The sequence below is a fragment of the Anastrepha ludens genome, chromosome 5 (assembly GCF_028408465.1).
Source record: "Anastrepha ludens isolate Willacy chromosome 5, idAnaLude1.1, whole genome shotgun sequence".
Lineage (NCBI taxonomy): Eukaryota > Metazoa > Arthropoda > Insecta > Diptera > Tephritidae > Anastrepha > Anastrepha ludens.
In genome coordinates this window covers 52,132,576-52,420,933 of record NC_071501.1, presented here as the reverse complement: position 1 = coordinate 52,420,933, position 288,358 = coordinate 52,132,576, and the positions used below count along the sequence as shown (strand labels likewise).

The window sequence follows — 288,358 nt, the reverse complement described above, 5'->3', positions numbered from 1 at the left end:
TCGACATCACTTGGTTTTAACTCATAAGGAACCCAAGTCCCCTGTTTCTGAATCATTCCCAAAGCATGCAATCGCTTGGAAATGGATTGGCGAGTAACTGCTAATACTGAAGCAAGCTCTTCTTGCGTTTGACATGGATCCTCATTGAGCAATGCCTCCAATTCAGCGTCTTCGAAAGTTTTTGGCCTTCCTTCACGCGGACGGTCGTCAATATTAAAATCACCGTTTTTGAAGCGACTGAAGAAACTTGGCACGTTGTTTCACTTAAAGCAGCATCTCCACAAACTCTTTGTAGTTCTCGATGCGCTTCAGCCGCCGGTTTTTTCTAAAGAAGGAGGAAAATCAACACTTCCCGCAAATGACGATTATTCGGCACAAAATGAGACATTTTCACAAAACCAAAAGTATATGTCACCAAAACCAAATCACTAATGTGTCGAAAAAGTTTGTTTACCATATGTCTAAGCTTGGTTTATGACGTTTAGGTTATGTTGCGCACCTTATAATATCTGACATGATTAGCCGTTAGCTTGAATAACATTTTGCAGGTGCTTTTTCATGAAATGGACCTATTTGTTTATGTCGCATACGTTCGGTATATTCTGCCATTCCCCAATTATTGTAGTTTGTTGTTGTTTTTGCAAAGAAATTGAAGTTTTTTGATAATTCCCTTTAAATGCTGTGAATAAATATGAATCAGTAAAAAAATAATTCAAAGATATTACGGCTTTTAAGATATCCTCCTGGAACACTTTTGTCCCGGTCTTAACGTCTTTTTCTCAGAAGATAAGGTAACGCCTTACAAGACACTTCCCACCAAACCATTACAGAGGCTGGATGGTAGCCACGGTGAACTTTTGGAAGAACATTTTTTGCGTCTTGAGAAGTTTTAGTATAGATTTTGACGTTTTGCTTATTAAAAAATTTTCTTCAACAGTGAACATTTTCTGACCTGTGAAAAGAATAATTTCATGGCCGTTGACCGCGTGTCACAAAGAAGCTGCTTGCATCTGCGAGTCTAATTTTCTTCAAGCGCATTGTGAAAAGATGACGAGTTCAGCGCCGTAAGGCTTTCATGTGGAACTCATCTCTAATTAGTCTTGACATGGATCTGGTCGATACGTTCATTTCCGTGGACATGTTGTTCTCCTTTCTAAGGGTATTTCTACGAATTCTTTCTCGAACGGCATTTGTGACTGCACTGGTTCGAACCACGCGAGGACGACCACATCTTTTCTGTCTGTCATTTCAAGACGTTTGGGATAAACGATTGATCGAGCGGTAAACAAAGACTGCCGAAATATTAAGTTTTTTCAGCAATTCGTAAATCTCACTTGCACTTTTACCATATTCCTGTAATGCAATGCGATTTTCCTCCGCTCCCCTCTTCATTGTTAGCAAGAAGAATTTCCCACGAAACTAAGTATAAAATATAAGTAGACACTGCATACGAGCAAAAGCAAAAATAACGAAACTTTTTTCTGTGTATTTGCTCTCGTCGTATGTATTGCAAAATTTCTCACAGAATTTATGCAAGAGGGTAATTTGTTCTGAAATTTATATCTAAGACTTGGTGTAGGAAAAAGTGTTCCCCAAAGGTAGATGCCCGTCTAATATAGGTGCACTTTTACGGGAGGTTTCACTGTATATTAATTTTTTGTTTTTTTAACAAATGAATACAATTATATCCTTACTAGCTAATCACTTATAAATAGAATCTATTGGTTTGAACTAAATCCTATTGGATACTGGTAAACAGACAGCTCCAGTATGCAAGCAGTGTTGCGCATGAAACTTAAGATTATTATTTCTATTATTCAAAATACCTTTTTTGTACGAGTATTTAGTAAAAAATTTATTCAAAAACCACATTTTACTTCATAGTAAACTGTTGTTATAAAAATCCATTTCGGTATATATCAGGTCAGTTCATAAGTTCGTGCGTATTTTACCTATAACTTCACTTTTGTACGATTTTTGCATACAAAAAATTATTCGCGGAATATAACGGAACTATCATATAAAATAAGTTCATTTTGCATATTTTTATAAAATAGATATGAAAGAATTTATCATATGATTCAATGATATTTTTTCCATTTTTTTCCACTCGCACGTTACCATTCTAAGCCGCCGTTTTAAAAATTATTTATAGATAAGCACTTACTTATCCTTTTACGTGCTTATGAGGAATAATTTTTGCACAGGTACATTTTACTGCACACATTTCGAAGAATATCTGAATATGTATGTATGTGTGTAACTGTGTACTAACTATCATAAAGCCAATTTTATTACCGACATCCTGCCGCTTCCACTTTGTGGCTTCCTGCCGCTCAACTCAATATTATGATTGCACACAAAAGTGTCTGTATTGGTAGCCTCTAGGTAGCAACATCTACGGTTCTTTGTTTGTGGCATATTTCAGAGTTAAAAAAGAAAATAAAAAATAAAAATCAACTTTAAAGGCGAGCGCCAAGCTGGCAGCGTAAGGAAGGCCAACAATACGAGGCTGAATGGGATGCGAAAAGGAATCATTTGTGTGAATGCAACAATGCAGACAGAAATCGGCTTGTTCTTATTAAATATTTTTGTTTTTTTACTATTTTACTTTTTTACTTTTTTATTTGCTGCTTTTCATTACCTGAATTTCAAGTTTTATTCTAAAAACGATAGCAGTTAAAAGCACTCAGCCATATTATTTGGCACTGCGCACATTCATACATACACCCATCCATGCATATATGTATGTACACTATGTAAGTACATATTATTGTTATTAGTTACTGCCTTCAAAGCATGCAAAGGCCATTTAGCTGTGTTACTTTATTGTGTTTTTTTTTTCAATTGGCATTTTGACGCATTCCCTACAATTCACAAACACATTTCTGTACAATGTCTAAGTTGTATTTTCTAAAAAATAATTTTTACATTATTAGTTTTTTTCGTTTATGCATTTCAAAGTTAGTCTACTAAGCTTTCAAGGTAAGCTAACAAATGGAAAAATGCTTTGTGTGAGTGTGGGAAAAATAATAATTTAAATATAAGTAGACAAATTTAATTTGGCAGATGGAAATTTTAAAATTTCTATAATTTTGTACTGTTTCTGAGAAAATACATAAAGGGCGATCGAGGTTCAAGTTATTGTGGTATACGTAGCTAATGGTTTGTGTCATCACAAAAAAAACTGGAAGACTTACAGAGCGAAATACCCAGAGCTCAACTTCCCTCACTAGGGGGCGCTCCTCTGATGTTTTCTGACAAGCTGAAGTACCTAGGTATTATCCTTGACAGCAAGCTTACATTGAAGCCCAAGAGGAAAGAGTGAGGAAGGCAACAATCGCCTTGTACAAGGGCGCAATTGGCAAAAGATGGATCGCCTAGAGTTGTTTTCCGGCTATATAATATTATTGTAAAGCCTATCTTGCTATATGGAGCCATAGTCTGGTGGAACTCACTAGAGAAGACGACATTGGTGAAGAAGCTGGAGAGAGTTCAGAGGTCGGCACTCATTGGAATCAGTGGGGCGTTTCAAACGACTCCTACTCTGGCGCTCAACGCAATGTTAAATGTGGTACCAGTGGACATCGCTGGCAGAATTGCCGCTACACGTACCGCAATTAGACTGAGGGGCTGGATCTATAAGCTCAACCTCACTTATGGGCACTCAAGCATCCTTAGAAACTTCGAGTTCATCCCTCTGTCAACGAATCAGTGTATACCCTCGTTTAGTCCAACCGGAACCATCTCCACTCATATTCCGTCAAGGGAAGAGTGGACGGAGGGCTACACTTGGGGCAGGGCCCGGTGAACTTGTTCCCGGATGGATCGAAATTGGAAGGAAAGGTTGGCGGAGGAGTCTTTTGCGAGGAGCTCCCCATCAGACTAAAATTCAGGTTACCGGACCACTGCAGTGCTTTCCAGGCAGGGGTAGCCGCAATCAAGGGGGCAGCTGATTGGCTGCTCAAATGCGAACTAACAGTCAAGAAAGTAAGTATTTACTTCGACAGCCAAGCGGCAATAAGGGCTCTCGGGTCTATGATGGTGCATTCGGAATTGGTCAAGGAATGCTTGACGTCACTTTTGTCTGCGTCCGAATTCTTTGACATTAGCCTCATCAGGGTTCCTGGTCACATCGACATGGCGGGAAACTGTGAGGCAGATGAGCTGGCCAGACAAGGGACATGTGAAGTGATTTCGCCGCGAATGGATTGAACTTTGTTATCCACGACATCGACCTGGGCACATCTCAAACCTTTTGCCACGGTCGTGGAAGCTACAGAGCTATATAACCCTATTAAGGCCAATAGCAACTTATCAATGTGAAATATCTAATGCAAGCAAGTAACTTATGAGTGGAAACGTGGGTTCTCACTACTAATATAAGGTAGTAGTTCGGTTTAACGACCGAAATTTCGACGTTTTTTCATGAATCTTTTTTAAAAAGAAAATAAAATGCGATCGTTTTAAAATATTTTACATAATTTTATTGGTGTTTTGAAGTATATACAATAAAAAAAAATTTTTTAAGTTAATTTTATATTAATTTGTTTAAAATGTTTGACGTCAAAGTGGAGTCCTTAAAAAAAGATCAGTTGGTTTGGGGAAACACACAGCCATCCAAAGTCATCTGAAATAAAAAATTGAAAGAGATTATTATTCTGTAGACTTTATTTTAGGTCCCGAACCTAAAATATACATAAAAAAACAAAATCAAAATGGCGGACTTGTGAAAAAAGTTTAAATAAGGTAGCATTTAAAGTTTAAATTAAATAGTTTATTATTAAAAAAATTAAATGCTTTAAAAGTCCGGGATTTAGATATGTGTGTCTAGAATAACGGGTTAAATTTTTAGTCAAATCGGTTGAATAGTTTTGAGTCAGTGATTCCCCGAAGTTTCGACAACAGATTTTTTATAGCGTGTCACACGCTTTCATACACACTACGGCGCGCTCTCTTATCTTAGCTATATCTTTAAAAATAATTAAAATTTCTGTCTCAAATTTTTACAGTATATTTTTAAGATGTTTTTCTTCGAAAAATGTAAAAAAAAAATTCGATTTTTTGAGCCCGCCAGACCGGGCTACTAACATAAAGAACTAAGAGCTTTAAGCGTAACATTTTGAAAGGAATTTCTGATTTTCTGAGGGTCCAGACAAATGCGTCCTATACATAGAATAAAACATAACAATGAGATCGAAAAACTTATAAATGGACAAAGCATAGCGTGTTTTGTGAAGGTGTAGCATCTTCGATGGCTAGGGCTTGTAATTCGAATTGATGACAACATAATTGCAAATAATACTCTAAACTCTCGCATTTTGGGTAGCAGAAAGCGCAAGCGGTCACCAAGAAGATCGACAAATAGTATGGAAGGCGATCTGCGTAGCATTAAGAGGTCATGTAATGAACCGATGCATATGCAGCGCGATAGTAAAGGAAGCATTGGTTAACCCCGAGCTTTAAATGCATTGATGAAGATGATGGTATTGATGAGTACATGATAGAATTCACCTTTGACAATTTAAATCAAATACAACATTTTGAGAAACCCCTAAATTCGGTTCTTCTTCTATGCCTACAAGTTATCTTAACACTCAGGGTACATTTTAGGTTGTTAGAAGTCTTAAAGGACACGGATAATTAGTGTTGCCCGTCTTGCAGCAGGTTTTTACTAAATGTCCTATGCTCGGTATGAACTATTATATAAAATAATTTGTTGGTTGTTTGGACGAGCTCCTCCTTGTTGTTGTTTCATAAATGCAGGGACTTGCAGTTTCACGCCGTCTCCGAACATCGTGTCTTTCTCATTCTAATCGGCGCTAATTGGACACACCAAGTGGAGCCAAGTCCTTCTTCACCTGATCTTTCCAGCGCAGAGGAGGTCTTCTTCTTTCTCTGCTACCACCAGCTGGTACCGACCGCATCGAATACTTTCAGAGCCGGAGCGTTTGAATCCATTCGCACTATACGACCCAGCCAAATTAGCCGCTGGATCTTTATTCGCTACGCTATGTCTATATCGTCCTAAAGCTCATATATGGTAGCTCATCGCCCCGTCGCCTTCGCTACTAGCCGTCAGCAACGCGCACAGCTCCAAAAATCTTCCGCAGAATTTCTGCAGAAACATTTTCTATTATTTTGGTGTTTCGTGCTCGCTGTGGGTTTCGAGTCATGCACTAACTCATGCAGCTACGGTGGCCGGATTTGGGTAGCTAAAATATTCAAACTCTACTTGTTAATTAATAACACTAATTTCTTTACTGCTTTTTGCGATAAAGAAGCATCTATTCGTTTTTTGAATTAAATATGTTAAGTTTGTATACCCTAGTAAATATATGTAACATTTTGATAACAGTTTCCATTTGAGGTTTTTATTCACCATTTTGTCGAAGTAATTGCTGACAACTGGATACAAACCTCAACCGATTTGGCCGTAAATGAGTAACGCAGGATCACTTTCGGAAAAACACTCCAAAATTTGGGTCAATATTTTTTTTTGATGCCTTTATTTGTACTGCTAAATTCATTCGTCGCTAGCCACATAGTCGACCATTCGTTGGTTCCCTCTCTGCGGTCGTACTTAATTGCTTTAACTTTTTGACTTTCCTAACCATTGCAAAGTTCTCACGCACAACCGGACATGTTTAAATGACTGGAAGTAATTTGTGGTGAATAATTATATGCATACCTGCAGCGTCGAAGGTAGCAAAATAAACAAAACAAAAATTGGAAAACTTTCTTGTACATCGGTATTTTTTACACAGCATACTTTTATGGCCTTTATGAAGTGCCATATTTAGACTTTCATAGTCCTCTTCTGGACGCCATTTCTAATTCAGGTGCACAAATTTGTATAATAACGTTTTAAAAATGTCAGTCGAATAAAGTTTTTAACACGACACACAGGTGGTAATGAATGCAAGCACAGTTATGTTTGTATGTATGTAAGCACGTATTTGCTCTTAACAACTTTATTTCAGTTCGTTCGAATGCTATTTTTTTGGCTTTTGGGTTTTCTGTTTTTAGCCGAGTTATTTGCTGTACCTTTTCTACATATCCATGAAATCCCTGGCCACTTTGCCTAATCGACAATGTAAACAAGCTGTGACAATTCATCATGCTACAACAAAAATGGAATCGTGGCCACGGCGAAAGGACAAACAAATGGCAACGAATTGAAATCTTATGGAAAGGGACTTACATTAGAGAGAAATACTTCATGAAATCAACAAAGTAATCGAAATGAACAAAATTAGTCAACACTGAATGAATGACTGAATAAATGTGTCAGTGAACAACTGTAAATCGAAAAGGACATTAATGAAGAAAGAATTGTATAAACAAACAAATGAGAGTACTTCAAAATGACATAAGTAAAGTAATTAGCCTGGCAAGAGAATAAGAACTTGGCCGGAAAGGAAATGAAGTTAATATCCACCAAAAAATTGACAATACTAAAGTAAGCCCTAAGAATTAAGGAAAGCATTCTTATATTATAGAATTTCTGAAGAAGGTTTCACAGTTAAAATGCCATGCATATATATGTGTATGTATATACAGGAAATAGGAAGAAGAGCTCGGCCAAACACCCGAAAAGGGTGTCAGCGGCTATTTGTGGCGTGCGTCTTGATGTTTTTCCCCAAATGGAGTGACCTACATTCTTAAGGCGACTCCGAAGGGCGGATGGTTTATTAGGAGTAGATTTTTCATGGCGAAAATACACTGGGAGTTCTCCATTGCCTGCCGAGGTGCGACTGCTTTTAGAAAAAGCTTGTTCTATTATTTGGCTTTCCATGCACATGGCTTTTCATGAGATTCGAACCTGCGCACTTTCGCATGATAGGCACGCACCAACCCATTTGGCTACGGTGGCCACTACCCTAAATGTCGTAATTGTGAAACGTGACGCAAAGTTTCAGTGTTTCAATATGAATCAGGAGGTTGGAGTTGGTTTGGTGCCAGGCTTTGTGCAATACAAGCGGAAAGACATCATAACTCAAAGGCTGGTACATTGTGATCGAGGACTTTGTTATTCAATTAACCACTATCTTCGTTTACTGATCCCGGCTCAGAGGTAGATAAATGCTTCTACTCCGTCGAAGTTTTAAAAACCCCAATATATCTTTCTTTGCTTCAGACTATTATTATCCATTTCAGATAAGGCAAAACGAAAGCGCGGCTGCTAAAGCCCAAAATGTCGATTTCGTGAGTGGATATCAATAAATGCATGTCTTCGTTAACTCTGCTGTGAGCATTAAGTTCATATCGATGTTTTGTGATCCCTCCTGTGATCTTTTGTAATATAAGGTAGGCGATATGGATTTGTAAGTGGATCACACACTTGATACTTTAGCGTCTTTTTTTTTTTTTTTTTTTTTTTGTTTGTTTATTTATTTTCAACTAATATTATATTATTAAGTACTACAATAAACAATAGTATTAGTATAGTAATGATGTGTCGTACAATGTCTCTGTATACTTTAGCGTCTTTGGCACGGTGTATCTTCTAGGCACCAATAAAGGTCTTATCACAAACCCGCTAAAAGCCATCCTCTGGCTGTGTGTAAACAAGGTCTAGGTAGATATTTTTTGGCAGAAAGTGGCTGATAAAGTGGTTTTACACTACGATCATGCATTCTATTGTAACTTACCATATATTTTCTCAGGCTAAAAAGCCCATTGTATATAAAGCTCTGGAAAGGGGATAGATTGTCAAGGAGGGAAGGAGAAAAGTATCAGAGAAAGAGATAGGAATATAGACAGAGATAGAGATAGTTAGTCCTGTGAGAATTTTCCAGATTCTTTGGCAATCTATAAATATCCTTCAGTTTTAGAGAACGAATATTACCCATTCTCATGACATCGGAACCCAAAACTCGTAGCCGTGCTCTAGCAAAGGCAGGACACTCACAGAGAAAGTGCGCAGTGCTATCCACCTCCTCTAAGCATGACGGGCACACTGGGTCCTCATCGATTCCAACGGTGGTCATATGCTGGCCCCATGGGTCGTGTCCTGTAATGTTACCGACCATCAAGCGAACGTCTTTCCTTCCAAGTTTTAGTAGAACGTTTGACAGTTTTCTGTTCGGGCTTGTCACAAAACACTTTGCAGTTCTGTAGCGTTCTAGACCAGACCATCGCTCTTTATGTAGATTGCCTACATAATCGCTGATCCAATTCATGATTCCTGCGGAACTGATTCCGATTATTGGCTTTGGCTCCGCTGATCCACGGTTGGTCAATTCGCCGACAATTTCGTTTCCTTGAACACCGCAGTGTCCAGGAACCCATATAAGTACAAGCCTGTTTTGTCTTGCGACAGAATTGCGCTTCTTCTTACATTCTTGAATAATCTTTGAGGTTTGCTTCGCGTTCTCCAGGGCCTTCAGTGCAGCTTGACTGTCACTGAAAACTCCAATCTGTTTCCCGCTCCATCTCCTCTCGATTATCCATTCGTCTACTTTCTGGATGGCAGAAACTTCCGTTTGGAAACAGTTGCCATTTCCCCCATAGCATAGTGATGCTTATTACTATCATTTAAGTACCATCCGGCTCCAGACCTTATTTCATGGGTCCAAGACCATCGGTAAAGAAAATATCCGTCAAACATCCCTGCATGCATTGTGGATTGCTCCATTCCTCACGCAATAGAAATCTGACATCAAATTTCCTTCACAATGAAACTGTGGGTATCAGGTCGTCTTTAGGTGCCAAAAACAGTGGATACTGCTCAGATAGCAACTTATAGATGTCTCTGTGTCTCTAAGTATACTCCAGATGTTAGCTTTCCTCTCGATCAAAAGATCGCTGAAAATTTATTCTATACTACTACTATACGGCTACTAAAGGAGTGGATATCCCCAGAGTAGGCAAATATTGGGCGGTGTTGGTGTTCTTATGCAAATAAATGTTTTTAGGAGCCCTTAAGTACAAATTAAGTATAAAAGACTACAAGGTTTGACCTTCCGATGCAAAATCTGTCGGTTTCAATTAGATTATGTGGTTTATAAGTCTTTCTTTGTGGGCTACTGCAATCTTTCAGTATATACGGACTTCATTCTAAGGTCGCAATAGTTTATTTTCTATACTTAGTACTGATCTGCTACCCATGAGCCATTGCATGTTTTTGAGTTTGATGTCCAATTCTTCCCTCTTTTTCTTAACATGTTCTTTCTATCGAAGTTTACATTCAAGTGTCATAGCTAGGTTCCTTACAGAGTTTAGGGATTAATACGAAGACTTAGACACTAAGCCTAGCGACCTACTACCTCCATAAACATTCTTTACATTATGTGGAGTGAAAATTGTATGATGTTGTCATGTTTAAGTTGCTTCTCACTTGTAAATGTTTATGAATAAGTGAGAATAGAAAAAAAGCCTATGCAAAATTGTGAGAGTAGCTTTGGCTGCCACGTCAAAGGGATTCCACCGCGAATATGTGCTCGCTCATTTCACTTGTATTCCTAAGCTCTTCCAATTAGTCGTTGTTCAGGTAAGAAAAACTACGTGCATTGAAATAGAAACGAGGTATTGGGATATTAACTAAGCTATAAGACGTCCGAGAATCCTATGATGTTCACTAGACACCCAAAATTTTGGGTGTAATCTTCGACAGTTTGCTCTCCTTCTCAGCGCACACCACCGCAATTGCCACTAAAGTCCAATACCGCAACAAGGCCCTCAAATCGCTTGCTGGCAGCACTTGGAGCAAAGACAAAGAACTGTTGCTATCGACATTTAAGGCAATTGGTCGGTCGGTTCTGTACTATGCTCCACCTGTCTGGTCACCTGGAAAGTAGTAACATGCAGTGCATAAAGCTACAGACATGCCAAAATACCGCCATTCGGGCAGCGACCGGTTGCCTCCTGATGTCCGGTGTTCAATACCTTCACAACGACGCACAAATGCTCCCACTAATGGAGCATAACAAACTGCTCAGCCAGCAGCAACCCCTGCTTTAGCCTGAGCCGCCTCCCAGGCACGTCAGGAGACACCTCTTAAACTACGCCGATGAAATCCAGGACAAAACTGACCGAAATTTACTGGACCAGACAGTGTTTAGACAGTCAATAAATGACATTCACCGGGAGACCGTCATCAGCTTCTTATGCTCTCGTCCTGTGAATGCCGTAATCGGAGTCCAACCACCACCAATAGCAGATGAAGAGCTCCAGCTTCCCCGTGAGACACGTGTAACACTGGCACAATTACGTTCTGGATACTGTATCAGGTTAAACTTCTACTCATCCAGAATCGACCCCGACATACCAAACATATGTTCGGCATGTGAAGGCACCCCGCACGATACTAACCACCTTTTCACATGCCCTCTAAAACCGACTCATCCAACACCCCTCTCCCTCTGGCCCCAACCTGTCGAAACAGCATGTTTCCTGGGCCTACCTTTAGATGAGCTGGACGAAGACGACCGGGGATATGCCCTACACTGGCGGGACTTTTATTACTTTTAACAAACAAACAAACGTCCGAGAATCTCTTGGAAAGATGTTTCCGAGTGTTAACAGAGCTTGTGGCCATTGAATACATAGTTTCGTTGTTCTTGTCTTAACTGCATTATTACGCCTTGACCATCGATAGCTCTTGCCTCGTTAGTGTTTCTATTCATGAACTACCCAGTTCTCCAAACTTTGAGCAACCGCAAATTCACTGATGGACACTTTTTTCATTAAGATTCAAACGCCAACGTTGCTTGTCATTACATACTGATCTTTAAGGCAGCTAACTTTATTTTAGTAACAATGAATTTTTTCCATATACCAACAGTTTTTTCGAACTTCGGACTCACTGAAAACACAACTCTTTGCATTCTTCTACGTAAACTTTAAATTATATATTATTTAGTTTGTATGATAAGGTTAACTTTCATAGGGCGTCATAAAATCGTCAAATTTATTGGCTAGTAATTTATTTTTATTATTACAAATTATTGGTACTCGTAAAAATATCAGTTAGATCCTCTTGAGCGGTCAAGTCAAAAACAATAAACACTCTAATGTTGGTAACGCCTTCATTATAACAATGTAACCTGTCTTTATAAGCTTATTTATGCATACATATCCTCGGTGAATACACACACATAGGCATGCACGCTTGTGCGCGACCTACCTTCTCACCCCTATTATCGAACACCTTTCCGCGTACGCTTTTTTCATCGACCACCAACGTCAATTGGCGGCTTCCTTCTCTCTCTTCCTGCAATGCCGACTCTATCGATGCATGCTTGTACGTGTGCTATAATTATATATATCTATGTATGTTAGCGTCGACAATTGCATGTTGTAGCCCAACACTTTTGTGAATACATGTAATTTTTTATTGTGGGCGCGTTGGTGTCAAAGTGTTAATGACTGGGTTTGCAAATGTGGATTAAAATAGCCAATAATTTTCGTTCCCGGACAGCGCCCAAGTACGTACGAATATTGGTGTGGATATACATATTACATTTTAACGGTGCAATGTATAAGTACTACTCAGACCGTAGAAAAAAAATTGTTTTACAGAAATGGATATTAGTTACGCCGTCCGGTGGTTTCCATGTTATCATAAAATATTTACTCAATTATGATTACAATGAAATTTAATTAAGGCCCTCACCTCATTTGAAAGTGTGTTTTTTGGGTGTTTCTTTAAAAGCGCTTAAAACGAATATGAAAAAAGGTTTTTTATTTTTGTTTCCAGTATTTTATTTTTTGATTTATTTTTAAAAAATAAATTATTTATTTACACAAGGTTCGTTTGAAAAGTTGTCAGTCTTCGAAAAATGGTCTTCCAAAAAAAGCTATGTCGCTGGCGATACGGGTTCCGGGACTCTCTGGTGTCTGAAATCAAAAAGGCAGAAAGGTTCTTATTCAGTATGAACGTCGTTATCGTGTGAACTACGATCTTACAAAAACAAAAATTTACAAAATGATGGATGTTCAAAGTAGAAAACCGTTTTTTGACCCTTTTTTTTATTTTAAAGGCCCGAAAAAAATACTACAATTTTATTTTCCGAATGATTAACGATCACACAACAACAACACCAATTCTACATCGTTTAAATTTTATTTCATCAAAATCGATTCAGTAGAACCGCCTATATTTGTGTCGCCAGCGCGAACAACTAAATTGCGCGTTCCTTCTTGAATTCGAACAACTGGTTTTGTAAAGATGTCAATCCCTAAATTTAAGCACATGTATGACATCGATATCATCGGTCTTAACAACCGCGCTGTTAGTTCTGCTTTCTCCAAACTCGATAAAGGGGCAAAGTGAATGGGTCTGGTGGTGAACGAGGACTAAACGAAGTGCCTCCTGTCATGATACAAACAGTCGGCGCATTCGTATATTGGCACCCACGTCACTGTTGACAGTTATGATTTCGAAGTTGTAAAAGGCTTCGTATATTTAGAAGCCAGCATTAACACCGATAACAATGTCAGCCGTGAAATCTCTCTTGTTAACAAGTGCTACTTTGGACTAAGTAGGCAAATGAGTAATAAAGTCCTCTCTCGACGAACAAAACTAACACTCTACAAGGCTCTCATCATGCCCGTCCTAACGTGTGGCGCAGAAGCTTGGACGATGACAACATCCGATGAAGCGACGCTTGGAGTGTTCGAGAGAAAGATTCTGCTGAAGATTTTTGGACCTTTGCACGTTGGCAACGGCGAATATCGCAGACGATGGAACGATGAGCTGTATGAGCTTTACGACGACATATACATGGCGCAGCGAATGAAGATCCAGCATTTATAAAATAGGTGTGCTTGGTTTCCTCAGTTTCCACGCGGAGCGCGTCGGTCTACTTGTAAATATGGATGAAACTAAATCCATGCAAATTAACACCTTGGAGACAAACAATTTTACAGTATTGGGGAATAAGTCAAAAGCGTCGATACATTTATCCACCTAGGAAGTCAGATTACACCAGATGGCGGAACGATGATTGATATTAGTGCAAGAATTAAAAATGTAAAGCGGCATTCGCCAGCCAAAAAAAGATATGGTACTCGAAGCAACTGACAAGACGCACAGAAGTAAAGATTTTTAATTTCAATATAAAATCAGTTCTACTCTACAGTTGTGAAACGTGGCTTGTATCAGCATCTACCACAAGAAGCTTAGAATTATTTGTTAACCATTATCTCAGAACAATCCGGCATATATGGAGGCCTGACCACTGTATTTCGAACAAACAACTCCTCGCAAGAAGCGGACAAAACCCATTGCTATTGAAATACGGGAACGTAAATGGAGATGGATTGGGCACACCATCCGAAAATCCGCTAACAAACTAAGCCGAATGGCGTGATGAATATGTTTTACACGCGCGCAGTTTCCCTTCGAGTTATTAGCTGATTTCTGCATGAAATTTACAATATTTTCTCCGTTCATGATTTTAAAGGTTTCGGGAGCGTAGTGTGGCCATTCGAGCTAGACGTGATTAACATCTCCCTTTCCGTGCAGATTGGACAATTTGGGAAATTGTCGTGACCAAATCTAAATACGTATTTTTAAAATCTCCGTACCCTGAATGGAATTACGTTAGGTGGTAGTTGGTTTGCCCATAGTTTCTCTCTAACCAAGTCGTACGAATGGGTATGAACTCATACGTCTATCTTCCCTTAGGTGATCTGCTCTACCAGCCTTGTCAGTTGGGTGTTCGAACGATGCCTTTCTTCTGCTGCAATACCTTTACGCCTTGATCTATTGCCATGTCCGGGTAGCCTTATATAAAATCTCTACATTCCTTTTGCCAAAATATCTACTAGGATAAGTCCTGCAGTGACGAAGAAAGTGTCATCGGAAATTGCATTGTCTGCTGAAGAGCGACCGCTATTAGGAACAACTTTATTTGTCATTTCACCAGTTAAATGAATATCCAAAGAATTTACTCACGCCTTTACTAGTATCTGAGACATAGTTCAGTTAAGACCGCAAAATTGTTCATGCTTCAGCCTGAAACGCGTACGATCATATACCTATAGCGATAGAGAGTTGAGAATTAGATGCGTCTATTCAAGGATCAAGGACTTGGCTTCCACTTTCAATAAAATCTTCTCGGTAATCGGACATCGGTTTAAAAAATCTCTGTTAATCAGATTTCTTTAGACTTTAACTTTTCTTGTCTCATGACATGTCGTAATTTTGATGCGGTTGTTGTTGTTGTAGCAGTTCACTAGGCCGTGCCAGTGCGGTGTAGTCACCGATCGCCATCGACTAACTCATCTAGCGGTAGGCTCAGGAAGCGTAATATTTCGACGGGTTGGGGCCTGTTGGAGACGGGTGTTAAGTGAGTGGGTGTGAGAGGCCGTGCGGATTGGTGGTTAGTATCGTGCGGGTTACCTTCACATGTTAGACGTATGTTGAGTATGTTGGGTTCGATCCTGGATAAGTAGGAGTTTAACATGCTGCAGTATCCAGATCGTATTTGAGTCCAAGTTACGTGGACGAGACCGCTAAAGTCCTTCGTTGGAATCGGTGGTGGTTGGACACCGATAACGGCATTCATGGGTCGGGAGTTTAAGGAGGTGGTGAAGATATCTCGTTTAATTTCATTTAATGTCTGCCTGTGTTGTGTTTAGTCCAGGATCTCCCCACTGTAATCGAAGAAATGCCTGTTGACTCACTGGGAAGGTGGCTGATTCCTGTAGTAGATATGATCGATGTGGTAAAGGGTTTGGCATAACCAGGCGACTAGTATTGACAAGCGTGGAATATAATATTTCTCTCTGGTTTCATTCGGCCTTCGTAGGACTAAGGAGAATCATATTTGCATCAGATGTATTGAGAATTTATCGCCTGTATTTTCTATCCCTCAAAAAACTTTTCATATTCATATTCTTTTTACTTCAGCTCGTACTTTGTAAATCACTAAATTTTATGAGTAAGCCGCTTACAAAGTAATTCTAAAGCCGACCTTTTAGCTAAAACCGTCAATGCGTTAAGAAAGAATTGAACTTTCCCACAAAGAGTTAATCACAACAATTTGTTTGTAAACATAATGAATTGTTGCTGACGCGATAATACACTTCTTTTCACGCTCAAAAGTAACAACAAAAAAATGGCATTACATAAGAAACAATAAAGCTTACTTAAACCATTATTAGCTAGTTCTCGGTTCACACTATACGCGCGATGGCCAGGCGGACGAGTTTGAAGACGCATGAGACCTTTTTCAGGCCAACGCCACAATGTTGGTATTTTATGGCAATTATATGTAATTTTAAATGTCCTTTGCACCATAACATCAATTAAATTCCTTTATCTAATGACCAGTACACACAAACGTGCATGCGCCCAAAATCGCTTTACAGACAAAGAATGAAAATTCGCAGACAGTGTGACCGAAAATCATTCAGCTATTTTTTGAAATATTTTCAAGGTTTACTTTTTTTATTATAAAAACTTTGCAGATAACTACATGGTGAAACACAAATTATGAGCCGATTTGATTATTATTTTTAACGGCATAGTTTTATTTGGGGCATTAAATATTTTTTTTAATATATATCTATCTGATATCTGATATATTGATGGCCGCTACCAAAATGTATACAAATATCTTTATTTTCTTTTTATAGTAATTTGCATCGCAGTGCTTCCAGCACCAGATAATCGATTTGTCGACAATTTTTGTTTGTCACAAAAAAAAAAATTTATTCTAGGCTGTCAGATCGGACGATTTCGCTGATTGCCCAAAATCGTCAAATGAAGATATGAATTGTTTAAATTTTTTTTATTTCCAACACTATGTTGTTGGGAAAGCTTGAATCACATATCCACCAACAAATTCGATTTCGGTATTCAGAACTCGCTCAACACGAGGACTTTCGATTGTCCAACAACGAGTTTTTTGTTTGTTTTCATGCCTAGAGTGGTGCTAGTGCGCCTATCCTTTTATCAGCACTTTTTCTAAAAAATAAAGTATTTCATTATTTGTCAGCAAAAATTTCTGGTTATACGACAGTCGGGTTGCTGGTTCGATTACAACAGCTGTCTGCCATCTGAATTTAGACAGAACACATGACAGAAACACCTCTGATTCCTTGACCAAATTCTTTGCGTCTAGAAATGTCTAATTAGGTTGAGCGTTGTTGACGGGTCTTTCTCGACACTATTCTTCGAAACTTGTGCGTTCTGAAGTAATTGACTTATTCGAGGGCGTAAAGTTAACTTGAGATCGCGGACCGGACCAGTCTCTTAGAGCTGAGCAACTAAGTGTAGAATTGTTTGAGCAGCTGACGCCAGACGGCTCATTTCTTCGTTCTGTAATTTATGGCGCGCCAAAATCAAAGACCGACTATTTCGTAAAAACAATTTAGTATTTCCCTCATTCTGAACCATACAAATTTTCGTAAATTTCATCTGTGAAATGTAAATTTGCAATTCGTTATAACAGCTAAATGATAAAGTTAAAAGTTTTCGTGCCTCAAATAGAGTGACGAGCTTTGCGTCAGCCTATTTTCTGTTAGCACGAATAGACATTAAGCAATGAGATCCCATAATTGTCTAGAAAATTAAAAAAAAAAATCATCAAAGGTTACAACAAGTAAAAGAACTAATATCTAATTACTTTATTTTGTTAGCTTGAGATATTTCAAAAGGGGTTTTTAAGATCTCTTCATTAAATTAGCAGCCCAACACTTGGTATTATTATGGATCAATTTCTGGTGTATGTGCGATCTAAAGGATCAGTCAAGTGCTCGCTTGTCTGTTTTCGCTGTGGTCCGCGGAAAAGGTCTGTTGTACAGAAAATTTAGTGACTCTCATTTTTAGTAGATTTTGTACATGTAAATATTTTTATACCACATTAAAATTTATTATTATTTTGTTTATTACATTTAAAATAAATAAAAAAACTTAATAGAATAAATATAAGCAGGGTTTCAAGACCATCAGCTCGATTAAATTTTAGTATGAAAGGCTACTACCCCGTACTTAAATCTCATAATGTTTTTAGCTGACAGCCTTGCACTTCTAAAATCATAAAAAAAGTATATTAAAAAGATTTGAGATGTCCAATAAATTTTGCCGATTTCTAAGAAGTTAACGTCTCAAAATGTATTGTATTAATTTTATCTAAATTTTTTTAGAATATAAGCTATACAAAAATGAGCACTGCTATTAAAATGCATGTACGATTATCACACACACACTGTACTTATGCACACACACACACATCGTCACATCAGAGAATTATTGCACAAACAAATTGACATTAAGAAAGCAAACCACAAAGCAGTCTATCCCCACACGCTCCAATTAAGCATTGTTCCTTTTCTAAGTCCCCCAAAATTATCAGTTCACCCTAAATGCTTCATTCACTGTATCTGTAACAAACTTCGTGTCATGCAGCAATGTAATTGCCACTGCCGTTGGCATTTCCGCTGAATAGCAAATAACAAAAAAAAGAACGAATAAAAGCCAGAATGATATCTAAAATTTTATAAGTATTTCTCTTTTTGTGTGTATGTATGTATTTTGACAGCGGCGTACAAGGCATTGGATTTGACTAAGCCGAGCAGGAACAAGAGTACAACCTTAAAGTAGCCACAACCGAACAACGCCGCGACAGAGTTGTGGCTAAGCAATTGGTTTGTGGCCGGTCGTACGGTCCCACTGTTGACAACCATTCAATGCGACATTTGCACTTCACTTTGCAACAGCCAAACAAGAAATGATGTGTCAGCAAATGAAGTTGTAAAGGCTAAGTAGCGTGGAGCTAATCGACATCGGCGTTGTGCTGTTAGACTGTATAGAGCTACATATATGCATACATACATATTAAGGGGTTAGTTTTATTGCCAGCAACGGGGAAATCTATGACGAAGATGGTTCCTGGTATTTAGTTGCACCAAAGCTGGCCTAAAGCAGGATAATGATTATTAGAGCCACATATTTATTTTTGTGTAGGTAAAAATGAAGATTAATCTATGTTATGCCTATCCTACAATCCGAATACATACCCTTGGGCTCACAAAATTAAGTCACGGTTACCTTTCTCAACATTTGCAATGTTTCTTGTGATAGATTTTTTCGCTAGTTTTATATAAAAGCATAGATCATTGTATCAGCATTAACGGGATTGCTATCCCCACAATAATTCAGAAATGTAAAATCCCAAACAAACTAACCAGAATAGTGATGATGACTTTGAATGAAACTGTATCAAAAATGATGATACAAGACAATAAAATTGAACCCTTAAGAATTAAAAAGGCGATACGCTCTCATCAAGAATCTTCAACCTTTTGCTATGCTGTGCCATCGATGAAGTAAGTAACGCCAAAAGGACTGGACATATATTAAACAGAACTACCAAATTATTCGCATATGCAGATGACATAGCAATTGTCAGAAAACTTCCAAAACCTTCGCGGATTTTGAAATTGCAGCTGGTAGAATTTACCTTCAAATCAACGAAGATAAGACGAAATATATGATGATGTCCAGACAATATAAGCTAACATTAGACAAACTGAAAATTTGCGATTTTTCTATTGAAATCGTCGAATTTTTTACCAACTTAGGCTTTAAACTGAGTACAGTCAATTAAATAAGCCTCACCATCAATGAGATAATCCAAGCACCTAACAGATCATACGCGTCACTAACGAAGTTCTTCAAATGGAAACTACTAAACAGACGATACAAATTGATTCTGTACAAAACCACCATTAGACTAGTCTTATGCTATGGAGCTGAATCGTGAATGCTAACTGAAGCATATAAAGCAAAACTGCAAACCTTCGAACGAAAATTACTCAGAAACATTTTTCGAGCTCTGAAAGACCACGGTGAGTGGCGCATAAGGTGGAACGACGAGGTGGATCAGCTTACAAATAGTGAAAATGTTATATGTCTCATCAAAGTGTACCGATTAAGATGGCTGAGTCATATAACAAGAATGGACGGTTCGAGGGCGCAGACGAAAATTGTAGAAGCCAGAGTGTTCAACACTAAAACAAGAGGATGGTCAAGAACAATCTGGGCTGACGAACTAGAGGAGGCCATCAATAAACTTGGGATAAGGAATTAGAAAAAAGTTGCAGGCGATCGAGATGCATGTATGCAGGCCGCACGTGCAGCTGGCCAAAGCTCTCAAAGAGCTGTAATGCTAAAAGCTGATGATGGTTTATTGCATATATATATTACATTTATCAAAGCTTCAAATTTTGTACAAAACTTACAAACACTTCAAAAGATTTTCACCAAAGTTTTCAACTTTTTAATCAGAATCTTTCAAATGCTTCTGGGTATGCAGATTTACTGTTCATTCAATTCTAAATTTATATAATTAAAATAAAAATTTCAGGTCGCTCAAAAATATTGTCGATTTGCGGCGATTTTTTTTTTTTTGCATCGAACCTTGAACATTTTCTTTCATATAAGTAAAGACTTCCGAATTTTGAATAAGATTTTTGACCAAACACTCAACAAAGGGTGTTCACGCCAATTATATCGTGTGTTTTTTGAGAGCTTGAGACCTTAAAATGATAATACTAAACAAAAATCGTGTAATGAATTTTTATTTTTTATTATAATCTAGTAGATAATTTAAACGGCGGAATCCCTAGCCAGATGGGTTGGTGCGTGACTACCACTCGGAAGTTCGTAGGTTCGAGTCTCCACACATCAAACACCAAAATAAAAAGGTTTTTTCTAATAGCGGCCGCCCCTCGGCAGGTAATGGCAAACCCCCTAGTGAATTTCTCATTTGGATTCGGTTTAATACTGTAGGTCCCTCCATTTGTGGAACAAAATCGAGACGCACAACATAAATAGGAGGAGGAGCAAGGCCAAACATCAAATATTGGGTGTCAGTATGTATGTAATTTCAAGGCACTTATTTCTTGAATATGATATCCGATATATGTTCGTCGCGGCTATTAGTTACATGTTCTATTTGATTAGCCCATTTTTTGACTACTTTTTCCAATAAATTTATTGTAAAGCGCGCTTTAGCAAAGTTGCACCGTCTTATTGGAACCAAATGTCGATGTAAAGCTGATTCATTTTTGGAAAACGAAAAAATTCAGTCAGTATGACTCGAAAGCGCTCGCCATTCTCCGTAACGGCAGCTCCTTCCTCATTTCAAAAGAAATACATATGTACCGATGATGCCGCCAGTGCTCCATGAACTTCTCGAAGAGATTTTTTGTTTCAAAGTAAATTTTAACAATTAGGAAGCGTGATTCTGACGTTAGACGATTAATTATTACCTTCCAAACCAATGAGGTTGCCAGGAAGGGGTCGACAGAACCGGTTTCTGTTGTCGCCATCTCAGACATCGGTGTCTCCTTAACCGTTGTTAAAGGGAAACTGTCCAATTTCTTTCTTAAAAAAGCGCAAGACAGATCGAGTTATATTGTATTTTATCGTGCGCTACCTCAAAAACACATTGGCCTCAGTACGACCGAAGAAGGCCGCTTAAAGTGCTAGAATACCCTGGCATTCAATTTCCAAGCTCATAGCTGTGGGCAGTGGTCACTGAATGATCGGAAACGCATGCGAAAAAACGTCGACTTTCGTACAACTTCCATTGCAGAAAGTGTGAAGATCCTGCACAAAAAGATACTTTTGTACACTTTCTTTGCAAATGTCCGGAGATAGCCTGGGGCAGTTCTCCAGCCTAGCTCCCTTTTCTCTCCTCTACTACATCAACAGCACTGGATGGCTGTAGATGGTTTTTTTCCTTTGAGTTGTGTGATTTTTCGCTGGTAGTTGCCTACATTATGGTATTAAAATGGCACTCTAGTGCTACTTGTAGTGTACCCGTGGTCCTCTTGCCATCTAACCTGCCTATCTGCCAAACCTTATGGAACAGAAATGTCAAGACAGTTTGCCATTCTCATTTTCTCGACAATACCAATATCGATAGTTCGCATGTAGCTCAAATAATACCCGATACATATATACATACATACAATTTAAAATTCAATGAAAACTATAATTAAGCTTTATGCTTCAAGGAATAACTTTTAATTGTAATTTAACATTTAAATACTTAGTTCTTTTTTAATTCTTAACATCTTTTCGCTTTCATAAAATATGGCTTCAGTGCGCTCCTTTACGTAATGCTTGAATTTTTACTTTTATTGCCCACATTGTATATTTTTGCAATTATTCAAATACTTAAACGAGGTATTTCCTCAATGAAAAATTACATTTCCCCACTTATGCCGCAATTACGTAAAACCTTTGGTTATTGCCACTAAACCGGTGCACGCTACCTACAATCATAAATAATTGTCAGCCATTAATGTACGTCACCTTTGTCCCGGCATTGTGCAGTCAAAGTACCCATTAACACTTCTTCCTTTGCCTCCATAAACTGCGTTTGACCTCATGTAAGGATATTCATTGTTATGACCGCACAACTTCAAAACTCATAAAATTTCAACGCACATACACTCGGACATGTGTAAACATAGAGGCAAATAGCCAGTTACATTGTCATTAATGTCGACAAGCGACGAGTGAAAAAATGTGCAAGAAAATGCGTGTAAGCCCGAGTGAAAAGGGTGGACGATGAGTTTTTATTGTCATAAAATGCCTTTATGATCCTCAAATTTATTCACTATCTAACTTTTCGACAAACTTTGTTGAAGTGGTATCAAATCGATTGACACCTGGTGATTGCTCAGTTGTTGACCGCTTCAATGTTCAATAGAAAAATAACCAGATAGAGAAGGATGGGATTTGGGTGAGTTTTCCTTTTCCAATTGAATTGTGCTTAGCATCAACTTCATGAGCGGTAGACTGCATTGTTGTAATGCTCTTTGGTATATCCATAAGACAACATGGCTCGAATAGCCAATCGGAACCAATTTTAGTTATAGTAAAAAATTCTTGGTGTTATGCTAAATGGACTTTAGTGGGAAATGAGTGATAAAGACAGAGATTTGCAAGTTGCATTCCGCCGGTTGTCAGGAAAACACTGCAAGCTCGGTAAGTTCTACAAGGCAAGTAAGTGTAAGTTAAAAATTATTGATGAATGGAATCGGAAAATGTAAAACAGAAATCTTTCGAACAATTGGTATTTTCAAACATGCGTATTTAAAAAAATTAACTGGATTATGATATCTTGCAAGATTGGCATCTGTAGGATAGTGCAAAAGTAATTATTTGGCGGAGTTTAACAAAGCGCGCCAGTCGCTTCTTTCCCATGCTAACGGGCGCCAATTGGACACACCAAGTGAAGCCAAGTCCTTCTCCATCTGATCTTTCCAAAGCAGATGAGACCTTCCTCTTCTTCTACTACCACCAGCTGGTACCGCAACGAATACTTTCAAAGCCGGAGCGTTTGTATCCATTCGGACGACATGACCCAGCCAACGTAGCCGCTGGATCTTCATTCGCTGCGCTATGTCTATGTCGTCGTAAAGCGCATACAGCTCATTATTACATCGCCTATAATACTCACGGACGCTTTGTCCAACAATTTTACGCAGAATCTTTCTCTCAAATACTCCAAGCGCCGCCTCATCGAATGTTGTCATCGTCCACGCTTCTGCGTCATACGTTAGGACGGGCATGATGAGAGCCTTGTAGAGTGTTAGTTTTGTTCGTCGAGAGAGGACTTTACTGCTCAGTTGCCTACTTAATCCAAAGTAGCAATTGTTGGCAAGAGAGATTGTACATTGAATTTCAAGGCTGACATTGTTATCGGTGTTAATGCTGGTTCCCCAATAAACGAAGTCTTTTACAACCTCGGAATCATAGCGGTCAACAGTGACGAGGGTGCCGATACACGAGTGCACCGACTGTTTGTTTGATGACAGGAGGCACATCGTTTTGTCCTCGTTCACCACCAGAACCATTCGCTTTACCTTTTTATCCAGTTTGGAGAAGGCAGAACTAACAGCGCGGTTGTTGTTATTACGTTTAAATATGGCCGAACACTGCTCAGAATCATCAACACGTTCCTGTTTTTGGTCACCAGCGAGCAAACGTAGTACTCACTTTGAACAGAGCTTTCTCATAGCCAAGTGATCATGCAATATAAAACCAACATGTTTTTTTTATATCTTTACGATGTCAGCTAACTCTCGCAATTTCACTTTTCGATCATTCTAAACGATTTTGTGGATCTTTTTAATGTTGTCTGGTGGTACCGCCTCATTTGGACGTCCACTGCGTTATGCATCATCGGTGTCTCTACGACCACGTTTGAAGTTTGCAAACCATCGTTTTAGTTTTTTTTCTAAAGGAGAGGAGTTCTCATAACACTTTTTAAGCCATTGCTTATCTTGAACGATATTTTTTCCAATCAAGAAGCAGTGTAAAATTAAAACACGAACTCTTTTTGATCCATTGTTCTGAAAATAACAAAAGTAATAATTATTTTTTATGATAAATAATTTAAATTAAATATAATTATTTTGTACTTATTAGTTCTATAAATTTATTTATATTATTTAAGTTTTATTAATTTATTAGATTCAATGAAAATATTTGAAATGAAATAGGTTGTTTTCATTGAATTTTTTTTAATGAAAAATAGTTAATTTGATTAGGGGTCTTTTTACTATTAAGGAGGAAATACTAATTAATTATTATTTTATAATAGATTTAACTAAATTTTTTTTTTAACTTATTTTTATTAATAATTAAGAATTTACTAAACATTTGTTTAGTTTAAATTTATTTAATATTTATATATTAATTAATAACTAATAAATGTTACTAAATAAATAGATTTAACAAAATTTTTAATTAATTTTTTGATTTATTTAGTTATTAAAGTTTTATTTTGGCTTATATTTTTATTATTGATTTATTTTATATGTAAATTTTTGTGTGAAATTTTATTTATTTTAATAATAACTTAGCACAATAACTCACGACTAATGAATAGAATATAATGTAATTTTAGCAATTATCGCTCTAAGGTTATTCCTAACTAAAAAAGAGGTGTATGCAATAAAAGTAGTGCCATCTATGTGTTAGTCTCAGGACTTTTCAGCCCAAGTGCTATATTTATAAGTTAAAAATTTGTTAAAAAATTTGTTAATTATTTTGTGCAAAGCAAAAACAAATGTCTCAGGAAACTAGTAACTTGCTCTAAGATAACTATCGCAGCAGTAAAATTTTGCTTCATCTTTTATTATTAGCGTCTCGTTAGGTGTACCGCTATGGTGCGGCGTCAGTTACGTGTTTATTTTATGCTTTCATGTACCTTTTTCGTTCTGGCACTCCAGTTATTTTGTGCACTACTGTGTGTAAATATATACATATATCGCTTCAGCCAGAGCACATTTTGTATGTAAATTGTGCACCGCACTTCAAAGTTTCTAAATTAGCTACTTCATTTGAAACTATACTTTATACAAATCTCATAATTAATTGTGTACTTCCTCATTATCGACGCTGCTTAATTTCCCCCACGCATACCTTCTCACAGCTGAGAACATTTCACAAATCCCTTTTAATTACCTCCACTAATGCGAACAATTTGATAACTTTTCTTAACTTTATAATGTCACTTCTCAGAAATTAACTTAAAGCTGCTAAATCGCTGCTGCTTCCCCTTCTACGCCACGCCACGCCACTTTAATCACAACAGCCAACTAAATGAATACATAAATATAATACATATCTTCACCGGAAAGCTACTAAGTGAATGAGTGAACTCAAATATCCTTTCGCCATTTGTGGAAACTTTATCAATTTGCTTGCAATTCAAACAACTTAAGTGCAGCGCAAAAGCGAGAGTAAATTAATTCGTTGGTTAGTTGGAAAATTTTCATTTGCCAAATAACATTTCCGCCTCGGATGCCAGCTCTCACCCCCATCTTTATATATATGTATGTGTATGTGTATGCATGTCTTCATATTTGTATGTATGTATACATTCCACCTGCCGATTATCAGCTACTTGCTTTGACTGGGTAACTTTTCGCTTGCTGTAAACCCAAAAAGTTAATTCGACAAAACTTTTTGGGCCAACTCAAAAGCTACTCAAAATGGTTTTGGGCAGCATTTGATTAGCGCGCGATTGTAAATCCTTTCCGGCGGCAATATAAAGTGCTATGCACGCTCCGGGGTGGGATTGTCTAAAAGTGGTCTATAATCATGGATAATTGATTTTCCTTTCACTTTCTATCCCTCGCTGGTGAAGGTAATTGAAAAATCGTAGACATTCAGCTCGCAAATATTTTGGTTAATTTCTCTTTCTTTAATTTACTTATTTTTACCACACATTTACTAGGTCGGGTTGTATGTATGTATGTATGTATGTATGCATGTAACGGAATCTTTGAGCTTAATTTTCACTGGCTTCTAAAAATCTGATCGACTTGAAATTTTGCACACCTATCAAGGACCGATGACAATGCAATAATTTGATAAAAGTTTTCCATTATCCTTATTAGGATTGCCAGGCTTAATATTTTCTTTTTTTTACCTGTGGGCAAAAAGTAAGGTGAATTTGGTTGTAAAATGAAACATCTTTTTTTATTCTTGTAAATCAGTTTCTCAGGCTCCCTCCACGAAATAAGTTCTTCATCCCGATTACTTCTTTATCACGGCCGATAACTGCATAGCTTTAGACTCTCAGTCGATAAGAAAGAAATTAAATATAACACGAATATATCGAATCATTTATTCACTGACTGCAATGATAACAATAATTTTCATTCATAATAAACAAAAAATAGTTTAAAGAAACTAAAAAACACGCATTTTTGCTAATCTAACTAAAAAGTAGAAAATAAAAAATAGTTTAAAAAAACTAAAAAACACGCTTTTATTGCGAATCGAACTAAAAAGTAGAAAATAAATTTTAATGACAAAGAGACCTATAATGAAGTAATAGCAAATCGAACGATCAGTCATAGTCAACTACCTCAGAACAGAATTATAACAAAAATTAAGATACAAATAGAGTAATTCAAATTCGAGTTAAAAGCGTGGGATGCTTGATATAGTAAATATTACAATCATTCTATTGGCAACTACCTATGTACAGAGGGTTATGAAAGTGAAGCAAAATGCATCCCACGCTTTTAACTCTAATTTGAATTACTCTATTTGTATCTTAATTTTTGTCATAATTCATAATTAGGAATATTGTAGAAATTAATAAGCCAACGAATTAATAATCGATTTTTTGAACCCACGAAACCCATGTAACCCCTTAAGCCACTTAGATCTTTTTAAGAAGGTAACTAGTCCAACCAGTTAGAAATTTTGCAAATTTCCCAGGTTCTGAAAGAAATAATCACGAAGATATTTGGCGCGGTTTCTTTAAAGTGCAGGGCATTCACAGAGGAAGTGTTGTACCTACTCAATTTCTTCTTGATCTCCACAATTCCTGCAGAAGTCATTGTGGGGTACACCCATTCTACTGGCTAAGGTGCCAATATTGCAGTGATCCGTTAAAACCACCTGTGATGACGCTGGTAGTTGATCTGTTGAACCCAAGCAGACATTTTATCTTTTAAGAATCAGTACTGGCCAGAGCGCTTTGGAGACCCAGAAATGAGTTTCCATCACTCAGAATATGGGTAGTTTTGAAATGAATGTAATTGTGAAACTGATCCAGAAAAAAAACTAAGTATGCATAAGAGCGATTTTAAGTACTCGATTCAAGGATTAAAAAGGTCTTGCTCATGAGTGAAATGCACTTACTTTGCCACAGACTCTCAATAAATAAACTACTTGCCACTTTCCAGGAATCGTTAAAACAGTTTGTAAAATTAGATTTTATTTTGAGGTGAACAATTTTTGTGTTAATTTTGCTATGGAATTGCTCTCACTAAACTCGATAATCAATATACAATTTTGTTTTTTGAGAGTTTCAAACTTATATATATTTACTTTTTCCTTGTTCACTCCTCTCGGGAACATAGGGCCTCGGCCTTGGTTTTGTTAATCTATTTGATTTCCTTCAGGGTAGGTGATTAGCCTGCTGCTACCAGTCCTAAATGGTGGAAATGCCCACCTGTTATTGCTTGAGAGCAACGCCTTTTTCTGCTTGGAGCGCCATCTGTGTTTCACATATTTCTCCCAGAAGCATCGCGCAGATGGTTGAGGACTTCACTAAATTTGGGGTGTCTGTGCTATTAGCGCGGTTGCGCGCTTCCTCTTGCTGGAACCACTGATACAATGTGTAACTATGTGTTTTTCTTTATTTTAGCTTGTTTTAGCAATCACAATGCAAATAATGCGCTGACTATTGTGCGGGTGTAGGGATGGAAAGGATAAGTTTTTGAGTTTGAGGAATGAGATTGTTTTTTTTTTTAGAAACATGAAAAGTAGGTAAATTTGGAGAAGTGCGAGGACCGTATTCGAATCCACAAACTCTGGGATTGCAAATTGTGAGAAATTATGCACTTACGCTAGATTACCGAGGCCTTAAATATTTATATACCGCTCTTAAAATTTTTTTTCTTCACATTGCAAAAACCCAATACATTTAAATGTGAATAAATGAATATACAAATTAGTAGTTCAGGTTTCTGTTCGATTCAGCAAGCACATACATTCTGCCTGCAATAAACTTCTTAAACTTAAATTAAGCCTACCAAACCTACGTAAAGCAAAAAGAGGACACTTTCCAGGAATTTAGTTACCAAAAACCCCAATATTGAGGTTGATTAGTGCGCCGTGTGCAAGCCGCTTGCCATTATCACACCTTCTCAATGAAGGTCAATCGCGTTGTTAAGTGGCCGTCCACTGTTGTATTTGAAATTTTAATCAGCATGAAACAGGAGACTTGCATTCATTTACCATACATCTGTTATATGCGCACAATTGGAACGACTTACACCAGCGTACCTGCAGTGTTCAATTCTCAAAAAGGCTTCTAACTCAACTACTGTAATATTATACCGCGGTATGCGGCTGTCGGCGGTCCATCAGGCGGTGAATAATATAATTATACATACATACAACAGTTCAAAATGACTCAAATTGGTTTCGATAAAAAACGTTTGATAACGTATGGGAATTGAGTCAATTAAATTTTTTACTGCCATGCGATATCAAGCTATCGAGTTATGTTGACAAATATCAACCGAATATCAAACGAATACCAACAAATCATGTCACACATTTTTGAGTTTAAAAGAGAAGTGTGAATAAATTTTTAGAGACATGTTGAAATGCAATAAATTTCCACTAAATTTGTGGCCATAAGTGGGTTTGGTTAGGATATATGACTTCTCTTGCGAGGAGCCCACTTGGACAAATATTCAAAATTTGTTCGTTGTGATACCACATAGGGGGAGACGTGCGGAACGGAGAAGGGTAGGAACCAGACTAGTAAAAAAAAGGAGAGGGCTATTTGAATTAAAGGATGTGGACCAACAGTAGTGATTCACGTTCGTACTAACCGTTTTAAGCTACTGATGGATTTCACCAGGTGTGAGTGATATTTAAGCACGCAATGTCCAAAAGGTGTAGCGAATAATTGAGAGCCCAGATGTCTACCTAAGGATACCTACTTTTTTCGTCTTAGAAGCTCTCTGGAGCGCCCCCGATCTACCCCTGGCCAGCGAGATCTCGCGACTTTGCACGCTTGCGCACTAGCCCAGCGTTCGCTGAGTTGGAGCTAGGCCCATCTTTCCAAGAGCAGAGCACAGGTTCTCAGGGGAGTCCCGATCCTCATATTTTGCGATGAAACCTTCTCAAGGGTCCCCCGTCTAGTCAGCTCAACAGCTCTTCAGTTTTTCTCTATGTCGGTAGGACCGGGAATCTAAGTGTGCCTAATATTGAAGTATTCGGATGCAATCGAAGAAAGGATACATAGCCATTGGGCCTAAGTTCCTAATTGCCGCTTGGCTATCGAAGTACAGTAATTAAAGTAGTAAGCAATCGGCTTTCTTAATTGCGGCTACTTTCGCTTGGAAAACATTACAGTGGTCCGGAAGCCTAAATTAGAGCTTAATAGGGAGCTCTTCGCAGAATATTCCTCCTTCCAACTCTACCGTCCCACTTCGAGTCATCGGTAAACATATTTGTCATGCCCTGCCTCCAAATTTTGAGGGAATATGAATGGAAAAAGTTCCGCTCGGACCTATCGAGGGTGCACAATGATCCAGCACCATGGGGATGAACTCAAAGTTTTTGGGAATGCTAGAGTGTCCGTAGCTTAAGTCTAGCTTAGGGTATAAGATATTAGTAATAATCGGCCAAGTGAAAAATCACAACTTAAAAAAAAGGACCAAAAGAGCGTGCACCATGAAAAAATTACTTTACTATTTTCATTTTTTCATAAATTCTTAAAATTACTACTATAATTTACTAAGCTTTGGTTTATATAATAGAATATGATAATAACTCAGGTTCTATTCAAACTCTAGTACCACGTAGAAATTTCAGTCAAAAATTTTCCTGCCATAGCGCGAATAGGTTAAGATACTCAGTACTCAATTTCTTTCAAGTTATGGGTATTGCCTAGTTCTTAAATACTTGCATTTAATTTTCCCTAAAATTTACTATCGAGAATAAATACCCTTGGCTCGCTGGTGGTATACTTAAAATTAGTCGCGAAATCTCTGATTTACATTTTGCTTGCTTCTAAGTATTTCACGTCTCAGGGAAACCACACGAAACTCTAAAGCTGATGAGTCCGCAAATAAAAAAATCTTTGCGGATCTTTCTTTATACCAGGAAGTGTAGGGTTCTTTTGGCTCTTTGCGGTCAGCTCGGCAGATCTTGTTCGAAAGATGGGCGTAGAAACTGTCAAACAGCTAGACGAAAACCTTGGCGTGGGAAATTTTTTTTATATTATATTAACTGAATGAAGGTTAATGGGGTAAAATTAGCTCAGCAATATGGGTTCTGTAATTTCCTTATTTTGCCTGGTCAGGATTTAACAAAATTTGCTTTGATGTCTGAGAAGGTATGCGGTTTAAATATTAGATCCAAAGCAGTTATTGCCAGTGATCAATCATAAATTAAGGTATAATAAATTATAGGATCCCTTTAAATGTGAAAAACGTAAAATTCGATGGCCTCGTAACTTCTTGAATCACTTTTATTGGCTTCGAAACAATTAATTCTAATTAATTGTAGAACTACATTTTTTATTTATTTATTTATTTATTTATTTATTTATACAAATAGTACATAGTAAGACTAAGGTCTTTTGATAGTACTTCAACAATATTATAAAAAAAACTGGAATGTTTTTAACATACAAGTTTCTTAATCTAAGTTTTACACCAGTTCATTTACAAATCAATCCAATATATTTAACTTAACTATAATAATAAGAAGAAAAAAAAATAAAAATAAAAATAGCAGTATGAAAAGAAAAGAAGGATTTAGAAAAGAAAAAGAAAACAACAAAAATAGTACAAGTAATTAGAGAATGTAAAGAGAAATGTAATGCGCTACTTTAATGCAATCAAACACTTTTAAAATAATTATAGACTTGTGCCCTGAAGTTAGATCTGTTAAGTCCAGCCTTCACAGTGTCGGGTAATGAGTTCCACACTTTAATAGCGTTAATGAAAAATAATCTAGATGATGGTAGGTAATTAAATTTTGGAACGATGAATTTGTTGTGTCTGCGAGACCTTACTGGTATCAACTTCTCTGTCAGATAGGGAGGAGACCTGCATAATATAAGTTTGCACAAAAATATGCAATTCCTAGCAGATAAATAGCTATTAAGGCAACAGCCTAGTAGCCTTGATCTGAAGGCAGAGATATGGTCATATCTGCCAATCCCATATACATACCGCGTGGCGTTATTAAACGCCACATTAAGTTTATGGCAAGATGTGGAGTCGAGTTTGCTGTATACCACCTCAGAGTAGGTGATGAGAGGCATAATTAGCTGGAGAACTAATTTGCGCCTCGTTTTCTCTGGGGTGAATGTTGCGGAGACACTCAGCTTTCGTAATGTAGCGTAAATATTCCCCACAACCCTATTTATATGGTCAGCACAGGTAAGTTTTGTGTTAAGAATAAACCCCAAATTTTTTACCTTATCCATAGAGGTAAGGGAACTTGTACCTATCCACAATTTAGGGATATTGTCAACATGCACAACACTATTACATATAGGTAAGACATATGACTTTGACACGTTCAAACATAATGAGTTATCGTTAGCCCATACAGAAATAGCAGACAAATCACTGTTTATTTTGAAACATAAATCTTCAACGAGACCAATACGACTGGACAAGTACAATTGTATATCATCAGCATACGCATGGACATTCACGTACTGACAAACGGTAAAAACATCATTGACAAAAAGACTGAATAAAAGTGGACCAAGAATAGACCCTTGGGGAACACCAGTTTGTACGTATCTTGACTGAGATGTTAATTTACTGGTCTTGACCTTCTGCGTTCTGTCACTAAGGTAGCTGGCCATGAGCTTCACCGCACTGTCTTTGAAGCCGAAATAGTGTTTAAGCTTCAAACATAATAATTTGTGATTCACTGAGTCAAATGCTTTAGAAAAGTCAAGTAAACAAAGTAGAGTCAAGTCTCCGTTTAAAATCATTCAAAAAATAAAAAGTGAAAAAATTTAATTAACTAAATTTATCAACCAAATTGCATATAACAATTTTAGGTTGTTAGTTGTTGTGCCTGAATTTTGCTGGACTAGTAGATGTCCGTTGGCAATGGCGAATATCGCAGGCGATGGAACGATGAGATGTATGAGCTTTACGACGACATAGACATAGCGCAGCCAATAAAGATCCAGCGGATACCATGGTTGGGTCATGTCGTCGCCGGCCCTGAAAGTATTCGATGCGGTACCAGCTGGTGCTGGCAGAGGAAGATGGAGGCCTCCTCTGCGTTGGAAAGATCAGGTGGAGCAGGACTTGGCTTCACTTGGTGTGTCCAATTGGCGCCGGTTAGCACGAGAAAGAAACAACTGGGGCGCTTGGTTAAACTCGGCCGAAATCGTGTAAGATGTCCAAATATTTCCTTGATAAACTGTACATATATACATACAGAATCTATAACCTTTCACGGCTTCAAAATCTATGGTGTTTAAAGCAAGGGTAAAGTAGGTCTACGGGTGTAGTTATGGAGCTTGTTAACTTATAAGGCTTGGGCAAATGAAATAAAAGTAGTAAATGAAGTAAAGCGCAACTTGCTGCATACTTACAAGCAGGAATGAATATAAGCGAAGGAGTAAGAACAAAAACAATTCAATAGTAATTTTTTAATTATTAAATTATTATTAAATTTATTAATTAGTCCAATATAACAGTAAAAGCATGCAATTTTTTAATAAATTAAACTCGAGTGAGAATTTCACAATCATTTTTAAATGAAACTCAAGTTTTACTTGAATTATTTATTTGCCATGTGCGATTTGGTGCACTCAATCTGTAGTGGAAATTAAAAAAAAATATATATACTCTTCAGCATTTAATCGAATACAAATAAAAGTATGCAAATAAAATTACAAAATAAATTTCAAGTGGTGCATGAAAATTGGAAAAGCAAAACAAATAACAACTATGAAAAGTTATGAAATGAGATTGAAAGTGGAGTTGTTTGCAAAGGAAAGTTATTAAAATTGAAGTCGAAAGTGTGGCTGGACGGAGAGGGTGTGACGACAAGTGAATGTTACAAATCCATAATTATTTTTTCAATAAACGCAATTAAATTTATGAAAACGGCAGAGCTTGTCGCCTCCTGTCGGTGTGTTCGGTAGAAGTTAACAGCACACAAGAGAAATATGAGTGGAATGGGAGTTCATAAGTACTTAAGCAGTAGGCTTGCGTTTACTTAACAGTTGCACACTACCACACATGTATGTATGGACATAGGATTACACTATGCAAACCCACATACTCACAAATGGGTAAAACGCTACAATAAAGAAGAAAAAATAGTAGTATAAATGCAAAAGCTGGGTATTGTTTGTATTCAGTGGTGTGGGAGCAGCATCAACCCAATGCGTTCAACTACGGCAACCACGCAAGATACGCACACTCACATGCACCAATATATGTATATGTATGTGCATGTATTTGTGTGAGCTGTATTACCAGTTCAAAGGGGTGTTGCCCCAACCGCAATAACCGCTTTACCCACCTCTCAAAGCCTTGCTATCAGGTTTAATGTACACCCCGTCGTATGAGCAATCTGCTCACTTCATTTGCACAATTTTTCTTTATCCTTTGCATTTCCCACTTTTTGCTTACTTCTATTTACCGACTTGCTTGCCGACTGATTTTGTTTGCACACTCTTTATACACTAGCTGCACATACTTACTTACATATATTGCTCCTGGTCCGCCTGCAGCTTTGCGTTTTGAATAAATTGCTCATTTCACTTCTCGCAAAAGCTGCATGCTGGTCTGCTGGCAATAAGCCAACAAAAAAAAAAATTTAAAAAAACCAAAAAAAAAGGAAAACACGAGTTAAGCCTTACTGCTAAAAGCTGTATAGCAACTGAAGGATGTTCGGCAAATAATGGTTCGATTGATGCAGGCGTTTAAAAATTCTGTCTGCCTGGGCGGACTCTCAATTTTTTGTGATTTGTTCAATAGCACAGCGTTCAGTCAACAAAGCTACCGCACTCAGCTCATCGCTCATCTCGATGAGCGCGCTTAGTTCAAGAGTAGCAGCGACACTGATGCTGTCAAGCATTTTTCACTTCATTGAACAACGCCGCCTTTCAGCTGCTGGGAGTGCTTGCCTATATCTACATGCACATACCTACATATACATACATACGTCATATGAAGTGGTGTACTGTTTCATAAGTAGAGTAAATGAATGTTTTGGAACTTATATGTAGTTCATCAGAATTTTCGAGAGAGTTGGTATGCGGGTGAGATTAACAATGTAATTTTTTAATTCCGAAGAAAATTGTTTTCCCCCATTTTAGCCAATAGGCAAAGAGTAAGACCAGCAATATTATATTTTCCTTAAAAGAAAAGTCGCATTTAAATTTTAATCTATATTTATTTTTGATGTGGCTCAGGTTTTATATTCATTACGAAAATACAAATAAATGTTATTAGCCTCGGTAACTCTAAGTTATTTTTTTATTTATTGGAAATAATGATTAGAAATAGCTAAATTTCAAGGGCCGATGTTGAATGTGAACCCCACCTCAACGTCAAGCTTTTTTCTGTAACTCATTTGATATTTTTCAATTTTAGATTAATTTAATTTGAACCACGGAAAGATACATAATCGAGTAATGCGTTAAAGTTATTTAGGCTTATTATGAAATCAAAATGCATATCGAAGAAATGAGGCAAATTTTCACCTCAGTGGACCCGTCAATAAGCCGTATTGGGCGAATGATAATCCAAGAGTGATTGCCGAAAAATCAATGCACCCACAAAGAGCGACTGTTTGGTGCGGTTTATGGGCCGGCGGCATCATTGGGCCGTAGTTTTTCCAAAATGAGGGCGGTTAGGCAGTTACTGTGAATAGTTTTCGCTATCGTGAGATGATAACGAACTTTTTGTGACCCAAATTGGAAGATATGGATGTGGACGATATGTGGTTTCAACAGGACGGTACCACTTGTCACACAGCTAACGAAACAAAGGCTCCTTTGCGCGAAAAATTTGATGGCCGAATAATCTCACGTCGCGGCGATGTCATTAGGCCGCGAAGATCATGTGATTTGACACCGTTGGACTTCTTTCTTAGGGGTTATTTGAAAGGAAAGATGTACGTCGATAAGCCAGCAACAATTCAAGAGCTAAAGGATGAGATAATTCGGCACATTAACGGCATAGAACCTCAATTATGCCTCAGCGTCATCGAAAATGTGGACCATCGGATGGAGGTGTGCCGCCGAGGCCGCGGCGGCCATTTGGCCGATATTTTATTCTGTGCGTAATTGAGCCATACCAATATTATCATAATAAAGAGAAATTAAAATAATTTTCTAAAAAAAATGGTATTTTATTCAAAACCAATACCGGCCCTTAAAACTTAACCACCCTTTATAAAAGATGTTGTCACATCAGCGCAATACCAATTCGCGTTCGGTAATACAATTAATTTGTTCATAACCAATAGAAGTTTAAATGAATTATAAGGTAATATTCTTCAAGAAAATAAGTTAAGGAAAAAATATAAAAAAAAACAACAAAACTTTTCATATTTCGTACCAATTAGTCCAAATTATTATTTAGCGCGCGAACAGTTTAACCGAAATAGCAATACTCCCTTTCCCCTTTGACTGTTTTGCTGAAGACTTCGCCTAAGTTTCATCTTTCATTGACGTACTAATTTGTTTTGTTTAATTCATATTGTCTTTGTTTCACTTTATAAATAGACGGACCTAAGTGTATCATATTTGGTTGTGGCAAATTTAAATTTAATTATATCAACTACAAAGCGATCGCCTGACGGGTTGGCCAACCAATTAACGCGATTCTTTGGGCATTCTGCTGCTACATGAAGGAAATGTGTGTACACTGCTTTCACGAACTTAAAATTGTCTGCTATAACTGTGCAAAATAATAATTAGCAACCGTTTTGTGTGATGGACTCAAGTACACACTTACGAGTGTAGATGTATGAGTATCTATATACCTATGTACACTTTTTGTGCGTCCTTTTTGGGTGCTTAGAGAAATATTTTTCACGGGCTGTCTGAGGAATTTCAAATGAAGTGTGAATAACTTTTCAACAGCTGTGCGTAAATTCCTACAATTCCTGTAGATGCCCACAAAATAACTTTGTAAACCTATAAAACTTCAGCGAAGTCGTCATCAGGTTTTATGCAATTAACCCCACTCTCGAATCTTCACTCTGCAACCCAATCTTCTTTGTGCTGTTTTCCATAAGTATTTACCTACAGCCTCGGAATTTATTAAAAAACTTGTTCTTGAATTGCGCATTGGCTCCGCTTTGTCTTCTGTCCCTTGATGACTATTTTTCTTTAGGCCAACGCCATAAGCCAGCCTTCATTGTCACATTTTTTCACATTTTCCTTCTCTTTGCTAAGTTTTTTTTATTTTTATTTGGCCTTATACAGGCAGGCCGGGTCATATTTATTTAATGGCCAAATATAAGTACAATTTGCTGCATAATTTGTACTTCTTTCTCAATGAGTTTTGTTGTGTCCTTTTGTCTCAAAGAGTTTTTTATTTGAATTCGTTTTATTTGTTCTCTTATCCCTTTACTGCTGTGCCAAAAGCTCTGTTTTAATATTTCTTTGGCGCAACTTGCCATTACAATTTTGCTTGCTTGCTTCTAACGCTTCTTCTATTATGCGCCTTATGGCTTGTTTTAATGCCTATACCTTTTTTGGAAATATCTTTTTTATCTGTGTAAATAAAAGTGACAAAATTGTTTTTACATTTTCGTGCTTCCGCCAAGCCAACATAATGCAGAAGAAGACGGAAAGTTATTGGGATAAAAGCTGATATTTGCTGCTCCTGCTTTGAGTGTTGTGCGCCCATCCAACCGTGAACTTAAATTAAAATATGTATAGGTAGGTATATAAGAAATGTTGAATTATGAAGTAGCATTCCACACCCGCCCGTAAACTTTTCAATACCTACCATCGCTTCTTCTTCTTCATGCCATATTTTGCACTACAAAGTGAAAAGGCTAAGAATTATACACCGGACTATTTACGGTATAAATCAGTCTCCTCCTACGCCAACTGCTTATATTTTCTATTCAGCGCTCGTACAAGTCGCTTTCGGCCGAAGTCCCTTTCAACCACCAGCTCACTCTCACCTTTCTTTCGGCATTCATCTGTGTTGACTTCTTTGTAATTAAAAACCAACATGAAATTGTCAATTTTTTATCTTTCCGCATTCATAGCTTTCTATCTTCTTTCCATGCCGTTGCTCCATTTTTTCCGCCTTTTTTATTTTGTTATTCATTTCTTTTTGTGTACTTTCTGATTGCTCTCAATTCTGTCTTGAGTTGCTAGATCCTCTCTTTAGTCTTCATTTTACTGCTTGTATTTATTAATTTACCATTTTTTTATTTAGTAAATTCAGAAAGAAAAGAAAGTCTGCTCTTGTTCTTTATATTACCAACTCTGGCATAAAAGCCATCCAGCTGGCCTTTGATGAGATTTTCCTTAGGTTGCTCTGCAAAATAATTAAAACAAAAAAAATACAAATCAATTCAATCAATTTTTTTAAAGAGTTATAACTTTTTTCTTTCGTTTACAAGGACTTTGCCGCATTAGTACCCATTCACTATTGAAAGCCATTTAATTATAAATCACCTTGAAATGTATTTTCATCTCAAAAATTGCGGTGTTTGCCGTAGCCGAGTAAGTTTTTGCGAGGCTAACATAGAATATCAATTTAAAAAACATTTGTTCCTTTTTCTTTTTCTGTCACGAAAAAGCTTCTCATAAGAATCATCTGCGGAGGCGGCAACTGTTGGCCCCTCTATTTTGTAGAGCAAAATTTAGACGCGCTTGACAAATGAGAGGTGAGAGCGGTGGGTCGCTCATCGCCAGACCCATTCACTTCACTTCGGTACACAGTTAAGAGAAGGCAGAACTGATGGCCGGAATAGCGGTATGATGATATGAAGGTCGTCAGCATCGGCAGGTGTGCTTTTACAAAAGGCGCGTAGCTCAATACTCCCTCGAATCTCGTTAATTTCTCAAAGTACTTAGAGTAGAATGGGGTAAGATAGGTATGGGGGCACAATAGGTAGGTGGGGTTTTCGTCGCACTGTTTTTGCAGAGGTCACTCGTCTTATGTGAATTGAATACGTGGTGGGGAACAACGTTCGCGACTGTCATTTCGGCCGTCACCATTGATTAGTTATCCTAGTTCTGGCGTCGTTTAGTTTTTTGTGAGCTTTTCTCCGGCATCGCATTTTTTTTATTCTACGGTGCAGTGCATTTAATGTATGTAAATATTTGTCAGGTGAGTTTTATTTTACGTAGAATATAATGCTGAACACGAATAACGTGTTAGTTTTTTGATATTTTTGTTTTAAAAAAAAATATCGACACTAACATAAAACATGTGCTTGGGGGCACTATAGGTCAGCCGTCTGGGGGCATTATAGGTCACTACTTTTAATTGAATAAAATAAATTTTAATTGTTTTTGCAGCAAAATGGTGCGTAATTATGTGCGAAAAACGCCGAAACAAAGTGAAGAGGACGTAAAAAACGCAATCGCGACAGTGCGAGATGGCGCTAGTGTTCGATCAGCCTCTAAACAATTTAAAATTCCGTTCGAAACATTACGTGCTCGCGTGATGAATTAAAGAAAAATTCCTAACTTTTATATCATGTGAAGTGTTCATACTCTATAAATAAAAGTTTAAATGTTAATTTCCATGCCATGTACATTGTTCTTTTCCCCTCACATATGGTCACGTGCCCCCCGATTTTGAAAATATCGAAAAAAAGTACCTTTGTCTTATTGAATGCAGCTTCCAAAATATTTAGCCAAACATAAGTCAGTATAACCAAAATGTTAGCAGATAAATAACCTTTCAAAATCAATGCAAAAACACCGTAGCAAGAGCTCTCCAAAAAAAAATGACCTATCTTACCCCATTCTACTCTACTTACTTATATGGCGCTACAACCGAGTGTCGGGTTTGCCCGAATCCAAAATTCTGCGCTCGTTGGTGCCAGTTGGAAATTTCAAGAGAAGACGGGTCGTGTAGCACTTGGTCTTTCCAAAGGAGATGTGGTCTTCCTCGCCTTCCTTTTTGGGATACCGTGTCGTAAATTCGCCTTACTGGAGCGTCATCCTTCATACGAGTGATGTGGCCAAGCCAGCGTAGCCGCTGTATTTTTACACGCTTAACTATGTCCATGTCCCTAGATAGCTCATACAGCTCGCTGTTCCACCATACGCGGTACTTCTCACTAACGCGGAGGGAGCCAAAGATCTTATGTAGAATTTTTCTCACGAAGGGTTCCAAAACTTTTTCATCTGCTGTTGACATCTTCCGTGCTTCTGCGCCATATACATATTGGGACGGGAATGATGAGCGTTTTGTAGAATGCCAGTTTATTCTTCGAGAGAGAGCTCTACTTCTCAGTTGCCTACTGAGCCCAAAGTAACACCTGCTGGCAAAAGTTATTCTCCGTTCCATTCCAGTTCACAAATTGTCAATTTCATTTGTCAAGATTTGTCTAGTTTTCTATTGATATTCGTACTGTGTAAAAATTTGTTTAAAATTTCACAAAAAGTAATAACAAAAAAGTCAAAATGAGTTTCGAAGAGGTCTGCGGGTATTTGTTATTCATTGCCTGGGCTGTTCGAAAATGTGTGGACAATATCACAAGTTGCAGTTTCTACATATCAATGGTTTTCGAGAAAAGCGACACAACTCAAAATTAACTCAAATTCGGAGTTTTCCCGTTAAAAGCAAAAATCAATTATAGAGTTTATATATTTTTATCTGGAAAAGCGTCATAAGCGAATCTTGAAGCAAATCTGAGAGATGGCGTTAGTGTCGTTTTGTCAGGTAATCGAATTGGTGCGTCAATTATCTAGAAAACTGATCCACCTCAGTATTTTGTATTTTTGAATTGTGTCACTTTTCTCGAAAACCATCGATTTGTAATTGCACTCGAAATAAATAACATGGTCTTAACCAGATCGTCATTTAGTATCAAATTGCTTAGAAGAAAGCGGGACTATTAATTATTTTGTATGTTGTGACACGCACGCATAATATTTTCGTCTTAGCAGGAACAGTTTTAAAATTGCCTAAGATAGATTGTTGGGGCGATATTTTTTTGGAGTCTGCTTTAAACTGAACTTAAAGTTTATATTTCGCAAAACCTGTCGGCTAAAAAGCAACTTTAGTATTTCCTGTCATTTACGAAAACCCAAGTAACTTGTAGGTCGCCTTTTGTTCGGACTACCCTCGTCGCAAAATTTAGGCAGAATAAGGAATTAAAATCTAAATTAAAAAAGAACTATTTAAGATAAAGTTTTATTTAAATAATTGTAACAAATAAGCCAAGCGCGGAATTTTTTTAATATGTCCTCTAAATATTGACCGTAACATGGGATACAGTCTTGAAATCAGGCCTCCGTAATCTACAGAACACGCTGGAGAAGTGGCGTCGGGATACCATTAACCTCGTGAACGATATATTCTTTTTGTGCTGAGATGGACTTCCTGGACTTGTTTTAGAAACTTTGCTTTAGAAGTATTCCGACAGAGAAAAGTCTATAGCGTTAAGATTGGGCGATCTAGGTGGTCAGGATATGTTACTGAAACTGAGTACCAGTTTGTAAAGGTCGAAATCACGTTATATTGCCAAGATATAATATTTCTGGTCAGAGAAGGTTTTCCACTTCCTCTGCTACTACTATCTGGTACCGCATCAAATACTTTCAGATCCGAAGCGTTCGTATCCATTCGGACCTTTATTCTGATATTTGTTCGTAAAGATACTTGCCGTCCCCAACGTGCAAAGGTCCAAAAATCCTCCGCAAAATCTTAAACTCTTCAAGGGACGTCTCATCGCATGTTGTCATCGTCCAAACTTTTACGCCATGCGATACAACAGGCATGATGAGGGCCTTATTAAGTGTTAATTTTGTTCGTCAGCATGTGCCGATTAGAGAAATCGTCCACAGAAATTGCTTTCCCTCGACGATTTATAAAAAAAAATATGGTGATATTATTCCAGCGCTTGACAATGCACACCAAACCGTCACTTTGGGACTGTAAAGTGGCTGTTGATATTTTAAAAGTGGGTTCTGTCCCACTGGTTTTAGTTTTCTTATTAGCACTTCAATTTAGATGAGAATGGGCTTCATTATTTCAAAACACAGTGTTTCCTGTACGAAATGGCTTTAATATTCTCTCCCAGAAAATTGGGTACACAAATTGTAGTCGTTAGACTTAAAGTCTTGCACAATTTGAACGCCGAAAGGGTGAAGTCTTAAATCCTTCATCGATATTTCATGCACTATAGGTTTTGAAAATACTAGGGCTGCTGATACAGAATATGTCACCAGATCGAAAATATCGGGTCTTTGCGTATAATATCGGGTGTTCTTTTAAGAGCTTGAGATCGTAAAATGAAAATACAAGGCAGAAATATTGTTGGAATGATTTGTTTGATGATAATTCGGTGGAGAATTTCATGGCATTTATTTTGAGAGATATGCGGCTTGTGGCCGCCACTGCTATGAGTTATATGCGGCCTTATCATAGAATCCATCGTAGAAAACCTACGAATACGAATGTCTACTACCAATACGAAAAAATTGTAATCGTGAATTCCATGTGAACACGAAAAAAGGGCTGCCAAACTCAAATGTTAAATTTTAATATTTCGATAATAGCTCACTTCAATGTAAAGAAGATAATTTCGCAAATAATCATGTTAGCTGAATTTTCATATTAAAATGGCATGTGAGGTTGTGTTAATGGAGGAAGAGAGAAGTAAACGGAGTCTCAAAATTGAGCGAAAAATATTAAGAGATGCCAGCAACCCTCTCGATATGGACGAACCATTGTAAGTGCTTGCCTTTTTGGTAAAGAAAAAGTTTACTTAAATTCGGTTTAAAATAGGTTTATCAAATATTACCGGCTAAATAAAGTTACATTTACATACGTTTTGAGTTTCATTAAAGACAGCGCAAGCTCAGCAAGGTCATCGTCCATAACTCCGACTATCCTCTGTGGTACGGTTTCTTGCGGAGGAAGGCTATCAACACGGAGTTGGCAAAGATTTCAACGTGCCAATGGGGCACTCGACATTTAGCTATGTACTAAAAGCCGTATTGGTGCCACTACAAACCCGATTGTGTCCTCAGTGGGTAAATCTCGGCATGAGAGCCAATGAAAAACGGCAAAGCAAGATGGTATTCTATCAAAAATAAGGATTTTCTGGCATCATATTGTGTGTAGATGGGACGTAAATAAAAATTATTTCCTCCACCAAAGAAAAATTTTCTCTACTACAACCGGAAGGGCTACTACAGGATTAATTCCATGATGGATTTCTCCTTTATTAGCTCGAACAAAGTGGCATACTGCTACCGTGTTGTTCAACTGTACACCTGTGGAAGTCAGATAAAAGTACATAAGTATATGATACTTCAAAAGTTTCTTTTTATTTATAGTTTAGTTAATATGGGACTCACATTTTACAGCTTTTTTATTTGTTTCCTTTTAAATACTCTTTTTATTACTTGCTTTAATTTTTGTCCGTTAGTCTAACGTCGTCGTAGAAAATTTGTACGAAACTCTAAGATTTGACGTTACGAGTGCATTCGGTGAATGCTACTCTACTAATTTTGAATGTACGTTCGGAGCTATTCGAATTGTATGATTACAATTTCTTAGTTTCAACGAAAAACAGTCTACGACGGATTCTATGATAGGCCTGATGATCTATTTGGTCAATCCAATTTCTGACTATTTTTTCCAATAAATCTGGCCTTATGGTATCAATCATGGCTTGAACATCGCAAGAAATCGATTGTTAAATTATCAATTGCGCTATATGGCAGGTTGTGTTGTGTCTCGTTGGAACCAAATATCGTCAATATTTAGCTGATTAATGTTTGGAAAAAAAAATATCAGTCAGCCTGGCTCGTTAACGTTCGCCATTCACCGTGACGGTAGCTCCTTAATAAGGACCGGCATGATCGGTCTGCTCGGTGAACTTCACTCACAGATTCATTTTCTTCCAAATAAATGTCCACAATTTGGAAGCGTTGCTCTGGCGTTAGACGATTCATGATGACTTGCCAACCTTGCTGAACAAAATGTCAAACCAGTTTGTCTTTCTCTGCTGTCAAACATACTCGTAGTTAGCGATATCGATATTTCTCATTCTGGTAAAAAAAAAAATATTCGATATAATAGCTCTTTTTATTAAACTTATTCGGCTTCTAAAATTTCTTTGAAATTCTACCAAATGAATTAACAAGAAAGCTACAGAGCAATTGCTACTGTTGCCACATGAATTCACTGCACATGCCATTGTACGAAATTTATACCAACAATAACTGTATGAGTAAAATTTTCTAAGTAGGCATGCTTAAACATATACATATATAATTGTATGTAGTACTTGTGTAGGAGAATGAATGTATCAATCTTAATTAAGATTTTACATTGTGGTCAGACATCGACTTCAAGGATAATGCCATTCAAAAGCAATGGAAGTACTCCAGACACATGCCAACAAATGTTTGCTTCTATGCTTGACATACATACACACATACTTAGATATGCATATACAAGCTACAAATTGCTATGATTGTGGATGTGTCCTCATGTGATTAGCTGCATTAGCAATGTTAAGGCAACAATAGTTGCTTAGCCGCTTACAAACTACCTCTATGGGTGGGTAGGGGAAATTCAAGGATATGACCATTACTGCATATTTGTATATGTATGTATGTGCATATGTATGTGTTTATATGTATATTTTAGACATATTTATATAAACATATTTATTCTGCATTCACAAGTTTCAGCCCACACATGCCATTAGCACAAAACAAGGGCGGGAAAGTTTCCATGTCGTGGCAGTATTTTAACCGAAAGTCCAACAAAACCAGGCCACCGACTTGGCATTCGCTCACCAATCAAGCAGTTAACCAAGAGTGACCACCAACATTACCGAGCACTACCACCCGTTTGCTATCGTCAGGTTGATTATTGTGTCGCCCCTACAATTGTATTCGGCTGTGTGTGTATGTGTGCACTTGTATGTGCATATGCTGGGATATATACATATACACAGCTTTATTTCGAAAGCCACATATCGATTGACCACTAATTTCAAGTGATGTGTAATATCTAAAATATCCGGCCAACAACATGGAAACTTGCTAGCAATGAACTTCAGCGGTTGCGATTCTTGGTTTTTGTTGTCTGCAGCAACTGATGTCTGCTCTCTCGCTTCATTTCATTTGTTTCTTCATGACTGCATGTTTTGTCATTCTCCCATATTTTATTGTTTGTTTTTGCTCGGTAATGTTGCAAATGATTTTACTCTTGTAATGTAGATTTAATGTATCCAGCCATGATTTCATCTACTTATTTGGAAATCGAGTAACTAAGCGATGCTAACATAACAAAATCAGCAAACTACTATCATAGTTACAATAGCAGTAAGAGAAGAATATATGTATACAATTAAGGGCACATATAGGGTGATCTGTATGTAATTATATTTTAGAATATGGCATGGAAGAAGATCTAAGAGCACTCGAAGTAACCCATGGAAGCACTCCTTAATCTCCCACCACTTCATATAGCAATCCAAGAGGAAGCAGCTACGCAAGCACTCATGCTACACATGAAACAAAATTTCAAATTGGGCAACCTCACCGGTCACCTAAATATCCTAAATAAAACCAAAAACACCATAAGCATGGCTCAAGTTTCAGGCCACATTGACCCAACCCTCTGTTTCACAAAAGGATACACAGTTACCTTTCCTGAGAGGATCGAGTGGAAAACAAACCCGAAATGGATGAATGATGATTCACAAAAATGGTACACTGATGGATCAAAAACACCTTATGGTGTAGGAGCAGGAGGAGTGGGGCCCATAATCCACAAATCATATACTCTCACCAGGGACACCACTATCTTCCAAGCGGAACTATACGCAATAATGGAAGCAGTAAACATCATGCAACGTAGAAACCACAAGAGAGTAAAGATCAAAATACTCTCGGACAGCCAATCAGTTCTAAACGCTTTAGACAGCTATACCTACAACTCAAAAACCCTCTTAGAATGCCACAAGGCACTCAATAACCTGGCATCCAAAAACAATGTTTCGTTAATTTGGGTACCGGGACATGCGGGATATGACGGCAACGAAAAGGCAGACTTTCAAGCCAAAAAAGGGGCAGATGAAAACTTCATCGGACCTAGTCCTATGTTCGGATTCAACAAAAACAACCTGAAACAAAAAGTAAAATACTGGGCCAAAACTCTATTAAATCAGCATTGGAACAATGTAGAGGGTCTTAGACACTCCAAAAAGTTCCTAAGTTTCAACGCTAAAAGAGCTAACATAGCCCTCACGTTAAACAAAAAGAGCATTCGCACTCTCACAGGCGCCCTCACGGGTCACTTCACCTGCAACAAACACTTACATAAATTAGGCATAACTAACACCAGCACCTGCAGACTCTGCTGCGAAGATGAGGAGTCTATAGAACATCTCATTATCGAATGTCCGGGGTTGGCGCATAGAAGGAAAAGGTTTTTAAACAAGTTCATGCTTACAGATGAAGACCTTCAATCACTCCCTCAGAAGGAGCTGGTACAATTCATAAGCATACTTAACAGTCAATAGACAGCATAGGGTGCACAATAGATCAATATGGTCGCAGTGCTAAAGGGCCACACCTTAACCCTTTACAACCATTAACCATTAACCAACTGGAAATATCTAGTCATAGACAGATAGGCCTGGAGGAATATCGTAGGGAAAGCTAAAACCCAACCCGGGTTGTAATGCTAAATTATGATAATGATTTATTTGGTGAAAGTATACAGCCTCCCTGTTCTGCTGCAAAATCTTTTATTCAAAAGGTAGCTGTGTGATTCGCTGTAGTTATCTGTGACTATTTATAGAGAAATCTAAACTGTTACTTGTCACTAATTCCATCATTGCTCGCAAATGCCGGGCATCTCTTAACAAATATTGTGGGGGAATATTTCAGAATCCAATTGATGGGAGTGCCAGGGCATAGTGACATACTAGGAAATTCTATATAAGGCAGGCAAATTAGTGAGAGAAGGCACTACTCTCTCTTGGTAAGAAGATTGTTGATATACCCCTCTCCATCAACCAACTGCGTGGAACAAGTATTATTGCCACTTCAGGCATATCAACCCATCTCTTATATGTAACGCTACAAAAAGAATTTCATCCAAAATGGGATATCAGGTGCTCAAAAGCGACCTCAGATAATCGGTCAAGGTAAAACTTTTCTATGTTAGTTGCTTTAATCACCGGCCACTGTTTCCTAGGCCGGCATGTTCAAAAATTGAAAGATCAATGGGTTTGTATCTAAAACAAAATGGCTTAAAGAGGTGTAGCAGGTAAACTGCCGCTGTGGTATCACAATGGATCGGAAACGGCCCAAGTGAGTTAGTTTAAATATTGACTGCCACTTCTATCCACTAATTACCTACATTTATTGTATTCACATTCTTTTGTATTCTTCTCTTTCAATCCATATCTGATTTATGTATGCAATTACTGTATATATTCCTTAGTCAAGCTATTCCGCATTTTCCTCAATTCAATTGGCGACCTTTTCCTTTCGTTGAAGTCTACACGGTTGCCAATATTCGACGTACTCATCTGGCAACCCTGTATCTTTTGACAGAGATGTCAGATCGCTTAATGGCATACCGCGTTGGAAGCGTCAGTCCAAGCAGATTTTTACCATGGAACAGTATACGCCACGCGAGCGCTCCCAAATTGTTGAAATTTACATTCAACAAAAGAAGTCAATTGTGAAAACTCAACGTGCGAATAAAAAATTAATTAATGTTAAAAGTGCGCCTTCTAAGAACACCACTAAACGTTTGTACGAAAGGTTTTCGACTGGTGATGCTCTTTCTAATCCAAAGAGGCCAAATTGGTCTTGTACGGGCCAGTGTTGAGACGTCGCCAAGGACATCCCGCCGTTCTCAGCAGTTGGGCATTGCTCGGACCACTTTACGACGAATTAGCCGCATTGATTTGCATTTATTCCCGTATAAGATTCAATTGACTCAAAGATTGTTGCCTGCGGACAAGCCTCGTCGATTGGAATGGGCCCAAACAACACATGGGTCCATCAAATATGGGCAACCCTGTACTTGCGTAATAAGATATAAAGGAAGCACCAAGTCTGGCCAAAATTAATCACACTACCTGAGGATGTTATAATTTTCGCTAATGGCATCGAACGCCAGAGATATTCGAAACTTGTGAACTGAACAGCTGCAGTATATCAACCCTCAAGCTATACTCCGCAAAAGTGTAGAATACGTGTGCTGATATTTTTTACCTAAATATAATCGGTCGTTGGTGTTGGTGCGGCGTGAATACCAACGTCGATTTTCTAACCATGCCCCGCCAACTGGGCACACGTAGCTGCCGAATCGAACAGACTGAAACCACACAAGATCTGGCAAGACGGGACCGTGAATATCGCGGCTATGGCCTAAGATGTTGTTGGGTAAGAAGACACTTTAACTAGACGACAGGTCACGCAATTGGGCTTCATCAAACGGACCCTACAGCGAGTTTTAGGTGAAGACTTATAGGTATTTGTTTATAACAAAGTGCGAAAAATGTATCAATTAATGCCTGCTGACCGTCAGAGGTGTGTGAGATTTTGTCAAGCCATTCTTAATCTCAACAACGAAGAGGACGTAGCGCATTTGCAATATTCTCGTTTCGCACACAGAAAATTCGCGTGTAACACATTAAGGGCCATTACATTCATTCAAAGCTACTTGTGCTACGGCGTTCGCACGGGAGGAGTGACCGGACTTTATTTTTTTTTGAGGAAGTCATCAGCAATATCATCACGTTACTGGCGGACACTACAGTGCCATGATAAACGACTTCATAATGCTAAAATTGTATGAGCAGGCTTGCCTGAGCATGTGGCTTCAACAAGATGAGGCACACACAGTACGAGTCACAATGGATATTATGAAGAGAGGGTTTCTGGGTCGCGTAAACTCCCATTTTAGTGACTTGCCATGATCGGCAATATTGCCAGATTTAACTATCCCAGACTACTTTCTTTATGTCTACTTCAAGTCGCATTTTTATGCCAACAAGCCGCAGCCGTTAAAGAAAGTATTTCGCGTGAAGGCCAACAGTTATCACCGTAATTGATGCGGTAAAATTGTGGAAAATGAAATCAAATAGGCACACGTGTGTATCAATACGGGCGGCAACGACTTGACGGCTATCATATTTTCTACTTTACAGAAAAAATTTTAAAGGTCCAAATAAAAGTTTTTATTATTAAACAATTTTTTTTTTGTGAAAAATTTATTCGAAAAAAATTGCATGATTAATTTTACGCCAGCTTGTATGCACATACATTCTAAATATGAATATATATACGAGGGCTGCCTTTTATATGTCGGGATTAGAGAACAAAAACAAATGTTAATCATCGAAAATCACTTTATTGTTTTTCAAAATATTATCCATGAAGATCTATACACTTTTGCATTCGTTTGAATGAATTGTCGAAGCACTTTTGCCACTCTGAATGAGGTACCTCCAAAACATGCTTTCTGAATGCCGCAACCGCTTCTTCAGGTGTCGAAAAACGTTGACCTCTCAGTTTGTTTTTTACGTACGGGAATAAAAAGAAGTCATTCGGTGCCAAGTCAGGACTATACGGCGGATGACCCAGTAGTTCGATGTTTTGGGTGCTCAAAAATGCAGTTGTTTGAGCCGTTGTGTGAGAGCTCGCATTGTCCTGGTGAAGAGTGATCCATCTTTGGCGATTGGTTTTCCTAATTTCTTGGAAGACAACTGGCAAACAAATGGTTGTGTACCACTCAGAATTTACTGTTCTGCGTTGTTCTAGTGGTACGGTTGCGACATGTCCTGTTTTTCCGAAAAAACAGGTGACCATTTGCTTGGAAGTGCTTCGTGCGCGAACAACTTTTGTTGGATTTGGCTCATCTTGAAACACCCATACAGTCGACTGCTGTTTACTTTCGGGCTCATACGCGTAAATCCATGATTCATCACCTGTCACGATGTCATAGACGTGTTTCAACCAATCGACACGAGCCTTTTTTTGAGCGATTGACAAATTGTGTGTGATCCAACGCGAACAAATTTTTTTGACAGTCAAATGTTTATGCAATGTTGAATGTATGCTGGTCCCACTAATGCCTAAGATTGTCTCAATCTCACGATACATCTCATGACGATCTTGCAATATCAGTTCGCGCACAACATCAATGGTTTTCGGAACAACAATGATTTTGGACGACCTTCACGAAATTCGTCTTGGAGTGATTGAATTCACGATTGAATTCACCATAACATCGATGACCACTGGTCCTTGATGGAGCTTCATCGCCAAAAAATGACTTAAGTTCATCCATGCAACGTTGCTGAGTTAATCCACGTCGAAAGTTGTAAAAAATAATCGCACGAAAATGTTCACGATTTAATTCCATTTTTGGACCGAGATGAATCTTTTAAGTTACTGTAAACAACAAAAGGAGCGCTGGTATTTCAAAACGTTCTGAGTACGTAAAAGCCAAAAAATGTCAAACTTTGCGTCACAGCTGTCAGTTGCCAGATTGCATTACCAGGGTTGCCAAATCCCGAAATATAAAAGGCACCCCTCGTATTTTTTTCTTATTTTTGGTGTGCGTCTTTATGTTTTTCCATATATGGAACTACCGTTTTGTACGACCTTCAAACGACAAAAGGTTTTTCATAAGGAGCTTTTTGATGATAGAAATACACAGGGAGGCTTAACATTTTTTGCCGAGAAGCGAGCACTATTAGAAAAATTATTTCTATTGTTTATTCTGCTTACAAACTGAGTGCAAAGGACCGTATGTTCAATATTTTTTTGCAATCGTTTTAGAAGTTGGACAGAATTCTCTCTTCTTCTAAATTGGCGCGATAACCGCTTACACGATTTTGGGCGAGTTTAACAAAGCTGGTCGTTTCTTTCTCGTGCTAACCGGCGCCAATTGGGCACACCAAGTGGAGCCAAGTCCTTCTTCTCCACCTGATCTTTGTTGATTTTAAATGATGAAATTATTATCATTTCTCTTTATTATGATTATATTGGTATGGTTCAATTACGTCTAGAAGAAAATATAGGCCAAATAGCCGCGGCACACCTCCAAAGACCACCAAACGCAAATAGTTCCTTATCTAAAAGGTGGTTAAGTTTCAAGGGCCGGTATTGATTTTGAATAAATACATTTTCTTTAGGAAATTATTAGCATTTCTCTTTATTATTATAAGAATAGTATGGCTCAATTACGCGTAGAACAAAATATCGGTCACGGCGGCCATCGTGGCCTTGGCGGCACACCTCCATCCGATGGTCAAAATTTTCGATGACGCTAAGGCATAATTGAGGTTCTATGCTGTTAATGTGCCAAATTATCTCATCCTTTAGCTCTTGAATTGTTGCTGACTTATCGACGTATACCTGTTCTTTCAAATAACCCCAAAGAAAGAAGTCCAACGGTGTCGTTGCCGTTTAGGAGTGGTTCATATTCAACATAGGCCCTTGAAATTTAACCACCCTTTATAATTCATCATCCAATTTTGTTTTTCAACAACTTTTTTACGCGTTCAACTGCTTGTCTGTTGTTTAGTTCAAAACTGTGAAATATGATTGACGTACGACACTATTTGCAAAAATTATGTGTCTTCCCAAAGGGTGATTAATTTTGTGCCACCTTCTTCTTCCAAATTTTACTTAAGTATAATTGAAAGTGTATTCATGCACAAATATATAAGTACTACATAGCCGGTGTAGGAATTATTTATAGAGCGTTAAATTTTTTGAAAAATATTTTCTCACATTTCCTCTTGCATTAAGGTTGACCTATATCGCTTTGAAGAAAATCAAAAATACCTTCGCACAAATTTCGATTTACTAAGTTCCAAGAAATTAATGATTCCATTAGAAAATTCATCAATTTCCAACTAACTGCTATTGGCTGAACAATTGATTGACACTTTGATGTGGCGAACATCCACTCAACAAGTTGAAAAGGTGTGTAATTGATTGTGGGTGTGTGTGTGAATGCTTTCAAATGCAACTGGCTTGATTACTTGCACATTGCACTAAATGTATTTGTATGTGAGTGTGTAGATGTATACGTAAACGCATGCGTGCATATGAACTGTCCTGAGTACTTAAGCAGCTAAAGTGAAAACTTTATCTTAGCCCGTCAGTCAGTCAATCCGACATGCTAACAACTACGCCAACTACTTGCACATACTCGCACACTCACCCGAGTCACTTAACGGGTCGAGAGGAAGTGCCGCAAAGTCGGCTAAGTGACAGTAACATACAAAAATAAAAGGATACACGAGAACACTTTGATGGAAATTGTGGGTGTTTAAATTAGTGTATATGTATGCATGAACTTGTAAGTGTTAGTGTGTGCGTGTGAAAATCACAGAAAATTTTAATTTGAACGGAAAATGGCTGTGGCCGGAAAGGCCAACTAAAAACTGAGAAAACAGAAAACAACACCAGCACCAAGGCATAGTCGACAAATTGAATTTAATTGTAGGAAACAGAAAACCAACATAGCTGCATCAGACCCATATACAACAACTAAAATATAAAAGCAGTGGCAAAAACTTGGAACGAAAAAAAAACTTAAACAAGAAAAAAACAAAAAGCAACTACAACATTTTTGATTTAAAACTACAAATGCAATTGCTGAGCAAGACAACTGTCGAAGTTAAGTTGAGGTAGGAAGAAATGTTTTCACAACGCAATAGTTGTGGTCATATGATTTTGGAAGGAATTTCCCGTTACAGTTTCGAAGACAGCACACAAATGGCCAACAGGGAAAACAGTAAAGTAAGAAGAAAAGTGGTAAGAAACATAAAAATAGAGTGCAAAGGAGAAAAGTAGGTTTCACGAACTTTGAATATATTCAACTGGGTATAGGCGCCATGACATCTGTTTGTTTGTTAAAGACTGATTTAGTTAGATACCATAAAACTCAAGTCCAATTCAATATTAAAGGTTTAGAAAAAAAATTATTTTTGTTTGGAAATTGGATTGCACGTCAAGCGGATTCCAGGGAGTATAATTTTTGAAATACTTGCACAAATATTTAATATAATATATTAACTAAAGGACGTCACATTAATCTGTTCCAAGATTCAATATTTCTTTCTTGTTCCCATCTTTTTGTTTTGTTTTAATTTTGGCTGTATTCGATAGCAAAATTTATGTCATTTGATGTGAATATATAATTTTGACCATTTAATTACCACGACTGAGTTTTACGAAGATCATCCTGTAAGTCCCATTTCATACCGCTTTTTCCAGTATAGCCGACCTCAACTCGTTAATAGCGTCGAATTTTTCCCCAATCCTAAGTGGTCAAATATATCTGGCCATCGTAGACCAGTGGCATTACGTGCCACCCAATTGACAGGTTGTTTCTGGCGATCTAATGCATGCGATGGTCATCCAAAGTTTGCTCCGCCGTCTGGTATTGACGGGGGGGAAAAAATCTGTACTTTGCCTGCCAAGCTCGTCAACGTTACGGCTTTAGTTAGATATATTTGCAGTTTTGAATTAATGACCTAGTAGGATTTGATAAGGAGTTCTTACAAACGGCGACGTAAGGGCAAATTTAGCTCTTCGGCCACACACTCTTAACAATGGGAAACCTCGGCGTGTACTTCTGCGATGAAAAAGCTTCTCATAGAAAACCATCTGCCGTTCGGAGGAGACATCATATACTTATTACTAGTGATGCTATCCGACCAAAATACGTACCAAACATGCACTCATTCTGATTACACTGGCTTCTCCATGATAATACCAGAAGTTTTTGACTCCAAAATTTTACTATTCTGTTAACATAGGCGCCGAAGTGAATATGAGCTGCAGACGTTAATAGTCCGGGAGCCAGGGGTCGATTTTGGACTGCGTTTTCATACCGTTAAATTCTTGACTATACTTGTGATTTAGTTTTCTACTTAGTTGCTTATCTACCAACTGATTTTATACCGGCTGACATTTTTTGATGTATTGTTGACATTTACTAGAATAAATAAAATAGTCAGTTGCGTTTATAGCGGTGGGAAGATCGTCAGCCGAAGCAAAAATTTATCATTGCGTTCATACATCTCGGCGGCGCGCGGAATTTTCAATGCTTCGGCACGTTTCGCAGCATTCCACGCACGTACCCACCGCTACTGGACCAGCTGACGGTTGGTTTCGTCATCCATTGGATAGCGTCTGCCTTCAGTATTAAAATCAGTCGGCATGAAATGATGAGGTCAAAATGACCCCTGGCTCCCGGACTATAACAGGTTTTAAGTATTTCTTAAGTTTTTTCAATCTAAAAGTGTTCTATTTTGTGAATGTACATTCTGTCAAAAAAAAAAAATCGGGAATTGTTCACTTAAAAAGCGCGCGTTACACATATGTCTAAATCTTTTTTTGCTGGAATGTTGGTATAACTGTCCCGTGTAGTGACGCAGAGTTTGAGCGTGATCTGTCAATTAGCTTGTTTTTGGCATATAATTATATCAGTCAACCGCAGGTGTGCTCTGCGATTTTCACTATGCATACAAATTTCGAGCAAAGAATTTATCTTAAGATTTGTATTTTGAACGGGATTTCGTGTGCCGAATCATGGGAAATGTTGCAGAAATTCTAGGGCGAATGTGCTTTATCAAAAACACGGATCTACGTGTGGTATAAGGAGTTTACAGATGGCCGAGAAGTCGTGAACAATTTTTCCCGATCTGGTCAAGGAAATGGAGCTGGAAAACCATCTCCTAAGTTTGAGGGAGGTAGCTCGTGACCTTAGCGTGTCTCAAGAATCAATTCGCAACAGTTTACTCCATCAATTGGGCGTGAGACGCCAATACGCGTGGCTGCTCGACCCGTTCCAAGAAAGTTGAATTTCTTTCAAACAATTCATGGGAAGAAGGTGGCTGAAGACATGTTTGAGTTTTATCCAGCGCATCATAACAGGTGATAAGACGTGGCTACATGAGTTCGACATGCAAACCAGCCAACAGTCAACATGCGGCTAAACAGTGTTATCCACATGAGCCGAAACCCAAAAAAAAACACTTCAAAGTCGGTCAAAAGTGAAAGACATACTAACGTTTTCTTTCATTATCATGGTGTTGTGCACTCGGAGTTCGTTGCAAATGGTTCTACGGTAAATAAGGAATATTATTGGGAAAATATTTGTGTAGGGCAATTAAAAGAGCAGATGAAATAACATCGATCTGTACATATTTTATGCTAAATGTATGGAAAGGAGCATTTTCCCGTGGTGTTCTCAAAGTGTTGGTGGCACGGATAAATATAAAATAAAAAATAAATAAAAGAGGAATGTCTCTTTGTTCGGTAATAGAGCAAAATTAGGTGGTAGCAGCGAGAAATTTTTGTTTTTTTTTGCCATCCTTTTCTAGTTAGGTAAGTAAAATGGCAAGAGTACCCCCAGGTACACTTCAAGTAGCACTTACGTGCCGTTTTGATACCATAATGTGGGCCCCTACCTGTGAAAGGATTTAGGGAAGAGAAAAAAACCGTCTACAGCCATCCAGTGCCGTTGATATAGTGGAGGAGAGAAAAGGGATCTAGGCTGGAGAATTTCTTCAAGTCATCCCCAAAGGGCACGCTAAGGAATCTCAAGCGCCTAGCCGTCAGAGCCGGACATTTGCAGAGAAAGTGTTCAACAGTCTCTTTCCCTGCAAGATCCCCACAGCTTCTCCGCATGAGTACCAATCACCCAGTGACCAGTGAACACCGCAATGAGTTTAGAAATTGAATGGCGGGGATTCCCATCACCTTAACCATTTTGTTTCTATCGTATTGAGGCCATAGTGTTTTTGAAATAGCACACGATGAGACAGTCCTCAATCTGTCTTGCTCTTTTCTTAGAAAGAAATTGTATAGTTTCCCTTTGACAACGGACAGAGGGACACCGATGTCTGCGAGGGGGACTACTGAAACCGGTTCTGTTGACCCCTTCCTGGCAAGCTCATCGGCAATTTCATTTCCCTCTATATTCCTGTGCCCAGAAACTCAGATAAGGGAAATGTTTTCTGCCCGTTCGAGACGTTTGAGTTCCTCCTTAAAGGAGTTCACCAGAAGAGAGTTGCAATACGGCCACGACAGCGCCTTAATCGCAGCTTGACTATCGGAAAATATATTAATGTCTCCCTCCCTTTTGTATACTCGCGTATAAAATATAATACAACTTAAGTATAAAATATCTCAGTTGAATTTTTTGTACAAAAATAAATTTAATATTTCCCAAAATAGACCATTAACCTGTTTTAGTTGCTAACGAAACAATGCGAAGCTGAAGCTAAAATATATAAGAAAAGGCATAAAAGTCCAGGGTTAAGCTACAGAGTATAACAGAATCGGTGGATAAAATTACCGAAAACAAATAAAAAAGAAAAGCCTACATGAGCTTATGCCGTCCTGGGCTTCCTTACAGAACACTTTTGCATATAGATTTTCACTTTCTTTTGTTTTTAAAAATAAAAGTGTGCACACGATTATCCCATCCCGATAATTTGGTCTCCACCTGGTAAAGTCTCGCCTCCTTAGACTTAGTTGAATTGTCAAGAGAATAATCATTATTATTGTGTGAAAAATTTTACTAGTTGGCACAATACTCGTACACACAACAGCACATATGTACTTACATGGCTACACATACATGACCAATTTTATTCAAATTCACTGACAGAAGAGACACGGCTTACACAATTTGGCTGTGGCATTTTTCCGCTCTCGCTTCTGAGAATCCACAACTGTCACATCAATTGCTGCGGTCGCCACTTGCAGTTGCAAATATGGCATTCCAACTGAGTTGATAAAGTGAAGGAAGCCAAAGTCTTAGCTGTGGAAAGCTTATAACACTGTGCAACACAAACACGTGCATAGTTTCCCCCTTAGTTAAATCCCATAAAATGATAAAAATATGTGTTTATTTTAGTGTTCCGTTTTGAATTTCTGACGGTAAAATAAGCTCGAGTACACCTGCATTTGAAATAAAACTCCAGGAGTGTACCGTGCACTGGTGCGAAGGCTCTAAAAGACACAGGCGCCGCAATATATGGCCCCAGACAGAGCGTTTTGTGCGGATTGGTAGCTTTCCAAGCATTCGAGGTACGTGCCATCTGTCTACGTGTAGAGGTTAACATGGACAGGAACTTCCTGAATGAGCGAATTGTGAATCGGAATTAGTTGAGAAGAGCTAAGGCAAAGGCCAGATTAGCTGGCACAACTAAAAGAGGTTGAAAAAACTCAAAACTCTCCCCACGAATAAACTGAGACTGCTCACGGGCAATCTCTTAGGCCATTGTAAACTGCACAGTCGCCTGCATATGATCGGGATATGGTCCACCGTCTCTTGTCGTTTCTGCAACCAATCTCAGGAGACTCCAATGCCCCTTCTCCTTGATTGCAGCGCTAAAGCTATGAAAAAGTCGAGACATTTCGGACATTTACAGCTATAAGGAAGGCACATAAACTGAGACCAACACAGCTGTAACGGAAAGGAAAATGAGTCTGAATGAAATTCTGTGATCAGTAGAGGACAGAAAAGACCACGAGTTCGAAGTGCAGACCTCCAATAAACTTAAATCTAAATTTATTACTTTAACGAGGACATAAGAGACCAAGATAAAAGCTGCATTCCTCATTTCTGCCGAAATTCGTGTGCTACTGGTTTCAGAAATGTCTGAATGCAAAAACAAAAAAAAAACATCACTTCGTCTCCCGGTGTCAATGCAGTCGCGGGAATCAACAAATCATGTAATTGAATGTTATTTCTGTCTGACAACTCATATATTCGGGAAAAGTAAGAGTACTTCCAAGAAAAGAAAGAATGACATAATGCATCTAAGTATACCGCCGGCCGTGCGTTGTCTGTCACACAGCAATTTTTACACGATTCCGAAACATCCCAATATTAACGACAAAGAAGATAAAATCACATTTATAACTCGCCATCAATTTCTTCAATATCAGAATACGAAGTACATCATTACATCCACGTAGAATAAGGCAAGCTGAGTTAAATGATCTCCTTAGGGGCTTAGGCTTGCCAAAGAACAAAGCAGAACTTCTAAGCTCGAGACTGCAACAATGAAACCTTTTTGGAAAATGAATGAAAATAACGTTTTTTCCGCACTAGACAAAAAGAGTTGACATAATTTTTTCAAATGGTTAAAAGTTTAGTTTGCTGGAAAGATATGAGCGGTTTGATGGGAGCCCTTAACGTTATATATAAACGGAATGGTTGGAGACCTTTTATAGATAGCTCTGCGTTAAGCTTAAAAGACATTTTGTTAAATAATGGAAACGCAGTTCATATGACAGGGTCGCGTGAAAATATAAAAGCTCTGGTGCTGTAGATTAATTATGATGGACATCAGTGGCAAATCTGCGTAGATTCGAAAGTCAAATCCCTTCTGCTTGGCTCGTTATTATATACGAAATCTTATTGCTTTATTTGCGAATGGCAAATATTTTTGTATGTAGTAGATGAGCATAAATAAAAAGAAGTTACTTTGCTTAAAAATACTTTCTAAACATCAAAATTTGTAGGCTAGTGTTATCTCGTTTTTGCAGAGCTGTTCAAATATATTTAGCTGATTATATCGCCTGTGCTACTTATTTGCTATCATCCACACAACCTTCATACTTGGTCTCAAAAATAAAAAAAAACGATGTGTCAACGTCTGCGCTCGCCTCTACTGCTTAGCCAAAGAATAACGCAGTCAAAGAGAGAAAATTAAATTAAATAATTAGTGCTTCCGCAATACTTGAAAGGAATTAATATGCATAATAAATACCTGAATTGTATGGTCACACACAAGTACGATTTTGTATAGTACTTGAGCGACACAATTCCATTATACACTCAGCACCAACAACATGAACTTGTTTCTATTCTTTTATACTGAAACTCACTTCATTAAATTCAGTCTAATTCACAAGCAATTCCCGTGAAACAGTAGAAACATTGTAGTGGTGGAGGTTTGTCTGAGTAACACAGCACAGACCGAATAAGCACAAAAGATGCCATTTTGACGCACCACTTGTAGAACCACTGCTTTTTAAAAGTCGAACCATCTTGATTTGAGTATGAATTTGCCTATGTCGTCTATTTTCTTTTCTGCAATTTATTTCAAGCTCTCCATCGAGAATCCCCCCAGCATTCTATGTCGTAGAGCACCCAGAGTGGGGCACTCACACAAATAGTGAAAGACTGTTTCCTTACATCCTTCTGATTGCAGCCTCTATAGCTATCGTTGTACGGCCACCCCACCTTCTTGGTATGGTCTACAAAAGCCACTGGACGGTTATTGTTTACGTCATTCTGAATATGTCTGCTCGTGGCTTTCTTAACAACATGTCAATTCTGGATTTGTTGAAATTGTGCCACGTTTGTTTGGTTATTTTGCAGGTATTCGTGTTAGTTCATCTGCCAAAGGCCTGCTTCTGAAATAGCGAAAAGATCTCCCTTTTGCACACGCCTTGGGGACAACTTATTTCTATAGCTTCGCACTCATTATAGGATGCCCCAGTTCTTGCCAGTTCATCAGCTTCTCATTTGCTTCTATTAGTCCAGGAGCCAGGGGTCGATTTTGGACTGCGTTTTTATGCCGTTAACTTCTTAACTAGACTTGTGATTTAGCTATGGCGACTTTGAAGCCAAGATGACTTTGCATTGTCTGGTGGTTTTCGAATTGGTTAAAGGTGACTTTAAAGCCAAGATGGCTGCTTGACTATCTGAAAAAATACATCTTATACAAGGTGGGCCATATAGCGTTTGCACCTATTTTTTTAAGAATGGTAACACAAATGGCAAGTTAAATGTGTTCATAATTTACTTAAAGGTTTGACGTTTACGAAATATGACGCTATACGCTTGAACAAAATTGGGAAATATTGAAAACCAATTTCCAAAGTGGTGAGTCTTCTACTCAAACTATGAGAAATTTGAAAAAAAAAAATTGCCAACAAGAAAAAAAAGATTTGCAAACAAGACAGTTTGTGGAACAATTTGTTAATCGTGTTCGTGAAAGTGGATCGTTAATGAATAAAAACAACACGTGAACGTGCTCCTACAGTGCGTACACCCGAAAACATTGCTGCTGTAGCCGAAAATGTGCGTGAACATCCAACAACCTCAACTCGTCATCGTTCTCAACATTTCACGCACTTTTTTGAGGAGAACTTTGCATTAAGACCTCGGTATGAAGGCTTACAAAGTTCAACTGGTGCAAGAACTGAAGCCTTATGACCATCCAATGCGTTTTCGGTTCGCTCAATGGGTAGAAAATCGTTTGACCGAAGATGAGCATTTTTACCGAAAAATCATCTTTTCTGATGAAGCTCATTTTCACATCGGTGGCTACGTCAATAAGCAAAATTGTCGGATTTGGGGCTCAGAAAATTCACACGTTACTGTAGAAAAGCAAATGCATCCACAACGAGTCACTGTTTGGTGCGGTTTTTGGTCTGGCGGCATCATCGGGCCATTTTTTTCGAAAATGAGCGAGGAGCCGGGGTTACAGTAAACGGCGAGCGTCACCGTGACATGCTCAACGAGTTTTTGGAGAGGATGACATGGACGACATTTGGTTTGAACAGGACGGTGCAACTTGTCACACTGCCAAAGTTACACTCGAACTTTTGAAAACCGAATAATCAGCCGAAATTCCGATATCAATTGGCCGCATCAGAGCTGTGATTTAAGCCCGTTGGACTATATTTTGTGGGAAGCCCTAAGGACAAATACTATGCGAACCATCCAGAGACGAAACACGAAATCGGAGTTGCCATTCATGAAATTGGAGCCCAAACAATCGAAAATGTGCTTAAAAATTGGGTTGATCGAATGGCCTACTGTAAAGCCAGTCGTGGCAGTCATTTGAACGATATTATTTTTCATTCATAATGACAATCTTGCTATTGATGGTTTTTAATTATTCTGCAAGCTTCCCTTAGGCCGAGAACTTCTGCTGGAAAAGTACTATTCCAATCCCCAGGCGAAAATACTTCAAAGTTTCGACGTCAACGCCTCAATCTATCTTGGATCCGTGAGTGTAAAGCGCAGTTGTAATTTCTTTGACCACTGAATTCAAATCTCATTTCTTTCACGTGGGGAACTTTACCTTAAGCTCTTTTCTAAAATCTACGGTAGTAGTAGTAAAATCTGATGAGTTGCTAATAAGCCTTTGGCTGTCAAAAATAACATTCTGACCCAACATCTTAGAATTCCAAAAACCACCTTCTTTTATTCTGAAGACGATATTCGTTGCTGTTTGTCGTAGTTGTAAGTCTATTGGTAGCAGGTAGAGCATGCCATTAAGTGCCTCTGCAGGACACGATTTCATAGCTCCAGTTATTTTGCGCAGGCTCTTCGTTCTACGCTTGTTAGTGGCCTAACGTTGCATTGCTTGTTTAATGCAGGTCGTCATATTAATGCTCCACATGACATAATCGGTCTTACTATGGTGATGGAATGCAATGGAAACGCAGATGTATAGACAAGGTGGCACAAAATTAAATACCCTATCGGAAGATTAATAATTTTTGTAAATGTCTCTCATATTTGATATTTGTGAAGTTAACAGCCGCAATATACAAACAGACAAGACATGGAGCGCGTAAAAGTCAATATAGGATGTCCATCACTCAAAATCACTTATTATATTTATTAAAAAATTTATTGAAAAACAAAACTGGATGATTAATATGGCGCCACCTTGTAGTAGAAGCTTCGACCGCAACAGGAAAGCATTGTTAAAATTCAAGAAGGTTCTACTAAAAAACTGGCTGCTAGGAAATGACAGAACAGCGCATAGGTGTCTGTAGATAAACCTGTGGTATCATAAAAATGCAAGTCGGGAGATAAAGACGTGTGTACACACAAGTGTGAATGTATGCATGCGGATGTGTGTGGGATTTTCACTTTAAGTGCATTCAGTAGTTGCTTCCATGTTAGTTAAATAGCGGCAGTGAGTGAGTGAGTCAATTTGCATAATGCCAACAGCTTCATGTACTCTCAACCACCCAGCAAAGCAACGTGACGGTAATTCGTATCTATTTAAAAATGGAAACTGTCGAGTTTTCTCTCAAAATAGCGAAGAATTGCTTGCAAGTTAAGTTAAAAGGCTCAGCTATTGCAGGAGTTTAGTGAAGCTCGCGAAAAGCAAGTTTTGTACCCATTGGAAATCTCTGTCTCTTCTACTTAATCTGGAAGAGTTACCTGTATGCCTCTAGTTGTTTGTAAGTGATACTAAATTGTTGAGAATAATATCTAGACTGTCTAGGCATTCAAAGAAATTGCCTCTGAGAGTTCTAAAACGCGTTATTCAAAGTGCAGATCCTTCGCATGGGAGTTCTATACGCTCGTTTATTTGCAGATGAAAGCAAGTTTACGATATTTAGGTCAGATGATCAATCATATGTGTGGAGAAGACCTAATGAAGAGTTGCTGGGAAAAAAACGTACGTCCGGGAGTTAAACATGGCGGTGGGTCGGTAATGCTGTGCGGTTGTTTGTCCGCTGCTGGTACTGGAAATTTGTGCTTTATTAACGAGAATATGGATCACAAACAATATTTAACAGTTATGAAAGAAAATTTGGTTCAAAGTGCTAACAAGTTGAGAATTAAGGACAATTTCCAGTTCTATCATGACAACGATCCCAAGCATAAGGCACCTATGGTTTATGTACAACTAGCTTAAAGTGCTTAAAACACCTCCACAATCTCCAGACATCAATGTAATTGAGCATCTGTGGGCTCAGTTGGAAAACCAACTGAAAAACCATGTTATTAGGAATAAGAAAGACCAATAAGATGCTATTAAAGAAGAGTGGGGGAAAATAGATCCCTTCACGAGCAAGAAGCTGATTGAATCCATGCCAAGAAGACTGAATGCTGTGAGGAAAAATAAAGGCTTGCCGAGGAAATATTAATTACATTGTTTTTTCTTAAATAGTACCTGCCTAACTCTACTTTATATAAATGTCCGAGTTCGTTTTTGTCATGTGTTTTGCTAAGTTTTTGTTGTTTGTTGTTTTAATGTACGAATGAGTTGAAGTTTGTTTCTGTTTTTGTAGTTGTGTAAAATACGCTTGAGGAACGAAAATAAATGTGACACATAAACGCATTCGATTTGCATTTTAATATACAAATTTTTTAATTTAAAACCATATCACTTGGGTGTCCGAGTTCTTTATTGAGCCACTGTATGCAAGTATTTTGTATTTTCTGTCGAAATCGCTGTTATTCTGGCACCTCTAAGTTGACTGTCTAGCTGAGGAATTAGGTCACCAGCCAAGTCGGAATAGTTTTTGGAACTCCCTTGTAATCAAATGAAAAGGATTGTCAACATCCGAGAGCAAACGTCGACCCACTGTTTGAGGGATCACTGCCTTCGCTCCACAAGGTAAATCGTAAGCCAATAATAACCAATAACTTTTTAATAAGGTAATTTTACCATTTTAATCAAAGCCACAAATTCTTGCTTTCTAGTTTGGTTAACCGCATATAATATGTGCCGCCTAGTTTGCGATAATCGACTTGTTAACCAAAACAGCTGATTTTTCTTATCGATTTTAGTTAGGAAGCGAGCCACTGAATAGCAAAATCGTTAAATTGCGCGCAAAATTGTGGTTAAGGGGGCACGCCACTGTGAAAATTCAATAAAATCGATTTTTTGTTTTTTTGCATAAGTTGTTAGTATAACTACTCAAGAAAATGTGATAAAGATTTTAAAGCGAAATTCGCTTTATTCCCGATTCTATGTGCACTTAAGAGAGCGCCCGTCGGTTCGGCCCCGTAGCGCTTACGATACGATGCTTTATTCCAAACTCGTTTTTCTCGAAACGACTTTTTTTGATACGGTGGCAACGATTTCTCGAAGACTAATAAACCGATTTTAATTTTCTTTTTTTCAAAATTTTTTTTATCGCATCGGCTATCGTTGTACGTAGCCGATTTTCAAAATTTTGAAAATAACTATATTATTTTTTTGGGCCTGTTGAAAATCAAAAAAAAGGTGAAAAACACACATCGAAATTCAAATGACCGCGATCAAAATTTAAAAAAAAAAAAAAACCAAACGGCTACGTACAACGATAGCCACTATTGTGTAGATTAATAAAATTTTTGGTTTTTAGATTTCAGATGATTATTCATGACCAGATGGCGTCATTTTTTTAACTCGTTACGTTTATTTACATAAATTTGTCAATGTTCAATATTTTTTAATAAAAATTTACATCAACATAGATTAATACATATATAAGAAATTGTCTTTTGTCCGATCCTCGAATAATCATTTCCACTTACAAAAAAAAAATCCCAAAAATCGACTATTTTTTAACCCCCCCCTGTGGCGTTCCCCCTTAAGGAAAATATGCGAATAGCGTTAAAAAAGGTTAGTTGATTCCACTACTGGATAGCTAAACTCACGCAATCATTTTCCATCATTAATACTGTAGCAAAACAAGAAACGGCCCGAACCGACTGGCAACAAAAAACGAGCGAATGAGATACTAAAACAAAAAAATGAATTCGCTTTGACGCCAGATGACGAAACGGAACAGGGCAAAACAGAAGTCATTAGAAGATACAAGTTGCCAAATCTAGAAATTACGATAGTTATTGAGGGTATGTATATAAGTGCATATGGTATTCAGTCTTAAGTTAAGCGTGTGAATGTGTAAACGTAACGTAAAGCAACTAAATATAGAAATTAAAAAAAGAATGTTGTGTTGCCATTAGTTTTTGACTTTTATTTAGCAATCCAGTGTTCAGGCTCGGAGGAATTATTGTGAGACGTTTTAGTTGGATAAAAACGAAACAATTTCGTAACAGTACCATAAAACTGTCTGCCGATAAAAAGTTTTTTTTTAATGCACTCACCTAAAACTTCAGCTTATGAATTTTCTGCCTTAAAGCTCTTAAATATAGCTTTTATAATTTCTTCAGTGAAATTTACCTCAAAAAATTTGCTTCAACCGGTTTTTGCTGGCAATTAAAAACAAATCCACTCGCCTTTGATAAATTCCTTACCTGATTCTCAAAAAATTCATAGGAAATAATTCAGAGAAAATATCACATTCGGAAAACGAGAAAAGAGCAAAAAAAATACACACACAACTACAAGCAATATGACTTTTTCCTACTCTAACCACTTCAATACTTTTTTCCTTCAAGGGTTCTTTGCTTAATTTACTTCACTCTAACGAAACAAGCAGAAAGTGTTACAATTAAAAAATATCACACACCCACGCATTAAAAATATCCTTTAAAAAACAAAGGAAGAAAATTTTTGTATTAATTGTAATTTTATTAAAAAAGAAGAAGAAATGAAAAATAGCAAAAGTGTATTTAATTACACCAATACCTTTAATGAGGGCTACAATTAGTGCAAAATAGAAGTGATGCGCCAAACAACTTATGGAATTTGTAAAACTGCCCGCGTTGCTCGCTCAAGTAAGTAAGCTGGTGGTGTTAAAAAGTACATATAAGACTATGTAAACCCCTTAAATGCCAAGTGTGCCCGTAAGTAAACAGATTAGCGACCATGTGTGCATGTATGTGTGCTTGCTTGAATGCAAATCCGCATGGTTATTAATAAACATAAATAGTGACGAACAAATTTTATCATAGTTTCGTGTCTTTTGAGCAGTACGTAAAATAGCGGCGGCAACTGCCGGCCTTCGCTGACTAACTAAGAGGTGCGGCGCTTCTGCAGCGCTCCCATTTACAAAGATTAGGTGCATATATGCGCTGTCATATATATTTGTACGTATAGGTAATGGGCTTATGACCATCTTTTCTCAGCAAATAGGTGCCCTCTTAAATTTATTACAAAAGAGCGCACAACGATCAATCAGCGGAGTAAAATAGCAGACGTCAGATAGAATATAAGTACAGGTGGTCCATACGGTATTAGAACAACCGAGTTTTTTGTATACTTCGACAGCTAAAATAACGTCAGGACAGAAATTGAATTTATTTTATAGTTAAACATTTAACAAATGGATTGATTTCTCTTGAAGTTGAGGATTTTTCGGTTAAATGAGGCTCACCTCGGCTGACAGTGACAGATTTAAGAGATCTAACTTATAAAATTTTTAAATTATGCTATTTTGATATAAATATTTGTATTTCAATCGTTTGGACAACGGCTAATGACGACGTAAAATTTGAATAAAATTGATTGAAAATATAAAGGGTGGCTAAATTTTAAGGGGCGATGTTGAATGTAAACCACACCTAAACGTCAAGCTTCTTTTTGCATTTCATTTGCCATTTTTCAATTTCAGACTAATTCAATTTGAACCATGGAAAGACACACAATCGAGCAACGCGTAAAAGTTATTCAGGCTTATTATGAAAACGGGCGTTCAAATCAAAATACACATCGCGCACTTCGTGAAGAAAATCATCTTCAGTGATGAGTCACATTTTCCCCTCAGTGGATTCGTCAATAAGCAGAATTGCCGCATTTGGGCGAATGATAATCCAAGAGTGATTTCCGAAAAACCAATGTACCCACAAAGAGTGACTGTTTGGTGCGGTTTATGGGCCGGCGGCATTATTGGGCCGTATTTGTTCCACAATGAGGCCGGTCAGGCAGTTACTGTGAATAGTGTTCGCTGTCGTGATATCATAACTAACTTTTAATGATCCGAATTGGAAGATATGGATGTGGAGGATATGTGGTTCAACAGGACGGTGCCACTTATCACACAGCTAACGAAACAATGGCTCTATTGCGCGAAAAATTTGATGGCCGAATAATCTCACGTCGCGGCGATGTCAATTGGCCGGCAAAATCATGTGATTTAACACCGTTGGACTTCTTTTTTTGGGGGTAGTTGAAAGAAAAGGTGTACGTCGATAAGTCAGCAACAATTCAAGAGCTAAAGGATGAGATAATTCGGCACACTAACGGCATAGAACCTGAATTATGCCTCAGCCTCAACGAAAATTTGGACCATCGGATGGAGGTGTGCCGCCTATGCCGCGGCGGCCATTTGGGCGATATTTTGTTCCACACGTAATTCAGCTATACCAATTTTATCATAATAAAGACAAATGACAATTCTTTCTTAAAAAAATTGTATGTGATTCAAAATCAACACCGGCTCTTGAAACTTAACCACCCTTTATATAATTATTTTCTTATTTGGTCTTGGTGTAATATATATTTTCCAAATTTAAAGCATGCTACGAGAGTTGCCTTCCGACTCCGAACGATAAATATTTTTTATGAGAAGCTTTTCCATGACAGAAATACACTCAGAGGTTTGCCATTGCTTGCCGAGGCAAGCCACACATAGCCACTGTGGAACAATGGGTTCAAACGTGGTCGTCGATCCTTGCAAGCTGATTTTCGCCAGCTGATTTTCGCCATCCAAAAACGGTGGTTGTGCCATAAACAATCGATGGTATGCGTCAACTGATAACGCAAGACCACCATGTAACATATCGCATGATAGAGGCGTCCTTGGGCATTAGTAGGACCAGCGTACATTCAATATAGAACGAGCAATTGGTCGTCAGAAAGAATTGTTCTCGCTGGATATCACATAATTTGACAACTACCCCAAAAAGAACTCGTTTCGATCGGTGTAAATAAATGTTGAATAATTCAGCCACGGTGGTTTATGACATCGGAACAGGTGACAAACCGTAGATCTATGCATTTGAGCCAGAAAATGCAAATAACAAGCAGCAATCGACAGTATTAGTGTTCCAAGCTTAATTCAGCAAAAGTTGTAAGCGGTAAAAACATCTCAAAGTAAATGGCGGGTGGGCGTCTTTTTTTCGGAAAATCTAGTCATGTTGCAACTTTACCACAAGAGAAACTTAAAACAATCATTTGAGGGGTGCACAACCATTTGTTGGTAGAAGTTTTCGGAGAACTAAGGAAACCCAACTGCCGAAGACGAATCATCCTTCACCAATACAATGCGAGCTCTCACGTAACGACTCACTCTAGAGAGTTTTTGAGCAAATTAATGAGTCATCCGCCTTACAGCCCTGATGCGACAGCTAATGATTTATTTTTGTTTCCGAACAACAAAAATAAAATGCGGGGTTAATGTTTTTCAAGACTTTAAGAAGCTGTTGAAGCCTTTAAACGGCTCGTTTGGAGATGTCTATCCACTTCCGAGCAGCAGAAGTGCTTTGAAAATTGATTCAAGTAAATTTCGGCATTGACTTCTAAGGAGAATCTTTTGAAAAGCAATAAAGCTATTTTCATTATTAATTTATTATGCTGTCATTATTGTTCGCAAAATATAAAAGGCAACCTTGGTAGTTAAAAAAAACTGATCATTTCATGTATTAAGTAAGAAAACTTCAATCTAATCTAATTTTCGTTTTGCACACTTTTACACATTTTTCTATAAAAAGTCGTTTTTCTATGCATTTCAAATCTTTACCTTTGCAGTCAACAAAACAATAAAAGAAAGAAATTGATTGAGAATTTTCTGCAGTACTTTCCTGTGTGTCGAATACAAAAGTTTCGTTAATATGATCCCCGACACAAGAAAATAAAACTTTTCTTTTGACTTATGTGAACAAAAAGTTCATTTGAATTGCTTTGTTGTTGTTGCGTTTGTGGTCATTACTTTCTGTACCGCCCAAGTGTTTAAGCGTAATGGTGAGCAAATGCGTAATAAAGCTAAGGCCATTGTGAAATTACCCCCAGAGGGCAATAGTTTAAAACAACAACAGTTACAACAACAACTAAAACAATATTAATGGAACTTTTTCCATTCCCTCCTGCTAAGAGGAATGCATTTTTCCCAAAACCTCGGATTGCCTTACAAGGCTGATTGACCCAAGCTGATTTTCGCTTCTTTTCCTTAGGGAAATAATTTTCAAGAGTTGTATTTTCCGCAGAACTGTTTTCTTAGCTGAATCAAAAGCAAACTCGCACACACAAATCCCCAAGTTGCGTGAGAAAAAATACTCTTGTGTTTACAATTTGCCACTCGAAGATTTCTAGCAGATGTCCACTGTTGGATTGTTAGCCATTTTACGGTGGCGATGGCGGCTGCAAATGACGGAGGAGAACGCAGCAGTAGTTGGGAGTTAACAGTCAACTGCTACATCTGCCCTTTGTATGGATGTAGGTTTTTAATTTAGACCATTTTAAGTTAAGCGCATTTTCGCTCCCCAGGCAGTAACAGTAAACCAAATCTCTGCTCACAACTGCTGTTGTTTGTTTGTATTTGCATGGGTAGGTGCGTGTATTTGCTTGCTATCGTTAGGTATAAAATATATTTTTTTAACATCCCGCAACAAGTTGTACACTGGGAGCATTTCATTTTGAGTGCCTACAAAATTACCAGCCCTGTTTTTAGTTGAATTGTCGCTGCGGTGAATTGGCTTAACCTGCACAGCGGCCGACAAATTTGTGTGGCTCAATAAAGGAATATGCTTGGGAAGTCTTGCTCAAAATTTTATGTCAAAAATATTAAATTTTTTTCTCTCTGGTTAATTTTTTTCATTTTTTAAGAATATCACTGTAATTTAATAGTTTAATGCAGGGTGGCTCATCTGGCACCGAACTGGAACTGCCGATCTTTTTGACTTTGTCAGCTTAAATATGTATGCTTATGGTTAGGTATTATATTTATAAAATGTGCCACATTGTGTGACTTTCGAACAAACTTGGAAAAGTTTAAGAGAAGAACGGTTACTTCAAGATGAATATTTTCGGATGAAGTTCAATTTCGACTCGGCGATTATGATAACAGTCGCACTTTTGGGTGTCAGAAATCCCACAAACCCCTCGCATCTACAATGACTGACTTTTTGGGGCAGAACCTTTTTTTTTCTCGATAATGAGTAAGAACCCACTGCTACATTCAACATCGAGCATGTCCTTCTCAGACAGTCAAGCAGCTACAAAGGCCTTAGACTCCAACTCCATTTCATCCAAACTAGTCTTACAGTGTAGAGAGGAGCTGGAAAACCTTAGTCATTGAAATCACTCTGATATGGGTTCCCGGTCACAGGAACATACGGGGTAATCAAATAGCGGATGAGCTAGCAAGAAAACAACACAATAAAAGCATCCACTGTTTCACACTATCATGCTTTAGCCGAAAGAAAATGAAAGCAACTAACCACATGTATTACAACAAAAAACACATGGCCGTCGTACAAAATCCAAAAGACGAATGATCTGCTAGGATGCTCTCGACCAAACATCTCACGTATCACTGCAACTTTTACAGGTCATTGGAAAGTAGGGGATCATGCAGTCGGACTCAACCTCCCCTTTAATCCCATCTGCAGAAGCTGACGAGCGGAAGGAGCGAAGGAAAGTCTTTTCCACTACTTAGGTGAATATCCAGGGCTAGCTGGGGCATAACTTCACTCCTTCGAGATAAAGAATTTGCTGCTATTCATGGACCTGGTGAAACAAAACTTTGCGTCTATTCACTAAAGGCGAACGATTTTTGTTAAGTGCCTCATTTAGGTTTGATAGCTGATGGGAATAATAATCAGCAGCTATCGTCTGGTTTGGTTCCCGGAGTTCATAATAAACAATACCGGCCATATCCCACCAAATAGACAGGAGAGTTTTCTTGGGGTGAAGGCCATCTCTAGGGCTCGGTTCTGGTGTTTCATCTTTATCTAACCATTGGCGTTTGCGAACAGGATTATTGCAAAGGACGAAGTTTTCATCACCAGTGACGATACGGTTCAAAAACCTTTCATTTTCAAGCCGTTGCAGCAGCTGAGAACACACATTTACTCTCTGCTGAAGTGTCTATGCGGACGGAAAGTCTATGCGAGACCCATTTTCCCAGCTTTGAAACCTTTCCCAACTGAACCAGGTGCCCAACAGAACCAAGCGATGAATTTAACCTCTGAGCTATCATAACGACTGTCAAATTTGGCTCAGCTGCCATGAGTTCGAGCAAGGCGTCGGAGTTAAAGACTTCAGGACGACCAGCGTGCGGGGCATCCTCCACGTCGCAGTTACCACTTCGGAATTTTGAAAACCACTTTTGCGCAGTTCTTACACTCACGGTATCCTCTCCGTGAACAGTGTTTATTTCTGCAGCAGCAGTTTTTGCATTTTTACCACTTTTATAAAAAAAATACAAAATATGCCTCTTATACGCGTTCGAAGATTCCATTTTATTTTTTAACAACACGTGCTTCTATCCGCGATTAAAATCACTTGTTGAATGCACAATATATCAAAGAAAATATAAATAGTTCCGTTATATTCCGCGAATAATTTTTTGTGTGCAAAAATCGTACAAAAGTGAAATTATGGGTAAAATACACACGAACTTATAGACTGACTAAGTTAAGTTGTATTTTATTTCGGTATGGTTTTGGTTATCACAACATCACAAAATTAAAACTTTTACAAATAAAAATAGGCGTGTGGAAAAAATCCGCAGGAATAGTTAAGTTAATCGAATTTTTTGCTTTCTTATTTTCTACATTCTTCTTCAAATTTTTAATTTTCTCATTTATAACAAAATATCTCCGTAAAATTTCGTATTATCAGATTATTTTACCTTAATTTGAATTAGGAAAATAATAGGTTCGAAATGGCAACTTTAGCTACGAAATTGCGATTCAGCTTCAATGCACCAATTCGATCTCAATTTAATTTTATGCAGATTTATTTACTTAGCACTTGCCTTTTCCTGTACCCAGCTACTTCTTCACTTCAAAAGTTCTCCGCAATTTTGCGATCGATTTCAAATTTACATTTACGTTTCGCTACTCCGAGTGCACTTGCTGCCTTAGGCCAATCATCGGCTTTGCCATTTAAATCCTGTTTTGTTGTTTTCATTCTTAAACACTTCTTATACTTATACGCTTCAATACCTCCATTGGCGGAAGATTACGCAGAGCAGCAGCCTTTGCTGTCGTTTAATGAAATTTCATTGCCAGCAATTATGCAACAGTTAGCACTTGACAACAATATTTAACCATTGCTGTCAATGTCATGCCTACACGGCGCTTAACAAACGTAAACACACACACACACACACATGCACTCATTGATGCATTCGTGCATTCGCGCATAATTGCGACACTCAGATGCCTCGCATCGCAAAAGTTTCAAGTTATATTGTATTACACAGAGCTTTTATTGCACTTTTGTGTTGTTGTTGCAGTTTTAACATACATTTGCATTTGCTGTTGTTGTTGTTGCCACTGCTACGGCAATTGCTTGATAACTCAATGCGCAATCAGAAATTGTCATTTAACTTGAATTATACGCGCCGTGACACGCATACTCTGCCATCTGGTGTGTGAGTGTGTGTAATATGGCAAGAGTTGTCAGCACGCATGCAAGCATCACGAATACATGCGTACATATACATATGTATGTACGTATATACGTTTGTAGATGGGGTATGTGACGCACACCACAGTTAAATATAAAATGCGAGTAGCGACGCATTTTAAAATTCCCTCAACGCTTTCACGCGGCGAAAACTCCATCATACATACATTTACGCGCACAATATGGTATGCGGCATGTGGCACGCGACACATAACGATCGAGAATGGTGGTGATGGTGGCGGCTCATAAATAATTACGTAGTAAGCACTTCAGGCACAGAACCGTTTAAATTACAATTTATACATGCAGACGTGCGACGAGGCGATAGTCAGCGGGCAACGAGTGGTTGGGCAGACAAGCAACCGGCCAGCCCGCCAGATTGTTTTCCGACTGATATTTGCAGGTATACGATGAGGGTGAGACAATGAGTTGACTGTCTGACGTTTCACTCGCTGAGAGCTGCATGCCACAGCTTTTACAACCACTTCACAGCGTGGAAAAGCCAAGCAAAGCAATTGATAATGGCTCAGCAAAGCCGTAAAATGGGATTAGTAGGCGCAATAGTTTATTGAATATTCCCAGAGTTCGAACAAAGCCATAAACAGGTTGATTTAGATTCAATAGGAGGTTGCAAAGGAGCGAGGTTTTGCGTTTGTACCTGCTATACGAAAACAAAATGATTATAAGCAAAAATATTCATTGATCTGCATACCGTTCTAAAGTTCGACCATTTGAGAAAGACGTTCTCATGACGGCCTGAAAACTTAGAGCCCTCTTATATAAACACACTAGAACACTTGTCAATACTCGATTCTCATAGAAGGAGGAGAGGTCGGAGTGCTTTCGGTTACATAGAAATTCAACGCAGAAGAGGATGAAGTTACAATTCCTACAGATGTGTTTGTTTCTCTAGTTACGAGAATGGCTTAAAGGCAAAGTGAAAGCTAGTGTATTTATGCGAATTCCATGCTTGAGTCGTTTTGCGCTATTTTTACGAGCAGCTCGGAGCCGAACCACCTTTTTCTCTAACAATAGAAGCCTATTAATTGCACATGCGCTGCTTTCAACTTAATTCTAATGACTGAAGAGAACAGATCCTACTTTATTTGGTAAGTCATAGGAACTTAAATAGAAGCTTCAAAGCAGATGAACTTTTAAGATACAATCAGATTTTCCTGGAAGAGATCGCATTGATACGCCTTATAACACTTTCAAGCTACTGTGTATGAATGGGTTTGTGTGTGACTACTGTGGCCATAAAACACCAAATTATAGAATAGGTTTTTCCTAATAGCGGTCGCCCCTCGGCAGACAATGGCAAACTTCCGAAAGCTATCTCTACCAAGAAAAATCTCCTCATAAAAAAAAAACCATCTAGAGCCAACATAAAACTGTAGGTCCTCCATTTGTGAAACAACATCGCTGCGAAGAAGTCCATTTTTTGATTTGTTTTAAACAATGCCGAATAACTAACAAAAGTCAAATTGTGTCGTTATGAAATGGTTTATTCGAAACCAGAAATACGCTATCTCGGCTAGCTTCGCATTAGCGCAACCTCTTAATCCAGATTTCGAAGATCTTGCTGACGATTTATGACTCTATCTTACGAGTAACTTCCTCGATGTTCACCTTAAGGGAGTATAGATTGTTCACATACAGTATCCTGCATCGCCATCTCTACAACAAAAAAAAAAAAAACAGTCAGACGGCATCAAGCAGTAAATGAAGCTGACCTCTCCGAGGAAGAAAATAAGATACAAGAATTTATTTTGCTTCGTAACTATGCCACTCTGTCAAATGGCACTCTTCCGTCTACGTCTGGCGCATAATTCGCCAGAGTGGCAGCCAAGGCAATGACGGTAGAGATACATACCGACAAACAAGACGATATATTATTCAAAGCGCAACAAGACTGCCTTGACGGCTATCTTTTGAAAGCCATCGGTGATTCGAAAGACGCATAGTGAATGGAATTGTAAAAGTGCACTGTTTCAATGCTTTTTACCGGGAATGGCTAGAAAAAGTAATAGCCGAAATTCCAGCCTGCGAAAGCAGTAAGAGCATACTTGTTGAGAGTAGCAAAGGAAGGCTGGTACGAGCGAGTGTCTAGATTCCGGGACTTTGATGTAATCCAGCAGAACTCTTCACACGCATTCGTGCTCAGAACAAATATCTTGATACGAATCTCGTATACTAAGCAGAAATCCGCTACCAGTTTGGAAGTAGGCCCCTACCTAGTACTGGGTATCGATATTGGGTCACTCAAGATCATGAAGTCAAAGTACGACTGTCGACCTCACTTACACTTGGGGCTAATTAATTTTCGAGTCCAGGATAAGGCAGAGGATAAAGCATAAATATACTCAGACTGGTGACTGAAGTTATATTCAAGTAAATAAACCCGCAGCATAGTAAAGCGTCTCTATGTGAGACCACGAGCATGTATTATATTGCCAAGGCTGATCGAACACACGATGTTTAAATAGCTATGGTCGAGCGATATCGTTTTTGCAAAAATCAAGGGATCGCAATCGAGGAAGCTAAGAGAAGTAATCCAGTATACACAATGCAATGAAAGGGGGCTGTGATGCAAGCTCCCAGAACATATTATGGAGAAGAAACAAATGTAGCCCCAAAAGTCTCAAGTTACTGCATTTTATTCAGACGACTGATTTGGTTATTCAAAACATTGTTAATAAACTAACTTTTGAAACTAAAAAAAAGACAAGAGGTGCCTGTTAAATCAGCTAGCTGAAAATGAAATCATCAAGCAATGGCGAGTTTTGTAAAAAAAACTCTCTTTCAGATCATTGCCTTATCGAGGAATTTGATACTACATCAATGCCTTCTGGTAAGAATCCTCGAAATGTGAACTGGGACAGGAATGGTGAGCTTGTAACAGATTGGATACGAAAACTGAAAATACTCAAATCAATAGAAATGATGGATGATGCTACTGAAAAATTAGAAGGCACTTTAATAAGTTGTTTTGAGGGACTGTGCCCACTCAGGCGAAGCAGACAAAGGAAAACGGTTCCTTGGAGGAACCCTGAACTATCGAAGCTTTGTGTAGCGTCCAGAAAACTTCTTAAAAGACCTTAAAAAAACAGAAGTTGACTGAACCATTCATCGACTTATTCAAAGAGAATACCAGAAAAAAGTTCCATAGCACAGTCTAAGAAACGAAGGAAATAGCTAAACTTTGTAAGGTCCTTCCTCTAGACCTTACTAAGCGGTCTGGAATCTATTCGAAAACGTGACAGTTCATATACCATTTCTAAATCAGAAACGTTTAATGCTCTACTTGAAACGTATTTTCAGGGTAGTATAACGCTTTCTGAAATATCATAGAAAGCAGCATTGACATTAACGGTAACAATGGTGAAACCTCTATAGCTGGTTTATTGCTAGTCAGATAGTGACAGAGGAATCGACACGCTTTTCCATTTACTCCTTTGAAAACTTTAAGTCCCCTGGACTTGATGCAATGTATCCAGCAATGTCAAACAAAGGAAACAGGCTGATTGACGGCCTGAAGAGAGAAAACTGTTGGACTTTCTTCTAAAACTTGGAAGAAAAGGCGTTCGGTTGATGGTCGGTCAACATACAATATGACCACCATTGGAACCACTGAGCACCCGATTTGCCTGTTTTGCTTAGAGGAGGTGGAAGACACTGCGCATTGTCTCTGTGAGTCTCCAGCAGTTCCTAGAGTAAGGTTACGAATTTTAGGTTCCGATGCCATGAGAACAAGTAAAATTAGTTCGCTCAAACTGAAGAATACTTTCAGATTTATCAAAGAATCTGGAAAATTCTCACAGGTCTAACTACCTCTATTTCTCTATCCTATTCTATATTTTTCCTTCTGTTACTTTTCTCCTTTCCTCCTTGACTATCTACACTTTCAATTTCCCGAAGTGGGCTTATTTGCCTGAGTGTTTTAGGAGTAACCAAATCTCTCGGTGCTTCTTGGAACGAATTTCAAATTTCCATTTAAGTTAAAAAACATTTTTAACCAAGAGGCATTTAATGTTTTCACTTCCTTCACTCTTCTTACCATAAATGCAACCTTTTGTAAGGTTCGAAGCTCTAATGTTACAAGTGAGCGAACTTTTAATAATTAATTATGCTCAACACCAATTTTGCCTTTCATTTGTTTCTCTTTTTTACTCTCATGAATTTCACTCAATTTATAAACAGAAACGTAAGTATTAATTACACGATTTATTAATTGAGTTGTTGTTGTTGTAGTGACCAGCACCGTTTTACTACCACTGTCTGTATAATGATATTTTTTTTTTTTTTTTTTTTTTTTTGTTGTTCTAAGTCAAATCCATTTACTGAGGTCCAAGTATAGCAGCAAATTCTTTATCTCGATGTCTGAGATCTCATTAATTTGCTGTAGGAAAGGCTTACCAAAGGAGCGGAGTCGTGCCCTAGCTAGCCCTGGACATTCACATAAATAGTGGAAAAGACTTTTCTGCTTGACAGCTTCTGCAGATAGATTGAGTCCAGCTGCATGATCCCTTACTTTTCAGTGATCTGTAAGGGTTGCAGTGATGCGTGAAATGTTTGGTCGAGAACATCCTAACAGATCATTTGTCCTTTGGGTTTTGTATGACGGCCATGTGTTTTTTGTTGTAATACATGTGGTTAGTTGCTTTCATCTTCTTTCGGCTAAAGCATGATAATGTGAAGCAATGGATGATTTTATTGTGTTGAGTGTGGTGGAGACTGCCACCGTCTCTGTTATTTCTAGTGTCGAGCTTTTTCTTGCTAGCTCATCCGCTGTCTCATTACCCAGCAAGTTCCTGTGACCGGGAACCCATATCAGAGTGATTTCAAGCCAATGGCTTAGCAATTCCAGCTCTTCTCTACACTGTAAGATTAGTTTGTATGAAATGGAGTTGGAGTCCAAGGCCTTTATAGCTGCTTGACTGTCTGAGAAGATAGCTACTCTACTAGCAGCGAGGGTCCCTGTAGGAGGATCTTACTGTGACCGTAGGACCTTGTTGTCCAGCTTCCTATGTCTCTGAGTTTCACCGCGTTGCAAGTAGCTATTGTTTTAATGTGTAGATCTATTAGTAGCAGATGAGTTGGTACATTGAGCGCTTTAGTAGGACTGGTGCTAAGCGCTCCTGTAGTTAAGATACACGCTGTTCTTTGTATCTTGTTCAGCTTAGTTTTAATTGAGTACTTGTATGGCGAATTCAGCTTAATTTTCTAACTGGGCAATTGCGGTACAGGTGTGAACATAGTATAATAGTCTAAAAACTATTATAATTTTTATTTTATAAATAACCTAAATACTTTTCTCTACCAAATTTCTATATTATTTTCTTTACTTTTATGCCATTATAAAGGGTTTCTAGTAATAGGAGTTTTAAAAAGCACTACACAAGTTGATTGTCACCTCTATCACCTTACAGATCTTAATTTCTGACATACCTACAAGTCGATATATCGGTAATATTGAGCAAAGTGCTCAAGGAAGAGTTTAAACTTGACGAGAGTCTTCAAATGTAAGCCAAACTATTTATTCAATAGATCCCCTTAGCGGTATATTACCCTTTAATAGCAATGGTATCAATACACGTATTCTCAAAGCTAAGCAGGCTTATACGAGTATACTCATATATTTATAGTCGGCAAAAAAAAACAAAAATACAAAATTTATCCACCACCGTTTTGCTTTTCAAACGCCAATTTCAGGCCAATATAATCGCAAGTGCTTTTTAGTTGCGGTTTTTACTCATTTATGCCGCTTCAAACTGCCTGTTGATTTCTCTAGTACTACTTGTTTTAAAATCACCATTTGCTTTGTAATTCGTGCTGTGCATACGATACCACCAACAATCGGTGTGCGCCATGGCGTATGAGTGCCGGTTCCATTCGGTATAGAATGCCTTAAGTGCTGCGGCAATTTATCGAGTTGGTTTACGGGCATATGCACAGGAGTATAAAACAGTTTGCGTGAGTATATACATGCAAATATGTATCTGTGGTGTCTCGTGGGAGTGCGCTAAAGTAGGGGAAAGCGCACGAAATGCGCCTTGATGGAATTTCATAATTTGCCGGCGCGAATTACTGGGCTATCATGACGGCCGCCGGCAGGTGCTAAATCAATGCAATCGGTCGAAGGTCTACACTTGACTACAGGCTAACGTGGCAATGATACTGAATGTAATCGTAAGCAGTGGGCATTGAATATCAAGCCGCCTATACAGCAATTCAAAACCATTTTCATTGCCTCTGTTTCATTGCTGATGTATGGCTTTTCAGGCAGCCTACCTTTTTGACGCTTGACTTGTGTTTTTGCGTGGCTTGGTTTTTTGCTTAAACATAAATTCATTACCAGCAGGCTCATTGCGGGTGTCTCACATCGGCGCTCGTTCCTTGCCTTTGCGCCTCGCTTGGGAGTTCACCTGGATTGCGCTGTCATGCAATACAAATTAAGCTGTCAACAATTTAACCATATCGTGGCACATAATCTTCACACCTAAATTATTTAAAATACCAAATAAAATGAAAGGAGCAAAAACAAAATGACTGTAATGTGGTAAACAGCTTATTTCTGATGTTGACAGCACACGAACTTATTTTAAAATGCATACCTCGTACATGTTTACATTGTATAAGCTGATTAAAAATATTACTTTTTAACAATTAACTTTTTTGAATCTGTACATTTATGTAGCCACAAATCGAAACCCGTTTTTGTTTTTAATCTGTATATTTCCATATTAGATTATTAATTTTAAATATTCTGCCTTAGATTTTGCTCAAATAAACTTTTTTAATTTAATTACATTTTTTTGTATTTTCAGCACTTAATTAAATTTCACATTTTATCTGTTCAATTTCAATGCATTTTACTAATATAAACATTTTAGCGAAGATATGTACATATTTACTAATCAACGCCCGCTTGCTTGCCCTTTGTCCTACGTCACTTCATAGCCTAGAGTTCCTCCCACGCTGTGCTTAGTGTGAATGAGGCGCGAAAATAGAATTAAAAATTTATGTGCAGCAGTTTTTAAATGCTCTACCTTTCCATTACACGACACTCACGCATACATATCTATTCACTTATACATCAGCATTCACTTCAATAAATGGTCACTAGTGTACACTAGAAATAATATAAACACTGCTTTCTCAAGGCAGAAATACATTCGGAGGTTTGTTAATGCCTGCCGAGGGGCGACAGCTATTAGAAAAAACTTTGCTCTGTCATTTTCCTGTTTCATGCACGCATATTCGAACGTATGCACTCACGAATGCTAGTCACGCACCAACCTATTCGGCTGCGGCGGTTGCACTATCCGGTGCACACTATGCGTCAGTGTCATAGAACTATATTACTTCTCGTACAAAAGGCTTTTCGGTACACATTTTCATCAAAACTGTATTGAAATTGGCGGTAAACACAAATAAATGGACAAATCTGTTTTCGGAGAAGCAGCCCCAAGACTAACCTTATCTGAACGCTTAACAGTTTCCTGAAGTTCTCGATTATCAGCAGCAAACCAGGACCGACATATGGAACTACTGGTCCAAAAAGAGGACTCATCCCTAAATATTACATTTGCTAATTCCGTTCTGAATTTTCCTTAGCCCATCTTTGCCTTAGCAAGTCTTTTTTCAGTTTACTCTGGAATTTGAGATCTCATTCACCTAAAGGTCTTCGAATCGTATCTTTTGATACATTAACACCAATTTTTGTTTTTAATCAATGATCTTCTTATGGTTTAAGTGGTTATTGCGGCAGTTAGGAAGAAGGCACACGATTTTGTTTGAAATTTTTGTAATCTGTATTTCTCAGTTTCCCTTCACCACTGGAGATGAATGGTTCATTCTTTCCCTGCTTTATCAATTTCTTCTCGTATGGATCTTGATTTTCCGTTACTACTGCAATTAATTTCTTTTATACCAAAAACTTGTTTCAAAAACTTTCTCTAATTTCCAATTTCCTGCCAAACGGCGTAAAACTTTTCTAATTTGCTTTGCCATAAAAAACTGCCGTGAATTAACTTTTTCGTACAATAGGTACAGACAGATATTGACACGCTTTAGAGGTCGTGTTATTATTCACAATTGATGCAAAATAACCATGGGAAGTACGCGACTGAGCAGTACATGAAAATTATACACTTTTATTAAGTCGATGACCACCTCTCTTGGAAGTGACGTGAATTAACCACCGAGGTTTTTCTCTGGAGTGGTAGTTCTTTGTTTTCATACAAGTATCCCCTGAAGGTCTTTTATACTACGCTTGTAAGGTCTGGGCCAAACAATGCTTACAATATTTGGACACCATGAATGACTGAATGAATGCAAATTAGGTTGGTCTTTCGACTTCACAATCTTTTGTGCCCTCTACTCATCACAGTACCTCATCCAAACCTAGTAAACCTAAAGTAGAGCTGGTTTGGGCTCAGGGTATGTGTCTTTCTTTAGGCCAGAACCGGCCTAGATATCTCATCTTTTTTGCGCTATAGCATCACCTTCAAGAAGAAGATGATCTGGAGTCTACTGAAACTGGTCGCTGAGATGACAGGAGTAAGTGAACTATATCCTAATTCTGTACAGATGGCTGCGCAATCGTAAGCATTCTATGTTCGTGCTTACAGAGGGTTATGAGTTCCTCCTTTGGTTATGCCACCTTAGTAAGGGTGTTGCTTGATGCATCCCAATAATTTGATGCCAGCTTATGTCTCTTAGCCTTCACTCTTCACTTCTAAGCTTCTTGTTGATGGTGTGTTGTACCATTGCAAAAAAGGGTTCGATTCCTATCAATAACGAGGCCGTAGTCTCTCTAGCCAATACATATACTACTTCGTTCCAACTTATACCCCTGTATCTTGGGGCCCATATCACCCGGCTGCAATTGTGCATTCCTAATAAAATCTGTTCCTCGATGCACTCAAGCACTAATGAAGATCTAGCCTGAAAGCATGACAGGGCCTTGAGTGTCACTTGACCGGCATTCGCTCATTCCTGAGGTTTCTGTTTAAGTTGATCTCAGATCGCACACACTTCCACTTGGAAGATGCGGGGAACACTAAGCAATGGCGCAGACCGCTTTGTTTTGGGCGCACATATTCCAGCGCCTATGACTTCTGCTGTTTTCGAGCTAGCTGTATACCGTTGTAGGGAGAGTGTACCCTGTGTGTTGTTTCCTTTTGGATACCATATGTTACTTCACCTAAAGTCGCATTGAATCAATTCAAAAATTTGTTATTGCATTCGCTCTTATTTGCAAGTTATACCATCTTAAGAATCTCGTTGTCAGTTTTTGGCTTTCAAGCTCTTATATGACGGACATGCCTTTCTTGCTTGCTCTTTTGTCTTACATTATAATTTTTTGATTAGCTACGTCGACACTACACTTTGCAATAGTCCGTATGCTATTATTTAATTACTTTAATATAAATAAACTCTAAGCATACTGGCTCAGTACACAGTAATAACCTATTATTCACTTTACTAAATATATAAATATGAGTGCGAAGTATGAAACAATTCTCTATATTTGGTGAATCCAAAAGGTCCTCTGCCATGGTTTGCCATAAAGCGAAAACCTCTTTAGCGCACAATTTTAAATTATTAAAAGGTATTCAAATGCTTAAAACTCGAAATTTAACAGTACATGCAGAGAAGTATATTAAACGAACTTTAATTAACGACTTTAAAGTGGAATTCAAAAATCCAAGCAGAGCCTTTTTAATAGCCAAAGCTGAAGAGATTTTACGTGCAATACCTGATTTTACATTAGCAGATACTGAAATTTTCCGGCAAGCAGACTCTTTTCAATGAAAAAAAAAAACCACATAATTTAAAATCACAGCAATTTCGAAAATAATTTTCAAGCACTTGGCGCACTTGAAGCCACGAAGCTAAAAGGAAGATGAAGCCGTAATGCAAAGTAAAACGAAAAATACATCAACATTCATGGCAGACGCGACGTAGTAAATGGACTGCCAATAGTTGAGTAATTCAAGCGGCGCTGAAGCATCGATAGACAGACAGTGCGGATGCTGAGGTAGAAGGTGTTAGGGCAACTAGAAGAGTAGAAGAGCGAGCTGCAATGCCAAACAAATTTTAAGTGCAAAATACACCATCGAAAGCTATAAAAAAGTCTAAGAAAACCCTTTTCTACAAAAATATATTCAGAACTTTAAAATGCACGAATAGGAAGATAGAACTAAAAATTTGCGCTTCAGAAGTTCTCTCAATCAAAAGCTATTGTAAAGCATTTTAAATTAGATATAAATACTTATAATATTAAAGAGGATTTTGTGCTGGCATTCCTTTTTTAAATCAGTCCAATTTCCATGTTATGCAAGTCAGATATTTTTGTTTTCAACATTTTTTTCTATTTTTGTATGGACGAGATTCTCAAATGACTTATTTGATAGCAAACGCAACGAAGTAAAATTTAATTGGCATATAGAGTAAGATCGTGTATTGTGGGCTATTCGGGTAATGTGGTCAACGTCTGTATTTTTCATAATAACGAACATGCACTAGAAAGATTTCTTATAAGCTTCAAAACTCATATAACCGATTTTTTATGCTGCTCGCCTTTTGAATTGGACTCTTTACTGATGAGCAGTTGATCAAAATATTTTGTGAAGTGCAGTCAATTAGTTTTTCAGTGGCGTGTAATAAAATTAGCAAGTGATTATTTTTAGAGTGTGAAAGTTCACATAGAATTATTAAACAATTCTGCATTTTTAATGCGGTAAGAAACTCTTTTTCAATTATATAAACAAAATTTTGTAACACTTTTTTCTTGTATGTGGTACAGTGGCTAATGTGGGCTAGTCAGCATCGGGTATTGTTAACTACTTACTGCCATTGCAGCTGTTATGAGTGAGGAGATGGGCACACTTTTTGCATCAAAGACTTCTGATGTGCCGCGTTTTACATTGCAAAGAATGGCAAGGAGTAATGCATTCCCTAGCCTGCTTTTAAAAACCCCACTTGGACGTAAGCCGATATTGGACGAAGCCACAGAAAAATACCTTGTAAAATATACATTAGAAATGGAATCGAGAATTTGCGGCCTCACAAGATACGCTATTTGTTTCCTGGCGTTTCACCTGACGGAATTGCCAAAGTACCAAACAAATTTTCGGTCCTTAAGCAACGTGCAGGGAAGGGTTGGCTGCATGGATTCCTGCGTACGCACAAAAAATGAGCTTAGTTTTCGCTCTCCAACGGGAACGTCTTTTAATAGAGCAATGAGTTTCACAAAAGAAAATGTAAAGATGTTTTTAGATTTACTTAAACAAGAGTATGAGAAACACAAATTTCCACCATCTGCCATACAGAATGTGGATGTATAATTACCTAAGTTTAAAACTTTTTTTTCAAATAGTCAACCAAAAAGGTCATTAATTAAAATACATATAAAAAAATATGTATATGAATAAATTCATTGGCTTATTATTAACCCTTATAATTATTTTTGGTGATTTCATCTAGTGACCCACTTTACCCGAATACCCTGGGCGACATTACCCACCATTTTTCTTTTCATCAACTTATAAGGTGGTTTCAGTTTTTCTATACTATCAGACGAAGACGATTATATTAGGGTATATTTTGCAATAAAATGTAAAGGTAATTCAATATCTGTTAGAAAGAAAAAAATATCGCTTTTCCATTACGATTATTTTGGCAGAAATTAATATCACCGTAAAATGGTTCTCCCAATACCCGACTTTACCCTATCGTGATTTTTTTGTTTTTAACTGCATGAAAGAGAGACATCAGCAACTACGGCTTGACAGCTGAGAATGGCGAATTGTGTAGACTTTTCTGTTCAGTAAGGTGCGGCAAGTCTACCTGAATCGTCTAACGCCAGAACCCCGCTTCCTAATTGAGGAAATTTACTTGGAAAAAAGAAAATCTGTTGGCGAATTTCATAGAGCGCCGGCATCAACGGTACTTAATGCTTTCGAAACGAGGAAGTAGCTGCCGTTACGGTGAATGGCGAGCGCTATCAAGTCGTGCTAACTGATTTTTTCTTTTAAAATTTAAACAGCTGAACATCGGTGGCATTTGGTTCCAACAAAATGGCACCATTGACGCCAGATTTATTGGAAAAAGTAGTCAAAAATTGAACTGATTAAATGGACCATCTAACTCGTATCCGTGGCGAACATACTACTGTGGGCAAAAAGTAAGGTGAATTTATTTGTGTCTTCAGCGAAGCACTTTTTCATAGTTTATGCTCGCGCTTGGAATCTATCGTAAACCTTTTAGGTTCAACCAGAGCCAGAGCAATAGGCAAAAGAAATAAAGATTTGATGACAACCTCGATTTAAACCAATTTGACCAAAAACTTTAGAGTAGAAGGACTTCATCTAACTAGAGCAGAGCACAGATACAACGGTGCAAAACTCTCTTGACAACTCAAAATCTCTTTTGCCTGTATTTTTGGCAGGCTTTTTCAGCTTATTATGGGTACGTTTTCTCAAAGTTCTGGTGAGTTAATCATAACACTTACTTAGTGAAATTTCCAGGTATACGTTGGTTACAAGTCTTCAAGTAGATTAGTGAAATTTCCAGGTATACGTTGGTTACAAGTCTTCAAACGTAGATTTAAAAATTGGATGTCGTATCACACTTATCGATGCAGTCAGTTTTAATCAATTCTCATAGTTGGAATTTATTTAGTTAGTCTAACACAGGTTATATTTTAGGGTTAGATCCTAGTGCGTAAGTTTTTAGTAGACGTTCCTGGTTTATTCAATCAATCAGACTTTCATTGAGTACAAATTACAAAATTAAACATAAAAGATTATTTCGTACTTATCACTTTTTAAGGTATTCGAATTTTTTTCCAGGTTTTCGGTCAAGTCAATATGATTACGCATTACAATGTAACCATTTCGAGCTATGAAGATTTGATTTTTAATTGATTTGATTTTGATTTCGTGAACTTGAAAGGTATAATACGGCGCTCGCCTTCTAATCTTCTTCTTATTAGAGGTTGAATTAGTTTTAAAGGTGACACACAGATGGCGCTATTTATCACTTTATCGCGTTGGCAATACTGAATATATATTCATGACAAAGCCTCATCCCTAGGCTTTGTTTATCAGTATCTGTCATTTCGCTGAAGTATAAACAACGCAGTGTTTTCGTGCTCCGAGTATGTCAACTTTCGTGCCGTCGAAACGCAATTTGCGGGAAGCTTTGCTTTTCTGCTTCAATTTGAAAAAAAATACAGCCCAAGCCCGTGAATTGCTGCAGGAGGCCTACCCAGACCATACTCCGTCGATTTCAACATGTGAGTACTGGTTTCGACGATTCAAAAGTGGTGATTTTCACACCGAAGACAAGGAGCGTCTTGGCCAGCCCAAAAAGTTCGAGGACGCGGAATTGGGGGAATTGGTAAACGAGGACTCGTGCCAAACCCAAGAAGAGCTTGCTGAATCATTGGGCGTTGATAAATCAACCGTTTGCAAGCGTCTAAAAGCGATGGGAATGATCCAAAAGCAAGGACATTGGGTCCCGTACGAGTTGAAGCTGCGCGACGTCGAACGGCGACTTTTTACGTGCGAATTGCTGATCGAGCGACAAAATCGGAAGGGTTTTTTGCATCGGGTGGTGACTGGCGACGAAAAATGGATCCACTACGATAACCCAAAACGCAAAAAATCATGGAGTTTGCCCGGCCACGCATCGACGTCGACGGCCAAGCAGAATATTCACGGCAAGAAAATCATGCTCTGCATTTGGTGGGATCAGGTCGGCGTCGTATATTTTGAGCTGCTCCAACCGGGCGAAACAATCACGGGGGATCGTTACCGACTGCAATTGATGCGTTTAAGCCGGGCATTGAAAGAAAAACGGCCGGAAACGGTAAAAAGGCACGACAAGGTTATTTTGTAACATGACAACGCTCGGCCGCATGTTGCTCAACCTGTCAAAAAATACCTTGGAACGCTTGGCTGGGAAGTGTTACCCCACCCGCCGTATAGTCCAGACATAGCTCCCTCCGATTATCATTTGTTCCGGCATATGAGTCTCGATTTGGCGGACCAGCGGTTCTCCTCGTACGAGGCTACCAAAATATAGGTTGAGTCATGGATAGCCAAGCAGCAGCCAGAATTTTGGAGAAACGGCATCCGGAAATTGCCCGAAAGATGGGCGAAAGTTGTAGCTAGCGATGGCCAATACTTCGAATAAAATATTTTGTACCGTTTTTTCACAATAAAGCCCCAAATCTTCGAAAAAAACGTTTAAAACTAATTCAACCTCCCATGAAATCAGAAACTAAAAGTACAAAGCAAAATCTTGTATATTTTGTGGCATCTTTTGAATCGAGTTTTTAACTCCGATTCTCGATGGAAAGAAAGGAGAGTTAATAAATAAACGCTTTTGATTCGCCTTTTAAAATTATCGTCAATAGCGAAAAATCCAGAAGTTCCTTCTCCAGAGTTCGATACACGCAGACACTCCATCATGAGAATGCGCATACCTCATACACCTTCAAGACTTTAATTTCAATATTTTTACTCAATTTGACTATTTAATTTTGAACCCAGAAAGAGAATACCTTATATATTAGGCTGGCGAAAACATCTGCATCTGCTATATTTTCTGGATTAGGTCGAAGACAAACAAAGAGAAAACTACTATGGATGTGTAAATATTAAGCCCTTAAAAAATGAACATACGTCTGCGATTTATTGGATTTGAAAAAGATCTTTTACAATCTTTTGTTATGAGTATAATTAACCAGTCTTATTTAGTTGATGCCTTTTTTAAAGGTCAGTATTTGTAGAACAGCACCAAGAGGCACACCGCAAATAGGAGGAGGAGCTGGCCAAATACCCGATGATGTCTTCAACTACGCAGTTGGTGCTGCCGTTTCTAAACTGGATAGAGAAAGAAAGTGAATAAGTCTGGTGATCTCATCAACAAACTCGTTTACCGGTATCCACGTCCCTTTTGACAGTTATGATTTTAAGATTGTAAGAGACTTTGTTCCTTGGAGTGTTTGAGAGAAAGATTTTGTGGAAGATTGTTAGACCTTTGCACGTTGGCGACGGCGAGTATCGTAGGCGATGGATGGAACAATGAGCTGTATAAGCTTTATGGCTGCATAGACATATTGCAGGGAGTAAAGATCCACTAGCTCAGCTGGCTGTGTAATGTCGTCCGAATGGATACAAACGCTCCTTCTGTGAAAGTTAGCCATGCGGTATCAATTGGTGGTGACAGAGGAAGAGAAAGGCTTTCTTTGCGTTGGCAAGATCAGGCGGAAAAGTATTTAGCTTCACTTGTTGTCTCCAATAGGTGTCGGTTAGCATGAGAAAGAAAAAAATTGGTGCGGTTTTTTACACCCGGCCAAAATCAGCCCAGGTAATATTATTTATGTACGGCCTGACCTGACTTTTTTAATATTTCTTCAATTCTTTCAAACTTTTTTCGTGATCAATTCCAGGTAATTTTTTAACTGAATGTACCAACGTACGCATGAATGTAACAGAGGAAACTAAATAAAATAAAATGGTTATGAGAAAAATAGTTTCCTTCCTGCAGGAGAAAGATTATTCTCCCTCACTTTTGCAAACTTTCCTATAAAACTCAGGTTTGAAGTTTCACTGTTAGGTGTTTCTCAAATACAATAATATTTTTCATTGCCATCTTTTCTCCATCTTTCTTCTAGCATACAAACTTCGCTGCGAAATAAATATCTCTTTCTTCGTAAATAGCTACGAATCCCACCAATTTTTGCTCCCTTCGTCAGAACGAAAATGTTGTATAGCCGAACGATGCAATACTAATCAGAAGATTTGGAAGTCGAAAGGAGCAATACCTAAGCTGGTAAAGTGGTAAAACTTTTCAACTGAAATTATCATGCAGGCTTCAAGGAAATCAGAATATGGTCGATCATTATCGTGTTTTTATTTATTATTTGTGTGGCAGTGCTGAGCTCAAATAGATTTGATGTATTCAGCAATACACTTCTGTGATAGTTTCACTAGGTTTCCATAATTCGTAAAACGTATGCTACACCAAACTGATCCCACTAAACACTCAACTTGCCCGCCGACGTTCACGCATCCCCGCCGAGCTTCGACAGTTCATTCATTTTGGACTATTGTGATGACTCATCGTCGCTCACAACGCCATGGAAACAAACCCTTTCCGTTTAGCCTTTTGAGCAGCTGTTGGCACGAGAAAAACCGCCATTCTGATAAAAGATGGAGTGAACTATTTTTGAGTTTGAGGTGTATGCACAATTTTCCTCCCCATCAACTTAAGAAATCATTAGACTAATTATTGCATGCTTTTCAAAGTAATTAAATTAATGCTTGCTGTTGACTTGCTTGTACATCCTTTGCAAATATTTGCAAAAACGGACGAGCGCTAAACACAAAAGACAATGGAATTACTTTACCTCCTTTTTTCTTAAAGTCGTTAAATGAAAAAAAAAATATGCAAAAAAAGTGTAGCTAAAGCGAAAAACGTTGTAATTCAATATAGAAGAAATGGACGTTCTAAATTTTATTTTCACTCAGCTGAATGGACCTCAAATAAGCAGCGTCCTGTCGAAGGATGTGCGCTTGTGTGTGTGTCAGGGAGAGCGAATAGGTGCTACTGCCTTTTACGAATGCTGTTGCACTGCTGTTGTTGCATTTGTTGTTGTTTTTTAAGTTTTATTGCAACTTAACGTGATGCTATATTGATTTCACAGTCTGCTCGTATTTTACCTTTTTCGCCTCTCTTGTCACTGTGCATTGGATTGCGTTTTTCCTTATGCTTTTCCAAGAATTCTTTTATAGCCACTTTAAATTTTTCCTGTTTTCCATTTTCGTTCATTTCGCTATTCGATTCTATCACAATTTTCTAGTATTTTTAAGCATTGGAAATAAATGCTGGAGCGAGAACTTGAAGTGGCGGGAAGTGGAGGGAAAGCGCAGTTGACTTGAAGAGAGCGGGAAGTTGCGATGCCGATAAAATTGCTTCAATAGATAGCTTTCAAGGGTTAAACATACAAATATATCAGTATACATATATATATATTTATATACAGCTGCATATGCGCGTACCATTCTACAAAGACTAGAGAATATGGCGGATCTAACACAAACAGCAGGTTTTTCAACTTTTCCCAAACCCCTACGATGGAGTTCAACATCGAACCACTTTCCACTTTTCAGGTATTTTGATGCACAAAAAACAGAAATGAAATCGAGTGAGCTTCGTGCAGTGATTGAAGTTTTTGAAGTTTATCTACTTCGCGACATGTCTCCTTGTTTTTCTTGCAATGGAAAACGATGCTAAATTTCAGAGCAAAGTTCCAAGTATAAAGGATATAATATAAAAGAACAAAAGAAAAAAAAACGCCCAGGAGAATATAAAAAACTACTTGTAAATATGTATATTTATATAGTGAAAAGAATGAAGAAGTGTTCGCACGAGAAAGTTCAACTAATGCGATTCTATAGATGCACACTCTACAAATACGGGGATTTCAGATATACATATGTGTGTATGTATCACAAGTGCCGTTGTAAAGGGTGGTTAAGTTTTAAGGGCCGGTGTTGATTTTGAATAAAATACAACTTTTTTAGGAAATTATTATTATTTCTCTTTATTATGATAATACTGGTACGGCTCAATTACGCATAGAACAAAATATTGGCCAACTAGCCGCCGCAGCCTCGGCGGCACACCTCCATCCGATGGCCCCAATTTTCGATGACGCTGAGGCATAATTGAGGTTCTATGCCGTTAATGTGCCGAATTATCTCATCCTTTAGCTCTTGAATTGTTGCTGGCTTATCGACGTACACCTTGTTTTTCAAATAACCCCAAAGAAAGAAGTCCAACGGTGTGAAATCACATGATCTTGGCGGCCAATTGACATCGCCGCGATGTGAGATTATTCGGCCATCAAATTTTTCGCGCAAAAGAGCCATTGTTTCGTTAGCTATGTGACAAGTGGCACCGTCCTGTTGAAACCACATATCGTCCACATCCATATCTTCCAATTCGGGCCATAAAAAGTTCGTCATCATCTCACGATATTCACGGTAACTGCCTAACCGGCCTCATATTCGAAAAAATACCGCCGGCCCATAAACCGCACCAAACAGTCACTCTTTGTGAGTGCATTGGTTTTTCAGCAATCACTCTTGGATTATCATTCGCCCAAATGCGGCAATTGTGCTTATTGACGAATCCACTGAGGTGAAAATGTGCCTCATCATAGAAGATGATTTTCTTCGAAAATTGGTCATTCACTGTTGCCATTTCCTGCCACCATTCTGACCATTGACGACGCTTGAAATGGTCAAGAGGCTTTATTTCTTGAGTCAATTGCACCTTGTAAACGTGAAAATGCAAGTCTTTATCCATAATGTGCTTCAACGACGAGCGTGAGGGGTGCAATTGTTGGGCACGACAACGAGTGTAGGTGGACGGCTCTCCAACCACACTATCGCGAACAGCAGCAATATTTTCTCCAGTACGAGCTGTACGAGCATGCACTGGTGTTTTCACATCTCCTACAGACCCGGTTTGCTCAAACTTTTGCAACATTTTTCCGATTGTACGCACATTTGGACGATTAAATTGACCGAAAAATCACGAAGTGCGCGATATGCATTTTGATTTGAACGCCCGTTTTCATATTAAGCCTAAATAACTTTAGCGCTTTGTTTGATTGTGTATCTTTCCATGATTCAAATTGAATTAGTCTAGAATTGAAGAATGTCAAATCAAATGCGGAAAAAATTTGACGTGTAGGTGTGGTTCCGATTCAATATCGGCCCTTAAAATTCAACCACCCTTTATAAGTGTGTAAATCGAGATTACCCTGCGGTGAAACCTACGAGTTCTGAGCTGCCTTAATATTAAAAAAAATTCTTTTTTGCTTTTAGCTTTATGTTCGTAAAAAAGCTGTTTCAAATTCCAATTAATAGTTTGAGGTTTTCGTTTCGTGAGACTTCTTTTCGGATGGATAGATCAGTAGTTATCGAGATCTCAATAGTTACCACGGTGAATTTTGTGACCTCGTAAGAGTCTCAGAGAGGGGGATTTTTAACCTTTATAAAAGCGCATCCAATTTCATGTTATTTGCATAGGAAAATACTTTCCGTATAACTTCTAACAAGTCCAGTGAAACCTTCAAATCCCATAAAAGGGCGGGTTATTGACTAATTTCAGTTCGCGTCACTTGTTGTACTTTTCTTGTACATTCGATGTTGTTTATTTACAAACAATAAAATTTTACACATGAAATTGCGAATAATAATTGGTTCGGCTCAATTTGTAAGAAATAAGTAAAGCTTGCTTCCAAAGCCTCCAAACCACGTCTGTTACATATTATATTTTATTCTGCTGGGATGCCTGACAGCATTTGTAAATGCATACATACATACATACATACGTGTGCATGTTCAAGCAGTTTTTACGTGCTGCCATTAAGCGATCAATGGCAAAGTACTTGAAAATAAATCTTTGAAATACTGCACTCGTATTGCGATTTGTATTCGCATTTAATTGCAATTTAAATCGATTTTGCATTTGCTTGAATTTTAAAAAGGTAAGCACAAACTCACGTGGCAGACTGTTTGCGAGCTTAGCATTAAATTTATACTCGATAAAATTTATTTCAAAATCGAATGTCATTATGCGTGATGTACTAATAGGATGTCTTAAGTTAGTTAAGCATAAAAATTGAAGGCTAATGGAAGTTTCTAGTTTAAAAAGTAATAAAAATTGGCAGAAATGGAGACATGACCTCGCTCACCGTCTGTAATTTTCAATAATTAAAATATTGATATTTAATTGAATAGTGACGAAACATTAAAAAACTCTTCCCAAATGTTATATGGTTAATAAAGATTTTGGAAAAATGGTATGACTTCGTTCAATTTTATCTATAAATTAGTTTGTTAGTAATTTGTACTCGCTCGAATTCGCTGAAACTTTAGTATGATATTGTGGGTATGCCTGGAGAAGTTCGGTTGTTTAGATACGGCAGGTAACTCTGTGGTCCAGGTATTTCGAAAACTTGAAAGAAGAAATATATGACTTAGACCACTTGCATAGTTATGGGCACAAATATGGTGCCGACTTGTGGATTTCATCAAAGCCAATTTTTCTAGTTCGACACGAAAGCTGTATTCTAAAGGATAGATAACACAAGTTGTGGATAGCCACGGTTAATATTTCCGACTGAGAATGCGCGAACCCATTTTTGCTAAAAACATTTTTAAACATTAAAGCTACCTAAACAAAAGTCTACCATCGACCACATATTCACAATACGCCAAATCTTTGAAAAGACCCATAAAACGATAATCGACACACACCATATTTTCGTCGACTTCAAAACTGCATTCGTCAGTACAAAAAGGATGCCGCGTGTATGCCGCGATGTCAGAACATCAGCAACGCCATCAGAATTGGGAAGAACCTCTCCGAGCCGTTTGATACCAAACGAGGTTTCAGACAGGGTGACTCGCTGTTGTGTGACTTCCTTAACCTGATGTTGGAGAGCATCGTATGAGCCGCAGAATTTAATCGCTCAGGCACAATATTTTATAAGAGCGTTCAATTGTTGGTGCATGCCGATGATATCGACATCATCGGCCTTAACAACTGCGCTGTTAGTTCTGCCTTCTCCAAACTGGATAAAGAGGCAAAGCGAATGGGTCTAATGGTGAACGAGGACAAAACGAAGTACCTCCTGCCATCAAACAAACAGCCGGCACACTCGCGTATCGGCACCCAAGTCACTTTTGACAGTTATAATTTCGAGATTGTAAGAGACTTCGTTTATTTAGGAACCAGCATTAACACCGATAACAATGTCAGCCTTGAAATCCAACAAGGATCTCTCTTGCTAACAAGTGCTACTTTGGACTAAGTAGGCAACTGAGTAGTAAAGTCCTCTCTCGACGAACAAAACTAACACTCTACAAGACTCTCAACATGACCGCCCTAACGTATGGCGCAGAAGCGTGGACGATGACAACATTCGATGAGGCGACGTTTGGAGTGTTCGAGAGAAAGATTCTGTGTAAGATTTTTGGACCTTTGCACGTTGGCAGCGGCGAATACCGTAGGCGATAGAACGATGAACCGTATGAGCTTTACGACAACATAGACATAACGCAGCAAATGAAGACCCAGCGGCTATGTTGGCTAGGTCATGTCGTCCGAATGGATACAAACGCTCCGGCTTTGAAAGTATTCGATGCGGTACCAGCTGGTGGTAGCAGAGGAAGAGGAAGGCCTCCTCTGCGTTGGAAAGATCAGGTGGAGAAGGACTTGGCTTCACTTGGTGTGTCCAACTGGCGCCGGTTAGCACGAGAAAGAAACGACTGGCGCGCTTTTTTAAATTCGGCCAAAATCGCGTAAGCGGCTATCGCGCCAATTAAGAAGAAGATTCTGTATAATTAAAAGGATTTCATTCTAAAAGGAATAAAACAAGTAAATTTTTAAGCATTCAAAATATCGCATTAGTGAGGCATCCATTATGCAAACCTAATTTCAACCCAATGATTTCTTCTTGTTCTCGCAAATGCGAAGTCGATGTGTCTCGATGCCTGATGAAGCGATGCCTCCTCAAAAAATGCTTCAAAAATTGCTTTGAACGCACCAAATGCAACATGTATTGATGTCTTAACTTGCTTTTGTTCTAAATTTGTGCATAAATTAGTTAACACCGACAATGCAAGTGTTTAGCTTGAATCAAATTGAAATTTTGGGTCTAGGTGGGTTAATACCTCCTGATTCCCCTTAAAAATTCGACATGAGAAAATTAATACTAAACGTCTACTTTTGCAGGAAATTTACGCGACCTACCAAACATGAATTGAGTCGCCGATAGGTACAAAAATATAGAGCCGGTCTGTTGGCCCATTGAAATGTTGTTGAAATGCCGCGTCACGCTTCGCACACAAATCCTAGCTGAAGTTGTGTGTCACATACATATGTTTATATACATAGGTATGTGTATGTGCCTGAGTGCATGCGCGCCTTTTTCAATGTGCATATACAAACACATACAAACACATGTAAGTAAATTTAAAATGTGACTGCGCCTGTGTCTAGTGTGTAAATAAAGCGACGTCCAAGCGTAAAAAAGGCAAAGTGCAGCCGAGTGTAACAACAACAGCAAACACAAAATATTACATTCGGACGTGAGGCATTTGCTTTTTCATGCCAAATTCATATTTACACAACGTAAAAAGGCGCAAGATTTACTTTTAGCCCCCTCGCTTATTTTTAGCTGTTAAAACATTCATCTTTTTTAGCTTTTATATGTATTTACATTACACACATACATTTTTTTGTTTTTTTTCTCAATTTTTCTCTTGTTTTGCATTCCTTTTTCAACGCGACTGTAATAAATTCAGTAGACCAGTGACGCGAACAAGCGAATGAATGAACCACCAGTGCCACATGACAATTGCGCTCAGCGTGCATACCAAAAACAAAAAAGCTAAAAAAACAACAACAAAGTGAAACACTCATACATGCGCATGAATATAGTTCAACTCAACACATATGCAAACCTATAAAATTGCACGTATGTGTGTGATTTTTTTAGATGCCTCAGCATGGGGCAACAGCGGATGCCCAAAAACCAACCTGCCCCGGTGCATGCCAATGCATTGAGACGTACATATGTAGGTACGCTGCATACACAGACAGATAGTAGTTGGTCATAGCAGCGATTATATGCACCTACATGCATACGTATGTGTGTGTGAATACGTTGAATGCTCTGTCTACCAAAATGAATGTGACCGATATTTCTTTGAATGGGGTTGCTAAACTAGGGGGACGCTGTACTGACCACGCATGGTCGCGGTGGTAGCGGTGGTGGAGTGCGCTAAGGTGGTCGGTTTCCACGAGCATGCCAACCATACGCCTTACAAACACACATACTTGTGCGAATGTATGATATTCTAAAAAATTTTGTTTGTTTACACAATTTGCATATATTTCTCAATTATGTACGTAGGTAGGCAAGTATGTACTTAATATTGTCCGCTACACAGTGGAGTGTTGTTTGATTTGGCAGGCACAAGCATTGCTGGACATGAGGCTCCTTATATACATATTTATAAGCAAAATTTTTGGCGTGTTGGCTTAATTAGCAAAATTCTACAAATTTGCTTTTCAATTTGGTATTTCACAGTTTTTACTTTAAAATAAATTTTAGGACAGCGAATTGTCTTTTTGTACTCTTTAATTTTATCTTTCGTTTCTCCTTCTTAATTGGCGTGATTACCGCTTACGCGGTTTCGCCAGTCGTTTCTTTCTCCTGCTAAGCGGCGCCAGTTGAACACACCAAGTGAAATCAACTCCTTCTCCACCTGATCTTTCCAACGCAGAGGAGGCCTTCCTTTTCTTCTGCTATCACCAGCTGGTACCGCATCGAATACTTTCAGAGCCGGACCGTTTGTATCCATTCGGACGACATGACCCAGCCAACGTAGCCGCTGGATCTTTATTCGCTGCTCTCTGTCTATATCGTCGTAAAGCTCATACAGCCCATCGTTCCATCGCCTGCGATATTCGCCGTTGCCAACGTGCAAAGGTCCAAAAATCTTACGCAAAATCTTTCTCTCAAACACTCCAAGCGTCGCTTCATCGGATGTTGTCATCGTCCACGCTTCTGCGCCATACGTTAGGGCGGTCATGTTGAGAGCCTTGTAAAGTGTTAGTTTTGTTCGTCGAGAGAGGACTTTACTACTCAATTGCCTACTTAGTCCAAAGTCGCAATTGTTGGCAAGAGAGATCCTTGTTGGATTTCAAGGCTGACATTGTTATCGGTGTTAGTGCTGGTTCCTAAATAAACGAAGTCTCTTACAACCTCGAAATTATAACTGTCCACAGTGGCGTGGGCGCCGATACGCGAGTGCGCCAACTGTTTGTTTGAAGACAGGAGATACTTCGTTTTGTCCTCGTTCATCACCATCCTCTTTCGCTTTGCCGCTTTATCCAGTTTGGAGAAGGCAGAACTAACAGCGCGGTTGTTAAGGCCGATGATATACAGAATACCATTCCCAAAATTTGGAATACGAACGGAACGGGAGATCCAGCATCTCAGGTTTTGACGTTATCTGATATGACTTCGATAACATACGTTAATTTTGAACTCTTTAAAATTACTAACTCTTTGGCGTTAGAGTCCACTATCCTTCTGAGCTCCTCCTTCCTGTTGTGCGTCTTGATGTTGAGAAATACACGTGGAGGTTTGCCTTTGCCCTTCGAGAGGTGATCGCTATTAGAACACATTTTTTCTATATTAATTATCATCATCTGCTTTGTATATATTCTCAGCACTTGCCGGTGTAATATAGGACGCACAATGATAATTTTTTGTATTTCCACGCACCAACATGCAAAATTAGTCCATAAGAGAATCACCATTCACTAGATGCGCAATCGAAGAGCAGCAACGAGGCTGAACAGATATTAATATATAAGGAACTAAAATGCTTTCATGATAACTTTTGCCCACCTCGAAGTGAAAGCGGAAAATGGCAATAGAAATAGAAGTGTCAAGCGGAAGTGAAAGCGGAAGCGAAGTCACCATTACCGTCGCGCCTGGCACATTGCACAAACTCGTAAAGATAATCAGCATACAAACAAACGCAAAAGCGCATAGAAATATATTTTGTATGTGTAGGTGGACTAGCTGAAAAAGGCAAACAAATGCACGCACAGCCAAACTACCCTATAGGAAAATGATTGTCGACCCAGACAAAAAGGGTTTAGCTTTAAAAACCATCTGTTCAGTGTACGTCAAACGTAAATAAAATAATAGACGCAATCTTAAACAACCTTTAGTTATTGGATCAAGCAAGACTAATGAATTAAGCGGCGTCAGCTCGCCCCTGCCTCGGGTAAGCGATAATAAAGACTTGGGTGCAATATTTGATTCTAAGCTTACTTTTGCTAATCTTACGCCATTATTGCTTTTGTTAGGCATCATAGCTCAGATTACTCCAATCCTTATACGCTGAAGGTTTCGTTTCTTTTCGATGCCTCATTTGGTATCCGTATTATACGTGCCCCTCTGCTAGAATTGAACAAATCCAGAAGTATTCTTACTTTTCGTGTTGCGTAATTTATGCTTTTCGGATCCTACCACTACTTTTGAAGCAAGATGTTTGCCGATTAGCTTACAATCATTACAGAATAGTAAAATAATCGTATCTCTGCCTCTCATTTTCAGTTTGATCCGTGGAGCTGTTCTGTCACGTGCTTCTTGAGGAGATTTTCTTTAATATTCCGACCAGAGCTATTCACAGTTCTTAGTTTTTCTACGTTGGCCTCTCAAGATATCTCTATGCTCGAAATGTTACTAGAGCTCTTAATGAGATTAATAAAATCTCAAAATTTATTGACAACACGGTTTTTTTGGCATGAATATTTATTTTGACCTCTATATGACAAGCAATGGACTGTCCTCCATTTTTCATTCGACTCAAGCATTTGTGGAACTAGGTTAATGGGCGTCAGAAACACACCAGTTGTTCTGGCGTCCCTTAACGAACCTGCTACAATAGAAGGCCACATGTTCGACCGTTTCCTCTTCCTTCAAGCATTCTGGACAATAAGGGCTACCATCTAAGTAGAGGCGATGCAGATATTTTTGGGAACATCCTTGTCCACTTTATAGCTGCGTTAGGAAGAAATCAACGTCTCCGTGTTTCCGACAGATCCACTCGTTAATCCGCGGGATTAACCTATGCCGCCTTTTGATGACTAGTCCCACTTTGATTGCCAGTCAGCTATCGAGGTAGAACGTTCTGCTTGTTTGAATTCGTCTGTCGGATTCATACCTTGCGAGCAGTACAACCTCTTCTGTTAGTTTGCCCGGATGTTTATAGGCATTTTGCTAGCTATGACGCACATTGCATCGCCCGACACCGTACAACATTATGGAGTCTGTCACAGTGGAAAGACTTTTTCTCCTGGCATCCTGTGGTCCTCCTAAGTTCGGTAGCATGCCCATAAGTGCGTTGTTAACCTTCATCACCTTCACACTAACAGCTTTCACAAGTTTCAAATGTTATTGACGCATGACTTCATTTGTGAAAACTGAAATTGTTCCGATAAGGTCATTCTTTTTGCGCCATCTTGTGATATATTTATATTTTTTCGCGGTCGTAATATCATCTTTTCCATATACTTGATGAAAATTGTTTTGAACTGATCAAGTCCCGCTGTCTCAATTGATTTTTTGTCGGTTGCACAATATTATGTTTCGAAAGTTTTATTACTCACCAATGACCAGAGAGAGAGATGGAGATAGAGAGACACACACAGAGATAAATGGAGAGGAAGAAATGGAGAAAGAGAGAGAAGAGAAAAAGAGATAGTGAAAAAGAAAGAGAGATCCCGTTGCTATTATAATATTATCTCAGGCAAAACTAAGGAGTGTTTTGATTTTGTCTACTTGTAATGCGTTTGTAATGAATGATTGTCTGTTAAATTCCTTATGGGTCGCGTAATGTTCTGATCCTTTAAGATAAGTATATGTATATACTACGGCCTAAAGAGATAAGAAATTATCTTACACCACGGTGGAGGGAAAATAATGTTCTTGTAAATCTCGGATTTGCTTTTAGTAGCGTAGATATCTGTCACCTTTCACAAGTGCCCATTTGAAGCATAATTTGTTCGCGATGTTTGGTATTGAAAGCTTTCCTTCACGAACTGCGCTTTTCATCGAATTTCATTTAGATGTGTATGTTGGTCGACCCATTATCTGCTTACTGTTCTCAGAAGTACTTCTGTAATGTATGCCTCTATCTGAATACTAAATAGCTATCCTGACCCGCGCTAGTGAAGAGAATCCTTTTGTAAGAATGCAATACACCCCCTGAATGGATGTCATGATAAATCTTGAAGTGTATCGTTTAGGACTGCCATACTAGAAGCTTAGGTAACTCTTTGTTATAATCGAATCTATTTGGTAAAAATACTTTTCAATTAAATGTTAAGTAAAACCTTGGAAATCACCGATGTTCGGTGATAATAGGAAGTACTTTCTCCTATTACTTACCTTTTTCCGCATTCCCTGCAATGAGTCAAAATCAGAGCTCTTGACTACAATACGCGCAGGAGGGTATTTAACGTTGCAACGAGGGGCATGTTGCGTGTTGCTCATATCGCTTCAAGCATGTTGATAAAGTCTAGGCTTTGGAATTTGTTGAGAGTGGCATTCGTGGCTTTCGACCCGGCTTCTTCCACAAGACGAGCTCAACAAACTTGTATGCTTATAACAAATTGGCAATGGTTTGTTATATCCATATATCCAAATTGAGTTTGACACCCGCAAAATGATAAGAGAGGATATATCGGCTTGGATATTGTTATCCTGGTAGGGTTTCGTAGGGTATTCCTACTCAAGCCAGGGGTCATTTTGACCTCATCATTTCATGCCGACTGATTTTAATACTGAAGGCGCTATCCAACGGATGACGACACCAACCGTCAGCTGGCTCAGTAGCGGTGGGTACGTGCATGGGATGCTGCGAAATGTGTCGAAAACAAATTTTTAATAAATCATTTAATACCAGCTGAAATTTTTTTTGTGTATTGTTGACATTTAGTAGAAAAAAAATAGTCAGCTGCACCGTAGAGGGGGGGAAATACGTCAGCTGAACAGGCGAACTTGTAAAATAAATTAAAAAGTAAAACTACCTTATGCCGATTGAAATTTTTTTACATAATTTTTGACACATATGAAAATATAATAATGATGGTCAGCTGCGTTTATAGCGGTGGGAAGACCGTCAGCCGAAGCATTGAAAATTCCGCGCGCCGCCGAGATGTATGAACGCAATGATACATTCTTGAAAGCTAAATCATCATTCTTGACTATAGAATTTAACAGTATAAAAACGCTGTCGAAAATCGACCCCTGGCTTCCGGACTTAAATATTCTAGAGAAATAGTTAAAAAATAGATAAATATGTTCGTCTCTTTCGGATTTATATTTCGTCAATCTCCTTGTTAAACGCTTTCTATAAGAGTTTCATATTGTGCTTTCCAACCTATCTCTTCATTTCCATATATCTGCACATCAATCTTCTGCAATGATTAAAAATGAAACCATTTCGAAACGCGTTAGACAGTTCTGCAGATAGTAACAATCGCAACTTAGAAGTTTTGCCCGTAAAAATAGATAGTAAAAAGCATTGTGTAAAGATGAAATCAGAACCATTAACGTGCCCTAAAGGACCACTTCTGCACTAGTTGTAAACTTTTTTAAATCTACTGTGTTCTCATACAGTACTTGTATGCATGAATGCACTTTATCACGACACATATTTTTATGCGTCACTTCGGCTTGACCCAAACCTAAATCATACACGCTAGAATATATCTAAGGAGGGTGTCCTTAGTATGCACCGGAGTATGTTTAGTGATGGGTTCTTCAGATTCTACCTTTTATGTTAGCTTTGGCCTTTTCACATCAACACCAAAACGTACAAGAGGGAGGAGCTCATTGCCGTTCAGCTCATTGCGTTGTTGTACACAGTACATAGCCTACTTTAAGGCGCAAAACCACATAATCTCAGCTGTAGACAATGCAATAAACAACAAAAAATAGTTTTCTTCCGCACACAGATACACACACACACACACATGAGACGCATGGCGCAAAAGTAGAAAAACCAACACATATTTTTTCTCCTATCTAAGGTTGAAGTGGAAAAAGGCTAGAAATTCTTTACTGTTATGCTCTTTATCAGCTATTAAATTCGTTTGTGTATGACCGTATTTGCAATCTTTATTTGTTTATGTTTCTTGGCTGAAGTGTTTGTGTCAGCACGTCTCGGTGTGTGTGTGCGTATTTTCGGAATGTCCTTTCGCCAGCCGAATAAGGCCGTATTCATTTTTTTTTTATTTTACTTTTTTAGATACACTTTTGGTATTTTTATGTCTAAGGTTGCGGCAGCTGTTTTCGGTTGAGCAATCTTTGTGTAGTCTTCCTGTTATTTGTTATTGCTATTTTTGTTTATTCATCTACTTTTCTCATTGCCCTTATTTTTATTTACGCATATAATCGCTCCACTTAGCCGCATCCTCTGCCGGATATAAATATTATGTTATCGCTTTTATGGTCCATTTTTATTAAGGCAATCAGTCAACTTTGATTGTTTGGCGTTATTTAAATGTGTTTCAGTGAGCGAATAGCCGACCGATTTACTGGCTCATAAGCCAATGAGTGTCCGTTGACATTGTCGCACAAAGAAATTTCTTGGGATGAAAAAACAAAACATTTCTGGCAGTATGTAAAAAAGGTCCTCATATATTTTGATGCGCTTTTTTCTAGTTAATCATTAAACAAATCATTTAGATCAACATATCATCAAAGATCTAAAGGCTTGCGACCTTAACCCTCAACTGATAAGTCTCTGGAATTACTCAGAAATTTATAAGTATTCTTTTGTAAGTACGTTTCGTATTGGAAAGCGTTACTTCTTCTTTCTTAGCATGACAGTCCTGGATGGACCACTGCTTCTGCAGGAAAGCGTTACTAATGTTTTTTATTTGTTATAAAACTAACTACGACAGGAAGGCTAAAGAGTCTACAGTTCGTTTGAAAAGTTCATACAGAATTAAAAGCTACTTAATTATTTGGGGTAAACCTTTTTTATTTTCCGACATAGTCTACTTTTACGCTTATACACTTCGTCCAACGCTGCTGATCGAGTTTGCTGATAATGGCTGTTAATATGATTTGTCCAAGCCTGAAAATGAGCAATTCGTTTCTGCAATGACCTCCTCGTTTGTAAGAAATCTTTTTCTCGCCAGCCATTTCTGCAAATTGGGGAACAATTAGTAGTCCGAGGGATCTCAGGGAGCTATGTGTGGAAGGGGGAAAATGAAATGAGGAGGTGTGAAATGAGTTGGAACCCTATTTCCATTAATATTGCGAGCACATACTGCTAAGACGTGAGCTGGTGTGTTGTCGTGAAGGAAAAGGAGAGCCACTCGACTTCCTCGATTCAAATGAATGCGAAACATAAAGGAATGCATAGATCTACTAATTGAAAATACCCTCGATATACGCCAGTAGTGCCGAGTCTCTGACTTAATACGGGTGTTTCAAACGTCTCTAAAAAAACTTTGAAAAAATAAAATAATTATGAGAATGGTATGGAATTGGTATGAAGTTTTTGTATTCGAATGTCTTTGTTCTTTTGAACATTTAGCAAATTTTTTCGTGTTTTGTTTTAGGATAAAATATAGTTGAAACAAACATTTTGCTCAAGATTTTTGGGAAAATAAACTTTTTGTCGTTTGTGGGCGGCTTCCTTTGCTAGCTAAGCACATCATTCGTCCCACACTCACGGTTACGGGAGAGCTCTTTGTAGATGACTCCTGCAACAGCCTTTCAGTCCTGGGTATGCGAAATAAAAAAATTGATTCCAATGAGTATTGCTGGTTACACGATCTTGTTAGCTAGATTGAAGCCGGGCTGGAAGCTGACGAATACACAATGGGCGTGTTCGTGGACATTGAGGGGGCTTTTGATAATGCCACTTTCAGCTCGATATGTTCTTCTGCCGAACGACATGGAGTTAATCAAACCATTATAAAATGGATATACTCCATGCTCTCTGAGAGGCTGTTAACCGCTGGTGGGAGCGATGACGAGCAAATCACAGTCAGGGTCTGGCAAGTATTCTCCGCTGCTGTGGTGCTTCGTCGTAGACTCCCTACTAGCGGAAATGCAGGAACTAGGTTTTCATGTCCAAGCATATGCGGACGATGTCTGTGCGCCAACATCGGATAAATCCTTGAGGAAGCTATGCACGAAAGTGCAGAGGATCCTTGACAAAATCGATGACTGGTGCATGAGACAAGGTCTTTCCGTTAATCCGAACAAAACAACCATAGTCTTGTTTACGAGAAGACGGAAATTGGATGGACTCAGTCTTCCAACACTGAAAGGTGTGACCCTTGGTCTTTCCGATGAAGTTAAATATCTAGGAGTGATTCTGGATAAAAAGCTGACTTGGGAGACACACGTTTCACTGAAGGTGAATCGCGCATTGATGATTTTTCAGCAATGCCGTAGAGCCTTTGGTAAAACTTGGGGTCTGAAACCTGCTGTAGTCCTATGGATATACACGGCACTTATCAGACCAATCATCACTTACGCTTCTGTGGTCTGGTGGTGACAGAGCATGGTTAAATCCACAATCCGGGAACTATACAGGCTGCAAAGATGTGTACACAGGACTAACTATCTCTATCTCTGTCACTATTATTTCCTATCCCTTTCTCTGATACTTTTCTCCTTCCCTCCTTGACTATCTACCCCCTTTCCAGAGTTTTAAATACAATGGGCTTTTTAGCCTGAGTGTTTTAGGAGCCACCAAATCTCCTGGTGCTCCTTGGCTCGACCTTTTCAATTTTCAAATTTCATAGCTGGTTGCACTATTTATAGCTGCTTAACATTTGTAGTCTTCTCCAGCGAAGTTGAAAACCAAAACTCAAAAGAGTATTTTTTTAAATAATATTTTCATACAACAAATAAATTAGTTAAGTTAAATGCCGCCTTTGCTGCTATACCAAGCAACTATTGCCTTTTTGATCTACACCCTAATATTAAATATCCCTAATAGCTTTTATCCAAGATCAATTTCGGGTATGTCATATTGGATATCCCTCACTTATTATCGCGGCATTCTCAGTTAGTCGAGGTAATATCTGACCCCGGTTTCAGTCACAGCAATACATTTTACGCTCATACTAATACGAGTATATACTACAGTGAGCATACAGGAAGGAGTATAGCGAATGAGCTGGCTGGTGGCTAAGATGATTTCCCCTGCAAAGAGAGGGCGAGTCCCATAGAGTCCAATGGGGTCCTATGGGTATCGCTGAGGTAAGCCTCAGCATAAATCACAGTCTCTTTGATAGTAACTATATGGAGGATAATGAAATGGCATCAGCTTAGTATCAAATTTTAACTTTTGGTTCGGAGAAGAGCGGAATATCTACCAATAAGTCGTGATTCCATGTTTATTTGTGAATCAAATTTCAGCAAATCGCTTATGATTTTCGTGGGAGCTTCTACTTCAGTGGTGTCCCGTTGCCTTCTAAAGAGTTGCAAGTTTTCCTTCTTGGTAGTCAGCCGCTCACTCTGGGTGGAATTGTAAGGCAGATAAAATTAGCGAAAAAGGGAACCACCACTCGCCTCCCTCTTGAGGAGATTGTACGTATACCCCTCTTAATAGACAATCTGCGTGGTACAAGTAGCATTGTTACTGCAGCTAATACGAGATGGCTTGATAGTTTTGTAATATAAGTAAAATATAGCATGTAAGGCTACAAAAAGAATTTGGCCAAAGTGGGATGTCAGGTGCTCAAAGGCGTTATTTAATCGGTCAAGGAAAAACGTCTCTCCGATAGTTGCTTTCATCACAAGTACCTATTGAAGAAGCTGGAAAAATGAGGAGGAGAAAGATTCTGTCACATATCTTCTCTATTACTCTCCTGCGTGGCATGTCACTAGGTTCAGATACTTCAGCTCATCTGTCTTGAATGGTACCCATGACCTTAGGGATATAAGTCTGAGCCTGAGCAATGAGTTTGCACTTAAAATAAAATAGTTTAACTAGGAGTGGCAGATAACCTGCTACTATGGCATCACAATGGAACGGCAACGGTCTAAGTGACTTGGTTTACAGACTGACTGCCACTTCTACTTACCTACTTACTTATTCGCAGCTACACTTCATATCTAAAAACAGTTCAGTATCTGCAACCTGTGAACCTTCCGGTAGCCTGCTGCTTGACTTTCGCAGAATTTCCATAACACTTCATGAACCGAACCATAACTCACCATCACTGCTATTGCGAATATCTCCTATATTTGGTACCTTAATGGATGATTCAATGACTGGTAGCCATTCGACTTGACCTAACTTAAAGTTGTGTAGAATTTCCTTAACATATCCCTATGCCTTAAAATACTTTAAGAATTTCCGTAAGATATCTTTGATCATCGTCTCTCCATTAACTTCTAAATGAGCAAGTAGATATGCGGTATATTAACTTTTTTCTTTAACTAAATTTTTGCCCATTTCGTTTGCAATTGCTTAGTATTATGATATTTAAAAGTTTAGTACAATTCGTTTAAGTTTTACCTTTTTCTCTCTTTCCATCTCACTTTCCCCATTTCCTACCCACACCTTTCGTGACAAATGCTTGCCAACTATTTAATTGCCAACATTTGTGTACGGCAGCCACAATGACGTGACAGGAATACAAACATTTTCGAGTTGGTTTTCTGACTAGGAATTGGCCGCAAAATTCATAAATAAAATGCACACATTTTCACACTCAACTGGCATGCGGGTAGTTGGAAATTGCTCACATGCCAGTGCATAAGTGTGTGTGTGTGCGTGAATGTTAGTGTACACAGGTGTTAGAATATGAAGTGTGAAACTTAGCATAGTTTGATAGTCAATTCAGCTAAACAGCCATACGCTTATAGTTACAAAAATATTTACTTATTTGAAAACTCTGCAGAGATCATACACACACACGCACACGCACATACCTATACTCGTACACTTGTTAACATGCATACCATTAACTCACGTTAGCAGTTACGCATTCCAATTTCACAATGGCTCTTCTTCCCACTCAAATTCTCTAAACTATTTCAACAATTTCTCACTTTACCTAACACTTGGCAGCACTCTCGCTGCTCCACTTTCCACCATCTTATATTTATCAACTGCCGTCTAAGTTTGCTATAAAATTTTCAACTTGAAAAGTTACTTAAACACAAGTGTGGAATGATAAGTTCCGTACTTACGTACAGATGGATGTGCAAGTATGTTATTGTTTGATAGGCCGATTACTTAGGTTGTGTATCTGTTTCTGTGTCAGTTGTTTATTTCTTGAAGATACAGCTTTTCCGCTGGAATTACAACATGAACTCGAAAATTCCGTTGGTCTCTGAATTATAGTATTTAAACCACTTGAGTTGGAATGTGGCAGCATCGCTTGAATTACTATGGTAATAGGTATATTCATCATTCCCGTGAATATATGAAGCCTTGTCGCTCAGATACTCGTATATATACACAGGGAGGCGCAAAATTAATCACCCTATAGGAAGATTAACAATTTTTGCAAATGGCACGATGCGTCACTCATATTTGAGTATACGAAGAGACAAGCAATGGAACGCGTCTAAGTAAAAATAAAGATTTCCAACGTTAAAATTATTTTTTTTTTTATTTAGTAAATAAATATAATATTTTAAAAAATATCAAAAATGTTTAATTTTGCGCCACCTTAAATCAAAACAAACGTGAAATTGGCAGTTCATAAAATACCAATGTTTTGCTTTTATGTCACCTCTAAATGAGATTAGTGCTCAGACCTTTTGTTGGGTGTCTGGCTGAGTTTTTCTTCCAATTTGTGGTGTGTGTCTTAACACGTTCCCTGTCCCAATACAAAAATGCAAAATTGACCGACAAGTCCATCAGGGTTTTTGAAATAATTTGTTTTTACTTTATTATCCTACCAGCACGTCCAGTGCAGAAACTCTACAGTTCCGTTACGTCCAGTCAAATAATTTGCTTTAGGAGTTTCAGATACTCCTGACGCACATATGGCTCAGGAACGTATCAGTGCTTATCAGGTGCACGTTTCCTGAACCATATGTGGCTCAGCGGACAGGGAACGTGTTAAAGTTGTTCCACAAATGGACGGACCTACAGCTCTACGCCGCCTCACGAGGAAAAGCACAAAGTGGCAAAAAGACAAACGGGGATACAGAAAATGGCTGGATGAGTGCAAAGCGCAAACCAGCCAAGAAGAAAGTGGCAAATAAAACACCCCCGAGGCCGGATGCGGGCTGGAACAATGACGTACAGTGGCATTCTCAGGATGGTTAAGAAAGATGATGCCCTACAAGAACTCGGCGAAAATGTGACACGCATAATAAAAAGGGCCAAAGGCGAAATCCTGCTTCAGTTGGAAAAAGAGCATATGACCAATACAGGAGTATACCAGAAGAAAATTGGCAAGGTGCTAGGTTACCAGGCGCAAATCAAGGTCCTAACTAACCCACGAAATATTGGTGGAGATCCGTGATTTAGATGAGATCACAACCAAAGAGAACATAGGTGAGGCAATACGAACGCAAGTTAACGAGCTTAACATATTTAGTGAAAGCGCAATAAAAAGCGTTAGAGCGGCGTATGCAGGCACGCAAACAGCAGTGATAAGCTTACCAGCGGTGATAAGCTTACCAGCGCTGGACGCAAGAAGACTGCTTGATAAGCAAAAACTCAAAATCGGCTATACCACCCAGCCGAATAAGAGAAAGCTTGAATTGAGGAGATACTACAGATGCCTAGAGTATGGACACCTGGCGAGGGCGTGTAAAAACGAAGACGACAGAAGTCAGAACTGTCTCAAATGTGGAGAGAATGGTCACCAAGCGAAAGTATGCGAGAAAAAGCCCATCTACGGAGCTTGTAAAAGAAATGGAAGATAAGATACAAGCCACCGGATTGGAACCAGAAAATGTCCGCTGTATCAAGCTGGGTATATTAAAACGTAAAAATGAGGATTGAGCAGATCAATCGAAACTATTGCGAGGCTGCACCAGAGCTGCTAAAACAACATGTCTTCTTCTCCTGCCCGAGATACGCATATGAAAGATTGTCCCATGAAAAAATCATAAAAGAAAGAATAACCCCGGGCAACATTGAAGATCACATGCTGAAATCGAAGTTGGTGTGGACCAAAATGAGAGAATGGTCCGCATATGCGTTACAGGAACTGCGGAAAAAGGATTGGGAACGCAGCAAACAAAGAAGTAACAAAGGGTAGACGGAGACAGAAATATAAATGAAGAGCCATAGCTGGCTAGCTTGGCCCTGCGATGCAATGCTTAAACGGCGGTACCGCAGGGCAAACTAAAGCTACAGAGGTCGGAGTTAGGATTTAGTACGTAGGTGTACTGTTTCGCAAGTCCAGCTTTGTAGATATACTGACTGTGTGTGGTCCCGAATGAGGTGCAGCTTTAGCGATCAGTATGAATCGTGCATGCCGCCTATAAGATTCCCCCTGTAATGATACCGACCATCAACCGAACGTCTTTCCTTCTAAGGTTTAGTAGAAAGTTTGACAGTTTTCTGTTCGGACTTGTCACAAAACACTTTGCAGTTCTGCAGCGTTCTAGTCCGGACCATCGCTTTTTATGTAGATTGCCTACATAATCGCTGATCCCATTCCTGATTCCTGCGGAACTGATTCCGATTATTGGCTCTAGCCCCTGTGGGGGCACCGCTGATCCACAGTTGGCCAATTCGTCGGCAATTTCGTTTCCCAGTCCTTAGCATAATTTTGAACGTTTTGTACGAGATAAAGTGCTCCCATATTGACTGCAATTCCAGAGCTAAGCAATAAGGAACTCAGTTTCGTTTTCAATAAAAAATGTGACGTATATCCTCGTAAGCCCGACGCGCTCAAACTCAACAAGTGAGTACTTGCCTTAGCGAGCTCGTCGGCTCTCTTATTTTCTTCTATTCTTTTGTGTTCTGGTATCCAGTAAATAGTGACCTGCCCATTTAAGCAGAGTTCATTCATTTTGTATCTGCATTGTCGAACATATTCCAAGTTAGATTAAGGGGCGATAATTGCGCCACACAGATACAAGGTGGGGGAGAATTAATCATCCATAATTTTAAATAACTTTTTTTACTAAAAAACATACTTTTTGTGATTATTATTTGTTTGTTTGTATATTCACTTGCATTAAATATGATTGACCTACGCCGTCATTCACAAAAATTATAAACCTTCAGTAGGATAACTCATTTTGCGCCACCTTGTATGATAGAATAAGACCGGTCTGCTTATGAGCTCAGCTACTTAGCTACTTGAGTTGCCGATCTAGTTATGAAGTATTTACCAAACTGGCCACTTCATTTAAAATTAACTTTGTACTTTAAATCGAAATTCTCCTCGGAGCTCCCATAAATATCTCAAGGTAGCAGGTGTTCAAATGCACAAAAGTAGTAGCATAAAAAATAATTATGTTTTGAGTATTTGCTACGCTGAGTATTCACTAACCACACAGAGTCTGTGAAATGCTTTGGTAACTCACTGCCCACAACTTTTTATTAAATTTTCAAAAAAAACAAAAAATTATATTTACATTCCTCGCTTACTTTTTTACTATTTCTAAATAAAAATAACAATAAATGAAAAAGTTTTGCTTTCGTACTATCTAATGGCCCTCCATTATTATGTATGAAATATGAAAAAAATGTTTGCGATTCACATTGTTTCTACTTTTGCCTTCGTAATATATTTATGTATATGTATGTGCACTCATATATTCATAGTTTTTCCCTTCAAACTCTCTCCTAATAAAAACAGAGAATTAAAGTTGCGCTAAGTAAACAACAGAACTTTCAGTCTTCATCCCAGAGGCGCAAAATTCCAAACAAAAGGAAAATATTAGAGTTCAGGGCAACTGGGGTCAAGTGAGTGGAAGAATAGTTATGCTGCTGGTTGGTTAACTTTATGAAGTTATATACACTACCATATACTCATTTCAGTGTGTGAGGGTCTACATATAAAGTTAAGTTTGTATATGTATATTGTCTACATATAATGGGCGATTTGTTAAAACTTTGGCAGTAATGGCAACTAGCACTAAGCAGCTCGACTCGAAGTATACTTTAGTATAGGGTCTTCCAAATTCAAGCTTCTGTTTTATTTTCAAATTAAAAAGATACAGGATGCGTGAGGTATTTAGGGTCAACTTGAGAATAAAACTGATTCGCGTTTGTTTTTAACAAAATTTAATGAAACTTCAGGACAGCACAGCATTAACTTTATTTTAATTTTTTTTTTATTGGCGCGTACACCCTTTCTGGGTGTTTGGCCGAGCTCCACCTCCTATTTGTGGTGTGCGTCTTGATGTTGTTCCAAAAATAGAGGGACCTACAGTTTCAAGCCGACTCCGAACGGCAGATATTTTTTATGAGGAGCTTTTTCATGGCAGAAATACACTCAGTGGTTTGCCATTGCCTGCCGAGGGGCGACCGCTATTAGAAAAAACTTTTTCTTTATTTTGGTGTTTCACCGAGATTCGAACCAACGTTCTCTCTGGATTGCGAATGGTAGTCACGCACCCACCCATTCTGCCACGTCGGCCGCCAAATTAACTTATTATAATAAAATTTCCATTGGCTGCAATAAACTCCTCGATCCAAGACCGGAAACGATTGCATGCTCTTGAATGCATCAAATGGTTCTTATTCATATTGACTATACACTATATAGTATACAGTCATTAATTACAGCCTTCAGAGAAGAAATGGTGTCAGGAGGATGATTATTGGTTTCACGCTCAACTACGCCCCATACGTAGTAATTCAGAAGGCTAATGTCTGGGGAGTTAAACGACCAAAAGTTCGGTATTATGTGGGCATAGACATTTTCAGCCATCCGATCGTGTGTCGCCCTCGCTTTATGTGAAGGAGTAGAGTCTTGCTAAAGATGTATGGGCTGCCATTGCGTACACCAGCAATCCTGGGATTCTCTACTGTCTCCAGAACCTCGATATATGCAGCAGAATTCCCTCGACATCCTGAGGCATAGAAGTGTAGTGGAATGACATGTCCTTTGTTGCTTAAAACACCTACAACCATAACAGTGGCTGGAAATTTCATTTGTATCACAACACGAATATGACCGTACACAATTTCTGCGGTTGGTCTTTTCGTCCTGGTGAAAATTATTTCGTCAGAAAAAATCATAATATCTCAGGCGCTTTAGTATGTTTAATTTATTAGAAGGCGTTTTGCTCGTACATCTCACTGTTCTCGTGCTTGCTCCGACAGAAATTGTCTTCTGCGCGTAGCGTATATATTATATACCGGATATCTTCATGGACGACGTGACGGATAAGGTCCTCAGGAACATCAAAGGGCCCCGGTGGTCTAGAATTTTCGGAAAATCGAATTTTTTGGGAGAATTTTTTAAGAATATATTGTCAAATATTTGGGAGAATATTCCCGGTACTTTCGATTCAACAGGCGTTTTAGCAGGTAGAGTCAGATTCGTCAGGAGACAGCATCAATGGTCGCATTAACCACCCACAAAACTTTAAATTCAATTATCTCAAAACTACTTTTTTCGGCCTGGTATTGTCAAAAAACAAAAAACGATTCAACCCAATCGTTTGGAAGTTTAATATGTTGTTCAGAACATCAATGGCTATCGCCCGTACTAGAATAATATTATTTTTGTTATTTGTGTATGCAAAAGAAGTTAAACAAAAGGCCTAAAAAAATTTAAATATCATTTTTAATTTGAATTTTTAAAATTTTTTTATTGTAAAAAAATTCCTGAAAATACCATAAATTATCGAGCTCTAGACCACTAGGACCCCTTGAGCTCCCTCGGTTTTGAATTTGGGCTCTCATTGATTTTGAAAGGTCCTCGCCAATACTCACTTGCACTTGTTGAATAAATTCTGCATATCGCACAGGGTCAGAACGTTCCTTATGTTTTTTACGTTTTGCCACAGATTCGGCATCACTACCTGAGGTTTCCAATTTACGGCGAACCTGACGAACGAATGAACGGGCGCACTTAAGAGAAGTAGGATTTCTAAATCGGTGTGATTTTCACATATAACGACGATAACTTCATGTCTCTTGATTTCTTGAGCTAAATGGTAGTCCTCCACCTCTTTTAAAAAGAGCAAAAAAATAATGGTTTTGGGAATTTATAGCCACAGGCATATACCTATGAAATGAGACTTTCAGCTATTAGTCCATAGATGTCGGTAGGAGTATTTTTAAACCTTCCCAAATGTCTTGTTTTTTTTGTCTGTCATCTGTCAACAATATTCAGTTCATTGTTTGTTATGTTTCATACAAGAATGCACTTTTGTCGGTCTTAAAAATGTCGAATTTCGTGCCTTCAAACTACAATTTGCGGACAGCGTTGATTTACTGTTATCAATTGAAGAAACACGCTTCTCAAGCTCATCAAATGCTTATAGAAACTTATGGTGGACATACTCTAAGTAGAGCACAGTGCCTCAGGTGGTTTGAAAAATTCCTAAGTGGTGATTTTAGTGTGGAGAACGAGGACCGTGGCCGGCCACCGAAAAAGTTTGAGAATGCCGAATTGCAAGCATTGTTGGATGAAGATGATGGTCAAACGCAAGAAATGATGACAGAGCAGTTGGGAGTGACCCAAAAAACCATTTTCAAACGTTTGGAAGACATGGGCGTGATTTTAAAGGTCGGAAGATGGGTGCCGCATGAACTGACTGAAAGGCTTTCTTGATGATAATGCACAGCCACATTGAATAAGAGCGATACGGGAATTGGTGGAAACGTACGATTGGGAACCGCTGGGCATACGATTGGTAACCGCTGGTGCATGCAGCTTCCTCACCAGACTTGGCGCCTTTTTTCATTTGTTTGCATCGATGAGCCACGCACTTTCCGAGCAGCGCTTCAATTCTCGCAAAAAATGGCTCGATGATTGGTTTGCGGCCAAAAACGGCCATTTTTTTGGCGCGGCATCCACAAATTGCCTGAGCGATGGGAAAAATGTGTCCCTAGCGATGGCCATTATTTCGAAGATTAAATTTGTAACCATTTTCTGTTAATAAACGTTTGAAATAGAAAAAAGGTCTCATTTCATAGTATCTTCCTCCACTACCCTATGTGGCCTGTATTTTGATCCCAAATTGCGTTGCGTGAGGCACCTTCCATATGTTTGCTAGGTTCTTCCTTGATGGCAAGTCCTACTATCCAGTAGTTGATTCCAGGCGCATAACGGCCTCTTTTAGATTTGGCGCGAGAGAGCCATTCATTTGTTTTTTGACTCCACTTTTGTTTTGGATCTCCACCAGAGCATATCTGTGATTGTCGACACACAACAATTTCTTCATTATATTGGTAAAGAAAGGGAATGTTGTTTTTGTTTACTTTCTATTGCTATGGGATATTTGACAACAGGAACTGTGTGTGGCAATCGCACTGACTAACTAGCACATGCCAAAAAGCACAAAGAACCTTCGCTAGTGAGTACGCACCGCCAATGAAAATAAAGTATTAATCGCACGATGGATTGACAATTCAGCAGTCATTGTTGTTTCAAATCACTTGAGCCACCATGCAACAAATAAGGTCAAGCGGTATAGTGAACAAAAACGCGAAGAACAAAACAATTTCGACAATCACATATCTCATATATGAATGTGTGCATGTATGCAGGTGTGTGGTGTACATAGAGCTCTTCTACAATGCAATGGGAAACTACAGAGTTGGCATTCGCGAAAAAGCTTGTATTGGCCACCTTTAACGAATGTATTTGATGCGGTAATAGAGAATTCATGAAAACAGCCATTTCTTTTGCAAAAAATTGGCAATACTACACGTGATTGGATAACTGGAATTCCCATTGTTCTATACAAATAATAAATAAAAGCAAATAATTGAAACATTTCACTCCCATTTAAAAAAAATATTTTTAGATTTGACATCCTATTTTGACTGAAAAGCACATGCGCTACCGGTCATGCCAACGTCAACCATAGTTTATGTACAATACAATATGTGTATGTATGTGGAATTAAGCTTCAAAGGAAATGCTTTCATGAATCAAATATAAAAGGTTAGGTAAGTAAGCAGCTTTCTCGCTCCATCTTGAAAAATCGGATCGCTAATTTAAATAGATGTTTTTTCTTTTTAATACAAAATTTATAAAGAAACTTTTTAATTATTGCAAAAATTAAAATTTTGTGTCTTAATTCCACTAAGAATCGATCATTTACTGCCCAATCAACAAAAATACAATTGTAATTTCCTGCTTTTAGTTCAAATATTTTTGCTTGTTAGCAAAGGCAAATGGAAACGGCCACTCTACTCATTCACTAACATTAAGGGTAGGCCGTTAATAACACCCACCTTAATTAATTATTTATTTAAATTATTACCTTTTCAAGCACTTGTATGTCGCACTATACATTTCGTACAGCACGAAGTTGCTTGTGCTTGCTGTTTCTCGAAAGGGCTTGAACGATACTGCAGCATGTCAATTTTGCTTGTTTGCGTACCATTTCAAATAGACAGGGCCTACAGGCCAATATGATTTGAAAGCGAATTAAATTCTCCCAGATTTCTAGAAATCGGAGCATTCGAAGCATAATTAGTTGTTACCATCCATAACCAGATAAAATCATGATTCCATAAACTTCGCTGAGGAATATTGAAATTGATTTTCTTGAGTAGCACCGATGGGATGGAATTGGGTCAGTGAAATTTAAAGAACGCAAAGCATAATGCACAAACACTTTCTGGACACGTTCAAGCCTTTCAATATGACACGCATAATATGGCGCATTCCAACTTCGAATGCACCAGAGACGTATATAACAACTTTAGGGTATATGTATCAACAAACTAGTCCAAACTAAAACGTCGAATAAATGCAAGTTGGTTAGGTTTGGTTAGGTTGAAGCGGTTGTCCTGTGGGACACACTCAGGCTCATAACCCATTGTGATGCCGCGTGGGGAGCTTACCCCATTTCTCGTAAAACCAGTGTGTGCTTTTCAAAAATTTCAAAATACCTCCTATTTCTGCGGAACTGAGATCTTCCAATTCGTTAAAAAATTGTCTGCCTAGAATAGCAAATCTCCGTCTGGATAGAGCAGGTCAATGGTACAAAAGGTGTAAGATTGTCTCTTCCGCTTCTTCATCAAGACAACTTCTACAGAACTCATATGCCTGCACACCCACCCTTTGGGCGTGCCTACCTATTAGACAATGCCCGTTATGACTGAAATCAGTGTGCTAGGACTGTGTTTATTTTGGCTTAGCAAAGATTCTGTGCGTTTAGCACTAAGAGTCGGCCACAATTGATGGGCGATTTTGCAGGTGGCTTCATTACGCCATCTTTCGTTTGCTTTCCTTACGATTTCTTCAAGGGTAAGTAGCTACTTGTTTGTAAGGGTATGCCCATGCCATTGTCTATGTATTCATCGGTTAACTTGGTGCCGAGTCTCGCTGGTTCATCGGCTCTACAGTTACCCTCAATGTCGCGATGGCCAGGAACCCATATTATCCTTAGGCGAAATGACTCAGCCATCTCGTTAAGAGATGTGCGGCATTTCATGGCTACCTTGGAGGTTGTCGACTGTTTTGTGAGGGATTTTATCGCCGCATGGCTGTCAGTGAAAATGTAGATGTCATTTCCGGATATCGCATCACACTGTACCAGTGTCGCGACTTTCGTTATTCCCATCAGTTCGGCCTGAAAGACATTACAGTAGCCGGGGAGCGCTCGAGCTTTGAGCCATCTGTGTATACATAGATGGACTCGCCCTGTCTCACATCGTCCCGTTCCCACTCTTCCCTTGAGGGTAGGAGGGTCGTGAACGTTGTAATGGCAAGTGTGGACGGGAGTGCATAGTCCACCAATCCGGGAATCTCCGAAGTGCCAGCCAGGATTTATTTTACCACTTACTTAGAGTGTTCACCCTTATTGGCGTGCTACGCGCGATATATTTTGCCTGCAGGTCTACCGGCAGGAAGTTTAATGTCGCATATAATGCTTTCGATGGTGTGGTTGACATCGCGCCGGTTATGAGAACAGTTGCTAGTCTCTGAACCTTGTCAGGTTTTTTGATGTTCACCCCCTTCTCAAGGGCATTCCATCATATTACAATAACATAGTAGTGAATAGGCCTAACCATTGCTGTGTACAGCCAGTGTATCATTCTGGGTTCCAATCCCCATTTCTTTCCAATTAGCCTTCCGCAGGAGTACGTAGATTTGCGTACTCTATCTGCGACTGTGAGCCCCCAATTTAGCTTCCTATCCAGTAGAAGTCCAGAAGTTCTGTTGATCTAAGTGGTTTCCCTCCTAGGAATATGTGTTTAAGAGCAGGTGTTTTATGTTTCCTGCTAAATAGTATCAGATTCGTTTTTTCCGGATTTACTTCAACTCCTCGACTTTTACACCAAAGTGATAGTATGTTGAGGGATCTTTGTTGAAGATCGCATAATGTTGGAAGGTGTTTCCCCGAGATTGCTATAACAATATCATCGGCATATGAGATTATTTTACCTCATGTAATAAGAAAAAGACTTTGAAATGGCGTAGTTTAAATGTCTTTGAAGAGAGAATTTAGAGTCAAATACCACACCAAGATCAGTAATTTCACTTCGATTGGATAAACTAGAGCCACAAATGAGGTAGAAAGTGGTTATAAGAGAACAAGATTTAGAATAAGAAACATAAAAACACTTGCTTATATTTATATCTAACTTATTTCTTTTACGCCAAGCAACAACGTTATCTAAATCAGATTGAAGGTTTAAGAGTCAACTTGACTTACAATCCCCGAGTATATGTTTAATTTATCGGCATACAAGAGAAAATTCGCGTTATTAAAACAACTAGAAATGTCATTAATAAAAATTATAAAAAGTAGGGAACCCAGTGTACTTCGCTGAGGTACACTAGAGGACGCAATAAAAGGAATGGATGAATTAGTATATTTAGGAATTGGCAGAGCAGAGATGAGAAATGCGATCGAAACAAAACACTGCTAAAAAAGAAATTCTCAAATGCTTGAAAAACCCTATATGAAAAACATACGGTAAGACAATTTGAATATACTTATACAGGGTTGGCCATATTAAACTGACCCATGTGATTATTAAAAAAATATGGAAAATGAATCATTTTTTTGTGTTTCATTGTGAAAATTATTTAATTTAGTTCAAGGAGATTCGTTTACATCACTTTTTGAATATGATATCGCGCAAGTGGTCACCCTTAGCTCGTATAGCGTAATGTGCCCGTTTTTCAGCGTTTTCCATAGTTTTGGCCAGCGTCTCGGCCGATATGGCGGCTATTTCCCGTCGGATATTGGCCTTAAGTGCGCCTAGTGTCTTTGGCTTGTTGACGTAAACCTTAGATTTCAAATAGCCCCAAACAAAAAAGTCCGGTGGCGTCAAATCCGGTGATCGTGGCGGCCAGTCAAAATCGCCGCTTTTTGATATCAAACGGCCAGGGAACAAAGTCTTCAATAAGTTGACGGTGGCTCGCGCTGTGTGTGGTGGTGCGCCATCTTGCTGAAACCAGAAGTGCTCCATACCATTTTCACGAACAATCGGCATCACAAAATCGGTTATCATGGCCCGATAACGCTCTTGATTGACGGTCAATGGTTGGTGTTGACCATTTTCAAAGAAGAACGTCCCAATGACCATATCAGCGCAAATGCCACACCAGACTGTAACTTTTTGGTCGTGGAGAGGTACCTCTTCAATAATTTGAGGGTTTTCAGTGGCGTAGAAATGGCAATTTTGCTTATTTACGGTTCCGTTCAAGGAGAAATGGGCCTCATCACTCATAATGATTTGATGCCAAAAATCCTCATCAGTTTGGGCCATTCGGACGACAAAATTGGCATATTCCAAGCGACGAGGCTTATCGGCCGGCAACAGTTGTTGATTTAGTTGTATTTTGTACGGGAATATCCCCAAATCCAAACGAATGATACGTCGTAGAGTGGTCCGAGGGATGTCCAACTGAGCAGAACGACGATTACCTGACGTTCGCGGCGATGACTCGATACTGGCTCGTACGGCCGCGATATTTTCATTAGATCGTCTTGGCCGCTTTTTATTTGGACGTCGGGTATTAGCCAGAGTGCCGGAAGACAAAAATCTTTTGTGCATTTGCTTGATTGCGTTCTTTGACGGCGCACTTTTCACTTTATTTTTTTTTCTCCACGCACGTTGCGTTTTTACAATCGAGAAGGAATTTTGAATGTACAGCTGAACAATGTCAGCGCGTTCTATTGGGGTGTACTGTTTCATGGTATAAATCTCCTTCGACTGACGCTTCCAACGCGGTATGTCATTAGCTGATCTGAAATTACAGTATAAAGTTATAGGGTTACGCAATGGGTCAGTTTAATATGGCCAACCCTGTACATATAATATTACTCATACGCCACGTCGCCTCCGAAATCAGGAGTAAAGTTGCCACTGAACTGTATACAGTTACTCTATAAGATGAAACCATTACCTCAATTCCAATAAACTTCTTTTCACATTTGCTTGTCTTATTAACTTCCACCCTCGCAAGAGAGGAATGCCAAATAAAACCGAAACAGATTTGAGTTTTTTTATTGTTTGAGAGTGAAAGCTTGTGTGCCATTGAGAGCTGTTTTATCTTATTATATAATGTCTTTACCATAGGTAAACTCATCAACTTTTCTAGAAGTTTTAAGTTCACAAATTCCTTTCACTCCAAAAAGCTGTATTTTCTGTTAGCTTCAATATGCAACACATTCACCGCCACCAGAAGCGTCAAGCGAAAAAACGAAAGAAAGAAACAATTCAATTTGCAAAAATGGTTAAATGAGAAAATATGAGCAAAGCAAACAATAATCGAAATATTCAGCTCAACGACACAAGTCGTAGGAAAATAAAAAATAAAAAATAAAAATTTTGTGAGGCAATTACATGAGCAAAGCTCAAACAAATGCTTGCAATTTTAGTCGCGTTAACTTCTGTTATTCAGATAATAAAAATAGAGCATAACGCGAGTAAACTAGCGACCACACAGGGATATTAAAACAGTAAAAAGGATAAACGCTACTTTATGGTAGCACAACACTCTCCAGCCCCAGACGTACACACATATAAATCCACTCCCAGCAAGAAATATAACGTATGGCCTGTATGCAACAATGATGCCAAAGTAAATGACGTTCCGATTTGTCTACTATCCGTGTTTTATCAGATATGTGATTATCAAAAGATGTAAGAAAAATCTTTTTAATAAAATATCTGCGTAATATTATTTATTAAGGCGGCCGCCGTAGCCGAATGGGTTGGTGCGTGACTACCATTCGGAATTCACAGAGAGAACGTCGGTTCGAATCTCGGTGAAACACCAAAATTAAGAAAAAACATTTTTCTAATAGCGTTCGCTCCTCGGCAGGCAATGGTAAAACTCCGAGTGTATTTCTGCCATGAAAAAGCTCCTCATAAGAATATCTGCCGTTCGGAGTCGGCTCCAAACTGTAGGTCCCTCCATTTGTTGAAGAACATCAAGACGCACACCAGAAATAGGAGAAGGAGCTCGGCAAACACCCAAAAAGGGTGTACGCGCCAATTATATATATATATAATATTTTTTAAATATTGGCCAACTTAAGCAACCTTTGCGTGTCTTGTATACAACTTCTCAATTTATTAGAGTATTAAATTAATTGGAAAGGCATTAAAATTATACTTTTTTTTCATCACCTTGAGAGACGTAACGTTAGTCGGGCTTAGGCAGAAAATTATAACATCTTGGTTCATTCCTGGATAGAAAATTAAATTGCGAAGTACCTTCAAAATAACTGGAAAAATACAGCAGCGGTTTGTTCCTACAGCAAGACAATCGGCAAGACCAGAGACCAGTTCTTTTTGGTGTCATAGTAGTGTAATGAGACAAACAAAAATGTCAATATTAGAAAAATAGACCAAATCCTAGTTGGCTTTCGTTAATATATACCTGAACTTATTCCCGAACTACAACCCAAAAAATTTGTTTTTCTTTTTGTAAATTATAGGCACCAACAAGTTTATTTTTTCTTCAAGTGTGCGGATTCTCAGTGAGTTTTGAGTTGGGGAATAAGTTCGTAGCGCTTTTTCTGAAGACTTTTATTTAAATAAAAAACAATAATTTTATTAATAAGTTAATCAATTATATATTTGCCGTTGCTGTTTACAACCTCTTCCCACATCTCGACCAATTTGTTGATGCCATTCCGTCAAAAATCGCCTGGTCTTTTGCCAAAGAAGTTGTTGAGCTTTCAAGTATGGGCACTGCCACACATAGTGGCCGCCCAAATTTGGTTAAGAAATCGATTAAATGTTTCCTACTGGGCAAATGCTATACAAATGTATTATGTTTTTCACACTTATATAGATATATTTGTACATGTGACCATGGAATAATAGAAATGTCCGAAAAAAATTTTTTTTTAATTTCAAAAAAGTTGAAATAAAGTCAACATAACCAACTTTAATAGCTGAAACAAATAGCAAAACTGTATTAAAAATGAAAAGTAAAAATCTCTCAGCAACCAGCAATTGTTGCATTTACATTGTATTGTTTGTGTTATGTAGCAGGTGTTCCTTTTTGTGGCATACAGTAGTGGTGTATCAGTCGGTAGTGTATTTTTTAAGTGAGTTGTTTTTTGTTGGTGCCTGCAATGCCGCAGGCGCAATTCAAAGTTAATATGCGTGTTCTGCCTGAGAGGGGCACTCTGCGTACGAATATGTAGGTATGTATTTATGAATTACTTACATATAGGTGCATATGCGCGCATTTCTATGTAAATTGTTCCAACTTACTAATATCGGGTATTAAGGAATTTCGGAACTGAATATAATTGGAATCAGGCACCTTAACAAATTTGCATATTTGAATTAATTGAAATTGGTTTTTTCAAAGTATATACCTATGAAGTGAGACTTTCGGCTATTAGTCCATAGATGTCGCTAAGAGTATTTTTAAACCTTCCCAAATGTCTTGTTTTTTTCGTCTGTCATCTGTCATCAATATTCAGTTCATTGTTTGTTACGTTTCACACAACAATGCATTTTTGTCGCTCTTAAAAATGTCGAATTTCGTGCCTTCAAACTACGATTTGCGGACATCGTGAAACCAATTGCGAAATGCTGCTCTCCCGGTTCAAAAGGAAGTCTTTTTTGCATCGAATCGTTACTTGTGATGAAAAAAGGGTGTATTTCTCCAATCCCAAGCGTAAACGATCGTATGGTCCGCCCGGCCATAAGCCAAAAATAACGGCCAAACCAAATCGCTTCGGCCGCAAGGCAATGCTGTGTGTTTTCTGGGATCAGCGTGGTATGATTTGGTACAAGCTATTAAAACCAGCTGAAACAGTTGACGGTGCACGCTACCAACGACAATTGACCGATTTGAACAGCGCTATAGACCGAAAACGTCTAGAATATGCCGATCGGCGTCACAAAGTAATTTTTCTTGATGACAATGCACCGCCACATCGAACAAGAGCGACCCGGGAATTGATGAAGACGTACGATTGGGAACGGCTGGTGCATGCGGCTTACTCACCAGACTTGGCGTCTTCCGATTATCATTTGTTTGCATCGATGGGCCACGCACTTTCCGAGCAGCGCTTCAATTCTCACGAAGAACCCAAAAAATGACTCGATTATTGGTTTGCGGCCAAAGACGGCCAATTGGCGCGGCACCCACAAATTGCCTGAGAGATGGGAAAAATGTGTCGCTAGCGATGGCTATTATTTCGAAGATTAAATTTGTAATCATTTTTTGCTAATAAATGCTTGAAATTGAAAAAAAGTCTCACTTCATAGGTATACACCTGCAAATATACATGCAGGCGTGCAACCAGATTTTTTTCGGATGGGTTTTGCAAAAAATGATCGTAATGTTCTAAGAAGATAACATTAATAATAAGGTAAACTATTTATTTTTCCCTCCACATCTCCGAGTGTATTTCTGTCATGAAAAAGCTGCTCCATCTACCGATCGGAGGCGGCATAAAAAACTATAGATTCCTACTATGGGAAAAGTCTCCAAATACGAAGAGCTTTGAAGTCTGCAAATGATTGAATTAGATAAATTAGGCTTAATTTATTTAAAAATTAAAAAATTATACTTTTTAAATTGAAGTTTAAATTATGTAAGTTTTAAATTTTATCTTAGTGGAAGTGAATAAGTTCTTGCAGTTTTTTTTTTAATTAAGGTGGAACGCCACTGTGAATATTCACAAAAATTGTTTTTTTTTTTTGCATAAATTGTTAGTATAACTACTCAAGAAAATGTGGTAAACATATTAAAGCAAAATTCGCTTTATTCCCGATTCAATGTGCACTTAAGTTCGGCTCCGTAGCGCTTACGATACGATCTTTATTTCAAACGCGTTTTTCTCGAAGAGCCTTTTTTTGATACGGTGGCAGAGATTTCTCGAAGACTAATGAACCGATTTTAATTTTCTTTTTTTTTTTTGAAAATTTTTGTTATCGCATTGGCTATCGTTGTACATAGCCGATTTTCAAAATTTTGAAAATAACTAATTTTTCAAATCACCATTATCGAAATTCAAATCACCACGATTTTGTTAAAAAAAAAAACAAGGCTATGTACAACGATAATCACTATGGTGTAGATTAATAAAATTTTTGGTTATTTGATTTCAGATGATTATTCATTGCTGTATCGCTGCCACCAGCTGCTGTCATTTTTTTAACTCGTTACGTTCATTTACATAAATTTGTCAATTTTCAATATTTTTTAATAAAAATTTACATCAACATAGCTTAATACATATATAATAAAATTTCTTTTGTCCGATCCTCGAATAATCATTTCTACTTAGAAAAAAAAAATCCCAAAAATCGAATATTTTTTGACCCCCCCCCAGTGGAGTTTCCTCTTAAATTTTTGAACAAGAAAAACATCATACTGCGTGTTATATCGCTCCTAGTCGGAACGAAGGGCGGAAACAAATGTTCTCCAACGAGTTCTGTCAGCCACTATGTGTCTGATTTGGTTCCAAGTGCTGGTGGAAGGACTCTCGTGGGAGATTGCGAGCATCCAAGTTTGACGTGGAGGAGCTCTGCATCGATTTCCTTGCGAATTCCATTGAAAATCCCTTTCGGCAACATTATCGTATTCTCTGCGGAGAGTATGTTAAATCCAATTCCATTTTCGTCTCTTTATTTCGGAATTAGTTGGGCAGCTTTTAGTAAGCAGAAGAAGGTCCATATTTCAGATTGTTCTCGGCTAAAAGATACGGCAAATAATTCTGAAGCGATTGTTGACAAACGTTGCATGATTAGGGAGAATACATAAATTTGTTGTTTTCAGTCCCCAGTGGTCGATTTTATGCCCATTAATGACAAGGCAGCCATCATAGCCGAATCAATTGATGCGTGCCCCTCCTCTCCCCGTATATCACATTGCACACTTACACAGCAATAACTGAAACTCCTCTAAATTTAAATCTACTAATCGTGCTTTTAAGCAAATACCTAAGTGAAGCATTTACAGAGTTAAATACTTTCATACTATTTTTTTCCGGGGTTTTTTTTGGCTACTAAAAATTCCGAAAAATCGCTTCAACATTTTTCAAGTAATCAAATTCTTTCTCAAACATTCCAAAATTCCAGCATCGAATTTCCTATATATGTATACAAAGGAACTATTACATTCAAGTGACAGCGCCAACGCTTTGACAGAAAATACCTAGTGCGGTAAGCCTGAGTGTTCATATATGCAAGTAGCTGCTCACTGCTGCGCCGGAAATGCCGACACAGGCGACAGGCGCTGAGTAGTGAACAGGTTAAACTGGGAAGTGGCATGCAACGTGCAACAGCACGTGGCGGCAATGTGGCAATTTCGCGCTCGAAAGCTGTTAATATGAAATATGTGCTGCCAAAAAATAAAGTGTAGCCAGCAGTGGTTCTATGCGTGGCAGTGGAGGATAGCGGCATGCTCCTACAGCTTTTTGAGACCAAAAGAAAACAAAGAAAACTACACTGCCACTACTACTGTTGACGTTGCTGGTGCTACTGCTACCGCCATAACTGCTGGTGGATGCTGTTGATGACAAGAAATCAGTTTTGACAGCAGTGACGCAGCTTTTGCTACTTTGCGTGCTGAAAACTCTCCCAAATATTATATATATTGTTGCAACAGCTGTTGCAAGCCAGTCGGTTTATGTGTGTATGAGCTGCTCCTTCAACGCTGGGGTTACCCTTTTATGCGTGAGTCAGCATTTTTTAGAACTTGAGTTATTTGAAATCTTTACCCCTTAAGTAAAAAGTGACAGCCGCAGTTGACATATTTTATGTGGCGATATTTTTTTTTCTTGGTGGGTTAAAACCATCAAAGCAAAGCAATGAAAATTAAATATGATAGGAAAGCGATAATATGAAGGAAATTTTCATATGCTATAATGGAAACTAGTTTCAAACGCAAGTTTTTGTTTGTTGTTTTTTTTTTTTGCAAAAAGATAATGTGATAAATATTTGATAGACTTACATAAATGTTTGATATGTTTCAAATCTAAGTAGCCGTAAGTTACGATTCCAGCTTAAAAATTTGTTTAATCCGATCAATAAATTAAATTTGTTAGACAAACTAAAGAATATATTGGGTTGGAGAATAAGTTCGTAGCGTTTTTATATTTTCAACGATTTGTTTATTGCTGGGCAAAGGGTAAGTATTTATTCGATTGAACTCTTTCTGCTCTACAAAACTATGCCAATTGTTCTTTTAACTAATTTATTTTTTATTAGTTTTGAGGCTTACAAATGGAATACTCAGGAGGCAAAAATCAACATTTTCGACACCTGCTCTTCTTTGCTTTTCATCGAGGTCAAAAAGCTGCCGAAGCCCCCCGAGACAGTTGCCACGTGTGTGAAGAAGGTGTCATAGGTAAGTCTACAGCACGGAAATGGTTTACAAAGTTCAAAAATGCCGACTTTGACGTCGATGAAGAACATCTCAAATCACTTTTAAAGGACAAAAGTCGCGCAACCGGTCGCGCATTGGCGAACAAAATGGACTGCGATTACAAGGCGAATCTCAATTCATTCAATGAGATTTAGCGAACAATTGGAAGCCTGAGTGCCTCACAAGCTCAACGAAAAGAACAAAGAAAGTCGCCTTCAAATTGCTTCTCACCATCTCGCCGCCATCGAGCAACATGCGGAGGGATGAGAAATGGTGTCTATACATCAATATGAAGCAAATAAAGGAGTGGGTGGCTCCAGGCGATACGCCAAAGTCGAGGGACAAGCCGGTTCTTCATCCTAAGAAGATGTGTTTGGTGGGACTGGGAGGGCATGGTACACTGGGAAATGCCCGAAAAGAATGCCACGGTGAATAAAGCGCCCTACATTGCCCAGAGACACCGCATGAATGAGGCTATTCGACTCAAAAAATCTGATCGGCATAGTCCAACATATACTCATTCACGACAAGACCAGGCCCTATGTTACACAAGTCGGCAAAGCCGCACTCTAAGAGCTCAAATATGAGGTAGTTCAGCATCTGCCGTATTCTCCGGAGCTTACACCGGCCGGTTACCATTTTTCCGCTTCCTGTCAAACCATATGAAGGACGTTATCTTCGACAACAAAGAGGTCTTTAAAAACTGGCTCAACAACTTCTTCGACAGCAGATTTTTCGCGGGCCGGCATCAACAAAACGGTCGACGGTTGGAAAGAGATTCTAAACAGCAACGGCGAATATATGTATAATTGGTTAACTTATTGATAAAATTATTTCTTTTCTGTTTTTTTTTTTCTTTGGTGAAAACGCTACGAACTTATGCCCCAACCATATACCATGCATACATATACACTTTTTTTTAATAAATTAAAAAAAAATTACGGGGTTGAGATTTTTTGAGTTTTGCTTATGAATGTTTCTTAAATATTGTGTAGTATACGTACAAGTATGATACATAAAAATAGGATACTAAAGAGGGATATCGAAAAGCATTTGGTGACGTGTGAGATGCGTGTTGAACGGCAGAAAAGAAAAGGTTTTTGCGCATCGTATCGTCACTCGCGATGAAAACTTGATCTATTATGATAACCGTAAGTGTCGCAAATGTAGGAGTCTGTCAGGTGAATCAGGTTCATCGACAGCGAAAAAAGTATTCATGCTTCAAAATTTATGTTGAGCAACTGGAGGGATCATGTATTATGAACTCCTTAAACCATCTGAAACCATCACTGGCGATCGTTACTGACTGCAACTAATGCGCTTGAATCGAACTCCCAGAGAAAAGCGTGCATAAGAACTCCAGGTCACACGATGCTAAATCACACCATAAATATTTAGAGGAACTGAATAGGGAAATTTTGCCCCACGCGCCGTATTCCCCAGACATTACATCTTCGGATTACCATTTGTGCCGATCAATGCAGTCAGTCCTTATTGGAGAGCAGTTCACTTATTACGAGAGCATCGCAAACTAGCTCACTAAATGGATCAAGTCAAAAGAACACGAATTTTTCGTCAGAGGAATCCGTATGCTGTGGCAGCGTTCAATGGCACATACTTTCCATAATATTATGTACTAGCTTTAACCCGCGGCATCCGTTTATGCCTCGTTGAATAAAATCAAAACAACCAATCAGAAAAATATCAAGCAAAACTATTTTTATTAATTTTCTATCTCAAATCGTTTTTGAACTTTGCATTTGGGTCATAGTTGAACAGCTTATGCGGATTATGAAGTCTAGAGTGTGCTATAAATAGTGGGAAATAGGAAAAACTAAGATTTTTTAGATTAAATTTAAGCAAATTTTCGATTATTAGTGACGAATGAGAGTGGCTGCGCGGCCTGGGGGCTGTGGGAAGGGAGTTCCATCACAAAAACATGCCTATAACCTTCATTGGGTGAAAATATGAATGTGTGAAAATTTTTACGTCATTTGGTGTTGTCGTTTCGTAGTGATGCGCGGACAACGTACAGACATTCACCTTTATAGTATAGAAGATTATTTTATTATTTAAATAATTCGTAACTTTGGCTAAGAATGGACGGAAACGTATTCCCATACCCAATATATTTTAATTTTTTTTTTTAAGTATAGCCGTAATTACAAGCATTTTCCAACTAAAGTTGAAAATACAAACAAAAATAAAAATAATGATTATAATTTGCAAAATAGTTAGAGAAAGCTTTTCTAACATTATGAAAATTGTTCCATGTAAAACTCAATAAAATTCGATTCGAGTTGGAAAGTCTCACTGTGTACCAACCTAAAACGATGTAGTATGAGTGTAAAACCATCGTCGAGGATGACGACGACCGCTCTGTATCGGCCAATGATGGCATGCCCGATATCGTACCATTATCACCGATGTTTTTCAACCATGCATCGATAAGCAGTACGTAGAAGATCATTGGTTCTAGTAGGATAGCATTGATTCCAGCAGGATATATGATATTCTATAGCGCGACAGACAATGAGTATACTGAAGAAAATATTTCAGCTACAGCTCATCTCCTATGAGAGCAGTTTCGACTGGTCTCCAGGCTCACTCGATTGAACCACACCGCAACTTTTTCTACTTAAAGGGAAAGTGTCCGCAAAAGCAAATATTCAAGAAGAGATAATACAAATTGTTATGAACAATGCAGAAGAAATAGCTCAAATGTGCGTTTCTAAAAATAATGATAATCTTCTAAGTAAATATTCTTTACACCCATTGTACCAACAAATTATATTTAATCAAATAAAATTTTGCCCCGAAAGAATCGAAAAGGAACAATTTTGTACTTGATAGATTTCACGTGGTTAGTGTTTGATTACTAAATATCGGAAGGTTTGTCCTGAGTACTGTATTAGTTTTTCACTATCACTTCTTTAAAGTCATATATTTGTGTAGATATTTTCCTGATCCAATTTATTGTAGTTTTATTTCCCTAATTCTAAGAAAGAATTACCAGACATCAGATTGTCTAAAAATGAAAACCACCTAAATTTCCTACCTAAATATAGATTTATCAACAAAAAAGAAGTTCAGTAATTATTTCATTTTTATTTGGTTTTTTTCCTAATTTTTAATGACACAAAAGCAAACTTGAGTGTCGCAATAGCGAGGCCTTTGCTTGCCCTATTTGCCGTAATACTCATGCTTCTTAGCCACACAAGGCATTGGCAGTCCTTTGGTGCTGGGTAAACATTCGCTATTTACTTCAAACATTTTTGCGATCGTTGAAATTAACTGATTTCTAGCTATGCCGATACACATATTGCTGGCACATATATATGTACATACACATACAACTACATCTCATTTTGTACTGCTATTCCAGCGAAGTTTTACGAGCAATTGCAATACCTACTACTACTATTACAACTACTAATATTTGTTTGTTTTTTTTTTCACTCACAAACTGTAGTAAAAATTTATTTATTTGTTTCATTCTCTATCTTTTTCTTTTCAGGCAAACACACGCGGGTGCAGGAAGCGCAGAAAATCGGCGAAAATGGTAATTAAAAGTAGTATGTATAAGAAGAGGAATCAGATTTTGTCTCATTAGATAATAGCCCTGCAGGAAATTGTTCAAGTGCCGAAATTGAAACCACAACTAGTTCGGGTATATCAAATTTTCTTTTTCATGCAAGCAATGGACGAATTTCACTCGGCGATGCATTAGGAAGTGTGACTTGCCTTCCGTTGTATCGTCTCTTCGATAGTTCAGAGCATGCAGCGAATAAAGATCCAGCTGCTACGCTGGCTGGGTCGTGTCGTCTGAATGGATAGAAACGCTCCGGCTCTGAAAGTGTTCGATGCGGTACCAGCTGGTGGTAGTAGAGGAAGAGGAAGGCCTCCTCTGCGTTGGAAAGATCAGGTGGAGAAGGAGTTGATATCTCTTGGTGTGTCAAACTGCCGCCAGTTAGCATGAGAAGAATTAGGAAAAAGAATTGGCGTGTACAAGCTTTTTGGGTATTTGGCCGAGCTTCTCCTCCTATTTGTGGCGTGCGACTTGGTGTTTTACCGAGATTTTAACCTACGTTCTTCCTGAATTCCGAATGGTAGTCACATACCAACCATTCGGCGACGGCGGCAGCATCCCAAATAGCACTAAAAAAAATATTGGACTATTTAAATCAAATTTCATCTCAGTACTGTTCTATGAATGCGAAACATGGCTTGTAACCGATCATATAACCCGAAAAATTCAAAGTTTTGTAAACAGATGTGTCTGACGTATTCTCAAGGTGTGGTGTCCAAACGTCATCAGAAACGTTGAATTATAGACAAAGTGCAATTCGCAGTCAATAACCAACCATGTACAATTACGAAAGTGAGGGTGGATAAGCCATACACTGCAAAAAGATGCAAAGGAAGTCCGTCGACAAGCTCTTGATTGGAACCCCCAAGAAAACCACAAGAGGAGCCGATCTAAGACTACCTCGAGAATATCGCTACAAGAAGAGGTCGATGAATGCTAGAAATCATGGAATGTACTAAAATTGCTAGCTAAAAGCAGGACCAGATGAAAATTCTTTATTGAGGCCTTTTGCTCCAACAGGGGATAAAGAAATTGATGATGACTAAACTCTAAATTGGGATTCCACACGCAACCTATTCGGGAAGTACTTTACAAATCCTGTGTGGGGTCGCGAGTTCCGTTGGACATTGTAGCGTTGTCAGTGAAAATATTTTAAACTCTAAGTCGGCTTTTTGAAGTTATCGCGCAACTACTAAAATTGACTGAATGTGCGGGATGAAGGGAACGCGATAGCAAAAATTTAGTACCGTTTTTGGCAGAAGTGTCCCATACAGCTGCGCTCGTCACCCTAAAGTGAGAACAGATACAGATTTTACTACACTGACTTAGCTTCTAATAATAGATACCTCGTACGCACGTTCGTTTGTTCGTCTTTTCGTTTATTTCTGCACTCATTCCTATTTCCACCTACCTAGCGTAGACACCTGCCCCGACATTCCATTACCACGTTTATAATGGAAAATTCCTTTATTGAATATTTCTAATGGAATCAATGATCGCCTAGGAATGCCCCTTGCCCTTACAATATTATTTCACGCAAACCAACCGGTTTTGAAAGAACTCACGAAATTCGTCTTATAGCGAAGTGTGATCACGAAAGAATTCGGAAAATTAGTGAAATAAGTAGCGCTCGAGAGAGTCAAAATCAAAACCAGTTCATCAGTTTTTTATTCTGCTTTAGTTCACGTCGAAAAGGATACCACAAAAATATTAGCAATTCAATTCCAGTTTTTGACCGAGATGATGTTTCAAGCACCTGTTAGCTTTATAAATAGCCAGCTCATGAAAAAACGGTCTGAAAACGATTATCATTAAAAATACCAAACTTTGGAATGGTATTGTCAGAGTTGACATATTCGCACTGATATTGTCATATCCCAAACCTTAAATAGCACCTATTTAGAACATCGTTTCATGGGCCATAGATTATATTTTTTCTACTAGTGAATTTCAGCCCAAAGAGACATCATAGAGGACGGCAAACTTGGACACCCCCTATTTAACGAGGTCATAAAGCCCGAACAAGAGCAGAAGTCGGCATCAAAGGCAGCAAACACGCTTGCGCAAAACAGCCTGTGAAGCATTGAAGGCACGGAAATGCTGTCGCCAGAAGCAAATATATTGTTTTAGAGAGAGCAAGATCTGCCAAAGTCTAAGGAGGATTGCAAGACGGCAAATTAGGCTGACAGATTTCAAGAATCTGCGGAAGCAGTTAAAAAGTCTCAACTTAATCAACTTTGTGACGAGGCAGACCAAACCCCGTGGGGTAACGCATACAGAGTAGTAAGTCGAAGATCGCTAAGGCTACTCAAGAAAATAGCCCTAACTTGCTAAATAGCATTGTCTGGACCCTGTTTCCTTATCTCAAAACAGACAACATGACTTACATTTCTTTAAAAATGACATCGTTGAGGTAACAGCTGAAGAAGTTGTGCAAGCAACAAAAATAATTGGAGACTGCAAAGCTTCTCACCTCAATACTATTCCAAACATAACGTTAAAAAGAGCTATTATGGAGAAACTACTGAGATTCATAGGGGTGGTAAAATTGTGGCTTGAAGGAGACATGTTCCTGAACCTCTGAAAGAGGCAAGGACTTTCACTGCTCCCGTGGCCAGAGAAGCAACCAGGTGTATCGGGATCCCATCATTCTGTATGACTCCTTGACACTATGAGAAAGCTTTTGGAATAGCTTGTAAGCAATAGAATACGTACGTATACCGAATGGTCCGGATAATGCAAATTAATCCATTGCATCGGAAAAAGTGAAAGCGGTACTCACAAGTACCCACAGGAGAACCGAGATAGCCTTTGGTGTTATAATGGACGATCGATTCAGTTTTGAACCGCATGTCGAATTTATAACTCAGAAATGTACGATGCGCTAGAAGACTATCGCACGAAGATAGGCTGAGAAGTAGCAATCGCAGGCTACTAACCAGTACCATCACTTTAATTCGGCAGTAAGCAGCTCCAGTATGAGCGAAATATTTGGAAGTAAAAGCATATAGAGGAATATAAGTTCCCTTGTATAGATTTTGCGTACGAACCACTTCGAAAAAAGCTACAATGGTGATGGCAGGCATGACAGCCATCGATGAATAGACCACAATACGAGTGAGAGGCTGCAAGCAAAAAAGCAGTGCAACACTAATGTAGCAGAAGTTATAGAAAAAGAGAAGTATAAATCCTTACCAAAATCGGAAGAGCATTAAGAAAATTCTAAAAAGCAGTGTGAACTTATACACTAATCCAAAACATCAAAATGTGGTTAAATCGGAGCCATGTTTGCTACCTGAAATACTAACGTGAGTCCACTATATGTCCAGTATATCATGAAGATGAAGAGACAAGGCATATGTCTTTTGTATGGCCACGACTTGCTGCATGTAGATGCAATTTAGCAGCACTATCTCAAAATTCGATTTGACCAGAAAACTTAGTCGACGTCATGATGACTTTTAAAATATGCATGGGATGAGATTTTGTCAGCAATCAGCGATATGTAATATGCATTGAAGCACACAGAAGTGAGGGAAGGATCTGTCTAATATGTCAGCGGCAGATAAAAAGACGATATAAGACAATGATACGGACTCTTGAAGTCTACATGAGACAAGTATGTCGAGAAGAAACAAACAGGTGCAACTGGTGTGCTTTCTGAAAATAAGTGAAAGAGTGGGAAGGTTAAGGTACATGCAACCTTTGATGGACTGCATCTGAATAGCTCTGATATATAGTCTCGATTTTATACCGCTTCCCGCCGGTTTATTTAAGTGCACCACTGGAAAGGGACCAGTATTTAGGCAGTAGAAGGTTTAGTCCAGATTAAAGAAAAGAAAGTAGACTCCGACGTATTGTTGATACAAAAATACGTAGATAAAGTCGTTCTTCTGAAATGAATATCCCAGCGAGGCTCCCTCAAAGATCCTGTTTATCTTCTATATGACCATCTAACCTTTCGAGCTTGAATCGCTGATTGTTTTTAATGTGTCAATAAGATGACATTGCTATTAAAAAATTACGTTATGTTAAGCTAACATTTGCGCAGACGAAAAAATTTCTGGTGCTGCTGAAAGTGTTCAGGAATTAACAGGACATCCCATTTTTTCGATCTAAGGAGTGGAACATTTCGCTCACATCTTTGCTTTGGGTGCATCGTAAGGCCAGCCGTAGATGTCAATTGAACGGAATATATATATAAAGGGTGGTTAAGTTTCAAGGGCCCATACTGAATGTGAACCACACCTAAACGCCAAGATTTTTTCTGCATTTCATTCGCTAATTTTCAATTTCATACTAATTCAATTTGAACCATGGAAAGATACACAACCAAGCAACGCGTTGAAATTATTCAGGCAACAGTGAATGACCAATTTTCAAAAAAAATAATCTTTAGTGATGAGGCACATTTTGACCTCAGTGGATTCGCCAATAAGCAGAATCGACGCATTTGGGCGAATGATAGTCCAAGAGTGATTGCCTAATAACGAATGCACCCACAAAGAGTGACTGTTTGGTGCGGTTTATGGGCCGGCGGCATCATTGGGCCGTATTTTTTCCAAAATGAGGCCGCTCCGGCAATTACTGTGATTAGTGTTCGCTATCGTGAGATGATAACGAATTTTTAATGGCCCGAATTGGAAGATATGGATGTGGACGATATTTGGTTTCAACAGGACGGTGCCACTTGTCACACAGCTAACGAAACAATGGCTCGTTTGCGCGAAAAATTTGATTGCCGAATAATCTCACGTCGCTGCGATGTCAATTGTCCGCCAAGATCATGTGATTTGACACCGTTGGACTTCTTTTTTTTTTTGGGTTATTTGAAAGAAAAGGTGTACGTCGATAAGCCAGCAACAATTCAAGAGCTTAACCTCAATTATGCCTCAGCGTCATCAAAAATTTGGACCATCGAATGGAGGTGTGCCGCCGAGGCTGCGGCGGCTATTTGGCCGATATTTTGTTCTACGCGTAATTGAGCCACGCTAATATTATCACAATAAAGAGAAATAATAATAGTTTCCAAAAAAAATGTATTTAATGCAAAATCAACACCGGCCCTTGAAACTTAACCACCGTTTATAATTTTCAATTATTTGGTATTTTTCAATCAGATATGTATATATGTATATCACGTAGGCGACCGATTTTCTCTACATTCTTGTGAAGCGAATCTTTATGTTTTTCCACAAATAAAGGGGCCTGCAGTTGAATGCAGCCTCCGAACGGCAGGTGATTTTTTTCATGGCAGGAGTTCACTCAGAGATTTGCCATTGTTTGCCGAGGGGCGACCGCTGCAACAATTTTGTCAGCTTAGGATTTAGTATTTAAAGACAAAACGTCTATTCATAAGGACCCATTTGAAGAGAAACTGTTACCGTTCGTAACTCGGGAATAAAGAGTGTGTCATAAATTCGACCGCTGAGGCAGTAAGCTCTTTATGCTTTTTCAATAGTTCTTAGCCCGAATTCGAAAAATAAAACTTTATCTTAGATCGCGCTGCTATCGCTGTTGAGATAGTCGATAAGCTAGAGCATCGGCGTATCGTAAAGGCTCAATTTTTCTATTGAAATGGGTTTTCTTAAATTTTCATTTTTAATGAATTTCATTTTAACTTGCTTTGCTCGAATATGGAAAAACACATCATTTTCCTGGCAACCAGATTGATACGCCAGGATCGTGCTTTGTAAAAAGGTGACTGCTTCAGTTTATTGCAAGCTTTGGGGCTGCCGAACTTTGAAGACAAATGGCATCACTAGTGACATGAGTGAAATTGGCGAAATTGTCCTTATCCTGAACTATAAATTTATTGCGCTAGTTTAAGTTTTCCTTGCAGGTTTCCTACTGTGAAATGCACACTACAGCAGACATCCATACCTTCAAATACATTCAGCTAAATTTGAGCATTTTTTCGCATCTTGAGTACAAAAGGAGCGTAAAACATTTTACTTGCTGTGGACAAATATACGGCAAAGGCAAAGTAAAAATTCTATTTGACGGAGAAATGACACAAAACGAGAGAAAACGTTTGCAAAAGGCGCAATACACGCTCACAAAATAATGGAAAAAGTTCCAAAAAAAATGTACCAAACCTGAAAAATTTTATAGAGACAAGGATTTATGCGGGTTATACAAATAATTGGTTTGGTGTAGCAGACCATCTTCAAGGAGTACAAGTGGCATAGAACAGAAAGGTGGCACTATTTCCTAAATGTTCATTTTCTTTCGCCCGCCAATAGATGCTCCTCTCTGGTGGGCGCTGCCCTGCGTACTCATACTTTTTATTGCTTGTCAGCTCTGGACATTTTCTGGTTTAATTGAAAATGCGCGTATAATTGCAACTTTGTCGCATTAAATGTTTTGCAACAAAAGTTTGCCAGTGCAATGTTGTAATCGTAAAATCAGCAAGTTGACAAACATTTCTCTGCAATTACTGTTCTTAGGAAAGTTATCCCTTTTGTGCGCTGTAGTTGAGGGTGGCAATGTAGCTGTGTTGAGGACATTCTTGAACAACAAAGTTTTGCTTTCTGAAAACGATACAGAGAATGGCAGAGCTACTTAAAAAGAGAATGGTTTTTAAAGGCAATCTTAAATAGGAGAAATGGATACTTATGAAATTTTATTCCGGTAAAAAGTGGATCAAAAGCTTTGACATTCACAGGAAGACAGCCAGCCGACTTGAGGTCAGTGGTATAAATAATACAAACTTTTGTTATTTTTCAATATTTTCAAAGACCTGGAAGGATCGTTACAATCGTTTCAATAGCAAACTGTGAATAAAATGTCTTTATAATAATAAACTCAACGGTGGTCCTCCTCCCCCAACATCACATTGAGGCACTGTCTGCATGTCGTTCGGATCGTTTTTGTTTTGGTGCCGAGCCAGGAGTGGTAGGAAGTTTGTTAAGCGTTGAGATAAAAAAAAAAAATAGCACTGCTATAGAACAAAGTCAACAGTTGAACAAAGAGATTGACTCTTTATTTATTGAGAGAGGTCTAAAAAATAAAACCTAAAATGCCTTGATACTCGGCCAGAAATTGATGCTGTGAACAGTTTAACTTCAGATGTCACGAGAGTTGCTTTTGCATTGTTTGTGCGTATTGAAAACGCAGTAAAGTATGAATGAAAATGGCTTTTTTGTTTTTAAGACATCCTCCTTAGTCTTCAATGCACTTCTGCACTCATTTGAACTAAGTTTCAATGCACTTTTGCCTCTCAAAAGGGGATACCTCCAAAACGAGCTGTTTAAAGGCCTTAAAAGTTGGCAAACGTTGACCTTGAAAAAAGGAATCAGAAATCGTTAGGTGCCAAATTAGAGCTAAACAGATAAAGGGAATGACCCATAATTTCCACCTCTGATTGCTCAAAAACTCTTGTATGAGTTGGGTGAGAGTGTTATCAGTTGATGCTTAGCATCGAACAAAAACAGTTTTTGAATGTACTTCATGAAATTCGTCCTGCAAGGATCGGCGGCCACGTTAGAACTCGTTGTATCAGCGTTTCACAGTAGCTGAGGTGGGTGCTTCAACGCCATAAGTCGAAGTAAGTTGATCAATGGAAGACTGTCTCTACAGGGGGGGCCATATAGCGTTTGCTTTTTGAACCACTTATTTTTTTGAAAATGGAACACAAATGACATGTCAAATGTGTTCATAATTTACTTAAACGTTCGGCATTTACGAAATGGGACGCTATACGCTTGAACAAAATTGGGAAATATTGAACACCTATTTCCAAAGTGGTGAGTCTTCTTCTTCTTCGGCGGTTCGGTGCAACTTGTCACACTGCCAAAGTTACACTCGAACTTTTGGCTACCGTGTTTGAATTCCGATATCAATTGGCCGCCTTGGAGCTGTAATTTAAGCCCGTTGGACTATTTTTTGTGGGGAGCCGTTAAGGACAAATGCTATGCGAACCATACAGAGACGATTGATACTTTAAAACACGAAATCGAAGTTGCCATTCATGAAATTGGAGCCCAAACAATCGAAAATGTGCTTAAAAATTGGGGTGATCGAATGGCCTACTGTAAAGCCAGTCGTGGCAGTCATTTGAACGATATTATTTTTCATTCATAAATGACAATGTTCAATCTTCAAAATAAAAAAAAAATTTCAAAAAATATTGATTCGTTTTTTTTTTCGATTCAAAAACCAAATTTTACATTGCCCAGCCTTTACTTAGTATGTTAACTCTTGGGTTCCAGTCCTAACACTAGGTCCTATAAACTTTTGTACTCTGTGCTTACTTTTTACTACTTAACAATGACTTCTTACAATAACTGTATATAAACTTTACTATACATAGATACTTGTATATTTAAGTGCTATAATTAGACCAAAAATCTTTCAGATTCAAATGCGCCTGGATTTCCGGAACCCATCAGCAATGTGACTGTTTCTGTGGGGCGCGATGCGTTGCTGTCTTGCGTTGTTGACAACCTAAAAGGATATAAGGTAAATATATGAAAAAAAATAGAAATCAATTAACCTCGGATCATATATTAGGTCTCTAGCGATATCCTTCGTTCCTTAAATGTTTTTCAATCGATTTTAAAATAATGTATCCAAGAGTTGGAGGCTTAGAATTTGGGGATATTAATATTTAATTAATTAAATTAATCGTATAATACAGAAGAGTTGTAACTGTGTCGAAAATGTGTGCACTAGGAGGCTAAGGGCTCAAGGGTATGACATAATTTGTGACCTTTTGTCTGTGTTAGAGTGCGAGTAAAAATTTTAAATGGAGAGAAAATAGCCCAGTTATTTCAGGGCGTGGATGTTGGTGATATGCCATATTTTTCCTTTGCTATTGTGTAGACATGTTCTTCATTTCGAAGTTGCATTCATGCCATATAGGTTTCAACGAGGGGAAAAGTTGTCAGGAAACTTTTTCATAATTTTTCAGGATTTTTGAGTTTTAAGTAAATTTCGTAGCTTTCATAGCTAAATCCTTGTGCAGATCTTCATTATGTACGTACCAGGGAGTTTTAAGGATTCCCCTCATTGCCTTGTTTTGGAAACGATGTACTCTTATAACATCAATGCTGGTCTCCGATAGATTCCCATAATTGAAGACCATGAATCCACATCGGCTTTTGTACATGGTTGTAAATGAGGAGCTTGTTTTGAGTTGAAAGCTCACAATTTATCAATTAATCATTGAAGCTTTTGCATTTTAAATTGAGCTTTGCATTAAAAGGCATACCCAAGAATGATAGAAAGAAGATTGCGCCCATCAGAGCGTATGTGACATCACGTTTTCTGAGTTGTGCAGTATTGCCAACCATTTGCTCTTCGCAATAAATTTAGTGCTTTTTTATACCGAAAATGCGACAATTTTTAAGTTTGGTGTTTGTTTCTTTTTGTTTTTAATTTAAGGCTACCGAAACCTTAGGTTAAAAAACAAACTATATTATTAAACAACAAAAGGTTAAAAAAGGTCACTCTGAGAAGATTTAAGTGCTAATGAAAATTTTTTTGCTCCTATAAAATTTGATAATTTCACTGCCGAAAGCAGAAGAACACCAACAACGCCGGCAATCGCGGGCAATGCCACCAGATGTTAAAAAAAATTAAAGCTAAATAAAACTGAGTGAATTATTTAAATAATTATTAAAAAATGTATATTTTACAAAATTATAAACATGACATTTTAATTAGAACAGCTAGAAAAATGTCATGAAGAAAGAACTAAAACTCCGAGACAAAAAAAAATAAAAATAACAAAAAAAAAAAATGCTAAATCAAGTTACGAAAATGGTAATCTGGTCATACTGGAGCTAAAATCACGTAACTAGTTGTCAAATTCGCTGAGCGCAAAGTAACGGGACCACGATGGGCGCCATCTCATTATTCTTTGCATCATGAGGCATACCTATAGGCGCTATTGGCATATGGCACTGCCGCCGACAGAGTATATACAAATTTATATACATTTTTCCTGTGAGTAAAATCTAAGTGAACAGATTTGGTTTCATTAAATTTTATATTCCAACTTTCTGTTCATGTAAAAACTTCGCCAATGAATTTCAGCAATTTCATGATGGATTCGCCTTCTGCTAATCCAACAGCTAAGATCCAAGTATCGTCAGCAAATGTAGCTATTTTGCACGTTTTCGGTTCTGGCTACGGTTCGACTACGGTCGATTTTTCTCTGATATTCGGAATTCATCTGTTTTCCTTTACTCTGAAGTATTGGGTATGAGAATAAGTTTCCGCCCTCGTAGAAGAGGTGTCGCTGCTGATAGTATTTTTGTGTTCGCTCTATATACTGGAGATTTGAAGGTGTATAAGTGAGGTCTCGGTCACAGTAGTTGATATTCGTTTGAAGCGTAAAGATCCTTTTCATCTGACGTCAAAAATGTCTACGTTCGTCCTGAGAAAACAGCACTTGCGGGAAGTCATGCTTCATTATTACCTTTTAAGGAAAAGTGCAGCTCACACATGTCGTATATTGATCAGTAATTACGGTAATCACGCTTCATAAACTACAATTTGTAAACAGTGCTTTAGACACTTCCAAAGTGACAATTTCGACGTGAGTGATCAAGATCGAACGAGCGAAGGGGCACCGAAAGAATTCAAAGATACCCAACTACAACAATTATTGGAGGCAGACGCATGTCGATCCCTTGATGATATGTCGAAAGAGTTGTATGTTGAAGGATCAACCGTCGGTGAACGTTTGCACGCGATGGTAATGCTCCAGAAAGCAAAAAGCAGGTAACTGGATGCCACATCAATTGAAGGAGAGGGATATCGAAAAGCGTTTGGTGACGTGTGAGATACTTTGCGAACGGCAGAAAAGAAAAGAGTTTGTGCATCGCATCGCCACTGGCGATGAAAAATGGATTTATTATGATAACTCAAAGTGTCGAAGAAATTGGAGCCTACCAGGTGAACCAGATCCATCTACAGCGAAAAAAATTGTCATACTTCAAATGTTATGTTTTACATCTGGTGAAAAGTTTATTGAGCATAAATAAATAAATAATTGGTGTGTACACTTCTCTTAGTTGTTTGGCCGAGCTTCTCCTCCTATTTGTGGGGATGTACATTTTGATGTTGTTCCAAAATTAAAAGGACCTACAGGTTTAAACCGGCAAATGGTTCTCATGAGCAGCTTTCTTATGTTAGAAATGCACTCGGAAGTTTGCCATTGCCTGCCGAGGGGCGACCGCTATTAGAAAAAACTGTTTCGGTGATTTGATGTTATTGCGCGGAGATTCGAAGTTACGCACTCCCTAATGCTAGTCACGCACCAACCCATTCGGCTACGGTTACCGCCACATAGTCTCGGCTATTAACAAAATAATAAAATTTGGGAAGGTTTTCCCAGAAATTATGACAAAAATTATTTTCCAAGAATTAAGAAAAAAATTAAAATTTTTTCCCATAATAATTGATTTGAAAAAGTACGTTTCATCCCGAAAAATTATGAAAAATTTATTTAAATATTATATTTTAAAACCCTAAAATTTTCAATATTGATTCAATCTCAAATTTATTTTAATTTTTCTAAATTATTTGAATTTTCTTTAAGCCAACAAATTAATCAGTTTTTAGAAAAATTTACGACAAAATCTACAAATAGTCGGTCCACTTGCTATCGAATGGCCCTTATATCCTGTAGCTCAGTGTATATGTTTGTACGGATTTGTATGAAGAAGATAGACAAAGTACTTTGTATGTTTAAGTGCAAGAGTAGTTGTTGCATTAATGGTTTGCTTATCACACATTTTACGTTTGCTCATTAATTATGTTCAAGCCAAAGATTAATGGATCGTTTTTATATTATCAGGATAATCGAACAAAAGAATCCAATCGTGTGCGTTTAAGATTTTTATTTATATTAATTTATTGTATTCGTTTGAGTGAATATGCCTCTTAAATAATTGCAAATTTAAATTTCTCGCTGGCGAAATTCATTTCACCGCTGATGTCACAGCAATTATGTGGCAACAGTCGCAGTGGGGTGCCAGCAGCGTTTCGCATTGAGAGGGTTGGTGTTGCTGTACATCATTGCATGCATAAATTAACAACTGCCGATTAAACGCTTTCAGTACATAAATGGATGTGATCGCTCTACATAATTGTAAATAAGTGCCTGCATGGCGTATGAGTAACATAAAGCAAGAGGAATATTGAGTGTAGACACATTCAGGCGCCTCACCGAAAACGGTTGGAATATTTACTGGCGAATTATAAATTAGCTGACAATTGAAACAATTTCTAAAATGTAACATTTTTAGAGTAAAACGACAGTGAGCTTTAACGGTTTGAAATAACTTTTAAACTTAGAAAGTAGTTCAACGTTTTCGAAGTTTTTGAATTGAAAGTAATTTATTTTATACTAGCTGACTCAGTAGACTTCGTACTGCCTCAATCGATAAATAAAATACCTAAACTTTTGTATAAAATAATATCGAAACAAACAAAACGAATCCGTATTTAATAAAAAAAGCATATTTTGAATTAAGCACGAAGTTTTATTATTATTTTCGACACATCATGTTAATAGGACTATGAATAAGTTCGTGCGGTTTTTTTCGAAATTTGAAACTTTATTGACGTAAAATGGTTACAAATTTAATATTCAAAATATTGTCCATCGCTTACTACTACTTTTTCCCATCTTTCTGGCAATTCACGGATTCCCTTTGTGAAAAATTCGGTCGGTTTTGCCGCAATCCACGAATCGATCCATTTTTTGACTTCATCGTAATTACGGAAGTGCTGGTCAGCCAGGCCATGTTGCATCGATCGGAAGAGATAGTAATCGGATGGCGCAAGGTCTGGACTATACGGCGGGTGGGGTAGGACATCCCATTTGAGCGTTTCTAAGTATGTTTTGACCACTTGTGCAACATGTGGCCGAGCATTGTCATGTTGCAAAATAACTTTGTCGTGTCTATCGGCGTATTGCGGCCGTTTTTCTCGCAGTGCTCGGCTCAAACGCATCAATTGTCGTCGGTAGACATCCCCCGTAATCGTTTCATTCGGTTTCAGTAGCTCATAATACACAACACCCAGCTGGTCCCACCAGATACACAGCATAACCTTCAGGCCATGAATATTCTGCGCCGACGTCGATGTTGAAGCATGGCCAGGGTATCCATACGTTGCCCGACGTTTTGGATTGTCGTAATGGACCCACTTTTCATCGCCAGTCACAATTCGATGCAAAAAACCCTTTCTTTTGTGCCGTTGAAGCAGTTGTTCGCATGCCATAAAACGGCGTTCAACGTCTCTTGGCTTCAATTCATACGGCACCCAATGGCCTACCTTTCGGATCATTCCCATGGCTTTTAAACGTTTGGAAATGGTTGATTGATCAACTCCCAAAGTTTTTGCAACCTCTTCTTGCGTTTGAGCCGGATCTTGATCGAGCAATTCCTCCAATTCGGTATCCATGAACTTTGGCGGCGCACCCTCGCGTTCTTCGTCTTCCAAGCCAAAATCACCACTTTTAAAGCGTGCAAACCACTTCTGGCACGTTCGCTCAGATAGAGCATGCTCACCATAAACTTCCACCAAGATACGATGACTTTCGGCTGCTTTTTTCTTCATATTAAAATAATGAAGAAGAATTCCCCGCAAAAACACATTATTTGGCACGAAATTCGACATTTTCAAGTGTGGTAAAAATATTGTTGTTTACGCTTCAAATAAAAAACTTATACTGACGTTTGTGCCTTACGACAGTAGCTCTCCAATGAATGTTTGGAAATGTGGATCGATGGAATAATAATCAAGTTACGCCATCTGTTGTAAAACCGCACGAACTTATTTATAGACCTATTACTTAATTATAAAATAGAGATTTCCTGAGATACTGGCTATTTAGAAGGTTTAAATTTGATATTGATAGACACACATTGCTATGATACAGTTTGTTAATCAATTTAAAGCTTTCTAACAAACTTTTTTTTTTTTTGTTTAGTTTTGTGGTGAGTAATTAAACAAAGAAGACGGTTTTCCGACACGCGAACACGCGACGTATAATTGTCCATGGGCGAAACAGGAAAACTCCAAGTGGTTCCGCAAACTTCTAACGACTGTCCTTGCGATTTATTTATGGTCATCGCAAAGGCAAGACATCCTCTGCTTTGTATTTTACTTTTATGATTGTTGCCTCAATGACGTTATTCATCAGCTTTTTCACAGCCAGTCTTGTTCCATTGTACAGTCGAGGTTGATTAATGTTACAGAGCAGAATGTGGTAATCCAAACCATTCCAGTAAATTTAAAAACTCAGTGAAATAGTGGACTACGTCATCCAGGTTTATAACGGTGTCGACTGATTTGAAGGAAACCAAAGAAGAAACTGGAAGAAAATTCTGAATGGTCGCATTGAGATCCTTGACATCTTCTTTGCTCGTTCACCCAGCCAATGATGGTTATTGAACTTTTGCGCTATATCTGGGAAAACACGCTGAATAAGCTCCTCTTTTGATTCGGCAGAAATCTGTGGGTAACGTGATGAATCCAGTCGAGGTGTCCACTGCAACTTTATTATTTCCAATGTCTGCTTCGGAAACACACTCGCAGTTTCATCTTGTTGCAAAAATACTCGCATGCTAGTTGCTAATTGGAGTGTCTTTACATGATTTGACGATTTTAGGAAATAAATTCCACCAGATCCACTGTTCACAGCTTCTATCAAAGTGCTGTAAGCAATTTTTGTTGTCGACTTAATTGTGGAACATTTGTACGAACTGTTTTGGGCAATGCTTTAATGTCGTACTGTTGTTCTCTTTGCAACTCATGGCTTAATGCATCGTGCATAATGACGATTTGGTGCTGTCATTCCCAAACACGACAATACTTTATTTGTCATCAATAAACACATATCTCCTATCATAATCGATGTCTCATTGTAAATTACTGCAGTCATTTGTAGTGTAGGATTCAAAGTTTGACGGCGCTCACGATGCAAAACATCCTCAGACATGGCATCTCTATACTTAACCCACAAATCTTTTGGATTCGAGGGGGCAATGTACAAATTTGATGCGGCGATGAAGATACTACGGAATCCTTGAGTGTATCATTCCAGTGCGTATCGTTCTCAAGTAAATGCAATAGTTGACACGCCTCACGGTAAGTCGCACACAGCTGTCCATTAATTGTTCTCAGGTGTTCAAACGATAGCGGACCACGAACATTTACCAACAACAACCGCAAATAATAACATTTATCGTTATTTGGATGAACTGTGTAGATAAACTGACTTCGCAGCAAGTAAAAGCAATACCAAAAGGGAACCGACCCAGAGGAAAAATTTTGATTTGGCCCTATGCTCTGCAACTCTGCTCGAAGAACTGTGATGATGAACTTTAGCGTATTGGTGATCTGCAGAAGAGTAGCTACCAGTTCAATTATAGTAATTGAAACTCGTGAATACTTCTGCAGTGGCAGTATGGATACAAAACTCAAATTAAGCATTTCCGAAGTATAAAATACTTTCCTCGCCCACTTTTTATAAATAGTTTGGCAGGAAAAAATATTTTTTTTCACTCATTTTTGCTTATTGGATAAGGAATTCGAAAAACAAGCCACTAATCTAGAATAATAGGAATCAGAAAAATAAGAAATAAGAAGAATTGATCAGGAGATTGGAATTTCTTTCTAAGAAAATATGCCCTTTGCTTTTGGAAGCTCATGTCTTATGTTGTCCTGCATTTCACAGGAGTTCATAGTGTAAAAGGATAACCGAAATACTAATATATCTCCATATAGGTAGACATGTACTATGGTACCTGAAATTCAAGACTAATTCTAAAAATAGTGGCCTTCAAAAGTAACGCCCAGATGTCAGTAGCGAATAATTCCTAGACACTACCGTTTTTTATGCCATCTTTTACATTTTTCAAGTCAATGGTTGCTCCAAAAAATATCTCATTCATATCTCAATATGTACCGTTACTGGTATCTCTAACTGCACCGACGGCTCCAAGATGAAATCGGTAGTCGGAGCTGGAATTTTCGCTAAACTAACCAATTTATTTATTTCCTTAAAACTGCGGAATACTGCTACTATTTTTAGGCATAAGTTTTTCCGATTCTGCAGGCATGCAGAGTACTTATTGATCGCGGGAGCAAGGTTTGATAGGTATAAAAATTTTTTCTGATAGTCAAGTCGCGATCAAGGCTCTGACGACGCAATGGTGCAGATTAGAATTGGTAAACTCTTATAAGGAGGATATCAAATCTCATGGCACAGAAACGTGGAAGTAAATGAAATTGCTGATGAGCTTGTTTCAGAGGCCTCCCACCCAGTCATCGTCATCTCTTTGATTTTATTAAAGGGAAACTGCACAACTTTTTTCTCAGGAAAGCACAGATCATTTCTTCGTGTGGTTTTTCGAAAATCCTATGACCTCAGTGTAATAGACGCAGAATGCAGATAATTCTGAGGACTCCCCGTCATTCAATTGCCAAACTTGTAGCTATGTTTACCGGTCACTGGATGATCGTCACTCACGCGGAAAAGCTAGGGTTACCATTTAACCCCCATTGCAGAAGCTGTAGATTGTTGAGCACTTTCTCTGTAAAAGCCCAAGTTTGTCAGCTAGATGATTAAGGCCACTGGGCGCTCCTTTCTTGGACAGCCGAGGGGAGTGCTCCAACCTAAATCCAATCAACTTTCTCCATTACATTAACAGCTCTGGTTGGCTGTAGATGTCTGGCCGTTGAAAGTCTCGTAATGGTATCAAAACGGTGCCTTAGTGCTACTTGAGGAGTGCCGGTCTGATATTTTAACCTTTGCATCTACCTACCTATCTAGGCACTGGTTTCAATGATCGGAGTATTTTAAAATGTTTCCCGTTGTTAAAAACGTTCCGCAGAAAGGTTGTATAAAACTTTTGGTTTGAAGGCTGCTGATTAGAGTCTCACACCCTCCACGCAGCAATTTTTAACCGTCCGTGAAAATAGTTTTTGTCTGGGGTTGAATCAGAGATTAAAAGGATATTTTTGTTTCAGAAATTTCCTTTTTAGAACTTTTTTTACACCTAATTTCATTTCTAGGCCCCCATTAGCAACATTTTTGAAACTATCCTCTTATTATTTCGTGTGTGGAATTGCAAGAGCATAGAATTATTCAAAATTAACAATGAGTTGTAGTACTAAGTGTACCAAATATGAAGTGTGAGCATGTGTGTATGTCCGTATGTATGTATATACTTATGTATGGCATGCTACTATTCCGGCATCAAATGTCCCTTTGCGGTAGTAATGATGTTTCAGAACCATAAGGCTTAGATTAGTGACTGCCAAATTATGTCAGCAAACTGTAGATAACTTGTCAATTTTCATTAGATTACAAGTCAGATGTAGAGCATATTGGTGAAACGCACACACAGAGAAGCACACACATAAGGAGCTGATGGTGTGCAGCAGGCAAATGAGGTATTTTCTACTATGCTTTCAGTTAATGGCCTAATGTGTCTAAGAGGCTGAACTAGTTTTGTGCTAAATCGTGTCGCTGCTGCTCATTTAGAAGCACTTTGATTAAGTAAGTACGTTACTTCATGGAAAGTTATCCATTTAGCTTTCTCTTTGAATGTCTATAATAATTATTATCAAACAAATGTTAATGCAGAGATGCAAGATACTATATCAGTCTGATAAAGCTTTTGTCGATACATCCTTTTCAGGTCGCTTGGGTGCGTGTAGACACACAGACGATACTATCCATACACCACAATGTCATATCGCAGAATAATCGCATCAGCCTCAGCTATAATGATCATCGTTCATGGTACTTACATATTAGAGAGGTTGAAGAGACCGATCGAGGTTGGTACATGTGCCAGGTGAATACAGATCCGATGCGCTCTCAGAAGGGATATCTGCAAGTTGTGGGTAAGTTTATTAACGAACATAGCTACTAATATTATGAAAAAAATGTGTATTAGGTGAAGTAAAGTGTTCTGACTATTTGTCGCTAGTTGCCCCTACTTTACCATCATATCAGCTTCTTTGATAGTTTTGTGTTTTTATGAAGCCAGTGGCGTGTTATAGCGTTTGAAAATTAAAGTTAAATTAAGAAAAAGTGGTTGTCTGTAAAGTCGGTTTACTGACGATAGTTTAACGTGACAACGTCATAAGAAAATAGTGATGCAATGGTTGCAATTTTCAAAACAAAATTTTAATTTTATTTGTTTGATAGATATTTTGTATGGATATAGAGATTGTGCATCAGACGTTCATAAGTCAACAACACTAAGAGGCAACATCATCGATTTGCCTTTTTCAAGACACAATACACTCGAAACAGTTCCTTTCATTTCCTACTTTTCCTATCATCGTCCTATTCTCAACAGAGAAATGGTTCATTACCATATACACAGAAAGAAGGCACATGCAAATACAAATATGTGAATTGATATACCTACACATGCGCATATACATACATACATATGCTCACTCAAGTAGGAGAGAGCCAGATGTCGAACGTTGCCGAATGTGGGGGCCGATTGTGCCTCTTTGTCGTTCATTACGCGCTCTCGCTTGCAGTTCAATCAAGGTAACGGCGATTGAGCAAGATAGCGACGATTGAGCAAGATAATGACTCATTTTTCGTGCGCGCAGCTGGCTAAATCCAATTATAAGACTTTATCACGTCAAAAAGAAAATTGTATACGTTCTTCAGTATGACAAGAAAGAAGATGAAAAGTCGAAATTAAATTAATGTGGGCTGATTATAAACCCAATACAGTAATGAATGCATCAGCGGTGGTTCTAGCGGCTCTTTCTTGTTATGTGGGTATCGAAGCTGAGGCAAGCTCTGGCCAATTATATTACTTTGACGAAAAGAGGTTCATTTACAAAAATTTTTGCGCAAATAGTTAAAAGCTGTTTAAGGTCGATCTTTAGTTCCTGAACGATGCAAGAAGTGATAATATTACTTATACCACGTAGTTTGTAACCTCCATACCAAAAGGGAGCCGAGTGGTATGTTACTATTCCCTGGCAACCATATCAAACGTATGCGGAAATATTCCGCCATCTCTTTAAGAAATGCCCGACATTTGGAACCAATGATGGAATTCGTGGCAACTCCACCAAGAGATTTAAGAGACGCATCGCTATCAGAATAAATATAGACTTCCCTAAAGGTAGTCCCTTTTTTGTTTAATCAGACAGCTACCTCATTAGTGGCTAGAATTTCAGCCCTGAAATACGCTGCAGTTCTTAGGAAGACGAGCCGAAACGCCTAATTTTAGCTTTTAGAACAGAAATCAGTAAAAAAACCGTAAGCAGTTTTTCTGACCAGGTATATTGCCCACGCACTCACATCTAGCTGGGACTCTAACTAGTGCTAATAGGCAGCAAGGTTGTTTGAACTCAGGCTGAGTTTTGGTTTTTTTTGTAGCAGCATAAACATTCCCCATATATATAGAGAGTGCTGCTGGAGTAGCCTCTTCATGACCGGATGAATCCGGATCATTTCGATATCGTAGAACCGACTGTCGAGGGTACGACCCAGACCGATTGTTATGGCCGAGTGTGCAACAACTACATAAATCGCGCCATTTATTAGTTGCGACACACCGAGCAGTACTGTTACCAACCAAATCTAGAACGGTAAGAAGAAAAGGATATTCAGAACATCAGAGATTGTGATTCCGAGAGCGTCGCTGATACATATAAGCGCCGTACATTGAACTTCCTTAAGCCTGTTTCTAATCGTAGTCTCGTCGAGTGCCGTTCTTCAGACTATAATCTCGTAGAGAAAGATAGGTCTGATAAGGGTTCTATACAGCCAGTGAGTAATCTTTAAAGGAAGACCCCACCTGTGTCCTATGGCTTTTTGCATGATAATGGAGCTGCAGTAGCTTTCCTTACCCTGTCCTCTACATTCATGTTCCAATTTAGTTTCTTGTCGAGAATTACACCTGAATATTTAGCGCTAGCTTCTACTTCTAGCCTTACACCATTCAAAGTTCATTTAATAAATTGTTGAATTTTTTATTTCCTCGAGAACAGCTCTAGTTCAAAGCCCCTCTAGGCAGCTTATTAAGAGCGGCCTGTATTAGATCTTTAGAGTTGAAAGATATTTTCTACATGTGGCCATGCCTATATCACCTGCGTAAGAAATTACTTTACAGCCCCGCCCATCCGGCAACAAAAGCAGATCGTTGACCGCCAGGTTCCATAGGAGAGAAGAAAGAACAACTCCTTGAGGAGTTCCTCTGAAAGCTTTGCGAGCGGTGCAAGACGTACTTAATTTGGAAATTATTTTGCGACTAAATAGTAGGTGACGAGGTACTGGTACATCAACTCCAATCTTACGAAGGGCCGCGAGTATTTTCTCTGGACAGATATTATTAAATGTACCTTCAATGGCTAAGAAGGCTACTCGAGTATATTCTTTCGAAATATGTAGTACCCACAAGTGAGTGCAGGGCAGTGATTGGTTGTGGGTGGTTAAGTTTCAAGGGTGGGTGGTTAGGTTTTAAGGGCCGGTGTTGATTTTAAATAAAATACAATTTTTTTAAGAAACTATTGTAATTTTTCTTTATTATGCTAATACTGATATAATTCAATTAGGCATGGAATAAAATATTGGCCAAATAGAAGCCGCGACCTCGGCGGAACACCTCCATCCGAGGGTCTAAATTTTCGATGACGCTGTGGCATAATTGATGTTCTATGCCGTTAATGTGCGAAATTATCTCATCCTTTAGCTCTTGAATTGTTGCTGGCTTATCGGCGTACACTTATTCTTTCAAATAACCCCAAAGAAAGAAGTCCAACGGTGTCAAATGATATGGTCTTGGCGGCCAATTGACATCGCCGCGACGTGAGATTATTCGGCCATCAAATCTTTCGCGCAAAAGAGCTATTGTTTCGTTAGCTGTGTGACCAGTGGTACCGTCCTGTTGAAACCACATATCGTCCACATCCATATCTTCCAATTTGGGCCATAAAAAGTTCGTTATGATCTCACGATAGCGAACACTATTCACAGTAACTGCCTGACCGACCTCATTTCTTCATCACTCTTTGTGGGAGCATTGGTTTTTCGGCAATCACTCTTGGATTATCATTCGCCCAAATGCGGCAATTCTGCTTATTGACGAATCCACTGAGGTGAAAAGGTGCCTCATCACTGAAGATGAAGTGCGCGATATACATTTTGATTCGAACGCCCGTTTTCATAATAAGCCTGGATAACTTTAACGCGTAGCGCGATTGTATATCTTTCAATGGTTCAAATTGAATTAATCTGAAATTGAAAAATGTCTAATCAAATATAAAAAAGAACTTGTCGTTTAGATGTGGTTTACATTCAACATCTGCCCTGAAAATTTGACCACCCTTTATATATGTTTTCTAGTATTCCCAGTTGTAGCAAAGAGCTAGAGGGTCGATTAATCATCGAAATTTTCTATAAAATTATGAAAGACTAGCAAACCCGGCGCCCTTCGCTGAGCACACAAAAATAGAATAGATATGGTTTAGAACAGAAAACATATGATTTTCATATTGTTTATTTGTTTATTCTTTATTCAAGCGCTTTGGCATAAACAATATTTTTTGTTTTTCTATTTGTTTTTGAGTAAATATAAAATATAAATTGAAAATCAGGAAAAAAGAAGATTGTTTTTAAATTTCAAATCAACGCATATGAATAAACAATCGTCTTTTTTCCTGATCATCCATGAATTTTTCGTTTCAATTTATATGTTTTATTAAGCATTGGAGCTTTTTTAACCATTATCCATTTATATTTTTCAAAACAAAAAAAGAAAAAAATTTTTTTTCACAAACACATAATTTCATTCGGATTTCACATTAAATTCTCAAATTTCGTAAGAAATTATTCACTGTTCCAAAATCCACTCCAAAAAAATTCACAAACAATTTTTACATGTTGCACTTACGTTTTTTCCTTATGGCATCCAAATCAGAAAGAAATATTGACACATTGTAACTCACACTGTCAATTTGACAGTTCAGTTCCGCCCCAAGCGTTAAAAAAGTAAGCGACATTATGGCTGGTTCAAAAGAACGCTGTACCCGTTGTCAGTGCTCCGAATTACAACCAAACTTTACGAAACCCATTTTCAATACTTACTTAACAATGTGCGTAAGTTTGGTTTAATTCGGTGCAAAGACACGGCGGGTCCACGTTTTGGCATATATTTCGAGACCCTAGTCATCAATAGGTATGAAAATTACCCCGTATTAAAGCACTTATCAACAGCTTTCATTTGATACCCATATTGTACATACACAACCAAAGGTTACCCGGGTCCACGTTTTGACCTATATCTCGAGACCCCAGTCACGGAGCGGCATGAAAAATACTCTGGACTAAAGCATTCACCAACAGCTTTCATTTGATACCCATATTGTATATACACGTCCGAGACCCCAGTCACGCAGCGGCATGAAAAATACTCTGTACTAAAGCATTCACCAACAGCTTCAATTTGATATCCATATTGTACAAACACATTCTAGGGTCCACGTTTTGGTCTCTATCTCGAGACCCTAGTCACGGAGCGGCATGAAAAATACTCTGGACTAAAGCATTCACCAACAGCTTCCATTTGATACCCATATTGTACATACACATCCGAAGGTTACCCGGGTCCACGTTTTGACCTATATCTCGAGCCCTATTTCCAAAATAAAATATAATCCATGTTACTCGTGGATGATGTAGCTTTCGAATGGTGAAAGAATTTTTAAAATCGGTCCAGTAGTTTTTGAGCCTATTCATTACAACCAAACAAAAAAACAAAGTTTTCCTCTTTATAATATTAGTATAGATGTGGATCAGATCAACAAATGAGCTATTGACCAATAACTGTGGATAAGAAGGGGAGAAAATTTGATTTCCCAATTACAATATGTTAATCTCATCGTCGATACAAAGTAGAAATTTTTACTGCATCTGCATCACTCAGCTGCATCGTGAATTTCAAATAATTCACAAATTTTGTTTTGTATGAATTGTAATAATTTGAATCCAAATTTATGTGAATAATTTGTTCACGTGGAATTCATGATTATTTTAAATACGAGTATCAACAATTCACAATCAAATCGATTTATATGTATAGTAAATCTTTTTACACAACAACACACAATTACAAGTACCATTAACGAAGTAAAATTCTCAGATACTTGATATAAAAAATTACTTGCATTTTTTGTTCGCACTTCTTTGTTGATTTTAATACTTCTTTTTTTAGTACCACCCGTTATCATCGAAAGCCTTACCAGCAATGATATGGTTGTCCGTGAGGGTCTCAATGTAACGCTGATGTGCAAAGCTCGTGGCTATCCAGAGCCGTATGTGATGTGGCGGCGTGAAGATGGCGAGGAGATGCTGATCAGTGGCGAACATGGTGAGTACGATGTAAATAACTTTAGTCTCTCAACAGTTAATAAAGCCTCATTTCTAGTAGAATATATTTCGAGGTTTTACTATAATGTAGTGGTATTTAAGCATAAAAAGGGTGAACTAAACGCCATTCTCCTTTTAAGAGTAAACCAATTGAAACATTCATTTACGCACATTTTGTTTTATTAAATAAGCAGACGTGGCGCAAAATTAATCACCTCATCGGATCATTTATAACTTTTGCAAGTTTAATATTTGACATTTATGAACTAGACTGCGGCAATATACAAACATCCAAGCTATGGAGCTCGTAAAGATCGAAATAAATATTTCCTGCACTCAAAATCCTTTTTTTTTATTTCGTAAAAGAGTTATAAAAAAATTTGGAAAATTAATTTTACGCCACCTTGAATCAATGATCTTATATTCCCACTTATTAAGCAACTAGGGTCAAACATTTTGTCAGTCCACTTTTCGAACTCCTTTTAGGTACGGAATCTATTTTTTCTACCTAACATCACTATTCCAGGGCATTTCATAACAATCAATAATTTTGAAGAGTAGCATATCTTGGAATGGTTATTTGCTCGGTTATTCGGATGAGTGGCAAGTCGGTTGTTGTATCTCTGGCTGAGGTTGTTTTTTTCTTCAAAAACTGTCGTTACTTCTAGGTCACGGTGTTATATCCCGTTTCGTACAAACCGTGGCGCATTGGCATACATGCGGAGCACCTTTGACTGAAATCTTTGCATAATTTCTAGATTTGATTTTGCAGGTGAGCCCCATAATTGAACTCCATACGTCCATATCGGTTTCAGAATAGATTTGTACATAAGAACCTTATTGCCTAGTGTAAGTGCTGAATTGTAGCCGATTAACCAGTGTAGTGATCGCAATTTCAGTCCAAGTTGCTTGCGGTTTAAAAATATATGCGATCGCCAAGTCTAATGCCGGTCTAATAGAATACCTAAATATTTGGCATAATCTGTTTGAAGTATTGGAACGCTGTTAAGAGATACGGCGGGACATGAGCCATTTCGAAGTGTGAATGTTATCTGCGCCGATTTGCTTTCGTTAGCCTTTATGCGCCAATTTTTCATCCAGTCGCTAACACTGATAAGGTTTTCTTGTAGGTTATCAGAAGCAATTGAGGGAAGGGTACTCCTGGCCATGACGACAGTATCATCTGCATACGTGGCTGTATATGTGTTCTTTGATAGTGGCAGGTCTGTCGTGAACAAAGTGTACAAGACGGGGCCTAGAACACTTCCTTGTGGTACACCTGCTCTAATTGCGTGAAGGTTAGTGGTTTCGTTGTTTACTTTAACAAGAAAATGCCTATTTTGTAAGTGTGATTTTATGAGCATATAGCAATTGTGCGGTAAACCCTGCTTAAACTTGTATAGCAGGCCTTCATGCCAGACTTTATCGAAGGCTTGCGTTATATCTAAAAATGCCGCTGTACAGTATTGTCTCCTCTCAAGTGCTCGTCTAGCGAAATCATACAAACAATTAACTTGCTCTATGGTGGAGTGATACTTGCGAAAACCAAGTTGGTGGGGTGGAATGAGATTCCTTTGCGCAATTATTGGATTTATTCTTTTTAAAAGCACCTTTTCTAAGAGTTTAGAGGCAATAGGTAATAGACTTATTGGCATGTATTGGGAGACCGGGCAACTTTCAGCAACTTTCCACTGAGTTGGGAAATACTGTTGTGTGCTCATCGCGTTAAATATAATGGTGAGGAATTTGTATCCACATATGGGCAGTTGTTTTAAAACCTTAGTAGTTATTTGATCGTACCTGGCGCCTTTTTGGTTTTAAGAGTTTTGGTTGCTGCGTATGTAACTTCTTTCCAGGTAAATCGTACAGTCGGAGAATCCATTTGAAACGGAGCTGAGCGAAATTCGTTAACTTCTGAGTCTACCTCCTCACTTTGACTCAGAAATGGTTGGAAAACAGTTGTTAGATGTTTGGCAAACGCTATTGCTTTTTGTTTATCAGTTTTTCCCCAATCTCCATTACATGTTTTTATCGCTGCTTTGTGAGGCGTTGGTTATGACATCTTTTTCGTTTCCTTCCGGAGTGAGTAGTCAGTAGCTTCCGTAGGTGGCAAGTTGGATAAGTATTCATGCAGTTCTGAGTTTTTTGCGTCTATTATAGTGTTTCTTAATTGTTTTGTGAGCTTATTTAGCTTTTTTGTCGTTCTTGATTCTGGTGCTTCGCCATATGCGCCGAAGCTTGCGTTTTTCTGATATTAATATTTTGACGTGATCATCAATGTGTGCTTCAGTTTGAATGTGCTTAACTTCCGGCGTAGCGGTCCACGCAGCTCTTTGAATGTAGTTGTTGAAAATTTAAAAGGTCGCGTCCAGATCAGAGTTGGATCTTAATGGAATATTTAGGCACAGTGAATCCTCGACCAGTTCTTTAAAGTATTCCCAATTTGTCATTTTATTGTGCAGCTTTGGTGCCATTTCCTTTTTTTGAAAACAAGAGTTTATTGTTAACACCAAAGGCGAGTGGCCTGATGAGCGATCTAGACATGTGTCTATGGAGACCTGATTTTTAGATACACCTTTGCATATGCAAAAATCTATCAATAAGCCAGTAAGTGGGTTGTCCTGTCGAGACGTGAAATAATTTATTGGCCTGCATTGCTCTAAGAAGTTTGCGCCCTCTTGGAGTTATTGAGTGTGAGCCCCATTGCGGATGTTTCGCATTGTAGTCGCCAACGATTTGAAAATAGATATTACTGAATAAATACAAAATTAATAAAAAAAACACAAAATTCGCGATACTTTCTGAACCTCGTAAGTTCCAATTATATAGATATATATGTAAAGGTGAATTTTTAACTATTGTATTATCTTTCTAAACAGTTGGTTTAAACAGCTGACGCACGTTTCGTCTTTTGTTTCACTGTCAAACATCTTCAGTTTGGTCTATAATTTAACTATGAATCGTCTTACAAACGAACAACGCTTGCAAATCATTGAATTTTATTATAAAAATGCGTGTTCTGTTAAGAAAGTTTAAAGTCGAAAAATGGTGTTCAGCGACGAAGCTCATTTTTGATTCAATGGGTACGCAAATAAGCAGAATTGTCGATTTTGGAGTGAAGATCAGCCAGAAGAATTGCAAGAGCTACCAATGTGTCCAGAAAAGGTCACAGTTTGGTGTGGTTTAAGTGCTGGAGGTATCATTGGACCGTACTTCTTCAAAGATGCTGCGAATCGTAACGTAACTGTGAATGGCGAGCGCTACCGGGAAATGATATCCAACTTTTTTTTTGCCCAAAATGCAAGAGCTTGACTTGCATGACTTGTGGCCACACGCAAGACGGTGCCACATGCCACACAGCACGCGTAACAATGGACTTGTTGAGAGGCGAGTTCGGTGAACATTTTATTTCACGTTCGGTACCTGTCAATTGGCCACCCAGATCGTGCGATATAACGCCTCTAGATTATTTTTTGTGGGGCTATGTTAAAGCTCATGACTATTCAGATAAGCTTGCTTCAATTAACGAATTGTAAGACAACATTAAAGCATTTATATGTGAGATACCGGCTGAATCATTGAAAAGAGTATGGCAAAATTGGACTAAGCGGATGGACCATTTGAAGCGCAGTCGCGGTCAACGTTTGCATGAAATAACCTTGAAACATTAAATTATATGGACTGTACTATCGATTTAAATAAAAATTTCATGCATTTTTCTGCATTTTACGTGTGTTTTTTGGAAAAATTTTCCTATAGCTCTTAAAAAATCACTCTTTATAACACTCTATACTTAAACATAATTTACTAAAATATCTACTTTATTCTACCATTTTTATATAAATTAGCCTAATTGCTGTAAATTTTCACCTCAATTTTCCAGTGAACGTTGTTGATGGCGAACTGCTGCACATCACCAAAGTGAGTCGCCTGCACATGGCCGCATATCTGTGCGTAGCCTCAAACGGTGTCCCTCCATCCATCAGCAAACGAGTACACCTGCGCGTGCAATGTAAGTACAAGCAAAAATTATAAATTCACATATTTTTTAGACATTCGCACTTCGCACAAAAAAGTTTGACTAAATATTTGTTTGCTGTAGAATTAAATGTTTTTATACTACACAGATACCCATACGTTTATATTTAATTTGTAATGGAAAATCAACAATCGTTTACTAATTATAAATTCCTAAAAAAGAAGATACAAAAAAGTTGTGTGGTTTTTTCATATTCCATTTGAAGTCATTCATTGGCGGTAACACTAATTTTCTGCGCATTTGTGCCGCGAAAACTTTTTCTATGCTCGTTGCATATTGAGTGGTCAAAACCAGCAAAATATTTTAATTAAATCTGGCTGCCAAAAATTACAATTGCCAAAAATGCAAATACACGCAAACAATGTCACACACACACACACGATGCACATAAACACTATGCGAACAAGCTGCCTGACACACCCACTGCAACGAATCCACCAGGAAATATGCCAACTTACTTCCAATTTTGGCTAGGAATGCCAAAATTACCAAATGCTGCCAGACTTTTTTTCCAGACTAGATACTATCCATTTTACCACAATTTGTGTAACATGCTTGGCAACCACAGCTATTGCACGTTGCACGTTTACAACATGCCACAAGAGTGGCAAGAACTGCAATTAATGAAAAAGAACAGTGGAGCGCTGCCACATTAATGGTGTGGTGGTCGTTGTTGTTGTTTTGCGGCACGTAATATATTTGAAAGTAGCTGATATTAAAATAGTTATAATTACGGCCTCAATTGTATTGGTCTTTCGGTGATTAGCATGCCGCTGTACCATAAAAAAGGATGCATTTGTTCGCTGCGCTTTGTAGGCCAAACATCAATTTTTTAATTAAAAGTTTTGTGCAACCAACATATTCACCTACAATTGGGTTTACTTTTGGTTAGGCTAAAATAATAAACACTGATTTTGCCAGATTTTATCTATTAAAGTTTGAAAACTCATGGACAGTTGAATATCTGTTGTATTGAGCTTTTCCCCCCAAGCCGAAAATAAAATGCAGAGAATCTAAAATTCCTATTTCACTAATTATTATAGTCACAATTGATGTTGATTTGGAGCCTTTAAAATACAAGTGTGGCCTGTTAAGCTTTGGGCCACTAGATGTGATGAGCTGTAATTCGATATTTTTATCGAAAAGTTTGGTAAATTTTTAGCATAAACCTACTTGCAACGTCTTCACTTACGAATTTCACTTCTTCTTTTTTTTAATCATTTGAAAGATTCATCTCGCCCAAAAGAGGGAATTAACCCGTGAAAATTTGTGTGCTATGATTTATTACGATTTTTTTCAACGTGAGGCAGGAGTGCATTGATCAACTTATCAGGTCAGTCCATAAGTCCGTGCGTTTTTTAAAGGTTGTTTTAAAATTAATAAAAAATATGTTTCAAGTTTTATTAATCAATAATATATTTTCCTTCATTATTTACAATCTCTTCCCAACGTTTAGGCAAATTTTTAATTCCCTGCTCAAAAACTTTTTTGTGCTTGGAGCCAAAATACGCTTCGATATCCCTTTTTATAGCTTCTTTTGAGGAGTAGTTCTTGTTACTCATATGGGATTGAAGTCCACGGAAAAGGTGATAATCACAAGGTGCAATATCCGGAGAGTATGGTGGATGCGGCATTAGCTCCCATCCGAGCTCGTTCAGCTTGCCTAATGTTTGCCTTGCGGTATGAGGTCTTGCGTTGTCGTGGTGAAACAAAACTTTGTGTCTATTCACTAAAGACGGTCGATTTTTGTTAAGTGCCTCATTCAGGTTTGATAGCTGATGGAAATAATAATCAGCCGTTATCGTCTGGTTTGGTTCCAGAAGTTCATAATAAACAATACCGGCCATATCCCACCAAATAGACAGTAGAATCTTCTTGGGGTGAAGGCCATCTCTAGGGGTCGGTTCTGGTTATTCATCTTTATTTAACCATTGGCGTTTGCGAACAGGATTGTTGTAAAGGACCAACTTTTCATCATCAGTAACGATACGGTTCAAAAAACTTTAATTTTCAAGCCGTCGCAGCAGCTGAGAACACAGAAAGTCTATGCGGAACCCATTTTCCCAGCTTTGAAACCTTTCCCAACTGAACCAGGTGCCTGTGAACTGTTCCATCTGATGAATTTAACCTCTGAGCTATCATATCGACTGTCAATTTTGGATCAGCTTCCACGAGTTCGATCAAGGCGTCGGAGTTAAAGTCTTCCGGACGACCAGCGCGTGGGGCATCATCCACGTCGCAGTTACCACTTCGGAATTTTGAAAACCACTTTTGCGCAGTACTTACATTCACGGTATCCACTCCGTGAACAGTGGTTATTTCTGCCATAGCAGTTGTTGCATTTTTACCACTTTTATTATCGAGTCGATTGATGCCAAGAAAGGTTGAAAAAAATTAGGCACGTTGGTTCAAAGTACGTCTTTGACCTTGTAACAGGTGATGAATCTTGGATCTATGCAAATGAATTGGAAATAAAAAACTGGTCACGGGAGAATCACCTAAAAGCAAATGGCCAGATTGTCTAATGTTTTTTCGAAAAATCTGGTCATGTCGTAATTGTATCATTAGAAAACCTTAAGCCAATTCTGAGTGGTGTACAATCATTTGTTTACTAGAAGTTTGCGGAGAATTAAGGATAACCAGCACTCCAATCGGCTCAAACAGGACTGTTTTTCAGCACTCGAAACATCGAATTAAAGAGTCATCTACTTTACAGCTCAGATTCTGCACATAATGAGATCTTCTTTTCCCCAACATCAAAAATGGGGGTGTGTCCAACGGTTTTCAACGCCTGAAGAAGTTGTTGAAGTCTTTAAAAATCCTTTTTGGAGTTACCCGGTTCTGAGCGGCCAAAGTGCTATGAAAATTGGTCCTAACGCATGGAGAAATTTATTTACTCCCAAGGAGCATATTTGGGAAAAAACTGTGCACTGTGTCTTCATTATTGGGCACAAAATATAATAGACATCCCTCGTACCAATGCAAACAGCTACCGTATACAATTTATAACTCTCAAAGTCAGCCAATGAACTGTTTTGAATCCAAAAATTAACAGCCAGCCAATATGAAATTTTAATAAATTTTGTGCGGGTATATAACGTTCGATTCAGATCGAAGTTACATTTTAGTAAAGATCAACTATAGTTCCCAGCAGGAGTGACGCAGTTTACTGCCGGCCCAAGAAAGGCAGGTTTGTTAAGCGTCTGTTGAGCGACAGATAAAATTAATCAGCTGAATAAAAAGTTACCCTCAGTCATTTATTTTGGGAGAATAAAATAGTGAGAAAAGCGCGTACTCTAAAATGAAAGTTCAAATTCGACTCTCAAAGACGTCATGGGTTACTACCGCTGTGGCTTAAAAACGCTATATGAAATTTCCTTTTCAACTTTGACTACGAAAATAGTGATGGCCAGTTGAAAAAGTATCAATTCTGAACAACATTGCGGTTGGCATAGCTGCCAAAAATTGGCCAACATCGAAAATTACCAAACTACTTAGTAACAAAAATCCACAGCATGAACAGAAGGCGACGAAGGGACACTTAGGCTGCAGCAACAGCTGCTTCAGTGCGTCAGGCGGCACCTATTCTGGTATGTTTCGGCATAAATGCGTACACGGTACATGCTTACAACTGCAACATTTACAACGATCTGGAGTTGCTGTTCGGAACGAAATTCGTTCAACGCCACAATTACCGCAACATCGACACCCATCCTAGACGGGTAAAACCGGCAGCTGGGCTCATCACTTCGATGACATAATTTCACTTCTTCACCCCCTGTGACATGCAGGCTTTCGAGTACTTTTATGTCACAATATATCCCACTTTGCACACTACATGGACTTGCGCCATTGTTGGTTGGCTGTGACCAGCGGAAAGTCAGTCGCAACGCAAACGTGACACGAAAAAGTGAAATAATTTTGCCATTTCTCAGGCGCACATGATTTCGCTCGCATAGGTGGGACTGCACACTCGCACTGCATATTCAAGTGGAAATTGGTTGTAAGCCAACAAACATTCGGATGCGCGTATATAATTTGCTATGTACGAACGGATGGTGTGCTTAACGAGGTCTAGCAGAATCCATTCATTCATTAGTTTCAATTAAAGGTTGCAACATATGCCCGTTCCTTTGAATATTGTCTTTTACCGTTGGCTTTTTTCTTTCTTTTCCATGCACTTTTTTACGTGGCTTTATGCTTGCGACAACTTTCTCCACTTCAAGCGTACAACAAATGCATCGGACGCAAATGTTTGGCGAGCAAAATAAAAAAAACTCAAAAATTCCTTACACAGAAAATCAGCACAGCGACTTTAATATCGAGCAGATTTAGCAACATAAGATTTTGTTTATTGAAGAGGAAGCATTGCAAACATATACTTGTTGGTGTGGAACTTTAACCCGAACTAACAAGTAACCGACCCTCCGATTTTTATGTAATCTTTCACGTTTTTCAAGGAGACAGATGTTAAATTTCATACGATAGAACAACGCGTTAAAATTATAAAGCGTTTTTTAATAACAGGTGTTACAGGGGAATGGATTGCGCTATCGAGAGATCATTAACGATTTTTTATGGCTGGAATTGGATGGTATTAATCTCAACAACGTTTATTTTCAACAAGACCGCGCTTCGTGTCGAAGAAGTGATCACAATTGGCACCCGCGATCTTGTGGTTTAGCACCTTGTGATTTTTTTCTTTTGGGCCACGTGAAAGAGAAGGTCTACGCCAACAGCCCAGGGTCGATTCAAGACCTCAAAGATGCAATTTGTGTGCCACTTTGCAATTCGCTTATGGAAAATTTCATGAAAAGGATATTGTAGCGTAAGCGTGATCGAGGTGGTCATTTGCCTGATGTTATTGCCACTATTAACGGCATACCTTCCTCTTTATAATGAAATAAACATCCGATCATTTAAATTAAAAACTTGCATATTTCTTTGAATCTCTTCACACAAAAAAGTTATGGTGTTTTGAATAGCTAACACTTCATATCGTTCACCCTGTATATATACAAGGTGAGGTCCAAAGTAAACAAGACTGAGCTAAAATAGAAACGCCCGTTGCTTTGTTCTGATAACTTCGAGTTTGTTTATTCAAATTAGCCTCCTCTGGCCTCGATCCACTGTTTTGCGCGATCTAAAAGCTGTTCGAAAGAGTGTTTCAGGTCATTGACCGGAATGTTCTTCAGGATGTCGACACAAAACTTTTGGATGGCCTCTACAAACGTAAAACATTTTCCCTTCATGGCCAAATGCAATTTTTCGAATAGGTAGAAGTTAAAGGGAGCCATATAAGGCGAATACGGTGAGTGATTGATGGTTAAAATGCGATTTTTAGTCAAAAAATTAATCACAAGAGTGTATCGATGAGATGCTGCATTATCATGCAATACGCGCCAGCTTCCTCCTTCGCAGTTTTCTGGGCGAATTCGACGAATGCGATGCTGCAAACGCCTCAAAACGCCAAGATAGAAAATTGCATTGATGGTTTGGCCCATTGGCATGAACTCCTTGTAGACAATTTCCTTGGAATCGTAAAAACAAGTGAACATCGATTTGATTTTTTACTGCTCCAAACGCGATTTGTGGGGTTGTGGCTCGTCTGGAGCCTTCCATTCGGCACTTTGACGATTAGTTTCAGATTCATGTTGGACACACCACGTTTCATTACCAGTTACAATGTTGTAAAGGAAGTTCTCGTCTTTTCCCGCCTCTTTAATGAGGTCTTTCCAATGTTGAATTCTGAGCAAGTTTCGGTCCTCAGTTCACTTATGCGGAACGAAACGCGCACAGACCTTTCGTAAGCCCAAATGATCAGTTAAAATCGAGATATTTTGGAGATATTCAACTCTGATTCATTGAATTTCAATGATGATTTCGGTTCATTTTTGATAAATTTACGAACAATTTCGATGGAGTTTTCGGTGATTACTAATTTTGGGCGGCCCGTATGTTCATTGTAATTTATGTCCTCACAACCATCTCTGAAACGTGTAAGCCAGTCATGAACTCTGGCCCGAGATAGACAATAATAGCTCTTTGTTCGAAACTCATTTTTGTACCGATGACACAAACATACTGACACTTTAGACGCAATAACTTCGCTTCAACTGAACCGAATGGCAACAAGCTTTAACTGGAAGTCAGCTAGGGATGTAACTTCCAACGCACTCACTCTCCAAAAACATTTTTATGACGCCTGTTTTGTTTATTTTAAACTTCACCTTGTGTATATAAGGGGTGGTTAAGTTTTAAGGGCCGGTGTTGATTTTGAATAAAATACAATTTTTTTTCAGAAATTATTATCACGTCTCTTTATTATGATAATACCTGTATGGCTCAATTACGCATAGAAAAAAATATCGGAGGTCACTCTTTGTGGGTGCATTGGTTTTTCGGCAATCACTCTTGGATTATTCTTCGCCCAAATGCGGCAATTCTGCTTATTGTCGAATCCACTGAGGTGAAAATGTGCCTCATCACTGAAGATGATTTTCTTCACGAAGTGCGCGATATGCATTTTTTTTGAACGCCTGTTTTCATAATAAGCCTGAATAACTTTAACGCATTGCTCGATTGTGCATCTTTCCATAGTTCAAAAGGAATTAGTCTGAAGTTAAAAAAATGTCAAATAAAATGCAGAAAAAATTTGACGTTTAGCTGTAGTTCACACTCAACATCGGCTTTTGACATTTAACCATCCATTATAATGTTGAAATCGCATACTGTTGTTCTGATTGATTTTCTCTTCAGGTAGATATCCAACTTTCTGCCCATCGATTTTTTATTAACGAATTGCTAGCGGCTCGTGTCACATGTTCGTCCCATGCCCGTATTTTGGTTTTTACGAATTTTACAATGTTGCTCACCCCTGTCTGGGTTCTTATCTCCTCGTTTATAATGTGGTCTAGTCTAGTTTTTCCAGCTATGGCTTTAAGGGCATGTATTTTTGTAGTCCGTAGCAATTGTTTCATTTTCATGATTTCTGCACGAGCTTCAGCTCCATAAGTTAATATCGGCTTTACAATTGTTTTGTAAACCATTATTTTGCCACGCCATTTTTCCCATGGGGGTCATGGACAGCCCGATATGCCTATCCTGTCTTGAAGATGACGACACTGCAGGGCATTTTCTATGTAGCTGTCCTGCATTTTCCAGAATCAGACTTAAGATATTGGGTTGCGATACGCTAAGTATGGACAAATTTCATACTCTTCAACTAATTTATCCGTTTTTACCATCTACCTTTTATATTTCCTATCTCCTTCCTTCTACTGATATCTATTCGGGTGTAGCACAATGGTCTACTGACTGAGTGCTTGGACTTGTCCAGCTCCCCACAAATCTAATCTATATAATCTAATCTACCATTTCTCCTAGGCACCCTGATATCCGTGCACCGTTTGCGCAGCTCTTTCCGGCACACTTGTGTGCAACGATCGATCATTCAATAAATTCCTATAAGCCAAATGAAACCGTTAACAGCAGTTTTGCGGCCTCATTTTGTCATTAAATGGATTTATTTGTGCTGCATTGCGCAGTTAAATCAACTAATCAACCAATTTTTTTGAATTGCTTACCTACTTGTTTGTATGTATTACTCAAATACCCGCATCGCCACCTAAATTTCGCTATTGGTAATATAATAATCTGGAGTCATATAATTTAAAGGTACCCATTGTCAGCTCTATTTCAGTAGTAAAATAACGATTCCAATCAACATGTATTGGAATAGTAACGAACTAAATGAGGATCCAATCAAATTGGCATGGCTGGAAACATTCGGAAAATTTAGATTTTGTTGGTTTAACTGCGAAGTGAGAACTACATATTGGACACCATTTGGTGCAAAATTTGTAACGCTTGGCTTTTAGTATTACAGGTGTGATATGCTCAGTTTTGTTGTTCCTATATAGCTGAGAATAACAGTGGCTGCTGATAGTTTCAAGTTATGTTGCAATACCGGCACAGAGCGCAATTTGTGCATATGTATACTTATGCATGCATGTATAACACAACACTAAATATAAGCATTTGTAAATAGTGCTCTGTATGCAAATATAAGCTTTTGAAAGTAATCTCAACGGTAATAACTGGATTTTCGTCAAGCTACATATACGAACAATCATATAAACTATTAGGTCAGCTCCTAAGCTCGTGCGTTTTGTAAAGGTGGTTTTAAAATTAATTAAAAAGAGGTTTAAAGATTATTATTCAATAATATATTTTCCTTCAATATTTACAATGCCTTCCCAACGTTTAGGCAAATTTTTAATTCCCTGCTCAAAAATTTGTTTGTGTTTGGAGCCAAAATACGCTTCGATATCCCTTTTATCGCTCTTTTGAGGAGTAGTTCTTGTTAATCATATAGGATTGAAGTCCACGGAAAAGGTAATAATCAGAAGGTGAAATATCCGGAGAGTATGGTGGATGCAGCATTAGCTCCCATCCGAGCTCATTCAGCTTGCCTAATGTTTGCCTTGCGGTATGAGGTCTTGCGTTGTCGTGGTGAAACAAAACTTTGCGTCTATTCACTAAAGACGGTCGATTTTTGATAAGTGCCTCATTCAGGTTTGATAGCTGATGGGAATAATAATCAGAAGTTATCGTCTGGTTTGGTTCCAGAAGTTCCTAATAAACAATACCGGCCATATCCCACCCCCAATAGACAGGAGTTCAAAAAACTTTCATCTTACATTCACTCTCTGCTGAAGGTTGGCGACGGAAAGTCTATGCGGAACCCATTTTCCCGAAATCCTAATATCTTATACGACATCTGTGTATGGTCCAAAACGTCCGGAACTTATATCTCCGCAGAAAAAAGTTCAACTGTTCACGTTTGCAGAAAACACAAATGTTCTTTCCCAACCCTATCAATATCTAGCACCCAAATACCTCATACTTACACCCTTAGAATACTTGGCCTAATTTTTGATAAAAAAATAACTTATAAGGACCACTGTAAATACATTAGAATAATTTTAATATCCAGACTTAACATTGTAAAGTACATTACATCTAAACACAGTTATATTCATATGTCGACGCTTGTAAATAATTTATAACAAAGGCACTGATGTTATCAAAGATTGACTTTGGACTGGCGATCTACGGACACTGATTCAAACGCCTTATCATGCAGCAGTTAGAAGAAGCATTCGAGCATTTCCCACTTCACCTCTCAAAGCGGTGTTAACCGAAGCAGGCGAGCCCAGCATTCAAGACAGAATATTACACAACACTATGTCGCTTATAACAAGTGGCGCAAAATTAATCAATTATGGAAAGATTTATAATATTTGAAAATATCGTCCTACGGCAATCATATTTGACACTTGTGAGCTAGACAGCTGCAGTATACAAACAGACAAGCAATGGAGCACGTAAGGGTCAAAATAAAGATTTCCGTCATTCAAAATATTTTTTTTTTTAGTAAATAAAATAAAAAAATAACACTAACAATAACGAATACATACAAATATTTAACGAATGCGCTGAACCTTACAAGTCAGAATGGGAATTTATATTTACCGACGGCTCCAAATCAGAGACCCACACCACATTTGCAGTCACAGGCGACCAGAATACCACCATAAAAGTTTTCGCTTTGCCACAGTACTGCTATATACTCGTATACACAGCAGAGGCAGCGGCACTGCATGAAGCTTCGTCTCGCGATCAGTTAAAAAATGTATAATTTGCACAGACAGTAAATCGGTAATAGAGGCTCTCCTAAACCCGAGAAATAATTCAATCCTCATAGACAATATTCGCGATTCCTATATCGCTGCAAAAGCACAATAAAAATTATGTGGGTTCTGGGTCATGCTGGTATCCGAGGCAATCACCTAGCAGACGAACGGGCTAAAGAAGTAGCCAGAGAACCACTGGAACTGCTTACGTATATTACAATACAACGAAAGATATTCGTAAGCATGTGGCAAAATACTTCGTTGCTAAACATAGTACAAAGTGAAGAAACTACCAACACCATTACAAAGAACATAACCCTATTGGTTTGAAGCCTAACTACCCACCAAATTGTTTATGCAGAGATTTAAGAACGTTTACTCGCCTTAGAATAGGTCACACTTTAAAAACACATTGCCACCTTTTAAATGGTTCCGACAGTCTGAACTGCTCACAGTGTAACTCAAGCTCCCTAACTGTTATTCACATCTTAGATGAATATCCTGGCTTGGACCAATTCAGAAAAATTTTATTCGGGAATCTTCAACCATCCAACCTTCTTAAAGCTACCACCTATGAAAACATCAGTGCCATTAATAAATTTCTTAAACTATGTAATATTACAGACATTTAGATATATTTCCATAGACATAATGTTTTTATTATAAAATCAGTTTGTAAACCAATTTTGGATATAACGTAAGCCAAAGGCCTTAGCAGCCAATGCTTATTATCTCAGTGTATCAACTATTTATAGTTCCTTCTCTTGTAAATAAATTAATACAAAAATATTCTGTGGTCTGTACATACATATTAATAATATGTGCATCAGATAGTATTCATACATCATATATTCGTGATCTTTATGTACTGCACCTGTTTATTTACGTATTTCATCTACTTGGTTGCAGGTATTTTCATAAATTCATCTCTTTCTTCATTATAGTTCCGCCGATGCTTTCCATACCCAATCAGTTGGAAGGAGCTTATATAGGCCAGGATGTAATATTAGAATGTCACACGGAAGCATATCCAGCGTCTATTAACTACTGGACTACCGAGCGCGGGGACATGATCATATCGGGTAAGTTGGAGAAATGGTACAACAATTAACTCAAATGATCAAATGATAATGACATAGATAACTCAGATTTAATTTGACTTTTTACTGAAAACAATGCTTATGTATATAAGAAAAAATATGTAAATTACTTAATTCCTCAAAAATATGTGAATACTTTTTTGCGTTAACACAAAAGCTTTTAAATGAAAACCAAAATGTATCCTTCCAAAATGTAGGAGAGCTGAAAATTAATTGAAGAAGTAGGTATTACGCGCGGCTTTGCCTTCTTTTAACATAGGACAACCAAATCTAATAAGTTTTTGTCCAACAAAATCTCATATCGCGCACGAGTGGGAAAGAACTTGGTAAGGGTTGTAGAAGGTTTGGAGTCAATAGATTTTAATAATTATTTAGAGATCACAGCCAGCAACTATGTACATTAAAATAAAAAATTGACTCTTATTATCAGGGCCGTGGAGAGAGTATTCGGGCCCCGGGGGAAACTTGAGATGTGGGCCCCTTCAAATTTTTTTTATTTATCAAAATGCGTATTGTTATAATGATATAACATTTAAACATTGAAAAACTCATTGATAAAATTTTTGATAGAATTAATTATGAAATATTGATTAAAATGAATTTTAGAAAACTCTTCAGCAGATCTGAAATAAAAAACGCAGCTGAAAAAAGTTAAAATTTTTTATTCATTTTGTGAGCCTTACAAATATTTGGAAATGACTGCCACGTTGCTTAGAATTTTGCTTTTCTTGCTTTGGCTGAGGCAAAAGCTCTTATAATATCATCGAAGTCGAGTTTCCTTGCTAACTCAGATTCCAAATACAAAGTTGCCAATCCTGTTACTCCACCCTCGAGTCCGGGCCCCTCTGAAAACTCCGGGCCCGGGGGAAAAAGTATTCGGGGAGATGTTCAAAATAGATACTCATAGGTACAAAGAAAAAATCGATGACGCTATTGGAAGAAAAAGACACGCACTCGGAAATTGTAATATTTAGTTTGGTGGGGAAAAACTCCATTATTTTGGGCATATGGCTTAAAACAATTTTTTGGTCGATCTTTAGCTACTGTGCGATTGCGGTACAACGACTGCTAACACGCCGGTCATCTGGTCATCTTTGATTATTTCTGTGTTTTATTGACATTTTCGACGACTGGCCCGCCTGTGTTCAACAGCAGAAATGCCTCAACGGAATCGACGAAACCAAAATTGCACGCAATTAGCTGTACCATAAACACCATTCACGATTTCAGCGGCCTGACTTGTATTTTCGCCTTTATCAAAGGAAAACTGTAAAATGTACCGAATTTTCTCTTCGTTGACTTGCATTCTTAAAACCCTGAAACTCACAACTGATTGGAACAAGCACAAAACAACAAAATAATTACACAGTCCTGCGAGGGTGAGTTTCTAGAATGGCTGTACTTGTTTCTTGTAGTTTTTTATGCGCTGAAAACGAATCTGACCTTCAAAATGCTCCATCACGTCAGGATTTTTGGTAAATGAAGCCTAAAAGGTCAAAAAATGGCCATTTTAGCCATTTTTGATCATTTTTTTTGGGATAGAATTTTTTTTTTTTCAATTTTCGACGAAAAGGTCGCATAGTACAACTCCTTAGCTTTAAAACCCATTTTTTAAAATTATTGTACGATTTTTTAAAAAAAAGTTATGACATTTTGAAATTAACAGTTTCAGTTACGCCAATAGACGTTATACCCAACGTATACGTAACTGAAACTGTTAATTTCAAAATGTCATAACTTTTTTTTAAAAAATCGTACAATAATTTAAAAAAATGGGTTTTAAAGCTAAAGAGTTGTACTATGCGACCTTTTCGTCAAAAATTGAAAAAAAAAAAATTTCTATCCCAAAAAAAATTATCAAAAATGGCTAAAATGGCCATTTTTTGACTTTTTACGCTTCATTTACCAAAAATCCTGACGTGATGGAGCATTTTGAAGGTCAGATTCGTTTTCAGCGCATAAAAAACTACAAGAAACAAGTACAGCCATTCTAGAAACTGAAAAAAGTTAAATTTCGCGGGCCTGTGTTATTTAGAGTGAAATCACCTCACCTCAAGACACCTTAACGACGAGCATACACTTTAGATTGGTTGATTGGTACTTTACGAGGTATCGATCACTACAGCCATCTACCGAGAGAATAAGGGATTTCTTTTTCCTCTAACTGATATAGAAAAAGGTAACTGATCCAGTAATAAATAAGCGTTTTAAAAGGTTTTTTTTACCCACAAGGCCTCAAGGTCCATCAATTTTGTTGAAAAAATAGAATGGCAACAGTAGTTCATAGCTGCAGACTAGATTAAGTTAGCTTAACCGATCTCACAGAGATCAGAATTATACCTTTAGAATTTGTAATAAGTTGAATGAAGGAGTAAACTTTGTGTCACAAGGATGTATTCTTTTGCTAGTTTTAGAAAATTGTCAACCTTCTAGTCCGCAATAGTATTCAATAAGAGGAAGAATGCCGAGCCTAGATAGCTAAGTGGCGATCTGCAAAATGCTGGAGTAGTACAGGAGGTGTTTCAAGGCATTATTGGTACTCTCATTACATTTGCAACATGGCATGTAGCATGCGTGCCCTCCAGTCCTAGCGCTCCAGTCAATATTTGGTGGCTCGTAGCCATAGAACTTATAGCACCACTCTTGGAGATCACTACATTGCATCAGAGTACTTTCAACCCAGTCCACTAACACAAAGCAACAGCGCATTCGTTGGTAAATTGTGAGCATCAAATTTGTTATAAGCAAAATTACTCACTTCTACATCAGCAAGCAAATCGATCGCGCGAAAATGTAAAGGAAAACAATAGCAACAATAAATGTAATAGTGGGAATGAACTCAGCTGACAGTAGCACACCAACAACAACCAGTGTTTGCTAGCAAGCTAACAATGAACTCGAGAAGGGAGAGCCAGCTTCCGCGTTGAGTTGAGTTGAGTTGAATGTTAACGTAACTACTGCTATATGTCCATATGTGTGCGCTCTCAAATGCCTCTGTGCGTTCATTCTACACATGGCTGCACTGGCATCGTGTTGTTATTTGTGTGCATGGGCTGGTGCATTGCTCCATATGTAAAGAAATTGGGTCGCACACAAAAATAAAAACATGTTCATGCATAAATGAGTGACAGGTAAACGCACACCCAAATGAATGGGCACGTGGAAACAAACACACGCACACACGAACACATACTTTGCCATTCAAAAAAGCAAACACTACACCATACATGTGAGCTCAGCACTCTTACTTTAAGCATTCATGTAGCGAGAATTCATGTACAGCTTATATCTATATAAGGTTTTTTACTACTCTCCACACACACACATTCACATAATCCAATTGCTCTTGCATGAATTTTAATGCTATTTCCCAAACGCGATAAAGGACATTTGCCCCTTAAAGCGTTACCGCACGGAAATATAGCTCATTTGTCGCATTACAGTAATTTTGTTGTTCTTTAAATGCTGACTAACATTTAATTTTGCAATAGTTCACTAATAAGGTGCGTTCCAAAGTAAGCTAAGCAAACACTTTTTTGATGATGCTGATCTGTTTTATAAGAAAATCACTAGATTAGATCTTCGGGAAGACATATCTTTCAAGATGTCCCTTTTCCATCAACAAATACATTTCTTTTGCAAGAGAAAAGGCTCACGGTGCCATATCAGCTTAAAAAGATAATACAAAACAGAAATGTTTATCTTTTGGAATATGATATGCCGCATATGTACGCCGCGGCAACGAGTTACATGTTCAAACCGATCAGTCCAATTCTTGACTACTTTTTCCAAAAAATCTGGTAGTATAGCGTCGATGGTGGCTTGAATATTGTAATAAAGCGATTGCTAAACGCACTGTAAGGCGAGTTGCGCCTATTAGTTGGAACCAAATGTCATCGTTGCTTAGCTGAACAAAGCAATTGGAAACAAAACTTCGGTCAGCATGGTTCAATTGCGCTGACCTTTCATCGTAACGGCAGCTTTTTCCTCAATTCGAAAGAAATAAGGGCCAATGAAGCCGCCTGTGACTGTAGTAGATCGAACAATTTTGAAGATAAATTAAAAAGGGACATTAGACAATATTTATCTGCAAACCGTTTATAACAAATTTACGGAAAAGTGTATTTCCCCCATGATATAGAATAGGATAAGATAATGGTTGGCCACTCGAGGGGTCTACTTGGACAAAGAATCAAAAATTCCTCCATTGTGATTCTATACAAAGGAAATACAAAGGAAAAAGAACCACACAGGCAGAAAAAGGAAGAAAGGTCTTTGGATTGTAGGATGACGACCAACAGCGGTCATTTACATTTGTATTAACCGTTTCAAGCTACTGATGAAATTCAAGAGCTGATATTTAAACCTGCTATATCCGCACGTGTAGCAAAAATGTAAGATACATATCTGAATATTAGCCCGACGAGAGCAAGGCAGCTTATAAGAAGATGACAAGATGACCTAATCCTCCAGACAGCTTATACAGAGAGGACTTGAAAAAAGTCTCACCCCATTAATTCCTAACGGACAAAAACACCCACCGACTTCGACCGTTGTGGCTTTGTTAGCCTTAGAAGTTATCTCGAGTGCCACCGATCTACCCGTGGTGAGAAGGATCTCGCAACCTTGTACGTTAGCGCAATTACCCAGCGCTCGCTCGAGTTGACGTGAGACTTGTCTTTCTTTGAGTACACCACTGGCTCTCAAGAGAATCCCAATCATCTCATTTCGCGATAAAACCGCCTCCAGGACGAAATTTGTTTCAAATAAGTTTTTAATAACCAAGTACACCTTTTAGGTTAGAGTTTATCCACCTTACCATTCTTTTCGTAACATTAAGTCCAATGAAGACTTTGAGCAAGGCCAAACGGAGAAGTTGCTTCGAAGAGCGTCATAGGGAACTGAGAAGTGGACTCTGAAAAAAGTGGGCATGTAGATATAATATATTGGTATTCACACCAGAAAGAAATGGAAAAACGTATGATTTACCAAAGTCTTAGGTATTTCAATTTTGGTGGAAAGCTGCAAAATAAATTGTGGACTCAGTGTAGGAGTTTATTCGGCCTGGCCTATATATTCAAAGGTTTATGGAGAACTCAGCGAATGATTTTCAGTTGGAAGACTTAGCTGGCGGGGAGGCTTGTACAATAATTTTACCCAAAATCCAACGATCCAGGACTAACATTACTCCGATGTCTTTGACTCAATAATGCCTCCGACATTTCGTGTAAGCTCTGCGCACACGATTGCCTTCGGATTGTTTCATGCCCTGTTTTCCCACCTATTGTCTAGTTTCTTTTTGCGTCGAATTCGGTCAAGAGGCTCGACCAATAAATTTACACACATTTTTAAAAGAGCCTGTGATGATAAAAAATTTCGGTTGGCTAATACTTACTAACTGTCCCTCGTAGTCGAATGGGTTGGTGCGTGACTACCATTCGGAATTCACAGAGAGAACGTAGGTTCGAATCTCGGTGAAACACCAAAATTAAGGAAAACATTTTTCAAATAGCGGTCGCCCCTCGGCTGGCAATGACACACCTCCGAGTATATTTCTGCCATGATAAAGCTCCTCCTCCCTCCATTTGTGGAACAACATCAAGACACACACCACAAATAAGAGGAGGAGCTCGGCGAAACACCCAAAAAGGGTGAACGCGCCAATTATATATACATATATAATACTTAATAACTGTTTTTGTGTCACGCTTCCTCCTCAAGAACTTGATCATGGAATAAAAAAGGACAATATGAAAAGTAAAACTAGTCCTAGTACTACTCATAATTTGGAAAAAGGCTTAAGTCAAATATTTTTTGGATACTAAGGGTTTCCATTTGCTTGGCGAGTGTTAAGTTTTGTACTAATATTGCGCAAAACTGGTGATTTTAGCTTCAAATGACTTAAACTAGAGTTCGTCCCCTTAGTATTAAAATAGCCTATAAATTTTTTGATGTTTTGAGAAAATGAATTTCAAACTTTTTGTCGAAAGTGGTTCTCACTCAAATCTTGTTATGTCTGTAAATATTTATTATTTTTTGACTGACGTTTTGACCCACTTTGTGGAACTAGAATTTGACAAAATTTTGAACACATATAAAATCGACGATGGAGAATCCAAAAATTCAATAAAAAAATAATAGCCTATGAGCACATAGGCTATTGTTATACTAAGGGGACGAGTTGTCGAACTATCGCCGATAGTATCGATGGTGGGTTTTATTTTATGATAACCCGATTTTTTTGTAACTTTCGATACTAGAACGCCAAATTTGTTTAGTTTTTTCATCACTATAGACATAAACTCTTGAATCTACGTATCCGAAGTCAAACGATGTATTGCTTTTTTGTTGGAAGATATATTCAAAGTGGCACAAAATTAATCATCCTATTGGAAAGTCTATAATATTTGGAAATGCTAGACCAGACAGGTGCACTTATTTAATAAAAACGTTGTTCTAAAAGACAATTGGATGACTAACTTTGCGCCACCTTGTATATATTAAAGGGTTTTTCGAAAGATGTTAAAATAAAACATGCAAATATTTAAATTTTTTGGTTTCACTATTTTCATTCAAAATAAGGCTCTGAATAATTATATGTGAAAAATCACGTAATTTAAATATCCACCACTAGCACGTCTACAGGTAAAATCTGCCAAACAGTCGTGTCATGAATGTCCAATTGTTGAGAATATCAAGATATCGATGTTCAAGTTTGTTCATAAATATTTTGCGCTATAGCAGAAATATTCTTAACAGAACACCCGGTTGTTGGTCTGTCAGTTCTTTTTCTACACTTACCGCATAGCGCAGAAGCTTGAACGATCACACTCACGATTACGCCGATAAGAAAAATGAGAGAAAAATTCTGCCAAAGATTTTTGAACGTTTGCACGTTGGCAACGGCGAATATCGCAGATCCAGCGGCTTCGTTGGCCAACTTATGTCCTCCGAATGGATACAAACGTTACGGCTATGAAAGTATTCGCTGGTGATAGCAGAGGAAGAGGCGTGTGTTAAACTGACGCTAGTTACACGAGAAAGAAATGACTGTCGCGCTTTGTCATACTCGGCGAAAATCGCGTAAGCGGTAATTGCGCCAATCAAGAAAAAGAAGAAGTTTTTTTCTACTTTCGGCAGTACCCGTTTCTTGAAAATTTTTCACCTACCTTTGAATTATCGATTCATTCGGGCGATTATTTCCACCAGAAAAATCACCAATTTTGCTACATGTTACTCTTAAAGATCGACCATTTTCATAATAAGTTTCAATAGTTTCAACCCGCTGTTCGATGGTTTAAAATTGTATATCTGTCTACTTCAAAAATGTAGAAGATGACATGAAAGAAGGTACCGTCTAGGCATTATTCACTACTGACATACAGGCATCACTTTTCAAATACCCTTTAGATTAAAGTACGAAGATATTAATATCCTATTTATTATTTATTCAAACTGTTAATTCAAGGTGACGTGTAGTCAATTACTGCCACTCGCAATTTTAGTACAGAAATTTTTTTATATACCTCCGTTTTTAGTTGAGTTTGAACGAGCGTCTGTGTACAATCGAATTTCTGACGTGCCATGGCGCTGCTGATATTCTTCTTAGTTAGCTATTTTTGTTATTTCTATTTAACTTAGACCATTTTTATAATTAGCAATAAACCACTTTCGCATACTGCTAAGAAAAAACACAAAAATGTTAGTGATTCGTGAAAGAATTCGATTAAGGTAAGGTGATGTCAATTTACTAATAAAAACATTTTTTGTACTTGGTAACTGAAACTATCTACTTTCACAATTATGGGCACATATGCCATTGGTGGTAATTCTTGTACCGATGGTACAATTAATTCTGTTTGCTATGGAATGGTTCTTAAATGTCGTTGGTTGTCATTGTTATATGCGTACTTGTTGTTGTTATTGTTGTTAAACACAACCAACTGCATCGCTGCTCTCGTATTCTCAAATGATTCCAGGTGTATGTGTATGCGCATGTTTCCATATTCATGTGTGCGTTTACATTCAATGTTGCATTGTGGCAGGCAACCGCCAACGGCGCGTAATTCGTTGATTACATTTGTAACTCATTTACAATTGCGTACACGCCGTGTGCAATTTAACCTACAAAGAGCAATCCTCAGCGCTCACCTCCCGTTTTCTTGTGTGCGCCTTCTTCTCTCTCTATCTCTCACTCTCTCTCTACCACCAATCGTCACCTGCACCAGCAAATGAATGAGTTAACGAAACAAATGAATGCTGCATTAACGACCAGGTGAAAATATGTAGAGACTCTCACCTAACAGATGTGTATGTATGTATGCATGTTTATAAATAATTTGGGTTCGGGCATATATAGATACTTATATGGTATGTAAATATGTACATACTTACTAGTTTATGACCTGCAGCAGAACCTTTGCGAACGAGTTTTTAGTTTACCACCAGAACCATTTCAACAAACTCGAAGTGGTCTGGTTTTGAATAAATATTCACTAGTTGCTGGGAGACCATAATTTGTTTTATTTACTTATTTTAATTAATAAGAATCTAGAAATGCAGTATTTTTTACAGGCTATGAAAACCATGCGTTTAGCACTAAGAGTCGGCCACAGTTGATGGGCAATTTTACAGGTGGCTTTATTCCGCCATCTTTCGTTTGCTTTCCTTACGATTTCTTACGATAAGTAGCTTACATGTATCTAAGGGTATCCCTTATGTCATTGTCTATGTACTCATCGGTCAACTAGCTGCTGAGTCTCGCTAGTTCATCGGCTCTACAGTTACCCTCAATGTCGCGATGGCCAGGAACCCATATTATCCTTAGACTCAGCCATCTCGTTAAGAGATGTGCGTCATTTCATGGCTACCTTGGAGGTTGTCGACTGTTTTGTGAGGGATTTTATCGCCGCCTGGCTGTCAGTGAAAATGTAGATGTCATTTCCGGATATCACATCACACTGTACCAGTGTCGCGGTTTCCGTTATTGCTATCAGTTCGGCCTGAAAGACACTACAGTAGTCGGGGAGCCGAAAACTGAAGGAGATCCCCAGATACTCAGAGTATACACCTCCGCCCACCCTGCGCTCGAGCTTTGAACCATCTGTGTATACATGGATAGACTCGCCCTGTCGTACATCGTCCCATTCCCACTCTTCCCTTGAGGGTAGGAGGGTCGTGAACGTTGTAATAGCAAATATTGGCGGGAGTGCATAGCCCACCAATCCGGGAAGCTCTTATTTGACCACTTACTTAGAGTGTTCAGCCTTATTGCCGTGCTACGCGCGATATATTTTGCCTGCAGATCTACCGGCAGGAAGTTTAATGTTGCATATAATGCTTTCGATGGTGTGGTTGACATCGCGCCAGTTATGAGAACAGATGCTAGTATCTGATCCTTGTCAAGTTTTTTGATGTTCACCCCCTTCTCAAGGGCACTCCACCATATTACAATACCATAGTAGAGAATAGGCCTAACTACTGCTGTGTACAGCCAGTGTATCATTCTGGGCTCCAGTCCCCATCTCTTTCCAATTAGCCTTCCGCAGGAGTACAACGCCATCATAGATTTGCTTACTCTAGTGATAGTGATAGTCTGTTGAGGGATCTTTGTTGAAGATCGCATAGAGTTGGAAGGTGTTTCCTCGAGATTGCTATAACAATATCATCGGCACATGAGATTATTTTCCCTCCCATTTTTCAAGTTCTTGAAGAAGATTATTGACAATTAAGTTATAATAGGTGCGCAGCTAAGTTCCCGCTGTTTGTCAATAGATGCCGCCAACAGTGTATGCTAGTCGATTCTAACATAACCTAAACGTCATGGTAAGCAAACTGCTTCGACACATTAGTGATTTTGTTTTGGTATCATATACTTTTGGTTTTGTGAAAATGTCTGATTTTGTGCCCAATAATCCTCGTTTGCGGGAAGTGTTGAGTTTCCTCTTTCATTCCAAAAAAACGGAGGCTGAAACGCATCGAGAGCCACAAAAAGTGAGGTGCTGCTTTAAGTGAAACAACATGACGAGATTGGTTCCGTCGTTTCAAAGACGGTGATTTTAATGTTGTCGACCGTCCACGTGAAGGAAGGTCAAAAACCTTCGAAGACACTGAATTGGAGGCAATGAGGATTCGTATCAAACACAAGAGGAGCTTGCTTCAGTATTAGGAGTTACTCGCCAATCCATTTCCGAGCGATTGCATGCTTTGAGAACGATTCAGACACGGGGGCTTAGGTTCCTTATGAGTTAAAACCAAGGGATGTTGAACGTCGTTTTTTCGCATGTGAACAACTGCTCCAGCCGCAAAAAAAGGAAGAGGTTTCTTCATCACAAGAATTCACAAGACTGGTTAAAAAATCATGTTGCACACTTCATTTCGTCCACACAATGGCTTTCAAATTAGGTAGACGCAAATCCGATGGACTATTCCATCTGGTCCATTTTGGAGAACAAGGTGAGGACTAAAAAATATGCCAGTATGGATGCGCTGAAAAAAGCGATTATACGAGAATGGACCAAAATACCTCAAGGTCACATTCGTGCAGCATGCAACTCATTTTTTGACCGTTTGAAGGCTACAGTCAAGGCAAAAGGTGGTCATATCGAGCTAAAGTGAATATATGTTAAAATTATAATCATTTTTCAACAATTTTGTCTTTGAAATCAATAAAAACTAATTTCACACAAAAAAGTTATGGTGTTTTAAATAGGTAACACTTCACCCGGTATTTAAGTATTTATAAAACTTCAATAAAACAAAAAAAATTATTTTACGCTAAGCGACGTTATCTTATTTATATTGAGGATTTATAAATTTAATTATAGATGTAATCAACTTGGATTAGATTCGTTTTTTTTTTTGTTAGTCTCCCATTTATTATTTGTCATTAATTTTGTGTGTAGCTTTTAGTTCGATCCCAATGAGCGTAAAAATTAGCTTTTATTAAGTTATTGCTTTATTTTCTCAATTAGAAGATCAACACTGAGGCTCAGTTGCACGCAGCTGAATTCACTTCGAAGGACTTTCACTATGCCTTCGCTTACATCTACTTGATCACTGCAATATTTTTCAGGCTGAAAGGGCGGCAAAAATCTACTTAGACGGCACTACCCACACGTATCGACGTCATGCTTAGTTAGTAGCATCTCTTAGAAGAACACTCAAGTTACAGCCAGATTGGTATCTTTATCTGTGCTTCGCATTCGTTTGAATCGAGTAAGTCGAGTGATTTTCCATTTTCGTCACGACAACGCATCAGAACACGCCTCAGCAGTTGTGCTCGCAAAATGAATAGAAATAAGGCTCCAACTCGATTCGCGTCTAACCTACCCGACTTCACTCTCTCGTATCCCTCGGGGTACTATTTGCTAAATAATTTGAACAAATTGCAGGCGGGAATATACTTTTTTTAAACGAGGAAGTGTTTACAGAAATTAATGTTTATTTGATAGACTTGGACAAATTCTATTAATCTGTAGCGAGCAGCAAACTAGAACCGCATTGGATTAAGTATATATGGTATATATGGGTTATTTTATTATTGTCTTTTTGTGGTAGGTAAGGAGGGTTTAAAATGCCTTCGCACTTACAGCGACCGTCATCAACTGCATCCAAAGATGCAGCCACTCCTGGGGAGACTCCCTTCCCGGAACTACCTTGCATTACTTCGGGAAGGCCCATTAAATGGACCAATACTATTCACCTACGTCTGGGCCCACCATATTTGTAGCCAGTTTCATGCTATAGGCTCGTCTTCTAATGTCTCAGTGCCGTCATACCAGTGGTATTTGTGTCAATCTCTCAGGTTCCTCTCACATGGGCGTATGGATGTTACACGCTATCGAGGTTTCTTTTGCTTCTGCAACAAAGAAGATGTTGCGGTAATATTATACCGTCTTATGCTGTCGTGAGCACGTGACTCGACCGTCTGTTATTTGTCGTCAGTTCGTAAGCTGTCTGGGCTCAGCTGTTCGCCCAAGATTAACTCAAGCGTCCAGCGATCTTCGTTGAAACGATCGCAGCAGAAGAAGACGTGCTCCGCGCTTTCTATTGCATTGTTGCAGCTTGGACAGAACGAAGTGTCCCCCATGTGAAAACGAGGAAGAAACGTCCAAGAAACGTCCGTGGCCGCTTTGCCATTTTTCTAACGGATGCAAACGTTCTGCAGCTTTCGCTTCAGTTGTCGGCTTTACTCCGAGTATATCTATTGGGAGCTTGCCAGCGATGACGCAAACCGCGTCGTCTGATACGGTCCTGTATGCGCACGCGACTCTTAGTGCATTTCGCCGGTGCACTTGAGCTACTGGTCTAACATTTCGATCCCATATAGGAGCAGCATATAAGATGACTGAATCCACCACACTTGCCAGGAGGTGCCTTCTGGCGCCTTGCGGTCCACCTATGTTTAGAAGAATTCTTGTAAGAGCACCGTAGACTGCCGCTACTTTGGAACCCACAGCATTGCTAAATGTTGCTTAAAGCAAAGCCGTGCAGCAATCATTACGCCTAAATACTTTATTGCCGCTTGCGACAGTATTTCATGGCCACCTATTTGCAATTTCATGCACTCTTTTTTTTTCTTTGTGCAGTTAGGAGGACTGCTTCTGTTTTTTGTACGGCCAACTTCAGCCCCGCAGCAGAAAGCCATAGTTGGACCTTAGCTGCTGGATCATTACACTTCTCCTGCAGGTGGTCTAGCTTCTTGTCCGTGACCACGAGAGCGATGTCATCGGCATAGCCTATCAGTATTGCTTTATCCGGCAGTTCTAACCTAAGTGCTCCGTCGTATATGGCATTCCACAGTGAGGGTTCAAGGACTGATCCCTGAGGGACGCCACCAGTGACTTTATATGTCTTTAGACCGTCATTCGAATCATATTGCAAGATTCTATCCCTAAAGTAGCTTCGTATTATGCGTATTAGATATCCAGGGACTTGGAGATTTCTTAGAGACAGCAAAATGTTTGACCACCTCGCCGAATTGAACGCATTTTTAACGTCTGGCGTGATAATTGCACAGAACTTCATCCACGTGTGACCTCCGTTAATGGCGTCGCGCGCTATAATAGTATGGGTTATATGGTATGTAAATAGAAATGCGACTATATCGTACTATAATGACATTTTGGAAAATATGGGAGTAATTGAAACCAGTCATTGGACTTAAGCCACTCCAGCAGACCACTGGGGGACATTTTTGTTCTTAACAGACTATATCCACACTTATATTCAGCAAGTCACAGTTGACTTCATATCTTATACCCGCAAACATACCTCACTAGATTCGAGATAGCCAAATTTAAGCTTAATAATTTCGTATGGGTGAATGGACGTGCATAGGGATATATGGGTTGCATCCCTGCGCCCTACTTACCAGTCACTCATGGCAGTCAACGAAAATGCGAGCTGTAACGCACATCACATCTCCGGCGACACATCGTTTTCCATTGCACACACAAACACATCTGGGCTCTCTGCAGCTCAGACAGCTGACAGGCTCGTCAAAATGACAATTGCAAATTTAATGTGGCATAAAGTGAACGCTTTTGTGGCGGCAAATGAATTCAATTGAACATTTCTCGGGCAAAAATTGATAAACGATGGCTCGGTATATATGTAAGTAAATTAATTCAGAAGCACAAATGTATGCATTTATATGTATGAATAATGCATGTGAATATGTATTTGAAGGTACATCTGTGTAGTTGTGATATTTGATATTTAGTTTAAGTTTATAAGATCTTAAAATTATATGCACACTTACAAATATTCCTAGTCTCCACAAATACCAGGTTGTTCAATAAGTTTTGTGGCTTGATAGAAAAAGCACAGTTTGAAATGCACTTTATTACTCAATATAGTCTCCCAGCATATCGGTACGCTTGTTCTAAAGAGATTCCAATTTATGAATTCCATTCTGGAATTAATGAGAACCTCATCATTTGTTGAAAAATGCTTTCCAAGCATGAATTCTCTTATGTATGGAACCCGATGGAAGTTGCTAGGGCCCAAATCTGAACCGCTCCAATAATTCGAAATTTAGTTTCCTGGATTTAAGCCATTATCAAAACGGTCTTGTGACACAGTGCATTGTTCTGATGAAGAATAATTTCTTTTGCAAACTGTACCTTCTTTAGCTGGCTTGTCCGCAGGCAACAATCTTTGCGTCAATTGAATCTTATACGGGAATAAATGCAAATCAATGCGGATAATTCGTTGTAAAGTGGTCCGAACAATATCCAACTGCTTTGAACGGCGATTTTGGGATGTCCCTGGCGACGTCTCATATATTCTCATCCGATCGCCTTGGTCGGTTTTGATTTGGCCTCTTTGGATTAGAAAGAGCATCATCAGTCGAAAATCTTTCGTACAAACGTTTAATGGTGTTCTTAGAAGGCTTTTTATACGCACGTTGAGTTTTCACAATTGACTTCTTTTATTGAATGTAAATTTTAAAAATTTGCTTCGACTGACGCTTCCAAAGTGGTGAAAAGATTCTTATTGGTGTGGCCAAGAGCCGGTTCTCGGCGAATTTGACAGAATCAGCTGATGGGCTGACGTAGCCGGGTAATTAATTGGATTGTTTACGAAAAAACTAAGAATTAAGATAGTCTCCATTCATGCTACTTCGTTGCCGTCTGAACAATGATATGAAAATGCGTGAAGTTATCGTGTAGATTTCTGTTGTCTTCGTCTAAGTACCATCCAGATCCGCTTCCGTCACTGGTTTTGGATCCGTCGGTGGAAAAAGTGTGCTGATATCCCGTTAATAGGTCTCTGAACCCAACCATTGATCTCTATCTGGGATCAAAACTTCATACTTCCTGCCGAAGCTAACGGGAGGCCAGTGTACTATCGCCGGTCTTAGAACTCATGTCTTGCCAAAGGTTCTCTTACACTGCCAGAAGACTTTTAGTGTTCGAGAGACCTTCTGCTCGACGTGCTTCTTCCAGGTAAGTTTACTGTCTAGGATTGCTCCTAGATATTTAACCTCAGCAGACAGTTGCAGTGTTATCCCTCTCAATGTGGGTAGTAACAGGCCTTCCATATTGCGTTTCCTAGTGAAAAGCACTAAGGTACTTTTTGTAGGATTCACCGAAAGACCATGCAATTTGCACCAATACTCAATCTTATTTAGAGCTACCTGCATTTTATTGCATATATGTAACTTCAAGTGATCATCCTGAGATTAATACGCACACATCGTCTGCGTAGGCTTGGATGTGTCCAATTTCCAGCAGATTACTAAGCAGAGAGTCCACCACGAAGCACCAAAGTTTGGGAGAGAGTACACCGCTTTGTGGGCAACCCTTCTTAACCTCAACCCTGACTCCTTCATCGCTTTCCCTGTCCATAGTAAACAGTCTTTTGGAAAGCATAGAGGGGATCCATCTGACAGTGATATCTTCTACTTCATGACTTCTGAAAGAAGAGCACATAGAGTCAAAGGTAGCATGTCCTTCAATGTCCACAAACACACCAAGAGTGCACTCTCTTGTTTCCAGCCCTTTTCGATTATGCTAACGCACTCGTGCAAATCCCATTCGCAAGATTTCCCACTTTGTTAGGCATGTTGTCTGACGTTGAGAGGGTTTCGACTTAGACCCCTCGTCCTAATGTGCTTCTCCACTATACGTCCCAGACCCTTAAGCATAAACGATGTCAGGCTTATAGGTCTAAAACTTTTTGGTAAAGCGTAGCTGTCCTTGCCTGGCTTTGAGACAAATACAACTTTCACCAAACGCCACAATTGTGGAACATAAGCGTGCGCTAGACATGCCGTAAAGATTCTTTGCAAAACCTTAATGCCATCGGGTCCTGTGGACTTAAATTTTCGAATGACGAGAAGGCGAACCTTATCGTTTCTTCGTTAACTATCCTGGATGCAATAAACCAATCACGTCTACTGGTAATTATACTGAAACAGTGCAAAGTCTTTTGGTTGATCCGTTTGGTCGTTTTTACCACTGTACGTCAGACGCTGGCTTTTGAACATAAAAATACCCAGTTTTTATACTTTACATTCAATTAATTTTGCACTTACTATGATTACAAACTTTCTAAACACTTTTTTATAATTGAGTATTTCATGTTTTGCATAAGTGATTTTTGGTTTTTAATAAATTTAAGTTTTATTTCATTTTGCTTAGGCAACTAATACTCAACTGACCTTTCGCAAAGTAGCAACATATCCAAGACCGTTTGGCCTTTTCTGTGAGCAATCTTGCAGCATTGAAAATATTATCTGAAAATCAACAATTTTCTGTACACGTACACACATACATATGCAAGTAATTCCTTTTTATTGCTTCACATTTATTAAACTTTACAGATTTGTTTGACCTTCTGACAGGAATTTTTATTAAAAGAAATATGTGCCATTTATATGCTGGCATTGCATGCACATGTATGTGTGTGTGTGTGTTTGTTTGTGGAAGTAAAGGATTAGCTTCCTTTATAGCGAACATCTGCGTCGATGCAGAAATGGCATCTGTATGTGTGTATGTGTGTGTGTGCATGCAAAATACGAGTACGAGTAAAAGTGTAAAATGGATATTCATTTATTTGCAAGAATGTGCTACAGTTGTTTGCTCTTCTCATATGGTCTATATGTATGTATGTAGAGATGTAGATCGTAGATCCATTTTAATCCGAACAAAATTAATGCGCCACAAAAGTGGTTCAAGGTAAGCCAAACAAAAACAAGACCAGAAGAATAAAACAACATAATTGTGATTGTGTATGAAAGACACAAATACTCTGACATATTTATAAAAGTGATTGCAGTAAAGGGTTTTGAAAAATGCAAACATGTTTTATCGCGCCGCTGTCGGTTTTGTCTTTGCGTCGTTGCAATTTGCATACGGCGATGTGGTGTTATATAATTACGCGCACGCATTCACGCAGACATTAATACATACAGCCGCATGTTAATATGTGTTGCATTCAATTATGCAACGGTAATGGCATTGCCATGCAACTGCGGTGGAATACGTTAGCTATGCTGATCCACTTATTGAAGCATATGGAGCATTCCAGGCAAATGCAAACCGTTAGTGTCATTAACTATTTATTCCATACACTCAACATAGCTGAGAAATCTGGTGCACAGATAAGTCAAAGCTTGTGACTTGGCTCTTTTTGGGCCGAACAAACAGTACGGTGTACTTCAAGATGAGGCACATAGAAAAATAATATAACTATAAGTTAACGAGAGACAAAGATCAGCGAATTCCTAATATAAAGTTGAGTACAATTATCAAGTCACAAACGCATCAAACTGTGGGCTTCGCTGAGTCAGCATACTCGCGCCTAGTAAGAAGCGTTTTTAACGAAGACTTCCATTTGAACAAAAAACAAGCATCATCATTCACAGCATGACAACGCGGGGCGCATCAAAGCTTCCTTCACAAAACTCCTCCAAAGTGTTCTATCGCTTGCTTTTCCTTCGTAGTTGCGAATTCCCATTGCTGTGAGATCGCTTCCTACTGCGTCTATCCATCGGTTTCTCGGTCTTCCCTTCGCCTTCGCACCAATTATCTTTGCAGTCACGGCTTTCCTTAGCATGTGAAGGTACCCCGCACGACACTAACCACCTCTTCAAATGCCCCCTTAAACCGACTCATCTAACCCGCTCTCCCTCTGGAATCAACCTTTCGAAACAGCATGTTTCCTAGGCCTACCCCTAGATGAGCTAGACGAAGACAACCGATGATATGCCTACACTGACAGGGCTACCTATGCTGTTAAAACAACAACAAAGCACGTGACCTAGCCACTGCATACGCTGCCCCTTTACAAAACGCACTGCTGTCTCGTCTTGGATAAGTTCGTTCACTTCCGAGTTGTACCTAATTTTGTAGCTGCCATCTTCATTTTTAATGGGTCTGAACACTTTCCTTAAAATTTTCCTTTCGAAGTTAGCAATAAGCGCACTGTCATTAATTTTCATAGTCCACACCTCGCAACCAATTATAAAGGGTTTTCCAATAAGAGGTGTTATTCCCGTAAAAGATCAATGGTTTCGTTGCTTGTGTGGCACGTAGCGCCGTCTTGTTGAAAATAAACTTTGTCCAGATCAATACCATCAAATTCCGGCCATAAAAAGTCGTTAATGATCTCTCGATAGCGCAATCCATTCACCCTAACTGTTGCTCCAGCTTCATTTCCGAAAAAGTAAGCTCCAATGACTCCGCCGGACCATAAACCGCATCAAACAGTCACACGTTGAGGATAGAGAGGCTTTTCAACAACAACTCTTAGATTTTCTGAGCCCCAGATCCAACAATTTTGCTTGTTGACGTAGCCACTGAGGTAGCAATGGGCCGCATCACTCAAAATGATTTTTCGATGGAATTCCTTTCTGGCATTGACTCCACTAGCTTTTGCGTTACTTCCGGTGCGATTTTGTTCCACTCCTCCAAAATTACGGTTTTTATCTGATCTCTATTGCTTATGTGATGTGTGCGGACTTTTGTTTCCAGTAATGACCATAAATTATCGATAACGTTGATGTCAGGTAAATAAGCCGGTGGTTGCATTAAATGTGGACAGTTCCATATGAGCCATGTCTGCACGATTGTCGCCTTATATTTGGGGTCATTGTCCTAGTAGAAACGGAAATCTTGAGGTTTTCCAAGTTTCGCAGCACTTTGGGGTAGATTATCTTTTAGAATATTGAGGGGCATTGTTTTGTCTATAATACCCTCGACAAACACTAAAGCATAGGGCTTTCTTTTATTTTTCGAACAATTAAACGCTCATCACGTTCGTCAAAAATTTTATTCGGGGCACATCGACCCTTATTTTGCACCCGATTTTTATGAACGAAGCGTTCAATGATACTTTGTAGTACTCCTGAAACAAACCGCGATTTTTCGCTGCGACTTTCGGCATTGAAAATGCTTGATGACCAGTTCTCGCTGTTCAATCGTAGTACGTCGGCCCATTTTTTATATATTTTTATATTGTCCACTTGGCGATCACAAACATACTAACAGTTGCATAGAAAAATAACTGTGCGCTAGTTATATTACATAATCTAGAAACTCAAAATACCGTTAACCAAGCGACTAGCAGCCGCCACAACGTAAACAAGCGCTTGCATGAAATAAGCTGTGAGCAAAAATATCGCATTGCGGTTGCATTTCATCCCGTAGTGTGCGTGGGACTATATTTCCACAAATTCTGCTTACTCATTATGTTAGCAAATCATTTAACTAAATATTTGCATTAAATGTTTTTTAAATTGCGACAATTTTTCATTCTGAAATAATATAAATTCATAAGCTGAAACTGCATGAAATAAGCTATGAGCTACTGTATATACATACATACAATTTTTGCATATGACGTCCAACGTCAGTCATATTTGACATTTGTGAACCAGGCATCAGAAACAAAATTTGATGATGGATTTTGTGCCACCTTGTACAATACTTATTAACCAGCTAGGCGCAACCTATTATTATTAGAAGGCCATTACGCACTGCGACCAGAGCTGATCTATTGTGAAAGGCCTTTTTGTAACCCTAGAGTTTTAGGCTTTTTAAAAATTTTAGCACAGTTTTGGGTTTGTTGTTCCAAAGATTGCATGGAGATACTACGATACCACCAAGGTGGTAAAGTCTCTGTCTGCCCAACGCAGAACATTCACAAAGCACATGTGTTAACTTTCTATGTCCGTTTCGCAAACGCGGCAGACATTGGTCTCGGATAGACCAATATTATTTAGATGGTACCTCAGGCTGCAGTGACCTGTAAGGTATCCGGTTAAAAGACGCAGATCTACTCTGTTTAGTGAGAGAAGTTAGTCAGATATTCCTTTGTTGGGACTTAGGAATAATTTGGCTTGACGCTGACCGGCACAGTTTAGCCAGTGTGCGGCAAGTTTTTTTTCTTCCCATTTTCTAAGGAATTCATTAATGTGGCCTTTTGTCAGTCCACAGAAAGGCTCAGGACCAGTAAGTTGCATATTTGCTCCTTGTTTTGCAAGTCATCAGCCATTTCATTTCCCTCATGCCCTTCATGCCCCGGAATCCATCCTAGTGTTACTATGTTGAGGTTTCCTAACGTGTTGAGAAGGTTTAGGCAATCATTTACCAATTTAGGGGTGATAGTTGTTGATAGAAGGGCTTTTAGAGTCGCTTGACTATCTGAAAGTATGTAGATGTGAGTACCTCTCATTTTCCTGCTAAGGCATTCTCTCACAGATATTTCAATGGCATGTATTTCTGCCTGGAATATTGTTGGGTAGGATCCCATCGGAATCGATTTTTTGAATTTGGGCCCATTGATTCCTGCCCCTGTTCTACCTTTTTCCAATTTGGACCCATCAGTAAACCATAGCTGGGGGCCATGTTTGAAAGTGATAGAGTTAGTTCTCCAGTCTGTTCGTTCATTAATTATAACTTGGAAGTTCCTCAAGAGTATTGGTTTGGGTAATAGTATATCATCCCTATGAAGAATGGGACTATGTAGGAAGTCTTCCAAGATCTTTAAATGTCCTACCTAATTATTACATTAAAATTTTAATGTACAGTCGGACTTGGTTAGTTATACAGGGTCGGGCACTCGAAGTATAACTAATTAAAAAGGCCATCAATTCAGTTTGGAAAATTACTTTTACTCAATTCAAATTAAAAAATGTGTGAAAATAATTTAGAATTAAGAATCGACTTTTGCCTTGACTAGAACCTTGAGGAGGGCCTTAGACTCCAACTCCATTTCATCGAAACTAGTTTTACAGTGTAAAGAGCAGCTGGAACTGCTCAGTCATTGGCTTGAAATCACTCTGATATTGATTCCCGGTCACAGGAACATATGGAGTAATGAGATAGCGAATGAGCTAGCAAGAAAAGGTTGACACTAGAAATAGCAGAGGTGGTGGCAGTTTCCACCCCATTCGACACATTAAAAGCATCCATTGAGTCACACTACCATGCTTTAGCCGAAAGAAGATGGAAGCAACTAACTACATGTTACAACAAAAAACACATGACCGTCATACAAAATCCAAAGGACGAATGATATGTTAGGATGCTCTAGGCCAAACATCTCACGCATCACTGCAACCCTTACAGGCCATTGGGAAGTAGGGGATCATGCAGGTAGACTCAATCTACCCTTCAATCATATCTGCAGGAGCTGTCAAGCGGAAGGAGCGAAGGGAAGTCTTTTCCACTATTTATGTGAATGTCCCGGGCTAGCCAGGGTACGACTTCGCTCCTTCGATAAGCCTTTCCTACAGCAAATTAAGGTGATCTCAGACATCGAGATAAAGGATTTGCTGTTATACTTGGACTTCAGTAAATGGATCTGACTGGAAACAAAAAAACAAAAAAGACATCATCACACGAGACATTGGTGCTGGTCACTAATTAGGAGCATTTCAGTGGAAATATTGAACCACTTCAACAACAACCACAACAGAAATTTGAGATGGCCCAGAAACGAATCGCAAGCTGCAAGCTGCCCGAATGTCACTTGCGCGTATTTTGGCCCACTCACAGACGATGGCTTTTTTCAACGCCTCGCAACTGGTGAATCTTTTAGTTTGAACCCTGCTGTTGCAGGCAAAAGCAACAATGGCTCAAAATACGAGGCTTCCGAAATTATAATAAACAACTCTTTAAGTTCACTGTATTTTATTTCTTGTTCATGAAATATTTTATAAGTATATGAATTTAAAGTTTATGAAATTAATAATGTTTAACAAGTTGTTTAAATTGCGTTAACTTAGAAGTGAAGTTTTTATATATTGTCGCGCCTCGTACGCGTCTGAATTTCCGTAAGCAACTGGACTTTTAAAGCACGCTTCGGTCAATTCAACGGCGTTTACAGTTCAGGCATAGTTGCATTTTTTGGTAAATATTACAATAGAATTTTTTAATATGAAGCGATAATTCAGGTTTAGTACATAAATATTTGAATACAGTTTTCGTCTAATTAGTACAAAAAACAATTTTAATATGGGATTGTATTATTAATCGGTAACACCTGCTCTCCAGAATAATCCATCGGAATCGCGTTTGGTGAATTTGAGAGTCATTGTGCGGACGTTCTGTAGTTCGGTACGTTGTTTTTTAGCCATTCTTGGTTCACTCGAGCTTTGTGAGACGGCGCCGACTCCGGTTGAAACGTCCATGGCTTGCCACAGAAATGTTTGTCTGCTCACGGCTTTAAAGCTTCCTGCAGAATACGTTACAGATAATATTTCACATTTACCTTGACGCCAGGCTTGCAGGAAACGATTGGAGAGCACTCAGCTGTGGTTACAGCAGCCCAAACCATTACCTGTGATAGGTGCTATCTTCTCGTGGCCAATCAAGGACTCAAATTCTCGTGGTCGAATAAACCCTGAGAGAGTTTACAAATTGCACAATTTGAAAAATTTTCTTGTCAGAAGCACAATGTTCGGAAAGTGACGGCATTAGGCCAAGCGAAGCAACTCCTTCGCCTTCTCAAGTCTGACTCGTTGCTGCTTTGGTGTGAGATCATGCGGCATTTGGATCTGGTAAGGCTTGACTTTGAGATAATTTTTCAGTAAGCGGCGGATGCTACGGTCAGATATTCTCAGTTCTTTTGCCATTTGATTGGCATTTCATCGGTGATTTCGCTCAAGTCGCTTCTTCAGCTTTTGAACCATTTCACATGACGTTCCAGTCTTTTGATGACCAACTCCATGACGTTTCGCGATGCTACCAGTGGTCCGATAAGCAAAAACTTTATTTACTTTAAGGTGCTCGAGCTCATGAACAAACGCTGGTTATGATTTCGAGCCAAATATAATACAATCGCGCTATTATGTTTGAAATCCATTACGGATTTTCTTTTTTCGCTTTTACTCTCGGCAAAATTCTTTCGCGCGCTAGTAAACAATACTCGGGAGTGTCGCTTAGCCAACTAATAGACAGCTTCTATTCGTGGAACACCATCAAGACGCACACCACAAATATGAGGAGGAGCTCGGTCAAACACCCAGAAAGGGTGTACGCGCCAATTATATATTGTATATATGTATATTTTAGGGTTTTCAAATAAGAGGTGTTATTTTGATATTCAAAGAAAGCGCCAATTTTTTAATATATGTAAATGATCGGATGTTTATTTCATTAATAGGACTATCAATAAGTTCGTGCGGTTTTACAACAGATGGCGTAACTTGATTATTATTCCATCGATCCACATTTCCAAACATTCATTGGAGAGCTACTGTCGTAAGGCACAAACGTCAGTATAAGTTTTTTATTTGAAGCGTAAACAACAATATTTTTACCACACTTGAAAATGTCGAATTTCGTGCCAAATAATGTGTTTTTGCGGGGAATTCTTCTTCATTATTTTAATATGAAGAAAAAAGCAGCCGAAAGTCATCGTATCTTGGTGGAAGTTTATGGTGAGCATGCTCTATCTGAGCGAACGTGCCAGAAGTGGTTTGCACGCTTTAAAAGTGGTGATTTTGGCTTGGAAGACGAAGAACGCGAGGGTGCGCCGCCAAAGTTCATGGATACCGAATTGGAGGAATTGCTCGATCAAGATCCGGCTCAAACGCAAGAAGAGGTTGCAAAAACTTTGGGAGTTGATCAATCAACCATTTCCAAACGTTTAAAAGCCATGGGAATGATCCGAAAGGTAGGCCATTGGGTGCCGTATGAATTGAAGCCAAGAGACGTTGAACGCCGTTTTATGGCATGCGAACAACTGCTTCAACGGCACAAAAGAAAGGGTTTTTTGCATCGAATTGTGACTGGCGATGAAAAGTGGGTCCATTACGACAATCCAAAACGTCGGGCAACGTATGGATACCCTGGCCATGCTTCAACATCGACGTCGGCGCAGAATATTCATGGCCTGAAGGTTATGCTGTGTATCTGGTGGGACCAGCTGGGTGTTGTGTATTATGAGCTACTGAAACCGAATGAAACGATTACGGAGGATGTCTACCGACGACAATTGATGCGTTTGAGCCGAGCACTGCGAGAAAAACGGCCGCAATACGCCGATAGACACGACAAAGTTATTTTGCAACATGACAATGCTCGGCCACATGTTGCACAAGTGGTCAAAACATACTTAGAAACGCTCAAATGGGATGTCCTACCCCACCCGCCGTATAGTCCAGACCTTGCGCCATCCGATTACTATCTCTTCCGATCGATGCAACATGGCCTGGCTGACCAGCACTTCCGTAATTACGATGAAGTCAAAAAATGGATCGATTCGTGGATTGCGGCAAAACCGACCGAATTTTTCACAAAGGGAATCCGTGAATTGCCAGAAAGATGGGAAAAAGTAGTAGTAAGCGATGGACAATATTTTGAATATTAAATTTGTAACCATTTTACGTCAATAAAGTTTCAAATTTCGAAAAAAAACCGCACGAACTTATTGATAGTCCTATTATAAAGAGGAAGGTATGCCGTTAATGGTGGAAAATAACATCAGGCACGCTTACAGGACAATATCCTTTTCATGAAATTTTCCATAACCGAATTGCAAAGTGGCTGCCATATGTCCTCGATAGCATCACGAATTCCATCTTTGAGGTCTTGAATCGACCCTGAGCTGTTGGCGTAGACCTTCTCTTTCACGTGGCTCCAAAGAAAAAAGTCACAAGGTGTTAAATCACAAGATCTCAGTGGCCAATTATGATCACCTCTTCGAGAGATAATACACGGTCCGGACATTTTTCCCGTAAAGCATCAATGGTTTTGTTGCTTGTGTGGCACGTAGCGCCGTCTTGTTGAAAATAAACATTGTCCAGATCAATACCATACAATTCCTGCCATAAAACATCGTTAATCCTCTCTTCTGTTTAACACCAAACACCTGTTATTGGAAAACCCTTTATATACCATATTTCGCTGTAAAATATTATATTTCACTTAGGTGATGAAAATTCCGATTAGTATCCTCTCTATGATATTCAGCAGTTGCATGAGTCTAAAAGTTAAAATAAAATATCAAATGGTGTTTTGGCATCACATTCCATTTGTTAATTGGTGATTTAATTAAGAGCTAAATCGTACATTTCCATTAGTCTCTGATTTCCTCTAGCATCCGCATGTTGCACCTGCATTCCTGGAAACACTCTGTGTTGTGTGTGCAAATGATTTTCATATTATCAATTATATAGTCGCGTGTTATTATTTTCGTTGTGTGCTTTTAGGCGCTGCTGCCGCACGTTGCTTGCTCATTTTGTCATCTGTTGTAGTTGTTTATGATTGCGGCATCACATTAAATATTACCAAATGATTATCATTACCGTTGTGTTGCGACAAATATGCGATAACTACAACAACAACAAATTGCAAAATTTATACTAAATAGGCAGCAGCAGCAGCAGCAACAATTACGCTGCTTATTAAAACTGTTAGTAATCAGCGATTAAATGTCATTTTGTCGCTCAACAACGTCACTATGGCTATTTTATTTTGTTGCTGTTTTGTTAAATATCACAAATTGCAATAATTATGCAAATTCTGTTTATTAAGTCACATTGGGAATTTTTAAGCAGCTGCCGACCATTAACGGTGTGATTTTGCAATAGTTTAATGTTGAGTTATTCCTATTTAATTGAGTGCACACATGCGGAAAATGGTAAAAATTTAACTACTGGTGCAAAAATTAAACGAAACCATACAGACCTCATTAACTGGATGGCCGTTGGGAGCTTCTACAGTTTATTGGTTGCGTAGTGGAGTTATTAAAATTCGGATAATAAATTATGAAAATCGGGGTGTTCCATTGCCTAAATTTGTTTTTTTTATTTATTCCATTATTAATTGCTACTACTAATTAACATTAACAGCATTTGAAAAGCTATTTTAAAATAATTGAATTCAATCGTAACATTACAATAATAAATTCACAGTGAATCGGCAACGGTCTACCTAACATAATTTAAAAAAAATATATCTACATATAAAATATTAAATTTCTTATGATTAACTTGCATTCAATGATGTGACCGCCAACAAAACAAAAACGCAGAGTAATTTGATCGGGTTTTTCCTTGAAGCCTTATCACGGCTATCTTCTCGCATTAGAAATGATTCCAAAGTATTTCAGAGCAAAAAGTCCTTATTTGGGTCCTTATATAGCGACTTTCTGTGGTTTTTATTTCCTCTTTAACTGTCGGTGTTCTCAGATCCTTGTAGATTTGGGCATTGGAGGCTTACCGCGGGTAATTTATTAACATCCTGACTACTTTAGACTAAGATATTTGTGGTATTTCGATATGAGTTGGCTGCAGTACCACATAACCGGATACCGCACGTCAAAAATGGGTTTGTGAGTGGCCTTATACTAGAAAATTTTGGTTATGTAGCGACAATTGCGTTTTTTTGAGACGATTGAGTAGTGAAGTCTTCTCGCGACGAACAAAACTAAAATTTTGCAAGACTCATATCATGCCAGTCCTAACGTATGGCTCAGAAGCTTGGGAGGGAGATTCTGCGGAAGATTTCTGAACCTTTGCACGGGAATAAAGATCCAAGGAAAATACTATAAACAATTATTGAAGTGATTCCGTGATATCATCATCCGTTTTTATTTGGATAAGATATCCATCTGTTTTATTTAGATATGATATCAGAACCCTTCCCATCAGTAATAGCTGAAATTTTGGAATGTGCACTGGCTACACTCAGTAGATGGGCCGCTAGTTGCGGTCTCAGAATCAACTCTGGCAAAACGGAGTTGATGCTATTCACCAGGAAATACAAGCCTCCACCTTTTAAACTTCCAAGACTAAACAACCAGTGTCTTACATTTTCATCGAAAATCAAGTATCTTGGGGCAATATTTGACCCCAAGCTCTACTGGAAGCTGCACATAGAAAATTGAGTTAAGAAGGTCAATATAGTCTTCTACACCTGTAAATCTATCTTCAGCAAAAAATGGGGTCTCAAGCCACGTGTCTTACTTACATTATGACAATTGCAAAACATTTTTGTATTTACCCAAATACAAACCCTGAGTTATCCCAAAATATATATTCCGAGCACATACAGGCATGCCCATATTCGTCGGACCCGACGGATTTCGATGACTCTTTGGGCCCATTCCAATCGACGAGGCTTGTCCGCAGGCAACAATCTTTGCGTCAATTGAATCTTATACGGGAATAAATGCAAATCAATGCGGATAATTCGTTCTAAAGTGGTCCAAGCAATGCCCAACTGCTGAGAACGGCGATTTTGGGATGTCCTTGGCGACGCCTTGAAAGTTTTGACTATTTATTTATTTCACGTGGATTTTTAATTATTTTTTTTATAAAAATATAGTTTGTACTACAACAAAAACCTTCAATACAATCCTGATAGTATTCTACAACGGCTAATGGAAATTTTCGAAGTGTGTGTTATGTACCAAATAGGTGGAAACTTGTTCGAGACGTTCTCATACTAAAGGTAGGGAGAAGAGTACATGCTCAGCGAAGGACTTTAGGCCAATTAGTATGTGTATGGCTAACATTAGAATCTCGCTAAAGAGCTCTAGTATATCAATTGCACTACACGCTTACCTCACGGAACATCGAAGGTAATGAAAAAGCGGATGAACTGGCAAGAAGGGGATCTACCATGAATACCGCTCTTGCAGAATCCGTATTCACACCACTAGGTGCAGTCAAGAGTGCAATTTCCCTAAAATACCTCCAAATCGCAGATTGTAGATGGAGAGACCAGACGAAGTGCAAAATTGGCAGAACGTTATGGCCCACCTACAACCTTAAGCAATCGTTAACATTGATAAACATGAAACGACGGGATGCCTGGAGACTAACGGCAGTTATAACTGGCTTCTGGTGTATCCGAGAACAAGCCGCCAAAATGGACATCCCTCACAACACATACTGTCACAGTTGTAAACAACCGGAGAAAAAGGAAACAATCTTCCATTTCCTCTGCGAATGCCTGCCCTATGGAGGGAATGTCAATCCTCGGCAAACCTCTGTTCGAGAGTGTCGAACAACTGTCTTGCTTAGACATGGGATTCTTAAACCGCACAGACTGTACCAAAATTCGGAAAATTTTCATAAATATTTCACACTTTTTACTCAGAGTTTTTAGAAATATTTCAGGTATGCAGTTATATTTGCCTTAATTTTTGAAATTACTTATAAAACACAAGGAGAGTAAAGTTCGAAATTATATGGTAAACCTGGGAACAGCTGCATCTACAAATTACTCCTTATGGAAAGCAACAAAACACATTAATGGCGCAGTAATACGTAAACCTCCCATCAAAACAGAAGACGGCACATGGGCAAAAACAAGCAAAGAAAAAGCCGATACCCTAGCCAAAAACTTCTTAGACACATGTACAAGCGAAATGGTTAATCAAAACATTAACATTAAATCTGATAACATAATAAACGTTCCGCAAATCAAAACTAGAAAGACCACCATAAGCGAAATTAAAAATCAAATAATACAGCTAAACGATAAAAAAGCTCCAGGATATGTCCTAATAAATGAAAAAATTTTAAAAGAGTTACCTGAAATAGCATTGTAATTCATAAGAAACATATTTAATTGCTTGTTAGAGACTAAATATTTCTCACGACTATGGAAAATTGCTCAAATTACCGCCGTACGCAACCAGGAAGAGATGCCACCAAAACTGGCTCATATCGACCCTTCAGCTTATTGCCAATACTTTCAAAAGTGTTTGAAAAAATATTGTTCGACCGACTAGAACCAGTTTTGACAACAAAAAAAGTGATACCAAGCAATCAATTCGGCAACACCCAACACTCCAACAAATCCACAGGGTTGCTAACAAAATACTTAACGATATGAATGACAAAAAATATTGTGTAGCCGTATACCAGGACATTGCAAAAGTCTTTGATAAAGTTTGGCATAAAGGACTTTTGCATAAGCTCAAGCGAATCTTTCCACAAAACTACTTTGAACTTTCGAAGAGCTACATAACTGATCGAAAATTTTATAAAGGATATGAAGACGAATATTCCGATATTCTACCAATGCCAGCTGGAGTACCGCAAGGCAGTGTATTAGGTCCTCTTTTATATCTAATATACACCGCAGATGTGCCAACGCCGACAACAGATATTGCAATGATAGCAACGTTCGCGGAAGATACTGTATTAATGGCGACAAACAACGACAAAAAACTGGCGACCTTTACACTTCCAAAATTAATAAACAATACAGTCAACTGGTTTGACGAATGGGGATAGAAGTTAATAGAGACAAAACTATACAAGTTATATATACAAACAAAAAGACATCAAAATATAATCTTACCTTAAAAAACAACAAAATAAAAATCTGCCCAGCAGCAAAATATCTTGGAATAACTATTGACGAAAAACTAACATGGAAGCAGCACATCATTAACAAAAGAAATCAAATCTAGAATAAGTACCGGCAATTAAGTTGGCTAATCGGAAGAGCATCAAAACTATCACTTTGTAATAAGGTGACTATACTAAAAAAAATTATTACTCCTATCTGAAAATGCTGAATAGAAATATGGCGAACGGCTAAGAACACAAATCTTCAGCTCATACAGCGAACACAATCCAAAATATTACGAAATATACCAAATGCTGGTTGGTTTTTTTCCAATGAAGCCATATATCGTGACTTAAACGTGGACACAATCCAAGAAACAATCACAAAATGGTGCACTAAGCATGTGGGCGAAAAGTAAGGTGAATTTATTTGTCAAACTTCGCGGAATTAAAATTTCGCTCTAGTAATTTTTTTTTATGAGTTGACAGCACTGTTAATAACATCTGGGCCAACTTTCATGTGAATGTCATTATCAGTAATATATTTACGCTTGTGTTTACCAAACGACCAAGAGTGCATTTTTCGATTTTTACAATGTCTGATTTGATTGAGCAGAGAAGTGCCATCAAATTTTATTTGCAGAATGAAATTTCGGCTGCGGAAACGTTTAGCATGTTGCAGAAGGCATTTGCTGATTCGACCATGTCGCAGAAAAATGTTTATAAGTGGTACAAATACTTCAAAGAGGGTCGAGATCGTGTTGATGACTTGGAGCACTCCGGACGACCATCGACGTCAATAAAGTGAAGGAGTTAGTGCTCAAAAATCGTCGGTTGACTGTTAAAGACCTTACTGATATGATCGGAATATCAGAAAGATCTGTGAAAACTATTTTGAAAGACCATTTGGGCCTACGAAAAATCAAATCTCGTTTGGTACCGAAAACTCTCAATTTCTGCCTCCGAAAACTTGTAACAAACCATCACGTCATCCTTGGTGGATCTTTAATAAATCAGCCATAAACGTTTGCCTACATCAGTATAAAAAGGCCGCAACTAGTCCTGAAGTTTACAGAACTCTATTTGGCGAACAATTTGAAAAGTATACTCAAGACAACTGGAGCTTCATCTACACAGATGGATCTAAAACCAATAATGTTGCCACATTCGCCGTAGTTTCCAACACAGGGTTAATCATATGAGGTGGTTGGCTTTTCGATGGAACCTCAGTCTTCACAGCCGAAGCACTGGCAATCAAAATTGCTATTGAATATGCGACAAAACTGAAGGGGAATTTCGTAATATGCACAGACAGTTTATCATGTTTGAGTGGGCTCCGAAGCGTAAACACCTTCAGTAGTCTAATTCAAAATATTAAAGCAGCATTAAATACTCATCATATAAAGATCAACTTTTTATGGGTACCGGGTCATGCTGGGATCCCAAGTAACGAGGCAGCAGATGCGGCCGCCAAACAAATCCATTTCCAACCCTGCCTTACTTTTGCAACATTTGAAAAACACGATTCGATTAGGATCGTTGCAGCATATATTCAAAGTGAGAAAGATAAGAATTGGAAAGAATTTTCATCCTGGTACAGCAAAGTTAACCCATCAGGAGAAAACCCCCACCGGTTACGCATTGGGCACATCCTCTTGACACACGAACACCTCCTCACAGGAAAACCCAAAAACACATGTCCTTGGTGTGGATCACTTTCCCCGGTCGACCACTTACTAGATGAATGCCCCAATCTCCGAAACCACAGGATCAAAATATTTGGCGACATTAAACCCTCCGCACTTCTTGAAAAATCTTCTTCTCAAAACATTCACAAAATATATAACTTTCTGAAACAATGTAAGTCAATAAAGATTATTTAAACTCCATAATTGGAACTAAATCAACACAGGCATTATATTAAACGTTTTTCAGTAAGAGCGCTTCAACTTTTTTTTTGAATACAACACAAACGGTTTGACCTTTTTAACTAATTTTTTTTTTATTATCGAGTTTGAACACATACATTTAAGTATGAAACTCGATTTCTTTTGCATGACCACCGCGTGCACGTTTTACGAAGTCCAATCGTTGAACCCAATTTTCGACCACTCTTTTGCATAAATCGGCCGAAATTCCAGCAATTTCGCGTTCAATATTAGCTCTGAGCTCACAAATCGTCGCCGGCTTGTTACTGTAGACCAATGACTTCACATAACCCCAAAGAAAATAGTCTAGAGGCGTCAAATCACACGAGCGGCCCATTTCTGGAAATAATGCGCTCATCGAACTTACTCTTCAACAAATCAATTGTAGCGTGTGCTGTGTGGCTTGTGGCCCCGTCCTGTTGAAGCCACATGTCGTCTAAGTCCATATCATTCAATTGCGGCCAAAAATAATCGTTTATCATGTCGCGGTATCGATTTCCATTCACAGTAACGTGGCGATCGTTCTCGTCAACGAAAAAATATGGGCCAATTACGCCGCCGGCATGTAAACCGCACCAAACAGTGATTTTTTCGGGATGCAACGGTGCCTCATGAATCACGTGAGCCCAGTAACGCGTATTTTGCTTGTTGACAAAGCCATTGAGCCAAAAGTGAGCTTCATCACTGAAGATGATTTTTTGGAAAAAATCTGGATTAAAGTAGCAGCAACAGAACGATTATTTTCATAAAAAATTTGCACGATTTGCAATCGTTGCTCAAGTGTATAGCGTTCCATGATGAAATGTATACTAATGAAGTTCACAAATGACAAGCGAAAAATAAAAAATATTGCGTCGTTCGCCCTCCCTATTGGAAAAAAGTTGAAGCGCACCTATTGAAAAACGCCTTACTTAAAGAAAGAGTCATAAGCCCTGGCAGCTAGTACTCCTCTATATTTAGATATACCTAATAAATAATAATAAAAATATAAAAAAAACAATAATAATAATAATCTGTTATTCTTACATTGGTAAAAGAACATAATATACCCTAATTGTACAAAAATTACATATTGTTAACATATAACAGACGGTAATAAATAAAGGGGAGACATAAAAAAAACAAAATGTTTCACATTTTTTTCTGCTGACGGTGTTGGGTGCTTTCATTCATATAAAATTGTGGAGTAGGCGATTTAAGTTTTTTTTAATTCATTCTTTAAGTTTTTTTTAATTCATTCTACTGTTTTGTATTATTGTAAGCTCTTAAGTTCTTAAGAAAAAAAGCACTCAGTTTCATAGATTCTAATACGTCTGAAAAAATTAAGTTTGGAACAGTAAGCCTCGTTTCATCCAGTTTAACATAGCAAAGCAAAAATGCCAAACTTAGTTTTCTTCAAACCTTAACTTAACATTAACAGACTAAAAAAAAATAGTTATTTTTGTTTTGACATCACACAAAACGCCACTAAATAACTTCAAGGCTGTCTGTAATAGAAGACGCTGACTAACCGGGTAGCAAATTGCAGCGAGTTTTGTGATGTAAATCGCATGTGTGCTGCCAGCCCATATCTCATAAATGACATGCCATATGTGACATGCGACAGTTAAAAAGTTTTCTCTATATTTAAGCTTTACTTTTTTTCTTTCGTGATATTAATGATCAAAAATGTCGCTAGCAACACCAGTAGCAATAAGGGAAAAACAATAAAAAAACACAAAAAGTGAAAAAAGTCGGCAGAGGTTTTTTCGACTACCTAAAATGTAGTAAATGTACTAAATTGTCGTTGGATTCATTTGTAAATAGAAACGATTACATGAGTCTGCCGAAACGTATGCTAATAATTATTTTGTTTGTTCAATAAAAGAAACGAAAGAAACAGCAACGTAGTAGAAATGAGTCAAAATCTCATTTTCACGTGTGTGAAAAAATGGAGCGACAATAAACAAGCGCATAAATTTCATACATGCATATTTTCGTGGCGCTAAGAACAAGCTTAAGCCCGGAGCAAAACAAAGCAAAGCCGCACGTGAGCATAAAACAACAGCGAGCGAATACTACGGGGAGGGCGAAAAGAAAGTTGAAAGAAAGAAGTTTCATATTGCACACATATACACACACGCGCGCACAAGCACACATACATACCAGTGTATATATATTTATAAAAGCTTTGTAAAAATATGCTCGGGTTATTAAAAGTTTCTGACCTTAATTCAGTGACTTGCACATACAAATATACGTACATATGTATGCAGAGCTACACATCTTCTTCCGTATGTACGAAGAAAAGCAATAAAATTGGAAGAATATAACAAGAAATAAAATTGAATGAAACAAAGGAAATAAAAATCTTAGAGTAAGAAACCAAAGAAATATTTACGTAGAAAAAATTTTATGGTTGCGTGCTGTCGAAAGACACCCACCAGCAAATATATAAGTTCTGTATTTACTCACATATATACGCTACATATATGTATTTGTACAAAACTTAAATTGTACCTACAACTCAGAAGTGTACTGCGCGTCCGTGTGGGTGTATGTTTATTATATATACATACACACACACTTGGATATAATAATATATACCTGCAGCTTATTACATACTTTATTTTATTCTGTATTATATTCCACAAGGCCGCCTTAGCCGAATGGTTTGGTGCGTGACTACCATGCGGAATTCACAGAGAGAACGTAGGTTCGAATCTCGGCGGAACACTAAAAGGAAGAAAAACATTTTTCTAATAGCGGTCGCCCCTCGCCAGGCAATGGCAAACCTTCGAGTGTAGTTTTGCCAAGAAAAAGTTCCTCATGAAAAATATCTGCCGCACGAGACGCGGTCCACAATTAGGAGGAAGAGCTCGGCCAAACACCCAAAAAGGGTGTACGCGCCAATTATATATACAGTATAGTATCTTCTACCGGACCCTATTTCTTAAACGAAAACCTGCCGTAAACAGATAGTTTTGTCAGTATAAGTAAACGCGTTTTTCTCGGAACCGCGTTTTCAAAGTCGATTGTCAAATGTTCTCGAAAACTACTCCACCGATCTTGATGAAATTTAACACAGGTGTTCGAAATACAATTTACTCGTGCTTGGTCGAAGGATTGTTTTTTTTTTTAATTAAAACTATTTTAAGAAACAAAATGTCAAGCAAATTTGACCGAAATTTTAATTTTTTCAGAAAAATATCTGCCAAAACTCCAATTTTTACTTTTTTGTCTTTCCTTCGTTCAAGCACGAGTTTATGGTCTTAACTAAAACACTTATTTTTGTTTTTTAATTTTTGATGAGCCTGTCCGGAGTTATGCTGACAACGCGGACGAACCTTTTTTTCGAGGGGTCACCAGAAAAGACGTCACAATGGAGGAGTTTTAATTTATTTTTGTGAAAATTTCAGAAATTATTCTTTAAATATGTATCTATAAGACAGAAAAAAGATTGAATTAAATAAATACTTTTTTACATAGGAAAAAAAAAAATATTGAAAATATGCCTTTTTTTACCCGACGAAACCCATGTAACCCCTTAATGCAGTACAAACAAAAATACATACGAGGTGTGTTCAAAAAGGGAATGCTGTTGTGCTTGCTGGGAGAAAAACAAACGTTAACACTTCTCAATTCTAGACCACGAGGATGGGAAGCCGCATTATCTAGAAATAGAACGACACTCCGCTCTTGAAGTTGCATTTTGCTATCAAACTACACGAGAAAATCTGTCATCAAATCAGACGTCATCCAAGCCTTTTTGTTTGATCGCCACGTAACGGGTAAATTGTTCAAATTTATGTAGCGAAATGTCCGAGGTATTGCAGATTTCCCAATAACAAAAAGGAGTTCTTTTTGTCTAGCCACATTGACGCAGTATAAAATTGTGAGCCTATCCTTAGCCATTTCTGAACCTGTACATTTTTCACCTTTTAATGCAAATATTTTATCAGGTAATGCTCGGAAATACAAGTCAGCCCCATCTGCATTATAAATGTTTCGCGAAGTAAAACTTTTTATATCATCTTGATGGATGATGCACTAAAATCGTCGTAATTGAGTCTCACTGGAATTTATTTAGCTTTGCTCCTCATAAGTGTGCCTGGCAGAGGAATGCCTTTAATTCGTGTCTTCACAAACCATTCGTAGCACAATTTATCAATATTAAAACCTTTGGGCTTCAGCAGACTCCTCTTTCTCTCCGGATTGACATCAGTGTTCCACAAAAGTCATGTTGCTTATGAGCTCCTCCTCCTATTTGTGGGGAGCGTCTTGATGTTTTTCCACAAATGGACGGACCTACAAATTCAAGCTGACTCCGAATGGCAAATATTTTTTATGAGGAGCTTTCTCATGGCAGAAATACACTCGCGGGCTTGCCATTGCTTGCCGAGGGGCGATCGCTATTAGAAAAAAAATTCGGTAATTTTGCTCTTTCAACAAGATTCGAATCTACGTTCTCTCTGAATTCCTAATGGTAGTCACGCACCAACCCATTCGGCTACAGTGGCCGCCGAAAATATTAAAATACTCGCCCTGTAGTTTTTTCCATAATATTTAAAGGGGGAAACTAGGTCTAGGCTTCTAGTGGGTATGCGCACAGACTGAATATGGCCACCGCGGTCTCGGCGGCACACCTCCATCCGATAGTCCAAATTTTCGATGACGCTGAGGCATAATTGAGGTTCTATGCCGTTGATGTGCCGAATTATCTCATTCTTTAGCTCTTGAATTGTTACTGGCTTATCGACGTACACCTTTTCTTTCAAACAACACCAAAGAAAGAAGTCCAACGGTGTCAAATCACTTGATCTTGGCGGCCAATTGACATCGCCACGACGTGAGATTATTCGGCCATCAAATTACTCGCGCAAAAGAGACATTGTTTCGTTAGCTGTGTGACAAGTGGCACCGTCCTGTTGAAACCACATATCGCCCACATCCATATCTTCCAATTCGGACCATAAAAAGTTCGTTATCATCTCACGATAGCGAACACTATTCACAGTAACTGCCGAACCGACCTCATTTTCGAAAAATACGGCCCAATGATGCCGCCGGCCCATAAACCGCACCAAACAGCCACTCTTTGTGGGTGTATTGGTTTTTCGGTAATCACTCTTGGATTGTCATAATTGACGAATTGGATTGATTATTGACGAATCCACTGGATGAAAATGTGCCTCATCACTGAAGATGATTTTCTTCGAAAATTGGTCATTCTCTGTTGCCATTTCCTGCCACCATTCTGATCATTGATGACACTTGAAATGGTCAAGAGGCTTTAGTTCTTGAGTCAATTGCTTCATCGACGACGAGCGTGAGAGGTGCAATTGTTGGGCACGACGACGAGATGAGGTCGACGGCTCTTCAACCACACTATGCTCTACAAGCATGCACTGGTGTTTTCACATCTCCTACAGACCCGGTTTGCTCAAACTTTTGCACAATTTTTCCGATTGTGCGCACATTCGGACGATTAAATTGACCGAAAAAATCAAAAAGTGCGCGATATGCATTTTGATTTGAACGCCCGTTTTCATGATAAGCTTGAATAACTTTAGCGCATTGCTCAGTTGTTTGTCTTTCAGTGACTCAAATTGAGTTGGCTTGGAATTGAAAAATGTCAAATAAAATGCAGAAAAAAACTTGATGTTTAGGTGTGGTTTTCATTCAACATCGGCCCTTAAAATTTAACAACCCTTTATACGCTAATCTAACTGTGCACCAATGCATATGCCGTAAATTAAGTTGGGGCTTCTGTCAAAACTTTTCGGTCGAGAACTTGGACTTCCAACTTTTTGCCAAAAGAGATTTCTCTAGTCATAAAGGCGGGAATTTTGCATCCTTACAACCCAGATATCTTTCCCCACATATCTATTCGCGAGTTTTTTTCAAAGGAAGTTCGACCTTTTAGAACCCAAAAGGAGTCGATTCTAAGAAGAACGGAGCTATGGAATCTATAGCCCTAATCGGGCGAACGATCATATTATAAAACCACTTTGAGTTTTAGACCTCATCTCCCGGTTATAGCTTCTATAAATAGAAAACATGCAATATGCCGAACTGTTGAATTCTAGTTTAGGATTGGACAGAGCCTGTTGGAAACAAAGTTTGATGTTTTACTGACTCTCACTAACTTTACTTTATACTAAAAGCATTTGGCATTGATCTGTGAAAGTCTTTGATAGTGAAAGTGCAAAAGGAGCATTACTTATTTTTTCAAGACTTTTTCTTTTTTTTTTAGATTAATCTTCTCAGCAGAAAGGCAAAAACAAATTTTATATTCGTTTATGGTTCAGAAAATTTGGATAATCAATTTCAGATTTTTCGGCTTTAATTAAGATCACCTCCAGCTGGAATAGTAGCAGTTCTTGCTTTATCTTATGTTTACGTGAAAAAGATTTAAGACTGAGCCCTTTCGGACGATTTTCTTGCCATTTAAATACTTAAACAATGTTAACACAATTTGATTACATAGAACGGGGGGCTATGTTGGGCGCCGAACATCCAACTCTTGAACTAGAAAATCCGTTAAATGAGTTACATGAAAAAAATATATAGAGGTCTGAACCTTACATAAGTAAATAGTTTTGTGAATGATAAATTCCGGTTTTAAAAAGTCGAATAGTCGACCACCCTATTAACGGATGGTTGTCGTGTAAGAAAGAAGGCAAAAAAAGAACAATTGTGAAACTCCAATAGAAGTAGAAATTAAGAGAGTCTGCAATACAAGTTTTAACTGCTTCGCCCAGAATTATACTTCTTAAGTTCTGAATTTCACTGCATTTATACATACATACATACATATATACATACAAACATGACTAAAATGTTTAATTAAGTTTCATACAAAATATACTTTAAAAGAAGCTTAAGAGTGCACTGAAGAGGATATTTGAATAAAGCGAACTTTTCGTTTAAGGAAAAATATTATCCATGTACTTGAATCCATATAGATATATATAGATGGATATGTGTAAACACTCCCAAGTTAAATGCATGCATGTTTCAAAAAGCAGGTCGAGTACAAACTTAGTTACTATAATTTTAGTAATAATAAAAAAATGAGACTGCTGCCCAAAATTCAGTTTAATTCACTGAAGGAAAGGGCTGATTTTTAATGCTGTTTTTCTTTTATATCCACAATTTGTCATTTACTTACTCACATTTACAAATTAAATGAAAACTATTAACGCACGAGGGTCGTTTGGAAAATAAAAACCACTCAATTAATTGGCGTAAACCTTTTTTATTTTTCGACATCGTCTCTTTTTAGGCGTATATAAAGGGTGGTTAAGTTTCAAGGGCTGGTGTTGATTTTGAATCAAATACAATTTTTTTAAGAAATTATTGTCATTTTTCTTTATTATGATAAAACTGGTATGGGTCAATTACAAATGGAGAAAAAAAAATCGTCGGCCTCGGTGGCATACCATCAAAGACCACCAAATGCAAATAGTTCCTTATCTAAAGGGTGGTTCAGTTTCAGGGGTCGGTGTTGATTTTGAATTAATACACTGTTTTTAGGAAATTATTGTCATTTCTCTCTATTATGATAAACGTAGTATGGTTCAATTACGTATGGGACAAAATATCGGCCAAATGACAGCCACGGTCTCGGCAGCACACCTCCATCCGATGGTCCAAATTTTCTATGACGCTAAGGCATAATTGAGGCTCTATGCCGTTAATGTGCCGAATTATCTCATCCTTTAGCTCTTGAATTGTTGCTGGCTTATCGACGCATACCTTTTCTTTCAAATAAGAAAGATCGGGGTCGCTGACGTTTAGGTGTGGTTCACATTCAACATCGGCCCTTGAAATTTAACCACACTTTACTTCGTCCAGCGCGGTTTAGGTTTATTGATCCCTTTAGACTAATAGGATTTGCCCAAGCCAAAGTGGACATTACATAGTTTCTGCAATCACCTTGTGGTTTGAACAAAATCTATACGGACAGTAAAATTTGGCAAACTTTCAGTTTGGGTGTGAAGATGCAAGGGAATGGAAGATTTGGTGTTTAGAGAAGATAAGAGAGATGTACGATCATATTTGAATATTCTGCAATATCATTTGACAAATAGTACAACGAAATTTGGCTTCATTATTTAAAAATATCTGAGTGGAGGGTGCTCAGCGCTCATTCTTTTTCGGATCACAGATACATCCAGTTTTCTACCAGAACAGCGATCCAAAATAAAAAGCTCAGATTATCTGATAAGGGTGGCTTCCTTTGAATTGCAGTTAAGTATGGAATATATCAGTCCAAAGCCCGGATATTAATCTATTAGAATTTTTTTTATAATATTTAAAGAAAACATTGCAACATAACACAGCCAAGGTCGGACAGAATTCAAAAACGTTATTGTCAGCGAACAACGCGACACACACAAGTCTATAATCTTCAGAAATTGGTTAATTTTATGAGAAGCAAGTTACAAGGTATTTTAAAGGGTGATTAAATTCCAAGGGCCTATGTTGAATATGAATCACACCTAAACGTCAAGTTTTTTCTGCAGTTCATTTCCCATTCTTCAATCTCAGGCTAACTCCATTTGAATCATGGAAAGATACTCAACCGAGCAATGCGTTTAAGTTATTCAGGCTTATTATGAAAACGGGCGTTCAAATCAAAATGCATATCGCGCACTTCCTGAAGAAAATCATCTTCAGTGATGAGGCACATTTTCACCTCAGTGGATTCGTCAATAAGCAGAATTGCCGCATTTGGGCGAATGAGAATCCAAGAGTTATTGCCGAAAAGCAATGCACCCACAAAGAGTGATTGTTTGGTGCGGTTTATGGGCCGGCGGCATCATTGGGCCGTATTTTTTTTCCAAAATGAGGCCGGTCAGGCAGTTACTGTGTTCGCTATCGTGAGATGATGACGAACTTTTTATGGCCCGAATTAGAAGATATGGATGTGGACGATATGTGGTTTCAACAGGACGTTGCCACTCGTCACACAGCTAACGAAACAATGGCTTTTTCGCGCGAAAAATTTGATGGCTGAATAATCTCACGTCGCGGTGATGTCAATTGGCCGCCAAGATCAAGTGATTTGACACCGTTGGACTTCTTTTTTTGGTGTTGTTTGAAAGAAAAGGTGTACGTCGATAAGCCAGCAACAATTCGAGAGCTAAAGGATGAGATAATTCGGCACATTAACGGCATAGAACCTCAATTATGCCTCAGCGTCATCGAAAATTTGGACCATCGGATGGAGGTGTGCCGCCGAGGCCGTGGCGACCATTTGGCCAATATTTTATTCCACTTGAGCTGTACCAGTATTATCATAATAAAGAAAAATGCTAATAATTTCCTAAACAAATTTTATTTTATCCAAAATCAACACCGGCCCTTGATACTTAACCACACTTTAGTTGCTCGGTTTACATGCAAAGCACTGGTGCACATATCAGTTTTTGAGACATTGAACTTAAAGCTATTAACATCTGCTTCTTCTTAATTGACGCGGTAACCGCTTAGGCGATTTTGACCGAGTTGAACGGAACATTTGTCAGCCAACGAAGCCGCTGGATCTTTATTCGCTGCGCTATGTCTATGTCGCCGTAAAGCTCATACAGCTAATCGTTCCATCGCCTGTGATATTCGCCGTTGCTAACGAGCAAAGGTCCAAAAATCTTGCGCAGAATCTTTCTCTCAAGCACTCCAAGTGGAGCTTCATCGGATGTTGTCAGCGCCCACGTTTCTGCGCCAAACGTTAGGACGGGCATGATGAGAGTCTTGTAGAGTGTTAGTTTTGTTCGCCGAGAGAGGAATTCACTACTCATTTGCCTACTTAGCTGGCAAGAGAGATTCTACGTTGGATTTGAAGGCTGACATTGTTATCGGTGTTAATGCTGGTTCCTAAATAAACGAAGTCTTTTACAACCTCGAAATCAAAGTTGTCAACAATGACGTGGGTGCCGATATGCGAGTGCGCCGACTATTAACTGCAAATGTAAAAATACTACCTTAACAGCTGTGTTTGAAGTTTATAATGTTTTTTCTTTTTATTTTTATGTTATTTTTAAAAGTAATAACTGTATTTTCTCCCAAAAATTATTTACATTAGTCAAATAGAACCAAAGATTGATAAAAAACATGAAAAATACATATTTTTTTAAGCCATATGTCTCAGTAGTAGATGTCAAAAAACTTCCTTGACAAACTGCAAATTAATAAAGCGGCCTATATGCGCATGCAGGTTCGCTACAAGGATTAATATATTTATTTTCCGAATTTTCAATATATTTTATTATATTATTTTCCAACTTAATTTGTACTTACTTAAGGGGGGAGCCTAATTTATGAGGTCTAAAAATTGCATCTCTTTGCGATTTTTTTTTTAAGGAAAAAATTAATTTAGCACGGCAAAGTTTTTTCTATCTTTTAATGAACATTTAAAAAGTATAAAAAAATGTGTGTACTGGTTAAAATAAGTTGAAAAAAATGTTTAACATAGAAATTAGTAGAGCGCTGCAACGCTGGAGTTTCCAACTGGCGTACAAGATACAGCTCGTAATTATTATCTAAAGCAAAAAATTCAAATGGATTTCTAATTATCATGATTTTTTATTCTAGATGAACTAAGAAAACTGAGAGAAATTCCAAAATTTCAACTTTTTGTAGGTTTTAAAGAAAAAAATGCCTTTCTATAAAAAAAAAATTACCTCCAACTTGGTATAAAAATCTTGAAAATTTTTTTTTATCTATTTTGTTAGTTGAAATAGAAGAGAATTTAATACTGAAGGGAACAAGCTATGATTCATTTCAAAAGGTTCATTAGTTTTTTTTTTCATTCAAAAAAATCATAAAAATGAAAAGTCGAGAAAAGAAGATAAAGTTTGTACTACTCGTATAGTTGTCCGGTCACAGCGTAACTACCTAACGCTCGCCTACCTTTGGCTTTGTATCTACGGAAATACTGAGAACTAGGCTCTGTAACTTTGTGTGAATATTCTGAAATATATTAGGAATCACTTAAAACGAAAAAAAAAAATTGATTTTTTTGACCTTATAAACCACGACTTATAAATTTTACTGGATCATCTAGTCGCTTTCTTATGTTGGGCATTGTGTTTAACAAAACTGAAGTCCAAGTAGGCAGCATTGAATGTTGGGGCGATTAATTATATTGTGGAAATAACTACTGTAATGATCAATCGTATATATTTAATATTTATTACAAATGGGTCCCTTCTTATATATGTAAATGTAAGCACTCATATTATCATCATCACTATCCTCATCCAACTACTTATTTTTGTTGTAGCCATGGGGAAGTTCTAATAGTTTCCCCTTGTCGGTATGATATTCTATCTTTCTTTTACCAATAGTCATTTCTTATAACTGAAAAATATACCTACTCTGCTCTAAAGACAAGGCAACTTCTCATTTTTGTTCTCAACAAGTAATCAGCACGGAAGGATCAAACTACTCATTTTCGCCCTTAAAAAGTAATCAGCACAAACTCCGCAATAACTCCTCATTTTCCTCATTAAAAACTAATCAGACTGAGGAGTTTCGTTAAAATGTTTTATTTAGAAACTATAAAATTTATATTTTTTGTTTCCATTAAAAAACTTTTACACACTAATTCGGTGTTTCATCCACGGAGATTCGAACTCACGAATTTTCAACTTTTAGCCAACCATCTACTCATTCGGCTACGGCGACCTTAGAACAAATGCAGCTAAATTTCACACTAGAACTTGTTTCAGAGCAGCCACATTATAAGCATACAAATGAGTTGCCTTGGCGTTTAAAGTACAGTAGATATATTTTTCACTTATATGAAAGTGCTATTGGTAAAAGAGAAATAGAATTCACAATTCACACCGAACCGGGAAAGTGAATATCAAATGAAATATTTCATTTCCCCATTAAAAAATGTTGGGTATGCTATTCTGATAATGCGCATGTATTAGAGACTAATAAAATCCTTGTAAATCTGTTGGAATTTTTGTCGAAAGTACTCAGCACTGTCTTGTAAGGTACTTGTATATGTACAGACAATTGGCGCTTACTCCCTTCTTCGGTGTTTGGCCGAGCTCCCACTCCTATTTGTGGTGTTAGTCTTTATGTCGTTCCATAAGTAGATAAACTGTAGGAGTTTTAAGCCGATTCCAAACGACAAGTTGCTTTTATTAGAGACTTTTTCATGGCGCAGAAATACAGTCGGAAGTTTGCCATTGTCGGCCGAGGAGTGGCCGCTATTAGAAAAAATGTTCCATTATTTGGTATTTCATGCACAGAGATTCGAACCTGCGCCCTTCCGTATATTAGTCACGCACCAAGCCATTCGGGTATGTGGCTTCTTAATAGCAAATATCATACAAAATATCCTCAATTTCTAGAAATGATAAATATCTGACTTACGAGTATTAATCTATTAAAAATTAGCTATGCTCTGTCCTTCCAAGAAAATTGTACATCAGTCTAATAATCTTTTTTAAAATCGGACAAAACGCACTTATAAGTTTACTTATGGTGTAGAATTTTCGAGTGCAAGAAAAAATAACTAAAAAAAAACACAAATTACTATTCCTTTACCGTTTCCAATGAGTTCGCCTTTGTAGTTTTTAACCCTTTTCTGAATGCGGCAATAAAATCTAATTTTTATATTTTTGTTTCCATTTCCCTCCTTGCAGATACCTCACGCGCTGGTGACAAATACGAGACAACCTCAACTGTTAGCGGTTACACGAAATACATGAAATTAAAAATACGCTCGGTGGGTCCCAACGATTTTGGTACTTATCGATGCGTCGCTAAAAATTCATTGGGCGAAACGGATGGCAACATTAAACTTGATGGTAGGTGGAACCTCTATGAGCCGCCTGCAAACGCATCTCCAATGCCCACCATTGCAAATACACACACACACACACACACACATCCACTTGTACACATCCATGCATACGTGCAATTTAAATTCACAAGATAGCGGGTGGCGGGCATTAAATGGTAGTGCATTGAAATGGAAAGTAAAATAGAGAAGTGAATTGAAAAAGGGAGAGAGAGGAAAGGTAAAACATTAAATGTTGCGTAAAAGTGCTATGGCAGTGATGTTCACTTCAATTGCACAGAAAAAGTGGAACATCGGGTGTAAAACTCATTTGAAATGCGAAATTTACAAAAGCGCTGTAGAATTTTGGGTCTTTGGGTGAACAAATTAAAACAAATATTTGGAGGATACCGTTAAAATAGCATTAGTAAAAGACGTGTTTAAATTAAAAAGTGAAGTTTTATCGCGTTTGAATCCTCGTTTGAGGGTGGTGGGGTTGGAAAAGTGATATGCACATAAATTTAGCAAAAGCAGAGAATTTTTCAACTGTATCTAATTATTTATTACTCTTTTTCAGAAATGCCAACACCCACCACTGCCGTAATATCAGAGATGTCTGGCTGGAATCGCAGTTTGGGTACGTAACATAGCCAAAAATCTATTTGAAGTCTTAAAAATTGATTAGCACGTATTTTTGTAATATAGTTGTTGTTATTTGCTTAGTAAAATTCTCAAAAGCATTGCACAATTGTAGCTTCGTATTCACCAGGTTTATAAAAATAATGAAAAGTACCGTTACGAACGTTAAGCAATAAAATATATTTCTTATTTGACATTTCCACGGATTAGGGTAACCGGGTAGAGGGAATATAATCTCTGGAATTATCAGGTACGTCCATAAGGCCTCCATAGTCAATAATATATCTTCCTTCATTATTTACAATGCCTTGCCAACGTTTAGGCAAATTTTTAATTCAATGCTCAAAAAACTTTTTTTCCCTGGAGCCAAAATGCGCTTCGATATCCTTTTTCTATAGCTTCTTTTGAGGAGTAGTTCTTGTTACTCATATGGCATTAAAGTCTACGGAAAAGGTGATAATCACAAGGTGCAATATCCGGAGAGTATGGTGAATGCGGCATTGGCTCCCATCCGAGCTCGTTCAGCTTGCCTAATGTTTGCCTAGCGGTATAAGGTCTTGCGTTGTCGTGGTGAAACAAAACTTTGCGTCTATTCACTAAAGGCGGTCGGGTATTTGTTAAGTGCCTCATTCAGGTTTGATAGCTGATGGAAATAATAATCAGCCGTTATCGTCTGGTTTGGTTCCAGAAGTTCATAATAAACAATACCGGCCATATCCCACCAAATAGACAGGAGAACCTTCTTGGGGTGAAAGCCATCTCTAGGTGTCGGTTCTGGTGTTTCATCGTTATCTAACCATTGGCGTTTGCGAACAGGATTATTGTAAAGGACCCATTTTTCATCACGAGTAACGATATGGTTAAAAAAACGTTCATTTCCAAGCCGTTGCAGCTACTGAGTACACACATTCACTCTCTGCTGAAGGTTGGCGACGGAAAGTCTATGCGGAACCCATTTTCCCAGCTTTGAAACCTTTCCCAACTGAACCAGGTGCCTGTGAACTGTTCCATCTGATGAATTTAACCTCTGAGCTATCATATCGACTATCAAATTTGGCTCAGCTTCCATGAGTTCGAGCAAGGCGGAGTTAAAGACTTCAGGACGACCAGCGATATGCTTCTATCCGCGATTAAAATCACTTGTTGAATGCACAATGTATCAAAGAAAATATAAATAGTTCCGTTATATTCCGCGATTAATTTTTTGTATGCAAAAATCGTACAAAAGTAAAACTAGGAATAAAATACGCACGAACTTATGGACTGACTTAATATATTGGCGCTCTTTATTGACTGCAACACTCGAAAAATTTTAAGGCAAAGATAGAAAAATGTTCCAATATACCTAATTTCATTGATTGTATTTTTAAAGCGACATCTCATAACGGAAATTATTCTTAATTTATTGCTGGTATTTTAGTAACACGCAAATTCTTGTTCTGTGCAAAACGAAAAAATTATCAGACCAAAAGCGTTTGCTTTTAATTCAAAAGTTTTCAATGTAAGTTACTACGTTAAAATGATTATACTATACATGCTTTTGATCGCTTTATCTGGTTCTGATATTTATGTGGTTATTTTGGTTTAGAAACAAAACATATCCCGCGAGCAGGCCCGACGAGAGGGCGGGAGGGGGGATCGGATACTTTTTCCCCCGGGCCCGGAGTTTTCAGAGGGGCCGGACTCGAGGCTCACTATAACATAATACGCACTTTGATAAATAAAAAAATTTGAAGGGGCCCGCATCTCAAGTTTCCCCCGGGGCCCGAATACTCTCTCCACGGCCCTGCCCGCGTGCAAAGGTTTTGTGAATTTGACAAATTTTAGCATGAGGAGAGAGAGAGATCTTACATTGAGAGAGATAGAGTAAAAATTAAAAAGAAGCAAAAATGTTGTTTTTTATTACGACCATTTGAAAAAAAGTACGGATGTACAAAGAAAAGTGGTAGACAACCAAATCGGGAAATCGAACGTTGAGCTATAAATAAATCAAATGGCCCGCTGTCATTAAATACACTCTTAATTTGGAGGTTACTACTCGTCGCATGCAATAAATTTTACAAGCAAATTCTAGTCTAGTCATTGGTAACAAAGGCAATATATATACCATAAACATTTTTCTATATATAATATAAAGGGTTTTCCAATAACAGGTGTTATTTTGGAATGGACTGCGCTATTGGGAGATGATTAACGATATTTTATGCCGGAATGGGATGATATTGAACTTGACAACGTTTACTTTCAACAAGACGGCGCTACGTGCCACACAAGCAAGGAAACCATTGACCTTTTACGGCAAAAGTTTCCGGACCGTGTTATCTCTCGAAGGGGTGATCACAATTGGCCACCGAGATTTTGTGATTTTACACCTTGTGACTTTTTTCTTTAGAGCCACGTGAAAGACAAGCTCTATGCCAACACCCCAGGGGCTGTTCAAGACATCAACGATGGAACTCGTGAGGCTATCGAGGATGTAGAGCAGCCACTTTGCAATTCGGTTATAGAAAATTTCATGAAAAGGGTATTACGTGGTCGTGGTGGTCATTTGCCTGATGTTATTTTCCACTATTAATGGCATACCTTCATCTTTATAATGAAATAAACATCCGATTTACATATAATAGGACTATCAATAAGTTCGTGCGGTTTTTTTTCGAAATTTGAAACTTTATTGACGTAAAATGGTTACAAATTTAATATTCAAAATATTGTCCATCGCTTACTACTACTTTTTCCCATCTTTCTGGCAATTCACGGATTCCCTTTGTGAAAAATTCGGTCGGTTTTGCCGCAATCCACGAATCGATCAATTTTTTGACTTCATCGTAATTACGGAAGTGCTGGTCAGCCAGGCCATGTTGCATCGATCGGAAGAGATAGTAATAGGATGGCGCAAGGTCTGGACTATACGGCGGGTGGGGTAGGACATCCCATTTGAGCGTTTCTAAGTATGTTTTGACCACTTGTGCAACATGTGGCCGAGCATTGTCATGTTGCAAAATAACTTTGTCGTGTCTATCGGCGTATTGCGGCCGTTTTTCTCGCAGTGCTCGGCTCAAACGCATCAATTGTCGTCGGTAGACATCCCCCGTAATCGTTTCATTCGGTTTCAGTAGCTCATAATACACAACACCCAGCTGGTCCCACCAGATACACAGCATAACCTTCAGGCCATGAATATTCTGCGCCGACGTCGATGTTGAAGCATGGCCAGGGTATCCATACGTTGCCCGACGTTTTGGATTGTCGTAATGGACCCACTTTTCATCGCCAGTCACAATTCGATGCAAAAAACCCTTTCTTTTGTGCCGTTGAAGCAGTTGTTCGCATGCCATAAAACGGCGTTCAACGTCTCTTGGCTTCAATTCATACGGCACCCAATGGCCTACCTTTCGGATCATTCCCATGGCTTTTAAACGTTTGGAAATGGTTGATTGATCAACTCCCAAAGTTTTTGCAACCTCTTCTTGCGTTTGAGCCGGATCTTGATCGAGCAATTCCTCCAATTCGGTATCCATGAACTTTGGCGGCGCACCCTCGCGTTCTTCGTCTTCCAAGCCAAAATCACCACTTTTAAAGCGTGCAAACCACTTCTGGCACGTTCGCTCAGATAGAGCATGCTCACCATAAACTTCCACCAAGATACGATGACTTTCGGCTGCTTTTTTCTTCATATTAAAATAATGAAGAAGAATTCCCCGCAAAAACACATTATTTGGCACGAAATTCGACATTTTCAAGTGTGGTAAAAATATTGTTGTTTACGCTTCAAATAAAAAACTTATACTGACGTTTGTGCCTTACGACAGTAGCTCTCCAATGAATGTTTGGAAATGTGGATCGATGGAATAATAATCAAGTTACGCCATCTGTTGTAAAACCGCACGAACTTATTGATAGTCCTATTACTAAAAAATTGGCGTTTTCTTTGAATATCAAAGTAACACCTCTTATTTGAAAACCCTATAATATATATACAATATATATATGGTGCTTATACTCTTTTTGGGTGTTTGGCCGAGCTTCTGCTCCTATTTGTGGCGTGCGTGTTGATGTTGTTAAAATGGAGGGACCTACAGTTTCAAGCCGACTCCGAACGGCAGATATTTTTATGAGGAGCTTTTTCATCGCAGATTTGCCATTGGCTGCCGAGGAGCGACTGCTATTAGAAAAATCGTTTTCTTCATTTTGGTGCTTCACGGATAATCGAACCAACGTTTTCCGAATTCTGAATGGCCGCCGCCGTATATCATATGATTCCTTATAGAAAATCGTTGCAAGTCAAGTAAGGCAGATGCAATAAGTATCATACTTACGCGCCATTTGGATACCATAATGTAGACCACTACCTGCGAAAAAATGTAGAGAAGATAAAACCGACTACAGCCATCCAGTGCTGTTGCTGTAGTGGAGGAGAGAAAAGAGATCTAGGCTGGAGAATTTCTTCAAGTCATCCCCAAAGGGCACGCTAAGGAATCTCAAGCGCCTAGCCGCCAAAGTCGAACATTTGCAGAGAAAGTGTTCAACAGTATTTTTCTCTGAAGGATCCCAACAGCTTCTGCAAGAGGGCTTCCAAGCTTCTCCGCATGAGTACCGACCATCCAGTGACCAGTGAACTCCGTAATGAGTTTGGAAATTGAATGGTGGGGGATTCCCATCACCTTAAGCGTTCTATTTATATCGTATTGAGGCCATAGACTTTTCGAAATAGCACACGATGATGTCTTGCGCTTTTTTTAGAAAGAAAAGAATTTAACAACGATGAAGAGGACACCGATGTCTGAGAAGGGGCAACTGAAACTGATTCTGTCGACCCCTTCCTGGCAAGCTCATCGGCAACTTCAATTCTCTCAATATTGCTGTGCCCAGGAACTCAGATAAGGGAAATGTTTCCTGCATGTTAGAGGCGTTTGCTGGCTCGTAGTGAAGAACGAAATTGAGCGAGTATCTTCCGCCGCCTCGTCAGCGCGTACTCGGCCGCTCATTTCCCACACATTCACACACTCGTTCAATAAGTCGTTCTTATGGCAGCAACGAAGCATAAAGTGTGTTGACTTTTGGTTTTTTTTTTTGGATCACCAACGCAGTCTCAATACTTCGTAAACAAACTGTTGTCATGACCCCGTTTACGTCAGCCAATCAACTGATTCCTTCAAATTCGCTAATAGCCGGTTAACAGGCTGATATTGGCCACGCCTTTGATTTTTTTCACCAGAAACTTCAAAGTAATCACTTGCAAGGTCGAATTAAGTAAGTATTTGAGAGATTCCGCTTCGTTAAAATGCTCGAAATGGACAACGATTTTGTTGGCAAAATCATATTTTCTGATTAAACTTATTTTTCTCTAAGTGGGGAATGCCGCACGTTATCGCCAAGATTACTCAGAGAGTGACAATTTTGAACAATCTATTAACGATTCAGGCATTTAAAATTAATAATGACTTGCTGTTGGTGAAATAGAGACAGTAGCCATGACCAAGGTCTTGGAAAACTAGGTTCAGAATGCGCAGCTACGAAGCCAGCCAGGGCAGCTTCATAATTCGTATACGATAAAGAATATTTGCTCTTTCGAATAAGCCAATAATATACTGATTCGTTCAATTGTTAAAAAGAAACCACCACATAAATGGACCACCCTTTATGTATTTATATGTGTGTCTGTATAAGCATATAAGTACAGGGTGGGCCATATAGCGTTTGCTTTTTGAACCACCTATTTTTTTGAGAATGATAACACAAATGACGTGTCAAATGTGTTCATAATCTAGTTAAAGGTTTGACATTTACGAAATGGGACGCTATACGCTTGAACCAAATTGGGAAATATTGAAAACCTATTTCCAAAGCGGTGAGTCTTCTTCTTCCGCGGTTACAGTAAATGGCGAGCATTACCGTGACATGCTCAACGAGTTTTTATTTCCAAAAATTGAAGAGGATGACATGGACGACATTTGGTTTCAACAGGACCGTGCAACTTGTCACACTGCCAAAGTTACACTCGGACTTTTGGCTACCGTTTTTGAAAACCGAATAATCAGCCGAAATTCCGATTTCAATTGGCCGCCTCGGAGCTGTGATTTAAGCCCGTTGGACTAATTTTTGTGGGGAGCCGTTAAGGACAAATGCTATGCGAACCATCCAAAGACGACTGATGCTTTAAAACACGAAATCGAAGTTGCCATTCATGAAATTGGAGCCCAAACAATCGAAAATGTGCCTAAAAATTGGGTTGATCGAATGGCCTACTGTAAAGCCAGTCGTGGCAGTTATTTGAACGATATTATTCTTCATTCATAAATGACAATGTTGAGTCTTCAAAATAAAAAAAAAAGTTTGAAAAAATATTTATTAGTTTTTTTTTTATAACCTATTCAAAAAGCAAATTTTACAGCCCAACCCTATATATCTGCTGTCTTGCGGTTCCTAGTTACTTTCGGGAATAACCGAAAATCTTCGTTAAAAATTTCTAATCTTAAGAAAAAAAATTCTGCAACGCCACTCAATTAAAAGCTCAAATTTGATATTAATCAGCATTTGCTATATCTCCTCGCACTTTGCGCTTATTCAATTTCCTATCCAACTAAGCAGCTTTCGCTTACTTGACTACCAATCCTTGGTGTTTTGCTATTGTGTTTTTTTTTTATTTGCGCGCAGCGTAGCATAATGAGTTTCAACAAGGTGGCAATACCTGCATAGTGCTCCACTTGCCTTTTTTGTGCCACTTCTACACAGCTACACTTATAATCCTTTTTCACTCTTATTCGCCACTTCATTTGTGACTTGCAACTCAGAAGAGCGTAAGATTCGAAGTGCACTAATAGAACAGGTGGTAAATCCGCATTAACGTTCACAGCAGGTTATTTGTGTAGGTGTGTGGGTATGTGTGTATAGTAGTAGTAGTAGTGCAGGAATATTATATTTTTAAGGCTTCTCAATGCGCTGAACGTCTTAACTCCCCTTTTACTTCTTTTTTATGTGATTATTGCAATTTTCTGTAGTATTCCAGTCGTGCTTTATACCTAATTACAAGGTGGTGTAAAATTGAGTTTGTTTTTGAAGATGCATACGGTGGTTGAGCACACATTCAGAATGCTCCCAATTCATATAGATCATAACGGCATTAATGGCAGCCTTCAGAGAAGAAATTATGTTATGAGGATGCTTATTGGTTTCACCCTCAACTATCCTCTATGAGCAGTAGTGCAGGGGATTAAAGTCTGTGGATTTAGACGGCCATAAGCTCGGTGTAATGTGGTCATGGAAATTTTCAGCCATCTAATTTTGTACCTTCATCGCTTTGCATAAAGGATTAGAGTCTTGATAAAAGATGTGTTTGGGTTATCACCGCGTACATTATCAATCCAGAGTTTCACTACTGTCTCTAGAATCTCGATATATGCAACAGAATTCACTCGAAATACTTGAATAAAGAGATTTGGAGGCATGGCATGCCCTATGTTGTTCATCGCATATAAATTGTAATATTGGCTGGAAACTTTGTGTGCATGACAAAAGGAGGATTCATAAAGGGTTTTCCAATAAGAGGTGTGAAGAGGTTATCCAGAGAGTGGGCCCACTTGGACGAAGAAGTTTGGTTCATCCTTTGTGATACCATTGCAAGAGGGGAAAAAGGAGGTGAAGGTAAAAAGAGGACGAAAGGGAAAGGGATGGGGACGGTTGAGTGTTTGTGGACTACGAACTGTGACTAGTCTGCGGTTGTGTTAACCTCTTTATGCTTCTGATGATCAGATTTTTGTTTTCACTACCTGCTATATCAGCAGGCGCAGAAAAGAAGTGAGAACCAAGAAGCTTAAGTCTTAGTGCCGCGAGAGCTGGGCAGCTAAGGAGCAGGTGCTGAGATGATTACACCTCATCCTCCATACAGCTGATGCAAAAAGGACTCGAAGTAATTCCGAGTCTCACGGCATGTATACTCCGCGGACAGTGCCCCGTGAGGATGCCCACGAAATTTGAGAGATGAGATTTTGTCATCCTCAGAATATCCCTCGAAAGCTTTCTATCCAAACGTGGCCAGAAGAACTTCGTGACCTTGCACGTGCGTGCACTTGCCCAGCGCTCGCTGAGTTGGTGCAAAGCCGATCCTTCCAGGAGTAGAGCGCAGGTCGTCAAGGGGATCCCACTCCTCTCCTTTCGCGGGTACACTACCTCACCGGTCCCTTGTCTGGCCAGCTCGTCGGCTTCGCAGTATCCAGTAAAATCACTGTGACCAGGTATCCAAATTATCTTTATATCGAAGAATTCTGATGCAATCGAGAGAGAGACCAGGCATTCCCTGACCAATTTCGAATGCACCATCATAGAGCCTAGGGTTCTAATTGCCGCTTGGCTATCGGAGTAAATATTTACCTTCTTAACAGTTATTACGCAAGTAAGTAGCCAGTCAGCTGCTTCTTTAATTGCAGCCACCTCTGCTTGGAACACACTGCAGTGCTCCGGTAACCTGAATTTGAGTTTGATTTGCATAATACTTCTCCTCCAACCCTACCGTTCAGCTTCGAGCCATCCTTGAACAGGTTAACTAGGCCCTGTCCCCGAGTGTTGCCCCAGGGCCACTTTTCCCTTGGTGGAACATGGATGGAGAAAGTTCCGCTTGGACTAAGCGAGGGCAAACACTGATCTGTTCACGAGGGGAGGAACTCAAAGTTTCTGAGGATGCTTGAGTGTCCATATGTGAGATTGAGCTTATAGCCCAAGCTCCTCAGTCTGATTGCGGTACGTGCAGCGGCAATTCTGCCTGCGATGTCTATAGGTACCACATTTAAAATTACACTAAGCGCCAGGGTAGGAGTAGTTCGAAGCGCCTCACTGATTCCAATGAGTGCAGACCTCTGAACTCTCTCCAGCTACTTCACCAATGTTGTCTTCTCTAGTGAGTTCCACCAGACAACGACTCCAATAACAGGATTGGCTTTATTATGGTATTATAGAGCCAAAATATAACTCTATGTGAGAGCCCCCATCTTTTGCCAATTGCGCACTTGCATCCTTACAAGGCGATTGTTGCCCTCCTTGCTCTCTCGGCCACGCTTACAGGACAATATCCTTTTCAGGAAATTTTCCATAACCGAATTGCAAAGTGGCTGCCCTATGTCCTCGATAGCCTCACGAATTCCAGCTTTGAGGTCTTGAATTGACCTTGGGCTGTTGGCGTAGACCTTTTCTTTCACGTGACCCTAAAGAATAAGGTCAAAAGGTGTTAAATCACAAGATCTCGGCGCCCAATTGTGATCACCTCTTCGAGAGATAACACGGTCCGGAAACTTTTCCCATAAAAGATCAATGATTTCGCTGCTTGTGTGGCACGTAGCGCCGTCTTGTTGAAAACAATCGTTGTCCAGATCAATACGATCCAATTCCGGCCATTAAATCGTTAATCATCTCCGAATAGTGCAATTCTGTTCAAGATAAAACCTGCTATTGGAAAACCCTTTAGAATTAGAATATAACTGTATGGCATTCTTCTCATTTCTGCGTTGTTGTTTTGATATTTGTGAAATTTTTTCGTCAGAAAAAACGCATGAAATCTAAGGCACTTCAGGGTGTTTAATTTTGCTTAGAAGACGTTTCGATCGGATAACTGGCTGTTCTCGTGTTTACTACGACATAAACTATATGCTGCGCACAACGGGGTTTTTCTGCTGGATATCTTCATGGACAACTCGATGGATAAGGCCCTTTTTTTGTTTGTTTTTTTCAAACTGCCTTCGCACTTACAGCGACTTTCGTCTACTGCGTCGTGTCGTGTGGCCACTACCACTAAAACGATCCCTCTTCTTCTTCTGGGGTGACACCCTTCCCGGAACTGCTTTCTATTTTACTTCAAGAAGGCCCAGAACGGCATTCCTCAATTCTATTCACCCACGTCTGGGCCCATCATATTTGTAGCCAGCTTTCATGCTATAGGCTCGTCTTCTTGTGTCTCTATCTGTACGGTTTCGCTTTGTTGCACTGTGTCGAAGCTGATCTTTTCTTTTTTGTAGTACGTTCTCGATGTATTTCTTTACCACCTTCCAGTTGTCCCCGCGTTCGAGCATTTTGCTGATTATGTTGTTCGGTGCGATGTCTGCAATCTGCTCCCTCAGAGCATTTCTTTTCGCGAGCCATCTATTACAACTAAAAAATGTGTGTTCAGCGTCATCGCTCAGCGCTTCGCAGTATATGCATTTTGAATCGGTTACCTTGCACATTCGGTATAGGTAACTCCGGAAGTATCCGTGGCCCGAGAGGAACTGAGTTAGGAAGTAGTTCACTTCTCCGAAGTTCCTTTTGATCCATTTGTCTATTGATGGAATAAGTTTCGCCGTCCATCTGCCACTCTGTTCAGTGTCCCATCGGCTTTGCCACCGCAGCATGATTTGGCGTCTCCGTTCTGGGAAGCTAATGATGACGTGTTTCTTCTTAGAGTCCCACGCATCCATTCGGTCCCGGACCATGAGGTCGGATAGGACCCTTAGAAGCATTAAGCTCCCTCACACATTGATTTTAAGTTCACCGTAAGTGATCGCTTGCACTTGCTGAATAAATTCTGCTGATGGGACAGTGTCAGAACCGTATTTGTGTTTTTTTATCTAGTACACAAGTGCCATTTGCATCGATAAAGTGACCAGTTTTGCGCCACCTTGTATCTGTCTCTTTGTTTTTGTGTCGGAAAGTAAAGAAGAATATGTGGAGGAAGTATAGAATGTATAGAAATATTTGCATAAACGTTAATAATAAAATTATGATAATCATTACTAAAATAGCGCTAAGCGCTGAATGTAAATGTGTGTGTTGGCGTTAAAATCATAATAGCAGCGCGCAAAAAATGCAACGCCGGCTGCCTGAAGATTGTCCGTGGTAACTTGGTTAGCTTTCTTCACATTTCATTTCACCTAAGGGCCCGCAAACTCACTGCTGGTTTTTTCGCTTACCCATACAGTTCACATTTTCTGTTGATGTTCTGTTGCATGTACGTTTGGCTTTTTGTTCCATCTCGTTTACTTGTCCATTTGCCAGCGTTTTATTTAATGTCTATTATTTTGGCTTTTAATGAATTTTTTTGTATACGTTTTGGAAGCATTTCTGTACTATTATTTTGTGTTTGTTTTTGTTTTCCATTCTATTCTAGAACATTTTCCATGGCTTTACGATTTTGTTCTTATAAAGCGAAATTCCTTTTTCCTATATACGTTGTTTTTATGTCTTAGCTCAATTCCCTCATTGTAAAATTTTCATTTTTATTTGTATTCTTTCTGAAATCTCGCTTAACAAAATTTCCTAGAAATTGCACAAAGCTGGCAAATCATGAAAATAAAAAAGCACAACAATAATGACCGAAAAAGTGGTCAAGATGTAAATAATGTTAAGCACAAATCATTTTGTAGTTTTTCTTGCACTCCCCTCTCTGTACTCTTTCGTACTTTATTGTTATTCTAAAATTGTATATGTGTGTATGTATTTATTTTTCTTTCCTTTTGTCTTCTTTCTTTTCATGCAAATCATCGTCTTGCCTGTCGTCGCTCGTCTGTATGCCTGTTTGCCTGCCACTTTGTGCTGTGTATTTTTTGTGTGTGTGTGCCTTGTGCCTTCTACCTGTACCGATTTGTATGTGTGCGTGCATTGTCCACTTATTAACAATAACCACTTCACCACCTTCGCCGCTTACGGTTCCTGTCTCCTGATGTGCCTATTTTGTACTGAATAATCTTCGTCTGCAACTCGCCCCTTGAACATAAATGAAAAAAAAAACCGTTACATGTACATTTAAAAAATCCGCCGTCTACCTTTTGGTATTCATCCGCCAACTCGCCGTCTTCACTGATTTTTCGCGAAAATGAGAAATTTACTAAAAAATTATTACTCACAAAACGAAGTTGGTAAACACCGCCATAGAAATAAATTCGACTTTAATGCTTTGCCTGATTATGGGGTCGAGGAGTGGCGTGACGGTGTCGGTAAGTACCTGCTAACATTTCCACTACATTGAAAAAGAAAAATCTAAAAAGGTCAGACTTTTCACATTTCACATTTCTCATCATCATCTTTATCGCTGCTAACCGCTAAAGAGTGCCCGGCTAAAGTCAAGTCCGTTGCGCGCAGTCTGATTTCCATGCCATGCTTTATTCGTTGCATACTTTTAGGTTGTTTAGCGTTTTTATTTTTTCCATTTCCATTTCTGTGTTAAATACTTCAAATTTGCTAAAAATGCCGTGAGGTAGGGAAAATCTCTACCGCAGCGCATGCACTTTCGACCGCCAACCTTAACCAACTGAAATTTCCGTAATAATAATCATTAATGTAATAAGAATCATAATTTTATTTTAAGCGCTTTTTGAAACGTTTCAGTGAAAGAGATTTTAAAGCCAATGGTCAAGTCGAGGCCAAGCTATGTAAATGAACATATTTCTCGATTCATGCTTACCATTAATTAGAAAATATAAACGTGATTGTCTAAAGTAGGGATGGCAACGGCGCCCGTACGGCCATTGCAGTACAAACTCTCAGGCGAAAACATTTTTCTTCTTCTTCCAATTAATTTATGTGGCTTTGCGCAAATATAAGGTATTATATTAAATAAAATATTAATATAAAATACCGGCGTACAGGGTTTGATTGAAAAGTAATGAGCCTTCCCGCACGGAGCGTCTGCCAAGCGATCAACCGAATCGGCTGGTGGGGGAAAATGATCGTTGGACCTTTCCCTTCCACTAGAAACAGGTTCCAGTTCGCTGGCAACAGCGGTACAGTCAACATCGGTCCGTGCGTGAAAGCTGTTTTAAAAGTGTGTTAGGATTTTGCAGTGGCGAAAATGCAGCGATCGTTGGAGCACCGGTACTCGATCAAATTTTGCGTAAGCTAAACAGTTTGTACCTCCAGGAAGCACTGTAAACGTGCCATTTAACAAAGAAGTGCTCCTTCGGCCTGGGTTCGGCCCGACCTCGTCAACAACTGGACGCTTCATCACGACAATGCGTCGGCGCACACCGCCTTCTTCTGCACCTCTGCATTGGCCAAGACGGGGGATCTGGTGCTTCCCCACTCTCCCTACAGCCCCGACCGGGGAAAAGAAAGCTGAAGGGGAGGCGCTTCGACTTCATCGAGGCGATCCAAAAAACTGTGACAGCCGAATTGAACGCGATGCCGGCGGATGAGTTTAAAAAATGTTTCCTGCAGTGGAAGGACCGCTACCAGCGGTGTATTGACGCTCAAGGGTCCTATTTTGCGAATGGGCTATCAGCAAATCCCACTAAGACTGGTATTGTCCTCTTCATTAGAAGGAGGAAGCTTGATGGACTCCCTCTGCCTATGCTTAAAGGATTCACAATCGAGCTATCCAAAGAAATCAAATATCTTGGAGTAATCTTCGATAGTAAACTCCTTTGGAAATCGCACGCTACAACAAAGATATCCAAAGCACTGACAGCCTTCTGGCAGTACAAGGATGTTTTTGGAAAAACATGGTGTCTTTCTCCTAGCAAGGTCCTATGGATCTACACGGCTAAGATAAGACCTATTATCACCTACACATCAGTGGTCTGGATGAGTAGACTCTCTCTCGTGGGAGTCAGGAGGACCTTATCAAGACTACAGCACACTGTGGCCATATGTTGCGTCGGAGCTTTTCTGACTACTTCTGGCCCGGCATTAGATGCCCTGATTAGTCTACCACCACTTGATGTTTTCAAGGAGAGGCCTTGAAACCCATTTGTCGGCTAAAGCATAATGGGAATTGGTACGGCCCCTGTAGGGCATTGGACAACCGAGTAGGCATGGATTCGCTCTAACGGTCCTCGACATGCCCCTTGACTCTATGCCGTCCAGAGTCGTACTTGACAAGAGATGCAGTGTAGTGCTGCCAGAGGCTCAACTGTGGTGAAACTCAGAAAATGAGCCCGGCAAACACTATTTTTGCATTTTTACGGATGGCTCCAGGACCGAGTATGGTTCCGGCTCTGGGGTCTACGTGGAATCCAGCGGGACAAAACTGCACTTTGCTCTTGGAATGCATGCCTCTGTGTTTCAAGCGGAGGTGTATGCGGTTGAAGAAGCGATGAACTTTATTGTGGAAAACCGATGGAAAGGCATATCTGTATGTGTCTGCAGTGACAGCCGAGCTGCGCTTATGGCCTTAGACAGCCACTTCAGGTGTAGTCGAGTCCTGTAAATACAGGCTGAGCTATGTCGGTAGACACAATAGCCTGATGCTAACGTGGGTCCCGGGACACATGGGCATCGCGGGAAACGAGATCTCTGACTCTTTAGCCAGAATGTGCTCTGAGGCTAACTTTCTTGGCCTGGAGCCCGTTTTGCCACTCCCTTCTGCAGCCATCAACTCCATTACTCTAACTCACAAACGAGCTTGGAGAGAGCCTGCAGATGGACAAAACTGATTTTATCTGTCATGTCCGACCGACTGTCGCAGTTTTCTTGTCACTAAGCAAAAGGGAGTGCTGGCGGGCCACTTTCTAAGCAAAGCACAAGGACAACGTGGGCATTTCAGACAGTGCAATCTGCCCAGCATGTGGAGAGGGGAATGAGGCGGCAGACCACATTCTGTGCATCTGCCCCGCCTTCACTCGAATCAGGCTTGACGTCTTTGGCACTGATGTGCTAACAAGCGACCATCTTGGCTCTTTGGCACCAAAAGATTTACTCATATTTCTTCGTAGGTCGAGTAGATGTAAAGAAAATTAAAAAGGGAATCCGAGTGCAGTACATTTTATCTAATTGTGTCTGAGTGCTGTACTTCCTAGTCTGTTCCACCAAAAAAAAAAAAGTCCTGCGGCTCGTACGATCCTTTCCAGTATCAGTTCACCCTGTGAAACTTCCTTTCACAAACGGTTCGGAGAGGTCCTTTCCAATTGTGACGGCACTACAGGTATTGAGCAACGTCATTTTGTATAGCCGTATTAGTTTTCCGGGGATACCAAATTCAGAAATCGCGGCATATAGGCAACTCCTTTTCGTACTGTCGAATGCAGCTTTGAAGTCGACGAAAAGATGATATATGTCAATTCTCCCGTGTTTTGGGTGTTTTCCATGACTTGGCGTATTGTAAGTATCTGTTCAGTGGTGGATTTTCTAGGTCTAAGGCCGCACTTAAGGTCCAATCAGTATGTTGACGGTGGGCTTCAGCATTTCACACAATACGCTCACTTGGACCTTATAGCTACTTTACGACATGTTTGAGTAGCTCAGCCGGCAGCCGGTCGCTGTTGTTCGTATCGAACATTGGTTAGTCTTATTTGGCCCTTGATTTAGTTGTAGATGTAATCGATAATTTTCGCAAATCTCGTTGATGAAATACAATCTAGAAGTGCATGCTCTGCGTATGCAGTCGTTCTACAGGTTCATCAAGGGAAGAGACATAAACCTTTTAAATCGCCGCGTACTATTCTCTATACTAATGAAAAAAAATAAATAAATCAGTTTCCGTTCTATTTACTTCTTTAGTCACACTTTTAAGTATACGAGTTTGTTTTCCGCTCATCGAATTTTTATTTAATTTTTCTCATTACTTTCCCGTTTTTTTCTTTCACGTGTTTCACACTCAACACATTTCCCATTTGATGTGTATTAATTAGTTCTTAAGAAATTACGTTGCCACAATTCCAGCACCATCACCATGTTCCAGAAACTACTTCGTTTATTTGTGGATAGTTTTTGCGCCTTTCAATATGCAACAAAACTCTGCCATTTCGCTGTGTTGGTTCACATTTTATTTAACAAAGAAATTAAATAAAAGTACAAAATAATCAAAAAAAAAAACGAAATCTGACGCATATTAATTGAACCTTAATGCCTGGCATCAGTGACTGGAACACAGTTGTTGTACATTTTTAATTTATTGTTTGTTTGTTGTTATTGTGTTCAAAGTTTTTTCTCCCTTCCTTTTGCCACTTTTTGTGTGGCCAATGAAAAATGATTAATTTTAAAATGCAAATCATGAGCAGTAAAACTTTTTGCTCAACTCATGCGTACCAATTAGTTTAGAAGCAGTTTGTGTGGGAGTTTGAGGAAGACCGCAAGTTTTTGAACAAAGCTGGCCATTATCTGCATAATGAATTACATAGCGATTGCAGCACAAAATGGCTATGATAAATTTGGATTAAGTTGTTATTATTTATAAATCAATTTGAATAGTTTTTTTTCTTCTTCTTGATTGTGAATAGTGGTCTAGGGTTCGTAATCGGGAAAGAGTCAATAACTGAATTTAATTATAATTTAAGAGTTAAATAATGGAAACCTCAGTAAATGAGTAAGCCCAAAAGACTATTTAGAACGAAGCATTTTGATGGAAATGTAACGCAATACATAATTCCGTAGTCAACATAAGGTTGGGAAAGCTACTAGTATTTTTATTTTAGACCGCTGAAAATATTATATTACGAGCACAGCTACTTACCGATGACACGTCATCTCCTTACTGCTAACACTCAATCTGTGGTTCATTATTAGAACAAGTCAATCAAACTGTGGTTTTGTGGTTCACTACAACAACAATATGTAGACCGATATTTTATATATTGAAGCACTGCTCGTAAATTTACTATTTGACTTCAGTTACTTTAAGGGGACAGACACCTGTAAACGGCCATATTTTCCCTGATTTTCATTAAAATTATTTAAAATGAAGAAGACAATATATATATTTTTTTTTCAAAACTGGCATACAGTTTATTTATACATTCAAATAATTTAAATTTTTTTTTATTTATTTTAATTATTTAAAAAGGCGGATGTACACTAAATTCTTCCAGGAAGGTCGCAGCGGGGCTTCTCAATCGGCGGGCATTGTAGCATCGGCGTTTATTAATATCATAATTTCTATATGAATTAAAAACAAATGAAAAAAAAGCAATCGCGGAATCAAATGCTTCAAAAAAAAAAAAGAATTTTGGTGCGAATTTTCCTACTATTTTTGCATCGAAAAATTATTTTTTCGAAAAATTTTCAAAAACTCTAAATTTACATAGAAAGTAATATCATAAAAAAGATGTGTGCAAACTTTCAGGGAGATCGGTTAATAACTTATCGAGTTATCGTGTACGCCAATTCGAAAAATATAGTTTTGAGAAAAATGCGTCTAAAGTTTGAATACATGAAAATTCAATGGTTTTTGTGACCTACCGATTAATCAGCAACTCCAGCGTCCTATAATTGTCCTTCTGAAGCCTCGTAGAACTAATTCTGTTTTATAAGTTGCTGTTGACGCGCTTTACAAGCTTCTTTAGTGGCTAATGAGCTGAGCCGATTTCCTCGAATCACCCTCTTTTCATCCAGTTTTTCGGCGTATGAATTGCATTATCGGCCAATTATTATATTTGAGGAGTTCATTGCTTCTAAAGTCGATGTATATCCTTCACTGAATAATCCAGCAGCAATGTATGAGACCATTTCAATAATTTTTGACCCCGAATGTAGGAGTTTTGGAGCGAGACGCCAAACGTTGCGTTTTGCGTGTGACCACCCAAACATCTTTCGAGCAATTCATCTCGTGATAAATCTAAAAATATTGTCTCTACGTGCTGCTATCTGGGTGTAGTGGTGCATGGTGATTAAAATTTTCTCCAGAGGAAAAAAGCTAGCCATTTGCACCAGCTGTCAGGACCAGGTGGGCAGTACTCATGGCTTGGCTTGTCATCCGTGGAGCACAAATGATAATAGGCGGCCTTTACAGCTTCTTTCATATTCTACACGCTGTCAACATTTCTACGAATAGCTAACTCATAGAATACTGATTATTTGTTGATGAGAACTTGAGTGAGTTTGCCTCTTCCTCCGAGTTTTGTATATCTTTTGTGACTTTTCGAAGAAGGGTACCCATTATCTTTTGCACGCGGTCAATACACTACCTTTTTAATGGCTGAAAATCGTCTCCGTACGGACTTAAACCGATAATAGCTGTAAATGTTTTTGAATCTCCATCTCACATATATCAGAATTACCGTATTGCACGCCATACAATTCTTCTGATCTCAAAAACATTTCTTTGATTGATTCGTCTTCCATTCCACCCGCATCTTTTTTATGATAAGAACTCATTTTTATATTTATATTTTGAAGTAGTTGTGTAACGGATGAGCTCCAAAACTAAACTGAAGAAAACTAACAGTAACACCGGATCTTAACGGCACAAACAAACTCTCTAGCAACTGTAATGCTTTATATTTACTTGAAATTTGTCAATAAAAATATTTTAAAACATCTGCTCATACAAATTTTCAATAATGGACAGGTAGAAAGGTGAAGATCTTCAAGAGACAGGTAAAAAGTCGGCAACGTATGTAACTATACCTCTCTCAGCGCTCGAACGCAAAGAATAGAGTCGTCACAGTTGACGATCTATAATATAAGAAATACTTAAATTTACGTACTAAAAATTGTTTGATATATTCTTAAAAGATTATTATTACATTTTATGAAAAAAAAATTTTTTTTTCGAAATTTTACCGGTATCTGTCCACTTAATATTGAAGTTTTTGCATTTTCCAACAGTGCCGCTATGTAGAAAAAATACGCAGTTTTCATACAATTTCGTCCATTTTCAATACCCACGCTGGTACGCCAGCAGTAAACAAATAGACAAGACATGGAACGCGTAAAGGGGAAAATAAAGATTTCCATCATTCAAAATCCCTCAAAATTATTCAAAGTCAAAGAATTCCCACGAAGAGCTCCCACTCGAAACCACTAAATTTACTTATTGAGTATTCCGAATTCCCATTCAATCCAATTTCACTAGACATTCAAAGAAATTTTGTTTAGCATAGCGATGTTTTGCTTTATATCCTTTTCGATGACTACAGTCGCAGTAAAAAGGAACCTACTCGCTTGCCGCGCTTCGAAATCAGTGTCCTGCAACGATACCTACAACTGAACTCCTAAAAGAACGGCCAAGTGGGTTTGAATATCATTTTTCAGTAACTTTTACCGAAAATGGCCTTGTCACTAAACACACTTCCCGACCTCATCTGTCGCATAGTTTCCAGATAGTTTTCACATAATACACTCCGTAGAACCTTGTACAGCCGGCGTTCCTCACCTCTCGTTGTTGTTTTTTCACCGATAGAAACTCTTTTAATAAGAACTCCAAAGGGTTTCTAGTCATTACTTTCCAATTCTTTTAATGCATTGTAAATTTTACTTATTTTTGCAGTTCCTTAAAACAAACAACATAATAATATTTTATAACTCGAAGTCCCATAAATCGAACATTTTCATTGGATAATGGTTATGGCGGCCGCCGTAGCCGAATGGGTTGATGCGTGACTACCATTCGGATTTCAGAGAGAGAACGTAGGATCGAGTCTCAGTGAAAGACCAAAATGAAGAAAAAAGTTGTTTTCTAATAATGGTCGTCCCTCGGCAGGCAATGGCAAACCTCCGAGTGTATTTCTGCCATGAAAAAGCTCCTCTTAAAAATATCTACCGTTCGGAGTCGGCTTGAAACAGTAGGTCCCTCCATTTGTGGAACAACATCAACACGCACACCACAAATAGGAGGAGGAGCTCGGCTAAGCACCTAACAGAAGTGTACGCGCCAATCATTTATTTTTTTATGTATAATGGTTATTCGAATTAATGAAGTTTGGCTGTATTATACTTCACTAAGCAATCGAAGATATGGACATCATCGGCGGCGCTGTTAGTCCTGCCCTTTCCAAACTGGATAAAGAAGCAAAGTGAACGAGTAAGGTGGAGAACGAGGTCGAAACGAAGTACCTCGTGGTTATGAAAGACTTCGTTTATGTAGGAACCAGCATTAACACCGAAAACAATGCCATCCTAGAAATCCAATGGAGAATCTCTCTTGCCAACAAGTGTTACTTTGAATTAAGTAGCCAATTGAGTAGCAAAGTCCGCCCTCGACGAACAAAACTAATACTCCACAAGGCTCTCATCATGCCCGTCCTAATCTATAGCGCAGAAGTTTGGAGAACGACAGTATCGATGAAGCTCCGCTTGGAGTGCTTGAGAGAAAGATTCTGCGTAAGATTTTTGAACCTTTGCACGTTGGTGACGGCGAATATCGCAGGCGATTGAACGATGAGCTGTTTGAGCTTTACGATGACATAGACATAGCGCAGCGAATAAAGATCCAGCGGATTCGTTGGCTGGGTCATGTAGTCCGAATGGATACAAACGATCCGGCTTTGAAAGTATTCGATACGGTACCAGCTGGTGATAGCAGAGGAAGAGGAAAACCTCCTCTGCGTTGGAAAGATCAGATGGAGAAGGGCTTGGCTTCACTTGGTGTGTGCAACTGGCACCGGTTAGCATGAGAAAGAAACGACTACCGCGCTTTATTAAACTCGGCTAAAATCGTGTAAGCGGTTATCGCGCCAATCAAGAAGAAGAATAAGTAATCGCAGAAGTGATGCATCTTTGGAAACTTTTAAATTTTTTGTATATATAATATATTTTTTTCAGTAAATCAAAACCTGCATGATTTTTTCGAGGGGAATGAACAGCCACCAAATATACTAAAACATGGTTCAAAACTACGAGTTTCTCAGGAAAATCCTGTTTACGCTCATTTGCGCGTGAATTTTCTGCCATCTACGATAACACTGTGGAACAAATTCAGGTTAGCAAAAATTAGGTCCATTCTGAGAGTGGCGGGTGAAAATAGAGATGAAATTCTCCAGCCTAGATCCCTTTTCTCTCCTCCGCTACAGCAACAGCACTGGCTGTAGACGGTTTTCTCTCCTCCCTAAATCCTTTCACAGGTAGTGGTAAACACTGTGGTATCAAAACGGCACGTAAGTGGTACTTGTAGTGTACCTGGAGTACTCTTGCCATCTTACCTACCTACCTACCTACATTTTTATTTTTCTCCTTTTGTAGGTTATAATTGAATTGTAGAAAATTTATTATGGAACCCTACAGTACAACACAACGCGTAAAACTATCGAGTTTTTCTATTCTTGTCAACGATCAATTGTTTTAACGCAGGGTAAATATCGGCAACATTTTAATTCCAGATCAGCTCCCACAGCCTTCATGATTAGGAGTTTGGTCAGTCATTTGAGGAACTGGGTTCAGTGGCCGACCGTCCTGGATGAGGTGCCCATCGAAATATTGGCACTGAAAGCAACGTGAAAACTGTGCGGAAGAGTGTTGCAGATGATCCATCTGTCTCAACTCCCCGTCGTTCCAGCCAATTGGGCATTTCCAGAACGACATTGCGTAGAATTTCAAAGTTGGATCTTAAGATGTACATTCATACAAAATTCAAATTGTGCAAGCACTGCTACCGCAAGACCACCAACAACGACTACAATAGGCTATTCATTTTATACAATTAGCCACACAAATTGACTTTTAAATAATGTTTTGATGTCGCATGAAGCGCATTTCCATTTAAATGGTTAGGTCAACAAACAAAACTGTTGATTGTGGGGCTCTGAAAATCCAAGGGCAACACACCAACATCAGTTGCACCCATCTAAACGTACTGATTGGTGCGGTGTTATGGCCACTAGAGTTATCGGTCCATATTTCTTCGAAAATGAGAGTTAAATGCCGAAATCGATTTCAGGAGCTTCTTACAGAATATAGATTGAAAACTTTTTGCGGCCAATGGCGGAGTAGTATCCTAACTTGTGGTTTCAACAAGATGGAGCAACTGCGCATACTGCTAGGCAATAGTCTTTAGTAGGTCTTATTTGACCCACCCTGTATTTTCTTAAAACCCTTTACGTGCACGAGTGAAAAGTAATGGTACGACGTGCCTTGTAGGAAATCCCAATAAAATGTTTAAGGGGTTAGGTGGGTTTGAAAATTTCAAAAAATCGAATTTTGTTTGTTTGTCTCATTAAATAGTACAGTATGTTTCAAATACTCTCCTAAAATTTTAAGTCAATCCGAGTAAAATTCTAAGAGATAGACCCTTCAGAAGTTCCGCCCATTAGGCCACGTCAGTTGAGCGCTTCGCTCGTATACGTGTTTATCTCAAAACTCCATTTTTTAAATCGGTGGACACGATATCTCGAAAAGTTATGAAGCGATTTAGTTCAAATTTTGTACAAATCTTGTACAAACAAATCTTTGAAATAACATTATCAAGTTATTGAACGAAGGATTTTTTTTTTGTTAATTACAAAAATTTTTTTTAGCCAATGTATGTCGAAAATTTCACTAAAAAATGTGTTTTTGGTTCAAAGCCTGTCACAAATTCAAATTTTGATTTTTTTTTCTTTCATACAACAACGAGATTTATCCATGTACTAACGAAATCCGTTTGGTTTTCTGATTTTAGATGAACCAATAATGAGCTATGCTGTCCACGGCAAGAGCATTTTTTTTTGAGACGTCAAGGAAGATGAGGTACCAACGGCTGAGTTTTCGAAATTTTTAAATAAAAATTTCACAAAATACTGTTTATAAATGTATACAGTGAATTGCTTAAATAAAATATATGATTTTATATACTAAAAAAAATAGTCAAAATCTTCTTTTTTTCAACCTCTGAAACCCACCTAACCCCTTAAACTGAAGGCTGATCGACTGTTTGCATTTATGAGTGACAAATCTCAAATTTTTACTAAAGTAAACATTTTGTGGCCATAGAATAAAGTCACCGCTTAGTTTCCTCCTCATTTTGGAAGTCAGTAAAAAAATTATTTCAATTTATTCTCGTACTACGCTAAACAACGCTCGGGATTGTTGTTATTTGTGAAAATTGAAAATAAACTCAATTTTTCTTTCGCTGTTAAATTTTTATTTTGTCAGGACAAAACAAGATATGAAACCTAAAATTAAATTAACTTTATAAAAAATTCAGATTAAATATCAAATACACCTCCTCACATGCGTTTTGAAATATGATGTGATATATGATAGAAATGTCACCCAGTCAGCTAGTCAATAAGTCAGCTAGTCACTGGACCCCGCCGCTTAGTTTTATATCCTTTTAATCCATGCGAATAAAATAAAGCATACGCAGCTTAAGCCATACATCCAATAATTTTTAGCAACCTTACCTCTTTGCCACACTCCCTATCGACAATTGTGCTTTTATTGGAAATTCCAAATCTTTCAGTGCAACCGCACATGAAACCGCGATAAAGTGCAGCACGAGCAGCTAGAGCGACGCCGCAATAGCATTTATAAAATAAATGTATCCGCGGCGCTGGCGAAAATTCGCCATTCAACCGTACATGCACAGGCAAAATATTTACTAATAAATGCGAATGTTCACCTATGTGTGGTGGAGTGACGTAAATGCATTCACACATACACACAAACAATATAAATATATACTAGATATGTAAGAATATATTTGCGGCTGCCAATTTGCTTGATTTATTTGCGGTCATTTTGCTGTGCATGTGCCGGTGTGAGTGCGCGTGTGTGCATAAAAATTATTGTTGATTATATATGTGCTCATCTTTTTTTGACAACCCACAAAATTTATATCGCGGCAAGGCAGCACATACTGCCACCGAAAAAGAGCACAATAATGTCGGTGTCAATCAAATTTTATTTATTTGAAAATAAATGCAACCGATGTGTGCTACGCCATTTTTCGGTAATGCAATTTAACGAATTGTATGGCACCTAATGGTGCGAAAAACGAATATTTGTTTTCTCTTTTTTGTTGTTGCGCCTAAATAATATACATACATATAGTATATGGGAATCAATGAATACACAGTTCAGTGCAATATTTATTTAATTTAGCAAATATACGTAAGTAAGTGCGTTTGTATCTACAAAATCAATTGCAACGAAATACCTCCACTTTAAATTAAATATTGGGCTGCCCGCAAGTTCAGTAATAGATTAGGATAGATGGCGTTAAATCGAAATGGCGAAAGCTTGAACATCTCATGCTTTAAATCGGGTAAAAGTCAAACAATTAATCACCACTAGCGCCGTAAATGTCAAAAAGTGGACCTTAGTATAATCAAAACACTCATATAGGACGGTTTCCTTTTACATCTTGCGCTCAATCATGAATGCAGTAAAGTAATAACGAAAATGGCTATATTGTTTCCCAAAATAATCTGCAGGAAAGTCAGTATACTTTTGCATTCGTTTGAACCAATTTTCAAAGCAATTTGCTGCTCAACAATGGATACCTCCAAAACGAACAGTTTAAAGGTTTCAACAATTTCTTCAGGTGTTGAAAAACGCTGATCTTATAAGGGATGGAAGGCGATTGGCTGACCCAACAATTCGATCTTTCGAGTGCTCGAAAATTCTCTTGTGTGAACCGATACGTGAAAGTTCACATTTCCTTAATGAAGGGTACTTCATTTTTCGCAGTTGGTTTTCCTTAATTCTCCAATGCTCCTCACTTCTTACAAACAAATGGTTGCGCACCACTCAAAATTGACTATTTTAAGTTTCTCTAGCGGCACTCGCCTTTGACGCCCTTTGTTCCATATAGGAGTAGAAGGTGTGTTATGCTGTCGTACCAGCTTTCAGTTTGAAACTGTTCATTATTTCAATTATTCTTAGGCAGAGAGGCGAGGACCTACAGTGGCCGACAGAAGTCTACATACACCTCTCCTTTTCGTTGTTTACAAAGTACAAACACTTTGCTTAAAAATGTATTTACGCAATTTCATTTGAAATCCTTTTCTAATCGACTTAACTAGAACCAAGCCATTCTTTAACAAAAAACAACACAGTTATGCTAATAAAACACAAAAACAGCGTTGACAAAAGTGTATATACAGAACCGGTTTCCTAGCTTGTATTCTGATGTCCTATGTTGTGATAACGGTGAAATACCGTTTGTCTATTTCTTTCCTTTTCTTATGTTTGTTGCTTTGCTAATATTGGTTTTAGTTGCAATTTGAATACTTAAGCATCTAGAATGGCTCCTCGAAAAGAAATATCAGTTGACGTTAGAAATTTAGTTATTCAGCACAGGAAAAAAAAAAAATCATATGGCGAAATTTCAAAAATCTTAAACTTAAGTCGTGCAACAGCCCTGACCATTGTAAAAAACTTTAAAAATAGTGGTTCCACCGTAAATAAGCCGCGCAGTGGCCAAACTATCTCGCAGAGACGTCAGCTTGATTTTAAAAGCAGTGGACGAAAATCCAAAAGTTTCTGCTCCGAAATTGGCCGAGGATATAGCAAGCTCATCCAACAAGTGTGTTCATCCAAGAACAATTCAAAAAGCTCTGAACAAAAACGGCTTTCATAGTAGAACACCACGAAAAAAGCCTCTTATTTCTGGAAAAACCGTAAACTTTGCCTGGAGCTCACCAAAACACACAGGGAAAAGGGGATGGATATTTGGCAAACAATTTTTTTTACAGATGAGTCGTAGTTTAATATATTCGGTAGTGATGGAAGAGCAAAAGTGTGGAGAAAAAAAATAATGCACTGAGTCCGAAGAATTTGGTATCAACAGTGAAGTATGGTGGCGACAATGTAATGGTTTGGGGAGATGTTGCTGCATCTGGAGTTGGAAGATCAGTATTTATTAAAGGTAATATGGATCGTTATAAATACAAATCACTATTGGAAGTCAATCTGAAATCTTCGGTGGATGATTTGCAGCTTGGTCTAGGTTGGGTCTTTCAACAGGACAGCGATCCAAAGCACACAGCACACATTGTTAATGTAAAAAAATTACACGTAGTACTGCAAAGGACTATACAACTTTTTTTTTACGAGATTGGTTTCCATTGTAACACATGAGCTGAAAAGTCCAGGTCCTAACAAAGAACGCCAATCTATGATTTCAATGCCACATTTGTAGAACAATTTATATTCTGCCTCAAAATAGGTCTCAGTTTCAGCGATAACATCTTCAATCGAGTGAAATTTCTTATCGGCGAACATTTTTTTTGGGGTCTGCGAGCAGCCAGTAATCGCTAGTAACCCAATCCGGCGAATGCGGTGGATGTGGGAGCAATTCAAAGTTGAGTTCATGTATGTAGTTTTGCCATTGTTTTGATTGACTTGTGACACGGTGCGTTGTCTTGATGAAACACAATTTCTCCTTTGCCATATGCGGACGTTTCTTTGCAATTTCGGTCTTCAAACGCTCCAATAATGCTACGTAATATTAACTGTTGATGGTATTTTCATTCTCACAATAGTCGGTGAATATTATACCACGCGCATCCCAAAATACCGAGACCACAACTTTTCCAGCGGATTGTTGTGCTCTCGAACGCTTTGGGCGAGGTTCACCAGTTGCTGTCCACTCAGATGACATTCGTTTTGATTCCGGAGTGAAGTGGTGGATCCATGTTTCATCCATTGTCACATATCGACGCAAAAATTCTTGTTTATTACGTTTAAACATGGCCAAACACTGCTCAGACTCATCAAAACATTCTTGTTTTTGGTCAACAGTGAGCAAACGCAGCACCCACTTTGAACAGAGCTTTCTCATAGTCAAGTGCCCATGTAATATAAAGCTAACACGTTTTCTTTTTTTATATCTTTACGATGTCAGCTAACTAACGCAACTTCACTTTTCGATCATTCAAAACGATTTTGTGGTTCTTTTTAATGTTGTCTGGTGGTACCGCCTCATTTGGACGTCCACTGCGTTATGCATCATCGGTGTCTCTACGACCACGTTTGAAGTCAGCAAATCATTGTTTTGTTGTTGTTTTTGATGGAGCGGAGTCAGCATAACACTTTTTAAGCCATTACTTTACTTAAAGCGTAAAATTAAAATACGAAATTCGTTTTGACCCATTGTTTTGAAAATAACAAAAGTATCGTCACTTTTAGCACAATAACTCTCGAACTAATGCATAGAATATCATGAAATTTGAACAGCTGTCTTTTTAAGATCAGTACTAACTGAAACAAAGAGGAGGTGAATACAACAAAACTAGGTCCGGGACTTTTCAGCCCCTGTGTTATTTGTGTACGATGAATACGATTCTGAGAGCCTAAAATGCTCTCATATAGAGCGTGCACTCTTATTGTGTGTTTGGCCAAGCTTCTCCCCCTATTTGAGGTGCGCGTCATGATGTTGTTCCATAAATGGAGAGGCTCACAGTTTTTAAGCCGACTCCGTACAGCAGGTATTTTTTTATGAGGAGCTTTTTAGAAATACACTCGGGGAAAAAAGTGTTCCTTCATATTGGTGTTTCACGGGGACTCGAACCTACGTCTTCCGAATGTTAGTCATGCAACGACTCATTCAGCTACGGCGGCCTTTACCGAATAAAAAAATTGTTTTGAGTGATTCAAGTCCTTATTTCGAGCTTGTCTGTTTTTACAGGCGCTGCATTCACTGCAGCTGTCTAGTTCACAAGTGCCAAATATGACTGACTGGCCACGCCATTTGCAAAAGTTATAAATTTTCCGATTAATTTTACGCCACTTCGCACTAGCCTAAGTTAGTAGTTTTAACTAACAAAGAATGGTGCTTCCCGTGAGATGCATTAAAGTGGAATGTCTGACAGAGTAAGAGAACTTTTCATATACGTCCACAGGGACCATATTTACTCAAGGGTATTAAATGAGTGTAGTATGTTTTTTAGCTAAGTTAAAATATGACCCATATAAGATTTCTAATATTATAAGATTACAAAAGAAAACACATTTTAGTTTTTGAATTTACTCAAAGTTAATTGTGCTACTCGATATTTTCTATGTAGTTTTTCACATATTTTCATCCATGAACTTAATTTTAATTTGAAGTCATTTAGTAAATATGTATGCACATTTACTCGTTCAATTACCTAGTGCAACATATAAATGAGGTATTTAGGAGTATTGCTTTATTTTTGCAAGTTGTTTAAAATCTCTTGAATTCTTATTTTTAATATTTTGATTCTTTTTGTATTCGCTTTTAGTTATTTTCTACTGTATACCGTCTGTAAAGTTGTTAAGCCATAGACTTAATAAGTAAAAATGAGAACTGTAAGCTTTGAAGTGGCATAAAATGAAAACAATTACTGAAAAAAATATTTGGTAAAACGCATGTCTTCTTATTTTTCATGAGCTATCAGAAAAATACTATGAGACCCCAGGGTTTAAATTTCCTTTTTTCATTTTAAAGCATTTTCCACTATGTTTTTTCAAGCAAAAACAGGTAGTCTTTTCGGTTTACTGACCCTACTGTCAGCGCCAAAATAAAGTGTACTTCACATACGAGGTGTGTTCAAAAAGTATCGCGAATTTTGTGATTTGTTCACAAATTATTTATTTATTCATTAACATTTATTTTGTCCCCTTGAAGGTAGTCCCCATGAGATATCTTCCAATCTTCGAAGCACTTGAAAAAATCATTTTCTTTTTCTTGTTCAGCTCCTCCTTCAATACCGACTTTATCTCGTTCATCGTAGCGTAGCGTCGTCCTTTCATGGGCCTATTCAGTTTCGGGAACAAGAAAAAGTCATTCCCCAGATCTGGGGAATACGGTGGCTGTGGCATCATTAGTGTGCTGTTTTTGGCCAAAAAGTTGGACACAAGCAACGATGTGTGAGCAGGGGCGTTATTGTGATACAAGATCCAATTTTTGTTCTTCCACAAATCCGGATGTTTCTGGCGAATTGCTGCGCGCAAGTTGCGCATAACTTGCAAGTAATATTCCTTATTGACCGTTTTACCCTGTGGCAAGAACTCATGACGCACAACGCCCCTGCAATCGAAGAAAACGGTAAGCAAAACTTTTACATTCGACCGAACTTGGCGCGCTTTTTTCGGTCTTGGTTCATGCGATAATTGAGAATTGGTTTTCACGTCATAACCATAAACCCACGATTCGTCATCAGTTATGACCCTCTGGAGCAAATTTGGGTAGTCGACAGAGTCCATCATCTCATTAGCGATGTTCATGCGATGCTGCTTTTGGTACGAGTTTTGCGGCGACCCGTCTCATGCCCAAATTACTGAAAAAAAAGAATGGCACGAGCCGATCGATATGTCTAGGTCCTCAGCAACTTCTCTAACGGTGATTCGACCTACCTTTTTCTTCACTTCATCATTTTTTCGTCTGTTGTTCAAGTGCTCGGGCGTCCGGTACGCTTTTCGTCATTCACATCTTCGCGGCCTTCTGAGAACATTTTGTACCACCGATAAACGTTGCTTTGGTCCAAATTAGCTTCGCCGTATGCCACAGTCAACATTCGGAATGCATCCGCGCACTTAGTTTCGTTTTTCACACAAAATTTGATACAGGTTCTTTGATCCATCTTTTTGAATAGGTAAAAATCGAAGACGAGCCGAACCACGTGCAAGCAAAGCAGCTGTCAACAATTAACTGAACATTCAAAATGGCCGAACTCGTCGGCATGAGTTGGAGACATGAGTACCAACATATCGCCACACAAAAAATCGAAATTCGAATATACGTAACCTGCGAAAATTCAATTGTATTGATCAATTTTTACTATTTATTTATTTGTTTTGTAATTTCAGTTATTTATTTTTTATAAAAATATAATTCACACTACAGCAAGAACCATACAAAGCAAAGTTTTGAACTTTCTATAAAATTTGTAAAAATTCGACAAAATTTCAAACTTTTACTAACTTTTATAGATCATTACATTTTAGTATAATAAAGTGTAAGTTTGAAGTGGTTCAAGAACCGAGTAAATTTTTGGTAATTCTTTCTGCTGACGGTGTTGGGTGTTTTCTTCCTTATAAAAAACTGTGGAGTAGGCGTTAAATAGAAAAAATGGACAAGACCACGTCCGAAAAAAAATCTCAAAAATTAGTGTGATTTTTTATCTACTTGGAACTTGCGCTTTATTGTTAGCTTGGGAAATATTACGTATATTGTAAAAAGATACAGTGACTTAATTATGTGAACATCAGAGTATAAGTAATTTTATGCTACCGTGTGCTGCGTGTTTTCCCATTACAAAATATTTGCATCACCCACTCAATGTATTTCGAATAGTACCGACATCCAATGAAGGCTAGTATGAAGGCAGATGACCAACGCATTACAATATTTGCACTTTATATTTCCGAAAATAACAACAACGCCAGAAAATAGCTGCAACAAGCAAGCGAAAAAGCAAACTAAAAACAATTTCCAAGTAATTGAAAAATTTTCGCCTGATGTGTTGCGAGGGCAACAATTTAAATTACGAGTACTGCAGCTATAGGCGGACAGACAGGCAGACAGACAAAGAAATATTCACAAATAGAGATGTGCGTATGCAGGTACATTAGAGTGCCTCATCATAACAACGTGTGGTTTTTCTATTGGAAATATAAGATGTATTATATAAAGTGGCGCAAAATCAATCACTCGATTTTTGATAACTTTTTTGCTAAATAAAAACATGATTTTGAGTGATCTATTTTGACCTTTATAAGCTCCATTGCTTGTCTCTTTATATACTGTAGCTGTCTAGTTTACAAGTGTCAAGTATGATTGGCATACGACGCCATTTTCAAAAATTATAAATCTTTTAAAAGGGTGATTAATTTTGTGCCACCTTGTTGTCTAAGAAGAGGATTATATTCTGGAATCCAAGAGAAAATATTTTTGACGCTTTTAATTTTAACTTTTTTTGATGATAGGTTTAAGAAGAACTGGCATAACTCAGTCAAGTTTTAACCGATTAAGTCTTCTAAGCTGTCATTGCAAAGTATTAAGGGGGGAACGTAATGTAGAAGCCTCAAAATCGATAATTTTTTTACACATATTTTTACAGGTGATAAAATAATTATATTATTTTGAAGCTAAAGTTGTGTTATTTAACCTTTCGAGTGTACAAACAAAAAATGTTCTTCAATTTTTTTCCCAAAATGGCAGCTCAGGATCATTTCTTGTCGGCTGCCTACGGCGCGAGGCTCCAAACAGCTCTTTTTATTACTCTTAATCTATCGATCTGAAACAAAAAACTGAAATTGGTTTTTTTTTATAACACATTAACGGAAAGGATGAACCTATAAAATTAAAAAACAACTATAAAATTAAATATAATAAATATATATTAATTATAAAATAAGCCTTTGAAAACAAAAGTCAGAATTTAGGGCTACTTTTTTGACATTTTTAACCCCCAAAAAGTAATTTATCAACGCGAAATATCTGAAATTTTAGATTTATCTTTCCGTTAGTAATATGCAGAAAGGCCTCACCAAACTTCAAACAAATCGGTCGATAACTTTTTGAGTTACAACACGAGCAGTTTTTAAAAAAGTCGTCTCGAGATAATTGAGTTTAGAGGGTTTGATTGAAATGTAATCAGCCTTCTCAATACATCGCTGGTAGCGGTCCTTCCACTGCAATAAACATTTTTTAAACTCATCCGCCGGAATCGCGTTCAATTCGGCTGTCACAGTATTTTGGATCGCCTCGATGGAGTCGAAACGCCTCCCCTTCAGCTTACTTTTCAGGCGCGGGAACAAGAAGAAGCACCGGAACCCCCATCTTCCAATACTTCACGACTCTTTTCCATACGCAATTGCTTTTGTTCATCAGTCAAAACCGCACATTGTAATAAGTTAAATTTAACTCTTCACTGATCTCACGTAGACTAGCACGATGGTCAATGTTCAAAAATTCACGAACCCGGTTCACATCTTCATCTGTTTGCGTTGTCGAAGGCCTTCCATATCGCTGTTCGTCTCCGACGTCCTCCCGGCCTTCCTTGAACGACCGTTTTATCTGGGCACGGGACAGAGATTAGTCCCCGTAAGCCTCCTTGAGTAGCCCAATGGCTTCGGTACTGGTATTGTTCAGCTTTACGCAAAATTTGATCAAATAACGTTACTCCAACGAGCGCTGCATTTTCGCCACTGCAAAATCTTAACACACTTTAAAAACAGCTTTCACGCGAGAAGCGATGTGGACTGCACCGCTGTTGCCAGCAAACTGGGACCGGTTTCTAGTGGAAGGGGAAGGTCCAACGATCATTTTCCCCCACCAGCCGATTCGGTTGATCGCTTGGGAGACGCTTCGCGCGAGAAGGCTCAATACTTTTCAATCAAACCCTGTAAAGTTTGAGGTACAGGAGCGCGCGGACCGCTCTCTACCTAGTTAGTGGGCTGTAGAAACTGTAATATTGAGAATTTCAGCATGAAAATTTCACAGTATATTTTTAAGATACCATATTTTCAGATTATCGAAAAAAATAGGCTTCTACATGAGGATCCCCCCTTAACCCACTCAAGCTTCAAATTTTGGTTCACAAATAATAAATAATAATTTTTATTAAATTGATAAAGTTCTTAAACACACAACATGGAACCCTCTTAAGGTTAAACCCCTCTCTCAACTGAGTTGATTATTTGAAAAAAAAAATAATTTTAAAAACTTATTTTGTTTATAAAAACTAAATTATTGTAGGTACTTTCAAATCGATCCAGCTTATTCTAATTTTAATACTTTTCTAAAATATTTTCGCGAAAATCATAAAATGTAAGAATATAATAAATTTTATGATTCTATGGAAAAATCCTACCAAGTTTGTTGCATGGAGAATGTTGCACTCTAATATAAATCTTAATGCAGTAGCCACCGTCAATCACTTCGTGCATATCCCGTAGGTAAATTGCTTTGGACCCAACTTTGTATTAAATTTTAAACCGTTTCAATAAATTTAATTTCACATACTACTGGATATATCGACTGGTTCTTTCAAAAAGCTCAAGGAAATACCCCAAAAAGAGTTCACTCGATTCCACTGAGGCCGTTTTGAAACACCGCAAATGGTTTCTGTCATTTCGTTGTTGTTGTGGCAGTGCATCCAGCCCTGCCGGTATGGTGTAGTCAATAATCATCATTGTCTATCTCGTCTAACAGTAGGTCCAGGAAACATGCTGTTTCGTTGAGTTGGGTTCAGTGGTTATAGGTGAGGAGTTTCAGGGCTTGGGAGAGGGGTTTAAGGGGGTTTGAGGGGGGCATATGAATAGGTGGCTAGTATCGAGCGAGATTTTTTGTTTGTTGAATTCTTGATAGGTAAGAGTTTAAAGTTGTGCGTGCCACACGTAGCAGCTGAAGCTCTTCGTCTGCGATGGATAGTGGTTGGTTGGTCCGTTGACGGCATTCGGTGGTCACGAGTTTGAGAAGATGGTAAGATACTCCGAGTGCCATTTAATGATTGTTTGTAATCCGTCTGATGCAGTAGTTGTAGTCGTCTCTTAAGTCGTCGAATTTTGCTTTTTCACTGTAAAAAATGGGACGCAGACTAAACAAGTTTTTTCGACGCCTACGAACATTTTACTGCCTACCGATGGGTGACCTCTATTAAAAAACACTTCTTCTATCATTAAGTGTTTAATACACGGAGTTTTGAGCCCGGGCACTGACGAATGGAAGTCACGCACCAATCCATTTGCTTACACAAGGAAATTTTCTGCAGGAAGGAAAGTGATATTTCCCTACTTTGTGAAATAATTTAAAAAAAGCAAATCTTTTCATTTTTTCATCCCTATAGTATAGTACTAAATCCACGTTTCATGTGAAAGGGTTGTCAAAATTCATACAAATCACATTATAATATATTTTAAACATTTTATTCGAAGAAATACTAGGAATTTTAAAAAAATTCTATTATTTTTTCCCAAAGTTCCAACTCTAGTCGAAAAAATTTCCGTTTCAATGTGACCTGATTACAATATTCCTTTAATAACAACTAAAATATTTTCCTTAACTATTTACTTTCTTTCGAAGATGTGCCAGTCAATTTTTAAAGCCACTTTTCGATAACTTTTCAACTTCAGTCTACGTAAGTTCAGTAATCTACAACTCATGTAGGAGAAGCTTGCAAATTACACCTGGTCACCCTACTACATAGTGCAGCGTCTATTAATGAACACCAATTTCGGAGGTTTTGTAACAGACTTGCAAATAATTAGCGAGTTATTCAACTTCCACATAACTCTTTTCACAATCAAATTGCTTTGAAGAACTCATTAATTTGTTCACCTGCGAATGTTAAACCTTTGTTTTAAAAGGATTTTGTATACCTGGGCGTAATGAATTATATTATTTTGGAGAAAATGAAATCCAATTATTTTGCGTCAAATTTTTGCAAAAATGTTAAGGCCATTTTTATGGTCGATCTTTATCTTTATTTCTGTGATTTTATCGCCATTTTTATTAACATCAAAATACCTGAACGGAATCGACGAGATCAAAATTGCACGTAATTAGCTGCCACTGTATCGGTGACATAAACATCATTCACAATTTCAGTGACCTGGTTGCATTTTTGACTTCCATTGTTAACACACTGTAACTCACAACTGAATGGAACAAACAAAAAACAGGAAAATAATTTTTTTAATGTGAAATGTCACCTTGACAACGAGTATAAACTTTAAATTGTATCATCAATACTTTACGAGGTATCGATCACTACAGCCATCTACTCAGACGGCATCTTATTCAGAAATGATGCCAAAGAAGGGGATGGTAAAATACCCCCTTGATCGAAAAGTTCCAGAAATATAAAAAGAAAATTCGAAATAAGTGATATTATCACCTTCAAAGTACTCCCCATTAATTGTAACGCAATTATCCTAGCGCTTGATGCAGCTTTTGAAATATTTCTGGAACTCTATTTTCGGTATAGCAATCAAAGCCGTCTTCAATTACTCCATCACTTCCTTTCGGCTGTTAAAACGCCGAAGTAGTAGTAGTACAATAGTTTTTTGATCAACAAAAAAAATTGCAGGGAGCCAAGAAAACGCGTTGTAACGACTGGTCAATCAATACATTATTTCATCAATATTTAGTTCTGACCTGGCCATCTCAGCCATTAGTAAGTTTCGGTCTCTGCACAACTTTTTAGGGGTATTGAGTTCAAGTCAATAGAGTCTTATAAACCCACTTGAATTTGTTTCGCATTCAAAAAGCCCAGAGGATATGTACATAAATAAGTAGCCACTATTATTATCGAATAAAAATTTCACTATTAGGTTTAGTGCAAGGTGGCGCAAATTTAATTAGACGGTCGCAAGATTTATAATTTTAGCAAATGTCGTCGTACATCTATCTCAATTTTGATACTTGGGAACTAAACATCTGCAATCTACAACCAGACTAGAAATGGAGCGCGTGCAAGTCAAAATAAAGATTTTCATATCACAAAATCGTTTTGTTTTTGGTGAGTAAAAAAGTTATTCAAAATTGGATGATTAATTTTGCGCCACTTTGTACAAGTAAAATCCATAAAAAATACTATGAAGTGTAGTCTAGTATTTAAATTCAAAACTTTTAAATATATTTTTTTTTGCTAGTACTCTCAATGACGTCAAATTTCACTAAAGCTGGTCACCCTTATTCTTTTTTTAGCTTTCTTTAGCTATTTGCGCTTCTTTTTGTAGTCTTTGTCGAGCCTTGCGTTTTCCGTCGACCCATAATTCCTTTGAGAAACACCCCTTGCTCTGAGGCTTTCGCTTCTTGGGATGCTGATCTCTTCATTCCGACGGTGCAAAGGCTTTCTGACTAAACGAAAGAATATTATGTCTGCGAGCGAAAAAATTGCACCAAAATCGTCCGATACCCAAGCACCAATTAGGCCCCGAGCTCAATAATGGTGCATTCAAAACCAGTTAGGGAATGTCCTATGGCTTCCTGATCATAGCGACATTGTGGCAAACTGCGAAGCGGGTGAGCTAGCTGGACAAGGGACCTGTGGAGTAATTTCCCCGCGAAAGGAGAGGTTTACTATCCCCTTGACGGCCTATTTCTTTGAAAACGAGCTTCGCGTCAACTCAGCGAGCGCTGGTCAAGTACATAAACTTGCAAGGTCGCAAAATCCTTCTGGCCATTTGTGGATCGGAGGCGTTCCAGAGATCTTCTGAGGTTGGCGAAATTTCAGTTCTCGAATTTCGTGGTTCTTCTCACAGGGCACTATCCGCGAGGTATGCTTGCTGTGAGACTTGAAATTATTTCGAGTCATTTTTGCGTCAGCTGTATGGAGGATGAGGTGGAATCATCCCATCACCATCTCCTTAGCTGGTGTGCTCGCGCGGAGCTAAGATTGGGGATCTTGATTTTTACTTCTTTGCTATGCCTGCTAATATAGTCTTGATATATAAAATTTGATGAAGCTCATCAGCAGCATAAAGCGGTTTTACATAACCAGACAAGTCAGTCGCTTGTAACACACAAATCCGCATTCCCTCCTTCCTTTCTTACTTTCTCCTTTTTTTCTATTTATCGTCTTCTACTTCACTTCCTTCGCGATGTTAACAAAACAGATGAATTTGATTTTTTCATCCAAGTGCGCCCACTTGTTGGGCAACCAATTTAACTTAACCCAACCATCTTCCGAGGCTTTGGGGGAAATTTTTACGTGGCGGGTCCCAAACACAGCGCACAACCAGCTATCCAGGGATGCTTCGCCTTCTCACGTTGGCTCGCTTTCGAACGGGTTTTCGGAAGCTACCCAGAAGATACTTTGGCTAATTCTGGAACTTGCGAGCTGATTGAACCATGTGCAGAAGAATCGTCCTGGCCACTCCCAAGTGAATGGCGATCAGTAACTTTCCCCACTTGCGTGGACTTCTACATATGGAACCATCCTTCATCCAACATCCGATGAAGCGACGCTTGGAGTGTTTGAGAGAAAGATTCTGCGGAAGATTTTTGGACCTTTGCACGTTGGCAACGGCGAATATCGTAGGCGATCGAACGATGAGCTGTATGATCTTTACGACGACATAGACATAGCGCAGCGAATAAAGATCGAGCGGTTATGCTGACTGGGTCATGTCGTCCGAATGGATACAAACGCTCCGGCTCTGAAAGTATTTGCTTTGTTAAACTCGGTCAAAATCGCGTAAGCGGTTATCGCGCCGATTAAGAAGAAAGAGAATAAATAAATTCCGGTTGGACATATTCGAACAGTTATTTTTACGGTCTTATTTTACTATGAACTTTAAATTTTTTCACTGGGTAAATGCCTAGTTGCGCCGGCAGCTCGCGAATAACACGCCACACATTCATTCCAACAAGCACGGACGAGTATACATACATACCTACGTATATCGAAACTTACACACTTACATGCAACAACTGGAAAGCATATGTCTGCCAAGTTGTTGTTGTTGCATTTGGTCAATATGACGTTGGTAAACTGTCCGCCTGCTGGCCGACAGACGAATTGTTATCAGTTCGTTAAAGTCTGCTTGGCGGTGGCGCTCTTCATACACCGGACCACATACGAGTACTTATGCACCCATACGAGGACATTCCCTCATTTGCATACGCACATTTGTTGGTGTGCATTTCCACACTCGATTTTGTCTGTAATCCAATTTAAATTGAAATGGATTTTCATTACAACGGCAGCGTATGATGGACATGCTGACAGAGAGATGGACAGGCGGACGCACAGAATAATTCACTAACACATGACTGCGCCGGCCAGCAGACAGATTTTTAGAGGCGAAAAATTTATGATGTGAAAAGTGCGTTGATGATACTTAAAAATATTACACAACGGCAAACTAAATATGCCATGGAGGTAATGCGTTTCTAAAAGTCCTAAATGTGGCATGTCCAATGATAGCTTGGAAACTTTGTTAGAATTAGAGTTAGATGGGAAAATTGGAATAAATTGAATTGTGTAGAGGAATTAGATTACTAGAAACATTTTGCTACACTTAGGAAAAAATATTTACTAAGTCCTGTAATAAAGTTTTACTCTAACAAAACTTCTATGTTCGATATTAGACCGCCTTAAATACGAGTAAACTTAGAATTAAGATTGAAATGAAGGCTTTCCGAAACGATATTTGCCACCTATGCGGATTATGGCTAAAACAGACATCAAACTCAGATACACCAAACTGAAGTATCTTACTTCCTTTTTCAGCCTTTTTTTTTGAACTCACATCAGAGGGTATTAAACCACTGTTCACCGCAACCGCATACTTTCAACTAGTAGATTCATTAATAACAACGAATTTCACAACTCTCTGATGTTTATTTAGAAAGAGATGCCTTCACACGTAGTAACTATAAGATGGCGCAAAATTAATCATCCAATATTATTTTTCAATAACTTTTTTACTAAATGAGGAAAATTAATTTTGAGTGATGGAAATCTTTATTTTCACTTTTACGCGCTCCTTTGCTTGTCTATTTGTATACTGCAGCCGTCTAGCTCACACGTATCAAATACGATTGCTGAAAGGCGCAATTTGCAGAAGTTATAAATCTCCGATAGGGTGATTAATTTTCTTATAATGATTTAATTTATAAGTTTGGCTCTACTGACACTGACGCGTGCTGCTGATGGCATAGCAGAACAGACTACTTAAACAAGGGCTTGAAGCTTCATGACCCGCCACATATGGCAAAACAACCTATCGTACCTGGTGGAATGAAGATTTAAGTCAACTCAAGAAAATGACAAGAGAAATCTTCAATATCTGCTACAAACACAAGTGCTTCAAACCATACAAAGATGGCCTTAGGGAATACAAGAAAGCAATCAAAGAGGCTCGGACAGAGGCTTGGAGAGTTTTTTGTAGTTCCATCGAATCAACCAATGAAACGGCCAGACTAGGTAATCTTTTATACAAAGAACACTCCTGCCCTCCCTTCGTGAAGAAAGCTAACGGAGAATGGACAAAATCCTCGGCCGACACACTAGAATATCTTATAAATACGCATTTCCCAGGCAACACAGAATATATTGAGAACAATAGTAACAGTGTTCAAACATCCAACCTGTCATCCATTACAACCAATCACATCGTACCCCAAGGTAGATTATTATGGGCGATGAAATACTTTGAACTATTCAAAGCAGCCGGTCCAGATGGGATACTCCCAGCCATGCTGGGGAACACTCCAGAAACGACGATTTCTTGGCTTTAGGTCTTTTTCAGAAAAAGCCTTGTGCTAGGGCGTATTCCAAAAAGCTGGAGGAGGGTTAAGGTGATTTGTATCCCCAAAACTGGTACACGCGGTCATGATACAGCGAAAGATTTCAGACCCATCAGCTTATCCTCCTTCATTCTCAAAACACTCGAGCGATTGCTCGATGTATATATCTGGGAGAAGATTACAGACACAACGATTTCACCATTTCAACATGCCTACCTCAAAGGAAAATCCACAGAGACAGCTCTTCATGAGGTTTTAAGTGCGATTTAGAGAAGCATAGAATACAAACAATACTCACTAGTCGCTTTTCTCAACATAGAGGGGGCGTCCAACAATGTTACCACAAGATCCATAATCGAGGCTCTTAATATATTAAGCATAGACATAGGTCTCAACGAATGGATAGAGAACATGCGTAAACTAGAATAATCATCGGTAAGGTAGGCAGCAGCACGGTAAAATGCTCTGTCAACAGGGGAATCCCTCAGGGAGGAGTCTTATCCCCTCTGCTGTGGTTACTATATTAGTTGTCAACAATATCCTTACCAAATTCAACCGAAAGGGAATTAAAGTAGTGGCGTACCTGGACGACATAATGCTTATGGTTTGAGGAATGTTTCCAACCACAATCAGTGAGATTATAGAAGGAGCTCTGGTATTATTCAGTAAACCCGAGAAAAACTGAATTGATGCTATTCACCAAGAAAACCAAGGTACCAAACTTTAATCTCCCAAAACTAAACGGCGTTAGTCTTATGCTAACCCAACAGGCAAAATATCTAAGTGTTATCCTAGACCCCGAACTCCGCTGGAAGTCCAACGTACAGTATAGGGTAAAGAAAGCGAATATAGCACTTTACAGGTGTAAGAGAATGTTAGGTAAACAATGGGGTATCCAACCAAAACTATCCAATTGGTCCACACAGCCATTGTAAGGCCAATACTAACATATGCGGCACTAGTTTGGTGGCCTGCAACAGAAAAGAAATATAACAAAACTAAAAAGATAAAAACAGAACAAGATACATAGAACAGCGCGTATCCTAACTACAGGAGCGCTTTGCACCAGTCCTACTGAAGCGCTCAATGTACTAACTCAACTGCTAGCATTAGATCTACACATTAAAACAATCGCTACTTGCAGCGCGGTGAGACTCAGAGACATAGGAGCTGGGCAACAAAGTCGTACGGTCACAGTAAAATCCTCCTACAGGGACCCTCGCTGCTCAAAAACAGATCAGACTACACAGTCCCCGACCTTAACTTCAAGAAAGACTTTACGGCACGTTTGCCACCGAGAGCCGAATGGAGCAAAGGCGAGGTGATTGGAAGACACGATATCGAAATCTATACCGATGGTTCAAAGATGAACTGTGGTGTGGGAGCTGGCTTCCGTTCGGAGCCACTCAACCCATCTTAGTCAATTCGCCTTCCTGACTACGCCAGCGTGTTCCAGGCAGAACTATTAGCGATCAAAGAATCATTCAAATCCCTAATACTCTACAAGGAAGTTGGTGCAATACTAGCTATCTTCTCAGACAGTCAATCAGCTATAAAGGCCTTCGACTCCTCATCCATTTCATCCAAACTAGTCTTACAGTGTAGAGAGGAGCTGGAACTGCTTAGTCATTGGCAATAAATCTGATATGGGTTCCCAGTCATAGGAACATACGGGGTAATGCGATAGCGGATGAGCTAGACTTAGCAGAGGCGGTGACAGTCTCCGCCCCACTAACACATTAAAAGCATCCATTGCTTCACCCTATCATGCTTTAGCCGAAAGAAGAGGGAAGCAAACAACTACATGTATTACAGCAAAAAACACATGGTCGTCATACAAAATCCAAAGAACGAATCACCTGTTAGGTTGTTCTCGGCCAAAGATCTCACGCATCACTGCAACCCTTACAGGTCATTAGAAAGTAGGGGAGCATTCAGACAGACTCAACCTCCCCTTCAATCCCCTTTGCAGAAGCTGTCAAGCGGAAGGGGCGATGGAAAGTATTTTCCACTACTTATGTGAATGCCCGGGACTAGCTACGGAACGACCCGATCCTTCGGTAAGCCTTTTCTACAGCAAATTAAGGAGATCTCAGACATCGAGATACTTGGACCTCACTAAATAATGAAATCCTATAAAATCGGAGCAAAACTACGTCTTCATTCCACAAAATGCATTTTTGTCGCTCAAAATGAAGAAATTTACTAAATATTAATTTAATAATATTTTTCAAAAAATATAATAAAGGGTTTTTCAATAACAGGTGTTATTTAGATTAGATTAGAAATGATTATCAATTTTTTACTGCCGGCATTGGATGGTATTGATCTGGACAACGTTTAGTTTCAACAAGACGGTGCTAAGTGCCACACAAGCAACGAAACCATTGATCTCTTACAGGAAAAGTTTCTGGACCGTGTTATCTCTCGAAGAGGTGATCACAATTGGCCACCGAGATCTTGTGATTTGAGGCCACGTGAAAGAGATGGTCTACGCCAACAGCCCAGGGTCGATTCAAGACCTCAAAGATGGAATTCGTGAGGCTATCGAAGACATAGGGCAGCCACTTTGCAATTCGGTTATGGAAAATTTCATGAAAAGGATATCGTCCTGTAAGTGTGGTCGTGGTGGTCATTTGCCTGATGTTATTTTCCACTATTAACGGCATACCTTCCTCTTTATAATGAAATGAACATCCGATAATTTATATTAAAAATTGGCGTTTTTTTAATATCAAAATAACACCTCTTATTAGATAGCCCATTATTATCTTTCAACTTAATAATTTTTCATCCCATAAATAAAAGCACATACACGCACTCAAAGTTGCGCCCTTGTCTGACGAGGTTGTTTCGAACCTTGGCACTACCGAATGGTCGTCACGCACCATACCGATGCCGACATTTCTGCAAGCGTTCAAGTGTGAGTGTTCACATGTGTTGGTATGAATTGTGAAATTGTACATAAAATTATATAATTTTGCACAACCGACTAGCTCTGTTGAATTGTTGCCTAACTGATAATCGTGCAGACTGATTGAATCGTATCGCAATGCACAACGAGGCCGGTTGCACAAGTTCATTGCGTTAAGGTCATGCAGTAATCGGATTTTGGATAATTCACTTTTACGAAACATATTCTGACAGTGCCTCGACAAATATTAAGGTTGTTCATACAATTTAATTTGAGCTAACAGAAAATTTCGTTTGCTGCAACATTTTATTACTATTTAAATATGTAACTTACGCCAACATATTAGCATTTTTAAAGGCACCTAGAAATAGTGACATTTCTCTGTTACTATTATACGAACTTCTGCCCAAATTTTGGAAAATTTCTCCTCACATTCGTGTAATAGTGCTACCGTCATCCAATCATCAATACAATTAAGGCATTGATATGCATTCATACATGTGAACGTAAGCTCTGCGCACTACCGCTCAATCTCAAAGTCTTAACTCATATAAAAATGATTGATTTGCTGTCAAATATAATAACATTTGCGTCGAAATGACTGATTGATTGCTCGATATTGACGCAGCCGGAGTAGTACCTCACTACTTGCATACATGCTTGGCCTCGGCTTCGACCACTTGAGTAGGTAAATTGATTAAAAGATAAACGCCTTAGGGCATTTCCGCCAAGAATTAAATAATCCACTTTCGAAAAACACAATCACACGAGTAAATTTATTTATTAGAGCTCCCGATTTTATTCGCTCATTTGGTAACAGCCCGAGAATCGAGTACTTGCCCATCTGTTCGATGTTCATTACTCGAAAACTTTCGCGTTTGAGTTCGAGTATATCAAGCGTTTTAGTGATTCGAGAAATGCTTTTGATTAGTTTGGCTTTGTGGAAGCACTTTTTTGTAGTTTTACTAATAATTTATGTATACACAATGCTAACGAATTTGGGACACTAAAGAAATGTTGGTAAAAAAATGGGCAATTGTTTGGCTGCTTAAACTGATCAGAAACTCGGAAATTCCGAACTAAAAATTTGAGTAGTTGAGCATTGAGTGAGTTTCGAGTTATTTGCACTGCTCAATACCGGGGAATTTGTAACTCTGCTATTTATTTGTATGCCTGATAGAGTAAATTCCATTGTAATTATTTAGGAACCAGCATTAACACCGATAACAATGTCAGTCTTGAAATCCAACGTACAATCTCTCTTGCCAACAAGTGCTACTTTGGACTAAATATGCAAGCAGTAAAGTCCTCTCTCAACGAACAAAACACTCTACAAGACTCTCATCATGCCCTTCCTAACGTATGACGCAGAAGCGTGGACGATGACAACATCCGATGAAGCGACGCTTGGGGTGTTTGAGAGAAAGATTCTTAGGAAGATTTTTGGACCTTTGCACGTTGGCAACGGCGAATATCGCAGACGATGGAACGATGAGCTGCATGAGCTTTACGACGACATAGACATAGCGCAGCGAATAAAAATCCAGCGGCTACGTTTTCTGGGTCATGTCGTCCGAATGGATACAAACGCTCCGGCTCTGAAAGTATTCGATGCGGTACCAGCTGGTAGTAGCAGAGGAAGAGGAAGGCCTCTGCGTTGGAAATATCAGGTGGGAAGGACTTGGCTTCACTTGGTTTTTCCTCCTGGCGCCGGTTAGCACGAGAAGGAAACGACCGGTGCGTTTTGTTAAACTCGGCCAAAACTCGGTCAGACTCGATTATCGCGCCAACTAAGAAGAAGAAGAAAAGATTGCATTCTAAGTTAATAATGCTGGATATCATTTATATTTTTAAAGCAATCTATAAGGCTTTCGAGAATTTTTTTATTTATTAAAAGTTGATATAAAAAACAGGCATCGTCTAGAAATGATTTTCTATTCACATCTAGGCATCACCTTTTAAAGACCCTTTGTAATACAGTGTATGTCAGAAGAAAAGAACCGGGTTTTTTCTTGTAACTTCAAGATATATTTCGTTCTGCTTGTTGCTGCGTAATAGTCCCACTCAAGGGCTACGACGCCAGTGCTAACTCAGGTTAGTGTCGTTTGAAACTTTACCGTAAACGCAACCAAACAAAAGTGAGTGCGAAGTACGCGAAGCGTTTTGAGGTGATATTTTTATGGAATGAAGAAAATGGCGTCACAAAATGAGCTGACCTTCCCAGTCAACAGACGCTAACCCCAGCGAAAATGTGTTGGGAATTCTGAAAGTGCATCTTGTTGGAAAACCAGTACATTACGCAGAAGAATACCAAGCCAGGCAGAAAAGAGGGAAACCAACCATGGAGTTTGTAGTGCAGCTACGAGTATTTATTGAGATAACTCAAAGTTTCGTGGTAGACTACAAGTTCACGGCTTCTTAAAATAAACATATTGTGGTATATGAAACCTGCATCTTATCTAGTGGATAACGTTGAATGATGAATTTAAAAAAAAAAAAAGTAATAATAATTGACGCGGACACTTCTGTTAGGTGCTCCGAGCTCCTCCTCCTATTTGTGGTGTGCGTCTTGATGTTGTTCCTCAAATGGAGGGACCTACAGTTTTAAGCCGACTCCGAACGGGAGGAGCTTTTTCCTTTTTCATGGCAGAAATACACTCGGAGGTTTGCCATTGCCTGCCGAGGGGCGACCGCTATTAGAAAAATGTTTTTATTAATTTTGCTTTCACCGAGATTCGAACCAACGACCTCTCTGTGAATTCCGAATGGTAATCACGCACCAACCCATTCGGCTACGACGGCCGCCTCAGAATGATGAATTTTACTGGAGCAAAAAAGTTTTAGATGCCGACGGTTACTTTTTCTTTGCCTACCTTGGCCCGGCGCCAAGCAAAACAAAAAAAAATTGATTCGCACGTCAGGCGGACTGTGCCATTCGTGCTTATTAGGCGGGAAAATCTGAAGGCAAATCTTTTGTAGCCGCAGCTGAATGGGTTGGTATGTGACTACCATTCAAGAGTGCATAGGCTCGAATTTCCGTACATGAAGCAGCAAAGTGATAGTAAAAGTTTTTTCTAAAGCGGCAGGCAATGGCAAATCTCCAAGTGTATTTCAGCAATGAAAAGGCCCCTCATAAAAACATTTGCCATCCGTAGTCGGCTTAAAACTGTAAGACGCACGCCGCAAATAGGAGGAGGAGCTCCTTGTCCTAGTTGTCTTTTGTCTAATTTCATGAGAAAAACGAGTTTTATTATCTTTAGCACTTTAAGCACTAGCGTTTTGATTAAGATTTGGCAAGTATCAAAATAGTTACATCTCGGCAAGAAGAAGTCACATATTTTGAAACAAATTGGCATCGATTTGCGATTTTTTTGTTTTTAAAGGAAATAGTTGTATAAGTATATGTATGTATTCCACATTTTGAAGAAAGTGCAAATTTATTAGTTCTTTTATTTTAGTTTATTAAAACTTTCCTGAGTTTACCAAACAAACATTTTACGGAAAGCCTTGAACAGAAAGCGCGTATAACAAAATTTCTATTAAATTAGACTTAGTTGCAATAACTTAACTGAGCAACATTAAGGCTCAAGGTACAAGGGAATGCTAAAGCTATGAGCTCCAAACATATATCAGCATACAAATCGCTCATAATCATAACCAAGCATAAAGTTTCAAATTTCTGTCTCATAACCAAGTAGCAAGTGCATCTACACTCCGACGCAACCAGTTGATGGAATACTAATGGAATAAATCATCAACTGTGTGAAAGCGATGAACGCACAACTTGCACCTAATGAATGGCAACAATACATGTCAACAGCAACAACAAGAATAAAATCAGCAAACAGTGAGTGTGTAACAGCGATAACAATAACAAAGCATTGTTGCAGCTGTCAAGTTGTTGACACTATCAGCAAAACAACATTTTGCAACAATAACATTCATTCATTGATATATGCGCCAAAAGCGGGAGCACCGAACAGCAGGAAGACAGAAAGCCAGGACAGAGGAAGGCAAGAAAACAAGTAGCCAAACACGCAGCAGTCGCACAACTGCAAAGTGCGAGACATGTCCAGCCAGTTGTCTGAGTGGCTAACCTAAGCCTTTGCGGTCATCAGGCCAATGATGCTGTCCGCAACAAAGTGATCAATCAAAATTTTTACGCACTTGAGCTGAGCACATACATTCATCTCCCTTGTCTTTGCTATTCTTTACTTTCAGCTTAGCTTTTCATTGCTTCCACATTTACACGCCTTTGTTGTCTTGTTTTCTTTCTAAACAAATATACATACATCCCAATGCACTCACTTATGTACATATATATGTATATTGAAATACATAGTTGGGTCATTTAGTGCTTTGTGCGCGCATGCATATTACTTATACGCCCCGTGGCCATTTGTTTAGCCGGTAGCTTTAGCGCTTCCCTATCGGTTGGTCTATGAAAATTTATTTAGCCGTTTAACTGTTTCGCATGTGTATGCGTGTGTGTATCAGTTAAGCCATAAGTATCAACCAATACCAATAAAAGGCTAAGTATATGCAAACATACATACCTACACTCGAACAACAACAACGTTTCAAACGCACAAAAGGGCAATTCAACCCACGCCAACGTTTGCGTTGGTAAGTCAGCATTGCTATCACATTTATCTACACTGAAGCTTTTTACAATTTATTACTTAACTGAACTTGCAGTCAAAACAACAACAACAACAGCACTTTAGTGGCGTTTGATAGCCTTTTCCAATGTTGCTGTTGCCTTATTTCTACTTTATATGTACGCGTATATGTAAAGCAGAATGGTGTAGAATTTATGTTGTTGGTTTTATCGTTGTAGCCTTTTACTTGGCTCATTTATCTTTTCGTTGTTATTATTGCTTGTGTTTTTGTTATTTATGACAATATTGATGAAATTTCGGTGGCCAACGACTATCGAGAGCAGGCTATTTAATAATCCCAGTGGGGATAAGGCCAAGAGCTCAACCATATTTTCAGTTGAAAATACAATATAGTTTGGGCAAGAGAGTCACACTACACCCAAGCGTCAGAGGATTTAAAATAAGGAGAAAACCTGTAACCCTAGTTTTTATGTCGGCTGATTTCCTAGAACTTACGCCATTGACTGCTAACTTATGCAGACACTTGCTTTCGAATGGCGTCCAGTGTGTGAGTACCTGTCTATACCGGCCTTATTCCACGTTATTTAAGAGCACTGCGGATCAAAATAGTGCACAGATAAGCGCTTCCACCTCAAGCCAAGGTATCAAAAGCCAATTACGCAAGGCACAGTGACCGCACTCGAGATCTATCTGAAATTTCTGCCTTTCTTTGTATTCAGCATTCGAGTGTAATGCAACTTTGCAACGCAGAGGGACAACGAAATTCGGCCAAGTTCCGTTCCCATTAACATGTTGGGGTAAACTTCAAACCCTCCTATTTCTCGTGGTATCAGTGCGCCGTGGTACTTGAGTCAGACTTCGTAGCCAAACCTACAGCCATTTGAGCTCCTATGCAGCTGGTGGGGTTGAACTAGGTTGAACTCCATACCCCATTAAAATATTCTGTATTGGAAACAAATAGATAATTTAAGTGGCCTGATAACTGTAGTACAGTTTCCCGCACTCGAAGTGCTAACAACTTTAGACCGCTAGCGCAGCTGATGCACGGGCATCAGCTGTCTATTGGCTAAATGACAGTCCAGAGAGTTTTTTACAAGCGCGCGAAAGCATTTTGCTGAGAGTAAACGCGAAAAAAAAAAATCAGTAATGGATTTCAAACGCAATAGTGTGATTGCATTATATTTGGCTGGAAACTCACAACTAGCGTTTGTTCGTTTACAATGATACTGGTACCATTGCGAAACGTCATAGAGGGGGTCATCAAAAGACTGCAACGTCACGTGAAATGGTTCAAAACGTTAAGAAACGACTTGAGTGAAATCCACGACGAAGTGCCAATCAAATCGTGAAAGAACGTAGCATCTGCCGCATACTTGAAAATCATCTCAAAGTCAAGCCTTACAAGATCCAAAAGGTGCATGATCTCACACCAAAGCAGCAACAAGTCAGACGTGAGAGAGCGAAGGAGTTGTTTCGCTTGGCCGAAAGCGGTCAATTTCCGAATATTGTGTTTCTGACGAGAAAATTTTTCAAATTGAGCAATTCTTAAACTCCCAAAAAGGTAGGGTTTATTTGACCGACCGTTCCGAAGAGAATTGGGGGTCATCGAGTGGCCACCAGTAGGCAACACCCGCCACAGTTAATGGCGTGAGCCGCTGTAACCGTAGATGGGTAGCCTCCAATCGTTTTCATCGAGCCTGGCGTCAAAGTAAATGCGAAATACTATCGGGAAAGTAGTCTTGAGGTTGCTTCAAAGCCGTGTGCAGACAAACATTTAGGTGGCAGACCATGGACGTTTCAACAGGAATCGGCACAATCTCACAAAGCTCGGATGAAACAAAAATGGCTAAAAAACAACGTTTCGAAATTCAGAACTTCCACACAATGGCTCTTTAATTCACCAGACGCGAGTCTGATGGATTATTCTCTTTGGGCCATTTTAGAGAGCAAGGTTTGAACTAAAAGATTCATCAATCTCGAGGCGCTGAAAAAAGCCATTGCCTGCGAGTGGACCAAAATACCTGCAAGTCACATTCGAGTAGCTTGCGATTCGTTTCTAAACCATCTGAAGGCCATAATCAAGGCAAAAGGTGGCCATATGAAGCAAAAGTAAATTGATTCTTAATTTTGTGTTATTTGCACACATTTTTCAATTTGAATTGAATAAAAGTTATTTTCCAAACTAAATTTGTGGCAATTTTAATTGGTTATACTCAGAGTGCTGAACCCTGAAAGTATTAAGTGAAGACTCAAGCTGTAAGGTAAGAGACAGAATTCATCTACTTATAACTTTGGTAGCCATAAAGTGTTGCTCTCGCATCTTATGCATTATAGGGCCATTGCACATTGCAACTAACTCATAGGAAGGATGGGCATGACGATTTTGAATGGATTACGGTAAGTATCTTGAAACAGCGTTGAAGTGACCTTCACTGATAGCGCAGAGACAAGTAATAGGCAGCGGTATTCGCTTGGAAGAACTGCAACTACACGAATTGCGAAGTTATATTCTTGAGCAAAATAAAACGAATTACTTGGGAACTGGTTTAATCTGTATCACCGCTTAGACGAGCACTTCATTGGTATCCACTACAGTAAAATTCTTTAAGTAATTTCAGGAAATTCATGAAACTATTTACTTATATTCTTAGCTGCTATGAAAGCCTCCTGTTTTATGTTGATATTATTTACACAAAAAATAAGTACATACATACATGAGTTTTCCTACCCAATTTATATGTCGAATGGCCATCATCATTTAATGTGCAGTTAAGCACTGAAGCCTTTTGGGCACATTCAGTAATATTGAATATCACTAAACCAGTTGACCCTATCTATGCACATCTATCGATTGAGATAAGTGTCATTTTCAGCATCCTTAGCTCATAAATATGTTGAGACGCCAGAGGACGAAGGAAAAGGATAACAACAGATGTTTATTTCTAAGACAGCAGTCACATCAAAGGCGCATAATACAAAATAAAGCAAGTTCCTGCCGGAGGTATCTGCTAAAACAATCGTTACATATGTATAGTATGTATATAAATATGTGCGTCAATATGTGCTATATATAGTCGTAAATTTGTTTAAGTGCCTATTTGTGTTTACATTTGCTTAGCGTAAAACTATGCAATCAAATTTTTGTTTTTTTCCTATTCGTATTTGTCCTCGTAATCACCTCAAATGCCAACCACGTTCACCACACTTCAACTTCCTTGTCAATTGCGCTTTATATAGGGATAAAAATAGGGCTCTAATCTAGTTGGTGTTTTGGCCTTTTGTTAAATTATGATTGATATGTTTGAATGGAAATTATTGAGGTGGAGCTCAGCAATTTGATATGGTTGAGCAAACAAGTGAAAATGAGAGAAAGAGGCGAGATGTAGAGAGAGAAAGAGAGAGAGAAGTGGAATGAGCAGTAGTAAATTTAGCCATATGAAAGTTTCATATACAAATGTGCATATGTACTCATATACATATACATCCACTTGAGCGCAAGTGAAAGGCGTATTGACCCCTGGATCTCTCCTTTTGTGACTTTTTTGTGTGTCATGCGTTTTTTCTGTGTAAATGTGTACACAAGTATTTGAGGCTTTTGAGGTTATTGTTCTCCTACTTGCGGTTTTTAATTTAATATATGTAAATATTTACAGATTGTGGCTTTTAATAAGTCCGATTATGTTTGTATTACTATTTTAAATATTTTTTTTATTGTGAATGTTTTATATGAAGGCGTGCAGGAGAAATATTTGAAGATATTATTGCCCGATTAAATTTGAAAAATCTTTGCAATTTACAATTCTTGCAAGTGCGGCAAATCATGCTTTAAAAGTGATGGAATTCACAGACTTTACATGGCTTTTATTGTTTTTTTTCCTTTTCTTCATTAAAAAAACAAGTTAAGGGAAGGAAGATTTTTGAACAGCACATATACAGTACCTGGCCATTATGACCGATGGCATTTTTTCTGAAAACTTCAAATTTCAGGTAAAATTTTCAATCTAATTTGGGTTTTTTCCAAATGAAAAAGGGTATTAAGGGGTTTTTAACCCGTTCTTAGATGTTTCTAAGAATTTTCGGTCAATTGGACTGCGACGATTAGAAAAGGATCAGTTTTTTTTGCTTATAAGTGAAAAGTTAAGTGTGCAAGTACCAGTGCGAATTAATTCGATCTTATGTGAAGAGCATAACAAAAACTAATTGAGATCGTCTGAAAAGTGAAAGAATTGAATAGTGAATATTGACATATATCTAAAATATAACAAAAGTAAGTGCAAAAGTGTATTTCTCCCATGAAAAAGCTCATCATAAAAATATCTGCCGTTCGGAGTCGGCTTGAAACTGTAGGTCCCTCCATTTGTAGAACAACATCAAGACGCACACCACAAATAGGAGGAGGAGCTCGGCAAAACACCTAAGAGAAGTGAACGCGCCAATTATTTATTTTTTACATAATATACATATCTTTTGAATTTGAAATGGGCCGAAAGTCGGGAAAAAAGCAACAAATTGCAGTTCTTTTGAAAGCCAAGAACCTGAGCTATGCAGACATAGCAATACCCGTTTGAATATCCTGCAGTAAATGTCTGTGGTAAATGTTGCCATAAAGTTGGAAAATACCAACAACGGTTTAGCGGTAACTTCAAACAATATCCAAAATTGTCGCCGAGAACGCATTACCTCAACCAGGCAGGATCGCGAAATCGTCCAAACAGTTCTCTGGAACAGAAATGCTTCAAGTCGGATGATTTAAAGAGAGGTTCAGGAATCTGGAGTAAATATTTCGGAAAGAGCGTTACGACGACGCTTATACGAAAATGGACTTTTTTGCAGACGACCAGCAAGAAAGCCAAAACTGACACCCTGTATGCGAAATCGGCGGAAACTTTGGGCACAACTTCACAGAGACTTCAACGCGGAATATTGGAAAAAAGTAAGTTAAAAAAAAACATTTTGTTCGTTTGTCAAATTACAGTAGTAAGAAGATGTGAATACTCACACTTTTTTGTGGTTGTGTTTTTCTTCTTACAGATCATCTTCAGCGATGAACGCCGATTAGAAGCGGTCACAAAAACCGCAAATTTTGTTCGCAGAAGAGCCGCAGAACGATATTCTGAAGACTGTGTGCTTCCAAGAGTCAAACACCCCCCCCCCCCCCGCCCCCCCCAGCGTTATGGTTTGGGGCTGTATAACCTCAGAGGGACCAGGTCTGCTACATTTTGTTGAGGGAACAATGCGCTCTGTCCAGTACGTGGAGGTGCTGGAAAACGTTTTGATGCCATATTTAGAAACCCTGAAGTGTCCGAGAGACGAATACACCTTTATGCAAGATGGAGCTCCATGTCACACATCCAGGATGAGCATGAATTGTCTGAATTCAATGGAAATAATAGTTTTGCCATGGCTTGGCAATTCACCGGACCTTAACCCCATCGAAAATTGTTGGGCATACCTCAAATCGGCAGTATACCAGCGGAATAATACCACAATAAAACAGCTTAAGGAAACATCGAAGATGTGTGGTATAATGACCAAAATCTTAAGACGAAAATAACACTACGCCAGTATGCCTCAACGAATTGCGGCCGTCTTAACAGCCAAAGGAGGAGCCACGAAATATTAGTTTAAAATAAATTGTTTTAATGCAAAAATGTCAAGAAGTTTTTAATAAAAACAAATATGTAAACTTTTTTAAATGCTTTAAAACCGTTTGCTTTTTATTCGCTCTCAAAGCCATAAAGATGTAATTTTTACCATCGGTCATAATTCGATGGCCCGGTACTGTAAAAGTATTTCAGTCCAAAAACCGGTGAAAATTATTAAGTGCTTTTTTCATTTGTGCTTTTACATTTATTAATAAAACACGTTTATGAATCATAATGGCAATTTAAAGGGTGGTTAAGTTTCAAGGGCCGGTGTTGATTTTGAATAAAATACAATTTTTTTAGGAAATTATTGGAGAAATGAATCCTTATTATGATAACATTTGTGTGGCTCAATTACGCATGAAGTAAAATATCGGCCAAATAGCCGCCGCGGCCTCGGCGACGCACCTCCATCCGATGTTCTAAATTTTCGTTGACGCTGAGGCATAATTGAGGTTCTATGCCGTTAATGTGCCGAATTATCTCATTCTTTAGCTCTTGAATTGTTGCTAGCTTATCGACGTACACCTTTTCTTTCAAATAACCGCAAAGAGAGAAGTGTCGTTGACGTTTAGGTGTGGTTCACATTCAACATCGGCCCTTGAAATTTAACCACCCTTTATTTCACAATAATAAAACAAAATTAAGTAAAAATGATCATTTAAGGGGGGGGGGGGCCTGGTTTATAAGGTCTAAAAATTGCATCTCTTTGCAATTTTCTTTTAAGGAAAAAATTAATTTAGCACTGCAAAGTTTTTTCTATCTTTTAATGAACATTTAAAAAGTATAAACCATTTTTGTACTGGTTAAAATAAGTTGAAAAAAATGTTTAACATAGAAATTAGTAGAGCGCTGCAACGCTGGAGTTTCCAACTGGCGTACAAGATACAGCTCGTAATTATTATCTAAAGCAAAAAATTCAAATGGATTTCTAATTATCATGATTTTTTCTAGATGAACTAAGAAAACTGAAAGAAATTCCAAAATGTCAACGTTTTGGAGGTTTTAAAGAAAAAAATGCCTTTCTATAAACAAAAAATAACTTCAACTTGGTATAAAAATCTTGAAAAAATCTTTTTAATCTATTTTGTTAGTTCAAATAGAAGAGAATTTAATGCTGAAGGGAACAAGCTATGATTCATTTCAAAAGGTTCATTAGTTTTTTTTATTCATGTACGCCAATTCAAAGAAATCATAAAAATGAAAAGTCGAGAAAAGAAGATAACGTTTGTGCTAGTCGTATAGCTGTCCGGTCACAGCGTAACTACCTAACGCTCGCCTACCTTTGGCTTTGTATCTACGGGAATATTGAGAATTAGGCTCTGTAACTTTGTGTGAATATTCTGAAATATATTAGGAATCGCTTAAAACGAAAAAAAAAAAATTGATTTTTTTGACCTTATAAACCAGGTTCCCCCCTTAAATAAACGGTATATCTATTTCACACTTACTTTGTAAGTTATTGATAAACGGCATATAATTAATGGTTTATGATTTTTTTTTCTAGTACTTGAATAGGCTGTGACTTAATCTGCGTCCATTGCCGGTGTTACCGGAATCAGGAGTTTCTTTGCCTCCTCAGAAAACGGCTTTTCTTTTCTTTTAGTTTTCTTTTTTCTAGTGCAGCTCAAGAATGGGTCAGATGTTAGTGGCATCTGTTCAGAATATCTCTGTTGCACTCTACTCTAAAAAATTTTCGGGAAAAATCCAGGCGATATTTTCGGAAGTGTTTATTTCTGGCCTCGGCTGCCTCTTATGATAGCTGTCCAATTGGCCAAATGGCATGAGTGATCACCAAGGCACCGTGTATTAATACCTTAAGGAGTTGAGGAGCCATTGGGTGCCAGCCATACAAGTCTGTGTAAAGTTTTGCTGTAATTTGGGCATATCTATCAAACTTAACAGGAGCCGCTTCAAATAACTCTTAATCGCGCCATAAGCTCTTGATTAATTCCAGTGATCCGAAAAAAGGTTTCTGGATCTTCAAAAAATCTACTTGACGTATTACCATCGTTGGTGTTGCCCTAACCGGTTTTTGGAATGTCAACACGGAGACCCATTTCTTCTCTGAAACGTTTTCGATTTTTTTCTTTGGTTTCCTGCAATATTTTTTGCGCTTCTTTTTAACGTGCTTGCCATTTTTTTAATGTTAGTTATACGATAAATGAAATAGGGACTCGAAGAAACGAATTTTAGCATGGATGACCGAGAGGACAAATTTGAGTGCTTCGTTATTTATCTGAGTCGTTTTCTTCAGCTTATTAAAATCTTTCGAAGTTTGGTTACATATGTAGCCCCTCATAGTGGATGTTGTATCTGTAGCTGCGTTGCAGACTTCTCCGTCTACAATATGTAGTAAGCAGTAAAGTGTGGTTTACTTTAGTAGCTCCATTAAGAGAATTTACTATCGTTTCTTCGAGTTCTTGGCACTGTTCTTCAATGTAGACGATTTCTTCATTTGTCACATCTTTTGTTTCATGGATAAATCTTTCTCGGATAGGTCGACAAAACATTACTAAACTTGGTTTTGGATTTTGTCAAACAATCTTATTGAATTTTCCATTAATTGACACAATCGATCTCACAGGTACTAGTGAACTCAAAAAATATTGGCGTTACTGTCTTCACTGTTTGTAAATTTTTGTTTACACTGCTTCTGATACGACCCATCACAACCTCATTTTGAAATTAAAAGGAGGTGTTACTTTTCCAATTGAGGTAATCTAACTGCCTCTAAATACTTGCAAAGCCACGATGCGGTATGGTCTAGCAAACCTTGAAGTTTAATTTCATATCCGGTTTCACTCACTGTTTTATAATTTTCATCGGGATAACATTCCTTCTTTGCCTTTTGTATGAGTGAGTAACAAGGGTAAATATCTTTGTTGATCCCTTGTATCAATTCCCATTGACATCGTGTGAAATCGCCTTCAACAAATAATTGAAGCGCTTCCATAGGCGTGTATTTCCTGACAGGTACTTCTTTTTTGGAAGCCTCAATAACTTTTCTTAATTTCTTAGACCGAGTAGGCGATGCAGTCAAATCTTTTATCATTTTTGACGTGTCTGTATTCCCAGAAGTACCTTCTTTCACACGTGCTGTGTAAGTTAATTCTTCAACAGGTATCTTATCTCGTAAGTCTTGTGTTCTTCTCCGTTTGCCTCGGTCGCTTAATTCGTTAAACTGTTTTACTGGTCGCTCCGGGTTCTGTGTACCTGACATTCAGGTAATTCTAATAAAGTTTTGAACCATTAGTCATTATTTTACAAACACCTTTCTTCCATGTATTGAGCAACTATCCATTTAGATTTAAATTCGGCCTTGAAAAACTTTAATGAACACCTCACGATACTCATTTCCTCTTTTGGACAAGAAGCCAATTGCACGACTCGTTCTTCCCTCCAAGTAAATTTTTCTTGTATTTTTATACCTTTAAATTCTTTCAGAATATTATATAACTCACGTCGGGTCATTCGCAAGACAGTTTTCGGGGTCCCTGTAAAAAAAACAAAGTAAAAGCATTACAACTGAAAAATAATTTAAAATGTGTATCCACATTGCAAAAACACATGTGTCGGCTGTGAAGAACCTTTCAGGAAATTGTCATAAAAGTGGGAACAAGTGATTTTCGCCAAGAAACCTGTTTTTGTAGTGCATACTTTTGGAACTGAGAAAAAAAAATTGTGGACATGCGCGGACAATTTTATTACCGTTTATATTTGACAAGTGTCCAAATATTACGATCACACGGACAATTTTACTTGACAAGGTCTGACACCTATTTAAAAACACTATTGTTTGCTAAATTTTAGTAAAAGAGAAAAACTTTTTCCTGGGACTTAAAAATTCTCACTTGAAGTGCAATCTTGTCATGAAACTTAAAAGATATATTGTATCATAAAGTACATACCTTGCCCTTCCATGCCAAAAAAAGACTTTTTCGTTCACTTCCCAAAACAAAAGCACAGTTAACCATTACACATTATGGAAGCATAAGATTGACGAGAACAAAAATTTATGGTTGAAACAATAACTAGGTTCCAATGAAGATTGCTCAGGCACCAAACCCTGTAAAAATTCTGGCGTCTGTCTGTTATTTGATAAACCGATTATCTACCTTCAAGAAGATAGTTTCTGTGATGAGATTAGACATATTTTTTTCGACTTATGACCGGCTTTTTCATACAAATACTCCTATGTGCGGCAGTGAGATAAATATGTGTACAAAAATCTGTTTTTAAGAATCTAAAGAATATATTTTCAGCGGCATAAAGGCAGTATGTTCTCGATGTGAAATGGGATGAGCCAGATATCATAGAAAGATAAAAATATGAAACCATACTTCTCATTAATTCAAACTCTTAGGTAGTGTACTTACTTGCCGCCCCTCGTATATATACTTCCCAGCATCGTACATAATCAGAAAAGGTTAAAACTAAACTACCCATTAAATTTCCGTTGCAACGATATCAAATCTTTTTAATTTTCATAAACACACTAGCGGATTTATGATAAAATCTGTCTTCCCTCCCCAGATAACCTAAGCAAGGTGAACGCGGTTATGAAGTAGGCCAGCTTAGAACTTTATTTCTGTTAACGCATTGAGTTCCAAGCGAATTTGATGAAAATCTCAAATAGAGTCCCGCCCCTGTTACTATATCATGGAACTTTAATCATAAATATCATCATAGCCATGTTGCAAGATTGCGAAAAATAAGCTCTAATGTGAAAGAACCCCTAGCGTTCGCTTTCGTGCGACGTGATACCCCACGAAGTAAGGAGTGCTTACATTTTTAGGGCCGATGTTGAATGTGAACCACACCTAAACGTCAAGTTTTTTTCTGCATTTCATGTGATATTTTTCAATTCTAGACTAACTCAATTTGAACCATGGATACACAATTGAGCAACGTGTTAAAGTTATTCAGGCTTATTATGAAAACAGGCGTTCAAATAAAAATGCATATCGCGCACTTCCTGAAGAAAATCATCTTCAGTGATGAGGCACATTTTCACCTCAGTGGATTTGTCAATAAGCAGAATTGCCGCATTTGGGCGAATGATAATCCAAGAGTGATTGCCGAATGAATGAATGAATGCACCCACAAAGAGTGACTGATTGGTGCGGTTTATGGACCGGCGGCATCATTGGGCCGTATTTTTTTGCAATATGAGGTCGGTCAGGCAGTTACTGTGAATAGTGTTCGCTATCGTGAGATGATGAAGAACTTGTTATAGCCCGAATCGGAAGATATAGATGTGGACGATATGTGGTTTCAACAGGACGGTGCCACTTGTCACACAGCTGACGAAACAATGGCTCTTTTGCGCGAAAAATTTGATGGCCGAAGAATCCAACGTCGCGGCGATGTCAATTGGCCGCCAAGATCATGTGATTTGACACCGTTGATCTTCTTTTTTTTTGGGGTATTTGAAAGAAAAGGTGTACGTCGATAAGCCAGCAACAATTCAAGAGCTAAGGATGACATAATTTGGCACATTAACGGCATAGAACCTCAATTATGCCTCAGCGTCATCGAAAATTTGGACCATCGGATGGAGGTCTGCCGTAAGGCCGCGGCGACCACTTGGCCAATATTTTGTTCAATGCGTAATTGAGCCATACCAATATTATCAAAATAAAGAGAAATAATAATTTCTTAAAAAATTGTATTTTATTCAAAATCAGCACCGGCCCTTGAAACTTAATCACCCTTTATTAGATATCGCACAAAAACTTGTGACATGGCACTCAATGCGTTAATATGAATATTTCAGTGATGGTCTCTTTTTGCCTAGATTTACAATCTAACGGTTTCCACTTAAATTTTTCATATTTATACTACTTTTGCACTCTACTAAATAGCTAAGATTATCATTACAATATTCTTACAAACAAATTTGCTCACCAACAATTTCATACCTACTATTTCTGCTATAAGTTGTGAGTATTTTTTTAACTTAACGCGTTTTTTCTTGCTTCTCTTTCTCTCTCTCTCTTTACATAATTCTACTCTTGGTTGGTTGCTGCAGGCAATGGCGTGGCAGGCAATTCGGTGAGCGATAGTAATCAAACGCCTGTACGTAATCCTCCGGGCGCTTTTCACAATTCAGCGAACTCACTGGCGCAACATAATCTACTCGGTGGCATAATTCTTTGGATTAAAATGCAATCATTTGGGATTTGCAAGCATTTATCGAATTGGTACCACCGGCAGCGGCAACATCGCAAAGAGCAGCAAAAAACTGAAAGAAAGCAAAAGCAGAGGCAAAAACAGCCACAAGAATTGGAGAAAGAAGCGCTAAACCAAGGAATACAGCATGCAGAGCAACAACACAATAATTGGCTACCATTAAAGAAGCAGCCAAAAAATCAGTTTTCTTCGCTTCAACGGTTCGCCGCTGCGTGTGAGCAATCATCGGCGTCCGATCTAAAAGAGGGGGCAGCGACAAGGAAATCATTCGCGGCTGCATATACGCAGCATGTTTTCCGGTTGCCACTTCAGTGGCTGATAAGGCGGATCGGAGTATTGCATGCGGCAACAAAGAACGGAGTGGCAAAAGCGAAGTTCGCGAATGGGAAAAATAATGAGTTGCAAAACAAAGGGAAAGCAGATGCTGAGCCAACGCAGCGTCATGTGGCATTGATTTTGCGGTTACCCTTGTTGACAGCACTATTTTCACGCGCCATTACAACAAGAGTATTACCAACAATAGCAACAAAAATCAAAATAACAGCAGTGCAAATGCTGACGAACGTGTCGAGGGTAGGGGAAATGACGGATAGTGTGGGAAAAAAATTCGTAGTCGCCTTGAAAAATGTGGCTGCTTCGCTTGACAGAGTTGATGCTGCCGTTACTGTTACAGTCTGTGGAGGTATACGAAGGGTAGACAATGTTTACAGTAGTATTAATGAAAAGGAAAGCTGGAGCAGGCAAACACAGGCTAATAGCAGCAACACTGAAAATGACGGCAACAACAAGAGGGATTGTGGTAACAGAAATAGGGAGCACCACAGCGATGCTGTTAGTTTTGTACGGCATTGCAAGGGCAGTAATACAAAAAATAACAAAAATATGCGCAGCAACAACAAAAACGACATGAATACCCTTTACAAAGTTGATAATAATTTTAAGTACAACCTGCATATGGCTCACATATTTCACAGCCATATTATGGTGTTTCTGCTACTTCCGCTTCTGGTGACATTTACGGAAATGGAAGTATTTTTTGAAATCTGCTTTTTATCGTCAGTATTGTTCGCACTCATATGTAAAGCGCATATACAAAAACGAAAACAACAACAAATCACTGAAATACAAAATATACTGCCGGTAGTATCTGTACTGCAGCTAACAAACCGCCATCGAAACAATAGACCAGTGAGCAGTAGCAGAAATAGCAGCAGCAGCACTAACAGCACATCAAAGTCCACAACAACAGAGAGAACACGAATATTTCCGATTAGCTGCCAAAGGCTTGCCAATACAATGAAGATCATTTCAACAACAAGAACAATAACACTGCTATGCTTGCGGCAATGGGTGGTGTGGAAATCAGCCGAAGCAGCAATAGCGACATCAGCAGCCACCTCACTTCAACCACAAACTACAGCAATAACCAGCAGCGAAAGGCCAATAATAAACCGCAGCATAACAGTAGACGCAACCGAACCATGTAGTGCAATGAGCACGCAAGCGAAAACAACAGCAGCCGCATCGGGAACTTTAACATTAACAGTAGCAGTAACATTAACGACATCGTCGATTGTATTGAGCCTCGCTGACTGTTGCGGTTCGACATTGAGATGAAATCAAATAATTATATGCTGCCGGCAAATGCGCCGTAGGGGTTGGGTATTGAATTTGTGGTTGATGATGCTGATCATTCGCATAACAACAACATCAACATCCACAGCAAGGGGAACTAACATAAATGAACAATAGGTACAACGTGCATGTACAAATGAATACACTCATACGAAATCATATACACATACACATACAAACATATCCGCAAACGCGTAATTCGAATGGAAAACATCTCTTGCCTATAATCTTCCTTGCAAGCATACACACATAAGCTGATATCTCATAAAATTATCTAAAGCAGAAACGCATAAGTCTATGATATCCGCCGTGTTTGGGAAATATATCAGAGGTATGCGGTGAAAATTTTCATATTTTTGCTTGTCGATGCATATACAAACAAATATTTTTTTTTACAAAATCCGATTTATTTTATGCTGTATAGTAGGGCTATTTAACGACCGGTGAAAATGATTTTCTCACAGTGCAGCTCAGAGAGAGTTGAAACCTCTCACTTACTAATCTACATGATATATTTGGTTGAATAGGTTAGGTTAGGTTGCACGGATCTATAAGCAATGTTCAGGTCCTCTTCCAGCTCTCTGAGGTTAATTTGTGGTTATTGATAAACTTTTCTTTCACTTTATTGATGTTTTCATCAGCTTTCGCTATCGACGGTCTGCCACTCCGTTCGTCATCCTCATTGGACTTACGATCTCTACTGAAGCGTTCTTGTCACTCGTAAACGGCTGTCGGCTGTTTTCTTTAGAGTAACATTCCAGAAACAGTTTTCCAACGTTGCTAAGGTTTTCGCACTATTGAATCCACACACTATTGAATCGCACATTGAAACTACGAGTAACACAAAATTTAATGCAAACTCGTTGTTGGAAAATCAAATTCACTTTCAAAACTGTGAAACATCGAAAACAAGTGCAGATTTACTCGAGGCGGCGAAACTTTGACAAATGTTAGGCAATGGCGATACAATTTCAGTAGAAATGTTAACCCGGCGAGCGTAAGGTTAATATTTATTACATTGAGCGTAAGCTGGGTGTAACAAACCCATATATTGAGCTAGATATTTTAATGTGTTCATAATATTTTTATATGTTTTTATTTACTAGTACAATTATGTAATAACCCAAGAACTGATTGGGAAGGAAAAATAAAGCAAACAAATATTTTTAAATCTTTATTTATGAAATTAACAAAAATATTTTCTTTCATTTAAACAAAGTGTAACACTTAGTATTATAATTTTATAAAAAAAAGAAACTAAAAAAAAACAAAACGAATAGCTTTTACTTCTAGCTTATAAAATTAGGAAACATATGAGATCAAAACTTTTACTATATAGTTATTCAGAGTTCTCGTAATCATCTTCAGTTTGAGCGCAATCTTGACACGTGAAAACAGCATGTTCCATACATAAATAGCGATTGCATTTATAACAAGTGTGTTTAGTCTTGCGATCTTTTTTAGTAGGGCATATTTGACATCTCCTGATAGGCTTAGGAACTTTATTTGGAGGTCGTTGTGAGTGTGAGGGTTCATCCACTTGGTCCAGAATTCGTTTGCGAAGCTCTCGGGGTAAATGCTGATTTTCCTTTCTGTTTTGTAAATGTTCTGAAACCAATCCAATACCCAGGTCTCTAAGAAAATTTCGGCGTGACAAATTGCTACTATTATTGGACTTGTAAACTATTATGCTATTTATACCAGCCATGTTCAAAACTGCATAGAAAATCACCATTGGCCAGCGCTTTGTATTTCGCGAAACATCGTAGTTGGTGCACAGCTCATCTACAACATCAACGCCTCCCTTGGTCTGATTATAAAAAATAATCATTTCTGGTTTTTGTGTGCCATTAGTATCAGCAACAACGCTATCATCGTGATGTAATGTTGACATCAACAAAACAACCTTGTTTTTTTTTGGCACATGGGACAATAAAGATTTATCCTTTTGAAATCCAAACACTGTGCTGGGGATCTCTCGGTTACGCGTTTGGAGCATCTGACTTGGAATCTCGGGCTTATTTTTTCGAACAGTGCCTGTGCTTGTCAAACGATGTTCTTTCAATAAGTGTAACATCAACGGATAACTGGTAAACCAGTTATCAAAGGTGACATTGCGATTGGTTTTGGAAATTGGAGCCACAAGTCTGTCCACAACATCATAAGCTTTGTTACTGAGAGCGTAAGGGCCTGTTGGTTGTTTTCCTGGGTAAATTTCAAGATTGATGACGTAAAACGACTTTGCATCAACCAAGGCATATATTTTCAAGCCATATTTGTTTGGCTTATTGGGCATATACTGGCGAAAACTGCAACGGCCTCGAAACGATGGAAGTTGTTCATCTATAGTTGTATACTCAGATGGTGTATAAACAATTTGGCAATTTGCTACGAACTTCTCGAAAAAAGAACGAATGGCAGCCAAATTATCAGTAGCTTTTCTTTCGCTCCGAGTATTCTTATCATCAAACCGTAAACAGTTTTGAATAAATTGAAATCTCTTCAAAGTCATCGTTGTCCTAAAAATCTCAACCCCTGATCCATCACTTATCCACAGATCCTTCAAATTCAGCTTATTTGCTTTGAACTGTCCTGCAAGATACAAGAGACCGATAAAAGCCTTTAATTCTGACGATGACAAGTCTGCCATGATATATTTCTTTACGTGACTATTTTCACAAGCAGTTCTCTTCAGATTTATTTGACTATTTGTATGTAACAATATTTCTTGCAAAATCTCATCAGTAAGAAAGAGTTTCCAACATTCAACAGCTGTCTTTGCATTTTTGCCAATATCTTTTACGCCCTGCCTTTCCCTTATAATGTTTTCTGATCTCGTACGCACGTTAGACCTTTCTGGTACACTAAACCACTTTGTACCATTCTTTCCAGTAAAATATGGTCTGTTATCATTGCTTTCACGTTCTTCAGATCCCTCAGCTTCGTTTTCTTCCTCATTCGGTAATCCTACCTCTTGTTCCGAATCACTTTCAGAGCTTCTTTGGCCAACATTATCAATTTCGAAGTCACTACCAGAATCATCACAAGAATCATCCTGATCAGCTGCTTCGAAAACCCTCAATAATCTTCTTTGGGTTTCTTCGTATGACATATTAATTATTTAGCTGAAAAAAAAAAATAAAAACTAAAATATAACGAATATAAAACAAAAAGTATTTACTCGAATTTGTAACACGAAGCGTAAGGTGGGTGAAACTTACCCGGCCGCAACTTTGACAACATCTAAACACCTCGCCAGTCGGCGGTCAACTGCGGCATGAAACACAACGAATGCCTACCTCCCCCCGCGCAGCTACTCAGACGCACAACTTATTTTGACGTATGGAATAGAAAATATCAAACGGTTTATTACAGGCTGGGTGAATTTCACCCAACCTTACGCTCGCCGGGTTAATCACTGTTGTGTCAACCTACCAAAAAAACAAAAAAAAAACAGAACCCAAATCAGTTGCGTAAACTGGCCGCTGGGCAGGGAGCTTTTTGAACAAGGTGGTTTTCTTAAACCCTGAGATAATTTATAAAACTGATTTAATTTTTCGAACAAGAAACTCTGTTATTTAAATCACAAACCCTAAGTACAGGGTTGACCATATTAAACTGACCCATGTGATTATTAAAAAAATATGGAAAAAGAAACATTTTTTTGTGTTTCATTGTGAAAAACATTTAATTTAGTTCAAGGAGATTCGTTTACATCACTTTTTGAATATGATATCGCGCAAGTGGTCGCCCTTAGCTCGTATAGCGTAATGTGCCCGTTTTTCGGCGTTTTCCATAGTTTTGGCCAGCGTCTCGGCCGATATGGCGGCTATTTCCCGTCGGATATTGGCCTTAAGTGCGCCTAGTGTCTTTGGCTTGTTGACGTAAACCTTAGATTTCAAATAGCCCCAAAGAAAAAAGTCCGGTGGCGTCAAATCCGGTGATCGTGGCGGCCAGTCAAAATCGCCGCTTTTTGATATCAAACGGCCAGGGAACAAAGTCTTCAATAAGTTGACGGTGGCTCGTGCTGTGTGTGGTGGTGCGCCATCTTGCTGAAACCAGAAGTGCTCCATACCATTTTCACGAACAATCGGCATCACAAAATCGGTTATCATGGCCCGATAACGCTCTTGATTGACGGTCAATGGTTGGTGTTGACCATTTTCAAAGAAGAACGGCCCAATGACCATATCAGCGCAAATGCCACACCAGACTGTAACTTTTTGGTCGTGGAGAGGTACCTCTTCAATAATTTGAGGGTTTTCAGTGGCGTAGAAACGGCAATTTTGCTTATTTACGGTTCCGTTCAAGGAGAAATGGGCCTCATCACTCATATTGATTTGATGCCAAAAATCCTCATCAGTTTGGGCCATTCGGACGACAAAATTGGCATATTCCAAGCGACGAGGCTTATCGGCCGGCAACAGTTGTTGATTTAGTTGTATTTTGTACGGGAATATCCCCAAATCCAAACGAATGATACGTCGTAGAGTGGTCCGACGGATGTCCAACTGAGCAGAACGACGATTACCTGACGTTCGCGGCGATGACTCGATACTGGCTCGTACGGCCGCGATATTTTCGTTAGATCGTCTTGGCCGCTTTTTATTTGGACGTCGGGTATTAGCCACAGTGCCGGAAGACAAAAATCTTTTGTGCATTTGCTTGATTGCGTTCTTTGACGGCGCACTTTTCACTTTATTTTTTTTTCTCCACGCACGTTGCGTTTTTACAATCGAGAAGGAATTTTGAATGTACAGCTGAACAATTTCAGCGCGTTCTATTGGGGTGTACTGTTTCATGGTATAAATCTCCTTCGACTGACGCTTCCAACGCGGTATGTCATTAGCTGATCTGAAATTACAGTAAAAAGTTATAGGGTTACTCAATGGGTCAGTTTAATATGGCCAACCCTGTATATCCATATTTTCATTTGACTGATATTAGAACCCCAAGTTTATAATAATGCACCAAGACAGGCAACTAAAAATTTTAACGCCATGCGAAAAAGAACTTAAATTAAGATATCAAATCGATTTTCCTGCCTATATAAATGCCTGCAGATAGCTTTAAAAATCCAACTTTATAAATCCTCGCTGAAAACCATCATCGAAGCTGTCTTTCCCTTCCATTAAATACGCCTCCAATTCTTTACCCCCCCCTAATGTATGCGTGTAATCAAGTAACTTATCAAAAAAAGTGAAATTGTCGAGAAAATTACAATCTTACAAACGGAAACAAGCACACAAATATCACAAACTTATACGAAAATGTATGAGTGTGCGAACAAAAAAAAAAGGTTCATTTACCATTACGAAAAATGCGGAAAATTTCTAAAACCACATATCGCATATCTTTGAATCAAGCATTTATGTATTTACGGTAAATGGGCTATGCGAGCGAGTACTTTTGGTAAAATACTGGGTAGTCTAAAAAGTTTGGTAAAAATTGCCTGGGGCGAAATAAAACTCGACTACCTCAGTAATTGGCATTTGGTGAAGCATTAAGGCGAATTTTTAGCTTCCAATATATTTAAAAGGAAAGGCAGACGTTTTTTTTTAATAACAAATTAAAAATTGTTTTTTGAAAGTTTAAAAGTTAAAAAGTTTCTGTGCTGCAATTTACATTTTTTTATTTGAAAATTAAAATAATTTTTTTTCTTACTTAAAAAACGTTTTCTTCAAATAAAAATGTTTTTTTGAAAATTTAAAATTTTAAAACTTTTTTTTTTACTTTATTTGAAAATTTAAAAATTTTTTTCTGAAAATACCTGCATGTTTTATTTTTTACAGTCTCGATACTGAATATGATCCCCGCTCTGATATATCCGGTATATATCAATACTAACAGATCAAAATTCTGAAATGGAATAAAGTCCAGCTATTTTCAAAACAAATGACTACGGGTGATGTCAAGGGATGAGTAGGGGGGATGCAACATTTGGCGGCAAGGCATGCCAAACATATTCACGGGTGGCTCGAAATTAGACGGAAGAGTCGGTGGGGGAGTATTCCGTAAGGAGCCTCTCATCAAATTTAAATTTAGGCTTCCGGACCACTGGAGCGTTTTCCAAGCGGAGGTATCCGCAATTAAGGAAGCGGTGGACTGGTTGCTTACCTCGGTAATTACCGTTAGGGAAGTAAATATTTACTCCGATAGGCAAGCGGCAATTAGGGCCTTGGGCTCGTTGTTTGTGCGTTCGCGATTGGTCGGGGAATGTCTGGCTTCTCTCTCGATTGCATCCGAATACTTCGACATCAGGCTCATTTTAGTTCCCGGTCACAGCGGCATAGAGGGAAACTGCTGGGCTGATGAGCTGGCTAGGCGGGGAACTTTGGAGATGGTTTCCTCGCGAAATGAGAGAATTGGGGTTCCCTTAAGAACCTGTGGTCTGCTCCTAGAAAGATGGGCCTGGAGTCAACTCAGCGAGCGCTGGACTACTGCGCAAAGGTGCAAGGTCGTGAGATCCTTCTGACCACGGATGGATCGGGTACGCTCGGGGGAACTTCTAAGGCTAATAAATCCCCAGCTCTTGAATTTGGTGGGTATCCTTACCGAACATTGTCCGTTAGGTGTTCATGCCGTGAGACTTGAGATCGCCTCAAGTCCGTTCTGCTGAAGCTGTCTTGAGGACGAGGTGGATTCATCTCAACACCTTCTTCTCAGCGGCCCTGCTCTCGTCTGGCAAAGATTTAGACATCTGGGCTCTGATTTTTTCGCTACGCCTGTGGATATAGCGGGTCTATATATCATCAATTTGGTGAAGTTCATCAGTAGCTTATTGCGGCTAATTACGAACGCAAATCAGCCACTGTCAGCGTTGTCGTAAAATGCATGGTCATCATCGTCTCTAATCCCAAAGCTCCTTCTTCTTTCGCTTCTCCTTTCTCCTCTCCCATGTATGGTATCACAACGGACGTATTTTAAATATTTGTCCAAGTGTGCCCTAAGCTAGGGCAGCCACTTAACCTAACCTAACCTAACTACGGGTGAAGAAAGTTAGATAATTCAAAAGAGTCAAAATAAAGATTTCCATCATTTTTTTTTTTAATTTTGTAAAAATGGTATTCAAAAACCAAATTGGATGATAAATTTTGCGCCACCCTATATATGGTTTATGTTACGTGCAAAAATGATCGTGAACGAAAGCACCTGAAGTATATGAAGGTGGGATCGACGCCAAGAAGCATAATTTTGCAAAAGCTGATGGTGCCTGAATATGAAATCACAAACCCTATTATACTAGCAACAACAACTCCAATTAAAGCAGCCAGAATAGACAGATGTAGTACTTTATGCCATTGCATGGAATATTTTAAGACAGATGCAATCCCTTTTAAATTCTTTACCTGCAACTGGCTAAATGAAGAGAAGTGAAGTATCAGGTCAGTCCATAAGTTCGTGCGTTTTTTAAAGGTGGTTTTAAAATTAATAGAAAAGATGTTTAAAGTATTTATTAATCAATAATATATTTTCCTTTATTATTTACAAGTCTTCCCAACGCTTAGGCAAATTTTTAATTCCCCGCTCAAAAAATTGTTTGTCCTACGCTTCTATATCCCTTTTTATAGCTTCTTTTTAGGAGTAGTTCTTGTTACTCATATGGGATTGAAATACACGGAAAAGGTGATGATCACAAGGTGCAATATCCGGAGAGTATGGTGAATGCGGCATTAGCTCCCATCCGAGCTCGTTCAGCTTGCCTAATGTTTGCCTTGCGGTATGAGGTCTTGCGTTGTCGTGGAGAAACAAAACTTTGCGTCATTCAGGTTTGGTAGCTGATGGGAATAATAATCAGCAGTTATCGTGTGGTTTGGTTCCAGAACTTCATAATAAATAATACCGACCATATCCCACCAAATAGACAGGAGAATCTTCTTGGGGTGAAGGCAATCTTTAGGGGTCGGTTTTGGTGTTTCATCTTTATCTAACCATTGGCGTTTGCGAAGAGAATTATTGTCAAGGACCCATTTTTCCTCACCAGTAACGATACGGTTCAAAAAACTTTCATTTTCAAGCCATTGCATCAGATGAGTACACACATTCACTCTCTGCTGAAGGTTGGCGACAGAAAGTCTATGCGGAACCCATTTTCCCAACTTTGAAACCTTTCCCAACTGAATCAGTTACCTGTGAACTGGTCCATGCGATGAATTTAACCTCTGAGCTATCATATCGAGTGTCAAAGTGTTCAGCCTCCATGAGTTCGAGAAAGGCGGAGTTAAAGACTTCAGAACGACCAGCGATGTGCTTCTATCCGCGATTAAAACCACTTGTTGAATCCCCAATATAACAGAGAAAATATAAATAGTTCCGTTATATTCCGCGAATAATTTTTTGTATGCGAAAATCGTACAAAAGTGAAATTATGGGTAAAATACGCACGAACTTGTGGACTGATCTGATAGTAACGAGACAGTCAGCAGTCAATGAAAGCAGGAAGAATATACATTTTTGGTTAAAAAGAAGCAAGAAAAAAAGTCTTAACTTTGTTGCCAAACTTTTAAGGCTACCCAATATTTCAATAGAATGCTTGCAATAAACGAAATGGGAAAATTGGGATATTCGTATGTATGCATGTATGTACTTCCTTCGGTCTTTATCCATATGTATTTGTGCATTAGCAGTTGTTGTGCTGTTGTACTGTTTACGTTGTATATGTTTCTGTTGTTGCAGGAAAATGTTGATTTCTTTGATATTTAATTCGGCACTCTACATGGTAATGAGAAGGATGTGTGCAAGTGTGTAAGTGTGTAAGTGCGTGGGCGGCTTGATTGCTTGATTTCATGATTGCCATACATCCGTTATATGGTTAATGAATGCATGTTGAAATCGATAGCTGTTTTGATGTTATGCAAAAGCAAAAACAAAACAAACAAAAAACAGAAAGAAAACCAGCTAGAAATAAAACGCATTACTTCGATTATTCTTCTATTTTGAATGAAATTGAAATAATTTTGCTTGCAAACATTAAAGGAATACTCAAAATGCTTCTGAAATGTAACCGATACAAGTAACCATGGCATAACAGTATCATATTATTATACTGTTATGCTATACTAGGATTATAACAAATTCAATTTATTTATCTTTATCATTTATATATTTTATATAAAAAAATGTATGCTTTGTATAAAATTCAAGTATTTTTTTTTTACCGCAGTCTGTTTTAAATTTAAACGCGCCGGTACGTAGATATTTATTATGCTGAATTATAGCCCTGGCAAACGCGTTGGGATGGCTCGACAAACGACTGCTGCATTTATCACTGAGTCGGTTTATCTCTTCCCGTGCTGAAGCTATATATCATCGTTTCGTTTCGTATGAGCTCATTGCCAGACTAAATCGAGTCCCCGGTGATTATTCGCAGTGTCTTTGCTTGGAAGCTCTTTATGATGGCAATGTTCGTTTTCTCCGCCGCTCCCTATAGCTGGATGCCGTAAGTCCAAACGGGTTTAACTACGGCTTTGTGCAGAAGAAGTTTATTTTGTGGAGGCAGTAGTGAGCTTCTTCCCGTATGCCATTGTGAAGAATTGAGTTTAAGACCGAGTGTTTGCGTTTCGTCATTATGTCTTTATTTCATAAAATATAATATACAAATATAATATATTATTTCACGTTATCCGCTTGTGGAAGCTGCTAATAGCAGCAGCACATGTTTCTCGTTTCTGTGTGAGGGTAACTTGCATGGACTTTCTTAGATTTACTTGTATACGCCATCTATTGCACTGTTTTTCAATATCTTTAATATTTTCTTGCAGAAAATGTGCCGCCAAAGTACTGTTGTGACTAGTAGACATAATGACGGTATCGCCAGTGAACGTCTTAACTGTGATAGATCCGAAGTAGGTAGGTAGGTGGGGTGGCTGTGGCAATGACACACTTAGACCTTTCATAGGTCCATTGTGATTCCACTGGACCTTATTGGTTTCTTACCTTATTGGTTCCTTTTCAGGCCATTCGGTAGCTTTAATAAACGAGGAAAGCTTCGTCAGTTAGAGTGTCACATAAAAGGTGTCTGACTGTTTCCTCTTCTTCTGTATTTAGACAGCTTCTACAGAAATCGAAGTACGGGAGTCCAAACCTTCTAGCGTGGCTGCCTATCAGATAATGACCAGTTAATACCCCTTTCATTTTTCTTATAGTTTCTCTGTTAAATCTTAGCAAGCTTTTTGGTCGACCGCTGTTCCATTTCGGTCATGTCTGTCTGCTTAGTTCGCATGTTGAGAGGTTTTGCCAACTTGTGTTTACCTTATTAATAGTTTCCCTATCTATCAGTAGTTTACAAGTGCCTACAGGCATGGGTGTCAACGTCTTATCCACTTGGAAATCGAGCGTTGTACCGATTCGAGCAAGTTCATCTGCCTTGTTCCCTGCTTTAAATTCCTGTGGCCTGGCACCCAAATAAGGTGTACTTTGTAGTATTTTGATATGTCATTTAGAAGTTTATAACATTCTGTGACTGTTTTTGACGAGTGCATTTTAGATTCTAGTGCTTTAAGTGCTGCTTGACTGACCGAGTATATGAAGACCTCATTTGTGGATAATACTCTCGTTTTTATTACCGTAAGTCCCTGTTGTTGTTGTTGTTGTATCAGCATAAACATTCCCCATACATATACGAAGAATACTGCTGAAGTGGCAGTCCTTGCCCGGATATAAATCTGGGTCGTTCCGGTTACATAGAACTGACTGTCGTGGGAACCGTAAGCCCCTCTTTTATGGCATTGATTTCCGCCTGAAAAACACTGCAATGATCAGTAAGGCGAAACGATTGGCTATTTCCGAGTTTATCGGAGTAAACCCCTCCACCTTCTTTGTCGTCTATTTTCGAGCTATCTGCATAGATGTTTATATCATTTTCCTTAACTATAATCCCATTATCACATTCCTCTTTGGAAGGATATGCTACCATCAAGGGTTTATCTAAGTTGATGTCCTTGGTATTACAGAAATCTGTTGTGCCAGGAATATAGGGGAATTTTTCTAAAATAGAAGAGTGTTCTCTCTAGTTCGCTCTGAGTAGACCGATTTCTCTTAATCTGAGAGCCGCCTTGGCAGCTGTTTTCTCGCAAAAATGCGCTATCGGTAATAGGTTAAGCATAATATTTAGAGCCTCTGTGGGTGTAGACCTCAGGGCCCCGCAGATGCAAAGACTGGCCATTCTTTGAACATGCACCATGGTTTTTTTTGACATATAACTTATCTAAAGCCACCCACCACACTAGTATACCGTATGTTAGGATTGGTCTTAGAATTGCTGTGTATAGCCAATATACGATAGATGGGGAAAGACCCCAACTTAGTCCTATTAGTTGCTTGCAAGAGTAGAGTGCTATTGTTCCTCTTTTTACTCTATCTTCGACATTTGACTTCCATCTAAGTTTCCTATCTAGTATTATACCTAAGTAGCGGGACTCATCACTAAATGAGAAGGCCGTTCCACATAGAGTCGGAGGAGTTATTCCTGGAATTGTATGTTTCCTGGTAAATAAGATCAGTTCAGTTTTGTTGGGGTTGACGCTTAGCCCATTTGATTTTGACCGGTTTTCAACCAAGTCAACCAGCACACCGCCTAGAGGTGTTCCTCTCCTGACTCTTTTCGTGATCTTCGTGGCTCTAGGGTTGCGATCCTTAATCTGCTCATGAGCATGTTTTTGATGAACTCAACCAGAGCCCCGGAGATCCCGAAATCAGTCTCCGTGTGACTTCTGGCTATTCCCAAAACTCAAGAGACCACTCCGGAGAACGCGTTTCGAGTCGATTAAGGAGATGAAAGCTGAATCGAAGAAGGTGCTGATGGCTATACCGGAAATGGACTATTTGGCATGTTTCGGGGACTGGAAAAATCGTTGGCATAAGTGTATTTCATCGAGAGGGGATTATTTTGGAGGGGATGAAATTGATTTACAAGAATAAATAAAGATGTTTCATTTTACAACCAAATTCACCTTACTTTTTGCCCACAGTTAAGCCAGTCATAGACATTTTGCGTAACTGTATAAAATTTCATAATCTTAGCATTTGTGGTTCCAGAGAAAAGCTATTAGAAATTTCAGTTTATATGGGAGGTACCACGCCCCCTTTATATTGGGGTTAATACCTCCACCATTCTTTTTTTTTATTCGGGAGCATTAATCTGTTTTTGATGTCTGACAGGGTAGGTGATTAGCCTGCCGCTACCAGTCCTAAGTAGTGGGAATGCTCACTTGTCGTTGCTTAGGAACAACACCTTCTTACCGCTGGAAGTGCCATCTATGTGTCACATTTTTCTGCCAGAAGGATCGCACAAATGGTTGAGGACTTCGCTAAATTTTGTGTGTCTGCGCTATTACCGCGATTGCGTGCTTCCTCTAGCTGGCGCCACTAATGCAATGTGTAATGGTTTTTTTTTTTCTTGTTTTAGCAGCCACAATGCAAGTAATGCGCTGCCTTTTTGAGGGGGAGTAAGCACTAGAAGAATAATGTTGTTGGGATAAAGGAATGAAAGTATTATTTTTATTTTTATTTTTTTTTTTTTTTATAGAAACTAGCAAAGTAGGTATGTTTGGAAAATGTGCTTTACGTGGGATTCGAGCCCACAACCTATGGGATAGCAGGCTACTGTACTTACGCTAGACTACCGAGGTCGAGTTATTCCTCTGATGCCATAATAAATATCGGAGCTTTAGGGGTTATATACCTTGTGAGTCCGAAAAAATGGATGATTGTCATAATTTTTTTTAAATATGTTTTAGAACTTTTATTCAAATGAGGCATATATCCTACTGAAGGGTAACTCTCGAAGAATACATTTTGGTGTTTTTATTTAAAAAAATGTTATTATTTATTGTTGATATCGCCCCTCCCCCGAAACGCCGTTTTTTAGTAGAGGCTTGCGGTGATCACGGTAGCGCATGAGCAGCTCAACTGAAATCAAAAAAATTAAATGATTATTGTAGAAAAATGTTTTAAGAGAATCTGCACCATTTATTTAGCCAAAAAAAATTTGTCTCGATATGAAAACCGTTTTGCACCAAAAAAACGATTTTTGAATTAAAAGAAAAAAATGAATTCCAGCGAACTATGCAAATATTTATAAAAACTGAACCATTCAGATTCACAAGGTTGTTACTCCAAATTATTCAAAAAAAAGTTTATGCAAGTCGGCCAAATATATTAGTATTTGCTAAATAATGATCACCGCGACGGTAATTTTCAAAAAACACGACTTCGAGATAATCGCGTCTAAAGTCTTGCGTGAACTTCATTTATGGATAATTTGCGCGCTTCCACTGTAACTTCCACTGTAACTTTCGTTCTAGTGCTCCGACCTTTATGATTTTTTGAATTTATATTTTTAAGATGATGTACTTTTAGAATATGCCATAAAAAATTTCGATTTTTTAGTCCAACACAAGGTATATAACCCCTTGAGCTCATTAATGCAATCGTTCCAGTGAAATGTCTTATAAAAAATATATGTTTGTATGTGTGTTTCAGATTCGCTCACATTCTTTGCATATCCAAAGTTACTTAAAATAAAAATTTACACATTTTACAACATATCGACATTTTTCAACTTATCGAAGGCATTTACAATTGCAACCAATGCGTTTATTAGTAGGCGAATGGTGAAAGAATTCCATAGAACCAAAATACAAAAACATGAAACACATTTCACACCGACGAAATAAACCAAGAGTTATAATACAAATATGAAACTAAACACACATAATGCCTATGTATGTGTGTGCTTACTTGAAAATACATACAAATACAGAAAAAGTGAAATAATTTAACACGACTAAAAATGTTGACGATGTGTAGAAATTTAAAGCTATGAAGTTAAGTAAAAATTCCATTAATACATACATACATACAGAAACATACTCATATATATACATAAATGCTGCTATTTTTGCGCCTCGTTGGAATGTTAATGGCATAGAAAAAGCATAGAATTAAAAAAACATAAATAAAATTAAAAGAATTTAACATCTAAATGGCGAGACAAAGGAAGAAATTCATGTGCGCGAACGCATATGTCACAAAATAATTAAAGCTGTTAATCAAATTTGCATTTAGCTGACAACTACAATATATTATATATAAAAATATACAAATATTTAGGTTTTATCAATGCACCCTCTATTCCAAAAGAAAAAAACCAAACAGTTTTTATAAATTAATGGAAATTATGCGATATGAAAAAAAAATTAAAAAAAAGGCTTATATCAATTCCGTGCTAAGCTTCGAAGGTCTTTAAAGAAATTCTCCAAATGCCACAAAAAGCATCTACTTGTATGATTGCTTATAGCTTGATTGTTTAAAACTAATAAAGCCGCAGCTCTCGAATTTGGTGGGTATCCTTACCGGGCATTGTCCTTTAGGTATACATGCAGTGCGACTTGGGATTGCATCAAGTGCTTTCTGCAGAAATTGTTTGGAGGACAAGCAGCATTCCGATTTTGCTATACCTACGGATATTTTTTTTTTTTGTCGGGACTAGCAAGTGCAGCACTCAGACATTAATTAAGTCCAATGTACTACACTTGGATTCACTTTTAATTTTCTTTAAATCTACCCGATCTCCGAAGAAATCTGAGTAGATCTTGGTTTGCCAAGGAGCCAAGATGGTCGCTTCTTAACACATCAGTGCCAAAGACCTCAAGCCTCATTCGAGCGAAGGCAGAGCAGACGCACAGGAAGTGGTTCGCCGTCTCATCCTCCTCTTCACAAGCTGGGCAGAGTACACTGTCTGAGATGCCCAACCTTTCCATGTGCTTCGCCCACAGGAAGTGGCCCGTCATCAGTCCAACCAGCCGTCTGCACTCCCCTCTGCTTAATGACCGAAGGGTTTGCGACAGTCGATCGGCGGGCTGTCTAACGCCCTAAGCGCAGCTTGGCTGTCGTTGCAGACACATATAGATCTGCCTCTACGACTACTAACATGTCGGTCAACTTATTTCTGTGATTTTATCAAGATTTTCGACGACAGGCCTGCCTGTATGAGATGCATTTTTAACACCAAATATGCCTGAATGCAATCGACGAAACCACAAATGCACGTAATTAGCCGTTACAGTATCGGCACCATAAACACCATTCACAATTTTAGCGGCCGGGCTTGCATTTTCGCCTTTATCAAAGAAAAACTGTAAAAAGTACCGAATTTTCTCTTTGTTTACTTCCATTGTTAACACCCAGTAACACATAACTAAATGCAATAAACAAACAACAACAAAAAATTAGTTTAGTGTGAAATTTCACCTGAACGTCGAGCATAAACTTTAATTTGTTTGATCGATAATTTACGAGATATTGATCACTACAGCCATCTACCGAGAAAATAATTTAGTGGTCATAAGCGTATGTTAAAGTACAACTCATCCCTTGTAAATTCATTTTTATACAATATATAAAAAAATCTTTACGTCTATCTGAAATATCATTTGCCGAATTTACGCTGCTTACCTACTTGAAATTGAAATTTGAAAAGGTCGAGCCAAGGAGCACCGCGAAATTTGGTGGCTCCTAAAACACTCAGGCTAAAAAGCCCATTGTATTTAAAACTCTGGAAACGATGGGCATAGTCAAGGAGGGATGGAGAAAAGTATCAGAGAAAGAGATAGGAAAGAATACAGACAGAGATAGAGATAGTTAGTCCTGTGAGAATTTTCCAGATTCTTTGACAAATCTGTAAATATCCTCCAGTTTTAGAGAACGAATATTACTCATTCTCATGACATCGGAACCCAATACTCGTAGTCGCGCTCTAGCAAAGGCAGGACACTCACAGAGAAAGTGCTCAGTGCTATCCGCCTCCTCCAAGCACGAACGGCACATTGGCTCCTCAATGATTCCAATGGTGGTCATATGCTGACCCCTTGGGTTGTGGCCTGTAATGATACCGACCATCAACCGAACGTCTTTCCTTCCAAGTTTTAGTAGAAAGTTTGACAGTTTTCTGTTCGGACTTGTCACAAAACACTGCAGCGTTCTAGCCCGGACTATCGCTAATTATGTAGATTGCCTACATAATCGCTGATCCAATTCATGATTCCTGCGGAATTGATTCCGATTATTGGCTCTGGCCCTTGTGGGGGAACCGCTGATCCACGGTTGGCCAGTTCATCGGCAATTTCTTTTCCTTGAACACAGGAGTGTCCTGGAACCCATATAAGTACAAACCTGTTTTGTCTTGTACAGAATTAAGCTTCTTCTTACATTCTTGAACAATCTTTGAAGTTTGTTTCGCGTTCTCCAGGGCCTTCAGTGCAGCCTGACTGTCACTGAAAACTCCAATTTGTTTCCCGCTCCATCTTCTCTCGATTATCCATTCGGCTACTTTCAGGATGGCAAAAACTTCCGTTTGGAAAACAGTTGCCATTACCACACATAGCATAGTGATACTTATTACTATCGCTTAAGTACCATCCGCCTCCAGACCCTATTTCATTCTTGGACCCAACGGTAAAGAAAATATCCGTCAAACCTCGCTGCAGGCATTCTGGGCTTACTTACTTACGGTTACTTGGGTTTTTTTTGTGGCTCACTTTATACGAATCAACGCGCGAGGGCTAACTGACGCCAAATTCGTAGGCATTACGTCAAAAGCCTACACAGAATTGTATATAGTCTGGTTTGTAATGCAAATATTTTGCTGGAATGTGTTTTGGCTATTAATGAAACTGCATATGGCGATGAATCGTTGGACGCCACTCGAGCTAATGTCACCACCACACTAAATAACAGTTCTAAAAAGGGCATAGATAGCTCATAGCTCATTTGATAATTGGGAAAGTATGCAAAATTGTTCATCGACGTAGAAGACCAGTGTATTGGATAACAAAAAAAGGGTATCAGAAAGATGTAAAAACGTCAAAATATACACAGATCATTCCTATTTATAAAAAGTTCGGTTTTTTTTTGGAATAGAGAGTGCATATCGGTGAGTGTATGCGAATTTACATAATAAATTTATTGAAGTAGACAGAATGAAACTAAGTACATAAACAGATTTAAGTAAAATTAGTGCATAATAGATATTTAATGAAAATATATAAATATTTGATAATTATTATAAATGAAAAGTTGCTTAACACAGTACTCGTACATACATATGTACACACATAGGGCGGGCAAAGAAAGCATGCAAACAATGAAATCGGGAGAATGTGTAAAAATGAATTTGAATGTACAGCTTAAAAAGCATTTCCTAAGTGTTAATGTACGAAGTGTAAAAGTCATAGAATAAATGTATGAATATGTAAATGAAAAAAAAATATATATATGAATATATATCAAAACTAATGAAGAAGAAAAGTGGTAATATCGATGAAGCAAATATTATATATGAAAAGTGTATAAATTAGTAAGTTTCTAAAGTAAGATTAGACTTAACTATAAATAGTGTTTATTATATTTGGCTACATATGTACATTGTACTCGATATTTAAATTGTTCACTTTTGCCATGAAAATTTTGCTGTGAAGTGAGTGTGTGAAAAATTAATATAATCCAATTTAAAGCTCTTCAATTGATCCAATCATTCACGCTGAGTGAAAAATAAAATATTAAACTTTAAATTTTGAATGTC

At 38.5% G+C, this 288,358-nt stretch overlaps 2 protein-coding genes across 2 annotated transcripts; one reads left to right on the top strand and one right to left on the bottom strand.

The window, feature by feature from the left end:
* The first annotated feature begins 128,104 nt into the window (after positions 1–128,104).
* On the top strand, positions 128,105–271,164 carry LOC128864479 (uncharacterized). Its single transcript, XM_054104158.1, has 9 exons — positions 128,105–128,144; positions 136,531–136,634; positions 145,841–146,048; positions 151,397–151,552; positions 155,435–155,563; positions 166,233–166,370; positions 210,233–210,397; positions 210,947–211,006; positions 268,982–271,164. The coding sequence occupies exons 3-9, from the start codon at positions 145,991–145,993 to the stop codon at positions 270,757–270,759; spliced, it is 2,484 nt and encodes an 827-aa protein (XP_053960133.1). The 5' UTR covers positions 128,105–128,144; positions 136,531–136,634; positions 145,841–145,990; the 3' UTR covers positions 270,760–271,164.
* A 952-nt stretch (positions 271,165–272,116) lies between these two features.
* Positions 272,117–273,889, bottom strand: LOC128864714 (piggyBac transposable element-derived protein 4-like). The gene has a single exon (XM_054104465.1). The coding sequence runs from the start codon at positions 273,887–273,889 to the stop codon at positions 272,117–272,119; it is 1,773 nt and encodes a 590-aa protein (XP_053960440.1).
* Positions 273,890–288,358: the final 14,469 nt, after the last annotated feature.

Excerpts from the sequence above, each read along its gene's own strand:
- LOC128864479 (XM_054104158.1), top strand. The coding sequence starts at position 145,991 with ATGTGCCAGGTGAATACAGATCCGATGCGCTCTCAGAAGGGATATCTG. Across the intron at positions 146,049-151,396 it reads GGGATATCTGCAAGTTGTGG|TACCACCCGTTATCATCGAA; the intron begins GTAAGTTTATTA and ends TTCTTTTTTTAG. Across the intron at positions 211,007-268,981 it reads TGGCTGGAATCGCAGTTTGG|GCAATGGCGTGGCAGGCAAT; the intron begins GTACGTAACATA and ends TGGTTGCTGCAG.
- LOC128864714 (XM_054104465.1), bottom strand. The coding sequence starts at position 273,889 with ATGTCATACGAAGAAACCCAAAGAAGATTATTGAGGGTTTTCGAAGCA.